The sequence below is a fragment of the Pristis pectinata genome, chromosome 6 (assembly GCF_009764475.1).
Source record: "Pristis pectinata isolate sPriPec2 chromosome 6, sPriPec2.1.pri, whole genome shotgun sequence".
NCBI classification, from domain to species: Eukaryota; Metazoa; Chordata; class Chondrichthyes; order Rhinopristiformes; family Pristidae; genus Pristis; species Pristis pectinata.
This window is the reverse complement of record NC_067410.1, coordinates 93,455,239-93,709,448: the sequence shown is the minus strand read 5'-3', so window position 1 is coordinate 93,709,448 and position 254,210 is coordinate 93,455,239. Positions and strand designations below refer to the sequence as shown.

Here is a 254,210-nt window from a genome sequence, read left to right as displayed (position 1 = left end):
CTAATTAGATATCTATCTATCTCCTCCTTAAACGCCACCAGTGATCTAGCCTCCACTGCTGTACGTGGCAAGGAATTCCATAAATGGATTGAATTAATTAAGTAAATTTGTTTTGCTGTGATTTTGGTTCCATACTATGAGTTAATGTACAATGTCTGACCTGACCTAGCTAACCATCTTGTCGTAAGCCAGTGCAACTAAATTGGAGTGGTATGCACTTGCATAGAAATAATCCCAGAAGTCCTCAATATTGATTCCAGACCTCATGAAAACCTGTGATAAAGTCAACAAGGTGAAGAAAGTGTCCTGTGGATGATCACCACTTAAATCAGTAAACATCAATGTTTGATAACGCTTGGAGAATGCACAGATGGAAGTAAAGTATTCTATATTGGTGACTTCAATGTCCATTGCCAAAAGTTGCTTGGCAGAACCATCATTGGCCAATTGTTGAAGGACATAATTGCCAAAATAGGGTCAACCTCAAGAGGTGAGAGAGCTAATACAAGCAAGTAATTTACTTGAACTAATCCTCACCAACTACCAGTAGAGATGCATCTGTTCAAGAATAGTCATAAACAGGTTTTAAGATGTAGAGAAAGGGAGGAGGAGTGGAGAGGTGAGAACAATAAGAAAGGGCTATAAAAAGGGAAGGCAGGAGGGATTAAATGACAAAGGGTGTTGGTGTAAGGTAACAAAAAGTCTAGTGTAGCTGTAAATGCAGAATAATTATCTGAAGTAAAATCAACAATTTGACAGGATTTTATGTGGGATCACATATATATAATGTATATTGTGTCATTATCAGGCTATAATATAGCTGTAAACAGATTAGATATGACAAAAAATGAATTACATGTTTGAAGTAGTAAGAGCTCCAAGAACAATTCCCTTCAAGCATTGAAAATATCACACTAATGATAACTAAACAACTATTTTAACTGGCCAATATGTATATTTCTACGTCAGAGGATATCATAAATAAATAGCCAAAGAAAATTATCACACTAATGTATTACTGTATAGTTTGAACAGTTAAAATTCTGATCTCAAAGATAGAGTCATAGAGTAATGCAGCATGGAAACAGGCCCTTCAGCCCAACTCATCCATGCCCACCAAGCTAATCCCATTTCCCACATTTGGCCCATATCCCTCTAAACTCCTCCTATCCATGTACTTATCCAAATGTCTTTTAAATGTTCTTATTGTACCTGCCTCAACCACTTTCTCTGGCAGCTCATTCCATATGTGCACCACCCTCTGTGTGAAGAAGTTGCCTCTCAGGTCCCTTTTAAACCTTTCGTCTCTCACCTTAAACCTATGCCCTCTAGTTTATAATTTCTCTTCTCTGGGAAAAGGACTATGTGCATTCACCCTATCTATAGCCCTCATAATTTTATACACCTTTATAAGGCCAACCCTCATCTCCTACATTCTAAGGAATAAAGTCCTAGCCTGTCCAACCTCTCCCTATAACTCAGGCCCTTGAGTCCTGGCAACATGCTTATAAATCTCTGCACTCTTTCCAGTTTAATGATGTCTTTCTTATAACAGGGCAACCAAAATTGTACACAATATTCCAAGACTGGTCTCACTAACATCTTGTACAACTGCAACATAATGTCCCAGCTCCTATGCTCAATGTCCTTACTGATGAAGGCCAGTGTACTAAATGCCTTCTTCACCACTCTGTCTACCTGTGACGCTGCTTTCAGCGAACTAGGTACTTGTACTCCTCGGTCTCTTTGTTCCACAACACTCCCCAGCGCCTGACCATTCACTGTATAGGTCCTACCCTGGTTTGACTTCCCAAAGTGCAACAGTTCACACATCAGAATTGAAAGCCATTTGCCAATCTTTGGCCCACTTGCCTAGCTGATCATGATCGCCCTGTAATTTTTGATAACCTTCTTCACTATCGACGATCCCACCTATTTTAGTATCATCCGCAAACTTACTAACCATGCCTTGTACATTCACATCCAAATCGTTTACATAAATAACGAACAATAAAGGTCCCAGCACTGACCCCTCTGGTACACCACTAGTCACAGGCCTCCAGTCCAAGAAACAACCTTTGACCATCACTCTCTGCTTCTTACCATCAAGCCAATTACAAATCCAATTAGCTATCTCTCCTTGCATCCCATGCCATCTAACCTTCCAGACTAGCCTGTCATGTGGGACCTTGTCAAAGGCCTTGCCAAAGTCCATATAGACAATGTCCGCTGCCCTACCCCCATCTAACCTCTTGGTTACCTCTTCGAAAAATTTGTCAGAAACAATTTCCCATACACAAAGTCATACTGACTATCCCTAATTAGACACTGCCCATCCCAATGTTGATAAATCCTGTCCCTCATAATCCCCTCGAGTAACTTACCCACCACTGATATTGGACTCACTGCCTGTAGTTCCCTGGCTTGTCTTTGCTGCCCACCTAGTGGCAGAGTTGTGAACAAGGGGACACAGCTACAAGATAAGGGATTGATAATTTAAAATTGTGATGCATAGAAATTTCTTCTCTCAGAGAGCAGTGAATCTCTGGAATTGTCTGCCCCACAGGGTGGTGAAGGCCAGAGCATTTCATGATCTTCCTTCTTAAGATCACTGATGATTGCACAATGTTCAAGTCCACTTGAAATTCAGAAAATTAGAGAGTAGGAATAAATGGGTCTTTTTTGGCAGGCAAGTAGTATCTAGTGGGGTATCACAGGGATCAGTTATTGGGCCTCAGCTACTCATAATGTCGTCACTCAAATTTCACCTCTGGAATTCGGCTCATTGGTTCATGTTTGGAGCTCAAAATGGGCATTGGAAAGCAAGTTATTGGAGAGGAAATGCTGCTTGATAGCACTGTTGATGACACTTTCCATCATTAGAGTCATACAACATGGAAACAGGCTATTTAGCCCACCATGTCTATGCTGACCATCTGTACCTGTCGGTACTAATCCTATTTCTAGCACTTGGCCCATAACCTTAGATGCCTCAGCAATTCAAGTGCCCGCCCAGATACTTAAATGTTGTGAGAGTACCTTCCTCACTACCTTCTCAGGCAGTGAATTACAGATTCTAACCACCCTCTGGGTGAAAATAATTCTTCCCCAGATCTCCTCTAAACATCCTACCACATTAACCTAACCCTAAGCCCTCTAGTTTTAGATAATTCTGCAATAAGGAACAAGTTTCCTATTATCTACTCTGTCTATCTCTCTCATAATTTTATTTCTACATCAGGTCTTCCCATCCCCACTCCTCAGCTTCTTAGAGTCATACAGCACAGAAACAGGTTCATGCTGATTGTATTTGCCTATCTACGCTAATCCCATTTGCCCACATTAGGACCATATCCTTTTATGCCTTGCTATTCAAGTATCTGTCTAAATGCCTCTTAGACATAGTGAATGTATCTGCTTCCACCATCTGCTCTGGCAGTGCGTTCCAGATATCAACCACTCTGCGTGACATCCCCCCTCAGATCGCCTTTAAAACTCCTCCCTCTCACTTTAAACCTATGCCCTCTTGTTTTTCAGTTACGTTGTTGCTAGTCTGGAGTCATGTACAAAGCAAAGTGATTAAAGGTGACAGGTTTCCTGCCCTGATGATTATGAGTGACTCAGATGGGTTTACACAATAAAGCAGTATTTTTGTGATCATCATTACTAAGACTAGTCATTTTAAAAGCAAAGTTCCAGATTAGGAACAAAACTTAAATTCTATGGCTTGCGTCTCTGGATTTCTAGCCCAGGCCTCTGAATTACCAGTCAGATAATTTAAACATTGTATTACCACCTTACCCAATGTGCATCATATCACATTTCTCTGCATTAAATTCCATTTGTCACTATTCTGCCTAACTGACCAGACTACGTCTAGCTTCCCACTGTCTAAGGGTTTCCTTTTGCCTGTCAATCACCTGGCCAATTTTTGCACTATCTACAGACATCTTTATCATGCTCCCTGCATTTCTATCAAAATCATTTATATCACAAAAAAGCAAGGGTCCGAGTACTGAGCCCTCTGGAACCCAAATGGTAATAGACTTCCGGCTACAAAATGTCCATTAAACCTTTGCTTCCTGCACTGCCAACTAGGCAATTGATCTGTCTCTCTTATTCCATGAAGTTACACTTTTTTTGACCAGTTTGTCATGTGAGACCTTGTAAAAGCCTTGCCAAAATCATTGTTACCACCTCAAAAATAAATGACTAGTTAGTTGTACACAATCTTCTGTTTATAAAACAATGTTGACTTCTTCAAATTAATCTGCACCTTCCTAAATGAAGGTTAATAGATTCCAATAACTTGCCCACCACTCAAATTAAACTAGCCACCTTTTTCATGCAATGTTAGCTGTCTTCCAATCTTCTGGCACCGTTGCTATCAGAGAAAACTGAAAGAAAAGACATGTAGTGTTGCAAATACTCGGCAGTTCAGGCAGTACCTGTGGAGAGAAATACTGAATATTTCCAGAATTTTCTGTTTTTATTTCAGATTTTCAGCATGTCCAGTATTTTGCTCATCCAGTATTTTAAAAATGATGGTCAGCATCTTTGCAATTGCTTTGTTTTTTAACAGGCTGGGGTATACGTCATACAGGCCTGACGTTCTATCCACTTAACTACTTAGTAATGCTTCTTGTACTTTTTAAAAATCTCAGTCAATATCTGTCCATAACCACCCTCGGATTCACAGATGAAGTGCTGCCTTACTTGGAAGGACGGTCTAGGGCCCTGAATGGTGGTGAGGGAGGAGGTGTAGGGGCAGGTGTGGCACTTAGTGTGGTTGAAGGGATAAGTACCGGGAGGGTCATCTGAGGGGGGGGGGGAACGAGTGGACAAGGGAGTTGCAGATAGAGCAATCCCAATTGGGGGTGGGGGGGAGGAGAAGATGTGCCTAGTGGTGGGATCCCGTTGGAGGTGGTGAAAGTTATGGAGAATGATGTGTTGGATGCGGAGGCTCGTGGGGTGGTAGGTGAGGACAAGAGGAACCCTGTCCCTGTTATGTTGGGGGGGGGATGGGGTGAGGGCAGACATGCGAGAAATGGAGGAGATGCGGGTGAGAGCAGCATTGATGGTGGTGGAAGGGAAACCCTGTTTACTGAAGAAGGAGGATATCTCAGATGTCCTGGAATGGAAAGCCCCATCATGGGAAAAGATGCAGCAGAAGTGAAGGAACTGGGAGAAGGGGATGGTATCCTTGCAAGTGACTGGGCGGGAAGAGTTGGAGTCAAGGTAACCGTGGGAGTCAGTATGTTTGTAAAAGATGTCTGTGGTTAATCTGTGTCTGGAGATGGAGACAGAGAGATGCAGGAAGGGGAGAGAAGTGTCGGAGATGGACCAAGTGAATCTGAGGGCAGGGTGGAAGTTGGAGGCAAAGTCGATGAAATTGACGAGCTCAGCATGGGTGCAGGAAGCAGCCCCAATGCAGTCACTAATGCAGCGGAGAAAGAGTTGGGAGCGTTACTGGTGTAGGCTTGGAACATGGACTGTTCCACATAGCCGACAAAAAGGTAGGCATAGCTGGGACCATTGCGAGTGCCCAGTTTAGTTTGGAGAAAGTGGGAGGAATCAAAAGAGAAGTTGTTGAGAGTGAGTGCCAGTTCTGCCAGATGGAGGAGGGTGGTGGTGGAAGGGAACTGGTTGAGTCTGTTGTCAAGAAAGAAGTGGAGAGCCTTAAGGCTTTCCTGGTGGGGGATGGAGGTGTACCAGGACTTGACGTCCATGGTGTAAATGAGGCGATCCGTGTTGGGGAACTGAAAGTTGTTGAAGTGATAGAGAGCATGTGAAGTGTCATGGACATAGGTAGGGAGGGACTGGACCAAGGGTGACAAAATAGTGTCAAGATATGAGGACACGAGTTCAGTGGGGCAGGTGCAGGCAGAAACAAACGGGGCAGTTGGGTTTGTGGATCTTTGGTAGGAGGTAGAAACGGGGAGTGCAGGGTAGTGGAATTATGAGGTTGGATGCATTAGAGGGGAGATCTCCGGAGGTGATGAGGTCAGTGATAGTGCGGGAGACAATGGCCTGATGCTTGATGGGGTCAAGGTTGAGGGATAAGTAAGAGGTGTCCGAGAGGTGACGTCTGGCCTCGGCAACGTAAAGGTCAGTCTGCCAGACTACAACAGCACCACCCTTGTCCACGGGTTTGAGAATAAGATTTGGATTAGCATGGAGAGAGTGGAGGGCAGTGCTTTCATGGGGGTGAGGTTGGAATAGGCAGCGGGAGGGCTGAAGTTGAGACGGATAATGTCCCGTTGGCAGTTAGAGATGACGAGATCCGGAGCGATGCTGCACTTTTTCTCTGGATGGGATCATACTTATTCTGTGATCTAAAAAAGATATCTTCCTGACAATACACGGGGGTACCATTAACATTTGGAAAGGGAGAATGAATGTTTGTGGAGGTACCTCTCACAGCTCTGGTGCCAGGTGAAGTCTAGCGTGCCTTCCTCCAGGTGTTGCTGCTCTTGGCGGCGGCCCAGCTGCTCCCTGAAGCAGTGCAGGCGGCAGTGCGCAGGCGCGCTGTCAGTGCGGGACACCGGCTGCGAGCGAAGCGGCCGCGCTTTGGGGCCTGAGGAGAGGATGATCCTGAGGGGCAGGTGAGCTCCGACGCGCCGGCAGTCTGCAGACGTTAGAGGCTGTCCGGATTGGGGACCAGGTGGAGGGGCAGGTGGCCGGCCGGAGACCAGGAGTCCCGGGGCCCCCGGTGGGGGGAGGGTGGCCGGTCCGGGACTCGGAGTCCCGGTGAGGGAGAGATCGGGGCGGGATACTCGGTCCGGATCCTGCAACCTCGCCCCGTCAGTTGTGTGACGGGTTCTGGGATTGGCCTCTCTGCCTGGGAGTGATTCTCGCCCTACGTTGAAAGCCATGCAAAGTTGCAACAGAAGCTGCAGGCCCTTCCCTTTGGTGCTGGGGGCATGAGGTGGATGGGCAAGAGGGAGGGGTGTTGGGAACATGGATGTCATTGTTAGTGAAGTGGTTGAGTGGTCAGCGAGTGAAGGTGATGGTCACCCTTCGGGTGAGGGTTTGGGCACCTGTGGGGTCACCAGCATTGAGGGGTGGGGTTAGTGAGGATGAATCGTTGGCAGCGGTGATGGGTGCCGGTCGACTTTTGGGTCGGTTGGGTTACCGACAATAATGCTGGTGTTAATGGAGCATCCACTGTCTGTGAGGGAAGGGCTGGGTTGCAGCTGAGTCTCTTTTCTTGGCAGAAGATTTCTTTGGAGAATTTGTGGAAGGAGTGGGTTTTTGTATATACAGTATTTCCATGGATGAATTCTTGATGCTCAATGGTTTGTCAGTACAGCAAAAGATGCATACTTTTGGATGGAAGAGATTGAATTTGTGTTTTATTAATTAATGTGCAATTTGTAAATTCAGGCAGACAAGTAAAAGTTTAAATGATTTTTGCCATCATATTGCAAATTGGTACTACTTGTTTTAGTTACTTTCCTTTCCACAGAAATCATGTGATGATTTCTGTGCTAATATCAGCCAATCTTATTCTCTGGTCTACTAAGTGTTGTTTTCATAGGCCAGTTGTCTTTATCAATCTGTTATCTTGGTTAAATGTTGATCACTCTTACTCAAATGACTCCTTGCATATCTCCTGATACAGTATCAGGTTATAATCAAAATGTAAAGAATTATATGATGAATAATGTTGTCGTCTACAGCACAGAATCAGGTCCTTGCTGACCATCAAGTACCTATCTGGACTAATACCTGTTAATATTCTAACACTTGACCTGTAATTTTCTGTGCCATGGTGCTTCAAGTGCTCATTCTAAATGTTTCCTTCAGTTTTGAGTCCACCACCATCTCAGGCAGCAAGTTCCAGAGAAAAAAAATTGACCTCAAATCTCCTATTCCTTACTTAAACTTGAAATTTCAAGCTATAGACACTTATGCTAAAAGGAAACATTTTTTACTATCTACCCTGTCTATACATTTCTTCATTTTGAATACCCGATGCAGCTCACCCCTTAGTTTTCCCTGCTCCAAGGAAAATAACCCGAGCCTATCCAATCATAGCTGAAATGCATCGTCGCAGACAATGTCCTGGTGAATCTCCTCTGCATCCTCTCCAATGCAATCACCTCTTTCCTAGAATGTGGAGCTGAGAACCGCATACAGTAATCCAGCTGTGTTTTTTTTGGTAAAAAGCTGATTTTTTAAAAAAAATTGAAATAAAAAAAATCATTTCCTTATTTAGCACCTCTGTATTTTTCTCCATTTTCAAGGACGTATCCAATGCCCCTGAGTAAGTTACAGAATCTGCGTCAACCAACACTAGACAGGGTATTGAAGATGATGATAACTCACTGCATTAAAAGAATTCTGTTCATTCTCTTGAACACAACAATCTGACGTACAAGATAATTTATAGAGTTGAAGCTTGGCTAAACAAGCACAGGAACACTGAAAAACAAAGGGATCTTGTTGAACATGTCCAATGATCCCTGAAAGCAGAAGCGCAGGTGGTTAAGAAGGTAAAGGAGATACTTGCCTTCATTAGTTGCAGCATTGAGCATAGAAAAGGGAGGTTATGGAAAGGCTTGTTTCCAGTTAAATTAAGGAAGGTTAAGTGACAATAAGACTTCAGTAAATCAGCAATAACTAATTGCTTGTATGATGGAGTGGTCCATTTGTGCACGTCATGATGGCACAACATGCAACTTTTTTTTAAACAGCGATGTGTTGAATACACTACTGGGAAACATGATTGAAGTGAAGAATAGATCAACATTTAAGGAATGGTGGAAAGGCAACTGAGGAAAGGGGCTAAATGAATAATGGGAACTGAACACCAAAGGTCACATACCTGATAAATATCAACACAAACTAGTTTGACCAAACAGCACATTGTCCTTTTGTAATTTCCGTCTAATTCATGTGTCACCATCTCTCAATATTGTTCTCACTAATGCTACACTTTGCAGTTGAAATCCTATTTCAAGTTGGCTAATTGAAATAAAACCTTTGGGCCAAGGTAGTTTTTGAAATCGTTCTGTTCATTTGTGCTTGTTGTACGATTATGTTGTAAAAGATCAGACAATGATTAGGAAGGGCATAATTGACTAGTTGTGAAATAGAGTTTTGTTTTTGCGAGGTATTGTTTCTAATAGTGGACTGAGTGTTTAAATATATTGGTAATGCGAACCAATTAGTTTAGTCCACTTCAGATCTCCTTAATGCATATGTTTCCTTACTTTCTTCATCATTCTACAGCAAACACAATTGCTAGTATAAAAATTGCAGCTGTGGAAATCTGATACTAAAATATAAAATGCTGGAAATGTACAGCAAGCTGAAAAATGTTCATGGAAGGAACTAGCCACTTAAAAAAGTTTTGGGTGTCACCCTTCTTTAAAATTGATTTTGAATCAACTTTAATTGCGTTGCAACAGATGTTGTTTGACCTGTTAAGTGTTTCCAGAGTTTGGTTTTCGTTTCTTGTATGCGAATGTTTACCATCCATACTATGCTTTATGTGGCGATGAGCTGAATACTTGTGAAGCACATTATCAAAGTGTAAAAGCCTGCATCTAATACCACAGACTTCGTGGATGTGCAACCCTAAGTGTTCGAATCATAGACCTGTACAGCACAGAAATGGTCCCTTTGGCTGAAGTCGTTCATGCTGATTGTGACACCTATCTATGCCAATGAAATTTGCCTGCATTAGGCTCATATCCCTCTATTCCTTTCCTAGCTAAGTACCTGTCCAAATGCCCTTTTAAACGTTGTAATTTTATCTGCCTCTTCTGGCAGCTCATTCCATATATTCACTGTCTTTGTGATAAGCTTGCCCCTTAGATCTCCTTTAAATTTCTTCACACCCCCACCCCCACCTTAAGCCTCCTATGATCAGTGAGGGAAAAAAAACAGCCTATTCAATCTCTCCTTGTAACTGAGGCCCTCCATTCCAGGCAACTTCTTGGTGAGTCTCTTCTGTACTCTTTATAATGCTCCCACATCCTTCCTGTAGTGTGGCAACCAGAACTGTACACAATATACCAAATGCGGCCTAACCAATGTTTTGTACAGCTGCAATGTGACATCCCAATTCTGTACTCTGTGTCTTGGCCTATGAAGACAACCATGCCAAATGCCTTCCTCGCTACCCTATCCACTCATGTCACCACTTTCAGGGAACTATGAACTTAAGATAAGATAAGATCTTTATTAGTCACACATACATGGAAACACAGTGAAATACATCTTTTGCGTAGTGATTTTGGGGGGCAGCCCACAAATGTCACCACGCTTCCGGCGCCAACATAGCATGCCCATAATTTCCTAATCTGTACGTCTTTGGAATGTGGGAGGAAACTGGAGCACCCGGAGGAAGCCCACACAGACACAGGGAGTACATACAAACTCCTTACAGACAATGGCCGGATTTGAACCTAGGTCTCTGGCGCTGTAAAGCATTATGCTAACCACTATGCTACCGTGCCTGCCAAGGTCCATCCCAACTTGCACCCCAAGGTCTCTGTACATTAGCACTTCTAAGGTCCCTGCCATTTACTGTATATGCCTGTCACTATTTGATGTCTCAGAATGCATTACCTCACACTCTTCTGGATTAAACTCCACCTGCTAATTCTCTGCCCAACTTTCCAGCTGATCTGTGTCCCTCTGTATCCTTAGACAACCTTCTTTGCTATCTATGACTCCACCAATTTCATGTTGTCATTAAACTTACTAATCAGACCACCTACATTCTCATCCAAGTCCCAGAACCAATCCCTGCAGTACACCACTGGGTTACAGACTTACAGTCAGAGAAACAACTCTCCACCACTACTCCCTGCCTTCTATCCCCAAGCTAATTTTGGATCCAGTTTACTGACACGCCTCGGATGCCATGTGCTTTAACCTTCTAGACCAGCTAACCATGCAGGACCTTATCAAAAGCCTTGCTAAAGTCCATGTATACCATCTCTACTGCCCTGCCTTCATCAGTTTTCTTAGTTATCTTCTCAAAGAACTCGATCAGATTTGAGAGACATGATTTCCCGTATATGAAACCATGCTGAGTTCCCCTAAACAGTCCACCTTTCAGTTGAACTTTGCTTTTGCTTTTCACTTTCAGTGAGTTATGTACAAGGACTCCAAATTCTCTTTGAACACCAACATCTCCCAATCTCTCACCATGTTAAAAAAAAAGTTTTTCTGTTATTTTTCATGGATAACCTTGCCATCAGTCATGTTGTTGCGCACTCATTTAGCTTGTTTGTATCACCTTTGTATCCTCATCACTACTAACATTCCTAATTGCTTTCATGTCATCAGCAAAATTGGAAGTGGTCCATTTGGATCCTTTGGCCAAATCATTGATATGGATTATGAATAGTCTACCCCATTTCTGTGCTACCCCAATTGTCATGGTCTGCCAACCTAACAAAGTTTATTCCCACTTTTTGTTTTCTGTTTGTTAACCAACTCTCAATCTACGCTAGTAGGTTAACCCCAAATTCCATGTGCTCTAAGCTTGTTTAGCAACCTCCTGTATTGGGCCTTATCAAAAGTTTGCTGAAAATCCAAATATAATACGTTCCTCCTCATCCGCTCCACTGTAGATGTCCCCAAACTTCCTTTCATTAATCTAAGTTGACTGCGCCCAATCGTGTTATTTTCTAATGTCTTGTAGTCACTTCCTTTGTTATAGATTCCAGCATTTTTCAAACTACCTATGTCAGGCTCCCTCTCCCTCCTATTTTAAACAGTCCTGGTCACATTTGCTACCCTCTAATCTGTAGGAAACATTTCACAATCTATCAGATAACCAGAGCATCCCCTCTTTCCATGGCTTAATTGTCATATCATCATTTACTTCATTGCTGTTTGAAGGAGCATGTTTTGTCTAAATTGGTTGCCATGCTTCCTACAATAAAGCAGTTGCTTCAATGGTTGTATTGTGCTTTAGGGCACCTTGAGGGCTTGAGAGGCTCCATATAAACGCAAAAAAAACTGTGCTTTCTTTGTGTTTGCTTTTAACAATTAAAATTGCTTTATAAACTTTTCTCAGCCTCTTATGACTTACTTTATGACAACGAAACATCTGTCTTTATAGATTGTGAACTTAGCTCACTAAATTTGCTGGCATCACAAAATAGATAAATATCTGTACAAAGGTTAATTACAGTTTTATCTTGATTTATTGTGAGAAAATCGAAATGTAGTACTGATACCATTTGACTATATTTACCTGTAAACAAAATATTGATGCCTATTGAGCCATGCACACCAGAAAGGTTTTGTTTTCAATTCCTGGTTTTAATTGAGGTTGAGTTTATAATTGGCTTTGGTTCACCTCAGCTAGGGAGGGGCAAAATTAACCATGAATCCCACTCTTGGCTACCCTTCAGTGCTCCTGTTGGTTGACTGGCTTAGCTGTTGGGATGTACTTGTCAACTGCAGTCACTGTCCTTGTTTACGATTACCCTTGGCCTTTTGCATGTGGAATGTGAGTGTTTCTTTTGGAACAGTTCCCTTCTCTCTCATTAGGCTTGATTTTATATTTCAGAATATACTTTATTTTATAAAAAATCTAAAATGCATAAGTACAGAAAGTTCATGTCAACAGTTTCATAAAGAGTAATTGATTCCATAACTGATGATGTGTTCATGTTATGTAATCCATTGGCAAACCTAAAGTAAAATCATTCATAGGGTTATAAAACAAATTTTAACTAATTTGTTTGCAATGGCAGGAGGGACCTGAACTGACCATTCTCCATAGAACTCCTATAATTTATTTTGAAAAATCAATAACTTTAGTTGTTTACAATGCTCACAATTTTGGATTAAAATGCAGTCTTTGGTGTCCAGGATGTGCCTCATCTAATTTCAGAAGAAAGAATACATCTCATTTTATATATACAGTAGTGTAGTTTATTTTCAGAAGGGATAGTGTGAAACTTGGATTCTGATAGTTGGAAGCTGAGCTTGAGTCATGTACTGTATATTGCTCTTGGACTTTGAAAGTGTCACAATCTACAAATTTTTTTTTAAAAAACATTTTGTAAGGTTGCTACACTGCAACTGCAGTTAGGTCTACCAGAATTTTCTCTGCAGGTGCATTGTGTTTATTAAGATGGTGTCAATTTTAGCAACAGCCATTGCTCAACCAGAACAGGAAGAAAGGATTTAACAAAGGCAGACCATGAAATTTGCTGCTTGACAGCATTGTAACAGCTATTAAAAGGTTACAAGGCATATTCATGTACTATTTGTTATTATTTTCTGACTCATTTTCAGTAGTTATTCCTGAAACAACATCTGAGCTGGCCGTGTCACTACATAGAAACAATGCAGAGCTTTCAATACATGTCGTAATTATCCAGCCATTAGTTTTCTGATTCAGCTTTTACTTTTGTGTGTGGGAGATAATATCTCTTATCTGGTATATGCATACACATGCAAGAGGAAACAAAATGAAAAACCTGACTCTGGAAAAATAAGTTAATGCTGGACTCTTTGAATTATTCTCAGTCATTGATTTGGCCAAATAGTTTTTCTGATGTAAATTAAAATAAAAAAAATCTACAGATGTTGGAAATCTGAAAGAAAGACACAAGATGTTATATTTGTGCTGGAAACAAATGAAGTCACAGGTGCTGCCTGAACTGCAGAGTGTTTCCTGCATTTTCTGGGGGTTTTTTTGTGGTTCTGCTTTGAGAATAAGTAGTTTGATTAAAAATGCGAATAAATTTATGAATTTTTACTTATAGAGTGGTTTGAATTTGCATTATGTTTGCAAAATCAGTTGAGTACAGAAATGATGACACATTTTGTAATCGATGAGTAAATTATTGTGATTTTATGGTTTTTACAAACTTGCAAAGTAATATATTGAAACTTCAGCAAAGGTGATAGTTGACAACAGCTCACATTTGTACAATACTTTTACTGTATTTCAAAAATAATTGCTTTGCCAGCAGATGCCATTCAGGTGACATCTGTCTCATTACGTGAAGGAACCCTTTAATTACTTTAGTGGGTCGGCTCACTATATCATATTTGACCACCAGTATGCATTTGATGGAAAGAAGATCTTGTGCTTCTAAGCACAAGTTTGTTACATGTGATCACAATCATTGGTTTCTCTCTAGATATGCCAACCAGCATAGCTGTGCATCACCGCTTGCACCTAGACTTGCCTACTCTTGCCTCCAAAGAGACTTTTAGAATTTGATTTACATAGAACAGTACAGCAGAGGAACAGGCCCTTCGGTCTACAATGTCTGTGCTGAACACTATGCCGAATTAAACTAAATCTCTTCTGGCTGTACATGATCCATACCCTCTATTCCCTGCATATTCATATGTCTAACAGTTTCTTAAACACCATTGTCATATCTGCTTCCACCATTACCCCTTTGCCTCACACATCCCCTTTTAACTTTCTTCCCTTATCTTTATGAGTGCCCTCTAGTACTTCACATTTCTACCCTGGGTAAAGGATTCTGACTGTCTACCCTATCTATTCCTCCCATGATCTTACAACCCCTCAGCCTCCAGCGCTCCAGAGAAAACAACCCAAGTTTGTCCAATTTCTCCTTATAGCTCATAATCCAGGCAGCATCTTGGTAAACCTCTTCTGCGCTCTTTCCAAAGCCTCCACATCCTTCCTGTAATGGGGAGACCAGAATTGCACACAATATTCTAAGTGCGGCCTAACCAAAGTTTTATATAGCTGCAACATTACTTCCTTACTCTTATACTCAGTCCCCTGGCCAATGAAGGTAAGTACGCCATGTGCCACATTTACTACTTAGTGTGGCCACTTTCAAGGCTATGGACTTGGACCCCAAGATCCCTCTGAATGTCAATGCTGTTAAGGGCCCTGCCATTAACTGTGTACTTACCCCTTTCTTTAGACCTCCCAAAGTGCAATACTTCATACTTGCTCGAATTAAACTCCCTCTGCCATTTCTCTGCCCATATCTGTAACTGATCTATATTCTGTAGTGTCCTTTAACAGCCCTCTACACTATCCACAACTCCACCAATCTTTGTGTCATCTGCAAACTTATTAACCCACCCATCTATATTGTCATACAAGTCATTTATATCTATCGCAAACAACAGAGGCCACAGCACTGATCCCTGTGGAACAACACTGGTCAAGGACCTCCAGCCAGAATAACACCTTCCACCACTACCCTTTGTCTTCTATAGGCAAGCCAGTTCTGAATCCAAACTACCAAATCATCATGGATCCCATGCTTCTTAATCGTCTGGATCAGCCTACCACGAGCGACTTGTCAAATGCCTTACTAAAGTTCATGTAGACAACGTCCACTGCCCTACCCTCATTAAGCACCTATGTCACCTCCTCAAAAAACTCAATCAAGTTTGTAAGGTGTGTCCTGCGCAAAGCATGATGATGACTGTCTGTAATCAGGCCATGTTTTCCCAAATGCGTGTATATCCTATCCCAAAGAATCCTCTCCAGTAGCTTCCCTACCACTGATGTGAGGCTAATTGGCCTATCATCTCCTGGATTATCCCGATTTCCCTTCTTGAACAAAGGAACAACATTGGCTACTCTAGTTATCCAGGACCCCACGTGTTTTCTTGCCAATTTTCTTCCCCCACCCCAGTCAATTAAACATTGTAGAAATGGTGTGAATAGGAACATCAGAATTGGTTGAAGTTTTGCCAGCAGCACTTATCCTAAGCTCAAGAAAGATCATAAAGTAATATAAATATGGGTCAAATTCTGCCAGCTGATGTCAGAATTGCATTTCCCACTCTGAGCAGTGTACCTTGTTTCCCATTCCTGTTAATTCAAGCCAAGGAACATCAGGTTACAGTGGGAGGGATGTTGGCCAGGATTGGGAGGAATTGCTGATTTATTGTTTGCAATTACTTTAAAGTCCTTTTAGTATAGTAGGTGCTCCTTTTTTCAGTTGTCAGCAGGTTTCCTAAGAAGTATAGCAAGCTGAAGAAGATTCCAAGCAATTCATATTCTAGTCTCTTTTGTTCTGCCTCAGCATCTAGCTTCCTTTTTTCTATATCAGCCTCTATCTTCTTTTCTTCAAACTTCATCTTTGCCAGCGTCACCTCAATCCCAGAGATCTGTTTACTCTTAGGAAACTCTTCTAACACGTCCTCCTCACACACCCCCTTATCCACATAACTTGCAACTATCAGTTTCCGCATATCTGCCTTTTTCATATATTGCTTTACTGTTTCAAGGTTTAGCTTTTTTGCAATGCTCAACAAATCGTCCTTCCTCATCCCCTGCAATCCCCCAGGGGTTGGTGATTCAATAAATGCATCAACATCTATTGCTGCTGGTTTCCACACCCACAAGCCAATTGAAAGGAAATTTTATCAATCCGATTGACACGTGATCATTCAATAAGCTCCAATTTGTTTCAAACCCAGACCTCTCATTTCAGTCTTGAGTTCGATCTTGGATCACTCTCGTCAATTTTGGGATCGATCCCGGATGAGCCCCCAATTTTGTTATGTACCAGCAACAATAGAAACACAACGAGCCATGTACAAATGTTAGAATCTATTAATAACTACTAGTAATAATAAGAGAAATAAAAAAGTTAGATATTAAACATTGACCCCAAAAAAAAACTCAGTGTGTGTGTGGCAAATTCCCAAACCCCAAGTCAAGGAATAGTTCTCAAAGTTCAGTTCAGCAAGTCATAAAGTAGAACAATGAGCAAAAGCTTTTGCAAAACCACAGTAGATTGTAGAGAAAATGTAGAGAGAATTTACCAAATCCACACATTCCACAGTGGAACCCATACGACACCTCAATCACCGATGATCTCCATTGCTTTGTTCTGAAGTATCTGCCACACCAAGGGCACTTGATTCGTGGTCACCCACAGATATATCTGCTTTCCAGTACAGGTTAACGACAAAGTGGACACCACAGATTGCTCCAAAAATCCATACATGGATTGTATAATGACAGTCACAGCTATTGTTCTTCATCCATAGATACAGAGACCGGCAGTCAGTGTCTCTCTCTCTCTCTCTCTCTCTGTCTCACCGTCTCTCCGTGCAACAGCCAGTATGCTCCAGATATAGTCTTGCAGTCATCAGATAACACCACACACACTACTACACAACTGTCCAGGTTTTTTGAAGGGACATTCACCAAGTAGCAACCTGACTCGTAACACTCCTAATTTCCTTCTTAAGCTCCTTCCCATTAGCCTTATAATCTTCCAGATCTCTAACATTACCTAGTTCTCTGAACCTTTTGTAAGTTTTTCTTTTCTTCTCTTCTTGACTAGATTTATTACAGTTTTGTACACCGTGGTTCCTGTACCCTACCACAACTTCCCTATCTCATTGGAGCATACCTACGCAGAACTCCACACAAATATCCCCTGAACATTTGCCACATTTCTTCCGTACTTTTCCCTGAGAACATCTGTTCCCAATTTAACCTTCCAATTTTCTGCTTGAGAGCCTCATAATTCCCCTTACTCCAATTAAATGCTTTTCTAACTTGTCTGTTCCTATCTCTCTCCAATGCTATTGTAAAGGAGATAGAATTATGATGACTATCTCCAAAATGCTCTCCCACTGAGAGATCTAACACCTGACCAGGTTCATTTCCTGATACCAGATCAAGTACCGTCTCTCCCCTTGTAGGCTTATCTACATATTGTGTCAAGAAACCTTTCTGAACACACCGAACAAACTCCACCCCATCTAAACCCCTTGCTCTAGGGAGTGCATTCAGATTGGAGGGCTGTGACTAGTGGTGTCCCTCAGGGATTGGTTCTGGGACCTCTACTTTGTGATATTTATTAACGACTTAGATGAGGGGGTGGAAGGCTGGGTTAGCAAGTTTGCAGATGACACAAAGATTGGTGGTGTTGTGGATAGTGTGGAGGGCTGTAGAAGCTTACAGAGGTATATTGATAGGATGCAGAGCTGGGCTGACAAGTGGCAGATGGAGTTCAATCCAGAGAAGTGTGAGGTGGTACACTTTGGAAGGACAAACTCCAAGGCGGGGTACAAGGTAAATGGCAGGATTCTGGGCAGTGTAGAGGAGCAGAGGGATCAGGGGGTTCATATCCACAGATCACTGAAGGTTGCCTCACAGGTGGATAGGGTAGTTAAGAAAGCTTATGGGGTGTTAGCTTTCATAAGTCGTGGGATCGAGTTTAAGAGCCGCGAAGTAATGATGCAGCTTTACAAAACTCTGGTTAGGCCACACTTAGAGTATTGTGTCCAGTTCTGGTCGCCTCATTACAGGAAGGATGTGGAGGCATTGGAAAGGGTACAGAGGAGATTTACTGGGATGCTGCCTGGATTGGAGAGTATGGATTATGAGGAGAGACTAAAGGAGCTAGGGCTGTTCTCATTGGAGAGAAGGAGGATGAGGGGAGACATGATAGAGGTATACAAGATATTGAGAAGAATAGATAGAGTGGACAGCGAGTGCCTCTTTCCCAGGGCACCAATGCTCAACACAAGAGGACATGGCTTTAAGGTATTGGGTGGGAAGTTCAAGGGAGATGTCAGAGGGAGGTTTTTCACCCAGAGAGTGGTTGGTGCATGGAATGCGCTGCCTGGGGTGGTGGTGGAGGCTGATGCATTGGACAAGTTCAAGAGATTGTTAGATAAGCATATGGAGGAATTTAAGTTAGAGGGATATGTGGGAGGAAGGGGTTAGATAGTCTTAGGTGTAGTTTGAAGGGCGGCACAAAATGGTGGGCTGAAGGGCCTGTGTTGTGCTGTATTGTTCTTCCAATTCAACTTCCCAATTTTACAGAAAGATGTATCCTATAATAAGCATTCTTATCAGATAATATCTTGGAGTTATTACAAGGAAGTGATCTAATTGAACTATTCAGATTATGTTATAAAATTACTTATCCCAGAAATTAAGTTCTTTATTGAACCCTAAAGAGATTGACCTAATATCAACTTGAAAGTTAGATGACTGTGAACCTCCACTTAATAGCTCTTATTCTTCCTGATGCCAATACTCTTACTTCTGTATGGAGGAGTTTATTCTGTCCCAGCTTGTTGTGCTCTGCATGTCTGTCGTGTCAGGTGTTTACAGAAGGGAAATTACTAATGGTACTATTGAAGTAAGGAATATTTTACGGTTGATAGTTCTATGTTCATTTATTTATAAAATAGTAGAAAATTTGATATTTCTGTGGCTTTCATCTTTGTATTGAATGGAATGGAAGAGTCTTCTAGTTGGCCACTATTCATCATCTTCCTTGGCAAGAAAAAATGTTAGTATCTGGGTATTCCAGGAGGAAATAGAACAGTACAGCATGAGATCAGGCCCTACTGCCCACCATGTCTGTACTGACCATGATGCCATCTGCCTGCACATTGTCTATATACCAGCATTTCCTGCCCATTTTACATTTCAATCTTGGGAGAAAGACTCTGACTATCTACTCTATCTATGCCTCTCATAATTTTATATATTTCTATCAGGTCACCTGTCAGCCTCTGATGCTCCAGAGAAAACAAAAAAAGTCTGTCCAGATTCTCCATGTAGCTCATACTCTCTAATCCAGGGAACATCCTGGTGAACCTCTTCTGCACCCTCTCTGAAGCCTCCCTTATCCTTCCTGTAATGCAGCACCAGAACTGCACATATTACTGGGAAGACAATTACTTTGAACGCATTCTACAAACATAAACTAACTTTCTCCTGTTAGCTCATACTCCAACTATGGGCAAACCTAAGTTTTATACAGCTGTAACATGAGTTCCTGACATTTATACTCCACGTTCCGACTGAAGGCAAATATGTTGTATGCCTTCTTTACCACCCTACCTATTTGTGTTGCCACTTTCTGTGAGCTATGGACTTGCGCCCCAAGATCAGAGCTTAAAGTGCAACACTTTACATTTGTGCAGATTAAACTCCATCTGCCATTCCTCTGTCCACATTTCCAACTGCTGAATCATGCTGAATCCTTTGGCACCTTCCTGACTATCTGCAACTCCATCAATTTTTGTGTTGTCTGCAAATTACTAATCAGACCACCTACATTTTCATCCAAATCATGAATAACAGGGGTGCCAGCACTGATCCTTGTGGAACACCACTGGTTACAGATCTCCAGACAGAATAACACCTCTCCACCTCTGCCTCTTTCTTCCATGGCCAAACCAATTTTGAATCCATTCCACCAAGTCTCCATGGATCCCTTATGCCTTAGTTTTGTGGATCAGCTTACCATGAGGGACCTTGTTGAAAGCTTTACTAAGATCCATGTATACAACATCCACTGTCCTACCCCCATCAATCATCTTTGTTACCTCCTCAAAAAAAAACTCAATCAAGTTTGTAAGACATGACCTCCTCCAAATAAATCATAAAAAATTAGTAGGCAGGTCCAACAAGTAATTAAGAAGGCAAACAAGATGTTGGCCTTTATTGCAAAACGGTTGAACTTTAAGAATATGGTGGTTTTGTTACAGTTGTATAAGGTGTTGATGTGGCCACACCTGGAAGACTCCACACAGTTTTGGTGGCCTTACCTAAGAAAAGGACATTGTAGCAGGTCCTGATGCAGGGTTTCAACCTGAAACATTGACATAGATGCTCTTTGACCGCTGAGTTCCTCCAGCATATTATTTGTTGAGCGAGATGTGGGAATTGGTTCAGTAAGTCTGTTGGGTTTGGGAGAATTTGTTAGTTGGAGAAAATGGACTCAGCAAAATCTGACTCTAACTACAGGAAAGAACCATGAATCAATAACAACAATTCCTGTGTTTTTTTTAAAAGGTAGGCTTAATAGTAACAGTAACTAATAGTAACTAACTAATAATAAGTTTTTCATTGCACCTGTGCATACATGTAGTCAAAGTCAAGTTTATTGTTATATGCATAAGTACATGTATGCACAGGTGCAGTGAAAAGCCTACTTGCAGCAGCATCACAAGCACATAGCATTATATACGCAACATTCACAAGAAAAACATAAATTGAACATAAATTATACTGAATTTTTACAAGAAAGAACACAATTAGAACAAAAAAAACAGTTTATTTTAGTGCATAGTGATCCAAGTGATCACAATGTTGCTAAACTGTAATGATTAGGGTTTTGCCGGTTGGTTCGAGAACAGAATGGTTGAAGGGCAGTAGCTCTTCTTGAATCTGGTGGTGTGGGACTTAAGGCTTCTGTACCTCCTGCCTGATGGCAGCTGCAAAAAGATGACATGGCTTGGATTGTGGGGATCTTTGATGATGGATGTTGCCTTCTTGAGGCAGCGCCTCCTGTAGATACTACCAATGGTGGGGAGGGATGTGCCCGTGATGTATTGGGCAGAGTCCACTACTCTCTGCAGCCTCTTGCATTCCTGTGCATTCAAATTGCTGTACCAGACCATGATGCAACCAGTTAGGATGCCTTCAACTGTACATTTATAGAAGTTTGTTAGAGTGTTCGGTGATAAGCCGAACCTCCTCAACCTCCTAAGAAAGTAAAGACGTTGGCACGCTTTCCTTATGATTGCATCTATGCTCTGGGCCCAGGGCAGGTCATTCAATATGTTAACACCCAGGAATTTAGAGCTACTGACTCTCTCCACTGCCGATTCCCCAATTAGACTGGTGCATATTCACCCTTCTTTCCCTTACTAAAGTTAGCAATCGACTCTTTAGTTTTGCTGATGCTGAACGAGAGGTTGTTGTTGTGTCATCACTAAACTAGGTGTCCTGTTTTGTTCCGGTAAGCTGCCTCATCACCACCTGTGATTTGTCCAACAACAGTAGTGTCGCTGGTGAATTTGTATGTGGCATTGGAGCTGTCCTTAGCCACACAATCGTGTGTATAGAGAGTAGAACATGAGGCTAAGCACGTAGCCTTGAGGTGCACCTGTGTTGATGGTCAGCCAGGAGGAGATGTTGTTACCAATCCTCACTGATATGTACTTGTGCGTATGACAATAAACTCAACTTTGACTTTGGGTAAGGGGTAAGAAAATTCAAGAGGACCTTTTTTACCCAGGGAATGGTGAGTATCTGGATTGCACTGCCGGCAAGACTGTTAGAAGCAGAGTAATTAACAGCATTTAAAAGGTGTCTAGATGAGCACTTGAATCGCCCAGGCATTGAAGGCTATAGGCCAAATGCTGGAAGATGGGATTAATATGGATGGGTGTATGTGGTGGGCCAAATGGCCTGTTTCCTTGGTGTGTGACTCGATGGTCTATTGTTTCAATCTGCTCTTGCTCTGCCAAACTTGGTTTTGGAATTGGTATTGGTTTATTATTGTCACTTGTACAGTGAAAAGCTTTGTCTTACAAAAGCTTGTCTTACAAACCAATCGTACAGGTCAATTCATTACACAGTGCAGTTACATTGAGTTAGTACAGAGTGCATTGATGTAGTACAAGTAAAAACAATAACAGTACAGTGTAAAGTGTCACAGCTACAGAGAAAATGCAGTGCAATAAGGTGCAAGGTCACAACAAAGTAGATCGTGAGGTCATAGTCCATCTCATTGTATAAGGGAACCGTTCAATAGTCTTATCACAGTGGGGTAGAAGCTGTCCTTAAGTCTGGTGGTACGTGCCTTCCTGTATCTTCTACCCGATGGAAGAGGAGAGAAGAGAGAATGTCCCGGGTAGGTGAGGTCTTTGATTATGATGGCTGCTTCACCAAGACAGCGAGAGGTAAAGACAGAGACCAAGGAGGGGAGGCTGGTGTCCGTAATGTGCTGGGCTGCGTCCACAACTCTCTGCAGTTTCTTGCGGTCCTGGGCAGAGCAGTTGCTGTACCAAGCCGTGATACATCCAGATAGGATGCTTTCTATGGTGCATCGGTAAAAGTTGGTGAGAGTCAAAGGGGACAAACCAAATTTCTTTAGCCTCCTGAGGAAGTAGAGGCACTGGTGAGCTTTCTTGGCCATGGCATCTATGTGATTTGACGAGGACAGGCTGTTGGTGATGTTCACTCCCAGGAACTTGAAGCTCTCAACCCTCTTGACCTCAGCACCATTGATGTAGACAGGTGCATGTACACTGCCCCCTTTCCTGAAGTCAATGACCAGCTCTTTAGTTTTATTGACATTGAGGGAAAAGTTGTTTTCATGACACCATTCCACTAACCTCTCTATTTTCTTCCTGTACTCCGACTCATTGCTGTTTGAGATATGGCCTACAACGGTGGTATCATCTGCAAACTTGTAGATGGAGTTAGAGCAGAATCTGGGCGCACAGTCGTGAGTATATAGGGAGTAGAGTAGAGTAGAGGGCTGAGGACGCAGCCTTGTGGGGCACCAGTGTTGAGAATAATTGTGCCGGAGGTATTGCTGCCTATCCTCACTGATTGCGGTCTGTTTGTTCACAGTTGAAGAAACTCGTTTCTTCTAACTGTGCCTCAATCCTATCTCCCAATCCAATCCCTTCCCACTCATATCAGTGACATTTCTGATGCCCTCCACCATATTGACAACTCGAATTCCCTGGTCCCAATTGACCCCATCTTCATGATAGTTGTTCATCCCCTTTGTGAAAGTAGTTCTGAGCAAGGGTCATTGACCCAAAACATTAATTGGCTTCTCTTCGCACAGATGCTACTTGACTGGCTGAGTTCTAACATTTCTGGGTTTTTTTTGTTTTAGATTCCAGCATCTAGAGTTTAATTTGTTTTCAATTTAATCCAACTTGCCACTTTCTTTTGGGTGCTGTGAGCTTTCACTTTCCTGATCAATCTGCCATTGTCAAACACCGTGTAATCTATGTAGATTGCATCAAATGCACTCTCCCTATCCTTCCTGTGACAAATCCTTGCTACTCTCTTTTATTAATCTGTGCTTGCCTAAGTGTTCATTTTCCTGGTCGCTCAGACTTTTTTTCCAATAATTTACTCCTCATCAATATCAGTCTGTCTGGTCTGTAATTATTCCATTCCTTGCTTTTTTTTAAACAATCATATGACATCAGCAACCTTTCAGTCCTCTAGCACACCCTGCCTGAGACAAAGAGCTCTGGAAAGTAATATTTGAGTCTGCACTATTTTGAGGACTATGCCTTGTCTGATCTGCACTACAATAACTGGAAGGAAACTTAATTACTAGCATCCTGCCTATCTGTTGTTTTTCTCTTGATTGTAACACAAACATAGGAAAAACAAATCTTAGCCAATAAACTAGCTTTTTGTATTTTTGAGATTTGGAGCATTACCAAGACTACTTGGAGCAGGATGTCAGTACAGTTTATTTGAATGCTTTGTTCACACAAGTGCTGTATACTTGAGTTCACTTGTTAGTGAGCATTCGTCTTTTTTTTTCTAAAAGGCCTGATGCCATTGTAGGAAAGAATCTTGAGGAATTTTCACTTTTTTTGTCCCACTGGAGTACATGCTGAGACAAAATCCAGACTTTTCACGAGAGGTACTAATTTATTATTTCTATCTTGTATCAACTGGTTACATCTGGGATAAAATGGTAAGTGATCAGTTGCAACTGTGAAGCAGGCTGTGCCAGAGACTGAATCTGTCAGGAAACATCATACGGCACCACAGACCCTATAATTGATATTTACCCTGTATTATTTCTCATGTTGGCACCTGCATTCAAATCAATTAGAATGGACAAGCCACTTCTTGCAAACTGCATTATGAAGGCATCAGGCCACATGTTGTCAACAACAATGACGAGTAGTATTTACAAATTGCTTTTAACAAATAAAAATATCCCCCAGCGTCTCAAAAGCAAGAAGGGGAAAATGGATGTTGAGCTAAAGCACCCATTGTTAGAAGAATAAAGGTTTGGTTGAAAACATGACTTCTAAGAAGGTTCTTTGGGGGATTGGAAAACTCAGGAGTAGAAAATTTGGTGATTACTTCCAGACCCACAGTGCCAGTTAGGGAGTCTACACTCTTGTTGTCAACCTCTTGTTTACTACTTGACTTGCCAAGATTTTGTTCTACTTTGTTAACAGTTCCTCATTTTTCAAGACCTATTTGGCATCCTCATTATTCATGGCTATTCACACTTTTTCTTTCTTAAATAACTTTAATTGCTTTTATGCTTTGTTTTCTATTGCTGCTTGTTGAACTGTTCAAATGTTTTGTGTCAAAATAGGCATTTAATGGGTCATCCAACATCCTCTCGCTCACATTGTCTATATTTTCTTTATCTGTCCCCTTACTTCCTTTCCATTTTTAAAAAGAAATCCCGTTCTATGCATTTTTTTTTCTAATTCTGTTGTAAACTGCGACTAGCACTCTTGACCTGAGTCTGCAGATTGTGGGTCTACACCAGACACTTGAGAAAAAAATCCTAAATTGACACTCCAATGCAGTCTGAGGAATTTTCAGCTGAGACTTTAAACCAAGATTCCTTCTGGCTTCTTGGGAACCCTTGGGACCATTTTATAGTAGATTAGCAGAATTTTCCCTCGCCATTTTTTATTCTTCAACTGAGAGCACATACATAAAAGCACAGATTATTTGCTGTTGTGACATTACTGTTTGTGGGACCTTGTATGTATTGGCTGCTATATTTCTTATATTGCAGCAGTATCTACACTTAAAATACTTAATGGACTATAAAACATTTGGGATGTCCTGAGGTCAGGAAATGTAAATCTGTCTATTTTAAAATGATGATGGGCCTGTTGACCATTTCCTAGCTTTTTTTTACCTCGGGTTCCCAGAATTTAGATACGATAACATGTTTATTTATTAGTCACATGTACATCGAAACACACAGTGAAATGCACCTTTTTGCGTTACTGAGAATGTGCTGGGGGCAGTCCGCAAGTGTCGCCACTTCTGGCGCCAATGTAGCATGCCCACATCTTCCTAATCTGTAGATCTTTGGAATGTGGGAGGAAACTGGAGCACCCAGAGGAAACCCACGCAGACACAGGGAGAACGTAAATAGACAGTGGTGGGAATTGAACCCGGGTTGCTGACGCTGTAATAGCGTTATGCTTGATTTTTATCTGTTTTCCTATATTTTGAACTCGTAATCAAAGTAAACAATTTGGTGGAATGGTTTAATTATTTCCCTTAAACTCTTGTCTTTTCTTTGTTGATCAGCCTCCTTGCAACATGCAAAAACAGTTCATTTCAAATTCTAAAGCAAAATTCTGTGGATGCCAGAAAAATGAACAAAAAAAACAGAAAACAAACTGCTGGAGGAACTCAGTGGGTCGAACAGCATCTGTGGGAGGGTAGGGGAGAGGAATTATCGGGTCGAGACCTTGCATCAGGACCGAGAGTGGAGAGAGAAGATAGCTGGTACAAAGAAGAGGGGGAGGGGTGAGGCAGGGGCTGGTAGGTGAGAAGTGGACCAAGAGTGGGTGAAGGATGATGGACAGGAGGGGGAGGGGTGGAATTGGGAGATGGGCAGGATAGGGGGGGAAGAAAGGCAGATGGAGCCGGGATGGGGGGGGGTATCAAGGGAGAGTGAAGGTTTGACAACTTCTGATTCCCTGGCTTCCACTGCCTCATTTTCACAATGGATATTCAGTCTTTGTATATCTCCATCCTCCATCAGGATGGTCTTGAATCAATCTCCTTTCTATAACAAAGATCCATCCAGTTCCCCTCCACCAACATTCTTGTCCACCAGGCAGAACTTGTTCATACCCTGAACAACTTCTCTTTTGATTCCTCTCACTTCCTACAAATCAAAGGTGAAGCCATAGGGCACTTGCATGCCGTCCAGCTGCACCTGTTTTGTCATTGTTCCAAACCTTCCCTGGTACCACTCCCCAACTCTTCGTACCACCTTGGTACCACCTTCACTACTAACTTCCACCCCACTTTCAAATTCACTTGGACGATTTCCAATACTTCTCTCCCTTCTCCATCTCAGAAGACAAACCATCCATTGACATTTACAATAAACCCACTGTCTCCCACAGCCGCCTACACTACACTTCTTCACACCCCATCTCTTGTAAGGATGCCGCCCCTATTCTGTCAGTTTCTCCGTCACCGCTGCATCTGCTCTCAAGATGAGGCCTTCCTTTTCAGGACATCTGAAAGGTCCTGCTTTTTTCAGGAAACATGGCTTCCCTTCTACTGTGGTTGATGGACCCCTCTCTTGCACTTCCTCCGCTTTCTGGACTTATGCTCTCACATCCCTCCCTCCTCCAAACAGAACAGAACAGAAATAGAGTTCTCCATATCATCATGTTTCACCCTACTAGCATCCGCATATAGCACATCATCCATTGTCATTTCTGCCAGCTGCAACAGCATTCCATCCTGCCAGATCTTGCCCTCCCTACTGCTTTCCACCTTATAGTGGAGCTACTTTCTCCATGACTCCCTGGTCTGCTCATCCCTCGCTGACCCCTACACTTTACTCTGCAACTGCAGGAGGTGCAACACCACCCCCTCCCCCTCACCACCATCCACCACCTACACAGCCCTTTCATGTGAGGCTAAGGTTCATGTGTACCTCCTCCAACTTCAACTCCTGCATTTGGTACTCCTGATGTGGCCTCCTCTCTTTTCAGAAGAATCAAAGGGGATCTTATAGAAACATAAAATTATGAAAGGGATAGATAAGACAGAGGCAGGAAGGTTGTTTCCACTGGTAGGTGAGACTAGAACTAGAGGGACACAGCCTCATGATTCAGGGGGAATAGACTTAGGACAGAGATGAGGAGAAACTGCTTTTCCCAGAGAGTAGTGAATCTGTGGAATTCTCTGCCCAGGGAGGCAGTGGAGGCTACCTCATTAAATATATTTAAGACACGGTGAGATAGATTTTTGCATAGTAGGGGCAGGCATAATAGTGTGGCAGTCAGTGTAATGCTTTACAGTGCCAGCGACCTGGGTTCAATTCCAGCCGCCGTCTGTAAGGAGTTTGTACATTCTCCCCGTGACTGCTTGGGTTTCCTCTGGGTGCTCTGGTTTCCTCCCACATTCCAAAGATGTACGGGTTAGGAAGTTGTAGGCATGCTATGTTGGCGCCAGAAGCGTGGCGACACTTGCAGGCTGCCACCAGAACACTATGCAAAAGATGCATTTCACTGTGTGTTTCGATGTACATGTGACTAATAAAGAAATCTTATCTTAAAGGTAATGGAAGAATAGGCAGGTAAGTGGATCTGAGTCCATGGCCAGATCACCCCTGGTCTTATTGAATGACGGAGCAAGCTCGATAGGCCAGATGACCTACTCCTGCTCCTGTTTCTTATGTTCTTATCAGCAAGACCAAGCGCAGGTTATGCGACCAATTTGCAGAGCACCTGTGCTCTGTCCTCAATGGCCATTCTAAACTCCTGATTGCATGCCATTTCAGCTTTCCTCCCATTCCCATACTGACCTGTCTGTCTTCTCCACTGCCAGAGTGAGGCCTAACACAAACTAGAATAATACCTTGTGCTTTGCCTGGTAGCCTACAACCCAATATATGAACATTGAATATTCCAAATTCAGGTAACCCTTACCTACCACTCACATAGTTCACCCACCAGATCTCCCGCCCCCACCCCTAATCTGGCTCCATCTGCCCTTTCGTCTCCCATAATGGTTCCCATTATCACCATCCTTAGTTATCACATTACAGCACTTGTAGCCTTTCTATCCCTGTTTATCTGTCTCCACCTTTACTCTCTCCTCTCCCCAGCTGACTCCATCTGCTTTTTTTTCCTTGTTTGCTTCCAATTATCAGTCACCCCTTTTGGTCCACCTATCACCTACTGGCCCCTGTAAAAACCCCTCCCCCTCTTCCCTCTTTTTATACAGGCTATCTTCCCTCTCCACTGTCAGTCCTGGTGGAGGGTCTTGACCCAAAATGTTGACGATTCCTTTGATGATGCCTGACCTAGCAGTTTTTTTGCTCCAGATTCCAGTATCTGCAGTCTATTATGTTTCCTAAAAACAGAAATTGTTGTAAATAGTAGATTTGCTGATTATTTTCAATAATTTCTGTTTTTAGTTCATTTTGAATTATTCTCTGTGTATGATTGCTTCCTGCTCTGACCATGCCGTCTTTCAGAAGTGACATGAATGTTTGTGTAAATGGGAAATATTAGACTATATAACATAGCAGTTTCTTTTTCCTGAAGAAGCTAGTTGGATTTTTGCCAAAACCTTCATGGGCTTAATGTTAGCCTCAAATTATGAGATTTATTGACTTCAGTTTCACAACAAGCCTTGGTAGGATTTGAACTCCTGAGTAGTTCTGATTAACTAGTCAAGTACTGCAAGCACTATACTACCTTAGTATAAAACAAAAATAAAGTGCTGCAGATGCTGGATGTTTGGAATAAAATCAGTAAATGCTATTCTGATAAAATTAAAAGTATAATGTTAATTTTCTCTTTTCATAGCTGCCATCTAATTTACTGAATGTTTTGCAGTATTTTTGTTTCTCACAACTGCTCCCTTGTTTGAATAAACACAGTAAACAGTTAACTACCAATTGAAATCAAATGGTGCTCAATAGTGTCCTGAAACCATCCCACTCAGCGGTTTGATTTGATTTAGCTCCACTGAGCAGTATAACATGTAGAAGACACCCACAGTTGCATAGCTTTCATGGCATGTGTGTGGGTTTTTTATCGGGGGGGGGGGGGGGGTGGCAGGGTGGAGTTTGGCGTAATACTGAATTGCATGCGAGGACAGGTAGTGTAGGGAAGGGATTGGAGCCCCTTTCCAGTTGCAGTGGGAACATCCTGGATTATAATCATTATAAACAACTTTGACACTCATTCAGTTATGTAATCTACGTGGGTGTAGTCTGGAAACTATTTAATTTCAGTTCTTTGATGATTCACATTATTAACAACGAGGCATCTGTTCCAGTTAGGGAGGTGGAGCTTGGAATCCTGATAAACTGCTCCTTTTTAATCACGCACCTCCAGTCCTCCAGAGTGAGGGTAATTAAAAGGTAAATTACTCTACTGCCAAAGTTGTTTCATGAATTAATACAAACCAGCTTTTTTATTTGCTACATGAGTGCTTTAGAAATAATTGTAAAATAAAATTTTATTCATATTTATTTTTATTGAAATATTAATACAACTTAATTTATGCAAATAATTGTCACCAGGGATTTAGCTGTAACCAAGAGCCAAGTTAGGATAGTATCCTTCTGCCCCCCTTTCTTTTTTCCCTGTCCAACCTGACCTTGCCACCTTCTGTCTGCATCCATGCCCCATTCTCCTCCATGCAGCCCCTCCTGTCCTATTTCACCCCCTGACTTTGCCAACTGATAAGTTGTTTGCCTGTAATTAATCCTAAAGCTTAATGGTTTTACAGTCCTGATTAATTGATTAATGCACTGAGAGTATAATGATTGACTTGTTTAAATACTTTTTAAATTGATTTCTGTCAGTCTACAAGAATATATTTTGATAAAGTTATAAAGGGAGCTAGGAAAAGGGGCTTCATTCAACGTGCTACAAATGCTGTAAATGCTTGGGTACTTTGAGTAAGTTTACCAGAAGTGTTCAATTAAAATGATTCATCAAAGAGGAATTAAAGCAGTGGGTGTTGATTGAATTGTTCAAAAGTCAGATGATTCCTTGTCAGTGAAATCCATTGTTTCAAGCGAGGCAGCTGCTAAGGCCTCATGGAGGGTTAACTGTGCTTTTGTTATCTTCCCTCAACCCACTCAGCTCTTTTAAAGCTTTTTTTTGAAGATTTCAAATGTATACCAGTATGTCATGACTTCTACTGGTCAGTGTCTGAATACACACAGTAAATTTCCAATTTAAGATATACTTGAAGGCATGGGATTAGGTGAGAACTAAAATGCTAAAATTAGGGTGAAAGTTAATACAGGTGGAAATTCCAGTGTTTGGTGTTTAGATATTTGTTGCAGAATTGTGTGTTACAGGAATTTTTTGAGCCTTGAAAACATTGTCCTATCATGACTTAGTGACATTATCATGATAAAACTCTTAGGCTCTTCTAAAACATTTAAAGTGCCTGCCAAAATCATGTGTCAGCCTGTTTTTGTTTTCCTCTGCTCAAACCTCCTTCCTTGCAAAATCTTTTGCCAGTTCTGATGCAAGTCATTAACCTAAAAGGTTAACCGTCTCTCTCTACCTGCCTGACCTGAGTATTTCAAACCCTTTCTATTTTTTAGTTCATATTTCCAACATCCCCAATATTTTTTTGTATTTCTGTTAAATTGTGTTGCTATTGTGAAAACTTCAAAGGTCACAGGCTCAAGGGTAATAATTCTGTGCAAACAGTTTTTCTATTTCCAGTTATTTGTAGTGATTCGGCCATTTGTTTTCATGACAATAGATGCAGGTACAAGGGAGATGTAATTTGAGTACGGATTAATAATAGTTTTCATTACAATTTATATTGGGGTAATTTAAATACATGAGAAAGAAGTACTGGAAATATGCAATGGATCCATCTTCCACAAAGGATAATATAGAGTAATATTTTTGGTGGAGACTACGTTAAATGCTATGTTTCCTTGTGAATAGCATCTTTTATTGTGGAACAAACAAACTGAGTTTTTGTTTATCAGTAATGTGGAATTTGACACTTTGGCCTGTTATACCAGGAATCACAGAGAGCCTCTGCAAAACCTGCATTTCTTTTAGGTGTAGTAGTCAAATTTGAGATATCTGCATTTGAAAATTTCAGAATGATTTCTGGGATTTTCCCCCAGATACTTAAACTTGACCCACAGTTCTGATTTTATTTTGCAACAGTTGTCAACAATCAACAAGTTACTACTAACAACACTTTTTGGATACACGCATGAAAAGGTTTGAAGTGACAAATTGAGGCCATACTCAAGCTATCCTTGTGAGTTTTATACTCCAAGATCAACACTCTGCCAAAGTTCTGTTTAGTTTTACAGACAACAGGCATTTGTATAACATATTCAATGTGGCTGAACTTTCCAAAATACTTCACAGCAAACAAAATCTGACACAGTGATCAGTAGCTTGGTTAAATAGGTTATGGGGAACATAATAGAGGAGGCATGGTTACAGAGGTTTAGGGACTAAATTCCAGATCATAGGGCCTGAAGTACTGGAGACACTACCATTAATGTTGGAGTAATTAAAACTGGGAGTGCAAAAAAAAAACAAAATCGGAGGAAAAACCAAAGTTCCAGAGGATTAAAAATGGGGAGAGCTGACATTAGGGAAGGTTTTAAAGGTGAAGACAGGAATTTAAAAATAGTTTGCATGGAGGTGAGAACCACACTTTCCTTGGATGCTTGCAGCATTAAGCTGTGAAGTTGTCAATCAGAACATAAAAACTGGTGCGTTTTTGTAGATCATAATTATAGAACTGACATTTAAACAAGAATACCTTTGTGCTCTTTAGCAAAATTGTAATTAAGCTTTAGGGTTTGTTCGTTGGTCTAGAAATTATGGTGTAACAAGGTAGTGCAAGCTAGACAAGTGGTAAAATGGGGAAAAAAACACATTGAAAGAATGGCACAGTGAATGAAAGATGTTTTATTCTCCTCCCAAAGGCATTGTGCTAAAGGTCACTGATTCATCAGATTATTGTTGAACCAACAAGTATGTTCACTGCATAGGACAACACACATGTTGATGCAGGTGCTTGGATCCTTTAAGTTCATCATTATATTAATAACAAAAAACATTTTGCAATGGAGCTCAGTACTGAAGCCAAGCACTGTAGTTCACTCAATACGCAATAACATTGTACAAAACTTAAAATACTTTACCAATGACCTCTTTTTAAAATGTTATTAGTTTTTGTTGGTTCCATGTTGATTTTCTTGTGCTTCCCCTAGACACAGTAGATAAAGTCAGTCCTGTAATGCACTTGGTCATGGAAAGGGCCTGAGACCACTTGGTAATCATTTAAAGTGTACATATTTGGGAGAAGAGAGTGTATATATTACATTGTAGAATAAATTATTGAAGTAAACAGTATATGTGGGTGAAATAAATTGTCTGTGATACTGTAAAGGGAAAGGATTGTAGAATGTAGACAGAAGATGGGAAGGAGTGATCAAAGATAAGGGAAGTGGATTTATTAAGTTAAATAGCTTTTTCTTGTAGAACCACCTGCAATTATTCGTAATCTCCTGTCTAACAGAATTGTCAATTTGTGCCTTAGCAGATGCCATTGTATCCTTTTTGACAACTACCAACCGTTGTGCTAAAGTAGTCCGGGGCATCTTGGCCCCCTGAATTGTGTGTATGAGATCTCTAACATATTTATTCTGGGAATGATTAGAGTGAACCGTTGCAGATCATTGAAATGGAGACAACCCTTTAGTTGTAAAGTTTATACCACTGTTTTGTTCATTAAAGTTATCCACTGAAGTACCAATTAATTCAAGCTATGAGAATACCAAGCTGTTCCTGAAATTTGAGCAAATGTTGTTTTGCAGAACATGCCTGTTTTGTGCAAATGGGTTGGTTCTGAGTTTGAAAGAAATAGGACAGTGCTAAAATAAATTTAAGGTGTTTCCCCCCTCTCCCCCCTCCTCCCCCCCACCCCCACAATAATTGTGTGCTAATTAAGTTAACTGTAGAAAGTAAATGAAAATATTTTTCAATATGATATTTTGTGCGTGTTGTCTGCACAATTACTAACTACACAATGTGTTGCGCCTTGCTATGAATTAGAAATATCATTTGCAGTCCTCCTGACTAACAGTTCTTAGGAGTTTGTGTAGTGCTACTCTGGCTGGATGTGTTTATTTTAAAGAGAGCTTTTATCTGTTGGCTTTATACCAGCAAAGCATTGTAGTGGGTCCATTACATATTATTCTCTTTCACTCCTACTGTGGTTGTGGTATGACATTTCTGCTGGTGACTTGATTGAGAACTAATTAAACATGCTTTGAAACTCTGGGAAAAGCATTCAAGCAAAGCTGTTTAGGATTTGAATGTACAGTGACCATCTGGTCTGGCAGTCAGCCTTTTTGTCTGGTTTCTACTCCCCCTTATTGCTTTTAGAGTCCAGAACAATGGCATTGTGGCAGAAAGGAAATTCTCTGGATAAATATTTTGCAGCCTATCCTAGTGGACAGCCTGTAACATCATTGCGGCAACTGCACTTAATCTAATCTGTAGATCCAATTGTGAGCTAGGATTCTCATCCAGACCTGCTAATAGTGACAAGGTGCACAATCTGACAAATGCCAATGGATTAAATACTCTTCAGATGGTTCTTCTTAATTCTGATGACACATGTTAAGGTTGTTCGTAAACGTTAAGGAAGGCAGTACTATGTGTGATTGCAGGAAGTAGTTAGAGGGAAGGTTAGTGAAAGAACATGAGCTAAGGAATTTTTTTTATCGGAATGATTTAAATACTGATTAATTCTGAAGCTTGATCTGCTTAGTTATACAGATTGTTCTGTCAAAACACATTGTCTTGCAAAATGATTGGTTTCTGTAATAAAATAAATATTCAAATCAGGAGCCTGTCATCCATTTTATCCCTATACTATTTATGCATTTGCTTTCAGAGAATTCTCAGATAGAAAGGCATCCATTTAGGTAGCAACTTTCATGATCTTGGGACATTTCAAAGTGCTTTGCAGCCAATAAAGTACTTTTTAAAATGTCATTGCTTGTGTTATTTAGAAACACAGTAGTCTCTTTTCACACAAGAAGGCCCAAAGAATACCATTGAGATAAATGTCAAGGTAATTGTGTTTCAAATCAAAAAATATTTATATCAAGTATTTTACTAGTTCCAATGAGTTGAGCTCTGTGAATGCACATTTAAAAGATTGTGTAAAAAGCAGGTGCCATATAAAGGCAACAAACGTTTCAGTAACTTATGACAAAGCTGAAGTTTGTATTACACACTTCAAGCCCTCCCTCCCCCTCCCCCTCCCCCTCCCCCCAACCTTCTCTACCACTTACAGCATGCTTGTTTTCTAAATTTTCCCAGTTGTGGTAAAAGGTCATCGGTCTGAATCATTAACTCTGCTTCTTTCTCCACAGATGCTGCCCTACCTGCCACTTGCAGCATTTTCTGTTTCTGTATGGGATTTACAGCATCTGTAGTTTGTGCTTTTAGCATCATTTGTTGGATTAAGAACTGCAATAGGAGTCACAAAGATGCAAACCACTAAATATTAACATTCCTTAAAATGTGAAAAATGTGGAAAAGCCATGACGAGGCAATATAATACCATATTTGGAGACACTGTGAGCCCATTGATTATGGCATGTCCTATTTTATCAAAAGATCAGGTATCATCAGAACAGGCTAAAGCACAACACTCAGCTCACCAGCTGCTGATAACTGAGTCAGATTAGCTATACCTGTTATCTCTCCAAAAAATTTGGCTGCCCATCCCAGTTGCAGCAGAGTTAACAAGCCACGTGCCAAACAATATGATACTCTTGGCAACGGATTCATGCTGCATTGCCAACAAGAAGGAGCTTGGAATTTGGTGTTAACTCTTTCCAGCCTGTATTTGGATAGTATTGTAGAATTATTTCACCAGCTATGATAGAAAAGCCCCAGTACGTAGGAAGGTATGCTGATGACACAGTGGTTAAGTTACCAGACTAGTACATTGCACCAATCTGCAGGCAGCAGCCTGTAATCTGTAAGGTATAATTTTGTGCCACAGTGTCCTAGGTGCCTCCATCACAATCAGCCTGTCTCACCAGCAGGACAGACCCATCATAGAGGCCAGGAAAGATTAGTTCATCAAATCTTCAATATTTGGCTCCAGATCCCTTGAAGTGTCATGATGTCAATTTATAAATTGGCAGAGAAACCACTTCTAAATGATCATCCTCCCTAAGCTGATGAATTGCTGCTCTTTCATGTTGAACAGCACTGGGGAAAAAGCACAAAGTGGAGTGGACACTGGGTGGGGGACTTTGTCCATCACCAAGAAAGACTTGGTAGCTGTGCATGGAGGAAAAATGTCATAGAGTATATGAGGTTTTCTAGATTACCATGCTTGGGGATCAGCAGAGGAATAGGCTTGGTTAGATCCAGTATTATTGCAAAGAAAAAGTGGTTAAGGGGTCTTTGGGGAAAGTGACTATAATATGATAGAATTTTATATAAAGTTTAAAAGTCATTCAGTTCATCAGAGTCTATGGTCTTAAATCTAAGCAAACAATGAAGGTATGAAGTGTGAGTTGGTCCTGATACATTGGGAACCTACATTGAAGGCAATGGCTTACATTTAAAAGAATACATATTTACAAAAAAATATAGCCTTTCAAGGCATCAAAACCCAACAGGAAGAAGTGGTTTAGCTGAGGCTGTCAAGAGAAAGTATTAGATCAAAGGAAAAGGCTTACACTGTTGCCAAAAAAGCAGCAAGCTTGAGTATTAGGATAATTTCAGAAGTTAGCAAAGGGGAAGCAAAACTTTGTTAAGGAAAGTAGAACACAAGTAAATTATCAAGAAAGATAAACATCTTGTAAAAGCTTTAATAATTAGGTAAAACAGATGATTAGCAAAAGTTAATGTGGATTCTGCATAGACTGAGAAAAATGATTATATTGGAGATTTTCTAAGTGCACTGTTGCCGCTTCCTTAATAATAGATTCTTGCATTTTTCATGCTTTTGAAGAACCAGAATGTTTTGCCCACTCTATATGTAGATTTAAGCCCCCACACCCCACATGATTATTTATTACCGTTGTTACACATACTTCTAATTTTTAGTTTTATACTGTTGCTTTGCATCACCAGTACTGTTTGGTGACCTCTAGACAGCTCCTGCCAATGTTTTCTAACTCTTGATTTTTCTTATCAATGATCCTTTCTCCGTACTGCATTTATCCCAGAAGGAATGCCCTTCCTCCTTTTCCACTTTGCACATCACTAAAGTATACTAATTCCCAACTTGTCACTTTGCGTTCGCTTTACTCGATCATACCCATTTATTTCCCTTCTCTTCCTATCTTGTTATGAATGCTGGGTGCATTCCCGTAAGGGCCTCAAGTTATGGATGCAACCCTTTGGCCCATTGATTCTGCACTGATAATCAAGCATCTATTTACACTAATCCTGCAGTGATCCCATTTTATTCAGCCTACATTCTCATCAATTCCCCCTAGATTCTGCCATTTCCCTGGACACTAGGTATAATTAACCTACACTTTTGATCTTTATATAAAATTCTGTCATATTATGATCCTTTCCCCAAAGGGATGTGGGAGGGAACTGAAGCATCCAGAAAAAATCACATGGTCACAGGGAGAATGTGCCAAACTCCACACAGCACTGGAGGTCAGGATTGAACCCAGGTTGCTAAAGTTGCATGCTAGCTGCATCACTGAGCCCCATTAAAGATTTTGTCTTTTTATTATTTTTCCCTGCTTTGACATGAATTGGAGATGTACAGATTGTCCCCAGGTTACGAATGCCCAACTTGCGTACAACTCGTACATATGAACGAGTGTTTGGAAGACTGGCAGGGTGGATTTGCTGGTTGCTGCCGGGCTGCAGGCATTTTTTACTGTGTGGGAACTCGGTTTGTGGCAATATCATTGCATCTTGTAGAGAAATCTGGTTGAGTTAAATGTCCTGGTTTAACTATGTGTTGCCCTAGGTTGGCTTGTGCTTTTATTTAAATATATTGCTGGGCAGTGACTGTCTGGTTTTAAACATTTCTCGGGTATAGAACCCTATCATAACCTGCAGAGGACCTGTACACAAATATTTGAATGTTCTGTCCCTTGCTGACAATCTCTGGTTATCATTACTCATTTCTCTACCTTGTACTATTGTCTTGTCCTTTATCTTTAATTTTGAAAATATACCTCACCAGAATGCTCCCTCCCCTGCCCTATTTTAATGTAGTCCACTTGACCAGATGAGTACAGCTCCAACAACATTGAAGAATCTTGACAGAATCCTGGACAAAGCATCTTATGTAATTGATAACACATCTGCCACCCTAAATATTCTTTCCTTCCACCACTGGTGCACTATGGCAATGGTTTGTACCATTTATAAAATGCACTATCTATAGTTATCCTCCTAGGTTTCTCCGACAGTGCATCCCAAACCAGCAACCACCAAAATAAACATGGGGTAACAGTTGTATGGGAACACCACTTGTGTGTTCCTCTCCAAGCCACACCCTAGTCTTGACCTGGAAACATGTTGCTGTTCTTCATCATTGCAAATCCGCTATTATTTTTTTGCATGAAAAATCTGTCAAAGTTAAAAGTTCAAAAAAATATGCGGCAGAGTAGTGCAGCTAGTAAAGCCACTGTCTCACAGTGCCGTAGACCCAGGTTAAATCCGATCCCCGGTGCTGTCTGTGTGGAGTTTGCACGTTCTCCCTGTTACTGCTTGGGTTTCCTCCGGCATCCCAAAGACGTGCAGGCTGGTAGGTTATTTGGCCACTGTAAATTGCCCCTAGTGTGGAGGTGAGTAGTAGAATTTGGGTGGGGGTTGATGAGAATGTGGGGAGAATGAAAAATTGGATTAATATAGCTTTTAATGCTTGATTTCTGGCCATTGGGTGGTTGATGGTCAGTGCTGATTCCGTGGGCCAAAGGGCCTATTTCTGTGCTATATGTTTATGACAATCAATTGCCCTTGCTTGTGGTGTTTAGATGCAAATTCTGAAAATGTTTAGGTCATTTTGATTTCCACAGCCTTGCTGCTAAAGTATTGTATTTTTTTTCTACTTGAATTCTGTTTCTTCTCGTGCTTCAGCCATGTCGGCATTCCCTGCTGCAGGTGGCAGTGTGGTTGTTAATTTTTAAACACCAATTTGCTGCTTCTCTGAAGCTGTGTTCATCTGAATTGCCAAATAGTTCCCTGTCGTGACTTAGTTTGGGCGCACTGATCTCTCTGCATCTTTCATTCTGCACTGCCATAGCTTGACCTCAAGCTTTGAATTCCTGGCCCTTATTACAGCAGTTACAGTCACCCTGGCTGTTGCCTGAGCGCGGCCCTCTCCTTCGAACTCTTGCATCCAAAGAACGCAAACGTGAACGGATATAGTGCACAACTGGTTTAGTAGTTTGCTGCCAGATTTGACTGGGTCATGTAAAGTACGTAAACCACTGTTCCTGCCTGTCAAACCAGATCAATTTTATAGGATCTTCCTAGAGTACAGTGATAATCTCTGGCTTCTTTCTTCTAACGCAAGGCAACTTATTGCTTCTAATGCAAGCCAGAGTCTTAGTCTCCTTTCCCCTGTCTCCTTCGCCCTCACCTCAGGAAAAGCAATTGTGAGAAGCTCCAAGGCTGAGACCAACTAATTATTAGCCTACTTCTTCACCCCCTTCCCTGAGCTCACTGGATAACCTTTCTTTTAAGGTTCTCTCTGCCCCAACCCCACACTCCAGTCTTTCACTAGGTTCTTTATTATCTCCCCTCATATCTGTTAATGTTCCCTCAACAGTTCCCACACAGCTTCTCTTTTTGTTTCCCATTTTAGCTGCAATTGTAAACCTATCCCTCCTTTTTTTTTGTAGCCCTTGTTACCATTGCCTACACCATAATGCCCCTCTTGGTGTCTGCTGAGTAGTTAGCTCCATTTTTACATATTGATTCATGACCAGAGAATCAATATCCAGGGATGTATTGCCGGCACCTTTCAAAATGCCGCCCCTCAGTTTCATCATCTAAAAACACCATCAGTTTTTGCATGAAATCAGACCACACAAAACTTAATCTCTCTAACCCCACCCTATCTTTAGGTTGTCAGAATGAGAGCATGACATCCAGTGGTTGAGAAGAAATTTCTCCAATTGAATATTGGGAAGACTGAACACAAAGCTATCCTCCTTGATTCCTGTATCCCTTCTGTACCTGTTGATTCCTATCCTGTGGTCACTGAAGCTGAAGCAGACTTTTTATTGTGATATGTCATATTTGAATCTGAAATGAGCCTGGGAACACTTAATCACACCACTCCTAAAGAACATATTTCCATCTCTGTAGCATTCCACCCCTACCTCAGTTCATCTGCACCTGAAGCCCTCATCCAAGGCTTGGCTATTCCTCCTCTTTCTTCTTAGGCAGTCCTTTGGGATCAAGGATGGCTTTTGGCTATTCCAATACATTTCTGGCATCCTCCTTCATACTACTCGCCATTAACTGCCTTTCTATCTTCCTTTACAATGCCCTTTAAAATTTACTTCTAACCAAGCTTTTGCCCATTTACCCTAATATCTTCTTCTGGCATAATGTCAGTTTTTGTTTAATAAAGCTGTTTTAGATATTAAGATAAAGGTATTTTATAAATACAAGTTGCTGTTGCTTTAAAAGCTAATTTATCAATTTATGACAGGACATAGAACATAAAACATGCATAGAACAGTACAGCACAGGAACAGACCCTTCAGCCCACGACATTGTGCCAAGCTAATTAAGCTAATGATGCTTAATTAAACTAATCCCTTCAGCCTGCACATGGTCCACATCCCTCCATTCTCTGCATAGTTATGTGTCTATCTAAGAGCCTCTTAAATACTTCTATCGTATCTACCTCCATCACTGCCCCTGGCTGTGCATTCCAGGCACCCATTTGCCCTGCACATCTTCTTTGAACTTTCCCTCCTCACCTTAAATGCTTGCCCTTTAGGGTAAGACATTTGGTTCCTGGGAAAAAGATTACCTATGCATCTTCTAGTTTTATCAACTTCTATCAAATCTCCCCTTAGCCTCCATCACTCCAGAGAAAACAACCCTAGTTTGTCCAACCTCTTCTTATAACACATGCCCCCTAATCCAGACAGCATCCTGGTAAACCTCTTCTGCACCCTCTCCAAAGCCTCTACATATTTCCTATAATGGTGCAACCAGAATTGAATGTAATGGTTATGTTTATATCTTCTTCTGCTTTATTCTTTTCAATGGAAAGCAAATTCTGTTAAGTTCTCAGCAATTGTACTTGAATTTTGAAGTAATGATAAGTGTGTATAACTCTGTCACTGATATAAGTTAATTATGAATGCTTCTGTCTTGTTTAAGGCTCAGCTGTCCTCCAACAACAATAAGAATCTGGGATAGAATGTGTAAAGTGATTGGGATCTACTAGGAAGAAGGCGAGAAGCAATAGGGAGATGTTGGTGTTTAGCAGCAGGGAAAATATTCAAGCAGTCTTAGAAACAACTTAACTGATCAAAACGAGATGTTCAGATGAAGGTGGGGAAAGAGTTTAACAAAGTGGTTACTTCTAGAGAGAAGGAGCCTTTGTGGTATTTTCTTCTAAGAATCAAAATGTAAGATTTAAAGCAGTTCCATGGTGGCAGTGATATCTTGACAGGTGAAGGAACAAAGAGGAAGGAATTTAATTGATAGAGTTTGAGATTGAATTAGTAATTGAATATGAGATCGATTTAGTTTCAGGAATTTGTGAAGTGACAAATGTATGTATACTGTATTAGAACCATACAGCACAATACAGGCCCTTTGGCCCACCATGTTGTGCCAACCTTTAAACAACGCCTAAGACTATCTAACCACTTCTTCCCACATATCCCCCTATTTTAAATTCCTCCATATGCTTATCCAACAATCTCTTGAACTTGACCAACGTACCTGCCTCCACCACTACCCCAGGCAGTGCATTCTATGTACCAACCACTCTCTGGGTAAAAAAAAACTCCCTCTGATATCTCCCTTGAACTTCCCACCCATTACTTTAAAGCCATGCCCTCTTGTATTGAGCATTGGTGGCCTGGGAAAGAGGCACTGGCTGTCTACTCTATCTATTCCTCTTAATATTTTGTATACCTCTATCATGTCTTCCCTCATCCTCCTCCTCTCCAAAGGGTAAAGCCCTAGCTCCCTTAGTCTTTCCTCATTATCCATGCTCTCCAAACCAGGCAGCATCCTGGTAAATCTGCTCTGCACCCCTTCAACATATATACGGTAGGTATGGGTGAGGGATTTTATGTAAAGGAATGGATTAAAGAAGGTTTGGAGTCACAGATTCAAAGGAAATTGGCTTTTGTTTAGTATTTGATAGGTCTCGCTGATGATGTGCATTGTTGAATTAATATATTGAGTGGTCAGTGATTGTCCTATAATTCACTTTTGCCAGTTATTTCTTCTGGAAAGAAAACACATGATTTTGCTTTATATTCTCACAATAAACAATGCCTCATGAACAAAAAAAGAGTTGCAGGCTCTGAAATGAGAACATGTAGAAGTATGATTTCTTTGATTTTGAAAGGCCCTTACTATAGGGTGGATCCTAATTTAGTTTTTGGGGAGTTGTATAGTTTGAATTATGTCACTAGAGAATTTCTAGAGTAATATTGTACCATCTTGTAAGAATTTGCTTCTCCATCTCATTTTTTTCACTTTTTCCTACTAAATACCAGCTACCCTCATGTTACGGGATTGCGTTCTGAGAAAATGGGCCATATCACGATTTTCTGTAACATGAAGCTGTGCCATTTGCATGTGTGCCAAGAAACGCAAGCTTAAAAAAACTAATTGTTTACCATAGACTTTATGGTAAGAATATTACATTACATTACATTTTAAAATGTTTAATATTTTCTTTAGTTAGTATTAGAATGTGGATCTCTTGAAATCTTTGAGATAGAACATAATTCTTTGTTAATGTATTTTGTGCAGGTGAGTTTAGCGAGTGTTTGAATGAAAGAACTGGCACTGAGGAGAAACACAGATTGTTTTCAGGTATTAATTTGTGAATTATTAACAGGACTTTTCAGATTAGCGAGGGAAATTCTGTTTATAGCTTCCAGCTGTTGAAGTGAGCACCGGGGTGTTCAACACCATTGGCAATTTTGTTAACCAACTTCCCTTGCTCAGGACTAAATTTTGAAAGTATCACCATTAGATGACTGTGATAAATCAGTGTGCAACATGGATCCAGATTTTTGTTTTATCTCTATCCAATCTAAAGGTTAAGATAACATATGGGCTACCTCTTCCAGCTGCTGAGATTTAATCATACCCAGACATGGCTGGATATGTCCTGCTGGCTAGCAACATAGAAAATATTTTTGATAAATGCATTAAAGCACTTTTGTTAGTTATGTTACCACTGCACTGTTATTTACTTATCTTACTAGTAGACTTTGGAGCATTGGAGATGTCTATCAGTGTATGAGTTTAAGATGGTCATCTGATCAGATTTTCTGATGATCATTGTAATTTGCCATATTTTGCGCTTTTATAGAATGATATCTATCAATTATTATGTTAGTAACTAGTGAGTACTTGTATTTCCTTTGGAGCTCATTTATCCAGATGTGACTGACTAAATTCCATGGATTGGAATCAGCAGTTGCTGTTGCTATTCAGCAATGGTTTTTTTTATATGCACATGCTTTATCCAAAGGTTGGTGATCTCAGTTGCTTTGGACAGTAAGGAAATACGTGCTCTGCAACCTAATACCAAGCATTCAGGAAATTTAAAGCAAATAGTATTCTGCAAAACTCCAGGATTCTGATCTTGGTGAAATTCATTTAGCTGGACTATTGACATTTAAATTCTTACCTCCATGTAGCTTCCTAAACACTAGCAATGAAAATTAACAATTACTTTGTATTTCTCAGACACTGGGATCACTGGCAATTTTTAAAATGTTTTTCAAAAATCAAGAAGCAAAAATACACTTTTGGAGATATGATTTGTATGCAGATCACAGAAAAAAATATAAAAATGCAGTGGTATTTGGCATTAAAATATCTAGACATGGATTGTATTGTACTGCTGTTGAAACTGCTGACATTGTCTCCCGATTTAAATTGTACTGCCATTAACCATACTTGGTGAGCACCGAGCTTAAAACAATAATGTATATCTATTTTAAATTTGCTTCTAGAGTATTCACCTAAACCAGTTTTCCATAAGTATACAGCCCTAGCGAAATGCTGTTTGTAAGCATAGTCGTGCAGTATATTACAAAGTTATGGCAGGTACCTGATCTAGAAGTGTTCAGCATTTATTGCCCAAGATTTTGAAACTAGATTTTAGACTTTGGTTCAGTGATTTTCCTTGTATCCTAATGTGAAAGGCATTTAAATATAAACTGAGGGCAAAGTTCTTCTGTCAGTGCAAAATTGAAATGTAGTTTTGAGGATAGTGACAGGGAGGTATTGGGGAGCTAGAGCAATGGATGTGGTGTACGTGGATTTTAATAAGGCGTTTGATAAGGTTCCTCATGGAAGGCTTATTCAGAAAGTCAGGAGGCATGGGATCCAGGGAAACTTGGCTGTGTGGATTCAGAATTGGCTTGCCCATAGAAGACAGAGGGTGGTGGTAGATGGAGTGTATTCTACCTGGAGGTCGGTGACCAGTGATGTTCCACAGGGATCTGTTCTGGGACCCCTGCTCTTTGTGATTTTTATAAATGACTTGGATGAGGATGTGGAAGGGTGGGTTAGTAAGTTTGCTGATGATACAAAGTTTGATGGTGTCGTGGATAGTGTAGAAGGTTGCTGTAGATTACAACAGGATATTGATAGAATGCAGACCTGGGCAGAGAAGTGGCAGATGGATTTCAACCCGGATAAGTGTGAAGTGATACACTTCGGGAGAGTGAATTTGAAGGCAGAATACAAGGTTCATGGCAGGACTCTGAGCAGTGTGGAGGAACGGAAGGATCTTGGGGTCCACATCCATAGATCCCTCAAGGTTGCTGTGCAGGTCGATTATGGTTGTTAAGAAGGTGTATGGAGTGTTGACCTTCATTAGTCGGAGTATTGAATTCAAGAGCCGCGAGGTGATGTTGCAGCTCTATAGAACTCTGGTCAGACCACAGTTGGAGTATTTTGTTCAGTTCTGGTCGCCTCATTATCGGAAGAATGTGGAAGCTTTAGCGAGGGTGCGGAGGAGATTTACCAGGATGTTGCCTGGATTGGAGAGCATGTCTTATGAGGATAGGTTGAGCGAGCTAGGGCTTTTCTCTTTGGAGAGAAGGAGGATGAGAGGTGACTTGATAGGGGGTGTACAAGATGATAAGAGGCATAGATCGAGTGGATAGTCAGAGACTTTTTCCCAGGGCGACAATGGCTAATATGAGGGGACATAATTTTAAGGTGATTGGAGGAAGGTATAAGGGGGATGTCAGGGGTAAGTTTTTTTTACACAGAGTGGTGGGTGTGTGGAATGCACTACCTGCAGAGGTTGTGGGGGCAGATACATTAAGGACGTTTAAAGGACTCTTAGATAGCTCCCCATTTATCTATCATTCATGTGTCTATGTGGGAGGGAAGGGATAGATAGATCTTACAGCAGGATAAAATGTCGGCACAACATTATGAGCCGAAGGGCCTGTACTGTGCTGTAGTGTTCTATGTACTTGGAGATCGTTTGGAGATGGTCTGGACAGAGTGTTTATTTGTAGATGGCAAAGACAGGTAGTGATTAAAATAATTTGGCATTGATTTTTATGGCTATAAGTGATGGAAACTGATTTGCAGTCAGTATTGTTTACCATTATAATTTTTTTATTACGATCTTAAAATGTCAACTTTTATTGCTCATCCTTAAAATACCCTTCAACTGAATGGCTTGCCGGACCATTTGTGAGGGCATTTAAGAGTCAACTACATTGGTTGATTTGGAGTCCCACTTTTGGCCAGTTCTTCATGCCTGCTCCACCATTCAATAAGATTGTGGCTGATCTCATACCTCTGTGCAATTTTAAACTCATCCTTCAACTCCCTTGATATTTCAACAGAGTCTCCACGGCCCTCTTGGGAGACTGACAACCCTCTGGGTGAAGATTGGCCAACCCCTTATTCTGATTGAAAACATCATCTGTGTCAAGCCCTATAAGAACTTTGCACATTTCAATGAGATCATCTCTCATTCTTCTCAAACCAAGGGAGCATAGGCCCAATCTGCTTTCTTTCTTTCTTTATTTACAGCGTGGTAACAGGCCCTTCCGGCCCAACGAGTCCGTGCCGCCCATTTTAAACCCCCAAATTAACCTCCCCGTACGTATTTAGAATGTGGGAGGAAACCAGAGCACCCGGAGGAAACCCACGCAGACACGGGAGAACGCACAAACTCCTTATAGACAGCGACGAGAATCGAACCCCGATCGCTGGCGCTGTAATAGCATTGAGCTAACCGCTACACTCCTTGTACATATTCATTCCAGCTTTATATTAAGGAAGGTTTGGTGTTACTTGTACATTTAAAAAGATGTCTGTCAGTTTATCCTTTGCACTTGAGCATTTGATTCTGTGTGTGTTGCACAAAAATGAAAAGTATTCTATGAAATTCATTAGCAATGAACTTTTACATCCTCTCGTGTAGTATCTGTACTAGGAAATTGTGGGTTTGTTATGCTGACTAAGTCAATCAGATATGCAGAAGTGATAGAAAATGTTGGAGATACAAAATGCCGGCAGTACACTAACAACTGTAACCAAAGACGAATTGCGTTTCTGGGTCAAGGCACTTTTTCAGAATGACATATACTGCTATTTTTACGATGGGAATTGGACTAGTGATGTTCCATTTTTGGACTCTGTGTAATCTGCTAGTTCATACCATTGTTCTTGAGTGGCTATTCATGATCTAGAATGTTTATGATCCCATTTTTGTATGTGCTCATTCCAAAATATTAACTGTTAGTTGGGTTGGGGGAAGGGGGTGTATGGTGATTGTGGAGGAGGGAGGATTGATATGTTTGCAGCAGAAATAAGCAATCAGTGCATTTCAGGTGGAATCCACTCCAAATGATTGGGAAATTTATATTTGCAAATGAGTTGCATCCTGAAACAATTTTAATAGTCTTTTCTCAGATTTTAATGCAGGACAAGATTTGGTTTGTCCTGATAAGGCCCTGACAGTGCACTCTCCCTCACCATGAAATTGAGAGAGAACTTATTTACAGTGGTTTAGAAAGGCTCCTTAAAATTTGCTTTTTCTCGGGCACAACAACAGCTTGCATTTATAGGCCAATGAGTTACAGACACCTGTACATGCGAATGGGCTCCCATAATATTATTAAATTAAAAAGTCCAATGTACATACGTACATTCCTTCCTATGAACTGCAGAACTAGTTTCCTTTCTCTCCACTTTTAGTAATTTTTCTTTCCAATCAGTCATGAGCTGTTGATACCATTCATTACAATACCATGGAGGTATAGGTACCATATTGAGTGATTTTTGTGTATTTTGATCAAAGTCAACTTATTGACGTCTGTAAAAATAGAACCCATTCATTACCCAGGGACAGCATGTATATAAGTGTCCTTGTGTGATGTTATGTCCCAGTGCGAACATCAAAGAAAATTTGCCACATCCATTCTATAACAAAGCAGGTGAGAAGAGGCTTAGTCAAATAGACATCTTTTTAGCATTGTCCTGAAACTAAGAGACAAATGTAAGGTTGCAGAAGGTCTTGGGAAAGGAATTCCAGAGGTAAGGCCTGTAGCGGTACTTGCAGCAGGCATGGCTGACTGTATTTGCATTAACAGAGCTGGAAGGCTGAGCGACTCTAAACAGTTTGTGATGTATTCCAGGGATTGGCTAGAACAAAATTGTAGTTCCCTCTTCTGCCATGCTTTGAGAGAACAAAGTTTTAGAAGATTCTGAATGCAGCATGTGAGCTGTGAGAAGCAGACAGTTGGATGACAGGAAGGAGATTGCAAAAATCTGGCCACCTGATGTGTTTGTTTATTCAAAGAGCTACTCTTCACAATACTGTGGTAAAAAGAGAGGCTCTTTATGTCTCAGTTTTGTCATAACCCATAAGCAGTTTTCAAAAATACTGAAATACTGGAGTTCTTTTTATATATTGCATGGGTTTAGATTGGTTCAGCAGTAGAATGCAGGTGGTGGGGTTTAATTTATATTTCAACTAAAATGTACCTCATTCTATCAAAATTGTATTTGTTCATCTGGAATATAATAAAATTATGACATTATAACATTAAGCTTGTAATAACAATTGAGATGGGAAAGGTGGAGAGGGACCTGAAGCTGGGTTGGCAGGAAGGATATGAAAGCTTAATATCCAATGTCTGATCCCAGAAAGCATTGAGGGACTATGTAGATTAGAGAACCTTGAAGCTCCCCTTTGATTTCCTGATGCACTGGTGGGAAGCAAACAAGACAAACATCAAGAGGATCTTCATTATCAAGGACTTTCAGAAAAAAAGATTGAGTCAGAGAGAGATTCGCCAGTTCCAGGAGGTATTGAACTCTTAGAGTATAGTTGACTTCTTAATTAAAAAAAAAAGTTGCCTGAAACTTAAATGCAAGTGAGCAGTTCTCTCAATGGGACTGCAATGTAAGAGCAGTTTTTGTTGCAACTTTATTTTTTTACCTCTGTTCAACCAGTGCATTTTAAGTAATTTTTGTTCAAATGAAGAATGGCAAAAGATCTGAGTTATGATCTTAATATTGTGTGCTTGTACAGCTGAGAAAATTTCAATTCAATTGTCTTGATTGACCTTGAGATAATGGCTGTAGATGCTGTTTCAGACTCCCAGCTTTTGATTTCTCTGAAATAGTTCCCTGATATTTACTAGCCACTGTTCAATCTCCATTCAGCTTTTTCCTTCTTCCCCCTTTTATGTCCATTTGATTGGTGAGGGCATGCTGACTTTCTTACTGTTCCTAACAGTCCTACATTTTCCAGGATTTTCTATATTGTTTCAACTTTTGTTTTGTTTTCACTTGGGTCACTGGTTAAACTGTTAAAAACAATATGCTCAAAAGTTGGGAGAGCAGTTAAACTCATTACAGACAGTCTCTAGGTTAAGTAAGGGTTCCGTTCACAAGAACGTCTGTAAGCCGATTTCTCCATAAGTCAGAAACATCCGTGTCATATTGCTGTACGTACATTTGCTGTAATTCTTTCATTTCATTGAATAATCACCCTAACACTACCTGTAATTAAACTAATGGAATATAGTATCCAATCATTAATAAACACCACAAAACATTATTATTACTAGCTTGAAGAATGCTTTAAAATGTATGGGGGAATTTGAATAAAGTAGGATATTTGGAAGTCGGGTCATTTGTTATTGGGAGCCCCTGTACTTCACTGTTTTCATCTTGCAAGTTAGCTGCAAGAATTTTTTTTAACGCTTTGATGTTATCTCGCATTTGTTGGGAAGTATTTTTCTGCTTTTGAGGATTCCTTTAAATATTGGGTACTTTGTTTGAAAATGGCACCCTAAATGTGTGCCAATTGACATCTAACTGTACCAATTCCTGGAAGGATTGCTAATCAAGCCACGAGAACAATTTATTTCCAAAGACTTGATTTGTCAAAATAAAGCAGAAAATCCTGGAAATACTCGCAGGTCAGGAAGCATCTGTGGAAAAAGGAAGAGTTAACATTTCAAGTGATGACCAATACTTGCCGCACTTTCTGTTCTTGTTTCAGATTTCTCGCATTTTCAGTACTTTTGCATGTGAATCGACAAATCTGACAGGGAGTAATTGCTAGCTTTGTGGGTGACTTAACAATTTGGAATCAAAAGGGTCAAAGTAGCACTTTAAATTGCTTTCTATGCAAGTAGATGTAAACTGGTAAGTACTTTTTAAAATATTAGTTCTGTACTTTGAAAACAAAATAAGCAAAGTAGATTGCAAAACTAATCTAATTATGAACATTAATAGGTCCTTATCAGTACTAAAGTACAGTAGTTGCCGCTTTAAATCAATTAATAGCATCTTTCTTATAATACACTGCTGTTGTCAGCCTCCCAATGTTGATTGCATCACAACTAAATAAACAATATGCAGAATCCAAGTTTCTTGTTGCAACATCTTTGGCTTCTGAAGCCAGCTGATGGAATGTTATGAGGATTTGACTGTTTCCTTTAATATTATTTGCCTCAGCCTTCAGACACTGGAATTAACGGTAAATTCTGGCTCCAGCATGGAATTGCATGGTAGCTAAGTCGTTAATTTATGGATGGAGCAATCTGTTGGGCACCATCTTTCACCTAGGCTACAATGGTGTCTCCACCAAGTAGCTAGTTTACTTGGCAACTTTAGATTTCCTCTGGTATGTGGAACAAAAGCAGGTAATTCTCTGAGTGTAAGGAAAGAAAAACAATATGCAGCTGTTGGTTAAAACCTTGGATTCTAATGCAGGATAATTCCAAAAAAATTAAAACCTGTCCTGACTTGCTGAATGTTTCTAGGATCTTCTGTGTTTCATTTTAGTTCTCTGGTTCTGGGCAATAATGCTGCTTAAGCCGTCAGCAAAAACAGATTATTTGTTAATTATGTATTTTATGGCTTTTGAGAAACTTATGACTTTCTTAATGTATTGAGGAATATGTATTGGAAAGAAGACAGCACCACAGTGAAATTTTCTTCTGAACTGTACAATTTTATCACAATTACATTTTATAACGCTGTCACAAACAAAGCTGTTAGGATATGTCCTCCCTTTCCTGTTCTAATTCACAAATAATGTTTTGTTGCTCAGTGTTACATAGACATAGCTGTAGACCCAAATTTAACATTTGTCTTTTTGCATGGTTTGTGGAGTGTGAGGAAGCCTTCTCACTTCACTTTTGAAATGGCAAGTGTTCAAAATAGATTTGTGACCTTTCCCATCTGAGAATCCCTACGTCTTGAATTCTTGACACATCTTAGACTTTTTGCTCTCTGTTGAACTAAAGGGCTAATTTTGCCAATGGCCCTCGTGAGTCTGGCAATATGTTTGCAACTCTGGCATGTTTTAGTGCCATTTGTGTAATTTTCTTGAAAGTTAAGGAAAGATAATTCTTAATGTTTCTGATATTGAATTTCTTCAAGGTATTATTTGGCTATGCCTTGGTTTACAAGCATTCTCTTTACGTATTGTTACTGCAATGTCATTGACATTGGCATATATGTCTTCAATTTATGAGCCTATATTGCAAGATTATGAATATTGCACTAGTTTCTGCTCTTGGGAATACAAAATACCTGATAACATATTTTTGATTTATGAAATCTTGCTTAATGAAAAATTGAGGAATGACTATAACAATGAAGCTTGAAATTGAAAACTTTATTTTGCCATGTACTTGACAGGAAAATGAGCATCAGTATTTACACAAAATGAATACTCAAGAGCTGCTTAATTCATTAACTATAAATCTTATCCAGCAGCTCCTAACAAATGTAACATTTCCAGGAGTCTTTCCCTACTGGGAGCTATCTTTTTTAGAGAGTTATAAAAGCTTAAGTCCCAGCACATTACACATGCTTCACAGTTATCTGGAAGAGGTTGTGCTTTGGGACCCAGTGGAAATAATTTGATGTCAAAGCACACAACACAAATATACTGGAGCTGCTCAATTAGTCTGCTTTCCAAAACCCAAGGAATAAGGAAGTGCTGAGTATTTCCATTTCTGTCTCTTGGGTCCCAATTAACACTTAATGAGCTAATCTGAGCATTTATTACTAACAGTGTTTATTCTCCATATACAGTTGTAAGTGTTTTATTGTGGTGTTTATCATCTTGATTGCAAACTGTCTCAGTTTTTCAGCAGACCAATAGAAAACAATAGCCAGACTAACTTTTTGCAAACCTAATTCTTAAAGAAAAACTATTTGAATGGAAAAGCTAACTGGATTTTTAAAACCACGTTCTAATTAACTGGTCCCTTGGTGTCAAAGAAGACTTGCTTCCACCCTGGTTCTGTGGGTCCTGAGATGTCTGATCTTGTGGGGGGGGGGTGGGGTGGGGGGTTGTGGTGAGGAGGCAGGAGGTTAGACTGGGTAACGTGTTTCTTCAGCCGTTTCATCTGGGCTTCCCCATGCTCCCAATGCATGGACTCTGGGTTCTCGGTGCCATCCTGAACACTGCTTCTCCACTTTGAAAAGTAATTTACCAAGAGTTTCCATGGGGTTGTTGAAGCTGTTGCATTATTTTCCAAGGTTTGAGAACATCCACGAATATTTTCCTTTTTCCAACTGTGATGGGGAATCTTGTGTTGGACATGTCAACAATGTGTCCTCCTCGATGGAGCTGACCAAATTTATTAAGTCTCTCAGAACAGGGCCTGAGAACATCCTGATATTGGCTGCTTCTGCCGGTCGATTGGGAGGATTTGCAGAGACAACGTTAGTGGCAACTCTCTAATGCTTTGAGTGTACTGTTTGTTGTTCACATCTCAGAAGCGTATAGGACGGCAGGACTCACTGCTGCCCAGTAGACTGAATTTTGTACCATGTTTCAGCTTTCAATCTGAAAAATTATTTTTACTCAGGCACTTAAGGGCCTTGCTGGTGCTTTGAAGACATTGTTGACACCAAAGTCAACCTTTGCTGAGAGGTGGATGGCCCATGTTTTTCCATAATCTCATCAGTTGTTCTTTCTTAGAGAACAATGTTGTACAGCAGAAGTAAGTTTGTAAGCGACCTTCATTTCACAGATAAAATAATGTGCTGGAAATACTGAACAGGTCAGGTAGCATCTGTGGAGAGAAACAGTTAATATTTCAGCTCAGTGATCCTGTGTTGTTTTTTGCAGATGTGGAGTGTAAAACTTCAGTGAATGGGCAGACAATGACTTGGAGCTTGGTCTCTGAACACGTGCATATGCAAGCATGATCTGCATGCTGCAGCTTGACTATTGAAGTTGTGGTGACTTTGGTTCTGGACTAGAGATGATATAGGTTGAAAAGTTTCTGGTTAGTTTTGTAGATTAGTCCCACAACAGTGGGAAACTCATTGGAGGCAAGGTGCAGCATTGCAATGGGACAGGTTGGCGGGGTGAAAAAAGTGTTTGGGCAGTGAAACAGGCTCACTTGACACCAGCCTGCATGGAGATTGGATCAGTTGTGGACTCAGTGATTAAGATCATGGCTTGCATGTATCACGAAGCAAACATAAGATGGAGATAAAATTTGTGGAGAATGATCCATGGACCCTCCGAGTTCTTGGAGTTGAACGCAGTGAAGATTATGCCCACTGTGCCTCTAAGTGGACAAAATACACATTGCAATGTTGCAGCTGGCAGAATTTGGTTGAGGAGGATCCTGTTGTTGATTTTCCCTGTGGCAACCAACAGTGGTTACTGCAGTTTGGTTTGTCTCCTTTCTTGAAAGTGATCATGTTTACAGCATCTGAGTTCCCCCACCAATTCCTTCTTCCTGGAAGTGGGCAGTTGAGGTTGTAATTTTATTGAAATTCCCCACTGCCAAGAGTTAGAACAGCAGCAGAGATATCGGCTATTTCGGAGGCTTTGTTATTTACTTGGTTTATGGCCTGTCAGTCAGGATGGTAGTAAGACTGGAATTGATAATGTGATAGAACATAGAACAGTACAGCACAGAAGAGGCCCTTCGGCCCACAATGTTGTGCCGACATATCTATTTCCTCCTACCTACAGAATGCCCATATCTCTCTATTTTCCTCTCATTCATGTGCCATCCAAGCCCCTCTTAAAAGCCCCCAATGAATTTGCCTCCACCACCCTATCAGGCAACGCATTCCAGGCATCTACCACTCTCTCAGTAAAAAACATATCCCTCACGTCTGTTCTGAACCTACCCCCTCTCACCTTAAATGCATGCCCTCTGGTATTGGATCGCTCAGTAATGGGAAAAAGATATTGCTTGTCCACCCTATCTATGCCCCTCATAATTTTATACACTTGCAACAGATCACCTCTCAGCCTCCGCCGCTCCAGAGAAAAGAGCCCAAGTTTGTCCAGCCTCTTCTGATAGCATATACCCTCTAATCCAGGCAGCACCCTAGCAAACCACCTCTGCACCCTCTCTAAAGCCTCGACATCCTTCCTACAGTGAGGTGACCAGAATTGCATGCAATACTCTAAATGCAGCCTAACCAGAGGTCTATAAAAGTGGAATAAGGTTATGTCAAAGGTGCTCACATTAAAGACAGGAGAAATTTGAAATGTTTCATCCAGTGTATGATGAATGCCTCCATCTTTGGCTTTCAGTGGGGTTGGGCCTTTGGTATTTGGACCAAAGATGGACTTGATAGTGCTAAAGAATCTGCATGCTGTCATGGTTATTCTGCACTTTATGCACCTATCCTATATTCTTCAGATCATAGCTTTTCTTCAGACAATTTTAAAGGTATAACTTCAGTAGCTATACTTTCTCTTTCAAATTCCAAGGGAGAAAGGTTCCTGGCAGTTCACAAAGCAAAGGACCAATGGCATTAAATATGCATCTTCAGCTCTTTGTCATATTGAACAGTGAAGATGTGATTGCTTATTTGCACAGGAATATCAAATCCATCATCAACTTGTTCTGCACAGCACTATGCTAAATCCTTCTGGCTCACAGCATTGACAAAGAGATGAATTCCATACCAAGCTTGATGTCAGATCACTTCCATGAAGCAAACAAACTGCGCAACATACTTAAATAAAGTTTGATGCTGTTGCACACCTGAGAAAGGTAATTGCTTTCTTTAAGAGGTAAGGAGAATGTGTTGTAGGACTAGTGAATGACTACAACATTCTCTTAGTGTGATTGTTTTGAAAGTTTCCATTGAACTTCGTAATTTTGCTCTTGCAATGACACCTGGTTGCGAATTACAGTTTCTTCAATTAGTCAAAGCAATGAGTGGTCTTTTCCAAATTTCCATTTCTCAATCCCACACACAATATTTGCTCAAAATAAGTTTTACCTCCTTGGTGCAATTATTTTGTTCTTTAAAATTCATATCTGGTTCAAAATTTATAACTTGCAATATTTTATTTATGGAGATATCTTGCTGTTAATGTTCCTTCCCAAAATAATCAGGTTTTCTTAGAATGATGAAAGATTTTAAAATGCCTGCCATTTTTGTGAACAGTTTGAACACATTTTTGTTTTTATTATCATGAGCAGCAATAGGACAGAGCCTGAAAGCTAGGGGCACATCAGAAGAGAAAGCTTCTGCATATCTTCAATTCCTCTGCATTTTTGGGACTAATGATTCCCTGCAACCTAATGTCTCATCTTTATTTGGAAACCTGCTGTATCTACCAGGATGTCATTACAGTGGATTGTTTGAAGTAGGCAGTTCTTTGCAAAACATTAATGCATAGTGCAGAACATCCAGTTAAAACATATGATTCATTAGAACCAATATTTTTTAGGAGGAAAAAGTGAGAAACATGTTCTCCAAAAGTGTTTTACTTTGATATATTCCACTTGCATTTTCTGAATTGTAATAGGAACTATAACAGTAAAAATGTCAAAGCCACCAGTAAAACAAATGTTAACAGACATTCCACCTTTTGAACTATAACTGATGGGAAATTAATTTATTCAGAATGGCCCAAGATTTTAGACAGAATTTTCCTTTCCTAGAAAATGTATCATTGGGATTTAAAGAGTGATTTTCAGTTAGAATGAATTAATCCTTAGTGAATATTAAGACCACAATAAATACTGTATACATTAGCTGCAGTAGTGCAGCATTTAAATGGAGGCAGTCTCACGTTTTTTGTTGTGATCAGCATACGTTCTCTTGTCATAGTAGATGTCTGATTTCGTTGTTTTGATTTTTGCACATTAGGTGTCTCTGCACATGCTCCACTCCTCTCACCACATTCCAGTAAAATGTAAACTTGTTTTCAAAGGCATAAAAAGATTAGCCTACAGAATGTTTGAACACTACTTAATGAAGAAAGAAAGTCCTGGTCATAGCACAGTAGCGAAAGTAAAAGTAATCCAGCTAATTTTGTGTTATGGTTACTTTAAAAAGAAGACGCATGTCTTGGGCTTAGACTTCTGAATACTGACCAATCAGAAAAGTACTTCTGCTTTACAGATTAGTGTATGTAACATGATGGCAATAAATGCAAAATTGATTCATTTCTGTCATTTTCTTTCTCTTTGTCATTTTGCTAAGTTTGAAATTACATGAATATTATAAACACCAAGGTAGTAAAATGTACACAACTGCCTGTTTTCTGGTATATTTCCCATCTGTGTGACATAGAACAATAGAGCACAGGAATAGGCCCTTTGGCCCACGATATCTGTGCCAACTATGATGTCAAATCAAACCCACCTGCCTGCCTGTGATCCATTTCCCTTCATTCCCTGCATGTTCGCGTGCCTGTCTAAATGTCTCTTAAACGGCACTATCATGTCCTCTTTCACCAAGATTCCTGGCAGTTCATTCCGGGCACTTATTCTGTGCTTGGAAAACAAAAGCCTGCACATCTCCTTTAGTCATTCCACCTCTCACCTTAAAGCTGTGTCCTCTAGTATTTGACATTTCTACCCTGGGGAAAAAAGCCTCTGACCATCTATCTTATCAATGCCTCATTTTATAAACTTCTGTCAGGTCTCCCTTCAGCCTCTGGCACTCCAGAGAAAACAATTCAAGTCTGTCCAATCTCTTCTTATAGTTATGCTCTCTAATTTGGGCAGCATCCTGGTGAATCGCCTCTGCACCCTCTCCTCCGCCTCCATATCCTTCCTGTAATGGGGTGACCAGAACCGAACAGACTACTCCAAATGTGACCTAATTAAAGCTTTATACAGCTGAAGCATGACTTCCTGACTGTTATACTCAGTGCCCCAACTGAAGAAGACAAGCATGCCACATGCCTTCTTTACCACCCTATCTACTTGTGTTGCCACTTTCAGGAAGCTATGGACTTGCACCCCAAGATCCCTCTGTGCATCAATGTTCCTAAGGTTCCTGCCATTTATTGTATACTTTCCTCTTGCATTTGACCTCCCAAAGTGCATCACCTCATACAGATTAAACTTCATCTGCTACTTCTCTACCCATATCTGCAACTGATTTATATCCTGCAGTATCCTTTGATAACCTTCTTCACTATCCACAACTCTATCAAATTTTGTGATTTGGTAATACCAAACTTATTAATCAGCCCATCTACATTTTCGCCCAAGTCAATTTTGTATATCACAAACAACAGAGGTCCCAGCACTGATCCCTATGGAACACCACTGGTCACAGACCTCCAGTAAGATAAAACCCCTCCACCACTACCCTCTGTCTTATATGGTTGTCAACAAAGGCTTTTGGTGAAAGTTTCAGCAAAGATCAGTAAGAAATGAATGAAACTGAGTGTACCATCATTTCTCCAGATCTCTTGTGATGCACTACATGTGTGGCTTTAATGTTATCTACCATTTGCAGCACTTTTTGTCTGACCGTAGATGAAGAGCCTGCTCCTCCTGCTGGTGACTATGCTTGTTTGGAGCAGCAAGTTTAATTGGTTTCATCTTCCAAAGATGGTCACTTCCTCCCTGCTCAATAGATGCATCAATTCCACTGGGAAAAATAAGTGCCCAATACAAAGGTCATACCAGTCACTTGATACCAAGTATTCATTGGAATGTACAGCATAAATGTGATAATCTAAAGGCATGAACTGTTTCATTCTGATGTCAATTTCGCTAGTACAAGAAAAGTTGTCTGTATTTTTGATCCCCTTGTAACTCATCCTACAAGATTTTGCAGATCTTTGGTAACTTCTCTTATGAAGTAGAAATGGCAAAGGCAGGTCCTTACAGGCACACCTAGGAACATGTGGAGTGGCTAACAAATGCAAGTACCAGGGTGGCGAAAAGTACACACAAAATGCCTCATGTTTCAATGCACCTGCACTTATTGGCCCTTCATTAATCCTCTTGATCTGGATCATATGGCATTATGAGAGCCGTAAAGGAGTTCCTGTCCTTATCACTACATCTAATCCTATATAAGTAACAGCAAGATAGAAAGAAATTTGCAGTAGCAAAATTGCCAGAAAAAATAGCTATTGCATGAGGGAACAATACAGCAAAATTTAAGTTCAAGCACAAAGAGAATATTTTTAATGATAATTATGGGACATTAATCTTCATTTAAGAAGCTTACTCGAGCAAACCAGGTCTCGGGATTCTCAGTGCACTCATTTTATGCAGGAATTCAGAGGTGTCTAAGAAACACTTATTATCTAGCTACATTCTTATCCAAATAATTTCAGAAGCTACAATAAGGTGGGTAAATGATTCTTTGCTCTATCTTCATTGCACATATTTTATTTAGAACTGCAACCATCTTGGTTGTCTCTTCTCCCACTTAAAGTGATTGACTCATTGCACTGTGGATGTTTTCTAGTAAACGGAATGAAATGGACAGTTAGAAAAGTAATAAAGTTAGGCATAAAAAACATTAGTTTGTTAACAAAATGAGCAACAAATCCTGAATTAATGTATGTTAGATGGTGATAGGCAACATTTTCAAGATATTGTTTAGACTTGCAGGGGTATAGTTCCCATCAAAGCTTTTGTATCTTCTGCCTTGCGGAAGGGGGAAGAAGAGAGAATGACTGGGGTGGGAGGGATCTTTGATTACATTGGCACTTTCCCGATGCAGAGGGAAATGTAGACAGAGTCAATAGAGGGGAGGCCCGTTTTCATAATAGACTGGGCTGTGTTCACAACTCACTACTATTTCTTGCAGTCTTGGGCAGAGCAGTTGCCATACTAAGCTGGGATGCATCTGATAGAATGCTCTCTATGGTGCATCTATAAAAATTGGTGAGGGTCATTGGGGAGATGCTGAATTTCCTTAGTCTTCTGAGCAAGTAGAGGCGGAAGGAGTTAGGAAACTAAATCAAAAAATACGACAATGATGAGCTATAAATATCATGTTGGATTACTTGAGGTTAAATGTTACATTAAACAAAATAATTGTGACAGTATTAACAAACTACTTATAAGTAGGATGGGGGTGGGGGAGTTGGGGAAGATAGAAGAACAGCACCTCGTATTCTGCCTGGGTAGTCTGCAGCCTAGTGGCATGAACATTGAATTCTCCAACTTCCGGTAACTGCTCCCCCTTTGACCTTTTTCTCTTTTCTCTCTCCTCTGGATCTACCTTGCCCCCATCACCCACCCAGTCCTACCAGTTCTTCCTTCCCCCACCCAATTCGATACTCCACCTTTGTCTCCTATCAGATTTCATCTTCAGCCCTTTGTCACTTCCACCTATCACCTCCCAGCTTCTGACGCCCTTCCACTCCGCCACCCCCCTCCCCCCCCCAGCCTATCATTCCCCTCACCTGGATCCACCTATCACCTGCCAGCTTTTGCTCCACCCCTTCCCTCCAACTTTTATATACTGGCTACCTCCCCTCTTTCAGTCCAGCTGAAGGGTCTTGACTCAAAATGTCGACTGCCCAGCTCCCTCCGTAAATGCTGCCTGACCTGCTGTGTTCCCCCAGCGTTTTGTGTTGCTATTCTTCAACTTTTTCCTAAATGTTCTGTTGTATAAAGCACCTGGCAATAATTAGTCATACCTGCCAGACAGCAAGGTAAATTGTTGAAAGCCAAATACCTATAGATGCTGGAAATCTGAAAAACAAAAAAAAATACCAGAATTATTCAGGAGATCAGATAGCATTAGTAGAAAGAGAAACTGAGCTTACATTTCAGGCCGAAGCATTTTCTGTTATTTAATTTTTAATTTTGGTTATTGGAGATGATTCACTGAAATTCTTCTTAATTGCCCACAATAATTCTTTTTGACAGTGTTTCTTGGTTCAGCAGTCCTCGTGCTTCATGAATGAACTTCTCTGTCAGTTAGTTGCTGATCATTACTTCAACACTATCCTCAATTCTCAAAATAATGAAGCAGGCCAAGCCAGCCTATCGGAGACACTTGACAACAATGATTAGACTGCCAATTGGTAGCTGGCACTTTCACCATTTAAGTGCTGGATAATGGCCATTTCAATAAGAAAAAGCTCAATTATCTTCTCCTTACTAAATTCACCACTATTAACTTCTTATCTATTTCCATTAAACAGAAGCTTAATTGTCCTAGTCAGATTAACACTTTTATTACTAGAGCAAGTAAATACTCTATAATGAGTGCCTCTTGTCCTATCCTGAAAACTATTTATGTCCTGTACAAGGCAAAAGTCAAGAGAGTGGTAGGATGTTGATCAGTCATCTAGCTGGGGGCAAATGCGACAATGTTAAATGTGTTGTACACTATCAAGGATAAGGACCATTTGTTAAATGGGGAAAAAACGTACCCAATGGTGCCCTTGTCCTGATAGCCACCTTTAAGCATGAGTGCATCAAGCTGAGCATAGAACCAAAGTACACAAACATTAAGTTTCACTACACGCTGAGGTTTTATATGTTCCTGATGTTACGAAGGATGAGCCAGGCTTCATCGCATTATGTTCCACTCACTTGGAGAAACTTGTCAAGATGAACCGCAGAATAGGCAACTGGTTAACAGAGCACTTGTGTGCTGTCTACAATGGCCATCCCAAGCTCCTAGTTGCAAGCTATTTCAACTCCCCTTCCCATTCCAGAGTTGTGGACACAGCCCAGCGCTTCATGGAAACCAGCCTTCCCTCCTTGGACTTTGTCTTTACTCCTCACTGCCTTGGTGAAACAGCCAGCATAATCAAAGACCCCACCCACCCGGGTCATTCTCTCTTCTCTCCTCTTCCATCAGGTAGAAGATACAGGAGCCTGAGGGCAAATACCACCAGGCTCAAGGACAGCTTCTATCTCACTGTGATAAGACTATTGAATGGTTCCCTTATACGATGAGATGGACTCTGACCTCACAGTACGGTACGGTAGCGTAGCGGTTAGCGTGACGCTATTACAGCGCCAGCGATTGGGGTTCGATTCCCGTCGCTGTCTGTAAGGAGTTTGTACGTTCTCCTGTGTCTGCGTGGGTTTCCTCTGGGTGCTCTGGTTTCCTCCCACATTGCAAAGACGTATGAGTAGGTTAATTTGGGTTTAAAATGGGCGGCGTGAATTCGTTGGGCCGGAAGGGCCTGTTACCACGCCGTAAATAATAAAAAGAAAATCTACCTTGTTGTGACCTTACACCTTATTGTCTACTTGCACTGCATTTTCTCTATAGCTGTGACAGTTTATTCTGTACTGTTATTGTTTTTACCTGTACTTCCTAACTCAGTGTAACTGCACTGTGTAATGAATTGACCTGTGCGATCGGTATGCAAGTTTTTCGCTATACCTCGGTACAAGTGACAATAATAAACCGATACCAGTACCTACACTGACTTGTTTGTCTTCATCCTTGCCCTTCTCCAAAGCCAGAATGAGGCCCAAGCATATAGAAGACCACCTGATGTTCAGGCTCCTGTCTCACCACTCCCCATCTCTGCTTCATACTGGCCAACTTTCCTCTCCACTCTCAGTCCTGTTGCAGGGTTTCAACTCAAAACATCAACAATTCCTCCCCCTATCCCCCCCCCCCCCCCACCCATCCCAGATGCTGCTCAACCCACTGATTCCCTCCAGCAGATTGTTTATTGCTACACATTCCAGCATTTGTGGTCTCTTGTATCTCCAGCACCTCAAATTCTGCCTGGGTAGTCTAGAACCCAATGGTATGAACATTGAAGTTATGAATTTCACAAATCTTGCCTCCTGTGCTTCCCAACCCCCCCCCCCCCCCCCCCCCCCATCCACATCTGGTCCACCCATTTTTTTTGTTCCCTTTCCCATACCGCCCCCCACAGTTCTGCCCGCCCCCAGTCACCCATTTTCATCCCCCTCCCCCTCCTGGTTCCATTCACCTACGACCCATACACTTCACCCACCATTACCCCTTCTCCATCTGGTTCCATCCGCCCTTCATCTCTCCCTTAAATGGTTACCATTATCACCTTCCTTACGTATCAGAGTCCAGCATTTGTGGCCTTTATGTTCCTGCTTGTCACCCTGAAGCCTCTGTCTCCATCTCCACCTGCCTATATATGCCCTTTTGTTTTTTTTCTCTCTGCTTCCATCTATCACCCATTTTCCTGTGTCTCCCAGATCCACCTGTTTTTGGGTCATCATTTGGTTCCTTCTGCCCATCATCCCTCATCCCTCCTCGGTCTACCTATCGGTCCCTGTCTCGCCCTACCCCCTCTCCTCTCTATTCTGGCTATTTTCCCTCTTCACTCTCATTCCTGATGCAGGGTCTTGACCTGAAACATCGACAGTTCCTCTCTTCCTGTGCTCACCCCCCCACACCCACCCAGATGCTGCTCAACCCACCTAGTTCCTCCGGTATTTTGTTTTTTGCTCCAAATTCCAGATTCCACCATCTGCAGTCTCTTGGTTCTCCATGTTATATTATTCATTTTTCTTGGTGTTTTAAAAGTTGTGACATTTATTTATCTATAATATTCCCAATTACACATTTTCTTCATGTATAGGAATAAATGTTTTGACTGTAATCTTGCCTCCTGAAACCATTTCCTGTGATAGAGGTGATTTGTAAATCTCAGTTTGATTTGAACTTGGAGCTGTGAAGCGATAACAAGATGCATTCTTTAAATATATAAAAAAGAAATTTAGTGCTGAAATTACACTGCTGCCTATCAATAAGGGTAGGTATAATATTTGAGATTAATTGTCATAATTGACGTGATATGAGGAGGTAACTAGGATGTGTAAAGTGATATACCAAAGAATTTCTATTAATTTAGTATTAAATAGCAAGTGAAATTAAGAGCAAATTAACTTGATCAAGAGGTTAGTTCTTCAGCCACAGACTAAATGTTGTTCCAGACAGTTTCCACCTCCACATTGCAAATCAGTTTGACTTTGACATCATCCTGACGCATTTGGTTTTAAAGAGGAAAAATAAGGAAAATGACCTAAGAGTTAAGTCAGTGTTGTTCTTGAGGAGGAGAACTGGTGAAATCACTTCTGTGCATTTTTATTGGACATTTTGCTGATGTGGTTCAGGGTGTTGGCCTATATTGACATTAGACATCTGTGAGTTAATTGTGGACTTACGAGCACGACAAGAACCTTCATCTCTGTCTGTTTTAAAGTCAAATATGTTTTAATGGGAGAATGCTTTAGAGGCTTGATTTTTACCTTGAACTGGAAAGGAAGAGCAATGAGGAACATGAGCGGGCAGGTATGTAAATATTCTTAGAAAGCAGGAAAATGCAGACATATCCAGTCATATAGTGCTGTACAGTTTCATAATAGTGCTTATTAAATATTGGAAGTGGTACAGGATCTTATGAAATGCAGCACTCAAAACTATTTCTGAACCTGGCAATAGAGTTTCATGGTAAACCTGGAGATTGGATAAGAAGTGGATTAAGAGTAGAAAAGGAGTGCTCATTGGAGCAGTTATCACTGGAAGAGGTCAGAATATTATTGAATAAGACTTCCCACTCTCTTATTTTGGAATCATGATTGTAAGTGTATTTTGTATAAGCATATGATGATTACTTTTGCAAATGGTACCATGCTGTAGCAGTAGATTTAAATAAGTCAATTCATGAATTAAAATGGGCTAGTAAGTAGAACTTACTAAAAAAAAGTGCAGTTGTAATTAAGTACAGGCAAATATGCTGGAAATAGAAACAATAAAGGATATTAAAGTGGCTGAGGGTATAGATTTATAGAGTGACACAATATAGAAACAGGCCCTTCAGGCCACTGAGTCGTCACCAAGCCAATAGAAACATAATGATAACACACTTAGTGAATTTAACACATCTGGCCAATTCATACATACTAACACCAAATCTACTGTATTGAAATAGATTGTTCATCCCAGCTTGTCTTTGCCGATATTTGCAAACTTTTTCTGAATATAAAAGCACTGAATTGTTCAATCTTCCCTTAAACTGTAGTTTCTCAGTTCTAGTATCATTCTTATAAATCTTTTCTGTACCTTTTATATACATTTATGACCTTTTCATGATATGAAGATGAGAACTGTGCACATTATAGAGTTCTGCCTGACCAGGGACCTAAACAAGTTTAACATAATTTCCCTAATTTTAAATTATGTATCCCTTGAAATCCAGTATTTGGTTTTAATTTTTTTAACTGCTTTGATGAACTTGGTTAATTTTACTGATTCTTTATCTCCTCCAATCTCAGGTCCCTTTGCTCTCTGACCCCATTCAATTTCCTTCATTTTAAGATATAGGTGATATCCAGCTTTCTGACCAAAGTGCATCATCTTTCATTTATTTAAAGGGCATGAACTGTTGAGAGCTGAATTTGCAGTATATGGTGAGCCTGGAATGAATTTGTACTTGCCTTTGGGGATCCTCCCAGTGGGAACTAGTAGAAACCATTGGGAGATGTGTGCAGAGCCTTGTCACTAAGGACATGAAAAATATCCCATCCACAAAAAGCAGAAAGAAATGTTGACAGCTGGTTATCCCATGGGCCTCTGACTTAGCTGGAAGTGTCAGACTGTCAAATACTTTGTAACTTTATACTTTATAATATTATTACGTTAATATTTTCATTGTTGATTTTTTTAGTAAAGCTTAAAAAGAGTATGACAAACCCACCTAAAAATCTTTTTCCTTTATGTAAAGCTATTGCATTTACCTTTATGCAAAACCCTTTCCTTTCAAGCCAAGGAGAAAAGACTACACCTTTGATATGGGATTCTTTTCTGAGTCCAGAATAAAACTGTAGGGCACTTCTCTGAAGATCTGCCTCTGGCACTGATTTGAACTTGGTCAAGTGTCTAGAATGGCAGATATATTAGGGACATTTAAGAGGCTCTTAGATAGACACGTGAATGATAGAAAAATAGGGCACTATGTGGGAGGGAAGGGTTAGGTAGATCTTAGAGCAGGATAAAATGTCGGTACAACATTGTGGGCTGAAGGGCCTTTACTGTGCTGTAGTGTTCTATGTTTGGAGAGTAGCCAGATGCCCAATGGCAAACCACTAACAGCATCTTTGGGATTTCCCCCATTCACATGCTAATAAGTTGCTGTTATTTCAGGATGATGTTGGTGAACAGTAACACATTCAGTGACATTATCCTATAAAAACCAGCTCAAAAGTTTCTGTCATTTCACAGAATTCTCCTTATCAGCGTAAAATAGCAGCTTGTAAAATACTACTTGAGTAATTGAGGTTTCTATTTTAAACTTTTGTGAAAACCCTGAAGTTAGTGTTGCACGCGTGATGTAATGAAGATACTTGATTTCATACTCTAAACTGTGTAAGTGTTCCTTCTATATCTAGGAACTTTTCCAGTTACTGATTCCAAAATGTTTCCTGTCACAAGTCGTAAGAACATTTATACTTGAATTGTTCCCCTGCTAAATGAGAACACAAAATAAGCTGCCGATCTCGGTGCCATTTTTCTGGGTGTTAAACTCCAAATACATAGTGTTGTTGTAAGCTCAGTCATCTCAGTGAGCTTGTAATCTACCTTGATATTTCTGTTACAAATTCTCAGTTTCCCATGGCCACACCTGTTAATACCAGGAGGTCCATAAGTATTGTTCTTTATTTAGTGCTTTTCAAGGAAGTTCTTGCTGGTTCACTTTTTCAGTTGTGTTTTTGTTTTGATGTGAAGTGATCAATTCAAAACTGGCATTTTCCAGATGGTTAGAATGTCCGTCTGGGGACCTGTCTCACTATGTCCATTCCTTGTCAAGGTAACACTTGGGTCAATCTTACAGCTGTTATCTCTGTTTCAGATAGACTTGGGGAACCCAGGATTGATGAGATATTTTCTGAGATATGTCTGATTCATGTGGTTCAGTTCCAGATTGCTGTGGTTTGAAGTCAGCATGTGGTCCTGAGAGGGTAATAAAAGGCAGAGGCCATCATCACCTTTAAAAAGCTTTTAGATGTGTATCCGAGGAGGTGTGACCTGTGGGACAATGAATCTAGTGCTGGAAGGTGGGATTAGACCAAGTAACCTTTTGGCAAGTGCAGACACAATGGGCCTTCTATGTTGTAAATTTTCTATGATTCTCTGAAAACCAAACTACTGCAGTTGGAGAAAATATGAAATAAAAATTGAAAGTACTGAGATAGGTACAACAGGTTAGAAAGGCAAAATGAATTCTGTTTCAGCTCAGTGACCTTCATCAGAACTGGAAAAAAAAACTCAGTATAAAGTTCTATTATGTAGAGAAAGTGACGAGCAGTGGAAAGATCAATAGAATTGAATATTGGAGAGATGTAAATGACAAAAGATACGATAGTACAAGATAAATGGCACTGGCAATGGGACATTAAATAAAGGGTGGGCCTAAAGGAAGTGTTAGTGGGGGGTAGGACAATCATTGCATTTAAGCTGTTGAATTCTTTGTTGAAGCCATTGGTTGTAATGTGCCTTGTCCAAAGGTTAGGTCCTGTTTCCTGCCTTGAAGGCTGAGTGTGGAAATGGAACAGAGAATTATTGACAGACACCTGGCAACTTGGTCTTTGCAGATTTGTCATCTAATCTTAATTTGGTCTCCCCAGGGTAAAAGAGATTGCATTGTTTGTTGCACATAGAGCATACTGAGTTGTAAGATTAGGATTCTGGTTAACGGGAAGGTGCAATGGGAAGTGAAAAGATCACTGAAGAGCATGTGAGTATGTCATTGGGTAGTGTGTCCTGACAGAATGCCTAACAGAAAGGGGAAGATGCGTTTGTTGCTTGAACTGAAGGTACCAAAATTGGTGAAGGAAGATCTACTGACTGGAAGCAGTATATTTTTGTCTATATTATTAAAGAGTAAAAATACTTTGTCAATTAAAATTTTAGTGGCTGAAAATGACATCTTTAAAAAAGGATAACAAGGGATTTCATTGAATACAGGCAAGTACATTTACAGATCAACCATTATCTAATTGAATGATGGAACAGAATATTCATGTGTTTCTCAACAGCTACTCTTCCCTTCTCTCCTCACTCCTCAACCTTCTCTTCCTCTAGCCCAGTGATCTTTTTACAACTACAGGATGATATACTCTCAGTAAATATACGTTCGGTATTATCTGTTAAACTGTGGCTCCTTTAATATTGAAAAATTAGTCATAGGGTTGTCTAGGTTCTTTGTTAAATTTGTGCTACAGATGCCAAATAAATAAAGCTCAATAATTCTCAATAGTAGTTTTATAAACCATTTTATCGTGTTTTCCTTTGGAGAACTTTATGAAATACTGTATACTAAAATAGGCTCTTTGGAATGGCAGTTACTGATGCTAACTTTAATGGAATAATTAATAATCTGCCCCCTTTGCACTGTGATTTATTGCTTTCTGGACATGTATAAAAACTTAAGAATAAAGCATTGAAATACCCTCAGCATTCAAGGCTGTAGAGGGCAAGTTTTTTGAAGCACTCCTTATTGATTCTTATTCATTTTGATCATCAGAAAAGTAAATATTGTGAAAATAACCATGTCATTTCAGCATTCGAGCTCTGCATGCATAAGGCCACGCTCATTGTCAGACACTGTCCGTATCCTTGCAATCAACTTTGACGTATTTTGCAGATAAAATGGATTTGTGACTTGCTGCACTAAAAAGAAAAAAAAATGGAGCCTTTATCTATTCATTTAAGATGGAGCAGATTATTTTTCTGGGACCCTGGTAATTTTCTTAAAATTTAATGCATGCTGTCTCCATAACTGCAGTGATGCAATTGTACTATTATTGTACTATTTTATTGTATTAATCATTATAGATGACTGAGTTTTTTTTAAAAAGCCTCTTGACACTGACCTATATTTAATTTTGTAAACAATGCCCTGCAGCTGGGACACACCTAAATATAGATTTGCAATGCACTCACATAAGCCATCAGTGTGTCTTAACCACCAGCACGGCAACATTTGCAGTACATTGGTAAATTGGTAAAAATTAGTAAGTTGGTTTATTATTGTCACATGAACAGTGAAAAACAGTGAAAAACTTGTCTTGCGTACCGTTCATACAGATCAATTCATTACAACAGTGCATTGAGATAGCACATGGTAAAACGATAACAGAGTGCAGGATAAAGTGTTACAGTTACAGAGAAAGTGCAATGCAGGTAGACAATAAGGTGCAAGGTCATAACGAGGTAGATTGTGAGGACAAGAGCCTTATAACAGCAGGATAGAAGCTGTCCTTGAGTTGGTAGTATGTGCTTTCAGGCTTTTGTATCTTCTGCCCAATGGGAGAGGGGAGAAGAGAGAATGTCTGGGGTGTGTGGGGTCTTTGATTATGCTGGCTGCTTTACCAAGGCAGCGAGAAGTATAGACTGAGTCCATGGAGGGGAGACTGGTTTCTGTGATGCTGTGTCCACAACTCTCTGCAGTTTCTTGCAGTCCCGGGCAGAGCAGTTGCTATATCAAGCCATGATGCATCCAGATAGGATGCTTTCTATGGTGCATCGGTAATAATTGGTGAGTGTCAAAGGGGACATGCCAAGTTTCTTTAGCCACCTGAGGAAGTGAGGGTGCTGGTGAGCTTTCTTGGCCGTGGGTCAACATGGTTGGACCAGGACAGACTGTTGGTGATGTTCATTCCTTGGAACTTGAAGTTCTCAACCCTCTCGACCTCAGCACCATTGATGTAAACAGGAGCAGGTACAGCGCCCCCCTTCTTGATGTCAAAGACCAGCTCTTTTGTTTTGCTGACATTAAGGGAAAGGTTGTTGTCGTGATACCATGTCACTAAGCTCTCTCTCTCCTTCCTGTACTCCAACTCATTGTTATTTGAGATACGACCCACTATGGTGATATCATCTGCAAACTTGTAGATAGAGTTAGAGCAGAATCTGGCCACGCAGTATAAGGAGTGTATAGGGAGTAGAGTAGGGGGCTGAGGACACAGCCTTGTGGGACACCAGTGTTGAGGATAATTGTGGCTGAGGTGTTGCTGCCTATCATCACTGATTGTCTGGGTGGTCTGTTGGTCAGGAAGTCAAGGATTCAGTTGCAAAAGGAGGTGTTGAATCCCAGTTCCAGGAATTTGGAGATGAGTTTGCTTGGAATTATACTGTAGTATTGAAGGTGGAGCTGTATTCAATAAACAAAAGTCTAATATGGGTGTGGGACCAGAGATGAATGTAGGGTCAGGGAAATGGTCTCTGCTGTAGACCTGTTTCAGCAGTAAGCGAATTGCAGTGGGTTGAGGTTGTTTGGGTGGCTGGAGTTAATGCGTGCCATGAGCAGCCTCTCGAAGCACTTCATGATGGTGGATGTCAGAGCCATGTTACCTCATTTTACGTAGGTACCAGGATGATAGTAACGTTCTAAAGCAGGTGGAACATCATATTGAAGTAGGGAGAAGTTAAAAATGTCTGCAAATACCCCCGCCAGCTGATCTGCACAGGATCTAAGGAAACAGCCAGGGACACCATCCGGGCCAGATGCTTTCCGCGGATTAGGTCTTCTGGAGATGCTTCTCCGGAGGATTGATCTTACATCCTCAACGGTGACTGTGGGTTCAGGTGTATTGGAAGCTGTTGGGGTGGGTGGTGACATACCAATCCCCTTCTGTTCAATATCACATTCTGTGCATAGAATGTTAAGTTCATCAGGAAGGGATACGCTGTTATTGGCGATGCTGCCTAACTTCGTTTTGTAGCCCGTTATAGCACATAAGCCCTGCCACAACTGACAGCGTGTCTGGGACTTGATTTTGGACTGATATTTTCTCTTGTATCTCCATTTCTTGTAAAGGTCAGGGTCACCTGATTTGAACGCCGCAGTCCTAGACTTCAGTAGGGAATGGATCTCCTGGTTCATCCATGGTTTCCAGTTTGGGAACACCCAGATCATCAGATAGATATACTGTTTAAAAATACTTGCCTGCTGGATTCACAACACTGTCTCTGCACAATCAATCAGAATGTTTGGCTTAATCTATTGTAATAGTTCTATCAGTACTATGTATATTGATTTTTATTTTCATTGAGTCTCTGACATCTTCACTGCTGCTTACACTTGAACTCCAAGGGGTTCAATATCCTGGCGGGAATATTTAATTTAGCTGTTGGGGAGGGTTTAAACTAATCTGGCAGGGGGATGGAAACCATGATGTTAGGATACAGGATGTTAGGATAGAGGAAGAGGTATGTAGGAACAAGTCCAAGACAGTGTGCAGTGAAGATGGTAAGAAGGACAGGCAGGTGAAAAGTCATTTAATTTGCTGAACAATAGAAGTACAACAAAATCGGTAGCAGATACTGGCCTAAATGTACTATATTTAAATGCACGTAGCATTAGGAATAAAGTGGATGACCTAGTGGCATAACTACAGATTAAAAAATATGACATTGTGGCAATCACCGAGTCATGGCTTTATGATGGATGTGATTGGGAACTGAATTTCCAGGGGTACACAGTGTATAGGAAGGATAGGCGGGTAGGCAGGGGGGGTGGTGTGGCCCTGATGGTTAGTAATGATATGAAATCAATAGAAAGGAAGGACATTGGGTCAGAAGAAGTGGAATCCTTATGGGTGGAGCTAAGAAATAGCAAGGGTAAAAGGACAATAATAACAGTTATATATAGGCCCCCTAATAGCAGTCAGGATGTGGACTATAAGTTACAGTTAGAAATAGAAAAAGCATGTCAGAGAGACAACGTTAAGATAATTATGGAGGATTTTAACATGAAGGTGGATTTGGAAAGCCAGCAAGGCAGTGGATCTCAGGAGAGCGAGTTTGTGGAATGTCTACGGGATGGCTTTTGGAGCAGCTTGTTGATGAGCCCACCAGGGGATCGGCTGTTTTGGATTGGGTGCTGTGTAATGAACCGGAGGTGATTAGGGAACTAAAGGTAAAGGAACCGTTAGGAACTAGCGATCACAATATGATTGAGTTCATTTTCAAATTTGAGAAGGAGAAGCTGATAGCAAGTGTATCGATATTACAGTGGCATGAGAGAGGAATTGGCCCAAATTGATTGGAAGAGTAAGCTAGTTGGAGGGATGGCAGAGCAGAAATAGATAGAATTTCTACAAGAAATAAGGAAAATGCAGGATAGATATATTCCAAGAAAAAAGGTTTTGAATGGAAAAAAGGCACAAGTGTGGATAACGAGAGAGGTTAAGGCTAAAATAAGAGCAAAAGGGAGGCCATACAAGGAAACAAAAATTAGTGGGAAAACAGAAGACTGGGAAACTTTTAAAAACCTGCAGAATGAAATTAAAAAGGTCATTAGGAAAGAAAAGATGAATTATGAAAGGAAGATGGCAGATAACATTCGAAAGGGTACTAAGTTTTTTTAAATATATGAAGAGTAAAAGATAGACACAGGTTGATATAGGGCCAATCGAAAATGGTGTGGGAGAGATTATAATGGATGATAAAGAGATGGCAAAGGAACTAAATGAGTATTTTGCATTGGTCTTCACTGTGGAGGACATCAGCAACATACCGGATAGTCAGGGGTCTCAAGGGATGGAACTGAGTTCAGTTAAAAGTACTAGAGAGAAGGTGCTAGGGAAGCTAAATGGACTAAAGATAGATAAGTCTCCCAGACCAGATGAGGTGCATCCCTGGGTTCTGAAGGAGGTGGCTTTAGAGATTGTGGAGGCATTGGTGATAATTTTCCAGGAATCGATAGACTCCGGCATGGTTCCGGAGGACTGGAGGGTCGCAAATGTAGTTCCTCTGTATAAGAAAGGTGGGAGGCAGCATAAAGGAAATTACAGACCTGTTAGTCTGACATTGGTGGTGGGAAAGATATTGGAATCGATCCTCAAGGATGAGGTTATGGAATACCTAGAGGTGCAAGGCAAGATAGGTCCAAGCCATCATGGTTTTGTGAAGGGAAGATCCTGCCTGACCAACCTATTGGAGTTTTTTGAGGAAATCTCAGGTAGGGTGGATAAGATAGAGGCTGTGGATGTTGCGTATTTAGACTTTCAAAAGGCCTTCAACAAGGTGCCGCACAAGAGGCTGATTAATAAGATGAGAGCTCATGGAATTACAGGTAGGATAATAGAATGGGTGGAGCATTGGCTGGTTGGCAGAAAGCAAAGGGTGAGAATAAAAGAATCCTGTTCTGGTTTGCTACCGGTTACTAGTGGTGTTCCACAGGGGTCGGTGTTGGCGCCGCTTCTTTTTATTTTGTACATTAATGATTTGGATGATGGAGTAAATGGTTTTGTGGCTAAGTTTGCAGACGACACCAAGATAGGTGGAGGAGTAAGGAATATTGAAGAAACAGGAAGGTTGCAGAGAGACTTAGATAGTTTAGGAGAATGGGCAAAGAAATGGCAGATGAGATTCAATGTTGAGAAATGTGCCATTGTACACTTTGGAAAAAGAAATAAATGGGCAGATTATTATCTAGATGGGGAGAAAATTCAAAGTACAGAAGTACAAAGGGACTTGGGGGTACTCGTGCAGGATACCCTAAAGGTTGATCACCAGGTTGGATCGGCATTAAAGAAAGCGAATGCTATGTTGGCATTCATTTCAAGAGGTATGGTGTATAAAAGTAGGGAAGTGTTGATGAGGCTCGATGGGGCACTGGTGAGGCCTCATTGTGTGCAGTTTTGGGCCCCATATCTTAAGAAGGATGTACTGATGTTGGAGAGGGTTCAGAGGAGGTTTACGAGGATGATTCCCGGAATGAAAGGGCTTACATATGATGAGTGCTTGTCGGCTCTTGGACTGTACTCACTGGAGTACAGAAGAATGAGAGGGGACCTCGTAGAAACATTTAGAATGTTGAAAGGACTGGACAGAGTAGATGTGGCTAAGCTGTTTTCCTTGGTGGGTGAGTCCAGGACCAGAGGGCACAATCTTAGAATTAGAGGGTACCGGTTTAAAACAGAGATGAGGAGAAATTTCTTTAGCCAGAGGGTAGTGAAATTATGGAATTCTTTGCCACGTACAGCTATGGAGGCCCGATCATTGGAGGCGCTTAAGGAGGAGATAGATAGGTATCTAATTAGTCAAGGTATCAATAGATATGGGGATAAGGCCGGAAATTGGGGCTGGATAGGAATAGTTTTAGTTTAGCTCATGGAGCAGACTCGATAGGCCGAATGGCCTACTGCTCCTTTGTCTTCTGATCTTAATCTTCAGAAATCCCAGCAGATGCATTTCACTGCTGGTTGCCTACGGGGACTCTGTACTTCTGTTGGCATGTAATGCAGAATTAAATTTTAGTCATAGCCACTTGAAGCCCCTTTTACAGTGCAGCTGCTTGAGTTAAAGTATGTCGAGGAAGGCAGACTCAATTGCAGAATTAATTAAAATTTTGTGATTATGGCACCTATCTATTGGTATGGGCTTGGAATTAGGTTGCATCAGGATTCTTCCTGAACTGGACTATTTATTTCTGACTGTTTTGTTTATGATGTTTTGCACTGGATTTGACTGGCTGAATGAAATTTGTATAAAAACAGATGTTGCTAATTACATAATGTTATACTCACCCAAAACCTGTGCTGCCACAGAGTTGGATTGTTAAATGAATAAGAAATTTGGAACTGCCATTATTTACCAGATCATTACTTTCATTGTATATATCATAGCCAAATAAAATGCACAAATAAGTTGCTTACAATGCTAAGGAAATTACAGATTCTGTTTTATGTCAAGGTAACAGTAGCAGTTTTCTTGTGTGTCCACATTTTTTCAGGTTGATGGAGCTGGATTAGAACTGTAAACCATCAGATTTTAGCTACTGACTTCCTAGAATTGAAACTAAACAGGGCATCACTATGGTGTTCAAAAGTATTCACTGTTGTAAGTGGCTATTTTAGCCTTACCTACTGCAAGCAATGAAATTTTCCCCCTCTCAATTCAATGGGAGCTTATAAAACAAGTGTTGTTACTGTGTGTAATGAATTGCCCTCTTCCCCCTTCTCTCTCCCTCACCACAATACCCTGCCCCCAGCTTCACACCACTCTCCCTTTCCCATGCCAATTTCCCTGTGAGCTAGGCAGTACTCAGCACGAAGCGGTACTGCTGTTTGTGTGTTCATCTGTGTCCTAGTCTATGGATATACAGTCATACAGCTGTTTGGCAAAGGACAGAGTCAGTCATAGAAATTCACACTAGCTGGGGAAAAGAAGAGGTAGAGAATTGAATAGTGAGAAACAACTAATTTATATGAATTACAGGACGAGGGAACCTGACCAATTTGGGCTTTGGCAAAGGGATGAAGAAATAGTGAGCGTCTACCTTGTGTTAGACAGCAACAAAAAGATGGATAGATGGAGGAAGTGATCATGTGTTTTTAATGCAGCATCTCTAAACCAGTAAAGCAGAAGCTGAATGGTTTAAAAGCAGCTGATGCAGCTTGAGAGGTTGTACGTGTGGGACAGAGGGTTCCACACATACAATGTGTATTTGCATTTTTTATGCCGTGTCGCTGTGCTTGTAATCTGTGCAAAACACTGGGGACTTGCAAATTGCAGCACTGAGGAAGAGACACAGAGGGGAAGGAGGAAGTGGAGGAGAGTGAGAATGTGAGCAACGTATTTTTCACCCAAGGCCCTTGAAAACAGCTAAATTCCTTCTCTGAGAGTGTATCTTGCATATTCAATTGTGGAGATCTGAAATTAATCACCCAGACATGAGCGACCAGTCAGAATACCAGCGGCTGTCGAGCGAGGAAGAGGAGGTATAGCTGTGTACTCTAAATATATTTCATGTCCTTGCAAACAATACATATCATGCAGAATCTAGTTTTAATGTGGCAATCATGCTTCACACTGATTGCCTTTTATTGCTTCAGGATGTGTCCCAGCTCATTGGGATAAGATGTTCCAGCTCGAGAAATGGTTCAAAATCTGTTTAACATTTACTTTTCCTGGACTGAAGCATGTTTGCACTGGAAAACAACTGGATTGCAGTTTATCTTTCAAAGACAATAATACTCAGATTCTTTTCGTGTTTCTTGGTCTTATAATTTGTATTTAGCAAAATTGAAAGCAGTTTTTTTTTGGTGACTGCTTTGTGATGATATTGCTGTCCTTCCATTCTAGATAGATTGGGCACTTGAGTGTGTGATTTTTTTTTGTATTTTTGGTGGCAGTATTGCATTTGAAAAGGTTATTGGATTCTGCAGCTGTCTGCAGAAGGGAAACTGACAGGTTACAAATCAGTTTGTATGGATGAACATGTTTTATGATTGAGAAATAAGTCATGCTTTTTATTTGCTGTTTTTTATTCTTATTTCTGAAGTACTATTCAGAATTGATGAACGTTTGCTAATTAGTTTTGATTAATTTCTAGTTTTCTGCAAAGGATATGCCTGTTCAATGGCTGTAATATTTCTGTTAGGATATTTATTTCCATCATAAATAAGTGGAATGTTAAAGGTGGCTGTATGCTCGAAACAATTGGAAGGTCCGTTGTTTATTTGTGTTGCTGCTAAGGGATCCATCACTAAACCGGTTACATTTATTCTCAACAGTTTCTAGCCCCCCTTTCCAACGCACTCCTCCTCCCTAAGCTCTTCGATCTCTCTCTGTTCCCAACCCCCCCCCCCCCCCCCCACATCTCTGTTTTCAATTTTAATGATTCCTACAGGGCAGCATTAAGCCTGTTGCCATAGAAATTGTCACTGTAAATCTAGTTTGAATTCAGACACTATTCCATACAATATTTGTGTTGAAAGTATTTAATCAAAATAACATCCATCTGCTTTCCAGGGTGGATTTTTTAAAAATGAAAAATAATTTTTCTTCAATATTGTATCAAAACAAGATTATCATATTGACAAGGGGGTCGCTCAGTTGGAAGAAATGTATTTGTTGTGAAACTGCCTGGCATCTGATGAAATATCCTTGACATCTGGGGTGTGTTAGATTAAATTGGAGCTAGAAATTATTCAAGGGTAGCAGAATGCCTTGACCTCAATATTGGGACAAAACAAAGACATAGTAGCTCATTGCTGATGACAAATCACCCAAAGATGGATCATTTTCCATAGCTCCCTGAAAGTGGCAATACAAGTGAGTGTTGAGTACAATCGTAGACTGTCATGTTACAGCTGTAGTGAGACCACATTTGGAGTACTGTGTGTGCTGTTTTGCTCGTTGCATTACAGGAAGGATGTGGGGGCTTTGGAGAAGGTGCAGAAGAGGTTCACGAGGATGTTGCCTAGACTGGAGAGTATTGGACAAAGATAGGTTGTATCCTCTGGAGCGTTAGAGATTGAGGGAGTGACCTGATAGAAGACTCTCAAATCTGTTAAGAGTTTTTTGATTGAGGATTGATGAGAGTAGGGTGATGAATGTTGTCTATATGGACTTTCGCCACACAGGACCTTGTCAAAGATTTTGTTAGTCTAGAAGGTTAGATCACATGGGATCTAGGGAGAACTAGCTAAGAACTAACATAATTGGCTTGATGGTTGGAAGCAGAGGGTGATGGTGGAAGATTGTTTTTTGGACTGGAAGCCTGTGACTTGCTGTGTTCTCCAGGGGTTGGTGCAGGGCCCATTGTTGTTCAGCATTTACATAAATGACTTGGATGAGAATGTACAAGGCATGGGTAGTAAGTTTGCAGATGGCACTAAAATAGGTGGTGTCAAAGACAGTGAAGAACGTTATCAAAAATTACAGGGGGATCTTGAACAGCAACGTAAGTGGACAGAGGAATGGCAAATAGCGTTCAATCCAGATCAGTGGGATATTTTGCATTTTTGGAAGTCAAACCAGGGTAGGGCTTTCATAGTGAACTTGGGGAATGTAGGAGAACAGAGGGATCCAGGAGTACAAGTCCGGAAAGTGGTGTCATAGGTAGACAGGGTAATGAAGAAGTTGTTTGGCACACTGGCCTTCATCTCTCAGGGCATTGAGTATAGGAGTTGGGACATTATATTGCAGTTGTACAAGACATTGGTGAGGCTGCACATAGATTATTGTGTAAAGTTTTGGTTACCCTATTAAGCTGGAAAGAGTGCAAAGAAGATCTACGAGAATGTTGCCAGGGCTAGAGGGCCTGAGTTATAGGGAGAGGTTGGGCAGACAAGGACTTTATTCCATGGAGTGTAGGAGACTCAGTGGTGACGTTGTGGAGGTATATAAAATCATGAGGAGCATAAATTGGGTGAACACACAGAGTCTTTTTCCCAGGGAGAGGGATTCAAAAACTAGAGGGCATAGGTTTAAGGTGAGAGGGGAAAGATTTAAAAGGGACCTGAGGGGCAGCAGCTTCACACATAGGGCAGTGTGTATATGGAATGAGTTGCCAAGGGAAGTGGTTGAGCCAGGTGTAATAACAACATTTAAAAGACAATTGGACAGGCACATGGATAGGAAGGGTTTAGAAGAATATTGGCCAAATGCGGTCAAATGGAACTAACTCAGATGGGCATCCTGGTTGGCATGGACAAGTTGGGCCGAAGGGCGTGTTTCTGTGCTGTATGACGCTGTGATTCTATAAGCTGCTTCTGTTGCTGCGCAATCCATTGCTCCACCTGTATATATTTTCTTTAACATCTGTGGTTGCCAGTAGTGTTATTTAACCTCCTGAAGAAGGAATGCAATTAACATAGAAATAACAGGAGAAGCTTTTTTATAATCTGACATGTTTAATACAGAGCTCTTTCCAAAGAGACATTTGATTTAAATGTATTCAAAAACTTTATTACCAGTAGATGAAAATCAAAAAAACTGCAGTTGCTGGAAATCTGTAATAAAGTTTTTTTTCTCCTTTTGCTCCAAAGTGCAGTTCCCTATTTTAATAGGAGAATTAAGAAAAACTGTTATTCAAATAGTACGTGAGTATTAAATGATGTTCAGCAAAATTTGGGTCTTCTACAAGAAGCACAAAATTAGCATGAATGTACAAGTACTTAAGAAGGCAAATGGAGCGTTGATCTTTTTTGAGAAAGTGACAGGGTATAAGAGTAATTGGTAGAAAAAAACTTGGAGCGCTACATAGTTATTAAGGAAACCATTTTTTTGTCTCAAATTAGTTTAGCAAAGGTTCAATGGATTGTCTGACAAGAAAGGTTTAAGATGAATGAAATCTATACTCAAGCTCTGAAGAATGAGGGATCATCTCACTGAAACAAGGTTCTGAGGGCTGAAACAAGGTTCTGAGGGCCAAAACACTGTGGATGTAGTGAGGATATTTCCCCATTTGGAGAGCCTACAACTTGGGATTTAGTTTCAGGATAACTTGAGTTGGTTGAGGAGGAATTTGTTCCCTGTAGGCTGTGAATCTTTGGAATCCTAGTAAACAGTGGATGCTGAGTCATTATATTTAAGTCTGAGATTTTTATACTGTAAGGAAATTGAGCAATATGGGTTGGCAGGGAAATGGAGTTAATGGCAAAGATCAGATCACCACGATCATAGTGAATGGCAGAATAGGCATGGAGGGGAGGCATTTGCACCTGTTTCTTATAGGCAAAGAAATATATCAATTAGGCCCTTGAAACTGTTCCACCATTTGATGAAATCATATTTATTTCCATATCTCTTAATGACCTTTGGCTAACAAAATCCTATAGAAAGTCTACCTTGTCACTGCCTTGCCCCAGTTTAAATCTGCTGTCCTATTCACAAGTGTCATTGGCTTTTGATTAGCATTCACCCCCTGAATTGTAAGCTGCTTGCTCTATGTATGACACTACTGTAGAGTGCACTAGTGATTCAGTGATCTTGTCTGACCTGAGTTAATTGAGTTGATGCTGTTGATTAGACCCTGGCTTTTCTCATTGTCAAAATCCAGTCCATGCTGGCAGGATTGAAATTTTCCCAATTTGTTGACTGTTAAGGATGTGGAACTAGGTAAATTTGGACAACCTCATCCAGTTCGTAGTAGCCAGAGATTACTAATTGGCACCAAATAGCAGAGGCCAAAGAATGGTTGGTATGAGAAAGAGAAATGTCATACCAATGCATTACAATGTGCTTTTGAGAGCATTTTTTTTGTTAGTACACACTTCTTGGTATTGCTCACTAATTATGCTGCCATATTTTTTAATAGGTTTGCTAAATGGAGTTATGGAAAAGCACAGTGCAGATTAGTGGGAAAAATGAACAATTGGAGTTGCTTTACAATGATTTTTTTTGCCTGGAGGCTCTTTCATACTGTCAAAATTGCTTTATGATTTTTCTGTTGCATGGATTTTGAGCCCAGGCGTATTTTTGATCAGTTCCTCAGCAGCCAATGAACACGTACAGTTAACAATTTGATAAATCCATGTGCTATACCTTCTGGAAAGCACTGCACTCATTTCAATGTGATAGAATGTTATGGGTTCAGTCTTGAAAGCAATCAATAAAGTCAGTGGCAGTTAATTCCATTTATTAACGTGTTAAACTGTGACCCTGTCTGCTCATCCAGATGGATGTAAACGATCCTCTGGAACTATTTGAAGGTAAGGATTGTTATCTCTAATAACCCGGGAAATGTTTATTCTTCCGTCAGTATAACTAATAACAGATTATGTCATTATGACATTGCTGTTTTTTTGGGACTTTTGAAGTAGCGAAATAGCTTGTTGCATTATTAAGTATCTTTAATTTCCTTTTAATTTGAAGAAGAGTAAAGGGAACAAGTGTAGGAGATAGTAAGACATCAATAAATAGAACTGGGACAGCCAAATATAAATGGCAGGATTGGAAGTATAGTGTAATCCAGAGGGAGTTCTCTGCCATCTGTTGTTTGTTTCCTTTTCTTCTATGAAGATATTATGACAAGGTATGAGGAGAACAAACAGAAGAGAGAAAAAGTGAGAGGGGGTACATATTTTAGCAGTTGGGGCACAGGCTTGAGAGAATCCTTCAGAGTTTTTGAGATGAAGTGCAAGTGTATTCTGTCATTGTAAACTGTACACAATTACTGTATTTTACTTAAATTTAAAATTAGGTTTAATCTCGTGCTAGCCCCTTTGCTTTGATTTTGCTTGCAAGTAGTTTGTGGATTTATACTGTGGTGAGGAATAGTGAACTGGTTGAAGTTCATTCCTAGGATACTTTGGTTAAGTGTGTCAAGGCACAACTTAATAGGCTTATATTAAAGTGCAAAATGTGACCCACTGGCTTTTTGTGGCCTCATTTTGAAAATTGCCAGGATGTTCTTGAGCCAGGAAATGGGATATTAGAACAGATTGGCGTTTGGAAAGAACTGTCACATTAGGATCTCTAGTCTCACAATACTGCTGGTCTTGCTGTGATAAATTATCCAGAATGGTATGCTTGATTGAAGACCTATCTAAATTTGTAGAGACAGTCGAGATCAAAAAAGGTAATTTTGCCTTCCAGGGATAATTGGGGCAGTTGTATTTATTTTTCTGTCTCTTCAATGAACTCATTATGTGTCAAAGCCTTGCTTTTTATTAAAAGATTACTTAGTGACTAGTATTTTGGTTTGTCTGATTCAAATTTTCATGTACACCTCAATGTATTCTGGAAGAGTCATCTATTGTTCTAAAATGCTGAGCAAATCAGCATCTATGGAGAAAGAAATACAGTTTCAATATTTCCAGCATTTTCTGTTTCGATTTCAGATTTCCAGCATTCATATTTTGGCATAATAAAATCACCTTGATTATTCTTTGACTGTTCCACTCCCCAGAAAGTGTTTGCTCATAATGGGATAATGATCCAAGATAATGGATTATAAACTGAATCTCCTCCAGGTATCTATTTATTATGAGGGAGTGGGCATTGTTAGTGTGGGCATCACCATCCATTTTGGTCATAGCTCACCCAGCACTAATATTTACACCAAGCTTCAACAGATAGGGATCAAGAATATTGATCTTTTTTTAATACTTTGCCTCCTGATCGTTTAGGTAAATATTCTGTTTTAAAGCTTGTCCCACTGTTTCATTTGCATCTTTGGTCATCTCTGCAATTTTTCTGATGTTCAGTCTACAGAGATAAATTTTTGGGTAGTGGTCGAGGGATATGGAGATAGTACAGAAAAGAGGCACTGAGGTAAAAGATCAACCATGGTTTTATTGAATGTCAGAGCAGTGTGAGGAGCCAATGGCCTACTTCTGCTTCTGTCTTTTATGTTTATAAAAGTGTAAGTTTATAATAACTGAGTGCAGTTAAAGTCCAGAATCCTGCAATGTTCCTTGATTTCTTGCAATTATTTAACAATTAAAATTGCAATCTTCTCCAAAACAAAAATTTGTAATACTTATGGTGCAGATGGGTTTGCAGCTGTTTTGTAAATGGAATATGATTCTTGTTGTATGTCAAACCAGCCGTCCCCTTGCAATTGATACATTTATGTTTTCACTGCTAGGACAAACAATTGAGCAAACTGCTATGGCGCTATTAATTGTGGGGCAATAATTCATATGGAATATTTGAAATAGGAGGAGGCCATTGGGTATCTTGTGCCTGCTCTACTGTTCGTTAAGATCATGACTAATCTTCTACCTCGGCACCACCTTCATCATGAGACCAATACCAATCATTTCAAGGTGAATCATAGCAATTGTGAAACTGAGCCAGGCACTTCTGTGTATGACCCATGCTAGCAGACTCTGAACCCAGTGAGTCTCCTGGTGCACATGACCTCCCTCCTGCTATGCATTTCATTGACGAGGACTTGCTTCTTCCTTTGAATGTGGAGCTTTCTCCTCCTCTGCAGCTTCAGACTTCTCTATTGCAGCCATAAGGTGTATCGTGGGATGTATGCCTTTAAAGGCTTGAAGTGATTGCTGCATTGTGAAGTGACACAAGCTGTGCTAAAAAATTGAGGATCCGTTGGGAGATGTGCAAGTCGTATGTTGTCACTCATTTACGGGTGTAGACTACACAAACTTGGTTTCTCACTGGGCTTTAACAATTTAGTGATGTTTGTTTTTGGAGGGCTGGCATTTCGCTGAATTTTTTAGTGCACCAAAAATAGATGAAATCCAACTTCTAGGCAAATGCAAAAAAAACATACTTTTAAATCAACAAGCATGGAAAGACTTGAAAATCTCGTGAAAGAAAAACTGAAATCTTACGACTTTTACAATCCCTTTATGAATTTCCAAAACTATTTTTAAAAACTGGTAGGGTATTTATCTCATGTAACATGCAAAATTCTTGAGGAGATTAACAGATAGTTGTAAGTTGATGCATCTGTTGGCTCCATTGTCTCGAACCAGGGGTCACAACCTCCAATTAGGGATCAGTTATTCAGGACGGAGATGACAAGGAATTCCTTCACCCCAAGTGTGGTGAAACTTTGAAATTCTCAACCTGAGAAGACAGTGGAAGTTCAGTCACTGTGTACAGTCAAGACCAAAACTGCTAGATTCTTAGCTGTTAAGGGTATTGAAGGATATGGAATTAGTGCAGGAAAGTGGCACTGAAAGATAGTATCTGACAGAATGGCAGAGCAGATGCAAGGGGCCTAGTGGCCTACCCCTGTTGTTTCTTATGTTCTCAAGTTGTTACATCTGAAATGTGGTATGTGACTGCAGCATGAAAATCATAGCTTGTGAGAAATATTCGAGTTTAGCTTTAATACTGTGTTTAGATAGAAAGTTAATATTTACCGGTGAGGTTACCTGACTGTAAATTTGAATGAGTATTCAAAACATATATTTCTCTCAGTCCCTACTGAGGAAAAAGCTACATTTCTAGCCATTCTTTTCCTCTCTCGTCTGTGCCTATAACGGTGTCTGTTTTCTAAAATTTGGTTCAGTTTATTCCATCCTCAATCATCAATACATTCTATTCCTGTTTGTGATGGTATTAGTCTATCTTGTTTGTGTGTGTGTGTGTGTGTGTGTGTGTGTGGGGGAGGAACGCTTGTGTCCCTCCTGGTGAAGCTGACCCGATATTTCCTTCTATTGCTTGCCCATTAAGCACTGATAGAGTGCTTGCAAGAAGAAACACAGAATTATCTCTGCATGTGCATATGAAATGAATTTTGTATCACTTGGATGCTGAACAGTTTTTTCCCGCAGTCAGGATCATAAATGGACTGTATCCCCTTCCACTTTCACCGACAAGCTCTCCCTCCACACACATGTACATACTCACATCAATACAGAAACAGCTTGCTAGTTAGTTACCTGATACATTGAACTTCATCTTGAACTGAATAAGCACTTATTAATACATAAACACACTTTAACAGATATGAATATGTGGTGTTGATATGTTTTTAGTTTTGTTTTAGAGATGTTTTTATAGACTATTTTAGATATTTATCACCTGTTCTTTTTGTTGCACTGATATGAGCTGGTGAGAAACAGTATTTCATTTTTTTTGTGTAGGTAAATACTCAGAGAAATGACAATAAAGTAAATCTTGAATCTTAATGCAAGATGCAAGATTTCTCATCATATATTTCTTACCAAATCCAATGAATATTTTCAAGCCTAATCTTAACATCTGAGAGCTGCTTGCTACAAGATAATGACTTGGAGCAGGCTACACAAATAAGGAAGCCTTGCTGCAGAAATAAAGCCTGTGACATTTAAGAAGCTGGAAATAGTAGCAAAGATGTTGGAAAAGGCCTTTATGTGTTGTGCTGATGGGTGAAACTTGCCCCAAAATAGCCACTGGAAAACCCAGACAGTCCTGCCTTCTGCATGTAGCATTCTCAATTTGCAGCTGCATTCAATACATGTCATGAAATAATCTGCTCATCATCCCTTCTGTGTTCCTGTCCTCATTACATCAGCAGGAATTCATTAATGGCAGCCTGCCGTGGAGAATCCTGCCATCTGCTGGATGATCATGACATGAACTGTAAGTTGTTGTGGAACTTGGGCACAAATCCTGTTCAACGAGTCGTGCAGCACAGAAATAGGAGCTTCAGCACACCATATCCGTGCTGATCATCTATCTCTACTCATCCCATTTACCAGCACTTGGTCCATAGCCTGCTATGCTTTGGCCAGTGGTTTGTACAGAGAGAAAATAAATAAGCAATTTCTTCACTTACAAGAGGAAGAAATATAAAGGAAGATAATATAAGCAATTTTTTCAGGATTATTGCTGATTTCTTTTGCTTATCTGTGCTCTTTAGACCCATTGCTTTGTTATTGTTGAATAGTTTGAGTGAGAGAATGGATTGTTGAATGAATACCCTGGTTGGAAGCTTAGTGCTTATCTAAAGACAGTTAGGTTGACTCCTGGAAATTTGCAACAAAACTCTTTACACCAGGCTCTCTGTGCAGTGTTCGATGGGTATAATTGAAATTTTAACAGGAAAGAATGTCTCTGTTAAATGTCATAAAACAGGAATTTTTTTAGGCCATTCAGAGTCAAAATCAAGTTTGTCATATGCACAAGTACACGTATGCACAGGTGCAATGAAAAACATACTTGCAGCAACATCACAGGTACATAGCATCATTTAACCTGCTTAATATATGTTGTAGTAAAGTGTTCCATTTTATTTAGAACAATGACTTCCATTATGACATTAAGAATTCATTGAGGAATTCATGACTGAACACTGCAATCAGTTCTCAATCTTAAAGAGCTGAAAAATACTGGATTTTCTTTGAATATGTTGAGAAAACATCTTGCACTATGCAGTTATACAAAGTTTATTTCACAGTTGTGTTCATTCACATACATAAGGACACGTACTTGCTCTACCCATTAGAGAGCACTGTTATTTAATTTGATGTTTTGAGCTGTTGGTCAGGCACAAAAGTTGTTTCCTTACAGATATTTGCCACTTCTTTTCCACCTTTGTCTTTCTGTTCTTTAATTATTGTCTGCCTGGATGACTGTCATATTCTATTTTCATTAGAATAGTTTTTCTTCTGCCTTTCTCTCTGAATCTTTTCTCTTAGCATCTTTTGCACTTTGTCACCCCCTCCCAATCCCTATCCCCCTCAATTTCTTTGTTTATCACCTATTCCTTTGTTATCGTAATCATCTGAGATGTGTTGGTCAAGGTGGTAGTCAGTAAGTGTTATGGTGTGTTGCATGATAGCCAGGCCTGTAGCTCTTGCAACATCAATGGTTGAGAAAGGAGGAGGTGGAGAGAGAAAGACTGATAGCTGAGGTGGTGTGTGGTGCAGTTTGTGGATTGGAAGCTGATGTCAGAATTAAATACAAGGGTGGAATGGATTTGGCACTATAAATGGAGGAGATCGGCATCTTGTGGGGTTGAGGTGAAAGACTAAGATTAAAAAAACATGATTGTATATAGATTGGGATGAGGAACTGGAAGAATGGAGAGGGGACAACTGAAAACCAGAAGTGAGAAGTGGAAAGGAGAAGAGCAAACAACTCCTTATTCTAAAAGTAAATGAAAATCAACTACAGAGACTGAAAATCTAAAATAAAATAGAAAACACTGGAAATACTTAGAAGTCAACCTGCGTGCTATGTATTTCCAGCCTGACATGCTGAGTATCTCCACTATTTTCTGTTTTTATTTTAGATTTATCCTTATTCTAAAACTATGCTCCCTAGTTCTAGATATACCACAAAGGAAAATATCTTCTCAGCATCCACTCTGCCAGTCCTCCTTGGAATCTTGTATGTTTCATTAAGATAACCTCTCATTTTTTTACACTCCAATGAATATATGCTCAATCTGCTCAGCCTTTCTTCATGTTAACTCCTTCATCTGAGGAATCAAATTCGCTGCACTGTCACCAATGCAAGCACGTGCTTATGGAGACCAAAGCTGTAGGCAGTATTCAGAATTAGATGTATTATCACTGACTTACATGACATGAAGTTTGTTGTTTTGCAGCAGCAGTACAATGCAAAGACATACAATTACAAAATTAAATAAATAGTGCAAAAGAAAAGGAATAGTGTTCATGAGTTCATGGACCATTCAGAAATCTGATGGCGAAGGGGAAGAAGTTGTCCCTGAATCATTGAGTGAGAGTCTTTGGGCTCCTGTACCACCTCCCCAATGGTAGAAGTGAGAAGAGGGCAAGACCCTGGTTGGTGAGGGTACAGTGATGGATGCCTCCTTCTTGAAGCACTGCCTTCTTGAGGCACTGCCTCTTAAAGATGCCTTCAATGGTGGGGAGGGTTGTGCCCGTGACGGAGCTGGCTGAGTCTACAACCCTCTGCAGCCTCTTGTGATCCTGTGTATTGGAGCCTACACACCAGGCTGTGATGCAACCAGTCAGAATGCTCTCCATCTATAGAAATCTGTAAGAGTCGTCAGTGACATATCAAATCTCTTCAAACTCCTAATGAAGTAGAGCCGCTGGCATGCCACCTTCGTGATTGCATCAATATATTTGGCCCAGGATAGATCCTCCAAGATGTTGACACCTAGATACTTGAAGCTGCTCAGCCTTTCCACTGCTGACCCCTCAATGAGGACTGGTGTGTGTTCTCCTGACTTCCCCCTCCTGAAGTCCACGATCAATTCCTTGGTCTTGCTGACATAGAGTGCGAGATTATTGTTGTGACACCACTCAGTCAGCCAATCTATCTCAGTCCTGTACACCTTCTTCATCGCTGTCTGAGCTTCTGCCAACACCAGTGGTGTCATGGACAAATTTATAGATGGCATTTGAGCTGTGCGTAGCCACATAGTCATGAGTGTAGAGAGAGTAGAGCAGTGGGCTAAGGTGCAGTCTCACCAGCACACTGTTAAAGTTGGATCAAAACTTCTCTACTTTTATACTCCATACCACCTTCAATAAAGGCCAACATTCCATGGCACTTTCTAATTTCTTGGTGTACCTACGTGCTGATTTTTTTTGTTGTTGTTGTTGTGTTGCACGGACTAGATCGCTTTTTATCGCAACAGTTTGTAGCCTTACTCCATTTAAGTAATAATCTGCTCTTCTATTCTTCCTTCCAAAACAAATAATCTCACATGTCCCCTATATTGTACTCATCAGTAATTTTTCTCACTCACTTAACCTTTCTATAGTCCTTTGCAGGCTTTTTGTGTCCTCCGTACAATGTAATAACTCATCCATTTTTGTATCATCAGCAGATTTAGCTACAGTACACTCAGTACCTTCATCCAAGACATCCATAAACATTATAGATGATCGAGGCCCCAGCACTGATCCCTGTAGCATCCCACTAGTTTCTGATGGCAATCCAAAAATGACCCATTTATCTAAAGCCCTGTTTTCTGTTAATTAGTCGCTTCCCTTTCCATGCCAATACACTTATCCAGCCTGTTTATTTCATTGATAAAGATCAATAGCAAATTTTTCAAATACTATTCAAATTTCATAAAACCATATTGATTCTGCTTGATTATTTTATGATTTTCTTAATGTCCTATTATTTCTCCCATAATTTGTAGATTCCAGCATTTATCCTAAGGACAGATGTTAGGGTAATTGGCTATAATTTCCGGCTTTCCTTCTCCCTCCTTTTTAAAATAATGGTGTTATTTTTGTGGTTTTGTGATGCTTGGGGACCGCTCCAGAATTTGGGGAATTTTGGTAGATTACAATTACACATCCACTAACTCTGCAGGCCACTTCCTTTGAGACCTGGGGTGCAGGCCATCCAATCCGGACTTATCAGCCTTCATTAGTTTGCCCTTTTATGCCTGTGATTTGTCTGTAAGAGAATTAAATGTGCCTATGATTGTTGCATACCCTTCTTACAGGCCTATATTCTATAGGCAACCCTTGTGTTACTGGTGGGGGTGGTGGTGTCCTTAATCTGTTTTATAGTATTGCTACTGTTAGGCTACAAAATGGGAGAAAGCTAAAGAAGATCTGAGGGGTAAGTTTTTCCACACGGGGTTATCCAGCAGAAGCAGGAGGAGGTGGTAAAGGCAGATACAATTACACAATTACATTTAAAAGATATTTGGACAAGCCCTGGAAAGAAGAGGCTTAGAGAGATATGGGCCTAATGCAAATAAGTGGGATTAGGGTAGATCAGCACTGGTTGGCATGGTTGAGGTGGGCCAAAAGGGTCCATTTCAGTGCTGTATGATTTTGTGACATTTTACTATGAACACCAGTGATGTCTTGCCCTCACTAATTATGGTTGCCATGGTTGAGGTGGACTAGAAGGATCCATGTCTGTGCTGTATGATTCTATGACAATTTACTACCAACACCAGTGATGTCTTACCCTCAGTATATCTCATCTTCACCTAAATTGTTAGCAGCCTTGGTCACCTTACAGCCACCTCTCTGTCATTATAATCTGATGATACCCATTCATTTCTACTTGCACTGTCAGTTCACCTATCTTGTTCCAAATTCTCTGTGCATTTGGATAGAGTGTCCTAGAGACTGAGAAGAGGGGGAAGGGACATTTGAGTATACGGAGAATCTGAGGTAGCAGAAAGGAGAAGACAATGCAAATTAATAAGAGAGAAAATGAAAATGGAATAGCAGTGAACTGTGAACGAGGGGAGGGGGGTGGAGAACTAGTTGACAAGCCAGGTTTTACTTCTACTTCCCATTTGTTAAGTGCTTTTTTTATAAAACCTTCATTCCATATTGAACACATTCTCTGATAAATGTCACTTCTGTGGTACTTGTCCCAAGTCTGATTTGAACTCTTTGCTTGTTTTTTAAAAATCATTTTTACACTTTGGCTTTGTCATAGATAGTTGCTTATGTTATGTGGCATTGTTTACTCTCTGAAAGTGTATGAATGTCTCATTTTTATTTTGGAAGTAATTTATATTGCCAAACTTGTACAATAGCTTCTTTATAGGGATGTAACAATAGGAGCATCTTGAAATCTAGATGAGATACAATTGTGTTCAGAATAGGTAATACTTGACCCCTCCAGCAGCAGTTGCCTGACATTTTATGTACTTGAAGAATATGTTGAAAATGTCATTCATTTGTGCAGTCTACCTCCAATCAAGGTTGCTGGTGTTCAGATATCTAGGTAATTACTTTGGAATTTCTCCCTAGATTGTTTTTCTGCTGCATTTTTCAGAAAATGGCTGTAGAATTAGATTTGGGATCAGTAGTGTTGGCAAGGTTTAGGGTTCTTTTAATTTGTTATAGAAATTGTGATTTCTGTAAAACTTGTACACTGCCAGCAAGCTGGTCATGAAGTCTATTTTACATGCTCCTGATCCTATCATTTTCATTTCCACTACTCCCATTCTCGTACTGTTCCAGAGCTTTCCTCCTCAAATGCCCACTGGTGGAGTAGCAGAGCAGTTTTCTTGTTTGTTTGTTCTTAGTGGTGGGTGGGTGGGCGGGCAGGCCAGCAGCTTCAGGTTTTTGATGCCTGTTCTGTTGCTCCAGTTCTTTTTTACGGCAGTTTTTCTCTATTCTCACGGTGTTGTCTAAAGTGCTCACAGGAAGTCATAAATCATTTAAAGATCTCCCATCTTGTTAAAATGAGCAAATCTTTGTTTACAGATGCACCGCATAATGTTTATTACATTGGGATAACGTAATGTGAATGTGATAACATTTTGATAAAAATTGCATGTTTGAGAGTTGGCCCTTTAAAGAATAAAGAGCAATTATCATCTTTAAGAGTATCCTTTTTTCAAATTGAATGGGTACTAGACAGTTCCCAGCTGAGAATTTTTCCATTTCGTACTGATTCCAGTGGGCTATAAGATAAAAACACAGGTTACTCTTCACCAGCTTTAAACAGAGAACTAAAGCACAGCACTGCTTTATCTTGTGAGCTCCTACGCTGGTTGGAGGGTGATGGGGTGGAGGGAGGGGGGGTTTGGTTGGCGGTATGTGAGGAGGCGTGGAGAATTGCCTTGTTAAACCATCAGCTGAGGGGCCCACAGGAAATGAACTCTCCATCCTCCAGTTAATATTGACCTCCTGGCTTCAGTCCAAATTGTGTTGCAGTTGAATAGCAGAACAGCACAGTTTTACCATTCAGCACACAGTCAACTCCTATAGCGTATGACAGCTTTGAGACGAATGTTATTGAAGAAAGCTGCTGTTTATTCCATCGGCAGGAAAAGAAATCACTTGAGTCGCGAACAGTGAGCATGCAAAACGAGTTCTGCGTTTATATTTTAAAGGAAAAGGAAAATGTTGGGATGTACAGTTGTGTCCCTGAGAAAATACAGCAGTGTTCCATGTCATAGGAAGCTGAGGAATTTTTACTCCAGGGAGAGTGGAATGGATAAGTTGGAATACTGGATTTGCTTTAAACTTGATAATTAAGAAAGTAAGGGAAACAACACAGCACAGTCATGCGTCGCTTTGACAAGCTGAAGAGATCCATTCCTTTTCTGGCACGTTTTCACGTTTATAAAGTAAGTTACATGTTGGCTTTGGTTTTTTCTTTAAAGGTGACTTCTTTTAAAAGAACAGTTGTGTTGACGTGTCTAGATTTAAAAAATACTGCTCTGCCTAAGACTTCCAACTATGAAAAGAGAATTCACTGTTGTTACACATGCACCTTGCATAAGGGAATGCTAGTGTGCACACAGCATGTGGAATTTCTTAGTATCCCAGATATGTTAAATTGCTCTATGTTATGGGTAGCCTGTAACATAATGCTCTGCATTTCATTGGACCCAGCCAGGGTGGTCGAGAGAGAGACCCTGATGATTAGGCAGCCCAGTGTCTTTGTAAATTCTACTAGGCTTTTGCCTGGGGAGGACATTCTGGTCATGTCATTGTGTGTTGCACCAGAGGCTGCCGTGTTAGAATGGAGTTCCTGAGCCATACAAGACTATGTTCATCACAAAGTTGAATGTCAGAGTGCAAACCATCATTTAGAATCTATGCATTTTTATATATATATGTGTATATATCAATGGATTGCTGCTATTGATATATATATTGATATATATAAATGGATTTTAAAATCTGAATGAATCAAAAGGCACCTTTCTCCAAGTGTGGTACTTAACTTATTTAGGGATACAGTTTTCTCCATTTGCTAATGCAAATATCACTTTCTGTTTTGCACCGGTACTGACTTCATTTTTTTACAATATAAAGACCCAAATAAAATTTCGACCCCTTGGTTTCACAAACATCATGTCACTGTGTGTGTGTGTGTGTGTGAGAGAGAGGCATACTATGGGATAAGTTTAGATACAAAGGATGTTTTAACAATAGTAATAACAATTGTTTTATGTCAGATGTTCCCCAGTTGATTGACAACTAAAACCAAAAAGCTGCAGGTTCTGGAAATCTGTAACTATAACAGGAAGAGCTGTAAAGGTCAAGGCAGCATCTGTGAAAAAGCTAATCTTTCAGGTTAATAACCTTTCTTTAGAATTCTGACAAATGATCATTGATCAGAACATTAAATTGTTCTCATTGTCCATGAATGTTGCTTGACTTGATTATTTTCAGCATTTTTGTTTTGATACATAATTGATTTTCTTGTAAAGAAACGTAACTATAGGACAGCAGGTCTAATGGAAGTGGACTACTGACTTCATGCTATATAATCGGCAACCAGTCATTTGGCATTGATGATATTTTGAAATTGTACCTAGAGATGGTTCCAATTAAGAGAGAGTAGGGAAAATCTGAAATAAAGATGCAAAATTCTGTGTATGTGCAAAGGAATAACAGCTGACTATATCATTAGTAAATATTCATTCATTAAGATTTGCACCTCGCACTAAGTGTGATTCTGTCCTCACCCAACCTTCAAATGTACTCTTTCCAATAGGAACTTGTAAATGATAATCAAGAAATGGAATCCTGCATAATTATTGTTTTATCATTCTTCCCTTGCTGGCTCTCCAAGTGTCTAATGGTCTAAATTATCTATGTCTATGATAGTAAGGAAACTGGCTTGCCTCAGCAAATATGTAAAAATGAAGTCAAGTTACCCATGATTTTTAATCTTGGACAGAAGTTGCAGGCAACATGCCTAAACATTTCAAATGTAGATAGGTGGCAGGCAAGGCTGTTCACTACAAATTTAGAATAATTAACCCTCTGTTATCTTCCAGTGTCAAAACAGTGCAAGGAATATAGTGGGCAGGAGGAAGTATATTTAATGTTAACTTTTCTCCTGTTGTTCATTAGGAAAATACTAACTAAAATAATTAACCTAAGTGAAATGACTTGCCCGGTGGAAACCTGCCTGATGAGGTTTTCCCTCCCCTGCACACCACCATATTCTCTGATTGGGCAGAGAATTGGCAGATGGAGTGTGTTGCACTTTGGGAGGTCAAACGTAAGGGGAAAGTATACATTAAATGGCAAGACCCTTAGGAGCATTGATGGACACAGGGATTTTAGGGTCCAAGTCCATAGCTCCCTGAAAGTGACAACAAAGGTAGATAGGGTGGTATAGAAGGTGTATGGCAAGCTTGCCTTCATTGGACAGGACATTGAGTATAAGAGTCAGGAAGTCATATTGCAGCTGTATAAATCTTTGGTTAGGCCACATTTGGAGTATTGTGTGCAATACTGTTTGCCATATTACAGGAAGGATGTGGAGGTTTTGGAGAGGGTGCAGAACAGGTGCACTGGCATGCTGCCTGGATTACAGAATATTAGCTATAAGGAGAGATTGGACAAACCTGGATTGTTTTCTCTGGAGCAGCGGAGGCTGAGCGGAGACCTGATAGAGGTTTATAAAATTGAGAGGCATAGATAGTTGGTCTTTTTCCCAGACACATGAACATGCAGAGAATGGAGGGGTACTGTATGTAACATTTGGAGGCAGATAGGTTTAGTTTAATTTGGCATCATGGTAGACACAGACATATTGAGGCGAACAGCCTGTTCCTGTGCTGTACAGTTCTATGGTCTGATAGTTACTGATGTGAAGTACTCCAGGGCACACTTTTATTAAGATTGCACCTACTGCTTAGTACAATCTTGTCAATTGGTCTGAGGCTATCTGACTCCAGTACCAGCTAAATTCGTAGCTTATTCTTGGAATGGTGCAGAGATTAATTTCAAACTATTGGCAGATGAATGTAGTAGTATGGTCATGTAATGCAACAACAGTGGCATCTAAGTGCAGATGGTGTAGGTTGTAAGTGACTGAAAGAAATGGAAAGCAAAGCAAGTTGATCAGATCAAAGCAGAGATATGGAGGAAATTGAACAGTAAGTTGGGAGTGCAGCAGATGGGAGGAAATGTGCACATAGGTAAATAGTTTTTGAGGTAGTCAGTGAACAGGGAAAGAATGAGAATAGAAAAGACTGGCTAATTGTAGACATTAATGTCCATTTGAGTTTGAGAGTCATCTGCCGTGTTTTTATGCTGTTGCTTTCTTCAGTTGTGAAGGATGGAATAATTCTGTATGCCATCTCTTGATTTTTTGTTGTTGTTGCATCTGGAGTGCTGGCAGGTAGTAGGAGTCACAGAGGGAGGAAGAGAGGGAAAATAAATGTTAAGTTTGGCAGACAAAACTCGAGAGGCAAAAGGCTAGTTGAATTAAGACCGGGAAATACGGGGCTAGAGATGAAATGGGAGACCAGGAAGAGGGGAACTGTGATTTGGAGGATGTTAGGATACTAAGAAAATAGGGGAAAGAGGATCAGGTGGGATAATAATTTGGAAGTTCAGTCATGATCTCATGGAATTGTTGGTGGCTAGAGGGTGAATGTCCTGCTACTTCTTTTGTTGCATGATACGAGTGGATTAGATAAGATAAGATTTCTTTATTAGTCACATGTACATCGAAACACACAGTGAAATGCATCTTTTGCGTAGTGTTCTGGGGGCAGCCCGCAAGTGTCGTCACACTTCCGGCGCCAACGTAGCATGCCCACAACTTCCTAACCTGTAGGTCTTTGGAATGTGGAAGGAAACCAGAGCACCTGGAGGAAACCCACGCAATCATGGAGAGAATGTATAAACTCCTTACAGACAGTGGTGGGAATTGAACCCGGGTTGCTGGCGCTGTAAAGCGTTACGCTAACTGCTACACTACCGTGCCTGCTTTGGTAAAAGGCTTCTGTATCTCTCAGTAGAATCCTAGTGAGTACTATTTTACCTTGATGGTTGCATTTAGAACCTAGAAATTGCACTAAGGAATGAAAAGTCAGCGTAGCTTTGTTTAGCTTCTGATACCACGTGATGCTGATGGTTTATGTGATCTAGACTAGCCATATTTTTATCAGTGCTTATTTTTACATGTAGGATGGGGTAAATGTAGCAATTGGCATAAATTTAGTTTATCTTTTGGAAACAATTTTTGTACAAAAAAAACCTTAAAATTGATGATATTTATGGGAGAAGATGAAACATTAGAGTAATTCATTAACACTTTTAATTTGTCTGTTTTGTTGGAGAGGTCCTTCTGCTAGTTTTCCTCCAATATGCTGTCTCTAGTTGAGGCTGCAGCTGTTGCAAGTATTGTGTGAATTCTCAGTGGATATATTTCCTGTATCTTGTCAATCTGGCACAATAGATCTACGTGTGCCTGTGCAGAGAGTCAGCTCTGATGTGTAGTTTATATCCCAACAGCTGGTACCTCATTATTAGTATATATATTAAGAAGTTGAAGTTTTATTTTGTAAATTCTTGAGCAGTCAAAACTGTGGTGAAATTGTCAGGTTTTTCTCAGCATATTTGAGGGTAGTATTTCGTTTTTGAGTGCAGATTTTTGAACATGGGGCCTGTTTAGTCTGAAGTCATTCTTGTGTGCACATACTTTCCCTCAGTCCCCTCTTCTCCTCTTAAATGCATGTCCACTCATGTAAGATTTCATTTCCTATATACTGTATGTTCCTTCTCTGACCAAGTGAAGATTTCAAACCATTGCTATTTGCACTGCACTTGAGAGTTTAGTGCTGCAGAATGCTCATTGGACCAGTAGCAGGTAATTGAAATATGGCCAGATCTTAAACTTTGGCTTGCCTCATTAGCAGATTGGTTCCAAAATCTACTGCTCTTCTGCCTTTTCCAGCCATCACTGCAGTCAGCATATAGATGTGCCAGTGATTCCATATGTTTGCCTTTGGTCTCATTTTCCCTTGCCAAGGATTTATTTTACACATCTTTCCTTCTGTCAGCAGTGCTTTAGTTTAACATGAATTGGTTCAGGTGTTTTCAAACAGCCTTTGATGGTGACGTTGGAATGGGACAGTGGGTGTATGTATATGAATTAATAGGAGCCAGCTGCGCCCACCTAACATCATGATGGTTGTAGTGATGTGACTGTACTTGCCCCATTCCTCTCCTCATGATTGCCCTTCACCATATTCTCACTAGAGTGCAGCTAATCAACAGGATGAATAGGAAACTGTTCAACCTCCATTCCAGAATAAAATTCACTCCAGCCTTGGTCACTGAGTTGCAATAATGGATGTTGCTTGCACTCTTTTATATCAGACTCCAAATAATCATTGACTTACTGAAGTGCATGAGAATAAGGTCATGCGCTCAATTTCTGTGAAGCAAAGGTCCTCAGTGAACTTCCACCATGACTCTTAGCCCCCCGCTCCCTGCCCACCACTGCATAACATCGCCCCATTGCTCTCATCCTCCTCCTCTTGACCCCACTTCCTCCTCCCCCCACCACCCCATAACAGTAAAGGTTCATGACTACACCTTGGAGACCATAAATCAGTGTCCAAATCTCAGGAGCCACTTCTCTGAATTGGTAATGTCATTCACCAGTGTTCCAGCACAGCTTTTGGCTGTTTGAGGAAAAGTGTGCCCAAAGATGAAAACCTCATATGCAACATTAAACCCTTGATCTTCTTGGCAGCAGTAATTCCCATCTTCCTAAGCACTTCAGAGAGATGGGCTGCTTAAGGCTGACACCTCAAAGGCTTGGAGAGTTCCACCAGCATTGTCTCGGGAAATGCTGCCTTCTAAATCCCTTGGGGGGTGGTGTAAGTGAATCAATGTTACTGACCTCCTTTTAGGCTAGAGTCATTGGTCTTGAGCCTCTAATTGTATCTGGTTAGCTCCGGTGGGTGGGCCATCTGACTCACGTGCCCAGCACTTGGACCCCGAAACTTCTAGCTTCAACTTCTGTCACTGCATAATTACCAGGCATAGGCTATTCAGGCCCTCGTGGCTGTTCCATCATTCAATAATATCATGGCATTCGGCTGCACTTGCTTCATACTTCTTAATAACCTTAGTCTCTTCCTTGAATATACTTGGCGTCTAAGCCTCTACAGCCTTCTTGGGTAAAAGATTCTAATGATTCACTACCCTCTGGGATAAGAAATTTCTTCTTGTCTCTGTCCGAAATGATGACTCCTAATTTTGAGACTGTGATCTTAGTTCTAGATACCCCAGCCATCTCCATGTCTATTCATAAAGATTTTGTACATTCATTGAAGTCACCTCTCATTCTTCTAAACTTGAGAATATAGGCCAAGTCTCCTTAATCTCTCCTCGTAGGAAAATCCTGCCATTCAGGCTTCAATCATGAGAGTTCATTGCACTTCCTCTTTTCTTCAAGTATATTCTTTCTTGGATTAGGAGACCAAACCTGTACACAGTATTCCAGATATGGTTTCAACAGGGATCTCTGTAATTGGAACAGGAATTCATCAGCCTCTTAAGATAGTTATGGAGAGGGGTAAGATTGGTCTTGAAATCAAGGTCTTGAATTGGGAGGATGCTGATTTCAATAGCATAAGACAAGACCTGGCAAAAATAGACTGGGAATAGCTACTTGCAGATAGGTCTACATTTAATATGTGGGAATCATTCAAAAGTGAAATAATGAGGGTTCAGGGCGAAAATATTCCCATTAGGGTAAAAAGGAATCCTGGATATCAAGGGACATTGAGGGCTAGATAAAGGGGAGAAAAAAGGAAGCATATGGCAGGTATTGAGAACTAAAAACAGGGGAGTCCCTTCAGGAATATAGAGAGTGTAGGGGTATTTAAGCATAAGACCATAAGAAGTAGCAGCAGAAGGAGGCCCTCTGGCCCATCGAGCCTGCTCCGCCATTCAATAAGATTATGGCTGATCTGGCCATGGACTCAGATCCACCTTCCTGCCTTTTCTCCATAACCCTTAATTCCCCTACTATGCAAAAATCTATCTGTGTCTTAAATATATTTAATGAGGTTAAAAAATTTAATTTAAAATAAAATTAAGAGGGCAAAGAGAGAGCATGAAATATCAGTGGTGGACAAGATTATGGAAAATCCCAAAGCCTTTTATAAGTATATTAAGGGTAAGAGTAGAACCAGGGAAAGAGCAAGGCCCAATAAGGACCAAAGTGGCAATCAGTACCTGGAGCCAGAAGGTGTTGGTGGGATTTTAAGTGAATGCTTCTCATCTATATTCACAAAGGAGAAAGACATTGTATTCAGGGTGGAGGACTGAGAATTCTAGAATGTGTTATCATTAAAAAGGAGGCATTAGATGTTGTAGCAGACTTGGGTAAATCCCCAGGTCCAAATAACATGTATCCCAGGATGCTATGGGAGGGGAGGGAGGGTTCAGATTAATTTCTGACAGAGATAATTAAATCTCTGCTGGCCACAGGTGAGATGCCAGATGACTATAGAGAACAGCAAATATGGTATCCTTATTCGAGAAGGAATATGACAGGTAATTGCAAGCCAGTAAGTCTTAACATCAGCGATAAGGAAGTTATTGGAAAAAAATTCTGAGGGGGACAGGATTAATCTACATTTGGAAAGGCAGGGATTAGTCAAAGGTGGTCAACTTTGCCTGTTAGGGGGAAGATCCTCTCTGACCAACATGATTATTTTTTTTTGAAGAGGTAACAAAATGTGTAAGTGAGGACAGTGTGGTCAATGTAGCCTACATGGACTTCAATAAGGCCATTGACTAGGTCCCACATGAGAAACTGGGAGATAGAGGGTGACGGTGAAGGGTTATTTTTGTGATTGGAAATCTGTGACCAGTGGTGTATCATAGGGTTCAATGATACTGGGATCCTTGCTGTTTGGTATAAGCACGAACATTTGGATGTGAATGTAGAAGGTACAATTAATAAGTTTACAGATGACGCAAAAATTTGTGGTGGTGTTGATAGTAGGGTCAGTTGTAGGTTACAGAATGATATTGATTTTTGGTAAGATGGTCAGAGCCATGGCAGATAAAGTTTAATTCTGTGAGGTTATGCACTTTGGCAGGCCTAACGAGGATTGGACATACACATTGAATGGTACAGAACAACCAAGGGACTTTGGTGTACGTCCAAAGATCATCTTAGCTACCTGTGATGCCTCCTTCAGAGGTGAAAATGGCATATAGGGTACTTGCCTTCATTAGCCAGAGCATAGCATTTAAAAGCAGGAAGGTTATGGTACAAATTTACAAGGCTACAGCTGGAGTACTTTGTGCAGTTCTGGTCTCTATGCACTTTGGAAGGATGCAATTGCACTGGAGAGAATGCAGAGGAACTTCACTAGGAACTTGCTTGGGATAGAACATATCATTTATGAAGAGAGACTGAATAGGCTGAGTTTGTTTTCCTTGGAGCAGAGGAGGCTGCGGGGGGAGGGGGTGGGGAATGGTGGTGGTGTGGACCTCATAGAAGTATACAGTGTGGATAGTAGGAACCTTTTCTCCATAGCAGAAGTGTCAAAAACTAGAGGGAATACGCTTAGGTTGAGGGGCAAGAGAAATTTAGAGGGGATCAAATGAAGAGTTTTTTTCACCCAGAGGGTGGTTGGAATCTGAAATGCACAGCCTGACTGGGTGGTAGAGGCAGATTCTCTGTATGTTTATATAGATGGTACTTGAATCACCAAGGTATAAAAGGTTGCTGACCAAGTGCTAGAATATGGAATTAGTATAGATAGCTACTTGATGGTTGGCATGGGCATGTTCAACTAAAGGGCCTGTTTCTGTGCTTGATGACTCTATCTCTAATGCACTCAAATCCTCTTGCTGTAAAGCGCAACAACATACTGCCCATCTTTCTAATTGCTTGGTGCACCTGTATATTAATTTTAGTGAGTTTAGCAAAAAAATAATCTGCCTTTCTACTTTTACCATTAAAGTGGATGACCTCCCATTTTTCCACATTTTCATTCACCTACATGTTATTGTGCATTCACTCAGCCCGCCTGTACCACCCCCCCCCCCACCAAAAGCTTCTCTACATCCCCCATGCAGTCTATGATGCTACCTAGCTTGCTGCCATCATAAACTAAAAGAACACAGAAAACACCACAAGAATATTCTCAAGGTCTCCTTGAAAAACAATATGCTTTCCTGCTCAAAAGAACTACAAGCCCATGACCAATCAATGTGGGAAGAGCATCCAGGAAGGAACAGAGAACCTCTCATTCCTTTGGTAGCATGTAAAGGTTGATTGAAAATGGTGGAAGGATGGCACCACCTCTCAGACAACCCATCCACTTGACCTGCAAGTATTTCCTGCATCTCCTACTAATCCTTTGTAGGCGTCATGATCTTCAAGGCATCTTAGGACTCAGAACTGAAATGGAAATGAATGATCCTTGAGAGACCACCTAAAAAAGAAAAGAAGGCTACTCTTCTCCCCTGCACACTGACTTATGGTGTGAAAGGCAATAATCCAGAGAAAACCCAAGATGACAAAGGGGAAAAATACTGGAAATATCACCATAAATAATTGCAACTACTCCAGGAATGTTCACAGGTGGAATACTGTCTTTATTTGATGTGATCTCTAAATTTGCCTTCCATTTCAGACAGGACAATGACAAACCCAGATGTCCCTAACAATTACTGACATTGAACCTGAGTGCTTCAGAAGGATTAGAAGTGTAGATGAGTGTGGCAGTAGCCCACGTTGGTCTGTTTTGTTAACTGGTTGCATAATCAACAATATTTAGCCAGAGGAGGCGTTGAATAGTCTACTTCAACAGATGATTGCTTGTGACTACTCTGTTTCCTGCTGGGCGGACTGTAGTTGGCGCAGTATTTTTGACTGTATACCGCTGTTTGTGTAGAATGAGTCTGGCAGATAACAAACTTGGTTGATACTTGCAAAATTAAATTCCTTTGCACAGTGCGAAATGTGCCACATAGAGCACAGCTTTTTAAAGTGATTTTTTTTTTAACAAAACAGTAACAGCACTGTGCTTTTGGAGGGAAAACATTTTACTCCCAGCTGCATCATTCATACTTCAAGATGGCCTGCACAAAAGTGGATTATGTTCTAGCAAATTCATTGCCTCCTATTAAAAGCTTTAGTACCGAGAAAGCTGAAATCTCACATTCACACACTGATTTCTTTCATTGCTTTGGGTCAGTCTATTCTCTGCCACTAAAGCTAGTGTCATGTTGCCACTCCAATAGCAGTTTTAACAATCGAGTGTATCTGGATTTAAAGTGCCTCCTTCACTCATCCACAGTTAGTGCTATATTATGAGTAATGGTTCTATTTATGTACATTTGTTGTAAAAGTGCCCAGTTATGTAAGTTATTGAACCAGAGTTTACTGAACTGTCTGCAAGTGGGTTGTAGGCTGAGGATATTCCATATTTGATTTCATGAGTTTTTTGAGGGGCAGGGGATTAGGTGGGCGGTTGGGGGAGGTGGGTTGCGGTTTGATAGGCTGTTTAATATTTGGAACTCACAAAACTGCTGTCAATATTTGTTTTGGCATGGCTACTAAACATCAGTTTAAAGGACAGGAAGCTTTTGTGCCTGCTGATTTCTACAGCTTCTGTTCTGCTTGTGCTGATTTCATTCAATCCTCCAGATTTGCTAATGTAAATTGGTTGAATGGTAGCAGATATTGCATAAAAAGAAAATGAGTTGCAAGTATTACCACTGCCTCTCTGCAATTAGCTTAACTTGCCCCGACATCATCCTTTACCCATCAGCCCCCTTCACTCTCCCTCTAACCCCCTCAAATTTGTTTGGTCTTTGTTTTCCAACTGCTACATGTAAATAGTAATGGGAAGGAGCATGGCTTTTGCTTTCTGGTGGGTTTTACTTCCATTTGTTTTGCCTACAGCTGGAATTTTTAATGCTAATTAATGCCTCACACTCTGCATTACAATTCTGCACAAATCATTACATTATTCTGCAAACGATTTACTTATATATGTCTGTCAACCAGTGAGCAGGCCTTTAAACATTGGGTTTTGATCAATATGTGATTCTTAACGGAAATCATTCTAAACTAGAGGGCAAAGGTTTAAGGTAAGGGGTTACTACTTTCTGTCCTTGCCAAATGAATCATTTTCTGTTAAACTCACATCTTCAGACACATTTTATGAGATTTTAGTCTTTTTTTTCCAGTCTCAGAATGAGTAAACATTTGGGGGGAACAAATTGTTTTACGTACAACAGAAATGAAATTCACTGTTGATGGTCATGAAGCATCAGTAGTGGTCATTGCTGAAATCCCTAAACCTCAATGAATAAGTGATGTGTGATTTGTAGTTGTTTTCTTTTGTGATTTGTAGTTTTCAGCATAATGGTCTGTAAGATATTGTTCTGTGCTCTCACACGGGCTGAATTGTAATCATTTTGTGAATTGGGTACTCCCACTTCCTGTTTGTATGACTTTTGACTTCATTTTCCCAGAAACATCATTATTTGCTACGAATAATGCAGTTGTATCAAGTCATTGTAGGGAATTTTCATGAGAGAAAGAAAGATTGACTTTGTAGCTAAACTGTACCTTTCACGAAGATCTTTTTCATGCACGTTGAAGGTCTACAATTTAAAATTGTTAGGAAATGCTGTGCTTTTGTTGGCAGGATTGCATTGTGGTTCCAATAATCTTCAAATGGTTGAAAGGATTCCACCCACCACACTTGTTGCATTAGTCAAAAGGACAATACAATACCCTACTAGAAGTAGTTTCAGATATGGGCTGCCTGACATTTATTCCTAATGTGACAGCTCTCATCTCTGAGTGCTATCCAGATAGAGCCATACAACGTAAAGGATCCTTGGCCCATCGTGTCCATGTTGGTCATCAAGTGCCTATCTTATTAATCCCATTTACTAGCACTTGGTGCATATCCTTCTATGTGTTAGTAATACAAATGCTCATCTAGATACTACTTGCATGTTGTGAGAATACCTGCTTTCACCGCCCATTAAGGCAGTGCATATTAGATTCCAGCCACCCTCTGGATGATCTTTAAACCTCTTACCCCTTACCCTAACATTTGTCCTCTAATTTTAGACACCTCACACACACAATCTTGGCTGTACATTACTGAGGGAGTGCTTGTGTCAGAAGTGACATCTTTCAGGTGAAATGTTAAACTAAGACCCCATCTCCCCTCAAATGAGCGTGAACTGTTTAATGACATTACGTAAGCAAGGTTATTCAGGTGTCTTAGCCAACATTACCTCAACCAACAGTTAAAATGCTATGCCATTGCTGTCTGTAGGACATTTCCACAAGAATATCGGCTACTTCAGATAAATGTGTGGCTGAGCTGATGGTATAGGAGGGAAGGCTTCAGATTTCTGGAACCTTGGGGCCATTTCTGGGGGAGGTGGGACCTGTACAGGACAAATGGATTGCATTCTCAACAGAACTGGGACCAGTGTCCTTGTACAAAGGTTCACTAATATTCCTAGGGCAGGGTGGTGGGCATTGTGGAAGGTGGTACTGAAAAGACAAATAAGGTGTAGAAAAGCTTAGGAGAGGTAAAATTACACAGAACAAGAAATTAAGTTTATTGGCCAAACTAGATCAAGAGGGAATTCAAGGTATGTTTAAAGTAGGTTTATATTGCTTGTATGAAAACACAGGAAGTGTATTAAACAAAACTGGGCTGCAGGCACAATTAACCACTCGGAATAATGATGTTGCAAAAACAGAAACCTGGCCAAAAAATAAGAACATAAGAAATAGGAGCAGGAGTTGGCCATCTGGCCCGCTAAGCCTTCTCCGCCATTCAATAAGATCATGGCTGATCTGGCCGTGGATTCAGATCCACTTACCTGCCTTTTCCCCATAACCCTTAATTCCCTTACTATGCAAAAATCTATCTAACTGTGTCTTAACTATGTTTAATGATGTAGCCTCTACTGCTTCCCTGGGCAGAGAATTCCATAGATTCACCACTCCGGGAAAAGCAGTTCCTCCTCATCTCCATCCTAAATCTATTTACCTGAATCTTGAGGCACCTCCCCCAGTTCACCTACCAGTGGAAACAATCTTTCTGCCTCTTTCTTAACTATCCCTTTCGTAATGTTATATGTTTCAATAAGATCTATAATTTCTAATTTTAAAATCTATAATTTCTAACTTATAATTCATTATAAGATCTATAATGATTCTATAAGATCCCCTCTCGTTCTTCTGAATTCCACCGAGTATAGTCCCTGGTGACTCAATCTTTCCTCATAGGCTTAACCCCCTCATCTCCAGAATCAACTCAGTGAACCTCCTTTGCACCGCCTCCAAAGCCAGTATATCCGTCCTCAAGTAAGGAGACCAGAACTTGCATGCAGTATTCCAGGTGTGGCTTCACCAGTATTCTGTACAGTTGCAGCTTTACCTCCTTGCTCTTAAATTCAATCTCTCTAGCAAGATTACCCAGTGTTAATTCCCCCTTCTCATCTTCCAAGGGACATACGTTCACGTTAGCCACCCTTTTCTACTTTATATAATTATAAAAAGTTTTACTATCTGTATTCCATTTGCCTTCTTGATAACCAGTTGTACCTGCAAACCACCCTTTTGCCATTCATGCACAAGCACTCCCAAGTCCCTCTGCACAACAGCATGCTGTAATCTTTCACCATTTAAATAATAATCTGATATTCTATTTTTCCTTCCAACATAGTACTCCATCTGCCAGACCCTTGCCCACTCACTTAACCTATCTATATCCCTCTGTAGACCCTTTGCATCCTCTGTACAGTTTGCTTTTGCACTCATTTTAGATATTCTACACTCTTCCAAATTGTTAATGTATATCATGAACAGTTGCGGGCCCAGCACAGACCCCTGCAGCACCCCTCTCACCACTGATTGCCACCTAGAGAAACACCCATTTATCCCAACTCTCTGCCTTCTATTGGTTAACCAATCCTCTATCCATGCTAATACATTACCTCCTACTCCATGCATCCTTATCTTATGGATAAGTCTTTTATGTGGCACCTTACTGAACACCTTCTGGAAATCCAAGTATACAACATCCACCTGTTCCCCTCTATCCACTGTGCTCATTATATCCTCAAAGAACTCCAGTTAGTTTGTCAAACAGGACTGGCCCTTCCTGAATCCATGCTGTGTCTGCCTGATGGAACCACTTCTATCCAGATGTCTCACTATTTGTTCTTTAACGATAGCTTCAAGCATTTTCCCGACTACAGATGTTAAACTAACTGCCTTTTGCTTACATCCCTTTTTAAACAGTGGCATGATATTTGCTGTCTTCCAATCTGCCTGGACCTGCCTAGAGGCCAGAGGATTTTGGTAAATTATCACAAATGCCTCTAATATAACTTCTGCCATTTCTTTCAGTACCCTGGGACCCTTAGGCCTACTATTTTGCTCATCACTACCTCTTTAGTAACACCGATTGTATCGAGGTCACCTCCCATCGCATCTGTAACATCTCTCTTTGGCATGTTAGATGTGTCCTATACCATGAAGACCGACACAAAATAGTTGTTCAAGGCCTTGGCTGTTTCCAGATTACCCAGTGTTAATTCCCCCTTCTCATCTTCCAAGGGACATACGTTCACGTTAGCCACCCTTTTCTACTTTATATAATTATAAAAAGTTTTACTATCTGTTTTTGTATTTAGTGCTAGTTTACTTTCAATCTATCTTCCCTTATTGCTTGCTTAGTGGTTCTTTGTTGCTTTTTAAAGTTTCCCAATCTTCCAGTTTCCCACCACTCTTGGCGACTTTGTATGCATGAGCTTTCAGCTTGATGCCTTCTTTTATTTCCTTAATTATCCAAGGCTGGCTCTCCTCACCCTTACTGTCCCTGCTTTTAACTGGAATATACTTTTGTTGAGCACCATGAAAAATCTCTTTGTAAGTCTTCCACTGTTCCTCAACTGTCCCACCATATAGTCTATGTTTCCAGTCTACGCTAGCCAACTCCTCCCTCATCCCGTTGTAGTACCCCTTGTTTAGGCAGAATACACTGGTTTTAGATTGAACTATTGCACCCTCCATTTGTATGAGAAATTCAATCCTACTATGATCACTCTTTCCAAAAGGATCCCTAACTACAAGATTGTTAATTTTACCTGTCTCATTGCACAGGACCAGATCTAAAATAGCATTTTCCCTTGTAGGTTCAGTAACATGCTGTTCAAGAAAGCTATCGCGGATGCATTCTATGAAGTCCTCCTCAAGACTGCCTGGACCAACTTGATTCGCCCTATCTATGTGCAAATTAATGTCCCCCATGACAACTGCCGTTCCAGTATTACATGCATCAAATATTTCTTGGTTTATTGCCTGCACCACTGTAATGTTATTATTCAGTGGCCTATAGACAACTACCACCAGTGATTTTTTTTTTCCCTTTACTGTTCCTAATCTCTACCCAGATGGACTCAGCATTCTGCTCCCTAGATCTTATATTGTCTCTCATTATCACCCTGATCTCATCCTTAATTAAAAGCACTACTCTACCTCCCTTACCTTACGCCACCTTACCCCACCTCCCTTAAATTGGCAGGATTAGGTTCTAAATGTAGACACGAGAGACTGCAGATGCTGGAAATCTGGAGCAACACAGAAAAAATGCTGAAGGAACTCACCTGGTCAGGCAGCATCCATGGAGGGAAATGAACAGTCGATATTTCGGGCTAAGACCCCTCATCAGGACTGGACAGAAAGAGAGCAGAAGCCAGAATAAAAGGGGAGGGGGAGGAGCATGTGCTGGCAGGTGATAGTGAATCCAGGTGAGGGAGGCAAGATGGGTAGGTGGGGAGGAGTGGGAATGATGTGAGAAGCTGGGAGGTGATAGATGGACAAGGCAAAGGGCTGAAGAAGATGGACCATGGAATGAAGGGAAGGAGGTGGGGAGCCAGCGGGAGGAAGGTGTGGGTAATGGGCAGGTCGTGAGGGAGGGGAAGGAGAAGAAGTAATGGAGCCAGAAGGATGAGAAAAAACAGAGGGGAGACCGAGGAGAGTGGTTACTGTAAGTTAGAGAAATCAATGTTAATGCCATCAGGTTGGAGACTACCAAGGTGGAACATGAGGTGTTGTTCCTCTAATCTGCGCCTAACCTCAGTTTGGCAGTAGAGGAGGCCATGGACAGACATGTCAGTGTGGGAGTGGGAAATGGAATTAAAATGACTGGCCACCAGGAGACCCAGGCTGTTACGGCGGATGGAGCGAAGGTGCTCAGCGAAGTGATCCCCCAATCTGCGTTGGGTGTCACCGATGTAGAGGAGGGAGCACTGGATGCAATAACTCACACCAATGGATTCACATGTTAAAGACTGCCTCACCTGGAAGGACTGTTTGGGGCCTTGAATGGTGGTGAGGGAGGAGGTGTAGGGGCAGGTGTAACACTTGGGACAATTGCAGGGATCATTGCCTGAAGGGGGATCGGTGAGGACGGATGAGCGGACAGGGGAGTCGTCGAGAGAGCAGTCCCTGCGGGAAGGGGAGGGGAAGATGTGCTTGGTGGTGGGATCCTGCTGGAGATGGCGGAAGTTGCAAAGAATGATACTGTATGTTGGATGAGGAGGCTCGTGAGGTGGTAGGTGATGTCAAGGGAAACCTTGTCCCTGTTATGTCAGGGGGGTATGGGTGAGGGCAGATGTGCAGGAAGTGGAGGAACTACAGGTGAGGGCTGCATTGATAGCAGTGGAGGGGAAACTCCATTTTCTGACAAAAGAGGACATCTCGGATGTCCTCTTTTGTCAGAAAATGGAGTTTCCCCAGGACATCTCGGATGTCCTGGAATGAAAAGCTTCATCATGAGAACAGATGCGACGGAGACGGAGGAACTGAGAGAAGGGAAGAGCATCCTTGTAAGTGACAAGGTGGGAAAAGGTGTAGTCAAGGTAACTGTGGGAATCAATGGGTTTGTAAAAGATGTCGATAGATAATTGTCTCTGGAGATGAAGACAGAGAGATCAAGAAAGGGGAGAGAGGTGTCGGAGATGGGCCAAGTGAATTTGAGGGTGGGATGGAAGATGATGGTGAAGTTGATGAAATTAACGAGCTCCATGGGTGCAGGAAGCACAGCAATGCAGACATCAATGTAGCAGAGAAAGAGCTGGGGAGCGTTACCGGTGTAGGTTTGGAACATGGATTGTTCCACGTAGCCAGTGAAAAAGGCAGGCATAGCTGGGGCCCATGCGAGTGTCCACGGTTATACCTTTGGTCTGGAGAAAGTGGGAAGAGCCGAAAGAGAAGGTGTTAAGGGTAAGTACCGGTTCTGCCACATGGAGAAGGATGGTGGTGGTTGGGTCTGTTATTTCAAGAAAGAAGCAGAGAGCCTTGAGGCCTTACTGATGGGGGATAGAAGTGTACAGTGACTGGATGTCCATGGTGAAAATGAGGCAGTCAGGGCCAGGGAATATTCCAGTTTGAAAGATGCTGAAGAAAGGTAGGAAAAAGAAGAAAGGAGGATGTATGTCAGTATTGATTTGGGAGAGCATTGCAGTGCTGGGGAGTGCTTATGTCCTGGGAGGATGGCATCTGTCTATTTAGATTCAATAAACGAGCAATTCTACTGTTGGGAATATTCAAGAGGTTGATGACTAACGTAAAGGATATTGAGGAGAAAATTTGCAGGGAGTGTACAGGGATGTGAAAAATCCATCATTATGACAATGTAGCATTTCAACACTACAGGTATGGACTGGGATAGCAATTACATAAGAGGTGTTGAGTGGGAGGAGTACCTGAAGTGTAAAGAGAACTTCCTTAATTATTTTGTTTCTTCTCCAGTGAGGAAGTCTATATTGCTGGACTTGGTTCTAGAAAATGTTGTACAAGATGTTGGTGAGGCCGCACTTGGAGTTTTGATCACATTGTTAGGTTGGAAAGACTGCAGAGAAGATTTACAAGCATGTTGCCAGGACTCGATGGCATAGAGTGTAGTGGTTAGTGTAATGCTATTACAGCGCCAGCAACCTGGGTTCAATTCCGGCCGCTGTCTGTAAGGAATTTGTACGTTCTCCCCGTGTCTGTGTGGGTTTCCTCCGGGTGCTCTGGCTCCTTGCACATTCCAAAGATGTACAGGTTAGGAAGTTGTGGCATGCTGTGTTGGCGCCGGAAGCATGGCAACACTTGTGGGCTGCCCCCAGAACACTCTACACAAAAGATGCATTTCACTGTGTGTTTCGATGTACATGTTACTAATAAAGAAATCTTATAGTGAGAGGTTGGGCAGACTCGGATTTATTCCTTGGAACGTAGGAGACTGAAAGGTGACCTTATAGAGATGTGTAAGATCATGGGGGGAATAGATAGGGTGAATGCACACAGTCCTTTACCCAGGGAAAGGGAACCAAAAACTAGAGGGCATAGGTTTAAGGTAAGAAGGGTAAGATTTAAAAGGGACCTGAGGGGCAGCCTCTTGATGCAGAGGGTGGTGCAGGTAGGGAATAAGCTGCCAGAGAAAGTAGTTGAGGCGGGTACAATAATGACATTTAAAAGATATCTGGATAAGTAAATGGATAGGAAAGGTTTGGAGGGATGTGGGCCAAACGCCAGCAAATGGGATTAGCTTAGGTCTGCACCTTGGTTGGCATGGATGAGTTGGGCCGAAGGGCCCATTTCCATGCTGTATTATCCTATGACTCTATAAAATGAACCAGGACAGGTGGAGCAAATATCAGTGGAAGAACATCTAAGTCACTATAATTCCATGAGGTTTAGAATTGCATGGCAAATAACATAGAGCATTGCAAGGTGAAAGTTGTCAGTTGGAAAAGGGATGAGAACAACTTTGGCCTTGGTAAATTGGAATCAAAGCTTGGCAGGGAGAGTTGTAGTTAAAAGTCGAAATGTTTCAGCTACAATGTAGGCATACACCTGTGAGAGATAAGGATAGGGAAATAAAAGCCAGAACTCCATGCATAATTAAAGAAAGAGCATATGGCAAACATAAATGTTAGCACTAGCTGATTATAAAAGTTCAGAGGGGAGGAAATAAGGAAGACAAAGAAAGAACATGAAAAAAAATTAGCAGCAAACATAAAAGGGAATTTAAAGTTATTCCACAAGCATGTGATTAGGAAAGAGTTGTAGAGAAGGAGGCCAAATGGAAATCTGCTTAATGCAGGCAGAAAGCTTGGCTGAAATGCTTCCTTGCCAAAGACATCAGGTGCTGCTACTGAAGTATCAGCACAGAAAGGTGTAGTTGAAAGTCGATTAAAAATTGATAAAGAGTGGTACAAGAAAGGCTAGCTAAATCATCTCGCCTGGTCTGGATGGGATGCATCTAAGGTTATTGAGGTAAGAGAGGCAATTGCAGAGGCCCTGGCCAGAATCTTCCAAACATCTATAGAATCCAGGATGAGGCCCAAGGACTGGCAAATTGTAAAACTTTGACAAGTGTTCAAAAACAAAAGGGTGTAGGTATAAACCCAGTAATTATGGACCTGTAAGTAACTGTTGGTGGTGGGGCAAATTCATTAAACAATAATCAGGGACAGAAATAGTAGTCATTTGGACTAGTATTGATTGATTGGAAATAGACAGGATAGATTTGTTAAGGACAAACTTGAGTCTAACTAAATGGAGTTTTTTGAGGTAGATGTGGACTTCCCAAAGTTGTTTGATAAGATGACACATGATAGGCTTGTCATCAATATTGTAGGCCATGAAATAAGAGGCTGTAGCTGCATGAATGGAAACTTGGCCAAATAAAAGGAAACAGTAGCAATAAAAAGCTATTTTTCATTCTGGATGGAAATCTACCCTAGAGTTCCCCAGGGGTTGATAACAGTGCCCCTGCTTTTCTTCAGCTTGGGCTTACAGTACACCATATCCAAATTGGAAGATGACGCTTGGAGGTGCAATGAACTGTGAGGATAGTAATAGATTTTGAGGGCAGATAGGTGGCAAGTAACATTTAATGCTAAGAAGTGGGAAGTATTATTTTTGGTAGGATGAATGAGAAGAGGCAGTGTAAATTAGGGGGCATAATTTAAGCGGTGCAAGATTAGAGATCCACAGGTATAATATGTATGCATATGTCAACATACCAAAGCAGGTTGAGAAAATAGCTACAAAAACATATGAAATTCTACACTTTTATAAGTGAAGACTGAGTACAAGAGCAAGAAAATTCTGATGAAATTTTATAAAGCAATGGTTTTGCCATATCTTGTCAAGCCACCACACTGTAAGAAAGATGTAAAGGCTTTTAGAAAGGCTATAGGAGAGATTTACTAAAATGATTCCAGTGATGAAGATCTTTAGTTATGTGGGTAGATTGGAGAAGCTGGGATTATTCTCTTAGAACAGAGGAGACTCTGAGGAGATCCGATAGAGGTATTTAAGATCATGAACAGTAGAAAAAGAGTAGATAGAGAGTAAATGGCAGAGGTCAAGAACTATGGAACATCATTTGAAGGTAATTGATGAGTACCAAAAGTTTTGTTTTTACAGTGAATGTTTAGATTCTGGAATACACTGCTAGGGATAGTCATGGAGGCAGATTCTATAGCAGCATTTAAAAGGGAACTGGACAAGTACCTGAAAGGAAAGAATCTGCAGGACTAAGAGGAGAGGGTGAAGGAGTGGGACAAACTGAATTGCCCTTTCATAGTGCCAGTAGAGACTTGATAGGCCAAATGGTCTGCTTCCATGCCATAACCATTCAGTGATTCAGTATCTAAAGTTAATGGTCATCTTTTGATCTTTGATCCTGTAAGTAAAAACTTTCTACAAGGAGTGATTTGGAATAGGATTAGAATTACTTCTGTAGATAATCAACATTGATATCATTTCCCATTCACGGCATCACTACAAGATAAGCAGTATAAAGAATCTATAAAAGGAGTCATAAGCTTTAGATTTTTATGAAATATAAAATGGAGAATACTAAGCGCACTTGCAGATATGTATATAAAGCTGGTTTGGAATAACTCAGACATGGTAATTTCAACTTTAAACTTTTTATTTTATTTCTAATTTAAATACATTTGCTGTCTAATTTTAATTTTTTAAACTATGCGTTTCTGCACTCATTGGTATATGATGCTAAATCCTGCAGTTTAAGATGTGACTTTTTTAAAAAGTAAATATTGTGTGTTTATATGAACGACATTATATGAAATTTCATGTAAGACATGAAAGATATTAGTATAGGTGACATCTCATGTAAGGGGTTAACTTTATTGGAACCAGATGTAGATTCAGGAAATTGCTTAAATGTTATCACAAGATTCATGCTGTGACCAAAGGCAGGTCTGGAGGCATTGTGCTATGTTACAGCTCTACAAAGGCACTCAGTTTTCCAGGCAAGGCAACTTTTTGAGCAGGAGGTGTACTTTGGGGTAGAATTTAGTCCTCTTGAATATGACCGATATTCTGTAATTGTCCAGCTGAATTATTATACATCTGCAGCTTGTTTCCTGAAATATGTGCTGCACAGATTGTGGGTTTGATGATGTAGACTCTTAAAATGTAATCGAACCAGTTCAGGCATTTATTGTTATTCAAAATGAATTAGACTAAACTCATTTGTTCGAACACCTTTCTGTTTTCTGATGTGATATTTGCAGAGGAAAGTAAGTGTGTGAAGTTTTGAGGTCAGGACTGTAACTGTCACTTCAAAAATGATTGGTTGCTGAAAGATAAAAACATGGCAATGTGCATTGTTCTTATTTTGTAAGGAATTTGGAGATACATTTTCTGTGAAGTTGCACAAAGACCACAGTTGAATACAGAGTTTTTTTTAACTTTGTATTTCAGAAAGAGGCTTATTTTGGAACTTGGTGGCTGGACTGAGCTGCCTTCCTGACCCTGATTGCCAATAACAATTAACACGTAAAAGAGGAGGAAAGGAAGAAAAGATTGCCGTCATCTCTTAAATCAAACTGCAGGAACTAAGAGTGAATGAGTTTCACCAGGGTTACTAAAATCTGAATGGGGTCTTGCTGCTTTTCTTGTTCCAGAGGGGAGACAGCTCCTTCCTGGGACCTTTGTGCAAATTTGTGGGAAGAGGGAAGTGTTTTGTTTGGAGTTGAGGGCAAATTTTCTTTGTTAATGCTTGATTGTATTTGGTATTGCTTGCAATGATCTAACATTTTGTGATTTTTGGCTATACCAAACCACCATTAAAGGAATGTGCTTCTCATTTTCTTCATCTGTTTGGAATCATGAAGTTATAGAAACAAAAGAAGGCTAAATGTTTCTGAAGTGATATCAATCTCCCTTGAGAATAATAGTAGGCACTTGAACCAACTGTATCATACAGATTGATCGTGGCCCTAAACTCCACTTACCTGACGTAGCTCCATATCCTTTGATGCCTTTGTCTTGCAAAAATCTATTGATTTTATTTTTTGTAGGTAATGTTGATTTTCAATCTGAAAGAGCTCTACTGACGGAATTGATCCCAAGCCAGATACTTGCTGGGTTTGAGTGAATATTCAAAAAGAATTAAATTCTTTTGCATACAATTTACATATGTGTAACTTTTACATATGTGTTCCTGCAGTTTGATTTAAGAGATGATGGCAATCTTTTCTTCCTTTCTTCCTCTTTTACATGTTAATTGTTATTGGCAATCAGGGTCAGGAAGGCAGCTCAGTCCAGCCACCAAGCAGTTAACTTTTGGGGAAGCAGTTGAGTTCTTTTCAGTAAAAATTGCACAAAAGAAAGCGCAGACATGGTTTAACCATAGAACCATATAGCACAAAACAGGCCCTTCGGCCCACCATTTTTAGTTTTGTAGGTAAAATTATTTTTTTGACATTTGTACATCATGACTTTATGTATAACTGACGTGTTCCACATGTTCTGCCTTCTGAAAAATTATCAGCTCTTTTTTTTAGAAAAAAGCATGCTATCTTGCAACTAAGTTTTTAATCTGAGGTTTCTGCAGGGATTCTTGGAGACTTTTTTAACTTCAGTAGCAGCTGTTTTGGGGTGGGGGGGGGTGAAGACAATGCAAAAATTACCAGTGTTCTAACAGAGTAAACAAAATAAAATATTAAAATATTGCAGCAGTTTTCTGGTGTTCTTCTGGATTTGCTAAGATCCTTTTAATTCTCTCTTCTAAGTCCAGAAACCCCAGTTTATGTAAAGCCTATTGTGTAAAACTTCATATTTGGTGGTGGACTCAGCCAATTCCATCACTGGTACAGCTCTCCCCACCATTGAGGACATCTGCAGGAGATGTCGTCTCAGGAAAGAGACATCCATTATTAAGAACCCCCACCATCTGGGCCATGCCCTCTTCTTGATGCTGCTATAGGCAGGAGGTACAGGAGCCTAAAGACCCACACCTCATGGTTCAACAACAGCTTCTTCCCACTGCCAGCAGGTTCTCGAACTGACCTGAGAAACCCTAACACCACCTGGCACTATATTTTTTTTCTCTCAACCTGCACTAATTTCATTGTTTATTTTAGTTTATTTTGCCGTGTAAGTTATGGATAATTTATGTTAATTTAAGTCTATGTTGACTTATGTTTATCATGTTTGTAATGTTGCTGCAAAAAGCTAACCTTCATGGCATTTATACCCTGGGTATATATGCCTATGATAATACACTTAAAGTTGAAGTATTGCATGCAAAATGAAAGTATTATAAGGGAAAATATTAAGGTAATTGGCTTTTGTTTTGCTTGGTTCTGAATGCCAGATCCCACTCTTCAGTATATTAGACATATAGACATCCCAGTTTAAAAATAAACTGTAAAATTGGGAAAAAAAATCAGTTAGTTGAATTTATCATTTTGTGAATGCTCCTTAATTAGTACTCTCAATACCATAAATATTCATCAATACATATTTATTGTCTAGTTATAATTTATTTGTATCCTTTTTTAATTCATTGATCCATAACTTCCATTCTTTGGATTTGTAAGCCTACATCATATTGTTGGATGCTAACTTTAACAAGAATTTTGGGCTTAGCAGTGCTTAAGCATTTGTCCTGGATACAGTATTTGAAATTCAATGAGACTTTCTGACATTGGCTAAGTTGTAGACAAATTTGCTGTACATGCGGAAGGAAAACTCTGCTCTAGATGACATTTCGTTGTGTGCTTGAAACCAAATCCAAAACTATCATGAGCAGTCCTATTGGCTGTTTTAGGATTTTTGAACAATCACTATTTTGCTCTTATTATTCTTGGTGACTAAATCTGCCAGCACTTCAAATATTACAGAAAATAGACCAGGGCATTTTACTAAACACTGATTTGGACTAAGATGGCGGTTACATTAGAGGTGTTTTTATATTAATCCTATTGGATTCCTGAAGCCTGATTGCTACATAGTTTCTGGAAAGCTAAGCTAAAACTAGTAAGACTAGTAAAGAATGATAGCATGGACCTTTGTTACTATTGACTTTGATGGACAATATTAAGTTTTGAGTTGTAGCTGGCTGTGCAGCATCATCACTCTGGGAATAGAGTAGAAGCAATGAGAGCTGTGGATTGTAAAAGTGCTTTTAAAAATAAAACTATTTGGGAAAACAATGGCTTTTACTGACTTTCTCCAGCCCGGTTACAGTGGCTGTAATTTTAAAATTAATAGTCTGAAGCTGAAAATATTTTTTAAGCTCCAGCCACATAACTTTAAGTTTGAACATTTAGGGAATGGACAACTACTTCCAAGAGTCTTTTTTCTGTCATCTTTAATCCACCTATGTTAAATTTCATACTCAAATTCTGTTCATAACTATGCAATAATCTACCTGAAGGGTGTTTGTCAGCACTGCATTCAGTTCTGTAATCTATTATCTTTTTGTTAGATATTTGCATTCTTCAGATTTCAATATTGCATCAGTTTTAAAAGTGAATATGATTTGCTTTTTACTTTGGGTTGTGGTTAGAACAGGAAATAGTTACTGTCCAGTTATTCAAACAATCAGGATTGTTTGTTATTTTAGTTTGCTACATGAGTTCTTTTATACCTAGGCCAGAAAAGATTGATTAATTGAAACTTAGTGTTCCAGCCCTTATGTTAAAAGATAGTGCCTGTTTGAAACAAGAAACTGTTAAAAACAAGTGACTGTTTAAGGCAGAAATCTTCAGACTGGTCTTCGGGATAATATTTAACTGGGTCTTGTGTGTTCAGTATTTGGATTGCTGATGAGGCATGATCTTGCGTACCTTTTCATGAGATATCTGTAACCTACACTCTACATCCTGCTGTGTGTCAGCCTATCCTGATTTCAAGGTCCCTAAATTTATAGAAGCAGGTGATTTATTTCAGGGTCTGGTTACAGAGAGATGACATTTACACCAGCTGTAATATCATGTCAGACTGTCTGCTCTATCCTCTCTCTCAATTCCATTTCCTCTTCTTTCCCCACCCTCCTTCCTATTTTGTCAGTGGAGAACACACTGATGAACACACACTTGCGTGTAGGGGCAGAACAGCTGTCAACACCCTCTGGGTTAATTTGGTACAGGTTTTGACTACAGAAGCAGTGCACATTATTTTGTGGGGGAAGAGTCACTCAAGTGAACATGAATGTCCTAAACAATGGCATCAAAGGATTTTGATCCAAAATTGGACTACTGATTGATCCCTGGAGCAAAGAGCTAGCTAACTGCAGTTTCTCAGTAATTATGCTAGAATATCTGCCATCATGTTAATCAATTCCATTCATGTGAATGGGGAGCAATGGCTTTAAGAGAGAGAGATATATTTGGGTACATTTATGTATTTAAGTTTTGTTATTAAGTTAAATGCATTTAATTGTTTAAAGTATTTTTTTATTATTTTTAAATGTTTGTGAACATTGGAGACATCCATATTCATTTAGTTTTTTGGCAGCTGGGAAGACTGGGTTTAAGAAGCTGTCAAAGCATTTTTGTGGGCGTTTCTATTTAAAATGGGAAGACACTTGCCAGTTTAGGTAAGTGCAGGTAAAGGAGCAGCAAGCTTGGGTAGCTAGCCACTCTTAAGCGTCCTGTGGAACAGAAGTTGTGCACCACTGGCCTAATCCATAAAAGAATAATATGATTATTATTCACAGACTCATTACTTCTCAATGGTAGGAACTGAGGTAATAAATGTTTTGTCCTTGCTCCCTAACATTTTTTAAACCTTACACCATTGTGTGAAATTCTGATTGGACCTTTGTGTAATTTATGTTCCATCACAAAACCTAATTTACATATCCAGCAAAACAATTTTGTCCAAATGCATCTTCCAATGTATAAATCAAGTTCAAAGCTAATTTAGCATTGTTGCAGAAAGTTTTACAGAAATAAGCATTGATAGTTTTAATTTAATCACAATTTCACTTTGAAAAATCAGCAAATTTGCATACATGCAACAGATAGAGAAAAAACAAACACTTGATATGCAGAAGAATCAGTACACCAGGTCAGAAACTTGCAAGAAGTTTGTTTATTTGAGTCTTTAAGGAAATGTCTGTTGAGGACTATTAACATTTATAATGTTCACAACTATTTTGTTCCGCAAGAATCCAAAGGAGGAGATAATTGCAGCGATGCTGTTTTCAGCATTTTCTGTTTTAATTCTGTTGTCTATTGTGATGTCACATTATTGTATGTGACAAGTTATAATGGTATGTTAGTATTGTGTTGCAGTAACTTTAGGAATGTAGGAGCTTACTATGCAGTGTTACAATTTTTGTGATGCAAAGTATTATAATTTATAAACTATAATTAGCTGTGCCCTTTGGCTCCTTCTATGAGTTGTGCCAATTGACTTGACTAATTGTAGCCATTTTGTAGAAATCGAGTGGGGAGGATTTTTTTTCAAAAACAATTTTTTTCAAATCATTTAAGAAGTACTTGGATGGGTACATGGAGGGGCAGGGCTTAGAGGGATATGGGTTCAATGTGGGAAATTGGGACCAGCTGGTTGGGCACCGTGGTCAGCATGAACTGGTTGGGCTGAAGGACCTTCATATGTGCTGTATTGCTCTATGACTCTATGAATGACACCACATTTAGAATTGCTATGATGCTTCATTGCTGCTTATACAGTTTTGAATTTATTGCTCGACTTGAATTTGAAACTTACAGAAGTCATTGGTTTTCAATTAAAAACAAACACTGGTCCATAACCATAATAGAAATTGGAAGTATGCTTATTCTACCTTGTTTTTACAAATGTTTGCTGGAAGCACTTTAGAAGAAGTATCCTGTATATGGGAGCAAGCCCCAGGACTGTGTATTAGTGCTGGAGCATGCTACTAATCAGTTTGTGCCCCTTCCCTTGTTTTGCCAAATGTGCTGTCCTTCATCAAATTGTATTGATGATCATCAACTTTCTTTTATAAATGTTAGTCATTGCCAGTGTTTTACCAAATTCCAGTGTGATGCAGATTATTACATATGACATTCACATTTTTGTTTCAAAATTTTGCGTTGAGGTCAGGTTAAGCTGTGCGTTGGACCATGTTTGCAATGTTCAATCGAAGTTCTTGTCACAAGAGGACATGCTAACCAGGATGGTAGCCTGATAAAATTACAAACAGACTTGGTACCAGAACAATTTTAGAACGTATGTTGTTGCCACGGTGAAAACTTGAGAATGCAGGTTATGTATACATTATTCACAGCTAGCTTGTGTGCTTCATGTATGTGACTGGAATTAAAGTTGTTGTGGAACCAAACAAATCAGTCAAAGCTGCATCAACAGATGTTAGTACATTTTGTAGCAGCACTAACTTTCACACTTTGTGGCCATAAGTCACATGACTTACAGCAAACTGGAGGCAGTTCAGTCTCTTGTGCTTACGCTGATGCTAGCTTTTCAAATGAAACCATCTATTCTCAACTGCAGTATCTATCATAATGTCATATCAATACCCTTTCCCTGTGTCCTTACATTGTTAGATGCTGCCTCAATTCTAGGTAAAAATGTTCTTATTGAAATTGCAATGTTTAGTGGGAGGTATAATCATATAGCTTTCTTTCCTGTGTCAGATTCATTAACACTTGTAGTAATCAGTTTGCATTTGCAGGAGGTGATCACTAGTTGTTACAAAATCCACTTTAAGCCATTTCATGTTGTGGATTCCAATATTATCGTTTCTTATTGCTTGAGAATTAAACAAAGATAGTGGTATGATAAGATGCATTAGAGTGTTAATAAACTTGGGTCATTTGGCCAATCCATTTCTGATTTCTATGTAGCCCCATTTTACCTAAATTTGCATAATTTCTATGTATTGGTTTTCAAAGCACTGAGTAATTGATGAGCAAAAGATAGCACAGCAAAAAAAAAGGGGGTTAAAAAGAGAATTCAAATAAACTCAGTAAACCCTTTTTGCCAAAAATTGAGTCAACCAACTGCACGTTAGCATGACGCCAGGAAATGCCAGTCTTGGATTTGAGTGTTTAGGCTGCCATATAAACCTGGTCATTGCAATTGTCAGTAAGCTTCTTCATTCTTTGGGGCAGCAGCTGGAGCAGTGAGAATGGGGCATTCTATCTTAAGTGAAAGAGATGAGAACTGTGAGGCACCTCTCTGCTACTGCTAGCCAGTCATAAAATGGAAGAGTGGCATGCAGAGATCAAAGAAGCTGTTTTCGTCGATTGAACTGAACATATCAAAACAAAAACCAAAGCTAATTATCAGGGAAAGAAAAACTGACAAGAATTTCCAAATCCCAAACTTGGGTTGATCACTTTTTGCTGAAGTATTCTCTTGGCTATTTTACTTTTATGTTCACTTTCATTTATAGTTATTTTGTCTGTGTTTTGGAGTGAGTAAAGGCATTCACCAGCTTGCCAACAGCAGCATTAATATTGCAAACTAGTGAGGCATCATAGTGGAGGGATGTGGTAACTTTGGAGCACATGGAACTGCACATAACTATGCAACTCAACAGAGTGATGTTTGGTATCTTTTGGTCAAATATGATAGTCTTCAATATTAGCTGTTGAACTTTACAGGTTTCTCTGCCTTCCCAACTATTCAAATCACTCAATGATTGTGAAGGATTAGTTATCAAATCTTTTAATTTGGTAGCTGGCCGGCAAAGAATATAATCTGTTCCCCATGATTGTGATATGAAGAAGTAATTCCTCTGGTTATCAGGCACTATAATTTGATCATATAATCAGAGCTAACAGCTTCAGGAAAGGAAGAAAATCAAAATTCTGAGTAACTTCTCTTGTGGCTCTCTCTCTGGCCCAGACAGTGACTCCCTTCTGGCAACAGGAGAATGTGTGGCCTTTACAGGGAGGGGAAAAAACAACTTTCAGAAAATATTTAAAGCAAAAAAAAACACTCTGCAGAAAAAAAATTTAGCTTGTATAATTTGTGCCAATACCAATAAATGAAAAAAATGTGTTAGTCATAACTTTGGCTTGTTATCCACAGTGGAACATTTCTAACTGCAACAGCCAAAAGAAGCATGGACCTAATGTCCTGGGTTCGTAATTCTTTGCACATGGGAAGCTTGGAAGCAAGTTGTGACTTATTCAGTGAAAGCTCTTAGCTTCCTTTTGTGCTTAACCTGTGCATTAAAGAAATTAAACTTAGAATGTGTACAGCAGGTTCCAAGACTCCATTATTGTGTTTATACATTAGCTGCTGTCAAATTAAAATGATGTGCATGTCCTGGAATGTCCCAGCGGGCAAGCGGTTATATCCAGTTGGATAAGAAATGGTTTTGGACTTGGTAAAATTAGTTTGAATAAAATCTTGCACAGAAGTTGCTTTGAAACTGCAGCTTCATATAACAAATTTATTTTGGATTGTGATCATAGTAGTGCAAGTGAATATATGCAAAATTCAGAAGTTTGCCTTTGCTGGGTGCCATTAATTGAACAAAAAAAAACAGTTTTGATAGATTCAAGTAAGGAAAAATTGGCATTGAGGAAAGACATTTTGCTGTGTTTTAAATTGCTGTTGAGTTGGGAGGGATTGTTGATTATAACCGTTCAAAATTATATCCTGTTATTTCATGAATGTCAGGAGCGGGGATAGCTTACTATCCATTGACTCCTATTACTGATAGAGATGTAGGGTTTGACAAGGTTGGGTGAATTAAACAATTCAGTAGTTACTTGTTAGGTTCACACAATAAAGTAGACATGGTGCTGGAAGACTATGGTAAAGTAGACCCATGTCACCAAAATAGTTGCTGCCTTCAAAAATAGAGGAACAATGATAAGAAAATTGGCAAAAAAAATTTGTAAAACAAGATCTGGTGTCACAGTGTAATTGATTACTTTGGTGCAATGGCTAGTTCAGTCCCAAGCTACATTTCCATTCTCAGAATAAAGATGACATACAATTATTGCCTCCACAGATGCTGCTTGACACAGAGTTCTTACAGCATTTTCCTTTTTGTTTCAGCACCTGTTTAGTCTTCATATTACTGCTCCATTGCAAATTCTCTTCAAGGCATGCCCACTCTGAAGAGGTATTCCTCTATCTGTGATGGGACTTCCATTCGCCCCTCTCTCTCTCTGCCTCTCACTGTTCTTCCTCTGTAGTTTCTGCTGCTCTTCTGCTCCTGGATAACGTCGTTACCTAGACTCATTACCACAGCCCCATGTCCTTCCTCAGCACATGTGCTTGATATACTGGCAATCTTTCCACTTTCCTCTCAATCCTCATGCAGGGTCTCAACCCGAAACATCGACTTGCACCTTTTGCTTCCACAGATGCTGCTTGACCTGCTGAGTTATTCCAGCGTTGTTTACTGTACCAGATTCCAGCATCTGCAGTCTCCTTTCTCTTATAAAGAAGACATCTGTCTGTTGTAAACATTGCTCCTGTACAAACATCAAAGGAGTGAAACAATTAGTGATACTACAAGGCACAAATGCTGGTTTATTAATGTTCAAGGTAAGTTCCACATCCTCTGTGAAATGATTCAGAGTTATCTACATTCTGTGCCTACAAGAAAAGTGGACAGTGCTTGGGGGGAAGAAAAGTTATTTGGAGCAGCTAGTGATATCCCTTAAGCACTTAACTGGAGTTGGAATTGCACTGCTGAGATAAATTGTTTCAAGGCATTCTAATAAGCCTAATCAGTGCCAGTACCACCATGTAGACCAGTCCCAACAGTCCTTCAGAGCTGTCCTGAAGCACAAGCACCAATGGTGGGGATGGCACAGTTGTATGACAAATGTGCCTTGCAGCACTGATACTTTGTTCCTACTTACAATGCTGTTTGCAAACTAAGTATCCAGATTCCATATATTGTATATTTATTGCATTGCATTTTTCATTGAGAAATGCATTCTTTTTTCTTGGGCATGTTTTCTTCATTTTCCTCTGTTCCAAGTTATATTTCCAGTCAGCATTCTGATGTGTTTGTGCCTCTCTTCCAGAAGCTCAGTGGGAGCATGCAGTCAGATGAGGGAACAGAGTGGCTTCTTGAACTCCTCACAGAGGTGCAGTTGCAACAATATTTCCTTCGCATCCGTGATGATCTCAATGTTACCCGGCTCTCCCACTTCGACTATGTGAAAAATGAGGATCTTGAAAAAATTGGAATGGGCCGTCCTGGTAAGGACTAAACTTTGCATTAATCTTAGATTTTTAGCAATGCAAAAATAACTCAGGAATGTATACAAATGTTGAAAGTTTAAATAAAAACAGTATCCACTGAGGTCACTATCAGTAGAACATTTTGCACAAATATTTGAAAAATGCAGGATGAGTTAGTATGAAACACTTTCTTGATGTTGTCAAGTACTTCAGGCCACAAATCCACTCCACCATTAATACTATCTACTTCCATTTCAGCATCTTTAATATGTCCACACTTGACAGTTCCAGTGCTCTCCTAGATGGCATGTGTCATCCAAAACACTATTGTTCATATCCTACCTCATCATCAGCTTATTATGCTCATTTATTACTAATTTTTCCTGTAAATTAGTTTATTCTTGTCACTTGTACTGAGGTACAGTGAAAAACTTGTCTTGCATACCATCCATACAGATCAATTCATTACAATAGTGCATTGAGATAGTACAAGGTAACACAATAACAGAATGCAGAATAAAGTGTTACAGAGAAAGTACAGTGCAGGTAGGCAATAAGGTGCAAGGTCACAACAAAGTCAATTGTGAGGTCAAGATTCCATCTCATCATATAAGGGAACCGTTCAGTAGTCTTATAACAGTGGGATAGAAGCTGTCCTTGAGCCTGGTGGTATGTGCCCTCAGGCTCCTGTATCTTCTGCCTGATGCAAGAGGAGAGAAGAGAGAATGTCCTGGGTGGGTGGGGTCTTGGATTATGCTGGCTGCTTCACCAAGGCAGCGAGAGGTATAGACAGAGTCCATGGAGGGGAAGTTGGTTTCCATGATGTGCTGAGTTGTGTCCACAACTCTCCGCAGTTTCTTGCGGTCACTGGCAGAGCAGTTGCCATACCAAGCCATGATGCATCCAGGTAGGATGCTTGCAATGGTGCATTGAGGGTCAAAGGGTACATGCCCAGTTTCTTTAGCCTCCTGAGAAAGTAAAGGCACTGGTGAGCTTTCTTGGCTGTGGTGTCAACGTGGTTGGACCAGGAGAGGCTATTGGTGATGCTCACTCCTAGGAACTTGAAGCTCTCAACCCTCTCAACCTCAGCACCATTGATGTAGACAGGAGCATGTGCACCACGCCCCCCTTCCTGAAGTCAATGACCAGCTCTTTTGTTTTGCTGACATTGAGGGAAAGGTTGTTGTCATGGCACCATGTCACTAAGCTCTCTATCTCCTTCCTATACTCCAACTTATCATTAATTGAGATTCGGCCCACTACAGTAGTATCATCTGCAAACTTGTAGATCGAGTTAGAGCAGAATCTATAACTTACTCTCCTGACATACCCATCAAATCTACCCAAATTCTACCACTCATCTACAAACTAGAAGCAATTTACAATGGCTAATAAACCTACCAACTGAAGTGTCTTTGGGTTGTTGCAGAAAAGCAGAGCTGCAAGGCTGCAGCTTCAAGTACTGTGTGACTGTGCCACCCACTGTTACCTCTTTTACTTTCCCCTCCCAAACTTGGGAACCTCTTGTAGTCGTACAATCCTTGAGAGATCTCTGCATTAGGCCTCCTTACTTATCCCTGATTTTGTAATTTCCTGTGCCTTATAGTCTAGAAATACCCTCCCTTTACCAAGCAGTGCCTTAAAAAGTCCATGGCGCTAGATGTATGTGTGCATGACAGAGACAGAAGTAGGGATGTTGATACGGAGAGGAAGTAGGACAGGGAACCAGCATTGGGAGTGAGGATATGGGGAAGTGTTGGGAGAAGGGAGTGTTGGGAGAAGGGATTGCTGGAGAGGCTTTGGGAGCTGAGGGGGTCCTCGCAGAAGCAAGATGTATTTAACTGTCTGAGGAATACTAGTTGCTTCTTTCCATCCCAACACAAAAGAAATCTAATAGCATCAAGTTGTGAATTAACTTGAAATCTTTAGGTGTCATGGCACAATCAATTAACTGAACCAACAGGGGAAGTTGGATCTGCCCAAATGGGCAGCTCAGACATTAAAACATAATCTTGTTTTTATTATTTTAAAAATCGTAAAGTTAAACCCCTTTAATAAAAATGGGATTATGTCATTTAGCTGCTGCTACACGAATATGATTCAGCAAAAACTTGCATTTCCCGTACAGAAGTTTTTCCAGGTTGATGCATGGATTTTGGTATTTTTGTCAGAACAGGCCATTAGTCTTAGGTTTTCTGCAATAGATGACCTTTGGTGATAACATAAAGCACTGTCTGACGGAATTAAGTTGATTTTATTTATCTGAAAGTAAATCTGAGCATGTGGGTTGTGCCAGGTGCTATTTACATTATATATGGCCAATGCATTTATAGTTCTTTAGAAACCAGATGATAAGGATGCACCTATTTGACAGCACATTTTCGAATATTTTGAACCTTTTGTTTATTATGAATTGTCCAAAAGGTTCCAGCCTTGGGGACTTTTTTGGCTATTTTGTTATAGTGATTATTCTGTAGGCTACAGTTGTTACAGATCTATGCACCATGAATGTGCTCATTGTCCAGGTAAAACATTGGTTGAGAGTGTACGAAAGTTTATCTATCCAAAAACTATGTTGCTTACTCAATAGTGAGAGAAATGTTCCAAAAGTAATTTTGGAATCCCCTCTGAACAGATTTTAGATTTTTTTTAATACCTGGATCTGTGAAAATTAGATACACTTATATCCTGAGGAGAAAGAAGGACCAAAAAGATGAATCTTTTACAGGAGCAGTGGAACGGAAAATGGGCCTGAATTTGCTCTAATGATTTTGGAATGTAGCTCATGGATGTAGTCGTGGTCCATATTTAGATGATGTGCTTTTTTATTTTTTTTTCTGTCAAAGTGGACAATTCCACATTTTCCCACAATTTGCCAAGTCTTTGCTTGCTCCCTTAACCTATCAATATTGTATTGTAAGCTCTTTGTCTTCTTCACAACTTTCCTACTTATCGTTTGTGTCATCAGCAAACTTAGCAACCATACCTTTAAGTGCCTATGTCCAATGATGATCATTAAACAACAAAGCTTAGGGATGCTTATTGCAAAAGCCCATATGGTTCATTAGAGAGGAAGAATTCTGCCACACTTACCTGCTCTGGCATGTATATGATTTCAGACTCACAGCAACATGGTTGACCCCTAAGCAAGCTACTTGGTTATATCATAACAGTTATGTTAAAGCAGGGAATGTATGAAACAAGACAGATCTCTCAACATCAACCTTGGCACAGAATCTGGACAGGTCAAAATGACTTCCAGCCTAGTCCTCCTTGCAAACTTTTGAAGACTCGCTCCAGTACTGACACACAATAGCAGCATGTTGTACCATCTACAGGATGCACTGCAGCATCTCACCAAGACTCCGTAGAGAGCACCTTCCAAACCCATGACCTCTACCAGTGAGAAGGACAAAGGTGGCAAAAGCATGGGGAACATCACCACCTGGAAGTTGGCCTCCAAGCCCCACGCCATCCTGACTTGGAGAGATATCGCTGTTCCTTCACCATCACTGGGTCAAGATCCTGGAACTCTCCCTAACAGCATTGTGGATATACCTACACTTCAAGGACTGCAGCAGTTCAAGAAGGCAACTTACCACCAACTTCTCAAGGGCAACTAGCGATGAGTAATTAAATGCTGGCCTGTGAAGACTATAACCCTTGAATGAATAGTGCCTAAATTGTGATAGCTGTCCTACAGACTAAGTGATAGTCTAACATAATTGTACTCGCGGAATTGTACCTTGTAGACAAAATGCCAATCTCCTTCATTGCAATTGCTGGCTATATCTTGTGCCACCAGCAGGTTAAACCCACCAGAGGGAGGTATTACAGTAATATACTGGCAGGGTGTGTGTAGTCATAGAGTCACACAAGCCTCATTGGGTCCATGGTAACTATCAACACCCATTTACACTAATCCCATTCTACTCCCCACACATTCCCATTCAGTTTCCACAGATTCTACCACAGTCTACAGACTACTACAGTGGCCAACTAATCTGCCAGTCTACCCAGCCCTGGGAGTCCTCAGCATTGGCTCCATATCCCATGAAGCCACTTGCCATAGTCAGACATGGGGAAGAAAACCTCTTACTGAATTCTATCTACCACCATACTCCAAGTTGAGTAGAATTATAATCTATACACCAAGAGTGCCCTAGCTAGCAGAATTTTGACAGACATAACTCAATGTGGGTAATAAACCCACTTGATCTCATCCTCACCAATGACAGATGCATTGGAGAAATGACCATTGAACTGTTCTTATGGAGACAGAAGTCCTGTCCTCTCACTGAGGACTTTCTCCATTTGTGTTGTGTGGCACTGCAATCAGGCTAAATAAGTGGAATCAAATCTGAGCATCATGAGGCATCATGGACCATCAGCAGCAGTAGAATGTACATGACACTATCTGTAAACTTTTGGTCAAGTATATGCCTCCCTCAATTTTAATAATTAGACCAGACTCCAGCTCCTATTTCTTCTTATGAAGTCTGGTTCCATGAGGAGTTCAATCCATAGCAAGAACAACATTAGACATACCTGGAAATGAGATGTTAACCTGGTGAATTTGCAACATCATGTTACGTGCAGGATAAACAGCAAGCAATAGGTGGAGCTCAGTGATCCCACAACTTATGGATTAGATCAAAGCACCAAGAACAAACTTGTCCTCACTTCAATAAGGCTTGCTAAAGAAAAGGCTGAAGCGTTCACAAGCATGTACATCCAGAAGTGGTGAGTGGATGATCTATTTCTACTTCCTCCTGAAATCCACAACATCACAGAAGCCACTCTTCAACCAATTTGATTTATTGCATGTGGGATGAAGAAATGGATGAAAGCACTGGTTGCGGCAAAGCATTGTTAGACCAGACAGCATCCTGACTGTGGTACCAAAGATTTTGCTCCTGGGAGCTAGTCATGTCTCTAGCCAAGTTGTTCCAGCATAGTAGTGCAGTGCAGTTAAAACTAATCCCAGCACCCCTGTTACTAAGAAGGAGTACTTGCGGTTTTCCTTCCAAGTGGCACACCATTCTGACATGGAACAGTGAAGGATTGGCAATGCAGTTCCCAGGTATAAATCCTGGAATAGCAACTTAGGAGTGTCTTCATTAAATAAACCTCCGTGGTTTAAGAAGCTGGTTCACCACCTCCTTCTCAAGGTCAATTATGGATGGGCAGTAAATGTTGGCATTGCTAATAGTACCCAGATCTTGAAATATGAATATATTTTGTTAACAAAAGGTCTGCTGGCTTCATAGTTAGTGATACTTTCCAGCATTTTCTGTTTTTGCAATAACATACTCAGCATATCTGTGGGAAGAGAAACAAAGTTAATAAATCAGGTCGAAGTCCCCTTGTCAGAACTGGGAAGGAAACGAGAAGCTTGTTAAGTTGCAGGGAGGTTGGGTGGGGTGTAGGGGTTGTCTCTAATAGGGTAAACAAGTTGACCATGAGGATAAGCTGTAAACAGTAGTTAGAGAGTGAGAACATAAACAAAAGAACATAGACAAGAATGTAGCAGAGCAGGAAGACGTGCCCAGCAGGTCAGGCTGGGCATGTCCTCCCCTCCTAGAAGAAAAGAAGAAACAAAAGGAGGGAGAAAACAAATAAGCTGAGCCAATCACAGATGACTAACTGATACCAAGAGAGAAATCAAGTCACCTGAAGTTGTAGATTTCAATATTAGGTTAAGAAGGTTGCAATATGCTGAGATAGAAGATGGGGTGCTGTTCCTCAAGCTTGTGTTGGGCCCCGTTGTAACAGTACAGGAGGCCACAAACTGATAGGTCAGAGTGGAATGGAGAATCAAAGTGACAAGCAATGGGAAGCTCAACCCGAAGGACTGTTTGGGCCCCTAGATGGTAAGAAGAGGTGAAAGTACAAGTGTTGCTTTGCCTGCAGTTGCAATGGAAAGTGCTGTAAGAAGGGGAGTGGTTGGTGAGAATGGAAGAGTAGACAGGGAGTCATGAAGGAAACAGCCACTGTGAAATACTGAAAGGGGAGGAGAGGGGAAAAGTGGTGAGAGGGCTGGTAGAATCTCTCTGAAGGTGGTGGAAAGTTGGGAGAATGATCTGTTGGGAGAATCCAGGGAACTCTATCCTTGCTGTATCCCAGAGGAGAGGGGTTGAGAGCAGAGGTGTGGGAAACGTATCTGATGAGGTCAAGAGCTTTGTTAACAATGGTAGAGAGGAAGAAGTAAGACACTTCAAAGGCATCTGTACAGAAAGTCTCATCATTGGTGCAAATGCGACAGAGTTACTTTCAAAATACTTCAATTGTCTCAGGCTTGCAGCAACAATACAGCTTCCTCCATTACAAGCTTTGTTCAAACGGCTTTGTTGTGTAGGCGAAGCCAATAAAATGTGGGCAAGTTCTGATCCTATTGGAAGGTAAGGGGGTCAGGTGCACTTTGATTATTGCTCACTAGGGGTGGTGGTTGCTGTGAATTGGTGTTTTCCACCTTGTGCACAATCAGAATTCACTTTGACTCCATTTCTTACTCTCTGGTATCACCTTTTAAGAATTATTAACTTAAGGTTTGGGGTACATGAGTATTTGGTGGGCTGTGTACTTTATCTTATAACCTAGCTAGAAAACTTATTATTTTGTGCACTTAACATCCTCAGGATCTCAGTTAATTGTGTTGTAAAAGTGAATCCTTAATGTAAACAAAATCCTTATAGAAGTAGCTTAGTGTGCCATGAATGAGGTAAAAATCGTAGGATGGAATGGTTTGGAAGGAGCATTTCATTTGCGGTAGCCAGTTGGTTACTTGTGTGAAATATGTAGTTAAATACAAGTTCATTATTATTACATCCAGCCAGGTGGATTGGCAATTTTAACAACTTACGTCTGTGTTTATGTCACCAGTTATCATTTTGTGGCTTTTGTTGAACTGTTCATGAGTTATTAACATGTTTGTGTGTACACAGGCCAGAGGAGGCTATGGGAAGCTGTAAAACGAAGAAGGGCCATTTGCAAGCGCAAATCTTGGATGAGCAAGGTATGTCTGTGATGTTGATATATGTATAATTGTTGTATCTACTGTAAAATGAGTTCCAAATTCTAGCTCTTTTCTAAAAATATAGTACGTAATTACTTCGGATATTGTCTTCTCTGTTTAGTATGAGAAAATGTCAGATATAAATGCAAATTTTGCAGTATCTGGCATTGTTTTGGATTATTAAAGGGCTCTTCTAAATGTACCTAGATTCAAAGCTACTTCACACTTTTGGCCTAGACATCAAACGCCACAAAATTCAGGACCTTGCTGACCTTGAAAAGATGAGTGACCTTCATTCCCAGCTCCTGTGTATCTTTAATTGGCTGCCCATGCAACTAAAGCTTGCTCCATGTCCTTACCCTGACTTTTGCCCAATAACTGATTTGAATTATGGATGGTTCTCCATACACTAACATGTTAGTCCCTATGTAATGGGGAAATCAGCCCATAAAAGGAGAGAATGCCGTTTTTGAGGGCAAAGGCAAAAGGTTGCTACCCTTCTGACATTAGTTTCATTTTTTAATTACATGCTGATACTTGGAGTCATAGCTGACACATGAAGAAATATCTGTAGTACAAGATAGCAAGATGTAGGTGGCCAAAAACCATTATCCCATTGCGGAGAAATCTGATAAAATAGCTGTTTTTTTTATGGTAAGGTAAGGTAATAGGCTGGACATTTGACAGGGTGGATGTATACATGCATGTTTTGGCATGTATTTTGGGGAATGCAGTTAACAATGATTCAGGATAATGGGGTTTTGAGTTTGTGCCCGAGGTTTGGAATTATGTCCTTCTAAATATAAACAGGGAATCAATTTCATTACCTCAATTGACTTGCCTCATACAATCAGAATTGAGCTTTTACTGTGCCAAAGATCAGTGATTTTCATTGATCTCCCTGAAAGTTCCTGTTGAAGCATGGTTATTTGATTGATATGGCAACGGTTGCTTTCAGGAGGTCGTTATATCAGCTGATAATCTGAATCTGATTGGATACACTCAGATATGTGTAGCTGCATTCCCATGTCTAAATGTTGAATTCCCACTCTGTACCTAAAATTGCTGCACCACAAACACTGTTTATTTCTCACTTTGAGTTTAAAGTATTATTCTCTTGGCAGCTGATCAATATTGGCATTGATTTACAAAGCTCCTTATTGTCAAAAGGAATTGTGACTTATTTGATTTGAAACCTTAACAACAATATATAGTTGACCTGGATGCTGTAAATTGTGTCAAATTGCAAGATTTAAATTCCTTTATGGAATCAAACATTGACATAGAATATTCAATTGTCATCTGATTAGCATTGCTATATTGTCAATCAAAAGAAGTCACCTTTTATTCTAGTAGCTTCCCCACTGAATGATCTTGTTAACGAGACTGTTTAAAAAGAAGAGCAGTTCAAATTGATAAAGATTGCTGTCTCTAAATGAGAGGCAACCTCTGCATTAGGTCAAACTGCTAAATTGCAAAAAAAAAACAAACTGCCAGAGGAACTCAGTGGGTCAGGAAGCATCTGTGGGGGCAAAAGGATGATTGACGACTCGGGTTGAGATCCTGCATCAGGACCAAGAGTGTGGAGGGGAGATAGCCAGCACAAAGAGGTGAGAGGGAGGGGTGAAGCTGAGGCAGGTAGGCAATAGGTGGAATCAGGTGGGCAGATGGAGCCAGGTGGGGGAGAGAAGGCTGGAGGTGGAGCCTCTAAGTTGATAAGTGGTGACACAAGAAACTACAACTCTTGTCCCTACACTATTTTCAATTTTTCAATGGTGTACATACACCTATTTTCAATAGTTTTAGCTCAATAGCAATAAGATTTGGCAGAAAATAAGTTTTCCTCTGGAGCCTTTTATTTTACTCCTTTTTTTGGTGGGGGGGGGGGTGCGGATTATAAAAGGACGTTGGAGAAATCTCTAATCTTTGCTTCCAGTCAATGGACTATATGAATGCAATTACCTTACAGTTACAGTAATTGCTCACTTGTGAGCTTTAGTCTGAGGTGTTGCACCCTGTTTGAAGGTTAACTATCCAATAGATTTGTTTCAGTAAAAAATGTAGAATATTTTGGAGCTAATGAAAGTGAACTCCAGTTTTGTGTAAGTTGTTTGTGCTTTGTACCAAGCTGTTATCAGCTGTTACTTCCTGGACTGCACTAAAAATCTGTGATTGCTTTCCTATTATGTTGTGCTTGGCCCAGTATTTCCAACAACCTTTGGTTAAAATCTGTCCCTCTCTGTCTCTGTGCCAAGATTACAAACAAACAGGAAATCCAGGATTAAGTATCTTCTAAAATTACAACTGTATATTGCCATTTTTGGCAGCAGTGACTGATAGTATAATCAGCAGCTCAAGGTCCTGGTACCAATCAATCAACAAATCTCAGTTTCTCTGTGATGAAATCAACACTTGCTTTTATCAGGGTGAATGCAAGTCTCAGGAATTCTTGGTATAGAACAAATATAAATAAAGTGCCTCCTATTTACAGCATCATTATTTTTAACAAGTAGTCTTTTCCTGTAACAGGACTAAATCTTTTGATCCTCCTTTTTGTAATTATGGTCAGCTAATGGACACCTAAGCCTCAGTAGAATGGAAATGTAACCTTTTCAGTGTTTGGAATAGATAGGTTTAATACTGTTTGAGCCTCTTTTCCATAACACTTGGTTGCAGTGAGTTGCTGGTGCAGTTGTTTTCATTTAAAGCTAAATAACCATCCAGTTTGACATTGCAGGTGAAAAATAGTCAAATAACTTTTCACATTCTGAAAGTAATAATATCGTGGTTAAAGGAAAGCTGGAATCCTCTATATGCTATAAAATACTTTCTTAAGAAAGTTCATTCTGATTTTGTTCTCCTTCCATAGAAATTGCAATTCAGCAACAGGAGTTTTAAAATATAAAGAGAGATAATTAATTCTCGAGAGAGTTGAAGAGTAGCTTTATTTGTTTATTATCGGGATAAATACTTTGCCATGTGGAGGTTGTTGGTATGCTTTTAAAACTGTGAAGAGCAGATAGTCTGAATGGGGATAAAATTAAACTTGGCAGGGTTTGCATAGCAGGTGGCAGCCACCCTGTTATGCATCCTGCCTGACTTTATGTTTCATTAATGTCCACAGCTTGAAAAATAAGGTGGTGTATAAACTGACAACCAAGCCGCTGCCACCTATTTTATGCCCTTGACAAAGCTGAATTTTACCCATTTTCTTCCACCTGGGTTTATCTGCAATATTTTCCCATATGATTTGATGAGTCAACAGCCTAAATAACCCCAAGCAGATATAATAAATTTGTTGTATTTTTGTAATTGTAGTGTGCATATTCACATTAGAATATAAGCAGTAGAAACAAGAGTAGGCCATGTGGCCCCTCCTGCCTGCTCTGCCATTCAAAAAGATCATTTACCTCAGCAGCATTTTCCATGATCACATCTTCTTTGATTCTCTTAGTATCTAAAATTTATCAATCTATCTTAATTTAGCTGAAGAGGCTCTACTGCCCTCTTCAGTGGAGAATTCCAAAGGTTTATACCCTTCTGGATGAAGATATTCCTGCTCATTCAAATGGCTAGCCTCTACTTTGAGACGGTAGCCCCCTGGTCCTAGACACAGCGTCCAAGGGAAACATCAATCCTTCATCTACTGTGTAAGGAAATAGGAGCGAGTGTTAGGCCATTCACCCGCTCAAGACTGCTCTTCCATTCAATAAGATCATGGCTGATCTACCTCAACATCATTCACTTGACCTATCCTCTCATCTCTTGATTCCCCTAATATCCAGAAATCTCTTCATCCACACACATAACCACCTCTGTTTTGAATGTAATTTATAACTAACTGCAGCATTCTGGGGTGTAGAGTTCCAAAATTGCACCTCACTATGAGAGAAGAAATTTCTCTTAATTTCTGTCCTAAATGCCCACTACCTTATTTTGAAACTGCTCATCCAGTGGAAATATCTTCCCTGTATCTGTGGAACCCTTTAAGAATTTTCTATGTTTTGAAGTTCGCTCTAGAGGCCTAGCCTACACGGTCTTTCATATGGAAGATCAACCATCCAGGAACAAGTGCAGTGAACCTTCATAGACTTCCTCTGCAGCAGATGTACCTCTTTTTAACTAAGGAGACCAAAATTGAATGCAATATTCCTGGTGTATTCCCACCTGGATGTTAGGCCCAATTCCATGAGAGCTTGTTCACCAACCTGTGTATGATCGTTGGGGAAAAAAAACCTTCCGAAAGTCGAATGGACAGCATTCATTCATTCCCTCTCATCAACTAATTTAGATACATCTTCAAAGAACTGCACTGGATTAGTGAAACATGATTTCCCTTTCATAAGTTAATTTTGACTTAATCATGTTATTATTTCCTAAGTGTCATGATTCCAAATATTTAATCATAAATTCCAGCATTTTTCCTCTGGAAATGTCAGGTCAGCAGATCAGTAGTTCCTTGTTTTCTCTCATCCTCCTCTCTTAAATAGCAGGATCATGTTGGCCACCCCACCAATCTGCAGCAACCATTCCAAAATATATAAAATTTTAGATGACAACCAGAGCTTCCATCCACCACTTCTATCAGAATTCTTAGATGTAGGTCATTATATCCATGGGAATTATCAATTTTCAGACCAGACCTGTACACATCATTCCAAGGGCCCTATATAATGTTAGTAAGTTTTACTTTAGTTCTCAAAACCTTTTGCAGTGGTTGCCAATATACCATCTTCCTTCATCATTGCCAGCTGTATCTGCTCGTTAACTTTCAGTGATTTGTATCCAAGGACAGCTAAGTCCTCTGAACACCTACACTTGTCAGTCTTTACTCATTCAAAAAAAACTTTTTTTTAACCAAAGTGGATGACTTCCCATTAGTAGGACACTGAGCTTTCCATAATTCTGTTTTGTACATTTCTAGGTGTGTTTAGTGGAAAGCGACCCGAGTCCGAGTTCCAGCCTCAGCCAGGAACAACGTTTCGCAAACTACCAACTCCTCCACCCGCCACACCACACCAGAAGGCAATCAGTCACTGACCTGCTTGATCAGTGAGAAAGATTTAACACTTCATGAGAAACTGGGCGATGGATCCTTTGGAGTTGTCAGACGGGGTGACTGGCAGTCACCTTCTGGTAAAGTTGTAAGTATGGATTTGTGGGGTGTTGATTCTTAAAAACTGGACTGAAATTTAAAAAAAGTTCAGTGGCTGAAAACTAATCAGAACACAATTGTTTTTCCACTTTATTATGATGAACCCTGTTTTATTGTATGACTAGGTCACGTGTATCCTAATCTTCAACATGCTTCTGCATTAATTTTCTTCCAATGTATGTTTTCCTACATGTTTTGCCAGACGCGTGCACATTTCTCCTTTCGCTCCCCCTTCCCCTCACTTGCTCTCAGTCTCTTATCCCATCCTAGCTTAATTGCTGAGGACTAATCTCATTAACCTTTCAGTCCCACTTGCACTTCCCATTGTAATTTCCAGGGAATCAACATGGAGATTTTTGCATCTCCGAGACTATCCATTCACTTGCAGTTAAAATTTTTTTTTCCAACTGCTACTATGGAAAAATCAGACTGAAATTGTGACCTTGACACAAGTGTAGCTTATGGGTGCTAGCACCTTGTCCCTTAAAGTCTCCCTTCTTGGTTATACACCTCCCATTGGTATTGGTTTATTATTGTCACTTGTACTGAGGTACAGTGAAAAACTTGTCTTGCATACTGTTCGTACAGATCAATTCATTACACAGTTCATTGAGGTAGTACAGGGTAAAAACAATACGGGGTCAAACAAGGTAGATTGTGAGGTCAAGATTCCATCGCATCACCTAAGGGAATCGTTCAATAGTCTTATAACAGTGGAATAGTAGCTGTTCTTGAGCCTGGTGGTATGTGCCCTCAGGCTCCTGTATCTTCTGCCTGATGGGAGAGGAGAGAAGAGAGAATGACCCGGGTGGGTAGGGCCTTTGATTATGCTGGCTGCTTCACCAAGGCAGCAAGAGGTATAGACAGACTCCATGGAGGGGAAGCTGGTTTCCATGATGCACTAGGCTGTGTCCACAACTCCGCAGTTTCTTGCGGTCCCGGGCTGAGCAGTTGCCATACCAAGCCGCAATGTATCCCGATAGGATGCTTTCTATGGTACATCGATTAAAGATTGGTGAGTGTCAAAGGGGAAATGCCAAATTTCTTTAGCTTCCTGAGGAAGTAGAGGCGCTGGTGAGCTCTCTTGGCCATGGCGTCTATGTGGTTGGACCAGGACAGGCTATTGCTGATATTCACTCCTAGGAACTTGAAGCTGAAGGAACTTGAAGCATCTTGCACAAACTCTTGATTTGAGGCCATGATTAACATGCCCTAAGTTTACTAGAATGATACAGATGTGAAAGGTTACCCATATCAGGAAAGACTGAACAAACTGGCGATCTCCTCCTGAACTGAGTGATTTTTGAGACTCAATAGAGTTGGAAAAATTTTCTACACATGGGTAAAATCAGAATCGGGGCATAAATGGTCATTGATAAGTCGATTTAAAGAATTTGAAACTTCACCCAATGAAGATTTGAAACTCACCATCAAAATGAGGTGAGTAGCATGGCTACATTTAAGAAGAGCTAAGCTTGCCTGCAGCACAGATGCTGGCATGGACCTTTTGGTGCAAGTGGCCTGCTACTGTCCTATATTTTTTATATGTATACTACCTAAGGTGGATAGAAATCCCAAGTATGGTGGGAATGAATTTCTTTTTGTCAATTTGCCTTGGAAATTAATTTTGTTATATTGTGATCTGCAACGTGAAACAGAACCCCTGTGGCTTTTAGTTGTTGTTGCTCTATTATTCTATGCTAACAGAGAGACTCGGCACTTCTGGATCGCAGCTTAAAATAGCAAATGGTAATTGAAGCTAACTTGTTCTTTTTACCAGATGAACGTGGCTGTGAAGTGCTTGAAAACAGATGTATTAAATCAACCCGATGCACTGGATGATTTTATACGAGAAGTCAATGCCATGCATTTTCTGGACCATCTCAACCTTATCCGTCTATACGGTGTAGTTCTGACCCATCCAATGAAAATGGTGAGGAGCAATTTAGAAAGTTAGGCAAAAGTTATCTGTTATTTTTTTTATTTGTCCCCATTTCCGTTCTGCATCCTTTACTCTTCAGTTACTTTTTGTAAACATTACCATTGAACAAGGTGGTATGTGTAGCTCCTGTCACAAAATGCCTGTAGTTTTCCACTGCAAGCATTGACAGGATTAGGCCTATACCGGTAACAGCAAGAGCAGCTGCAATCTCTGTTCCCACTCACTCATCCTGATAATGTGTCTGAATTGCAAGTTCAGCAGTGTAAGGTTTCCATTTTCATCATTTATGGTCTCGCTGAGTAAGTTGCCAAATTAATACCAGTTGCATTTAATTTGAAGCAGTTTAGTCCTGTGGATTTATGTCCATTGAGAATGAATAGAAACTGGACAAACTCATCATTGGAGGATGGGAACATTGATTTTTTCCACTGAGACTAAAATAAAAGTAGTGTCACAGAGGTTACACAGCTGTACCAGGCAAACCTCATTTTCACTCTTTGGAATGAGGAAACTGCATGATTTTAGATTCCCAAATGAATTGACAGTGCATTGCTTTTCTCCATTTATTATAAGTAAAATATGATGGAATAAGCAGGCCTGAAGAACTGCATTTTCATAACCATTGCACTTGCTGTCAGGCCAAGCGCATTTAACATTATTTAAACAGATATTTTTTTCACAGTTTTAACCTTGCTTTTTAGGTTACTGAACTGGCTCCACTTGGTTCTTTACTGGATCGTTTGAGAAAAAACCAAGGCTACTTTCTCATTTCAACACTGTGCCAGTATGCAGTACAGATAGCAAATGGCATGGCTTACCTCGAGTCTAAGCGCTTCATTCATCGAGACCTGGCAGCTAGGAATATCTTACTGGCCTCAAATGAGTTGGTGAAAATTGGAGATTTCGGACTCATGAGGGCTCTTCCACAGAATGATGATCATTACGTCATGCAGGAACATCGCAAGGTTCCTTTTGCCTGGTATGTGTTGGAAACTACACCAAAATATTCTGAACAACCCATCACCCTACAAGGCAGGAGAAATATCCATCCTGCATTGAGCTTATTGAGCCATGTCAGAATTGTGTATAATTCAATGAGATCTCCTCTAATTCTCCTAATCTCCAGTGATTGTAATAGCATTGCTATTATCTGGATATCCATGCTGTCATGTTACATTTTATTATTCTAACTGGGCACTGTGATGACATTTTTGTGTTATGAATGCTAACTGTGTTGTGTGTTTGTCTGTTCTACCTGCTCAGTAACATTACATGTATCTGTTCTTTGAGGTGCAATGTATTTGTTCTATGTGGTTGGAATGTGGATTTTCTATGCTAACTGTAGTGATGTTGTGCACTTCTTTCTAACTGTGCAGTAAAATGAAGTTGCATGCCTGTGCTGTTTAGGAAAGGGCAGAAATACTGTATCATGTTAATTTTATGATCAAAACTGTTCTATAAGAACGTTGCAATGGGTATTTTCCATCATTATACTTTGCAATGCCAGTAAGAGGGATAGGCATTTGTGCAACTGATATTGCATGGTTCAATTAGATCAATCAACAGAATTTACAAGTATATTACTGCTTACTTCACTAATATATTATGCACCCCTTTATTGAATCTGTAACTTACAAGAGAATTTATGTACCCTACAGTTTTGATGCTTGCGCTGAAGAGCTCATGAATGTTGTTATTTTATAGAAGACTTTCATAAATTTCTAACTACCAATATACCAAACATCTACTCTTCAAATCTTTTGTTGCAGTAAAGTAATTGAGACCTTCCATGTTGCATTTAGTTCTGTCTATTGCTGAATAATATACTCATTCTTCTTTAAGTGAGCAATATGCACATTTGTTTTCCAAATTGAAAATCTGTAGACTACAATCCTGGCAGATACCCTGGGGACATATTGGAAATAAAAGAGAGGGCACTCCATTCTCATGAGCTGTTTTACTTTTACAAGTTCTGATGCCTCTTGAATGCTTGCCTTGTGTTCTTGGAGGAAGCTTGTGCCCAGCAACAATCGAAGGACACCAGGTTTTCCATAGATGTGGAAGCTCTGTTTCTGATATTATGCTCATTTCACAGTATACAGCAACTCTCCCTGCAGGTGGTGCCATTGCACCTTATAAAGTGATTTGCAAGTTGCTTGGGTAGAATATGTGAAGACTTTATTGATGTTCAGTTTCTTGTTGGAAGCAGTGGCATTTATTGTTCTGCAACTTTTAATTATCTGCGCATTATTTCATCTGATTATTGTTTTCAACTAAGGAGAGTGAACTATTCCAAAGAATTTTCATTATGTTTCTTTGTTATTACTGCTTGCAAGTATGAATCTTTCTGTTGCTATGTAACTTGCCTCTAAATAAACGTATAACCTCTTTTAATTCTACTGATTTTAAAGCCAGAACATCTCCCTAATCATGTATTTAGAAGCAAAAAAAAAACAAGAGTTTTAGAAAATCTGAAAGGTGGAAAATGCTGGAAGTATACAGCAGGTCAGGCAACTTCTGGGGAGAGGGAAACATTTAATGTTTCAGGTTGAAGACCTTTCATCAGAGCTAGGAAAAGTTAGAAATGAAACACTTTAAAAGGCAGAGAAAGGGAAGGGATGGAGAGAGAACAAGGGGAATATCTGGAAGAACTTGAGAGATAAAATGATTCAAGTGACGACGATGCTAAGAGAGACAGGTGAAGGTACATTAGTCAAAGCTGATTTAATGGGGGACGTAAATAGGAGACAAATGAGAACAGGAGAGGATAGAAAAACACTGCTGGAGCTGAGAGATACCAAACACTGTAAAAGCTTCAAATCTGCAATACTGGAAATACAGCAGGTCAAGCAGCAAATGTGGAGAGAAAAATGTTACAGGTTGCTGACCTTAAGCAGAACCAAACTAGAAAGGCTGGTGAGCTGAAATGGTTGAATTCAGTGTTATGTTCCAATGCCTATAACGTGCCTATTCAGAAAATGAGATGCTGTCGTTTGGGCTTACGTTGGGTTTTGTTGGAACAGTGTAAGAAGCCAGAAACGTAAGAGTGGGAGTGATTTCCCTTGGTCTCTACCACATCAGAGTCACTCTTTGTTTTCTCCACCTCTCCCCCTTTTCTGCAACTTAAAATGTGTTTGATGCCTAACTTTTCCTAGTCTTGATAAATTGTCATTGACCTGAAAAGTTAACTGTGTTTTTCTCTCTCCATATTTGCTGCCCTGAGCATTTCCTGTTCTTCCTTTATGCATTTACAAGCCTTTTTTTTAATGGTCATCAAATGTCTTTGATCTGTTTGTTTTGTAGGTGTGCCCCTGAAAGTCTGAAAACGCGAACATTCTCACATGCCAGCGACACCTGGATGTTTGGTGTCACTCTGTGGGAGATGTATACATACGGTCAGGAGCCTTGGGTAGGCCTCAACGGGAGTCAGGTACTGGATACAGTTTTATTTTTTACTATGTGTTTATACAGAATACTCTGAGCTATTTTGTGGATCAAAGGTGTTTGCATGTGTTGCATAGTACAGCTGTATATAAATTGTCCTCTGCATGTGCCTTAGAATGAGTGTATATAACTATTTTGGGTCTGTATCCCCAAATGTATTAAAGGATAGTCACTGCATGTGTGTCTCCAGAAATGTAAATTCTCCAGTATGTTCTGATCTCTGTTTGCCTCAACTGTGTTTGTAGGGATTTGTTTTTTTAATTCTTGTGCATTTCAAAGTATTCATGCTGGACTTGCACTATATATGCATGACATTGATATTACAAAGTTCACTCTTACTTTGTGAACAACATTCTTATTATGGTTTGTCAATATATGTGTATATGCATGTACACTTCGCTCTGTTCATAGATTGTATGTGAGATTATGGTTCTTTATTATTTCTTCTGGCCCACTGTGTTTGTAGGTTATAACACTACAAATTTTTTCCCCTTCCAGATTTTGCATAAAATTGATAAGGAGGGTGAGAGGTTGCAAAGGCCCGAAGACTGTCCACAAGATATTTACAATGTGATGCTGCAGTGCTGGGCACACAAACCAGAGGACAGACCAACATTTGTGGCACTCCGAGATTTTCTGATTGAGGTGTGTTAACGTACTAATGCATGGGGATCTATTATAATTGAGCTCATATTTGTTTCAACAAGTTGAAAGCTGAAGCAGGGCCAAGCACAGTCAGCAAAGAGAGGGAAGGTGAGAGTCAATAAGAATAGCCTGTGTCCATAGAAGACTGCATTATAAATTCAATTAAAATTAGTTTTTCTCTCTCTATGCAGAACATTCTGTTGATGAAAGAAAGTAGCTTGACTCTGTCAGAATGTGAAACTGCTGAGAGACTGCAGGCTGTCAGGTTTTATGCCGAATGGAGCAGAGTGCTGCCATTTCAGAATCTACTGCAAAGATTTCAAATTAAAGACAATTTTCTACATGTTGCTTTAAACTTAAAATGAATTATTGCTCTTTGATTTTTCAGTTTACTAATCCTTAACCTGGAAAGGCATAGGCCTCATCCAGTTGCCTCATGCACATTGTTGCAGATGGAAGTGTGAGGAACCTGGGTTAACTCTTCAATCCACCCTTCCTATGGACAAATTAGCACATTTTCCATGTTTCCATGATGGATTTTGGACCCTCCTCTTTGTATAGATTGAAATGGGTCCCATTTTTTTCTATTAGCCTGTCTTGCTTCTTAAGTTTCATTGTCTGAAATGTCATTCAAGTTAATAACTTGTTTCAAAGATTGACTTTGGTGTCTTCAATCCTAATAAGATGCATTAATTAAATAGGCACAGCCTACAGACATGCGAGCGCTGCAGGACTTCAGTGAACTGGATAAACTACAAATTCAGATGAATGATGTTATCACAGTCATCGAGGGCAGGTTTGTGTTTGTCTGCAACTTGCATCTGCTACATGATTTTATTGTCAATAAAAGAATGGGAGACTTTTAATCTCAACTATTGCAGAATTAGGGGCTCAGCAGTGAGCTCATGAATCCTGGGCTGAGAAAGGAAAGCAAAATCATGCTGCGACACACAAAATGCTGGACGGACTCAGCGGGTCAGGCAGCATCTACGGAGGGAAATGGACAGTTGATGTTTCGGGTTGAGACCCTTCTCTGCAGTCTTTCTTGGGTCGCCAAAAAATTCACGCTGCTTTGTTCAATATCCAGGGTCCCTTGAAAGATATGCACTTGCAGGCATTGGGTTTATCTACAATGATGCTAACGTCAAATAGCAATACCAAGTCACAGGGAGAATTGGGCTCAGATTTAGTAGGCATTACCCTGGCATGGGATCGAGATCTTTACCAGGAAAGGGAATAGAATTGCGGCAGCAAGTGAAAATAGAATATGTTTATTCACCACACAGATGTTGCTCGACCCACTGAGTTCATCCAACAGTTTGTTTACAGATATTATATTGTGCCTAAACAGATTGTCAGGTCGTCCTGTTGTGTTACATAGTTTTATCCTTGGTGAAAAGATGCGCCAAATCAAGCTGCGTTTGGCCTGCAGCCTTTGAAATCCATTCGCCCACACTTACATGGGCCTAAAATAGAGGATTGAATGTGGAGTTGGATAGCAAGGCCTTCATGGCAACAACACTGCAGCTGGTGTGTTACTGAGGATCCAGCTTCAAATTTTCCTGACGGTCTTTAACAGGAGTTGTGACTGAGCACAGTGTCTTAACTCATGTCAAAGCTGCAAGGACTTTTAATAGTTACTAAACATCTTTGGTATTCAGAAATTGTTAAGATCTTTTAAAATTGCTGTTAATAATTTTAAAAATAAAAATTACTACTTTAAAATATGTATTTTCCTAAAACACATTAAAGTACCAAGGAAGATTAAAATGTGAAAATAAAAATGGAAAAAAAATGAAAATTTATCTTCTCATCTGTAGGTTGGAAGTCTGCATTCAAAAAAAATGGGACCTCCAATTCCTTGCCAAGTCTGCCTGGCATTAGATCACAGAAGTATTTTCCGGGGAAAGGTTCCAGGGAAATTCAGCACGTCCCGCAGCTTGGTAGAGTGGACCTGAGTTATCCCTGACTAACTATAGGTCCACGTAAGTGCAGGAATTGCTTACTTGGTTCAAAGGGAACTACCAATTGCTGTCAGCTTGATTTTGCTCAATGACAAAACTTCCCCACATATCTAATTCTGTAAATGTTCGAAATTAATTAGGAACTGAATAAGATTGCCAGTCAAAGGCTAGGTTTTTGGTCTTTATTGAGACAACTAAATTAGGTTTGAGACAAATTGGGCTCTTTGCAAATTGATGCTAAATTATCCAGTTCTACTATGCCTTACTGGACTTTATTAACTCCTGCAAGATGTGCTGAGAAATCAGATATGGAAAGGGTTTGATTCTGCTCTGATGCCAAACTTTATTATCCAGGCACACTTAAGAAATGGGTACATGTGTGCAGTGTTGCAAAAGAATTCCTAATACTTCTGAATGTGTACTGCAGTAAAAATCAAGAAAATTATGCTGATGAGGGGAAGGACCTTTGCCCATCATGGATCTGAGAGGAAAGCACTGACTGAAAATTTATGAATTATTGGATATGGGTGGTATCTGGGTGCGAATCTGATATAAAGCGGGGACTTTTTTCTGTTTTAATTAAATTTGATAGCTCCAATAAACAAAATAGAACTCTCAGTGCAGCTCCGGATGCAACCAGAATTGGATTTTTTGACTGAGGTTGTTCATTTAAACTTGGCACTGATCTCTATCCACCCACCCATGAGTAATTTTCCACTTGTGCAACTCTGGCATGTTGCAAAGTGATTCTGGAAACAGGTTGAAGTGTAGAGTTTCTGAATAGTGTGCTGTTCCTTATGTTAGCTGATCCCTGCGAGAGTTTCTACTAACCATTCAACGCACTGCCTATCATGAATGTAATTCTGTGTATGCAGCATGTTTTGGCCAGTGGATCAGGCCACAAGCATGAATGGTGCACAAACTCGCATGTAGAATATTATTTAGATAATGAGGATAAAAACCAATCACTGATAACTGCAGACAGCAATGACCAATGTCATTAAACTGCTGTCTGAAAGGAAAATTGTGTTGTGGAGAGTGACCTGTTACCTTTGTGGTTGATTAATGGAATAAATGATACCAATCACCAGCCTCCCTTCAAGAAAGCTTGCAATGCAGACAGGTCCAAAAAAATGAGCAAAGTTATATTTATTTAGTGTGGTTGCATCTCACAAAACTAATAAATATTCATTGTGCATCAGATTTCATGAAACAATTTACTGGAAGCAAGTCTATAAACTCCTGGTACAGATATAAAAACAAAATGCATATCAGACAGCACATATGGAGAACTAAATAGCATTTCTTGTCATTTAGACATGGGAGTAGTTAGAAGTAAACGGAGCAATAATATGTTTTCCCTGCCTCCACTCATACCCAGTATCCTCAGTGCAGCATAACTCATTAATCTGCAATCCAATTGTTTGGAAATCCCAATGATTTGGCATCCAGCTCATCCAGTGCTGACTTGCTCTAACACACCAGGCCCCTGGTTCCTGCACACCCTCTAACCCACCAAGCCTTTGGATTCTGTGCTCCCTTGAAACTTATTGGGTTCACTGGAAATTTTATTATGCTACTGTATTAAGTAACATTTTTTAAAAATGTAATTTAAAAGTGAGCCTTAGCATTAACTGGAACTAACATCCAATCATCCAGAAAATCTGTCAGTTTGGGACCATCAAAGTCCCGTGCATGCCAGACTAACAAGGTTTAATGGTATTTTGTTTTTGACCTGATGGAAGTTCTTGGTTTAAGATTTTTCTCCAGTGGAGTAATAAACTGGGACATGTTGACCTGTATTCAGATCTGTTAATTTAAAAACTCTTCCTTGCCAAACCATTGTAAGATGGGTGGACACAGTTAATCAGCAGGTTATTTCAGAACAATTAGCAAGCAGAAATCCTCCTCCTATGAAGAGGAGTGTTAATTTCATCTCTGCCTCTTTTTCCATCAAGTTGCAAGTCTAGCGGTCATTATTCAAAAGAAAATTAATTTTTTTTATATTCCAAAATAAACTTTATTCATAATAAAAGACAAACTATATGCAATTATAAAACAGTGCAAAGCTTTTACATTCTTGTACAGAACATTCATTAGTGTTCCCTTTTTGTATTTAAAAAACAGCACCGATGTCACACGTGTGGCTCCCTGTGGGCTACCCAGTCCCGTATTTACAACATTTAGGGGCTTTCTCACCTGACCCCGCCCCTCCCTCTGCGGTGGCAGAAGAACCCTAAACTGTAGTCCTTCCCCACCGAGCCCTTGCGTTGGCTGCACCCAGCTTCAGTGCATCCCTCAACACGTACTCCTGCAGCCTGCAATGTGCCAGTCGGCCCACTCCCCTACGGACATCTCACAGTGCTGGAAGACCAATAAGTTTAATTTGTTTAATTTAGCTGTAGGGGAGGGTTTAAACTGATCTGGCAGGGGGATGGAAACCAGGATGTTAGGTTACAAGATGCTAAGGTATGGGAGGAAGTTTATAGAAACAAGTCCAATGAGGATGGCAAAGAAGGACAGGCAGGTGAGAAGTCAGGATAATTTGCTGAATAATAGAAGTACAACAAATCAGGATGTTAGGATGCAGAATGTTAGGATAGAGGATGAGGTATATAGGAACATGTCTAAGATAGTATGTAGTGAAGGTGGTAAGAAGGATAGACAGGTGAAAAGTCAGGATAATCTGCTGAACAATAGAAGTACAACAAAATCAATAGCAGATACTGGACTAAACGTACTATATTTAAATGCACGTAGCATTAGGAATAAAGTAGATGACCTAGTGGCACAACTACAGGTTAATAAATACGACATTGTGGCAATCACCAAGTCGTGGCTTCATGATGGATGTGATTGAGAACTGAATGTCCAGGGGTACACAGTGTATAGGAAGGATAGGCGGGTAGGCAGAGGGGGAGGTGTGGCCATGATGGTTAGTAGCGATATAAAATCAATAGAAAGGAAGGACATTGGGTCAGAGGAGGTGGAATCCTTATGGGTGGAGCTAAGAAATAGCAAGGGTAAAAGGACAATAGTAGCAGTCATATATAGGCCCCCTAATAGCGGTCAGGAAGTGGACGATAAGTTGCAGTTTGAGATAGAAAAAGCATGCCAGAGTGACAATGTGAAGATAATTATGGAGGATTTTAACATGAAGGTGGACTGGGAAATCCAGCAAGGCGATAGAACTCAGGAGAGTGAGTTTGTGGAATGTCTAAGGGACATTTTTCTGGAGCAACTTGTTGATGAGCCCTCCAGGGGATCGGCTGTTTTGGATTGGGTGCTGTGTAATGAACCGGAGGTGATTAGGGAACTAAAGGTAAAGGAACCACTGGGAACCAGTGATCACAATATGATTGAGTTCAGTTTCAAGTTTGAGAAGGAGAAGCTGATAACTGGTGTATCGATATTTCAGTAGAACAAAGGAAATTACAATGGTATGAGAGAAGAGTTGGCCCAAATTGATTGGAAGATTAAGCTAGCTGGAGGGACGGCGGAGGAGAAATGGAAGGAATTTCTACAGGAAATAAGGAAAATGCAGGATAGATATATTCTAAGAAAAAGAAGGTTTTGAATGGAAAAAAGGCACAAATGTGTGGATAACGAGAGAGGTGAAGGCTAAAATAAAAGCAAAAGGGGCGGTGTACAAAGAAGCAAAAATTAGTGGGAAAACAGAAGACTGGGAAACTTTTACAAACCTGCAGAGAGAAACTAAGAAGGTCATTAGGAAAGAAAAGATGAATTATGAAAGGAAGTTGGCGGATAACATTCGAAAGGATACTAAGAGTTTTTTTAAATATGTAAGGAGTAAAAGAGAGACACGGGTTGATATAGGACCAATTGATAACGGTGCAGGAGATATTATAATGGACGATCGAGAGATGGCAGAGGAATTGAATGAATATTTTGCATCAGTCTTCACCATGGAGGACATCAGCAATGTGCCGGTTAGTCAGGAGTCTCACGAAATGGAACTGAGTTCAGTTAAGATTACTAGGGAGAAGGTGCTAGGAAAACTAAATGGGCTAAAGACTGATAAGTCTCCCGGACTGGATGAGGTGCATCCCTGGGTTCTGAAGGAGGCGGCTTTAGAGATAGGGGAGGCATTGGTGATAATTTTCCAGGAATCGATAGATTCCGGCATGGTTCTGGAGGACTGGAGGGTCGCAAATGTAGTTCCGCTGTATTACAGACCTATTAGTCTGACGTCAGTGGTGGGAAAGTTATTGGAATCTATCCTCAAGGATGGGGTTACGGAATACCTAGAGGCGCAAGGCAAGATAGGTCCTAGCCAACATGGTTTTGTGAAGGAAAGATCCTGCCTGACCAACCTATTGGAGTTTTTTGAAGAAATCACAGGTAGGGTGGATAAGGGAGAGGCAGTAGATGTTGTGTATTTAGACTTTCAAAAGGCCTTCGATAAGGTGCCTCACAAGAGACTGATTAATAAGATGAGAGGTCATGGAATTACAGGTAGGATAACAGAATGGGTGGAGCATTGGCTGGTTGGCAGGAAGCAAAGAGTGGAAATAAAAGGATCTAGTTCTGGTTGGCTACCGGTTACTAGTGGTGTGCCGCAGGTGTCGGTGTTGGGGCCGCTCCTTTTTACCTTGTACATTAACGATTTGGATGATGAAATAAATGGTTTCGTGGCTAAGTTTGCGGATGACACCAAGATAGGTGGAGGAGTAGGGAGTATTGAGGAGATAGGAAGGTTGCAGAGAGACCTAGACAGTTTAGGAGAATGGGCAAGGAAGTAGCAGATGAGATTCAATGTTGAGAAATGTGCAGTTGTACACTTTGGAAGCAGAAATAAGCGGGCAGATTATTATCTAGGAGAGAAAATTCAAAGTACAGAAGTACAAAGGGACTTGGGGGTACTCGTGCAGGATACCTTAAAGGTTAATCACCAGGTCGGATCAGTGGTAAAGAAAGCAAATGCTATGTTGGCATTCATTTCGAGAGGTATGGTGTATAAAAGTAAGGAAGTGTTGATGAGGCTCTACGGGGCACTAGTGAGGCCTCATTTGGAATATTGTGCGCAGTTTTGGGCCCCACATCTTAGGAAGAGTGTGCTGACGTTGGAGAGGGTTCAGAGGAGATTTACGAGGATGATTCCAGGAATGATGAGCATTTGTCGGCTCTTGGACTGTACTCACTGGAGTACAGAAGAATGAGAGGGGACCTCATAGCGACATTTAAAATGTTGATAGGAAAGGACAGAGTAGATGTGGCTAGGCTGTTTCCCTTGGTGGGTGAGTCCAGGACCAGAGGGCACAATCTTAGAATTAGAGGGTACAGTTTCAAAACAGAGATGAGGAGAAATTTCTTTAGCCAGAGGGTGGTGAATTTGTGGAACTCCTTGCCACGTACAGCAGTGGAGGCCAGATCAGTGGGGGTGTTCAAGGAGGAGATAGATATCTAAATAGTCAGGGTATCAAGGGATATGGGGATAAGGCCGGAAATTGGGATTAGAATAGTTTTTTTTCTCCCCCCATTCCCCATTTCTCATTTCTTCTTTTCCTTTTCCCTTGGAGCAGACTCGATGGGCCGAATGGCCTGCTTCTGCTCCCTTGTCTTGTGATCTTGTGAAGTTTCGGGCAGACCAAAGGGCATCTTTCACAGAGTTGATGACTGGAGGATTGAATATGAATTCTGGGCTTGCAAATAGCAGTCCTGTATTATATTGATGTGTAGTTATTTACGAGGTACCACCTCAATCTAAGGATGACCTCAAGTAGAAATAGACCCTTAGTGTTCACTCTAAGGGAGTAGTGTTAATCTTCTAAATTGTTGTGAGAATAGGAACATTTTTATTTATGTTATGTCGGGAAATATTGTATTGTGCATTACTATTTGCATCTCTTCCTTGCTCTGTCTTTTCCTCAAACCTGAAGGGTTTCCTTCAAGTGCTATTCCATATTTGCTTGTAAAGTGGAGATTGTCTAAATTATAATATTACCTGTAATTTTGTGAAATTATTAATAACAATAATACTGCTTGAATCAATTTTACACAGTCATTGTGGGTGTCAGCCATAATCTGGCCTTCATCTTTAGAATCTAAAATAGTTTTACTTGTGAAAAATAATGTTTTCTCTTGATTCATGACATGTAAAACTACCCCAAAGTGTGATGGTTAGAGTTGCATCTGGTGCTCAAAGCAAACTGGCTGCTTCAACAAACCTTGCCCGCACTCGCAATGAACCAAGGTAGTCATTTTTTTTTGTGCGAGAGCCCTCACCAGAATATTTAAAGGGAGTGAATGAACTGGGAAAATGCACCAGTATTTATCTCATTGTTCATAAGTCTCAGTATTTGAAGCTGTTTGTTAGAAGCAATGGTACGTAACACAGACTAAGAATGAAATCAGATTAACAGCCCTGTATTGATCTTGGCACCAAATTTAGACAGAACAAATTCACTATCAGACCAGTTCACATTGCAAAGTCCTCCTCACAGACATCTGAGAGCTGGTGTCTAAATTATGATATTGTGTGGCACTATCATTTTACTAAATGGGTAGATTCAGAACATACTTAATACTTACTGGAGGACAAGGCTCCATACTCATTGATGATGGAGCCCAAAGTGTCAAAGCCAATGAAGTAACTGAAGCATTTGCAACCTACTTCAGCCAGAAATGCCAGGAAGTGATTCAACTCAACATTTTCTAAAATCTCTGGATTCGTAGAAGTAATTCTTCAGCTAATTTGATTCCTTCCACGTGATATCAAGAAAGACCTAAGGACACCACATACAAAAATACTGTGGGATTAGGGAACATCTTGGGAATAGCATTGAAGATTTGTGCTCCAGAATCAGCAATGCCTGTAGGCAAGCTGCTCCAGTACAGTTAATAACATACAAAACAGGGGCAGGAGTAGGCCATTTAGCCTCTTGTGCCTGCTGCATCATTTAATGAAATCATGGCTGATCTTTTAACTTAGTGCCACTTTCCTGCACTAGCCCTTTATTGCCTTGATTCCTTAATGTCCAAAAATCTATTGAATATACATGGCAACTAAGTCTCCACAGGCTGCCTGGGTATAGAATTTCAAAGATACACAACTCTATGGGTGAAGAAATTTCATTGAATCTGTCCTGAATGGCTGAACCCATTTTGAGACTGTGAGCCAGGTTTAAATCCTGAAACTCAGTCCCTAACAAGAGCACTGTGGGAGTACCTTCATCAGAAAGACTGCAGCAGTTACAGAAGGCACTGCACCAACATCACCTCAAGGGCAATTGGAGATGGGCACTAAATGCTGACCTTGCCCGTGGTGCTGACATCTCAAAAATGAATCTTTAAAAAAAATCTATCGCCATTTAAAAAAATACTTTGCCTTTCTATATTTTTGCTACTAAAGTGGATGGCCTCTCACTTTTCCATGTTATATTCTATCTGGCATGCCCTTTCTTATTCACTTGGCCTATCTGTATTCCTCTGAAGCCTCTCTGTATCCTGCTCACATGCCATAATGAGCTACATGTACACTTGATCCCTTTGTCCATCACCCCACTGCTCACAGCTTCCCAACCTGTAAATAACCTATTATTTCCAACTCTGTTTTCTATCTATTAAGCAGTTCTCAATCTATACCAGTATATTACTCCAGTACTGTGCACATTAATTTTGTTTGATAATCTCTTGCGTGGTTCCTTGTTGAAGGTCTTCTGAAAGTCCAGATATGCCACATCTACTGGTTCACCTTTACTAATTCTGCTAATTGTAACCTCAAAAAAAATTTCAAGAGATTTATCAAACACGATTTCATAAATTCACGTTGACTCTGCCAAATCCAATTACAGTAGAACACTGATAATCAACTATCTGACTGTTAGGAAAACCCAGTGGTATGGCATCTGGCTCACCAGATGATGCTTACCATGCTCCATAGTAACTCAGCATGGTTCCATTTCCTATGCTTCCTTGAAATGTTATGGGATTAACAAAGAACAACTGAACTGGCCTCTTAAGTACTGTGACTATGAAAGCAGGTCAGAGGCTGGGTATCCTGTGGAAAGAAACTCACTCCCCGACTCCAGAGCCTTTCCATTTTCTGCAAGGTACAAGTCAAGAATGTGATTGAATACTTTCCAGGTGCCGGGCTATAAGGACCTCTGACAGCACTCCAGAGGTTGACACCATCCAGGACAAAGTATTGATGATAGATTGATACCAGCTTAAATGTTTACCTCCTCCACCACAAGCACATTGTAGCTGCATTGTCAATCATTTACAAAATGCACTGAAGTTACTTGACAAGACTACTTTGAAAGCACCTCTTAAATCTGCAACTTCCGTTACTATCAAGACAATGATAACCATCTGTAGGTTCCCTGTCAAGTCCGAAACCATCCTTGGAAATATATTGCATTTCCTTTATTGTTACTGGGTTTAAATCCTGGAATTCTGGACCCAGCAGCATTGTAGGAGTACCTTCAACAGAAATACTGTGGAGGTTCAAGAATGCAACTCATTGTCACCACCTTGAACATAGTAAATGCAGGCCCTCATCCTCTTAATAAATTAAAAATTAAACTAATTTACAACTGCAAGCAGTTAGCTTTGCCTTCCAAGCCAAGATTCAAATTTGTGTAATTTCTGGAAAGAGGTAGTGTGTAAAGCCTACCTGGTCTTCTCCATGACTGATTAGCTGCCTAATCAGGCAGGCCATTTTAACCAATCCATTTTAATGCAGAACGAGGTGACAAACCTTTCACAAGCCACATCATGTTTATGTCCATCCATAATTCCTTAAGGTGTAATTGATATGATGGAGGGGAAAGCTACATCATTTACAGAACTTCATGGATTAAAAAAAATAGAATAGGATAGAAGATCTTTTCTACTCCAGGTAATGTATTTATTCTATCTGGGATTACTATTCTGTTTCACCATATAACCATCTTAAAAGAGTTAACACACATGTTGGATACATACTCCTATGGAGAAGTTACTATAAACATTGTAAGTTTCATCTTTCAAAACAAGACAAATTTTTGCATGAAAACGTAGGATTTCCTGAACCAAGGTTCCCTTTTATCAACTATTTTATGTATGGCTGTCAACCAATATTACTGATTATGCATTGTAAAGAGACAGCTAAGTAGGCTAGAGTGATTTGAATAGAGAGAAACTGCACTGTTTGGTGTATGGGAGAGGATTTTAAACCTTTGTCTTCCATTCACCTCCTTACCCCTCCCAAAGTGGAATGTATCCCAACTCCAATCCTGCTGCAAATATGCCTACTTTCATTTTAACCACAACAGGATTGGAACTTCAGAATGAGTTGTTTTGGAGAACGTGGTCCACGATTGTATGTTAAGGAGGCATTCTTCCTTGTATTTAGTAGTCATTAGAATCCAACAACTTTGAGTCAGGTTTCTCAGGGCTCAGCTACTGAATGAAGGTGGGTACATCCCAATCCAATAGGTAAGTGCATTTAAGAGCATTGCTTGTAAATTAGGAGGAGCAGCTCAATTAAATTAGGTGCTGCCCCTCACTTAAACCCAACCTCACCTTCACTCCCACCTGTGGTCTCTTCTGTTGTTCATCTACAAAATGCAATTTCAGCTGCTCTCCTCATCTTGCAATGTTTCTTGGTTGTTGGGGGCTATTCTCCAGGACTTTCTGTTATTGCCTTTTTCAATCAGCTGTGCACTCTCAAGCACCTCAACATTACTGACTGCCGGAAGGGAAACCAGGTTTCTTTTCTAAGAAAGGTTCATGAGGTGCTGTTGTTCAGTTTGGTAGAGTCTTTGTGTTTCTGACATTGCCAGCTTCTCTGTGCTATGATAAATTGCCTTTTCTAGCATGTTCCATGACTTACAGAAATGAGGGTTACTTTTTGTAATAACTTTTATTTCTGTTTCCTAATACCAATTTTTTTTTCATACATTCACTTCGTGTTCTGCATGCTCCCCACCACCCCCCCCAGTTGTACTTTTTGGTAACTGAGCTCTTATCACTAATTTCCAGCTACTTCTCCCTATTAGCTCCATTTTTGCTTTAAGAATTGTAAACACTGTTCCTCCTGGAATCTATTGCAAGCAAACTCTCTGGCATGGCATATTTGATTTGATGGATCTAAACCTATTAGAAATTCCTTGGGCAGCCACCATGAGCAGATGGTCCTGTCATTTCAACATCCAGTTCCTACCTATCAATTGACTACAAGAATTGAAAAGCAAACATGAGACCTCTTATTTGGGAGAGTAGAATTTTAATGGATTTGTTGTTTGTTTTTATTACCAGAATTTGTAATGTACATATAATTTTCACATACTTTCTGATGGTGTGTGAAAAACAGACCTGTAATGCAAACATTTTTCAATACCTCAAAACCTACCACTTGGCAATGTACCGAGTCTGGAGGATTTATTTTCTTACAGTAACATATTAACCAAAAGTTAATGTCAATTAATTTGGCACACATGAACACAATTATGCACATCCATTAGCAGAGCGTAATTACTAATTCTACCAACAAGGGCATCTCAATTTATTTGCTAATTAAATTGAATTTTCATAAACAAGCCAATTTATGATATAAGCTTTCTGCCAAAACCGTCATCCTTTTGGGGTCCTAGAATTTTAATGAACATTTTTACCTCCCTTTTTGCAGGGCTGAAAATTATTGGTGGAGAGGTCAGAACAAGCGCACACTGAAGGTGGGACAGTTCCCACGAAATACAGTGACTTCCGTCGCAGGCCTTTCAGCCCATGACATCAGCCATCCGCTCAAGAACAGCTTTATTCACACGGGGCATGGAGATACCAAACTTGAGCGTTGCTGGGGCTTTCCTGACAAAATAGATGAGTACGTAGGAGTTTTGCATACAAGCCAGACTATGGCTTACTCCACTGAATAGTTTTGAGTGTGTGTATACTTGAAAGCCAGTTTCCTTTCCTTTAACATACACCCTGTTTGGGTATTTATTTGTATTGTTTTTGAGTGCATACATGCAATCAAGAACTAAACATTAAGTTGCTGCCTTCTCTTCTTGCCTTTATAACTACAACTTGCACTTATGTCATTGCATGACTTTCATGTTCCATTATTCTGTCTCTTTTCATATTATTTTCTCTCTATGACAGTGACTAATCCCAAGTTGTGGCATCAGTAGAATCCACTATTTCACCCATGATTTTTCATATCTGTACGCTCACAGTGGATTTTCACAATCCTATCATCACCAAGTACACATGCAAGCTTCCAAATTAATTAATGATCAGAAGGAGAGATTCTTGTTGCATTCCCGGCCTTTCCATAGTCAATGATTTCCCTACACCGAAAACACCCTAAATGCAGACAGATGCTAAATTTGTGAAAATATTTTACCTCATTCAAGTCATTAACTAACTTTATACCAAACATTATTATACTTCAAAATAAATTGTAAAATGTTAATATCAGTTTTGTATTTTTGTCTGTTAGACTTAGGAGAAATACAATAATGTCACATTGATCTGAGGTTAACTGGTGCAAAGCAAACATTTCTGCTATGGAATGAGATTGGATTGCACATTAGATTATCAAATGATTACATTTGCATCCAGAAGTTGGACCTCTGTACTCTAGATTGTGAACTGTTGGTCAACTTAAGTATATTTATGCATTTTTGATCTGCTTTTGGAGTTTTCTTGTGAAGCACTTTTTTGGAAGTTATTACAGCGATTCCTGTGTTACTGCCATTCAGGTAAAAAAAAAATTCATCCTTGCAGGATTCACAAGTCACTACCTAAAATTTGACTTACAGAATAAAATTGCTCTTGACAGAATTTTTCTGGGGGAAAAGTCAATAAATAAACACTTTTTTTTACTTGTATTTCTTGACACATGCGCACATGGCAGGGTTTTGCAATTACGAAAGTTATGGCACAAACAGTTTTCCAGGAATGCAAACTCCCCTGTAACACAGAGGTCACCTGTACTGTGCATTCGTATCCTGTGGTGAAACTTGCAAAAACAGATGAAATGAAGCTGATTGTTTTATGTCTCAACAGAACAGCTCCATGATGTGTTTACTTCTTCTGTTTAATGGCATACACAGAACCATCAGTCACCTTTCCTCAAGTAGGCAGATTTTGGAATTATCAATTGGCTTATCTGCCCAACAATCCAGTGTTTAAATCTCATTTAACACACATTTGAAGTACATTTTAAGTTGATCATTTTAAAATCCCTTTGGTTCCAAAGGCTTTGTTGGATGTCTTATTTACTCAACACAGGGATCATTATTATGGCCACCTTCAGTCTTGCGCATTACTTGTCTTCCTATGTAGCGTCACTCCTAAATGTACTAAGTTGAAGAGGCAATTTTTCATAGTGGCTATTTTTTTGCAGTACTTGTAATCTTTGACTAGCTGCATTTTAGATATTTGTGAAACAACTAAATAAATACAGTAAAAACCTCATGGTAATTATTTTTAATACTGCAATTACGAGTTGTTGACTTCCTGCTGTATGGATACTTGCAGTTTATGACCAATTTGTGCAACTATAATTGGAGCAAGTTTTCACCTGACATCTGGACCAATACAGATACTCACTTCTTACTTGATTGGGAGCTTATTGCAATGTAACTTATTACTAGATTATTTTGATTCCTCGGGTGTTATTTGCTCAACGTTGTATGGCATCTGTTTTAACTTCTCATAGATTGTACCTGGGCAATCCTATGGATCCTCCAGATGTACTTGGACTAGATATGAAGCTGACGAGGCCAACACAGCTACCAGGAAGATCAAAGAGTAAGAACTCTAAATAAAGGAAAAAAAAAACTTTACAATGAAACTTATTTACATTAAACTTTACTGTGAACAATATGTGTAGGATACTTTATCCAAAAATTAGTATCCAGTAGGAACAAGCAAATTTAATGAAGATGAAAGCAGACTCAGTATAAATCTGGGCATTCGGCCTCTGAGCTAGGAAGATAGAGTTATGTTGTTGAGATGTGCTGTAGTGATATTGTTAATTCCTTCTCTATAAATGCTTCCCAGATGCTCCTTAAAGGTTAAATGATGTGTGCTTTGCAAGTTGTCTACTTCTGCACTGTAGTGTGATTGTGCTAATGACCATGGCATTTTCTTTCTATGCTGTCTCTTAACACTTGCAGAGGAGCCTCCTCCACGTCCTCCTCAGCCAACAATATTCGGCAAGAGTAAGTTGCGGCATTTTCTCCAGTTTAAAAGATGTTCCTGCCCTCTCTGTTCCATTTTAGCCCCTCTCTTCAAAGGTATTTTCTGATGTACCACCAGTCTAGAGGCATGGGGGTTTGTTGTGTGATTGGATACGGCACAGAATTGAGATTGCAACACTGTTGTACAAATACTGTTATGCCCATTTATTCTTAAATCACACTTGAACATAGTCTGGCCATTGCTTTGAATTCCAAATTTTAATTGGACAGGTAATTGAAGCAGAATGTCCCTTTTATGTCCATTCTGCTATATTTCAATAACATTCACTTTAAACTACCGAAGGGCTTTAAAACAGTCTTTGGCAGTCATTTGGAAGCATGTTATAGCCGTGTTGAGATTAAACAATGCTGCAAAGTCCTAGCATACTCTATTAGTACTCTCTGTTTCTCATTTCTCTTTTGTGCTTATATGGTTGCTTACTGTCACTAGGTTGACTTTTTTTTAGGTTGATTGAATTTTTTGTAACATAACTGAGAAACCAGAAAAGTTGCAGATTTTGATTTCCTATACTTGGGTTGTTTCTGGAGGGCGCAGTTTTGAACTGTTCAACAGTTGAGTGTAGTACTTTTAGTTACAGCTGGAAGAGTTGCAAACAATCTGAAATTAAGAATTATAAATACTATATCGTCACATTAAGTAATATTGAAATTACTGACCAACCTTTTTTGTTATGGTATATTACTTGAACCAGCTTTGCCCAATAATACTCTTTTCTTGGGGACATCAGTGACTTGCTTGAATAATTTAGACTGGCACACTTTAAGGAATTTTAAGTTGTCAAAGGAAAGCTGAACCAAAGTTCTGTCTACCTTGGCAGAAATCCTATGAAACAGAACTGGAGTTGCACACTGTTTAGAAAAGAGTAGTGCAGTTCAGTGATGTCTAGATCAATGTCAAATGTATTTGTAAAAGGCATTTATGGCTGAGATCAATAGATTGTATGGATGCCAAGGGAATGATATGAAATATAGATAGAGTGAAGTGGATTTGAGGCATGGAATCAACATGATCTTTAATTTGCTGAGTGGAATTGAAAAGATGTATTTGCTCCCTCCTGTTTCTATTTCTTACATTCTTATCTATGAATACCAAAATATTACCTGGCTATCTATCATTTGTTATTTATGTGACCTCATCCACAAATTCTCTGCCCCGTTGACACTTCAAAAATAATTGACAGTCAAATGTCTTGGGACTTCCTGAGGATCTGAAAAGTGACCTCTTTGTTATAATTATTCCAGTAGACATTGATGAAGAAAGCATCCAATGCATCGTGCCCATTCCATTGAGGCAAAGCACAGCCATGTTGATCAGGCAGCTAAGATGTGAAGTTTTCCTATAGGTCAGTGGGTTAGATATATCTGCAATCAACACTGATACTCCGCCTGAATCTGCTGAGGTTGAAGTATCTTCTGTCTTGATTGATGAGATCATCTGTCTGTTACCTGCAAGAGTTCAGGGAGGATAACAATATAAAATTACCTCTGATTTGGCAGTCCTGCTCAGAAGTTACAAATTCATCTGCATTTAATGAAGTGAGGGGTGCATTTCTTTATCCACATCTTTAACTATTGAAGATGTTATTGTCATGAGTATCCAGCTGTAAAAATCTAATCTTTCACAACAGTATAGCAGAACACTGTGGTGGATCTATGACAGAGTACATGATTGATGAAATTAAGTTTCTAACAATCGGTTACAACAGTTTTCACAAAGGTGAACAGTGTCTTTGTTTGTTCTTGAATATTAGGTAGGCTGCAGTGTAGAATTGTACCTGTTTGAACTGGGAAACCAGGGAGCAAACAAAAATACCAGCTGTTGAAACTGCTGGAAATATACAGTAGGTCAAGCAGCATCTGTGAAAGATAAACAAAGTTATTGCTTTAGATTGAAAAAAGGTTCTGACAAAGAGTCTTTGTCCTAAAATGTTAACTCTATTTCTCTTTCCAAAGAATGCTATCTGTCCTGCAGTGTGTTTCCAGCATTTTCACTTTATTTTTGATTTCCAAAACCAACAATATTTCTAGATAAATAATGTTCTTTAGAATTATAATATTTTACCAAAGGTTAAGCTCAGTGCTGTCACCTCCAGCATTGAAAATTTAGGTTTTGATCCATTTCTGTGTTTCTGTTGTGAACTTGTAATCTGAAATAGTATAAGAAGCTTTGTGTCTCAATTTCTCTGCTCTTTTTCTGGTTTTATCAGTTTTACACATGATCACTCTGCTATTTACTGCATGCTCTGAGTGTGTGTGTGTGTTTTTATTAGTTAAAGAAAAGCAAAAAAGATACTGGCAATTTATCAGGTGGTCACTCGCAATTGATAACATGCTGTTCTCCTGTCGCTTCTGACTGTAATGATAATCATAATAGTCGCTTTGTGCATTTCACTGTAACCACTTCTCAGGTAGTATTTGGTGATTTGTTTTAAGAGATAGACCAGGGAAAACAAAAGAAAGATACTTGTTCATCAGTGGATTGACTTTCTGAAAGGGCAAATGCATGTTTTTCATATACTTCCACAGTTTTATTAATTTGCTTTAATCCTGTTCATAGAGCTTAATATTTAAAGGATGCATTTATGATTGTTTTCATTATAACTTTTTTCAATCATTTAGCCCAAATAAATATAAAAAGTTCACTCCCAAGAGGTATATTTCTTGTCTGTCTTGTTACTTTTTAGTTCTATATGCCGTTATGTTCTATTTCAGTTCTTTAACTGGCTGGAACAAGACATTATAGTAGTACATCATTTCTTTAATTCCATACAGATGTGTTAAATTTCTCAATTTGTTGTTTATTAGGTCCTGCAGAAAATAATTTTCACTGCTGCAGTAACTAAAGTAATATTGATCTTTAGTTTTCTAGCTGGCAGTTTGTCCTCTGGCTGGAGAGCAGAATTATAACTATGCTAAGATTTCACATGATAGCACAGTTGTTAAGCTCTGCTGAGGTCAGACTTAAACTTGGTTGTACTCCGATCAAATCAAAATCCAACTTGGCAAGATGAATAACAGAATCTGGTCTAGAATAAAATGAAACCCAAAGATATCTAGAACTGTCACAAAGGTACCTGTTTTGTATTTTATTATTCAGTTATGTTACCCAAAGTTTAAAGAAGTTACCAGTTGTCTCCAAAGAATCCCAAATCCAGGAGTGCAGAAAAGAATATATAAAGTGAAAACATTTTTATTTGCCACAAATGGTATTCATCACCTCTGCCAGAGAATTCTTGTCATCTGCAAACTAAAGTAGCACATGAAATCAAGGTGTTAGTAGAGAATGTATAATGGAGTTTCATGACTTAACTTTAGGAGGTTGTATACAGGTTCATGAGATGGCCAGAGAAATGATAAAAGTACGTACATAATGAAGAAGGATGTGGTTGGAGGGAGAGAGCAAGTGGTTCATCTTTAGGGACTGTAGAGAAGCCTCAAAGGACAGGAAACTACAGTAATAAAGAGATAGTTGAGATTTCTCAACTATTTCAATTGAAACATGAATTTATTTCATAGTTTATAAAGTTAGGAAGTGTTGTACAGGATAGGGTGATGCATTTCTTTTGGTGTCTTGATGAAAATGATTTTAAAATAATTGGCAAAGTTCATCATGCAACAATTGTTAGAACTTGAATGTTTTCCTAAGGGCTGAAACCAAAACAATTTTTAACAGGAAAATTAATTAATATTTGAAATAAAGGAAGTTACAAGGCTGTGGAAAGAGAGCAGGGGAGTGAAATAATTTTGTCAGCACTAGCAAACTCGTGGCACAGATTGCTTGAGCTGCATGCCCTCTTTAAGTGCGATGTTTTCTTGTGAAAGTGAAGCATCCATATCTATATAACACATTATGATTAACTCCACTTGTATTAATTTTTAGCAAATATAATTAATTAAAAAAAGCTGGATTAATGCTGAAAAGAAATGGAGTAAACATTTTAACACTTTGAAATCCTCTTTTGACGAATCTTCTTCTTCTTTTTCTTGCATATTTTTCAGAGCCTGTCTATGACCCTGTGATTGGGGAGGAAACTGCAGGCTCTTTGCCTCTAAAAAAGCTCAGCCTGAAGAAACAGGGCCCAGCAAAGTCTCTAAAACTCAACAAACCTGCTGCTCGTGTTTCTGCCACAAAGTTAGGTGAGAAGCCATCAGAATGGAGTAAATCGTCAGGTCATACAAATAATGAGGTGGCTCTGATTGACTTTGGAGATGATCAGACAGGTCACACTCCATCTCCAGTACTGGAAAGTACTATTCCTACACTGGCTAAGCTAGTATTGGACTCGTACTCACTACTGGACAAGACACCGCCTCAGAGTCCTACCAGAACCTTGCCTAGACCTCTGCACCCTGTTCCTATAGTTGACTGGGATTCCAAACCCTTGCCTCCACCTCCAGCCTATGATGATGTTGCTCAGGATGAAGATGATTTTGAAGTCTCGTCCATTAATAGTCTGGATACTGAATTAATTGGTGAACGGTCAAAATATGGAACTCCTCAGTTGCCAAGAAATCAAGAATCAGGAGAAACTAATTATGCATTTGTACATGATACAGATGGCAAAGGAAAACCCAAAGTGGAGGATAATTTGTTCCTTCCACCAAAGCAGATGAAGCAGACTACCTTTTCCCAGTCAGCTGAAATATTTGAGGAACTACAACAAGAATGCATGAAAAGACTTAATGTCCCTGTTATTTCAACTCCAGCCTCCTCACCAACTCCCATCTCCTTGTCAGCAAGTGTATCTCCAACTACTTCTGATGATAAACCTCAGATCCCACCACGGATTCCCATTCCTCCACGGCCTCTAAGGAGAAATGAACTGGGCCGTTGGTCTGGTGAGTTGTCACCTGCATCTGGAGGTGAAGAGGATAAGCCTCCACAAATTCCTCCCAGGGATCCATTGTCCCAGCCATCCTCAAGAACTCCAAGTCCCATGGCAATTCCAGTTAGTTCTCCACAGCAAAGGACAACTGCAGCTTCAATGGCAACATTAACTGTAGGTGCATACCTCTCAACATCTCCTAGCAAGTTAATGCCCACCACTCAGAGTTTTGCCTCCGATCCAAAATATGCTTCACCCAAAGTTATTCAGGCACAAGGAAAAGATACCTCTAAGGGACCTTGTATCTTGCCAATAGTAAAGGATGGCAAGAAGGTTAGCAGCACCCATTATTATTTGCTTCCAGAGAGACCTTCTTACTTAGATAAATATGAAAAATTTTTCAAAGAGGCTGAGTGTGTGGATGAACTCTGTTCCAAAAAATTTGTGACCACAGCAACAGTGAGGCCAATGGTACAACACCCTGAATACAAGGCCAACTTTTCATCCAACAATAGCAACACAGGTCCTGGGCTTACAGTAATGAAAAATTCTCATAGTCTGCAAAAAATCTCTCTTGAGAGCTCCAGTGGAAAGACAGACTGTTTTACTCCAACGGAGAAAATTAAAATAGTAAGTAGTATAATATGGACTTGCTAATAAAATTCTGCATGTACAGCATATTAGTATTAATTTTGGTTCATGATGATTCAGAGTGGCTGCAATGCATAAACCTAAGCAGGACCATGCTCTTTAGTCCATGCTGAATTTCTCTACTTGAATGGCAGGGCTGTTGATTGAAACTAAAATGAATTTTCGTATCGTACAATGTGTAGATGAAGTAAATATTTGATAATTTCAAATGTATGGAGCTTGGTTCTGAAGACCAAAGTTTTCTGAGCAATGGGTAGATATTCATGACTGAGAACTTCAATAACCATAACAAAAATCATCTGCGTAAAACTGATCTATAAATTTTGACAGTGTGGGGAACTCCACCATGTTTGATTAACAGTGCTTGCTGTAATGCTATTTTATAGTTTCATTGACAGTGAAGCAGCATAGCCTTAATACTTGCATCTAGAGTTGACAAATAAGTAACACACCTAAATGTCCTGCTGCCTGGGTAAGATCCCATCAATTTGGAGCAGGAAATATTGCAAACTTTCAAGAGATCAGATAGCGTTCATTGAATGATTAATAACAGGTCAGTGTTTCAGGTTGCTAAACCATTTGTCAGATCTAGCAAAAGGTCATTGATCTGAAATATAACCCAGTGCTTCTGCATTTGCTGCTTGATGTGTACCAATGCCTGATGTTCTGAATCTGTAAACAATAGTGCTCCTACTACCATTGATCTGCAGTTTGTTAAGCACCATGTGACTTGTTGAACTACACACTACAACACCTTTTGACTAATTAATTGAGAGCTAAGGGGTTTATATAGTATGCATTTTGCAGCTCACACATACCAAAAATGTGCAGTGGTTGCATGAGAATTAACAGCAATTTCTCCCATTTTTTTAGTGTCTTTAATATGCGAAGATGGCATATAGACGTGTCATGAAACCTAAAATCAATACTAAGCCAATAAGCAGATTGCCATAAAGTTGGCTAAAGAAGTAGACTTTAAGGAAAGAGAGGCAGAGAGGTTTTGAGAGGGCATTCCTGAGCTTAGAACCTTGTCAGGTGAAGGCATGTTTGGCTTTTGTTGGGTTTAGTAAATTCAGGGAGACTTGAGAGGGCACAATTGATGAGGCATGTATTTTGAGGATGGAGGAAATTAAGAGGTGCAAGACCATGGTGGGATTGGAAAACAAGAATGAAAATTTTAAGATCAGGCATTGCTTAATCAGAAGCTAGTTTAAGTCAGAAAGCACAGAAGTAATGATTGAACAAGACATTGTTTCCTGGGTCAGAACCAAAATAGATCCCAGTAATCCAGCAGCAGTAGTCTAGAGAAGGGGAAGAGAAACCAGTGCCTGTGATTCTCAAACTAAGACTGAACACACAGGAATTCCACCAGGTGCAAACAGAACCATCCACCTGTATGACAGCGGAGAGTCATTTGAGGAGGATGTTGTGGTCAACCATGGTATAGATGATATAAAGCTTCAGGACAAGAAGAAATAGAATTCACTTTTCACAATCACATAAGATATTGTTTGTATCTTTGATTACATCCATTTCTTTACTGTGGCTAGAGTGACTATCTTTACAAAATGATAAAGTGGAACATGTGTAATTTAAAATTGTGGGATTTTGGTTAACCATTTTAATGAGCAGGGATTATATTGGTCCTGCCCGTGTGACAATTTTATGGAGTCAAGAATGTTAACACTAAAGAAATAGACTTTGAGCCAATCACTAGAGGGGAATTATTTGTGGAGGATTGAAAGAGAAAAATGCAGTAGAGGTCATTTCACTGCTGAAGAGGACAGAACACTTGTGATGTAGAGAGATTTGAGGCTAAGAAAAATCATTGCAAACCTGAAGCATTGGCAATAAGTTGCATAATGACATGCAAGGTACAAATTATCATCTATATTTTCTCAGATTATGGTCCAAAAGATTTCTGCTTAGGCAACAATCTAAGGAGAGCACTGCTAGGGTGTGATAATGAGTTGTGTTTCACACAATTTACCATGGTATAAGGGTAGGAAAATCTGTGGGGTTTACTGCAGTATCATGGAGTTTTAATGAACTAATTTGAGAGCAAATGATCGCTAGGCTTCCTCTGGATTCTGTGCAAGGTCTGTTACCAATCTGAGGTGGATTTGAACTAAGTTGAAAATCATTCTTTTCAATTTATTCTTCAAGTAGTAGGCATCTATGACAATGCCAGGATTCATTGCTTCTTCCTAATCGGGGAGGTTGTGGTGAGACACCTTATTGAACAGCTGCAGTCCTCAGAGTTATGCAGAACAGAAACATAGCCTTTGGTCTTGTGTCCACGTGGCTGTCAAGTCCCTATCTATGCTAATCCTATTTCCCAGCACTAGGCCAGCAGCTTTCAATGCCATAGCATTTCAAGTGCTCATCTAAATCAGTCTTCACTGCTGGAACTCCAGAAGTATGTTTTAGGTTTCAAACACCCTCTTGAGTAAAAACAAAATCTTCCACAGATCTCAATTAAATCTCTTACCCCTTATCCACCTTAAGTCCACTAAGGCATCAAATACCTCTCCTTTTTTTTATGGTAATTTATTATGGAATGCTCCCATTTTCCTCCCTGAATTCTCCAAATTCTCCTTGGTGAATACAGAAGTATGCATTTGAGATCTCGCTTACATCTTCTGGTTCCACATACAGGCAGCCACTTTGGTCCTTCATGGGCCCTGCTCTTTCCCAAGATAGTCTCTTGCCCTTAACAAAAAATGCATTGGGATTTTCCTTAATCTTGCCTGCCAATGCCATTTTGTGCCCCATCTCTGCCCTCCCAATTACCTTTTAAGTACTCCCCTATGTTTTTTTTATATATTCCTGCAGGCCTCATCTGTTTTTAGTTCTTAAACTTAGTAGAAGCTGCTTTTTACTCCTTTCTCCAGCCCACAATGTTCTTTGACATTCAGGATTCCTTATACTTCTTGGTCTTATTCTTTGCCATTACAAGAACACATTGTCCATGACCACATACTTTTTCACTTCTGAATGTCGCACACTCTCCTGCAAGTGGCTGCTCCCAGTCTGCTTTTGCCACATCCTGCCTTATCCTGTGCACCTGTTGCCCTTGTTCTTCTTGGTGGTGGAGATCACAAGTTTGGAAGGTGCTGTTGGGAAAACTCGAATGAGTAGTTGCTATACACTGCAGCTACTGTGTTTCATCTACCAAAATGAATATTTAAGGTGGTGGTGCAGGCTGTTTGGTCCTTAGTGTTTTTAGAACTGCACGTAATCAAGCAAGTGAAGAGTATTCCATCACAATCCTGATTTGTGCCTTGGAATTTTGGAAAGTCTTTGGGTGTCATATGTCATTGAATACAGGATTCTGATCTGCTGTTGCAGCCACAGTATATGGCTTGTCCAGTTTGAGTTTCCTAGTCACCGGTGATCCCCTTAGGATGTTAATGTAGAACTTGGCAATGCTAATGCTACTGAATTTAAGGGTAAGTAGTTAGATTCTTGTTGGAGGTGGCCATTGTCTGGCTTTTTTTTTGCTCTGAATATTACTTACATATCATTAATTCATGTATGTATGTTGTCTTGGTCATCCTGCATGCAGGCATAGATAGTTTCATTTGCAAATGGAATTCTGCAATCTTCAGGGAACATCAACATTTCTGACCTTGAAATAGAAGGAAATTCTTTGAAGTAGTTGGCCAACATTGGCCCTGAGGAACTCCTGTATCAGTGTCCTTGGTGACAGAAGATTACTCTCCAACAGCCATAAGTTTTCCTTTGGTTTAAGACATGACTCCAATCATTGGAATGTTTTCTCCTTGATGCCCATTGACTTCTGTTTTACTATGGCTCTTTAATCCCACGCAATCAAGTGCCCCCTTTATATCAAGGACTGTCTCGCTCACCTCACCCCAGAATTCTACTGTTTGGTTCAGCTCTGGAGCAGAGTGATCCTGAGGAAAACCAAATTGGGTATCGGTGCCCAGATTATTGTTGAGTATGTGTTGCTTAATCACACCATCAGCAACATGTTCCATCACTTTACTGATGGTTGAGATCAAACTGACGGAGCAATTTTCTACACTTTTGGGTAAATTCCAGGTTGTGCTTGTTGTAGAACAGCTTAGCTTGAGGCATTGCTAGTGCTAGATTTCCAGTACTATAGCTGGGATCTTGTCTGGTCCTATAATTTTGGAGTATCCAGTGTAGTCATTTCTTGATGTTGAGTGTAGTGAATCAAGATGGTTCTATTATTTTGGCGATTGCAGAAAGAAGTTGAAATGAATCATTCACTTAGCATTTCTGGCTGAACATGGTAGTAAATTCTTCGGCCTTTAGCAATGACATACTGGCTCATGCCATCATTGATAATTGGGCTGTTCTTAAAGCCACCACCTCCCATTAACTGTTGCGATTGTGGAGCTTTGGTCTGATTCATTAGCTGTGGGATTGCTTAACAATGACAATTGTGTGTTCTTTTCCCTCTTAGCATTTACATAGTTCCATATTGTAGCTTCACTAGTTGGCACTATCACTTTTAGGTGTGTAAATTGGTTTATTGTTGTCACATGTACCGAGGTACAGTGAAAAATTGTTTTGCATGCTGTCCATACAGATCATTTCATTACAACAGTGCATTGAGGTAGTACAAGGGAAGATCTACTCCCAACTGAAGTCGAGGACTGTTGCATTCCAATCAGGTGACCCTGACCTTTACAAGAAATCGAGATATGACCTCCATAAAGCTATCAGAGATGCCAAGAGACAATACCAATTCAAAGTAGAGTCCCAGACCAGCCGTCAGTTGTGGAAGGGCTTACATGCTATAACAGGCAACAGAACGAAGTCGGGCAGCGTGGTCAACAACAGCGCATCCCTTCCTGATGAGCTTAACGCATTCTGTGCATGTTTTGAACAGAAGGGGAGTGGTTTGTCACTGCCCATTCTCACAGCCTCCAATGCAACTGATCCCATGGTCACCGTCGAAGACATGAGATCAATCTTCCGGAGAGTGAACCTGAGGAAAGCATCTGGCCCAGATGGTGTCCCTGCCATGTCCTCTGATATTGTGCTGATCAGCTGGCGGGGGTATTTGCAGACATATTTAACCCCTCCCTGCTTCAATCTGAGACTCCCACCTGTTTTAAGAAGACCACTATCGTCCCAGTACCCAAGAAAAACAAGGTAACGTGCCTTAATGACTACCGATCGGTGGCTCTGACATCCACCATCATGAAGTGCTTTGAGAGGCTGGTCATGGCACGCATTAACTCCAGCCTCCCGGACAACCTCGACCCACTGCAATTCGCCTACCACCGAAATAGGTCTACAGTGGGACGCCATCTCCCTGCCCTACACTCAGCTCTGGAGCATCTGGACAGTAAAGACACCTACGTTAGACTATTGTTTATTGACCACAGCTCTGCCTTCAATTCCAAGCAAACTCATCACCAAACTCCGAGACCTGGGACTCGACACCTCCCTCTGCAACTGGATCCTTGACTTTCTGACCAACAGACCGCAATCAGTGAGGATAGGCAGCAACACCTCCAGCACGATTATTATGAACACTGGTGCCCCACAAAGCTGTGTCCTCAGCCCTCTACTCTACTCCCTATACACTCATGACTGCATGGCTAGATTCTGCTCTAACTCCATCTACGAGTTTGCAGATGGTACCACAGTATTGGGCCGTATCTCAAATAATGATGAGTTGGAATACACGAAGGAGATAGAGAGCTTAGTGGCATGGTTTCAAGACAACAACCTTTCCCTCAATGTCAGCAAAAACAAAAGAGCTGGTCATTGACTTCAGGAAAAGCACATGTTCCTGTCTACATCAATGGTGCTAAGGTCGAGAGGGTTGAGAGCTTCACGTTCCTGGGAGTGAACATCACCAATAGTCTGTCCTGGTCCAATCATGTAGACACCATGGCCAAGAAAGCTCACCAGTGCCTCTACTTCCTCAGGAGGCTAAAGAAATTTGACATGTCCCCTTTGATACTCACCAACTTTTATTGATGCACCATAGGAAGCATTCTATCTGGATGCATCACGGCTTGGTATGGCAACTGCTCTGCCCGGGACCGCAAGAAACTGCAGAGAGTTGTGGACACAGCCCAGCACGTCACGGAAACCAGCCTCCCATGGGCTCTGTCTATACCTCTCGCTATAATGGTGAAGCAGCCAGCATTGGTGAAGCAGCCAGCATAATTCAAGACCCCACCCACCCAGGACATTCTCTCTTCTCTCATCTTCCATCAGGCAGAAGATACAGGAGCCTGAGGGCACATACCATCAGGCTAAAGGACAGCTTCTATCCCACTGTTATAAGACTATTGAATGGTTCCCTTATACGATGAGATGGAATCTTGACCTCACAATCTACCTTGTTGTGACCTTGCACCTTATTGTCTACGTGTACTGCACTTCCCTGTAGCTGTGGCACTTTACTCTGTATTCTGTTATTGTTTTTACCCTGTACTTACCTCAATGCACTGTGTAATGAATTGATCTGTATGAACGGTATGCAAGACAAGTTTTTCACTGTACCTCGGTATAAGTGACAATAATAAACTAATACCAATACCAAAACAATCACAGAATGCTATTATTATTATAACATATTATTATAACAAGACCAGCCTCTCGAAGCACTTCATGATGCTTCATGGTTAGAGTCACCAGGCGATAGTCATTAAGGCATGTTCTGTGGTCTTCTTAAAGTATGCCGAGTAGTGCTCTCTCCATGTCCTTCTGCACTTCTCATTGAACCAACGTTGATCACCTGGCTTGACTGTAATGACTTACTGAGGGATATGTCAAGCCTGGAAGTTACAGATTATAGTGCTGTACATATCTGCTGCTGATGATCTTCTGCAATGCCTCATGGATTCTCAGTTTTGAGCTGCCAGATCTGGTCTCTGTCTATCCCACTTGTATTGCAGCAAAACGTGATGGAGGGTGTCCTCAATGTATAGAAAGGAAATCTGAATTACTACTTAGTGCACTAGATAAGAAGCCACATCCACAATGGCTCCATCTGGTTGCCAGAAACCCTTATACGATGACTTGGATTAAGTAAGTGACAAGTGATCTTGCTAAGTACCACTGGACAGAGAAACTGAAATACGAAGATAGTTGACGTCACAAAGATCCTTGTTTATGGAGGTGATGCATGTGGGGAATAATGGGGTGGGTTGTCCTGGCAACATTAGGTAAAAGACCATGGTATAACTGACAAGGAAACTCTGGCATTTCATCATGATGCTTTTAGGAATGTATTATGCAGAAGCCAAATGAAAATGTATGCTTGTGTACCTGCTGCCTAACATAATTTGACTCTGTCAAATTGCTACTACTGAAATTACACATTTCCAGTTGATTTGAAACAGTATACCTGCATGCACTATATTCAATATGACAATTGGATGTCAACTGTTTTTGGTGAATTACACTACTCAGCATTTAATTCATGACAGACAACAGTTTAAAAGGGTTTAAATTGTTTTCCTGGAGCAGGCAGGCAGATGGCAGTAGAGCTTTGTCGGATTTTAGGTGGGTCTAAATTGTCACCCTAGCTCTAATGGAGGACAAAAAACTGAAAATAGCATATTTCCTCTATTCCTGATAGCCATGTAAGCCTAATTGGATGGATTGGGTAAGTGCTGTTTTTCTCTGGTCATTGCTTGATACCTTTGAGAGAATATGAATATTTTGTATTAAGCAAGCAGAAATACTGTGTGTGTATGTGTGTGTTTGTGTGAGGGGAGGATTTGGATATACTTAAACATAGAGATAAATCTTCTCATGTCAGATGCTGATCAAGCATAAAATCCTCATTCACTTCACTCATTTTCTTTCAAAGGTACATAGTTACTGTCATTCCAGCCTTTCCATAGAATTTAATCCCTTGAAACTAGGGATTGATACAGTTCCAGTGGATATCTTCTTCAGTAGCCAAAACAAGTACTGGAGTAGTTGTTACTGATAACTGCCCTCAAACTAGTTTGACTATTTAACAGAAATGCTAATTTGACGCGCCTGCAACCTTCCTCTCCAGCAATCTAGTCAGTTTGTTGACTGTTTCTTCAAAATGATTGGGCATAGCAGTGATGGATCTAGCAAATCTCTCAATTTCACTCCTGCTTCGGTACACCATGGAATAATTATGTATTTTGGTACAATGTTTTCCTATATACAAAGTGGCATGCTTTTAGTGTACGAAAAATAGTTTCATGAATCAAAGATGTGTATTGGTTTATTATTATTATTGTCACTTGTACCGAGGTACAGTGAAAAACTTGTCTTGCATACTGATCGTACAGATCAATTCATTACACAGTGCAGTTACATTGAGTTAGTATAGAGTGCATTGATGTAGTACAGGTAAAAACATTAACAGTACAGAGTAAAGTGTCACAGCTACAGAGAAAGTGCAGTGCAATAAGGTGCAAGGTCACAACAAGGTAGATCGTGAGGTCATAGTCCATCTCATTGTATAAGGGAACTATTCAATAGTCTTATCACAGTGGGGTAGAAGCTGTTCTTAAGTCTGGTGGTACTTGCCCTCAGGCACCTGTATCTTCTATCCGATGGAAGAGGAGAGAAGAGAGAATGACCCGGGTGGGTGGGGTCTTTGATTATGCTGGCTGCTTCACCAAGACAGCGAGAGGTAAAGACAGAGACCAAGGAGGGGAGGCTGGTGTCTGTGATGCCCATAGAGTCAATGGCATTATAATGAAAATTCACAAATCAAAGTTTCATAAGTCATGGAATACCCTGTATTAAATTTCATTCACCACTGTTGTATCCACTAATACATTTTATTCAACACACAGTGCAGAGGCTTGAACACCTTGGTTCCACCCACCCCGTGTCTCCACAACATCCTTCCCCCATTGACATTCCAACTCTTTGCACTGGTGTTTCATTGACTGAAATTCCGTAACAAACTTTCAAACTGCATGACTAAATTTATTAGATACTTGACTATACCTCTGTGAATACCTATCAAACACCTAGAATTTTCAAATTCCAAATTGTTTTTACATATAGCACTCATTAACCATAGCCCTATGGTACCCCTCTCAATTCTGAGTCAGAAGTTTAGGGGTTCCAGAGACGTGAATGTACAATCCCAGCTGATGTGGCAACATGTTACTAAAGGAACGTTGTGCTCTCAAAATGTCTTTCTTTCAAACCCAGACTCCTCCTGACCTGCCAGGGAGATGAAGTGGAGCAAAGGAGTTATTTCCAGTATTTGGTCAATACTTATTTCTCCATCAATGTCACTAAATAGATTGTTGGGTTATTATTGAATTGTTGTTGGGGACCTTGCTGTTTCTCCTTTATAACATATGGCAACATCTTCACAATTACCTCATTGTTGTTAATGGGCTGGACATCTCAAAGTTATGTTGGGAACTCTGTAAACATGTTACTTCTGAGATTGTGAAAGGTGTTTAAATCCAACTTTTTGGGGGGCAGTTACCTTGTTCCATTTGTAGGTCCAATTGCAACAGTGTGTTATCTGCAATTGCACAGCATGCATTTCGGTAGATTTTTGAAACACTATCCAAATGGTGAGACATTGCGGAACTTGGAGGTAGAGATCTGGGTCTGGTGTGATTTGCAAAAAGTTAGTATGCAGGTACAACAGGTAATTAGGAAAGATAACAGAATGTGATTATTTTTTGCTAGGGGAATTGACCACAAAAGTAGGGAGGTCATGCTTCAGTTATATAGGGTATTGGTGAGGCCATATCAAGTACTGTACAGATTGGATCATTATTTAAAGAAGGGTGTTAATACATTGGAAGCAGTTCAGATAAGGTTTACTGGACTGATGTTTGGAATGGGCTGTTGTCTCAGAAGAGATGGCACTAAGTATACATGAATTCACTGGAGTTTAGAAGAATGAAAAGGACTTGATTGAAGAACAAGATCCTGAGGTGTCTTGACAGGGTGAATGATTGATTTTCTTGCAGAATAATTTCTCTGGGCATCTTTGTTCGGGAACAGGCTGATGGAAATAACAACACATTAGGCAGTGGTCAGTCCAACAGTTATCACTACTCATCACAGCACAGGTGTTGACATCCTTGCAGTATCGCACTCCTCTCTCGCGCCCTCTCTCTCTCTCGCGCGCCCTCTCTCTCTCTCTCGCGCGCTACCCTCTCTCTCTCTCTCGCGCGCGCTCTCTCTCTCTCTCGCGCGCTCTCTCTCTCTCTCGCGCGCCCTCTCTCTCTCTCCGCGCGCCCTCTCTCTCTCTCGCGCGCCCTCTCTCTCTCTCTCGCGCGCCCTCTCTCTCTCTCTCTCGCGCCCTCTCTCTCTCTCGCGCCCTCTCTCTCTCTCTCGCGCCCTCTCTCTCTCTCTCGCGCCACCTCTCTCTCTCTCGCGACCTCTCTCTCTCTCGCGACTTCTCTCTCTAGTGCCCTCTCTCTCTCGCGCCCCCCTCTCCCTCTCGCGTGCCCTCCCTCTCGCGCGCCCTCCCTCTCGCGCGCCCCCTCCCTCGCGCGCCACCCCTCTCGTGCGCGCGCCCCCTCTCTCTCTCTCGCGCGCCCTCTCTCTCCTCGCGCGCCCTCTCCCTCTCTCTCTCGCGCGCCCTCTCCCTCTCTCTCTCGCGCGCGCGCGCCCCCCTCTCTCGCGCGCCCCCCCTCTCTCGCGCGCCCCCCCCTCTCTCGCGCGCCCCCCCCCCTCTCTCTCTCTCTCGCGCCCTCTCTCTCTCTCGCGAGCGCCCTCCCCTCCATCTCTCGCGAGCGCCCTCCCTCTCTCTCTCTCGCGAGCGCCCTCCCTCTCTCTCGTCGCGCGCGCCCCCCCTCTCTCTCTCTCGCGCGCCCCCCCTCTCTCTCGCGCGCCCCCCTCGCTCTCTCGCGCGCTCCCCCCTCTCTCTCTCGCGCGCGCCCCCCTCTCTCTCTCGCGCGCGCCATCCCCTCTCTCTCTCGCGCGCCCCTCTCTCTCTCTCTCGCGCGCCCGCCCTCTCTCTCTCTCTCGCGGCCCTCTCTCTCTCTCTCTCTCCCGCCCTCCCTCTCTCTCGTGCGCCCCCCTCTCTCTCGCGCCCCCTCTCTCTCTCTCGCGCCCCCTCTCTCTCTTCGCGCGCCCCCTCTCTCTCTCGCGCGCCCCCTCTCTCTCTCGCGCGCCCCCTCTCTCTCTCGCGCGCCCCCCCTCTCTCTCGCGCGCCCCCCCTCTCTCTCAGCGCGCACCCCCCTCTCTCTCGCGCGCACCCCCCCTCTCTCTCGCGCGCCCCCCTCTCTCGCCGCGCCCCCCTCTCTCGCGCGCCCCCCCTCTCTCAGCGCGCCCCCCTCTCTCCTCCGCGCCCCCTCTCGCTCGCGCCCCCCTCTCTCGCTCGCGCGCCCCCCTCTCTCGCTCGCGCCCCCCTCACTCGCTCGCGCCCCCTCTCTCGCGCGCCCCCTCTCTCGCGCGCCCCCCCTCTCTCGCGCCCCCCCTCTCTCGCGCGCCCCCTCTCTCGCGCGCCCCCCCTCTCTCTAGCGCGCCCCCCCTCTCTCTAGCGCGCCCCCCTCTCTCTCGCGCCCCCCCCCCCTCTCTCTCGCGCGCCCCCCCTCTCTCTCGCGCGCCCCCCCCTCTCTCTCGCGCGCCCCCCTCTCTCTCGCGCGCCCCCCCCTCTCTCTCGCGCGCCCCCCCTCTCTCTCGCGCGCCCCCCCTCTCTCTCGCGCGCCCCCCCTCTCTCTCGCGCGCCCCCCCTCTCTCTCGCGCGCCCCCCCTCTCTCTCGCGCGCCCTCTCTCTCTGTCTTACTCTGTCTCGCGCGTCCTCTGTCTCTCGCGTCCTCTGTCTCTCTCGTGCCTCCTCTCTCTCTCTCTCGTGCCCTCTCTCTCTCTCGCGCCCTCTCTCTCTCTCTCGCGCCCTCTCTCTCTCTCTCGCGCCCTCTCTCTCTCTCGCGCTCTCTCTCTCTCTCGCGCTCTCTCTCTCTCTCGTGCTCTCTCTCTCTCTCTCGCGCGCTCTCTCTCTCTCTCTCGCGCGCCCTCTCTCTCTCTCTCTCGCGCGCCCTCTCTCTCTCTCGCGCGCCCTCTCTCTCTCGCGCGCCCTCTCTCTCTCGCGCGCCCCCTCTCTCTCGCGCGCCCCCTCTCTCGCGCGCCCCCTCTCTCGCGCGCCCCCTCTCTCGCGCGCCCCCTCTCTCGCGCGCCCCCTCTCTCTCGCGCCCCCCTCTCTCGCGCCCCCCTCTCTCGCCCCCCCCTCTCTCCCTCTCGCGCGCCCCCCCTCCCTCCCTCTCGCGCGCCCTCCCTCTCGCGCGCCCCTCTCTCTCTCGCGCCCCCCGCGCGCGCCCCCCCTCGTGCGTGCGCCCCCTTTCTCTCTTTCGCGCGTGCTCTCTCTCTGACTCTCACTCTTGTCCTCCCTCTCTCTCTCGCGAGCGCCCTCCCTCTCTCTCTCGCACGCGCCCACTCTCTCTCTCTCTCTCGCACGTCCCCCCTCTCTCTCGCGCGCGCCCCCCTCTCTCTCGCGCGCGCCCCCCTCTCTCTCGCGCGCGCCCCCCTCTCTCTAGCGCGCCCCCCCTCTCTCTAGCGAGCCCCCCCTCTCTCTAGGGCGCCCCCTCTCTCTCGCGCGCCCCCCCTCTCTCTCGCGCGCCCCCCCTGCTCTCTCTCGCGCGGCCCCCCTCTCGCGCGCTCCCCCTCCTCTCTCGTGCAGCACTGCCCCCTTTCTGTCTCTCTCTCTCGCCCTCTCGCTCGCGCGCCCCCCTCTCTCGCTCGCGCGCCCCCCTCTCTCGCTCGCGCGCCCCCTCTCTCGCTCGCGCGCCCCCTCTCTCGCTCGCGCGCCCCCTCTCTCGCTCGCGCGCCCCCTCTCTCGCTCGCGCGCCCTCCCTCTCGCGCGCCCTCTCTCTCTCTCGCGCGCCCTCTCTCTCTCTCGCGCGCCCCTCTCTCTCTCTCTCGCGCGGCCCTCTCTCTCTCTCTCTCGCGCCCTCTCTCTCTCTCGCGCCCTCTCTCTCTCTCTCGCGCCCTCTCTCTCTCTCTCGCGCCCTCTCTCTCTCTCTCGCGCCCTCTCTCTCTCTCGCGCCCTCTCTCTCTCTCGCGCCCTCTCTCTCTCTCTCGCGCCCTCTCTCTCTCTCGCGCCCTCTCTCTCTCTCGCGCCCTCTCTCTCTCTCGCGACCTCTCTCTCTCTCGCGCGCCCTCCCTCTCCCTCTCGCGCGCCCTCCCTCTCGCGCGCCCTCCCTCTCGCGCGCCCTCCCTCTCGCGCGCCCTCCCTCTCGCGCGCCCTCCCTCTCGCGCGCCCTCCCTCTCGCGTGCCCCCTCCCTCGCGCGCCCCCCCTCTCGTGCGCGCGCCCCCTTTCCGTCTCTCGCTCTCACCCTCTCTCTCTCGCGCGCCCTCTCCCTCTCTCTCGCGCGCGCGCCCCCCCCTCTCTCGCGCGCCCCCCCCTCTCTCCGCGCGCGCCCCCCTCGCGCGCGCGCCCCCTTTCTCTTTTTCGCGCGCGCCCCCCTTTCTGTCTCTCACTCTCGCCCTTCCTCTCTCTCGCGAGCGCCCTCCCTCTCTCGCGAGCGCCCTCCCTCTCTCTCTCGCGAGCGCCCTCCCTCTCTCTCTCGCGCGCGCCCCCCCTCTCTCTCACTCGCCCCCCCTCTCTCGCGCGCCCCCCCCTCTCTCTCGCGCGCCCCCTCTCTCTCTCGCGCGCCCCCTCTCTCTCCTCGCGCGCCCCCCTCTCTCTCTCGCGCGCCCCCCCTCTCTCTAGCGACCCCCCCCTCTCTCTAGGGCGCCCCCTCTCTCTCTCGCGCGCCCCCCCTCTCTCTCGCGCGGCCCCCCTCTCGCGCGCTCCCCTCCTCTCTCGTGCGCGTGCCCCCTTTCTGTCTCTCTCTCTCGCGCGGCCCCCCTCTCGCGCGCTCCCCTCCTCTCTCGTGCGCGTGCCCCCTTTCTGTCTCTCTCTCTCGCCCTCTCTCTCGCGCTCCCCCCTCTCTCGCTCGCGCGCCCCCTCTCTCGCTCGCGCGCCCCCTCTCTCGCTCGCGCGCCCCCTCTCTCGCTCGCGCGCGCCCTCTCTCTCTCTCTCTCGCGCCCTCTCTCTCTCGCGCCCTCTCTCTCTCGCGCCCTCTCTCTCTCTCGCGCCCTCTCTCTCTCTCGCGCGCCCTCCCTCTCCCTCTCGCGCGCCCTCCCTCTCGCGCGCCCTCCCTCTCGCGCGCCCTCCCTCTCGCATCCCTCCCTCTCGCGCGCCCTCCCTCTCGCGCGCCCCCCCTCTCGTGCGCCCCCCCTCTCGTGCGCGCGCCCCCTTTCCGTCTCTCGCTCTCGCCCTCTCTCTCTCGCGCGCCCTCTCCCTCTCTCTCTCTCTCGCGCGCCCCCCCTCTCTCGCGCGCCCCCCCCTCTCTCGCGCGCCCCCCCCTCTCTCGCGCGCCCCCCTTTCTCTTTTTCACGCGCGCCCCCTTTCTGTCTCTCACTCTCGCCCTTCCTCTCTCTCGCGAGCGCCCTCCCTCTCTCGCGAGCGCCCTCCCTCTCTCTCTCGCGAGCGCCCTCCCTCTCTCTCTCGCGCGCGCCCCCCCTCTCTCTCACTCGCCCCCCCTCTCTCGCGCGCCCCCCCTCTCTCTCGCGCGCCCCCCCTCTCTCTCTCTCTCGCGCGCCCCCCCCTCTCTCTCTCGCGCGCTCCCCCTCTCTCTCTCGCGCGCCCCCCTCTCTCTCTCACTCGCGCGCCCAGCCCTCTCTCTCTCTCTCTCGCGCGGCACCGCCCCTCTCTCTCTCTCTTCGCGCGCCCGCCCTCTCTCTCTCTCTCGCGCGCCCCGCCCTCTCTCTCTCTCGCGCCGCGCCCGCCCTCTCTCTCTCTCGCGCGCGCCCGCCCTCTCTCTCTCTCTCGCGCGCCCCCCCTCTCTCTCTCGCGCGCCCCCCCTCTCTCTCTCGCGCGCCCCCCTCTCTCTCTCGCGCGCCCCCCTCTCTCTCTCGCGCGCCCCCCCCTCTCTCTCGCGCGCCCGCCCTCTCTCTCTCTCTCGCGGCGCCCCGCCCTCTCTCTCTCTCTCGCGCGCCCCGCCCTCTCTCTCTCTCGCGCGCAGCCCGCCCTCTCTCTCTCTCTCGCGCGCCCTCTCTCTCTCTCTCTCTCGCGCCCTCTCACTCTCTCTCTCCCGCCCTCCCTCTCTCTCGCGCGCCCTCCCTCTCGCGCGCCCCTCTCTCTCGCGCCCCTCTCTCTCTCGCGCCCCCCGCGCGCGCCCCCCCTCGTGCGTGCGCCCCCTTTCTCTCTTTCGCGCGTGCTCTCTCTCTGTCTCTCACTCTTGTTCTCCCTCTCTCTCTCGCGAGCGCCCTCCCTCTCTCTCTCGCACGCGCCCACTCTCTCTCTCTCGCACGTCCCCCCTCTCTCTCGCGCGCGCCCCCCTCTCTCTAGCGCCCCCCCTCTCTCTAGCGAGCCCCCCCTCTCTCTAGCGAGCCCCCCCTCTCTCTAGGGCGCCCCCTCTCTCTCGCGCGCCCCCCCTCTCTCTCGCGCGGCCCCCCTCTCGCGCGCTCCCCTCCTCTCTCGTGCGCGTGCCCCATTCTGTCTCTCTCTCTCGCGCGGCCCCCCCTCTCGCGCGCTCCCCTCCTCTCTCGTGCGCGTGCCCCCTTTCTGTCTCTCTCTCTCGCCCTCTCTCTCGCGCGCCCCCCTCTCTCGCTCGCGCGCCCCCCTCTCTCGCTCGCGCGCCCCCTCTCTCGCTCGCGCGCCCCCTCTCTCGCTCGCGCGCCCCCTCTCTCTCGCTCGCGCGCCCCCTCTCTCGCTCGCGCGCGAGCCCTCTCTCTCTCTCGCGGCGCCCTCTCTCTCTCTCTCTCGCGCCCTCTCTCTCTCGCGCCCTCTCTCTCTCGCGCCCTCTCTCTCTCTCGCGCCCTCTCTCTCTCTCGCGCCCTCTCTCTCTCTCGCGCCCTCTCTCTCTCTCGCGCGCCCTCCCTCTCCCTCTCGCGCGCCCTCCCTCTCGCGCGCCCTCCCTCTCGCGCGCCCTCCCTCTCGCGCGCCCCCTCCCTCGCGCGCCCCCCCTCTCGTGCGCGCGCCCCCTTTCCGTCTCTCGCTCTCGCCCTCTCTCTCTCGCGCGCCCTCTCCCTCTCTCTCTCTCTCGCGCGCCCCCCCTCTCTCGCGCGCCCCCCCTCTCTCGCGCGCCCCCCCTCTCTCGCGCGCCCCCTTTCTCTTTTTCGCGCGCGCCCCCTTTCTGTCTCTCACTCTCGCCCTTCCTCTCTCTCGCGAGCGCCCTCCCTCTCTCTCTCGCACGTCCCCCCTCTCTCTCGCGCGCGCCCCCCTCTCTCTCGCGCGCGCCCCCCTCTCTCTAGCGCGCCCCCCTCTCTCTAGCGCGCCCCCCTCTCTCTAGCGCGCCCCCCTCTCTCTAGCGCGCCCCCCTCTCTCTAGCGCGCCCCCCCTCTCTCTAGCGAGCCCCCCCTCTCTCTAGGGCGCCCCCCCCTCTCTCGCGCGCCCCCCCCCCTCTCTCGCGCGCCCCCCCCCCTCTCTCGCGCGCCCCCCCTCTCTCTCGCGCGCCCCCCCCTCTCTCTCGCGCGGCCCCCCCCTCTCGCGCGCTCCCCTCCTCTCTCGTGCGCGCGCCCCCTTTCTGTCTCTCTCTCTCGCGCGCCCTCTCTCTCGCGCCTTCTCTCTCTGTCTTTCTCTGTCTCGCGCGTCCTCTGTCTCTCGCGTCCTCTCTCTCTCGTGCCTCCTCTCTCTCTCTCGTGCCCTCTCTCTCTCTCGCGCCCTCTGTCTCTCTCTCTCGCGCCCTCTCTCTCTCTCGCGCTCTCTCTCTCTCTCGCGCTCTCTCTCTCTCTTTTGTGCTCTCTCTCTCTCTCTTGTGCTCTCTCTCTCTCGCGCGCCCTCTCTCTCTCTCGCGCGCCCTCTCTCTCTCTCGCGCGCCCTCTCTCTCTCGCGCGCGCCCTCTCTCTCTCGCGCGCCCTCTCTCTCTCGCGCGCCCCCTCTCTCGCGCGCCCCCTCTCTCGCGCGCCCCCTCTCTCTCGCGCCCCCTCTCTCTCGCGCCCCCCTCTCTCGCGCCCCCCCTCTCTCGCGTGCCCCCCCCTCTCTCCCTCTCGCGCGCCCCCCCTCCCTCCCTCTCGCGCGCCCTCCCTCTCGCGCGCCCCCCCTCTCTCTCGCGCGGCCCCCCTCTCGCGCGCTCCCCTCCTCTCTCGTGCGCGTGCCCCCTTTCTGTCTCTCTCTCTCGCCCTCTCTCTCGCGCGCCCCCCTCTCTCGCTCGCGCGCCCCCTCTCTCGCTCGCGCGCCCCCTCTCTCGCTCGCGCGCCCCCTCTCTCGCTCGCGCGCCTCCTCTCTCGCTCGCGCGCGCCCTCTCTCTCTCTCGCGCGCCCTCTCTCTCTCTCGCGCGCCCTCTCTCTCGCGCCTTCTCTCTCTCGCGCCTTCTCTCTCTGTCTTTCTCTGTCTCGCGCGTCCTCTGTCTCTCGCGTCCTCTCTCTCTCTCGCGCGCGCCCGCCCTCTCTCTCTCTCGCGCGCCCTCTCTCTCTCTCTCTCGCGCCCTCTCTCTCTCTCTCTCCCGCCCTCCCTCTCTCTCGCGCGCCCCCCTCTCTCGCGCGCCCCCCTCTCTCGCGCGCCCCCCTCTCTCGCGCGCCCCCCTCTCTCTCGCGCCCCCTCTCTCTCTCTCGCGCCCCCCTCTCTCTCTCGCGCGCCCCCTCTCTCTCTCGCGCGCCCCTCTCTCTCTCGCGCGCCCCCTCTCTCTCTCGCGCGCCCCCCTCTCTCTCTCGCGCGCCCCCCCTCTCACTCGCGCGCCCCCCCTCTCTCTCGCGCGCCCCCCCTCTCTCTCGCGCGCCCCCCTCTCTCTCGCGCGCCCCCCCTCTCTCTCGCGCCCCCCTCTCTCGCGCGCCCCCCTCTCTCGCGCGCCCCCCCTCTCTCTCGCGCCCCCCTCTCTCTCGCGCCCCCCTCTCTCTCGCGCCCCCCCTCTCTCTCGCGCCCCCCCTCTCTCGCGCGCCCCCCCCTCTCTCGCGCGCCCCCCCTCTCTCCCTCTCGCGCGCCCCCCCTCCCTCCCTCTCGCGAGCCCTCCCTCTCGCGCGCCCCTCTCTCTCGCGCCCCTCTCTCTCTCGCGCCCCCCCTCGTGCGTGCGCCCCCTTTCTCTCTTTCGCGCGTGCTCTCTCTCTGTCTCTCACTTTTGTCCTCCCTCTCTCTCTCGCGAGCGCCCTCCCTCTCTCTCTCGCGAGCGCCCTCCCTCTCTCTCTCGCACGCGCCCACTCTCTCTCTCTCTCGCACGTCCCCCCTCTCTCTCGCGCGCGCCCTCCCTCTCTCTCGCGCGCGCTCTCTCTCTCTCGCGTGCGCCCTCTCTCTGTCGCGCTCTCTCTCTCGCGCGCCATCTCTCTATCTCTCTATCTCTCTCGCTCTCGCGCGCCCTCTCGCTCTCGCGCGCCCTCTCTCTTTCGCTCGCTCTCTCCCTCGCGCGCGCCCCCCTCTCTCGCAAGCGCCCCCCTCGCATGCGCGCCCCTTTCTCTCTCGCGCGCCCCTCTCTCGCTCGCGCGCCCCCTTTCTCTCTTCTGCGCGCGCCCCTTTCTGTCTCTTTCTCTCGCCCTCCCTCTCTCTCTCGCGAGCGCCCTCCCTCTCTCTCTCGCGAGCGCCCTCCCTCTCTCTCTCGCGATCGTCCTCCCTCTCTCTCTCGCGAGCGCCCCCCTCTCTCTCGCGCGCGCCCCCCTCTCTCTCTCGCGCGCCCCCCTCTCTCTCTCGCGCGCGCCCACCTTCTCTCTCTCTCTCGCACGCACGCGCCCTCCTTCTCTCTCGCGTGCCCTCTCTGTCTCTCTCTCTCTCGCGTCCTCTCTCTGTCTCTCTCTCTCGCCCTCTCTCTCTCTCGCGAGCGCCCTCCCTCTCTCTCTCGCGAGCGCCCTCCCTCTCTCTCTCGCGCGCGCCCCCCCCCCTCTCTCGCGCGCGCCCCCCCCTCGCGCGCCCCCCTCTCTCGCGCGCCCCCTCTCTCTCTCGCGCGCCCCCTCTCTCTCGCGCGCCCCCTCTCTCTCACGCGCCCCCTCTCTCTCTCGCGCGCCCCCCTCTCTCTCGCGCGCCCCTTCTCTCTCTCGCGCGCCCCCTCTCTCTCTCTCGCGCGCCCCTTCTCTCTCTCGCGCGCCCCCTCTCTCTCTCTCTCGCGCGCGCCCCCCTGTCTCTCTCTCGCTCGCGCGCCCCCTCTCTCGCGCCCCCCTCTCTCTCTCGCGCCCCCTCTCTCTCGCGCCCCCTCTCTCTCGCGCGTGCGCTCGCTCTCTCTCTTTCTCTCGCGCGCGCGCTCTCTCTTTCTCTCTCGCGCGCACCCTCTCGCTCGCGCGCCCTCTCGCTCGCGCGCCCCTCTCTCGCTCGCGCTCCCCTCTCTCTCTAGCGCTCCCCTCTCTCTCTAGCGCGCCCCTCTCTCTCTAGCGCGCCCCTCTCTCTAGAGCGCGCCTCTCTCTCTAGCGCGCGCCCCCTCATTATCGCGCGCCCCCCTCATTATCGCGCGCCCCCCTCTCTCTCGCGCGCCCCCCTCTCTCTCGCGCGCCCACCCTCTCTCTCGCGCGCGCCCGCCCCCCCTCTCGCGCGCGCCCTCCCTCTCTCGCGCGTGCCTCCTTTCTCTTTTTCGCGCGCGCCCCCTTTCTGTCTCTCTCGCGAGCGCCCTCCCTCTCTCTCTCTCTCTCTCGCGCGCCCTCTCTCTCTCTCTCGCGCGCCCTCTCTCTCGCGCCTTCTCTCTCTGTCTTTCTCTGTCTCGCGCGTCCTCTCTCTCTCGTGCCTCCTCTCTCTCTCTCTCGTGCCCTCTCTCTCTCTCTCTCGTGCCCTCTCTCTCTCTCTCTCGTGCCCTCTCTCTCTCTCTCGCGCCCTCTCTCTCTCTCGCGCCTTCTCTCTCTCTCGCGCGCCCTCTCTCTCGCGCGCTCTCTCTCTCTCTCTCGCGCGCCCTCTCTCTCTCTCGCGCCCTCTCTCTCTCTCTCTCGCGCCCTCTTTCTCTCTCGCGCCCTCTCTCTCTCTCTCTCGCGCCTTCTCTCTCTGTCTTTCTCTGTCTCGCGCGTCCTCTTGCTCTCGTGCCTCCTCTCTCTCTCGTGCCTCCTCTCTCTCTCTCTCTCGTGCCCTCTCTCTCTCTCTCTCACTCTCGCACGCCCTCTCTCTATCTCTCTCGCTCTCGCGCGCCCTCTCTCTTTCTCTCTCGCTCTCGCGCTCCCTCTCTCTTTCGCTCTCGCGTGCCCTCTCTCTCTCCCTCGCGCGCGCCCCCCCTCTCGCGCCCTCCTCTCTCTCTCTCGTGCGCTCTCTCTCTTGCGCGCTCTCGCTCTCGCTCTCTCTCTCTCTCTTGCACGCCCTCTCTCACTCTCTCTCTCGTGCTGGCATGGAGAAGGTTTCTCACCTATTCTCGAGAGTGAGTGCTGTGGTTCTAATCGCATGGTGGTTATGCTTGTATCCATTTATACATACACGTTAATGTCCATGCAGTGAAGTCGCATCTCTACTCATTTTGAACCTTCTTGCTACTGGACAAGTCTGTGTATTAACTGGTGTGGAACACCCATCTCACGTTAAAAGAAGTCGTGCACAAGCAGCAACTCAAATTGTATCACTTTTCTGGAGTGAGGGCAAATCTGACCTGATCCCTTCGCTCTGCCCACAATGATCATCTCGAGCTTCTGGTTGAAAGTTATTTTAACACTCCATCCTACTCTCTCACTGACCTGTCTGTCATCAGCCTTCTCTATTGCTATTGTGAGGACAAACACAAATTGGAAGAACAACATCTCATATTCAGCATCGTAGTTTGTAATCCAGTGATATGAACATTGAATTTTCCAATTTCAGGTAACGCACCCACCCGGTGCTCTCCTTCCACACACACTCACCTATTCACCTAGTTTTCTTCTCCCTTTGTTCATCCTTCCCAACCACTCCCTGCACCTGGTTCCATCTGCCCATCATTTCCTCCCCATCTGGCTCTACGTATAACCTACCAGCCTCTGTCTTGCCCCTTCCCCATCTGATTCCATCTGCCCATCATCTTTTCCCCATTTCTAAATGTCTAGTCTCTATCCCACCCCCTTGCATAGTGGCGATCTTTCCTGTTCCTTCCCAGTCCTGATGCAGGGTCTCAACCAGAAACACAGGTTTACACCTTTTGCCTCTACAGATACTGATTGATCTGCTGAGTTCCAGCATTCTGTTTCTGTTCTGACCTCATCTACTGTTAAAGAATGTTCCAGGATCCTACTAACCAACAGCATATTACCTGCCTCAGGCAGTATTGAGCTGACTGCTGCAAACTTACCATGGTTTTCAGAAGGGGTCAAAGTGAGATCCAGCAAATGATATCAAATTTCACCAACTCGCATTCCTGTAAATCCTATCCTGACCAAGTCATTTACTGTCACTTCTGTAGATGAAGCAATTTGAATTTTCAGAGGATTAATTTTAAGATTTTACTGCAGGTGTAACTTGAATTTGTCTTCCAGTACATTTTCCTTCCATTTCACCTAATACACTTGTATATCTGCTGGGCTGGATTGATACTTCTATACTTAACATTGGAGCATAGAAGGAATGAATCTGCAGCTCAGTTTGTCTGACCACATGCCCATTTCTTTGCAGGAGAAGAAAAAAACCTTAACTGGTTTGGTCAGTGTTTCATTGAAATTAATCTTCCCACGTGAGAAATTCACCTTAGCCCTGATTTTTGTTTATGTTGATCTAAATTTATGAGACAGATTTGACTTTGTGCGGTATGTAATCTGCCTTTTGCCACTTGATGGAGTGATTACTTGGTGCTCTCTAGTGGCTGAAACTTAGAATGCAGTATTTTACCATGTAAAGTATATTTTGCTTAAGTAAAAGGTACTGACAACCATACCACTTACTCAGTACCCATGTTCACCTATTAATTTTGCAAATTTGAGCACAGTAACTAATTCCCCAGCTATATCCATTGCTTGTATGACTTGGATGCCTGAAATAGCAATGTACAGTTTATAAGCATGGGGTTTGCTGTGCATTTCTGTTGAGAATCGTGGAAGTTATTTGGGAGGTCAGTAATTACTTACATAATGGTGGGTGTTGTATAAATTATTAAATAGTACACAACTGGTTAATTTTGATTCATCCTCCTTTGCACACTCATTAATTTGTACTGTAGTTACATTTGTATATCTAAAATTACAGCAAGCCTATCTGGAATTTTTAAATCAGTAAATTGGTTTATTGTTGTCACGTGTACCGAGGCACAGTGGAAAAACTTGTCGTGCACTCCATTCATACATATCAATTCATTACAACAGTGCATTGAGATAGTACAAGGTAAAACCATAACAGAATGCAGAATTAAGTGTTACAGTTATAGAGAAAGTGCAGTGCAGATAGACAATAAGGTGCAAGGTCATAATAAGGTAGATTGTGAGGTCAAGAGACAAGGGAACCGTTCAATAGTCTTATAACAGCAGGATAGAAGCTGTCCTTGAGCCTGGTGGTACGTGCTTTCAGGCTTTTGTATCTTCTGCCCGATGGGAGGGAGGAGAAGACAGAATGTCCAGGGTAGGTGGGGTATTTGGTTATGTTGGCTGCTTTACCGAGGCAGCGAAAAGTGTAGACAGAGTCCATAGAGGGAAGGCTGATTTCCGTGATATGCTGAGCTGTGTCCACAACACTCCAGTTTCTTGTAGTCACAGGCAGAGCTGTTGCCGTATCAAGCCATTAATATGTAATTTGCAAGTTTTAGCACACATAACGTAAATGTGCCCAGTTTATTGTGCACACAATTTTGTTGAAGTTGCATAATTTCCATTAATTTTTAACACTTTTACTGTCATTCACACAATACTAATACATAATACGTAGAGATGTTTAATAAACTATTGGGAGTTGTATATATTGTTTATCCCACATAGAATTTTTTTGACTATTAAAAAGTTATGGAAGAGGGTATAAAATGCAACAAGTTAATTTCAGGAAAGGTGGGATGGTTTCCAATATTATGAACAATTTAAAAAATGTCATTGCACTATCATCTCGTACAGTCCGTTTATGCTGTAACATTATCACTTTCTATTGGACCATTCCACAAGAAGCAGTGGTTTTCAGGGAAATCATCATACTTTACATCAGAGAGGTGGAGTGGTAATAAATCAGACGTTCAGAAATGTTTCTATGTTCAGGTTCAGGAAAATGTTCATGGCGTTACGATGGAGGAATGTCAGACCGCGCTTCAGAACCACACCTGGAATGTTCAAAAAGCCATACAGTACCTCAAGGTAACCGTGAGCTCGGATCCATCCTTTACCTCAGTCTCGCCAATCTTAATTGACAGGCACTAAAAAATAAGATAGATCTAGCTTTAGCCATTAGAAGGTGCTGTACTGAAAGCCCGTCATTTGATGGGTTTTGACAGAAAGAGCAGACTTGGGTGATGTAAATATCATTCCATCTTTGCACAGATCTCTTTGGGTTGAGAGGTGAGAGGTGATCAAGGACCTTCCTGTGTGTCAATCCCAGTGCTGGTGATGATAACAAATCAATTACTTACTGGGGTACCAACTAGATGTGAATTTTTTAAATACATTGAGGAATGTTGTTACCGCCCCCCCCCCCTTTAATCCAGGTAGTCTTGTTTTACATATTGGTAGATGTAAAAATGCAGGTTTCCAACAGGGTTACTTTCTTACTGAGGGGGTTCGAATTCATACTTGTATGTGGTAAAATTCTGAATACAATTTAACAGAGTAGTTATTGAGGAATATTGTAAGTCAACCACCACTAGATTCAGCACTACACCAGGAATAATATTTCTTGAAGAACAAGTTAGTGTAATAATCTATACCAGTGCGCACATTTATTTTCTGGATGTTGCTGCCAGAGTTTATCTCAGAAAAGGATTTTGTTCAAACTCTAGTAGTGCTGTTATCCTTTGCGTTCTAACTAATGGACCTTCCACATTAGAGATGATTATGGAGAAGAAGAGCTCGATTTGTTACTGCAGACTGTTCACTATTTTTAAATCCAGCTCAATCTGTGCTGTACCGGCATTCAGTCATGTTTGCATTCACACAAGCACAGATTTGTACAAAACTGAGTGTCAAGTGTGCTTTATTTAATCTGCTGATCGTGGTTTGAGAGAAGTTAAAGTGGCTGCACTAATTTGAAAGCTGAAATGTATGAATGGCGACTTGTACATGGAAATGTGGTGGCTTAGGTGAGAAGTGGAGGTAAGGATGCCTGACCCAAGTATGTGCAATCCAACTACATATTTTGCAAGCACTTCTTTAAAATAAAATTCATCCTCATGCTTGGAAAGTTGAAAACCATTATCCAGTAAAGGAGTTTTATAAAGCTTCACATGTACACAGATTTTATTTTTTTATTTAATTTGTTCTGCCAAAAGATGTGTTGAGCTGCAGCTAACTATGGTTTAAAAATGTGTTTGATCTTTCTGCATTGCACTTAAAAACTATTACAAATGTTTCAATGGTATTTGGCAGTTCTGCAATTATAAATCAGTTTCGATATGTGGTTTTTGTAAAGTATAAGAGAATGGTGATCTTGAGAGCAGTCTGATGGAGTACTACTGAGCACAGTGTACAAGTTAGACTGGAAATTGACTAGGTAAATCAGTGTGAATGTCAAGATTCTCATCCTCTTTTCTATTGTCTCTCCTTCATGCTGTATTTCTCATTTATTTATGCTGGTAAACCTGTTTTATCCAAAGAGCAGATAAGGTCTAGCAATCTCTGGCAGATATAGACATAGATCTTTTGTGGTAACAGATAAATGCAAAGATGGAGTAGAATCAGGAGAGCTGTCATTCAAGTAATGGAGCATTCAGCCCATATTGACAATCTTGAGAGCAAACTTGAGTCGTTCATTCCTACTGTCCATCTCTGGATTTGTGTTCACATCATGAGCTACTTCTATATGATTCAGTTTTAGTATTGTTGGTTCTACTCGTGGCATTCACAGCTGCTTCAGAATTTTACACAGTTACAGAACCTGTGAGTGCAAGTTCTCATCTGGGTAGATTTTGCCTTGTGTGTGCATTCAAAGAACATTATAGCATGTCATGCAAGGCCATGTTCACCTCTAGCTCTGTGCCCACAGGACACAAAGAAATCTGTGACCATGCAAGGTCTAATTGCTCCATCTCGCATTGTTTCCTTGTTAGGTTGAGCAGCTATTCTGTCTCGGGTTGAAGACAAGAAGTGAATGTCAGAAGATTCTAGAAATGTTTGACTGGAATCTGGAATTAGCCAGTTGCCACCTGCTAGACACTTACAGTGCAGCTCGACATAGGTATGTGATACTTGACACATGGCATCCCTGGCTATCTCCTGGTGTGGTTATTGACGTGAAGAAAGAAGAAGACATTTACTGAGTTCTAGCCCTTTAGGTGGGAAAGGGAAGCTGCATATTCTCATTATCCCCACTGTGCTGTTCCAGATTCTTTGCCATCGCGTTCTGAGCCATCAAAGATATTTCAACTATGTATATTGCAATATGCTCTTCATTTTCAAACATGAACACAAATTTACATAGTCTTGATTCAGCAGTCAAAGATTCTTTGCCAGCAGTGTCATTTCTGGAGAAAGATATGAGATAGTGGTGAGCAAATGTTCCCGCTGAACTTTCTGTGTCACCCCACCCCAAGGCTCTTCTCCACGCTTTGTTGCAATCCTAAAACTGCTATTACATAGATTATTAATACATGTGTACCTGCATTTTCTGCTTGTTATAGTAAAAAGGTGTCAGCATCTTTAAATGGAGCAGCAGATTAATGCGCATTATATCTACATCACTGGGAAGCATTAAACTATACCAAGAGCTCAGGCTACACAGGGAGACGACCTAACCATTTTTTCCTGTTGACCAACAGGCGATGACAAGCTTCACAGTGGAGAAAACAAACTTGACACGTATTGGATAATTGCTCCAATGTCGTCGGGATTGTGGAATACAGGTGTTCTCTGGACAGAATTTTCAAAGCATATTTTGTGAAGAAAAGGATATCAAATGACTGTCACTAACTAACTCGTGCACTATTTGTGCATTGTGGTCCTGCTGGTAGGTGGGAATCCACTTCTCAATAGCAGTATTCTTCAAAAGCAACAGGTTGTTTGTTTTGTTCATGGTGAAAAGATATGTAATTTTGTGGCATACGGTAATCCCAACAGCCTTCTGTATATAAATATAAAATATATATAATATAAATTTTATTTGACAAGTTGATGGTAGATTGCAGTTGTGTTTATATTTTGCATTAAATTTGTCACATTGATGTTCTAATAATTATTTAATTTGTTTTCCTAAAAGACAGTTGAATGAGTTTAACATTCTGAATTTCCTATCCAGGTAAAGTTTACCCATTTTAGATTTCTTCAAGGATGCATATTTTTGAAAGCTATTAGCATGACCTTTACTGATTGAGACCTGGTATTAAGTTAGTCATGCTAAATCTGTCAAACTATTTTTCCTCTTCTGTAATATGGTACATTTAAGTGCCCATTCCCTGTGCTGCAGTTCTCATCAAATCTATAAATAGGAATAATAGGTTTAAGACCACATATTACAGTTGAGTTTTGGGATTGGCCATAGTATGAGCACAAGGCCTAAGATTGCTGAAATTGTAATTTAAAACCACAGGGTACTTCAACACACATACATTTTCGAAAAAAGTTCTGATTAGCTCTGTTAGTTCACTATGTGAAGAACTAGTCCTAGTCAATAGCAAAACAAGTAATGAGTCTAAGAAAAGATGGATGCAAGTTGCATGACCTCAGTGGAAATGACCCCTCTTTCTAAACCATGGTCTTGCAAATTTAAAAACTGCCGGGGATTGTACATCGGTACTGCAACTTACTGGATTGTCTACTAGGATAAAATGATATAGCAAAAAAAATGGGGAACACTGGGGAGTGTGAATTAGGAGGTATAAGATTTTATCCATATTACAAATAAATTATTGGTGATATTTAAACTGACAATAACCGAGTCTGGGGAAAAGCATAGCTCAAGATCATAAAGTAACCTGTATTCTTTTCATAGACACGATATCATTGTGGTGCTACTTAGACACTCTAACATAATACAAATGAAATCATCACTGACCCATTTCTCAATGCTCCTCTGGGTTTCGATGTTATCAAATCAGTTAGCTGTCCTTCCACATAGATTAAGTGGTTTGTTACCAATAGTTTGAAATTGACATGAATTATTCAAAGTAATCTTTTCATTTTGAGCTGAGCATCCTATCCATTATCTTATTTAAAGCTTTTTTGCTTTTATCTTTGGAACTGCCTGGCCTACCCATTTGCTGCTGAATCTTTTCTATGCAGTTGCCATTTCCAGACATGACTACTTCAACACTCATTGACCTTCCATCTTCTTATTTTCCATAAACTGTAACGAAATTCAAACACTGCTATTAGTTTTCTATCCTTTACAGGTATCATCCTTGTCCTTTGTGACCAGCTTTGGCCTCTATTCCAGTATAGCTGCCTTTCAAAGGTTCCTTTCTTCTATTAGGCTTTTGATATTGTTCTACTTTGTCTTTGATTATGCAGCAACTTAAATTATTTTTCGTCAGGATCCAGATTACCATCAGTGTTACAATAAAAGTTGTTTTGACACCCTCTGTAAATGTTTTAACAAAGAATTTTATGAAATTTCCCCTAAGTTTAAATTTGATAGCAGTACCAAATTAAAACGATGGATGTTGTGGGTGGATCTTAATTCTGGACCATATAACTTAGGATCATCATCCGCTGTTATGAAACCTTAAGAACCAGTCAGTTTACTGGATTCCTGTTTTGGAACTTAGTGATTCGAAAAAGAAATTGGATGGACCATTCTCAAGACTTTTCAGGTTCCACTGTTGGTCTGTCTGGCTCTACTCATAACTGAGAGATCAGAAGAAAGTCAGATTTCTACTGAATTTTATTTTGAGTTTGTTTCGGTCCATTTAAGAGGGTGGATGGACCAAAATGTCAATTCCATTGTAATTCAATCTTTAGCCTGGAGATTGGATAAACTATCTGCAGATTTCTGCCCAGGTTCTCCGATCAGTCCAAAGCCACACTCTGGCAATAGGGGGTGCATTTTCTGCAAGTCGGAACAAACTTTTGGAATATTTTAGAAATGGGAACTGTGTGGTAATCTATTCTTATTGAGGACTGCAGTAACACTCATTCATCAGAAACAAAATTAGAACAGCATTGCACCCTTATTTATTCAAAAATGTTGTTGTTACAATATGTTCTACAGTACTACACATTTCGATAATGTAATTGTATGGAAGCTGTTATTAATAACTTATGACAAGTTATTCCATAATTAATCTGTGAAAGAATCATTGCATCAGGACAAAGCCTGGCTGAGAAATCCATATTTAATTCATTTATTCGTTAATCTTAAATTCTCTCAGTGATTCTTTGGTCTAAGTATGGTACCATGACCAAAGGCAATCTGGATCAAAGAATAGGAGGTAAAAGATCACATGGTCAGTCTTTACAATGTTCCTTCTGAGTCCCTGTCTCTCCCTTTCAGCTTTGGTGAACCCTACCTTTGTACCACATGCTTCAGGTCGGATAGTTGATCACTAGCATTTTCCTCGCATTCACTGTTATTGTGTAATCTGTTATCCTCCCCTGAAGTGAAACAACCTTATGCACAGAGCAGTTCCTGCCTGAGAACTTTTAAAAAAAAATAAAATCTAGACGGGCTTGTTTGTGTTCCGATATTCAAGATTTTAGCTTTATTTTAGCACCCTTATACTGGAGCTGCTAAAAAAAACTTCTTCACCTATGTTTAGAAGCATTCTAACTACCAGCAGTGTAGTTAGTATGATTGAGTGCATATTATCTTGCCCCATCAAGCCAGATGCAACACATAATTTATGCTAGAGAATGATAGTTCATCAATCATCTTTGGGCCTTAAGTATGCCATCTAATGGCCTAATCAGAAAAATCACTTAGAAAATGGCCTTTACAGTTGAATCAATGAGACAGTTGCTCAAATGACCAATTCTGGGTATGCTTTAAAACGAAGATGTGATTTGTACCATCTAAGTATGGAGATCATGTGGGTGGGGAGGGGGGAAGGGGTTCTGAGAAAATGAACACTGCACATTTGTATAAAGTTTATTTTTCAATCTGTTTTGTAGAAGTTCAGTTGTTGCATGTCTTGTACTCAGCATTTCTTGGATTGCAACATTGTCATAATGCTACATTTGGAAAAAAAAGTAGTGTTAACTCAGGTCTTGTTGGATCCTTGTAAAACAAAAAAAATAAAAGTTGTTGTACTGAAATGTGAGGTAATTCCCTCTGTTATAGAAAAAAAAACTGTCCATATGTTTTTCTGAGTTCTGTGAATATTTGTAAGGTATTCATGCATTTCTATTTGTGGTTAACTACAATTTCAGTGTAGTATTCATCCACATGAAGCCAGTGCTTAGAATTAAATGGGGCCACTAGTACATTGCTGCAACGTTTCTCCCATTTCACCTCTATTTTTGGATGGTGTTTTTCACACGTCTTTGTGGATACGAAAAGTCTAATTAGCTCTAATGGACTTTGTTGCTGTATTCAGACACAAGTAATAAACAATAATTGTGTACCAACACCCATAACATTTACATTAATGTAAAAAAACTTCCATTATCCATGTGCTGATTACTTCAATATTAACACAGTATCAGAATATCTTTCCTCTAGCCCAAAAGCAGTGATAAGATGTACTAACATTACATTCAGACAATGTATTGCTGTTAGGATGTTCTGAGAAACTGTACTGAAAATTTGTGTCAAGTTTATTTCTGAGATTTTTTTTTAGAAGCTAACTTGTATGCAGTCATATCTGGAACCCTTGATAATGTGAACTGGGAAAGGGAGAAAATAGTTTATTGCTGCACGCAAAACCAGTCTGAGGAGAACCTATGACATGGTGAGAAACACAGCAAGTTTATAACATTGTGAAATTGTTTTACTCATAAAATAAAATCATTGTAATTTCTGAAATAAAATGCTTATATGAGTTTATTTATATTGAAATATATGTCTTATGTATATTTTGGCCCACTGCTGAGTAGGGAGCTATCATTTGGCACCACATTTGTACAATTACATGTGTTAAGGAACGGTAGTTCAAATGTGTTTTGGATGACTTTATATGAAATATATCTACAGCAACCACAGAATTCTTAAGTCATTGTCAGTGGCACTTATTTATATGAAATGCTAAACCAAGTCCTGATGCAGGGTTTCTACCTGAATCGTCCATGATTCCTATCCCGCCCACAGATGCTGCTTGACCGGCCGGCTGAGTTCCTCCAGCAGTTTGATTGTTGCTCCAGATTCCAGCATCTGCAGTGTCTCCTGAACCAAGATTTTGCCAGCTTTATCAGTGGCTCAGGTGAATCCCCTTGTTGCCAATTATCAGTGGCATCTGTTGGATTGGTGTTCGGATTGAATTACTAGTTAACTATTTCCCTTCAATTATTCAGGTTTCGGTATTGGAGATGTATATAAGTTTTTAGGTGATGTTCAAAGTGTAGACAATTATGACGACTATGGGGAGAACAACTTAGCAGATGAGATACAAGTTCATATTAAAAGAGATGGGGGTAACAAGTGATGTCATGTTCGATGCAGAGGATAAATTGGAGAGCACCAGCATGGATTTGTAAAGGACAAATTATCTCATTTAGTTAATTTTTTGAGGCTCCAAATATTGGAGGTGATGGTGTCAGTGGATGCTGATTAAACATAAAACAGAACAACACAGAAAAAGCCTCTTCAGCCTACCATATCTGCACTGATCAGGATGTCAAATTAAACTAATCCCATCTGCCTGCACCTGCTTTGTATGGCCCTGTTCCTTCCCTGTTTATGTGTCTGTCTAAATGCCTCTTAAACATTGCTATCGTGTCTGCTTCTACCACCTGCCCTGGCAGTATGTTCCAGGCACCTACCAGTCTATTTTTTAAAAAAATCTTGCCTCACAAATCTCTCTTAAGCTTTTCCCCCTTTCACCGTAAACCTATGCCTCTTCCATCCTGGGAAATCTGTGACTCTCATAATCAGGGTTAACCTGATAGAAGTATATAATAGAAAATAATCCAAGTTTGTCTAACCTCTCCTTATACTTAATACACTCCAATCCAGATATAGATTTCCAGAAGAAACTGAAGGTTCCAAATAAATGTTCTTGGAGACAATGTTGACATGGTTTCTGAATTGCCTGGGAGATGCAGGATAATGGCTATAAGCTCTGTTTGGAAGAATGAGAGTAATAAATACTCTCTATGGTTACAAGAGCCTCAGCTTTTTACTGTATTTATAAATGGCAGAATGAGGAAATTTCCTGAAGGCAGCACCATAGCAAGTAATATAAATGCAAGCAGAAAATTGCAAAGTGGCATTGACACATTGCGAGTGATCAGATGGAGTTCAAATTGGCAAAGTAGGCCTAAGAAAGATGAATCAAGGTGTTTTCTAAATGGCAAGAAGCTAGGAATTGTGGAGGTTGAGAGAGATTTAGTAAATCGTAGGAGCATTAACACAGACCAAATTTTATCTGTCGTAAGTCAGATGAACGCTGCAGCACATTATCTAATTCTACCTTGTCTTCCTTTTAGTAACCATGTAACCAGTGGAGCACCCATCCATCACTTCTCTCCTGGAGGTTAGTCAGCAGGACTGCTAAAGCAGCATCCATCCCAATCAAGACCAGACTGTCATCCAAGTACCCTGGCTTTATAGAGTTGAAAAGAATGGGGTTGTGCCAGAAATAATTAACTGTGTGTATTAGCCTGAAGTATCTGAAGGAAGATAGCAATCTCCATACTAATTTAAAATATATGCACTGTAACTTCAATAATTTTGGGAATATGGAATGTTAAATTTTGAAGCTATTTGTCTTTGTTCCAGAATGTCTCATCAGTTTAAACAGATCTTGCATTTGAAGAAAGCAACGATGTGTAAGAAAGTAAAATTGACTTCGCAATTTTTACAGATAGTGTGCAAAAAGATAAAAATTTGCTAAGGCATCTTTTGAGTATTTTGCATTCAATTGTGGGACATCAGCATCACAGGTAAAAATACCATTTATTCCCCATTCCTTTGGCTCTGAGAATGTGCAGGGGAGCTGTTGTTTTGAACTTTGGGCATGTGGTATTGATACTTCTACAGTTTTGTTGGGTAAAAATTTTCAAGATTTAGACCTAGTGATGATAAAGTGACACCAATTATATTGTCAAGTGAGGATGGCATGAGACTTGAGGGGAACCTGCAGGTGGTGGAGTTCCCCTGTGCCTTAGTGATAAAAGTCATGGGTTTGGAAGATACTGCCTAGAAGAGTTGTTGCATTGCACCTTACAAATTATAAGCACAAGTAGACTATATGACAGGTGGAGCATGCTTAGTTATTCAGTATGTTGCCTGATCCTGTGGCTTAAGTTTACATTGTCATTTTAAAGTTAAATTTTATTTACAGTGTGATAACAGGCCCTTCCGGCCCAACAAGTCCGCGCCACCCATTTTAAACCGCAAATTAACCTACACGTACGTCTTTAGAATGTGGGAGGAAACCGGAACACCCGGCGGAAACCCACGCAGACACAGGAGAATGTACAAACTCCTTACAGACAGTGACGGGAATTGAACCCTGATCGCTGGCGCTGTAACAGCATCGTGCTAACCGCTACACTACCGGTTCTCAGTGTCCAAAAATTATTGATTTCGGCATTGAATGTGCTTAACAGCTAAGAATTGGCAGCCATCTGGGGTGGAATTCCAAAGATTTGCAACATTTCTCATCTCAATTCTAAATGACTGAACTCTTTACCAACTTATACATTCTTCAGCTAGAAGAAGCAGCCTCTAGGAATTTACCCTCTAAATTTTTCCCTGAATCTTGTTTGTGCTGATGAGACTTCTAGTTCTTCTAAATTGCTTTGAGTATGAACCATTCTCTCACAAATATCACATAGCCAGCTGCCACAGTGTACCAGTGGTGGACTGGGTGGAAAAAATAAGTGTGCTGTTTTGTACAGGATACTGTCAAATTTCATGTGTATTGTTGGCACTGTACTTGTCCAAGCAAGAGGGTATTGTGTCTTATATCTGGTAGAAGGTCTTTGAGATACTATCAGGGGAATCACTGGTCATTGGCACCTAAGCTGCTCTTGGCTCCAGTATTTTTATGAGGCTGATCCAGTTATGTAACTGGTTGATATTGACTCTCACAATATTAAAGGTGGAGGTTTGATAGTAATGTATGTCTTATTAGAGATAGTTGCTGCTTAGCATTGACGTGGCTTGCTCACTTTTCTGAAGGCAGGCATCAATGATGGAAGTCACAGCTTCCTTCAATGTGCCAGCATGGCAGTTGGCCAATGGAGGAAAAGGGTATCTGAAGATCAAGACCTCAAACCTAGTACAAAACTCATGGGCTACTGGGCAGCATTGATTCTTGCCCTCCTGTATGTTTCTGAGACCTAGATTTCAGGCATCTCAAGGCACTGAAAAGATTACCACTAATACTCTCTCTTCAAAATCCTCTACGTTCACTGGAAGCATAAGCAAACCAATGTTAGTGGCCTCTCCCACAATACAGTTCTACATTGACCTGATCAGTCCCCTCAAAGTCCACACAACTGGATAAGCTCAATTATCCTCAATCCTGAGGGACTGCCTGAGAAGAATGTGCCTTGCATATTATGTGTCACTTACCAGCTCACGTTTTGTTGTGTAGATCTTGCTGCGTACCAGCATAGACTGTTTCACATATCTGGGGAGATAGGATTGAAATAAAACATTCGGCCTAATGGCTAATTGTTGTGCTAGATTTCTGCATCTGCGCTCTCCTGTGCAGAAGTACTACATGTGCTGGAAATCAAATGCAGCTGATCCAATCTCCGCCTGTGCTACTGAATTCAGCATTGCATCCAGAAGTGGTTGCTGATCACGTTGAGCTGAGGGGCTGCATGTGCTTTGTTTCTGATCCCCTGGTTTTATGTCAACTGCAGATCATTTAAATGAGGTCATCAATCTTTATTAAGAAGTTTAGTGGTTTGTTCTTTTATTTGTGTAATTTTAATTTAATTCAGCTGTTTCTAAATATTTTTGATTGTTTGAAATACTTGGAGATGTTGGAGCGAAGCTGTCAGTAAGACATCAGGGGAGCCCAGGGGTCTCCAGGGACCTTTACTAGGCCTTGGGTTTGGCCACTGGAGGCCTCGTTGCTGCTTGTGGATCAATCTACTTCATAGGACAGCCACAGCAGTGCCAACTTTGTGGCTGTAAAAGGTAAGTGTGACCGTGGTGTAGCGCAGGAGTGTACTCAAATATGATTCGGGCTAATGTATAGCGACCAGTAAACACCTTCACTTCTAACATTATTGATGCAAGGATCACTAAAGTAGGTGAAGATAAATGGAAGTAGGATCTCCTTGAGGATCCTTTGCAGCGATATCCTGAGATTCAGGTGATGGATTTCCACATCTACAATCACCATTTGTACCAGGCATGATGCTAGATTTATCCCAGTTCCAGAAAAATTCCGGTATGGAATTTTTTCAATAAATGCTGTTCTGCAAAACTGCAAGCATTTCTTGCCTAAGTTTTAATAATTCAGCACTGACAAATTCAGAAGTACTAACGTCCCAATCCAGTTGACAGCTACTTGCCAGTGATTTCTTGACTGCAGGTCAATACTTGATTCCTGATGGAGTCCTGGTTGGAATTGAAGCAGGTGGTTCACCCCATTGGAAAGAAATTGCAGGGATTTAGGGTGGTTGAAAGCTTCAGTTTGTATTTAAATTATTTTTAATGAATGTCTTTAAATTTTTACCTGCTTTTCTTAATTTTCTATTTTTTTAAATATGTAACTTAACTTTTAAAATTTTGAATGGTTCTTGATGTCAGAAATGGTATTTTGATATCTCGTAACAATTTCTTAATATGGGAGCATATTCTAGTTTTTCAGCAATTTATAGAGCAGAGTTTATTCTGCACTCCCTAGCCCCACCACCCCCCTACCTAATCCCGTACAATTGTGATGGAATTTACCAGTAGAAGGCACTGCCATGCACAGGGCCTTACCACCATGCTTTTAGCAGCAAGTCCTCAACAGGGAATGTGATTAAGGTGCTTTTTTCTTTATTGCTTAGTAGTGAGTGTGGCTAGTTCAGTATTGCACCCATATTTTGACCAATATTAGAGCAGTCAAATTTTAAATGCTGATCAGTGCCTCAAATATTTTCTTTCTGATTTTGAGACTGTAGTCTCAATGTTACTGACTCACTAATAAACATATTATTAGCAGAGTATAAACCAGATTATTCTTTATTCCCACCATTGTGTTGGGCATCTGTGAAGAAAGATCAGAGGATGTCCAAAAAGGGGGACTATTTACAGGAAAATATTGGATTTCCAGTACTTTCCAAATCTGTATTTCAGGGGAAGTTGCTGGACTGACAGTGGGGCAGTGCCAAGGGAATGCCTGAACTGACTTTGGAGCATTGTCAAACCGATTAACTAACATATTTGATAAGCAGCACCTGTCAAGACCAGCACATGACAGATAACCAAGCTTGTGCTATAAAAACCATTGGTGGTAAACCTACTGTGTTGCATATGACACAACATAAAACACCTTAATCCAGTGGACATGCATCTTTACTCCTGAAAGGAATAAGAAATACATAATTATTGATTCATAACATCGAGACTGGTTTATTAAATGCCCTGGTGATTGCTTTTTGTACGAAGTTTTGCAAAGGAAAGTGTTTAGTGAAGGTTATTGACGGTACAATCCTGAGTCTGAGTGCAACTCCATTCAGCCCTATCAATTGATCTACAACAATCCATCATCCTATGGCAGTAATGCTGTAAAATGCCATATAAATTAGATTACATGACACTACACATGGACCCTAATGTACTAAATGAATGCTCTGTACATGTAACCATCCCTTAGGCCATATTTTATTTAAACATTTGGCAATACATAATTTTTATATAGAAATACCTTTTAAATCATTTCCTTAAGAATATTAAACAACTCCTTCAATTTACTTCATAAAAATAAATTCCGCTTTGCTTTATTAAATAAAATCTTATTCATTACAATTGTATTATTTTCACAAAAATTAAAGTGCTAATATTAAACATACATTGATTTGATGAGATGTTAATTTGAAATTGTGATTTTTTGTAAACATTGTCAAATATTATAATAAAGTATTCTTGATTTAGAGGTTAAAAATTGATGCATGTAAAAATTGTATATTATTCTTCTAACGTGTCTTTTATTTCCTGTTGACCATAGCTTCACTTTGAGCAAAATACAAAAGGACACAGTTGGATTCTTCAATGTTATCTTGATCTACCTGTAGTTCCCATTTCAGAGGGTCTTTTAATTTTTCTAAAAGAAACAGAAGTACAATTGAGGCAACCCTTGCAGATTCAGTGATTCCTGTGCACCCAGGGAACATAGGTCAGAGAAAGCAGAGGATTTGTTTCATCAGTAACCTCAGAACCCACAGAACCAACCATCCTTGATTGCAAAGAACTTTGAAGAAGATTGCACTGCTGCAGCCTGACCTGCAATCGTGTCTTACTGTGAGCACAGGGATGTGGAATTAACCAATATAGCACTCAACCTGAAGTTTTATTATTCAACAACTAAATGAGTATGTACTATTAAGTAAGAAGTTTAATAACTATTAATTATTTCTTACCCAGTTTTCATAAGAATTAAAACTAAATAACAACTAAAGAAAATGTCATTTGACAGCAAAAGCGAAGGAATTGAAATAACGTAAGAAACAGACAGATTTGCTGTCTGATTGAATTTTCTTTTCTGTATATAAGTTGTCTTGATTTATTCCTATCTAAGTTAATTAGCTTACTTGTCAGGTACAACAAATATTTATTGCAAGTTTTCTTAATTAGATATTAAAAGATCTCCTATGGTTTTACTTGCAGTGCGCCAGCACAGTTTTAGATAAACTTAATACCATGAAAGTTCTCCCTGGAACACTTTTCTTGTACAACTATTTAATTTCTTTGGATCTTGCCATGCAGCATTCATTGCCCAACCTGAGTTTCCTCGATTTGGTGACATATATTTCTCTTTAAGCTGCTGAGTTTTTGTGATGAATACAAACTCTACAAATCTCTTAAGCCTTAAATTTAGTCTCTACCTTAACATAAACATCTGCACCTCTCTTTGCAACTGGATCTTTGACTTCCCAACCAACAGGACATAATCAGTGAGGATAGGCAGCAACACTTCCACCATTATTATCAACAGTCATGCCCCACAAGGCTGCATCCTCAGCCCTCCTTATTTAATCACGTAGTGTGCCCAGATTCTGCTCTAACTCCATCTACAAGTTTATAGATGATACCACCATGGTGGGACAAATCTCAAGTAACGATCACTCAGAGTACAGGAAGGAAATAGCCTAGTGACATGGTTTCATGACAACAACATTTTTCCTCAATGTCAGCAAAACAAAAGAGCTGGTCATTGACTTCAGGAAGGGTGGTGGTGCATGTGCTCCTGTCTACATCAATGGTGCTGAGGTCGAGAGGGTTGAGAGCTTCAAGTTCCTAGGAGTGGACATCATCAATAGCCTGTCCTGGTCCAACCACGTAGATGCCACAGCCAAGAAAAAAGCTCACCAGCGCCTCTACTTCCTCTGGAGGCTAAAGAAATTTGGCATGACCCCTTTGACCCTCGTCAATTTTTATATGGATGAACTATAGAAAGCATCCTATCTGGATGCATCCAGGCTTGGTATGGCAACTGCTCTGCCCGGGACCGCAAGAAACTGCAGAGAGTTGTGGACACAGCCCAGCGCATCACGGAAACCATGGTCTAGACTTCTTGCTGCCTCGGTAAAGCAGCCAGCATAATTAAAGACCCCACCCACCCTGGATATTCTCTCTTCTCCCCTCTCCAATTGGGCAGAAGATACAAAAAGAAGAAACAGAAGGAAGGTTGGGCGAGGTGCAAAGATAACATGATTTGGGTCAGAGACACCAAGGTAAATTGGGATATCAATGCATCAAGGATGAATGTCAAGCTTTTAAAGCAATATTACACAGTACAACCCCTGGGCAACTAGAAACCGGAACCAGGCTGTGATGGAGATTTGCAATGAGAGCTCAGAAAGATGAATAGTGATGTTATATTTGTTTATTACAGAACTGCTGAAATTGTGAAGTAAAAATACACTTCTAAAATCCAAACCTGGAAGTACCACAAAAATGGACATGGAAATGTCTGTTAAAAGACACAGATTGGTTCGCACGAGTGTATGGTGAGCAGAGCATGGAAATGTTTTCAGGTGTGGTGCTTGGAACAATTTAAGTTGTACAGATAGAAACAGAATGGTCTATAAATCCGATACTGGGTAGGACAACAAACGTGATTGTGGAGTAATTGCAAGTTGTTGGAGATCTTACCAGGAAGTGCAAGGTTCTGGAGATGCACAGAGTTTATTAATCTGTGAATGTTTTTATTTAGAGATATGTGAGTGAATAATAATGGTAAGGACAAGGAGGATCCCTTAGAATCAGGATTAGAATATGTCAGAATCCCAGAGGACCATAAGAAGCATTCAGCCTACAAATTTAGTGTAAGTGCAACACAATTCTGAAGTCAGAAGTGGAACCTTACACTGTGTGAAGGCAACTTGCACTTGTGGTGTAGGTCAGCCACAGTTGTAAGGCTCTCGCTGAGATACTTACATTACCTTGTATTCTTTACTGCTGAGAATCTTTCTTTATTTTCTAAACTTTCTTTGCTGCAAGAAAAATACACTTAATGTGAAAATGTTGTTGAATGGTATTTGGGTTCAGTGATTTATTCTTCTGTCAAAGTTAGCTGAGCAATTTGTACTTCGAACCAGATAAAGAGTATGTCTTGAGACATTGGAATGATATAACTACACTTCCAAGGTTATTTGCATACAGTTTGAGAATGTATTTCTAAAATTAATCTTTATTCAGTTTCATCCATTTATCTAAAATAGCTCCATACTTCCAAGCCTCCTGCATGCCCACTTTTTGTCTCATTGAAAGTACTCCATAGATGCAAATTGTTGTAAAGTACTACTGACTTAGTTGATGCAGTCAGTAGCAATACCATTTAATTGTCTTCATTTGAACGATGGAGAATGTGTTTAGGTACACAGCACTCAAAAGAGCAAAGATTACAAGCTACGTTCAGAAAACATTTTTGCAACAATTTCAGGAATGTGAACCAATAGCATACCTGCTAACATCATTTATGCGTCTTCCCTTTTGGGGTGGTTTGCATTTCCATATAATAAAAGAAAATACTATCAGCAAGAAGCCCAAAGCTCCAAATAGGATGCCAAAAAAGGGGCCCAACTTTATGGATAGCTGTTCACAGCGATTGCCATAACTGGAATATATGGTCTTGTCAACGCATCTGGAAATAAATACACACAGTGGTAAGAGCTGAACACAGGTTAGCTATCTCTACAGAGTTAAATTAACTTGAGGTTTTTCAATTTTAGCAATATTGTATTATAAAGGCAAAGTGGTTTATGATGTAGAAGCAGAAACTATGAAGTTATTAAGAGTTATCAATAACAAAGGATTATGAAACTAGAACTACTGAAACTGAGAAGAAATTATGAAAACAAAAAGGGAGTTAGACCTCACGAGCAAAGGAGGGAAAAGTAAAGAGAACAGGACAAAAATAGAACATGATATTGTATTGCCTCTTGTAAATGGTTCTCTGGCTTGTACATCAGTTATTTTGATCTTGTTGAATATCGTATTCCCAATTCTGTTTCTTAAACAGCTGTAAAAAATGCTGCTTACATTCAAAAGGATGTTTGGAAAATTGCCGTTAGGAGTATAGACACACATGAGCACTGAAGGTAGCAAACTGGCGTAAATTGATAAAAGAAATAATATTTGTATTTGCATAGTTTATTTTATACATCAGGTATCAAAGAACTTCACAAAATCAAAGGAATGTACATGTACTCTTACTGTACGTAATACCATTTTTATCAATGTGATGTCTACTCTATTGGGCACTGTATAAAGAACTGGATAACTAGAGGCTATCTTAACCATTTCTTAAGATGTGAAGGTTTTGCCTGAAAATAGTCATTATTTCAAGCATCCATTTATAATGAACTGTCAACTCTGAGCCAGACTAAACTCACTGGAGGAACAAACTATATCTGGCTTTGCCCGTTGTTGTGGAACAAAGATCATCCGGACTTGTCCATTCTCTAGTCAAGCAGATGTGTGTTATTTCGATCAGCCTTGCAACTGCAGGAGGGAGGAGGGGTTATTCACCAAACTAGATGCGGTCCACATACACTTAGATTGTACCAAGCATGGTATTCTTGCACTTATTTGAAGATAAGGTGCAGCATCTTCACCTAATATGCATACATTCATTAACAGGCACTGAGCCAGTCAGGTACAAAGGAGCACGTGATTACTCACTTCTGACATCATTGCTCCTGCATGATCAATTCATGTGAAATCCCTCTTTCTCTGGTGGTCTCAAGACCAGGCCTCATCACCTAGGGTTTGCTACTGGTCTAATCAGGTGGAGATTACAATGGAGGGATTCTTGGAGAACACTCTGGAGCTATCTTATTTACAATGGGAATTGCCCTGCAGCTAGCCTAGATACCTAGGTACATTCTTGTAGAGTGCTACGATGTCTTGGGTCTGCAGGCCTGATTATAGTTATCCATAGTTTACAGTGGAATACATTGTTTCTTATCTTGAGTACCCCACCATTATATATTTAACTAAAAATAGGTGTATACTGCTGCTGTTCTCTGATTGTAGGTTAACCCTTTGTGCTCCTGCTTCCCCCATCACTATTAATAGACCTACTGGATGAGGAAAGATTAAGAGACACTGACTGAATTGACTGCTGGCTAGAATGAATTCTATGGAGGTAGGAATTTGTTTTACTATTTTTCAGCATTGTCTGAAAGCATTTATGAGATAACGTGCTGAGAGAGTAATTATTATTCTAAAACGGAAATGAGAAATTAGTCACTCAAATTTGTGGAGGTATTTTAAGGAGACCAGCAATGATATATATTTTTACTTAATGCCCACTCCTAGTTGCCCCTGAACTGAGGACTCAGTTAAAAGTTAACTATGTTGGTGGTCTGGAATCACATAGTCAAAGAAAACGATGACAGCTTGTCACAATGAGAGTCATGTAGAATGGTAGGGATGGCGGATTCTTTCCTTGAAGCATGAGTGAACTTGACGAGTTTTCATAACAATCCTGCAGTTTCATGGTCACTAGGTTTTTATTCTTGAATTTAAGTTCCCACATTCCCATGGCAGGATTTGAACTCTTGCTTCCAGATCAACACTCCAGTCCTCCAGATTCTAGTCCAGCAAATTAATCATTAGGTATGATATGAAGGCATTTTGAAATGTCTGTTTATAATACTGTTGTATTATGTTGAACTGACGAAACAGTATGCAAAAAAAGATCTAAAGTGTAATTTATATATAATTTTGTAAAGAACTACAGATGTTTAAAAATATTAATTATTTAAAAAGAAATTTATTCCATACTTGCACAAAGCTCCAGTTGTCAGATGCTGACACTCTGCTTCATTCATACAGTAATTCAACTCACAGGGGGATTGGCACATTGCCCCTTGTTCATCATTCCATTCAAGTATGTACCCAACAAAAGTACTTCCATTGCAGCTGAAGTACTTCAGCATATCCTCAGTTGATACTGTAAGAAGAAAACAAGTGTATTTGGGGCCATATTTTCCTTTACTAATTTAAACAAAAGTGTGCCCATACTCATGCTCAAACCAATTATCTTTAAAGAAAATCCTCAGAGAAACCTGATTTATGCTTTTTCAGAACTTATCAAAGATAATTAATAAGCAATATTATAATGTTCTACAGCAATCTACACAAATCAAATTTTAGATATTGGCGTTAGTGGCCTGAAAATTGTGTTTGTCATTTGGTGACCCCAATTACAAATCCGCTTTAGATATTGCCATCTTTTCTACAGTCCTGAGATTGGCACTCACTCACTTCATGGGAGAGATCATATAATATGCAAAATGAGGTCCTCTGATGTACTCTACCCAATTACAAATCCAATAACTGAAGCGAAGTGCACTTTTGGCAATGACACCAATATCTAGTGTGCAATCGAGTCTGTTGTTACAATAAACTAATCTACCAACCAGAAGGTCAAAGCAGCAACTGATGGGCCAACAGTTTTTTTTTAAATAATCTGCTTTCAGCCTTTGTTTTGTAAATTTGTTAATTATACAATCTCATTAATTTAACTTCGAAAGCTGGGCTGATTGAAATATTTCCCTTCAACAACGTCTAACTCAGAGTTCAAGGCTAAGATATTGTTTATACCCACTGTGTAATTCTGCTTGCGTTTTTCTTGAGCTGATTTTAATGACTCTGTTTTACTCCTAAATTCTTTTTAAAAAATCTTTTGTTAGAACCAATGATAGGTATCAATGACTAGTAGGTCAGCTCTTTCTCTACTATCATGTTATATGTAATGCTGGTCTGCATTCTTATTACAATTTAGTGATAGATGCAGTTAGTTTGCCTCTTGGGCAGTTTATTCCAGATCCACGATTTATTTATTTGGTCACCGTCCTTTTTCTTGTCAATGTAGGTCTTATTTTCTTCCCCAAAAGTTGACAGATTTTAATGACACTTTTTATAAAAGTTGATCCAATGTTTACAGTTACTTGGAGTTTGCATTTTTGTCGAAATTCATATTATTCTACGTAGGTTAATAGTAAATTGGGGGAGATAGATTTTTTTTTCCATCTTTGTTCTCTTAAATAACTACAGCAACACCATTCACCATTCAATAGTTTTCAATTCCCAAATATTGATTGCCACCTGCTTAGTACCAAAGGTTTAGACAGGGCAGAGTTTGTAAAGTGTGTCCAGGATGGATTCCTGTCACGGTATGTTGATAGGCCGACTAGAAGGAATGCTATATTAGATCTAGTATTAGGTAATGAACTGGATCAGGTGACAGTTCTCTCAGTGGGTGAGCATTTGGGGGACAGTGATCACCGCTCCCTAACATTTAGCGTTGTCATAGACAAGGATAGGAGCAAAGAAGACAGGAAGATATTTAATTGGGGAAGGGCAAATTATGAGGCTATAAGGCTAGAACTTGCGAGTGTAAACTGGGATCACATTTTTGAAGGGAAATGTACTATGGAGATATGGTCGTTGTTCAGGGATCTCTTGCAGGATGTTAGGGATAAATTTGTCCCGGTGAGGCAGAGGAAGAACGGCAGGGTGAAGGAACCATGGTTGACAAGAGAGGTGGAACATCTAGTTAGGAGGAAGAAGGCAACATATATAAAGTGTAGGCAGCAAGGATCAGATAGGTCTCTTGAATATAGGGTAGCAAGGAAGGAACTTAAGAAGGGGCTGAGGAGACCAAGAAGGGGACGTGAAAAGGCCGTGGCGAGTAGGGTTAAGGAAAACCCCAAGGCATTGTTCACTTATGTGAAGAGCAGAAGAATGACGGGAATAAAGGTAAGACCAATTAGGGATAAAGGTGGGAAGATGTGCCTGGAAGCTGTGGAAGTGGTTGAGGTCCTCAATGAATACTTCCCTTCAGTATTCACCAAGGAGAGGGGCCTCTGACGCTGAGGACAGTGTTGGTAAGGTTAATGTTCTAGAGCATATGGCTATCAAGAGAGAGGATGTGTTGGAGCTGTTAGAAAATATTAGGAAGGATAAGTCCCCGGGGCCTGACGGAATGTTCCCCAGGCTGCTCCGAGAGGCGAGGGAAGAGATTGCTGAACCGTTGGCTGGGATCTTTGAGTCCTCGTTGAACATGGGAATGGTACCGGAGGAATGGAGGGTGGCAAATGTTATCCCCTTATTCAAAAAAGGTAGTAGGGATAGTCCAGGGAATTATAGACCAGTAAGCCTTACGTCTGTGGAGGGCAAGCTGTTGGAAAGGATTCTTAGAGATAGGATCTACGAGCATTTAGAGAATCATGGTCTGGTCGGGGACAGCCAGCACAGCTTTGTGAAGGGTAGATCATGTCTCACAAGCCTGATAGTGTTCTTTGAGGAGGTGACCAGGCAGATTGATGAGGGTGCTGCAGAATATGTGGTCTACATGGATTTTAGTAAGGCATTTGACAAGGTTCCACATGGTAGGCTTCTTCAGAAGGTCAGAGGGCATGGGATCCAGGGAGGCTTGGCCGTGTGGATTCAGAATTGGCTTGCATGTAGAAAGTAGAGGGTTGTGGTGGAGGGAGTGCATTCGGATTAAAGGGCTGTGACCAGTGGTGTCCCACAAGGATCGGTTCTGGGACCTCTGCTTTTCATGATTTTTATTAATGACTTGGATGAGGGGGTAGAAGGGTGGGTTGGCAAGTTTGCAGACGACACAAAGTTTGGTGGTGTTGTGGATAGTGTAGAGGATTGTCGAAGATTGCAGAGGGACATTGATAGGATGCAGAGCTCAGCTGAGAAGTGGCAGATGGAGTTCAATCTGGGGAAGTATGAGGTGGTACACTTTGGAAGGACAAACTCCAAGCCAGAGTACAAAGTTAATGGCAGGATTCTGGGTATTGTGGAGGAGCAGAGGGATCTGGGGGTTCATATCCACAGATCCCTGAAAGTTGCCTCACAGGTGGATAAGGTAGTTAAGAAAGCTTATGGGATGTTAGCATTCTTAAGTCGTGGGATCGAGTTTAAGAGCCGCGAAGTAATGATGCAGCTCTACAAAACTCTGGTTAGGCCACACTTCGAGTACTGTGTCCAGTTCTGGTCGCTTTATTATAGGAGGGATGTGGAAGCATTGGAAAGGGTGCAGAGGAGATTTACCAGGATGCTGCCTGGTTTAGAGAGTATGCATTATGAGGAGAGACTAAGGGAGCTAGGGCTTTACTCTTTGGAGAGAAGGAGGATGAGGGGAAACATGATAGAGGTGTACAAAATATTAAGAGGAATAGATAGAGTGGACAGCCAGCACCTCTTTCCCAGGGCACCAATGCTCAATACAAGAGGGCATGGCTTTAAAGTAATGGGTGGGAAGTTCAAGGGAAATATCAGAGGAAGGTTTTTTACTCAGAGAGTGGTTGGGGCGTGGAATGCGCTGCCTGGTGCAGTGGTGGAGGCAGGTACATTGGTCAAATTCAAGAGATTGCTAGATAAGCAGATGGAGGAATTTAAAATAGAGGGATATGTGGTAGGAAGGGGTTAAATAGTCTTAGGCGAGGTTTAAAGTTTGGCACAACATTGTGGGCCGAAGGGCCTGTATTGTGCTGTACTGTTCTGTGATTCTATAATTAGTTCATTCATTAGAGGTTTGCATATTCTTGGGGATTCATTTAAATTTTTGCAGACCTTATTTAAGATTGTGTTATTATTGGGTTTAATATGCATTTTCTGTGCCTGGTGATTGATTGGAGAGCAAAGAACCTACTTTAAAATCGTGTGAAGTTTTAAAACACATTATGAACTATGTGTCATGCAGTATCATCTAGCACTTGCTCAGCACTCTGACCATTCTGATGGGATTTTCTGTATTTTGCAAAAATCATTCACTTACATTTAGTCACATCTTTAATGTCCTCTGTACGTAAATGTTCAAAAGAAATATTATCAGGGTTCAGGTCTCGACTAAACCGACGTGGGTTATTAAAGGCATTCTGAATTGCAGTGGATAATCCATTGTTCAGATAATCAATGATGGCCTTGTTTCCATTGTAGGTGAATGATGATACAACAGCAGCAGTTACTGTTTCTCCTTGTGACCTATTGGTGTGTAACATACAAAGAAAAGTAATGTTATCTTCTGTTTCCCATTACATTAGGGTTATTTTTCTGTATTGTATTTAAATTTAATACTGCAAGTAAGTGGCATTTATCAGAAACATTACAGAATAAGAGATTTATCACAAAATTGACTGTGGCAATTGTTGAAGAAAGCTACAGGACTAACCATAAGAATTGTACATGTCAGTACAAGTGCTATAGAAACATTATAGCACATATGTTTTGAGCTCCTTCAGAAAGCTCTACATAGATATTTGTTAAATCAAAACAAGCTATAGATAATTACACAATGTAAAACTCAATGTTTGCCTGCCAGTACTTGGATATGAGCAAGATTTTAAGATCTCTTTATATCAGTAGCATTCCATGTTTTTTCATCTGTCCTTTAAGGCCAAGATTTGCCATGAGCTCTGTTCCCATCCACCACCAAAGGCTTGGCACATCAGCCAGATGCTTCCATATTTGGATGGAACACAATCCCAGTGAATTCTATCTATCTAGAGCAATGGAAAGAATGCTCTTCTGAGAGCAAGAAGCTAATATTATTAACAGCAACAGATCTTTTTTTAGCATTACGCCATCATTTCTTTAATCATTTAATCCCTGACTTCTACCTTTTCAAATGTTCCTCTGTTTTTGCAACTCTCCTTCCTGCCTTTTCTTTGAATTTACTTCAACACTGTTAAATCCTTAACCTCCCAGCTTTGCAGTCATTGACCTGAAACATTGTTTCCACAGCTGCTGCCTGACCTAATGCTATAATCATCAATTTCTATTCTTATTTCAGATTTCTGCCATTCAAAATATTTTTCATTTGTTTTACTGATTAAATACTTATTATTTATTCTTACTGGTTGAATTTAAAATAGTGTTTAAATCATAGGTAACTTTGAAACATTTTATTCTTTAACGCACTGTTTGGTTTTAAGATAAACAAGTAAATTTCAGATCAAGATTTCAACTATACCAACCAAAAAACAGGCTTTGAATTCTTGGCAAATCTTTCTAATTTGGACAGAATTCCGTAGACCTAAGAAATTAATAAGGAAAATTAAATAAATCTTCCGTAGGAATCTTTAAGACATTGTGAACTGAAATAATGCTACATGATATTAATAACAAACATGTGGTTGTCTTTGTAGAGATACACGTAAGGGGATGTGTAGAACCATTGAAATGTGTGCAAAGAGGAGGCCAATTGGCTCGTTAGTGATAATGCCAATCAAAAATGGTATTTAGGTAAATCCAACTTCCCAGATCTTGGTCCATAGCCCTGCAGGTTATGACTCTTCAAGAGCTCATCCAAGTTTGTTTTAAATGCAACGACTCTTTCTCTCTCTGCACCACCCTTTTGGTCATTGATTTCTAAACTTTTTTTCTTGACTTCCCTCCAATCCTTCTATCAATCTGTGCCCCATAGTTACCAACCAGCTAAAGGATAAAGACCTTTTCCCTGGTAGATATATCATAATTTTATAGATCTCAGTCGGGGATAGTCTATTTAAATATTATCATTTCTCTGCACTTTGTTAGTAATTTTAACTCCCACAATTGTTTAGAATATTAAGTAAACATATAATTAAGCATATTATATTTTTCCAAATGACACAATTAAGATTTTTCAGAAAGATTTTGAAATTAAAATATTCTCTATATTCTATTTTAGCTGGGAAGCAGGAATTGTTTTGAAAATACTGCCCATTTAAGGAAAATGCATTCATTATTTTAAGTATTATTCTTCCGATAAAACACTTCGATGTGTTTGTATCAAAGAGTATGATAGGACTTCTCTATGTCAATCTGTCCAACCCAGCTTCTGCTCACTTTTCTGAGTCAGGTCTATACTTAGGAAGCACCTAGCTGGATTGGCACCAGCAAGAGGAAACCAGCCAATGCCAGTGAAGAAGTCATGTTGGTGCTGAAAAAAAAACAAGGTATTTTAAAAGTACAGTATTTTGTAAAAGATAGGCTCCTGTTTAAATACCTTGACAAATCATGAGTACTTTAGCAGTAAATATCTAGGGTGGGGGGAGGGGGGAAGTGTTGCTACCTGGGCAAAGTGTTCTACCAGCCTTTTGGAGAAATTTGCAGGTTGTGTTTATACTTGTATTCTTTTTCAGCTCACGAGTAAATTTTTGAGGTGTGTTTGGAGATTGAGGGGGAGAAAAAAACTTTGGGTTATGTTGTATTAGGATACCAGCACCTGTTAGTATTGGCATCTTAAGATAACAGGAACAATGGCTTGCTTTTCATGATTGTCATCACAACGGAATTAATTTCATCATGAAATAGATGGTGTGCATACATGCACACTTTTGTCAGTGATTTCTTACTCCTTCATGAGGCTCTGCTTTTTCACAGCTTCCTCCAGCATAAATTTCCAGTATTTGGTGAATTCATGAGAACTTCTAGTCTTAACAAACTTCATTGTTTAAATGCATTAAAAATGTTGCATTAGATGTAATGATATAATAGCCATCATTACTGCTTATCAAATGGTAATTCTTCAAGTTAATATTTTAAAATGCACTGGATATTAAAATAATTCTTTTTTGTTTTTGATTTACAGGTTATAATCTGTTTTATGTTTGAATCTTGAGATTTAAAAATAACTTTTTAAAAACTATGATAATTCATGAAATGATGAAAACTTTGAGTCCTGCTTCCTGGTTTGTATTTTTCTATATGTTGGCCACTTAGACAGTTTGATAATTTGATGATGCTTGAGATTACAAGAACTTGATAGAGCAGTTTTCTTGATAGAGAGTTCACTAACAATGTTTTACCATTTGCTAGGAAATCCAGGCCATTGATTTAAACTTGTATTTAACAATTGTGTATCTTATGCATCAAAATTACTTTGCATTGGTGCAATATACATTTTATGAGGTAAATTTTCAACCTTTCCACTTGGATGGCAATCTGACAGAATTTAAAGGAATGAAAATTTGCTAGGTTCTTTATTTTTTTAATTATTTTTTTGGTATAATACTCTTAATGAGCAAATGTTACGTATAACTCTTAGAACAGCTTACACATATGCTCTCTGATCCAAACCTATTGAATACAAGTATTAAGCCACAATATAAAATTGGATCACACCTTTGCTGTGGTGATGTTAGTCAGGGATATGTAATTTGGGCTGTTTCTTGTGCTCAGGACAGACACATTCACACCTTGTAGCCTCAATGTAATATTGACTGATCTCTTAGGCATAGCTGAAAACAGAAATATCAAAACATTCCATAATTAATATTTTGAAGTTTCGCTGCAAATGTACTTCAAAGTGTAAATGAAGTTTGGCATAAAATCTGCAATGTAATGTTTGTAAAACTCGGTGCTTGTATGATTATTATTGTGAAACTGACAGCAATTCTTACTGTCTGTATTGACTAGTTATTATTTTTGAACAAATATTCTGATCCTGACAAACTACTTTGTCCTTAAAGACCATACATATTCCAAGAAATGAATAGAGGGGAAAAAGAATTGCCTCTTAAATCCTGCACCAGGTTCAATCAATAGCCTTGTTGATTTCAATGGATGTTATAGGACAGCAGATAAGAAAGAAGATGGCAAGTACCATTGTTCAAGAAAAAAAGTCTTTGCTTTGGTTGAGTGCTTTTAATTACTTATCAGTTCTTTTAAAGGTTAAAAGGTCAACTTATTATTTGCAAGATGGGCGATTCAAACATTTGATAGGATTCATAACAGTATATCAGACGTATTAACATACTTGGCAATGGTTCTGCGGCAAACCGATGTACTGCATGGTTGCATCGTTCCCCACTGTACTGACTGAGGCACTGGCAGACTGGTTTGCAGCCATCAGAACTGATTACGCATGTCCCTCCATTACTACAAAATGAGGGAGGGCATTGCGAAGAGTCACACGGGCTTTTCAGTGCAGTGCAGGTCATTCCATCTCCTGAAGTTGGGCAAATCAAAGATGCATATAGTTATGGGCAGATGCTAATTGGTCATTGTACATTAATATTTTTGGTATTAAATACATTAATATGTCATTAACAGTGGAATTCCTTCATAAAAGATGCTTTTATTTCCAGGTTAAAAGGCATTGTGTGCTATTATGGACAAATGTACTCTATAGCCATGCAGTATTGTATCTAAAAAGCCATCAAAGAATTATTTTTGCCTCTGACATTGCTCTGAAATAATGAAAAATGATTTTGGAAACATCTAGCAAGCAATCCTGCAATATTTATGAGTTATTATTAAGATTTTAAGATAGAATTTCAAAAGAACCTGATTCTGAAGAGATCCACCAGTCAAAGAGGCAACAAGGAGCAAGTGACGATAATATGCAGTTTAGAAGTGATGAATGCATAGCTCGCTATTGTTGCTTTTGTTTATCTTGGCAATAGAAGTAAATAAGGGGTGATCTATTGTTAAACAGATCCATTTAATTGATTTTGTTGTCATATAAGGTCAAGGGAAACTGCCTGGACTTTATAAAAGTGGCTGTTATATAGTTCAATCATTATCTTCCATGTGTCAACTTAAGCTTGCCTTTTATCTGTGTTCTGTTGTAGACCACATCTGCTGTTTATGAGCAGTTGTGAATACAGTTTTTTAACTTTCTTAAGTTAATAGCAAATAGTTTCCTCTGGCCTTGTGATGGATCAAAGGTTATTAATAAATTAGCTGAATGTAATTGGGCAAGGATACATTCTTGCAGTAACATCCTGGAGATAAAACCACAAGCATCTTTCTTTGATTCAACTTTGACTCTGCCTGTTGGAAAATTTTTGTTTTGACTATCATTAACATCATTCTTAATAAGGCTTCTCTGTCAAATGCTGTCCATAGTAGCTTTTGTATCTCTGACTTTAGGCTATAGAGACTATGGCTGTGTTGAGGTTTGAAGTTGGGTGGTTTGTTGGAACCCTCACATCACATCATTGAACAATAAATTGGTGATTTGTTTTTTCTTGTCATTGATGATACTGTCGCAGTACTCATTTTGAAAGGAGACATTGGAACACTAACTTATCAGGTTAAGGTTCTTCCTGTTTTTAGTTGTTTGGGCATACCTCTTGCAATATATCAGCAAAACGTGGTAATTATATTTTATTGTCCAAATAGACATACCAGGTAGCTGTGTTTTTAGCGATAATATGCATTGTTATATAATGTACTTGCACTTAAAGGCTATGCACTGAAAGATTTGCCAGCATATAGTTTATATAGTGCATTTAAAACACCAAATCCAGTGCTACATGAATATGAAAAGTAATCTTTAACAGCTATGCAAAAGTACCTGAAAATCCTTGGTTGCATATACAGCTATAATTTTTCCCATCAAAGTTACATTGTGCATCCAGGGAGCATGAGTTACATCCTTTGATAGCTGTTGGGAGAAAGAGAGCATTGTATGAATTAAAACCACCAGGCTTTGTATTTTCAACAAAAAAACAGGCTTTCTACTTTGCAGATTGACCTGCAGTTTAGTTGGAGAGTGGAGAGGGAGAAGCAGTGAAGTTTTTGTCATTAAGTAAAGCCAGCACCCATGTGGCATAAACCACATTCCCATGTTTATTTACATGTTCTTTTAAACCAGCAACCAGCACTAAACGTCCTGTTGATTGGCTTTATGTATCAGCAGGCAGTCCAAAATTTGCTTATCACTATATATGTATGTTTATCATATTCTTAAAATTAGCCTGGACCTCTTACAGGAATAAAGCTGCTGCTGGCATTCTGAATCTGACAACGGAAAGACTGAACAATAATTAAGTGTAGGAAAGAGCAGGCACCCACATTTTGCATGACTGTACTGAAGACTTCTTGAATTAATTAATTCTTTTTTTGGTTCTGGCTGTCACGAGCAATACCAGCACTTATTGCCCTTTCTTGATCGTCCTTGAAAAGATGGTGGTGAGTTAGCTTCTTGAATTGCCACAGTTCTCTCGGTGAAGGTGCTTCCACAGTGCTCTTGGGTAGGAGTTCCAGGATTTAGACCCAATGATGATGATGAACCAGCAAGATATTTCCAAATCAGGATGATTGGAGGCTTGGAGTTGGACTTCCACATTGTGGTGTTACCATGCACCAGCTGCTCTTGTCCTTCTTGTTGGTAGAGGTCATGGGTTTGAGAGTTTCTGTCAAAGTAGCCTAAGCATGTAACTGAAGTGCATTTTGTAAATGGTACACACTGTAGCCACTGTATACCAGTGGTGGAGGGCATGAGTATTTAGGAAGGTTGATGGGTGCCAATCAAGCAGGCTTCTTTGTCCTTGTTGCAGTTGAGCTGCTTGAAAATTATTGACACCGCACTCGTCCAGGGAAGTAGAGCGTGTTTCATCATGCTCCTTAATTGTGCCTTGTAGATGATAGTATAAAGGCTAAAGGGTGTCGGAATATGTGTTACTTGCAGCAAGATACCCTCCCTCTGACCTGCTCTTGTAGCCACAGTATTTATGTGGAAAGATTGAATTCCAGCAACCACGACAATTGTGTGAGATTTGATCTGATGGTCAATACTTTGGCTGCTATTGTAACACAAGCAGTTTGCAGGCTCAAACTTTTGTGGATAAAGTGGTCAAAGGTGCCAGCATGTGCCTCCGGAGCACAGCAATCTGTCGTCCAACTGACAGCTGCTTTAGGGGTGTGATAATGGTTGTGGGTCTATAAACCAAGAGTCTGTTGTCATTGCACAAGCAGTTTGTGTCCTCCCATTGTCATTGCACTGATTATCAGCCAACCAGGCCAGAAAGCTGCCACCTGTGTTTAGCTGATGCAGTTTAATGCTGAACTTTCTAAACCCATAATTTCTTGAGGTAATCCTGAAAGGCCTTTTACAAGTTTCTACCACAGGAAATTAGAGGCTGTGTTATAGGTAAAGTACATGGAAGATAGGCATTAAATGAAGTAAAGGGGTGGTTATTTTTTGTTTGTATGCTGTGTAGCACAGTTTCATTTATAAATTTGGTTTGGACTGTCTTGTGTTGGTTTTATTTTTTGTCTCCTGGAGGGCATTTTGGTGGTCAGTTACACTTGAAAGTAAGGGTTATGGAGCTGTTGGTGAATAGGGAATTGAAGTTGTAGAAACTACAGTGAAATTGCTGCTGCAGCTGATTAATGGCCTGCTTTCTCATGCTTTTTCTGGCAGTGTGGTTCTTAATGTCATGGGTTATGAATTAGTTCCATTAGTTCCATTCATGGTTAGCTCTTGTCATGCAGTTGCATTCCTTTGGTTTGGCATGGTGGCTGAACACAGTGAACTGCTACAGAAAGAAGACCAGTATATTGGCCATTGACCTGAGCATTCAGCACTGCCTATGGTTGCTGAAGCCTCCTCCTGATCTGGTACATGGTAGAGTTTGCATTCAGCACCCATAGAGCATAGAGCAGGCGGCACAGTAGCGTAGCGGCTAGCGCGATGCTATTACAGCGCCAGCGATTGGGGTCCGATTCCCGTCGCTATCTGTAAGGAGTGTGTACATTCTCCCGTGTCTACGTGGGTTTCCTCCGGGTGCTCCGGTTTCCTCCCACATTCCAAACACGTATGGGTAGGTTAATTTGGGTATAAAATGGGCGGCACGGACTCATTGGGCTGGAAGGGCCTGTTACCACACTGTAAATAAAATTTTTTAAAAATTTAAAATTTAAAAAGAAATTTAAATACAGTCAACAGTATCCTACACTGCAGGGAAACCTGCAATCTGAGCAAACCCTCATGCCTGTCTGCCTAAATGTCTCTAGAAATAAAGAGAAAAAATTATATTAGTGTTGTAAAAGGGGGAGAATTATAATAGTGGGAAACCAAGACATCTTGCTAGGGAGTGTTAGGTATCCAAGAAACCTACCAGAATGGGATCAAGATCAAGTGGGTCCCTCCTAACATTAAGAGAAAATCAGCCAAGGAAGAATTAATGAAAACAGTGTTAGAAGTTCTGAAGGAGCTTTCGGACTGAAGCGGGACAGTATGTTCAGTTTAGGGAGGAGATGACCAGACCAAAGAGCCAAGTGATCCTGCCCAGCACAGGGGCCGTACGCTGCCAGAATATTTAAATATGGTAAATAGGAAAGACCTAATGTGAAGTTGTGCTGAAGGGAGAGAGGAAGTGCATCCTGTAGATGGTGCAAACTGCTGCTACTGTGCGTTAATGGTGGAGTGAGTGAATGAATTGTGAATGGGGTGCCTATGAAGCAGCTGCTACATCCTGTATGTTGAGCTTGAGTGTTCTTGACGTTGCATTCATCCAGACAAGCGCAAAGTATTCCATTACACTCCTGACTTGAGCTTTGTAGATAGTGGACAGCTTTGGGGAGCTAGGAGGTGAGTTACCTGGCACAGGATTTCTAGCCTCTGACCTGCTCTTGTTGTCACATTGCATATAAGCCCACTCCATTTCAATTTCTGGTCAATTGTAACTCTCAGGATATTGATAGTGGGGGATTAAGTGATGCCATTGAATGTCAGGGGGTGATAGCTGGATTTCCTCTTGTTAGATATAGTCATTGCTTGGCTGCAAATATTACTTGCCATCTCTCAGCCTAGGCCTGGATTTTGTTGCGTTTGGTTGTGGACTGCTTCATAATCTGAGGAGTTGCAAATTGTTCTGAACATTGTGCAATCATTAGCGAACATCCCTACTTCTGACCATATGATTGAAGGAAGGTCGTTAATGAAGCAGCCAAAGATGGTTGGGCCTACGACGCTACCCTGAGGAGCTCCTGCAGAGATGTCCTGTGACTGACCTCCAACCACCACAACCATCTTCCTTTGTGCAAGGTACGATTCCAACCAGCGGACAGTTTTCCCCCGATTCCTATTAACTCCAGTTCATCCAGGACTCCTTGATGCCATACTGGATCAAATGCTGCCTTGATGTCAAGGGCAGTTACTCTCACTTCACCTTTGTATTTCAGCTTTGTTGTCCATGTTTGGACCAAGGCTGTAATGGGGTCAGGAGTTCAGTGACTTCGGCGGAACCTAAACTGAGCTGCTGTGAGCTTGTTGCTAAGCAAGTGCCGCCTGATAGCACTATCGGTTATCATTCCATCACTTTGCTGATCGGGAATAGACTAATGGGGCGGTAATTGGCTGAGTTGGATTTCTCCTGTTTGTTGTGAGCAGGACATACCTGGGCAATTTTCTGCTGTGTTATGTAACAGCTTGGCCAAGGGCACAGCAAGTTCTGGAGAACAAGTCTTCAGTACTATTGCCGGAATGTTTACAGGGCCCATAGCCTTTGCTGTATCCAATCCCATTAGCTGTTTCTTGATATCATGTGAAGTGAACCAAATTGGCTGAAGTCTGGCATTTATCATATTGGCAACCAATGGAAGAGGCCAATATGGATCATTCACTTGGCACTTCTGGCTGAACATTCTTACAAGTGCTTCAGTTTTCTCTTTTGCACCGATGTGATGGGCTCCCTTGTCATTGAGAATGGGGATCATTGTGGAGCCTGCTCCTTCAGTGAGTTGTTTAATCGTCCATTACCATTCATGGCTGGATGTGGCAGATTGCCTAATTGACAAACACAGCTGAAAGTCCCTTCCATGTTGCTACAGATGGAATTACTATTTGAACATGCTCAGTCATCAAGGAATTCATGGAGTCACAGTCATAGAGTTGTATGGTATGGAAAATGGCCCTTCAGACCAATTCATCCATGCTGACCAAGGTGCTTATCTAAGCTACTCCCATTTGCCTATGTTTGATCCATATCCTTCTAATCCTTTCCTATCCATGTACTTGTCTAGATATCTTAAACATTCTAATTTTACCTGTCTCAACCATTTCCTCTGTCAGCTCATTCCATATACCCACCACCCTCTGTGTGGAAAAAGTTGCCCCATAGATACCCTTTAAATCTTTCCCCCTCACCTTAAACCTATGTCCTCTAGTTTTAGACTCCCCTACCCTAGGAAAAAGACTGTGACCATTCACCTTATCTCTGGCCCTCCTGATTTTATATATGTCTATAAGATCACCCTTTGGCCTCCTACACTCCAAGGAAAACAACCCCAGCCTATCCAGGCTCTCCTCATAACACCAAAGCACCTAATTTGGTGTTTCCAATGTTGAGTTGCAATGTTTGAATTTCCATCAACTAAATTAAATGATTTAATAAGTGGCTGTAAGCTACCTATGTGAAGAACTGTTCTGAATCATTTGAAAACATTTGTTTAATTGTAAGATTTAACCCTGTTTATATGGAGGCCACCGTATCACAAAGTAGCCTACCTGCTTCAAATCATCTATTCTGGTGTTTTGAATGTTAAGCTCCAGTGTTTGATTTAATTGCCATTAAATAAGTTCAACTGTTAAATAAATGGTTGTACTTCATATAAAGAACTGTTCTGTGTAAGTTGGAAATAGTTATTTCATTGTAGCACTTCGTTAGAGGCCACAATATCACAAAGTAGCCTCCCTGCTCCAAACTGCCTAATTTGGTGTTTCCAATGTTTGCAATGTTTGATTTAACAATCAATAGCTAAATTCAGGTTTAAAATAAACAGTTGAAAACTACATTACGTAAGGAACTATTCTGAATCACATGGAAACATTTAGTTCATTGTAGGACTATATCTATAGTCAGGGGAACAGAGGGAGGTAAAAATGAGTGATCATGAGTTAACCTGCTCCATTCTCATACAAGTCATAGCAGTGTGCAAAGCTGAAGCTTAGGGATAGGTTCTGTTTCTGGAGGAATAATGAGCATTACAGTGAAGGTGGTACTGCAATTTCCAAATTAAAGCATGTGATTCTTGTGTTATGCAAGAAGATGGAAATGGTCAATATAACACACACACACACACACACACACACACACACACACACACACACACTTTAGTCCTTTTATTTATAAGCAATTTTGAAAGTAATGAAAATATCCTACCGACACAGAATTTATAGGGCTCTCCGCCATATCCAGTCTTGCACACACATGAGTAACTTCCAACCGTGTTATGACAGTCTGCGTTTTCTGGACATATGGAAGTATTCCTGCATTCATCAATATCTGAAGGATGAGTAATACAACTCCAATTGTACTAAAGCTGAATTACTTCCATCTCTTAATAACTATCAATTATCTATAGGAAAAGCATACTATATGGGATGTATGATATGATTTATAGACAGTACATATAACATACTTAAGATATGAAAATAAATCTTTCAGGATATCTTTTCTAAGAATATTTCTCTTTCATAATTTTTCTGAGTTTTTTCCTGTTTCACAGCCATTCTTTTATTACCTATCATTTTTACACCTGATGTAATCCACCTTTGCCCTTAGTCAATATATGTATCCTAGGCCAACCAAAAAATCTACTGTCATTTCTATGTTATACAAATATTATAAGAGAAAAGCTATTGTCTTTTGTTAATTGCATTTTCATATTGGATTTTTAAAACCTTTAAGGTTTATTTTTGATATTAAACAAAATATAACTTTTACTTCAAACATGTATTTTGTGGCAAGTTGGTGACACACTACAAAGGTAAAATTTTGATTGTGAGGTTATTATATGGTGAGAAATTCAGACTGATACTATGTAATTATCTCAAGTCCCAACAATGGAGCAAAGAAGGTCAGGAGGAGATTTGACAAAGGCACAGAAAATCATGACATCTTTGGGGTAGGCGGAGGGACCCTGTTTCCATCAGCAGGTTGTTCAAGGACCAAGGAACAGATTTATTCTAATAATCAAACTGTATCAGGGAACATAAGAAAAACTGTCTTCAAGCAGATAATAATTATAATCTGGAATTCAGCACCTGTTTGAGTGTTGAAAACAATCAGTTCCTTCAAAAGGGAATTCAACAATCACTTAAGAGAGAATAACTGGCAAGCAATGGGATGAGAGCCGGGGGAAGTGATTGCCAAGAATGCTGTGCTATGAGCAGACAAAAACCTGATGTGTCACAGCAAGATGAATCACTAACTGTAAATTTGGAACCAATATTGTAGTTCTATTACAGTGTCATTGTGACTCGTGCACTCTGTGTAGCTTGCTTTCACCCTCGTGTGTGGACAGACTTAACCAACTTGGTGATGATCTCATAAGCTACAGGGCATGGTAAGAGCATGTTCTGGTTAAAGTGTGGGATTTCTTTTGGCAGTAATTTATAACTGGCACTTACAGTGTAGAATGGTCTTTTTAGGGAAAGGAGAGAAGGGTTGTGTCCAAATAAAAATTGTCCAGGTAGCTTGTTCTACGTTCATGGGATTTTTTTGTAAGAAAAAGAAAAGCACTAGCTTTCCCTACCATTTGGATACAAAATAGTTAGGCTCCTGAGCCAAAGCACAATTTGTGCACTCAATGATGCAGGTTGCTTGATGTCCTCTTTACCAAAAACGTGATGGTGGTATGCAGTGTGCTTTGGTGAAATGGGTGCTCTCCCACTAAATGGAGAGAAAATGCTTCTGCATGGGAATGAGGATAGATCTGACACTATTCATACTTGGGTTAAGTCAATGCAGCATTTAGTGCCAAAAAATAACAGTGGTCCTGAGCACAATTCCTCCTTCATTTAATTTACTACATTTGAATCAATGACCTGTGTGATCTGTTTCTCTCAGTTCCTATGCTGCATAAGCTGCTTAAACCAGTGTTGAGCTCCTCCAACATTTTGCTTGTTGCTTCAGATTCCAGCATCTGCAGTCTCTTGCATCTCCATTGCAGCTTTGCGACACCACTTTTAGGAATATACATTGAACACATTGTGGGAATAAAGAAAAAGGTACCACTAAAGGTGGTACCGTGTCAAGCAGTGAAATGGTAATTCTTTCAGTTATTGCCAACAGTAATTCCTTCAGTTATTGGCAGAATTGTGTTCTGTGGTGTAATGTTCCAAATTATTTTCTTTCGATGATAACAAAATAGTTTGGGGACTGACAGTAAATGACAATAAAATGAGTTGAAGTTACTGTTGATTTCAGATATATATTTAAAAGTGGCAAGACTTTTCAAACACTGCCCCTTTGGAGTTGCTGCTTTTAGCAATATTATTTTTGCTTGGATAATAATCGTTGGTCCCTTACCAGTACATGAGGAGTGGTTCATTGTGTTTACTGTGTAACCCTCGTAACAGCTGCAGTTGTATGTTCCAATCACGTTTGTGCAAATCTGTTCGCAAGAGGATATATTTTCTAGGCACTCATCTAAATCTACAATTCCAAACCAATACAAATAAAATCAGTTCAAGACATTTTCTTTGCTCCTAACCAGGTGTGTTGCATTTTATATTGTGAGCTTCTGCTTCAATGGTGGAACACTTCAAAATTGCTCCCTTCAAAGGTCCTGCAATTTCATCGGATGAATTACATAAAGAAAAAAATAGCTTTTAACTGGGTGATATTTCCTAAAACTAAAATAATTTAGTTAATTCTTTAATAGGTGCAGGAAAAATGTCTATCAGGTCCTTGTAATTTAAGAATAAGTTCTTTGATTTATGCATCAAATTTCATTTTCAAAACTCTGGTCCAATATTAAAGTAACCAAAAATTATGATGAAAGAATAAGCTATTCCATTGGCCAGCATTTTAATGTTAAGATTCCTTATTAGTATTGTACTCATTTAAAGGCTATTATTTTTTATTTTAATTTTCATTATGGTGAACATATTTTAATAATGTACCACTAAAAGAAATTAAAAGTGCTCATTACCAAAACATTTTATCCCATCGCCTTTTAAATTATCTGGGCAAGGAGCACAGGTATAGCCTTCCAGAGGTGCAGGTTGGTCCTTGCAGGTGTCATTCAGGAAGCATTGATTATCTTGGCAAGCATCAAAATCCTCAGTGCAGTAATCACCTGTGTAAGCTGGAGTGCAGGAACAGGTGGGGATCTAAATTATGAACAGGGAGAAATTAGATAGTGACAGTTGCATTTCAAGAGTTTTGTTTCAGCTTTTACATTTGCCTCTGTGCCATTACCAGCATTAGGTGTTGTAACGACAGAACAGAACTCACCACCATAAAATCTCATCAATGAATATGACATAGCATTTTGTCCTTGTGTAGATCATCCAAATGATCTGTGTTGTTAAGGCTGTATCTGAAACTAGGTTGATACTCAATTCTATCATGTAAGCCCTGAGCAGAAAATGAAGCTCCAATATATAAACAAATTGGTATCTTGTTTTCTAAATGGAAATGCTTCAAGATATATCAGACAAACTATACGTACTTTGGGCTGCTGAATGAGTCTGTTTCCCTCTTAAAAGACTAAATATGCAAAGCTTTGTTTAAGAAGTAAACAGTCTCTTACATCTAACATACCTTAAAGATAGAATTGTTTTTTGACACGCTGAAGATTGATCTGGAATAATCACAGCTTGAGTTGATGCTGCAGTTGCACAATGTAAGAGTTAGTCCTAATTCGGATACAGCCTTGGAGTCATTGGCTAGTATTATGGCGAAGACTGGAGTGGAGATGGTTGGATGCCAAGAAAAGTTCCCATTTTCTATAGGCATAAAGAGGATTCATACACATTTTATAAGTTGTGCATTCATATTCTAATGTGTTTAAATTGTATAGAAAAATACTTTCAACTATTAATAACTGTAGTATTTTTGAAAGATATCCTATTTTTAAGCTGCTTTCTTTTGTGCTCTTACCAATAATGGACAATACTGATATTATTAATTTTTATAATCATAAGGAAAGACCTAATCAGGTTAAGATCCCAACTAACTGCACACAGAAGGAATTCAGGGAAGATGATAACAAAATGCAGTGTTTCTCTAACTGAAGTAGAATTTTCATTAAAATAGCAAATAATAGTTGGTTGCTATTTGAATGCTTGCTTTATCCATTGAAAAGCTGAGACATCCCCTTTCTGCAGTCATCTTCTCCACCATTTAAAATAACAGACTAATCCTTTTTAGTATGCACTCAGATTTAATGGACATGACAGAGGATTTACAATGTTATCCATGTAAAGAATATTTTTTCTGACCTCCCTTTAATTGTTGATTATCTTAAATTGTTATTCTTCCAAATATACTGGTCAGCTACTCCTCGGATCACTTGAACAGGTTTATATTGGACCTATTCTAATGTGCCAGCTCTGCATTTAAATCAAAGTACAAATTTATGATACAAATTAAGAGATTTCAAAAATAGTGACTGACGAGAACTGTAAATGTACCATTTAAAACCCTGGTGGTTAAAGTTTACCTGTTATTTTGATATCTGGAGAATCCGTCAGCACTGAAAATGTCACTGCATCATTGTTGGCATCAGTCGCAGTAAAAAGAGTGAATACAGGTTCATTAAGACGAGTTTGAATACTTGAAGTTCCATTGAGGTTTGGTGGGAAATTTTCTGTGAATATTATATTATATTTATAATATCAGACACCTTCAGTTTGAAGTCACGTTTGGTTTGTAAGCAAATGTTAAGTAGTATATACAAAATAAACATAATGTATTCTTGTTTGAAATTAGAAATTCAAAGACATTAAAAGACAGGAATTAAAGTACTCTCTAAGTTGGGAGTGTTGTGGGCAAAAGATAAAGATGGCAAAATATAGGTAGTACTTCAATGCCATGTTTAATACCACACATCAGTAAGTAAAAATAAAGCAGGTACTGAATGTAGAATTGACCCCACCCTATTTCAAGAACAAAAAGAGACATTGTAGGAAACACTTGGCTGGTCAGGCAACATCTACGTAGAAAGAAATAGTCTGTGTTTCAGGTCAATGACTCTTAATTAGAACTGGAAAAGTAAGAAGTCAGGTTTGTAGCACCTTCAGTTTTTTTGCTTCAATTTCACTCTATTCAAGTTTTAGTTACTGTTGCATTTAATAATTCCACATCAATAATCCTCTATACAATATTGTGAATGACCACAATAACATTATCATTCAACAGGTGTGCATACATACTCATTGTGCTGTTCTGTGCTGCAAACGAATTCATGTTTTGCAACGTTGCTGTGCCAAAAGATAAATCATCTGTACTTATAACATCAAAAATGCAGTTATCATTTCCTTGGCATGTTTCATTAGCTTTGTCAATTTTGTCTTTATCTGTGATTTGTAGAAGCTCATCATAAAACTTGGGTACAAAACTGTTGTTGTTATAAGTGTACCAAGACTCTCCTATGGCTGTATTGTATGTGAATACACTGTCATTCACAGTTGTTTTCCCTAAAAGAAAAAATACACAAAATAAAAATGACCAGTTGTTCTATCAATTCATTGCAAGCATGCTGAAATGGTGACCCAGTTATACAGATAGTCTATTACCCAGCAATAATATTTTGTAACATGTGAAAGTTGTGGCTTACATGTCAGGCCAAAATTTAAGAATATAACAGTTTCATTGGGCAGATTTGTTCCATCAAACTTGAGGTATGTTCCACTAGCAGCTTTGAAATCATCTGTTTTATCATCATTCCAGACACCTAGAGACAGAAATGTAAAATAGTGTGCTGCAAGGAAAACTAGAATAAAGTCCTACTTTTTATTGTTTTCTTTCATTATTTATATTGAAATCATTTAAAATTAATTTAACGATACAGCAAACTAATCTAATACTTTTGATTTAAAACTGGAATTCTTAAAGTGTACAATTAGCTCCAATTTATGTTGGCCCTGGGACTGAAACAAGGCCCTGCCCAGGCTTTGCCTTCACTAAGCACTGGAATGTCACTCTGTTTCAAACATATCCAATATTAATCTGAGGCTTTAATTATTAATAAGAGTTTGGAAAAGTATTCTATAGCAACAGCAATTTCCAACTGCACTTTGGGGTATGTGCCTTCAATTTATGAATATATTTTTCTTATAATGAATAGTGTGCTATTCTCCACCCACTGGAAGACATTGCAAAATACCCGCAATGTATTTTGACCAGTCTTTTCAATTTACAAAATTTTGCTTAACGATGTGTTTTCCAGGAGTGCAATGCTTTTGTGAATTGAAGAATGAATGTCTGTGCCTAAACGTTAGTGTTTTATTTCCATTGGGTTAATGGATTTTCTCACCTGTTTCTGCTTTGTCTTAGACTAAACTCTTAAATACATGAAATATATGAGCAGTACAAATGCTGGTGAGATTTGATTTTATCTAGTTAGTGGAGGCTTGGATACACGCTGTGTATATGATGGCAGGGCTGAACAGCCACTGTATTCATCCTTGCTCATTCATTGAAGAAGTATTATATGTTCTTATTTTTAAGACAAAGTAAAAATGAGTCATTACTCACCCAAGAGACCTTCTGTTTTATCTTTCAAAGAACTATCCAATGAAGTAGTGAAAGACAAAGCTCCCTTTTTTGCTGAAACTGTAACGGATATTCCATCTTGAAAAGTAGCCACAGTCTCATTCTTACTTGTCTTATAAAAGGACACTTTATTTATAAAGTCAGTATTTTCTGTAAAGATGAATGACCACAAAAATCTAGTTTTAATATTTTATCTAATGTTGTATTGGCTTGTTCAGGAAATGAAATAGTCACTGTTTTATGAGCAGATAAAGTAGCAAGGCCCTGTAAAGGAATATTTTCCTGATATATTTCACTTAAAATTTGAATGTATAGTCACAAAAGAAATGCAATGTCAAAGCAATTAATACTGTAACCATTATTTCAATTGTGGTTATATTTATTTAGGCCAAATATTGTTTTAGATTAGTTATACAAGACAAGGATAAAATTATTTGCTCTGTAAATCATTGCCTTGTGGGGAAAAACTTTCCATGTGCACAACATTTAAATCAACTCAATCAAATACAGTAAATATTAGGTGTTTATGATAAGGACCATGCAAAAGATTGTTTTATGTGTACATTCAATTAAAATAGTACTGATAGGTTATTCCATTATGGCAATACAGCAAAACATAAACCCATTGAAACAGACTATGAAACAATGGAATATAATGCAGGGTTGAAGCACTATTTTTAGTGGGTTTCTTTTCTAGGTCGCAACTACAGAATGAAATGAAATGAAGATCTAGCTAGAAAATATCTGTGCTCATCATTATTATTCAATGCCTTCTTAAGTAAGGTGCATATCATAATATTCCTAATGTACTTTTCGAGCCGATGCCTCAAGTGGACATGGCTGGGGTTAAAATTAAACCAATTGTAACCTGTAACATTGACAGTCCTGCCATCAATCATGAAACTTAGTTCATCATCTTCAATGAGATTCCACTGAACCTGCAAGAGAAAATAATTCCTAATTTGTAATTATCATTAAAAGGACAATGTTCATGATACTCTATATCAATACAGTAATGTCACTTTGCTATTATAAAGACATAGCCTTTGCAGTTTTCTGAAGTTTAGATGTTTTCCAGATGAATTAACAAACATGATGATTTTCGAATATATGGAAAACAACCATTAGCACAGGAGGCAGGGAGATGCAAGAGGAACTGGTACTTCAGAAGTGTGGAGGGCATATGTGCATTGTGCACTGCAGAAACTACTAACCCAAAATAGTCCACTGCAGTAGCTAGCTTCTACAGCATGTCAGCTAGCTGTGCTTGAGATGGTTCAGATGAATTATGATTGTATTTGGGAAATGTCATTGGCCCACAAAGACCACAAGCAAATTTACTATCAGTAACAGAGGCAAATGGGACTAGCTTGCTGGGCAACACAATCAGCACGGACGAGTTGGGCCGAAGGGTTTGTTTCCCTGCTGTATGACTCTATGACTCTAACAGTGAAGATCATTGTTTTTATGCCAAAGGGACCTTCCAAGAAAACACGAAGAATAACTCAGCATTGTTCTCTTCCCACACACAAATCCACTAAGACCCTGTATTGAAACAGGCAAGTTTGTTGTATCTCAGCAAGAACCAGCAAATGATCAGATATTGCAGGCAGGAAGCTGTATGCACAAATGTCTCATTACACTGCTATTCTAGAATTGGTCATGAATTTGAAGGACACCCATTTTTGGTTAGTGCAGGAGCAACACAAGGTATGTTACATCATTACTCAATCTTGAGGCTTGAAATGCATCAATACTAGGAAATGTTTACATGTTTGTAAAGATCAGAAAATAGAAAGGACTAATCATTATGATAGGGTTAAAATATAGGCCTCCCAGTAGCCAGTGGGAGATAGAGGAACAGATATGTAGGCAGATTATGGAAAGATGTGTAAAAGCAACAGGGTAGTTGTAGTAGGTGACTTTAATTTCCCCAATGTTGGTTGGGGCTCCCTTAGTGCCAGAGGCTTAGATGGGGCTGAATTTTTTTAGGTGCATCCATGAAGGTTTCTGGATAGAGTACGTAGATAATCCAACCAGGGAAAGTGCTATACTAGACCTTGTATTGGGAAGTGAACTTAGGTGATCAGAATTTCAGTGGGAGAGCATTTTAGGAACAGTGATCATAACTCCATAAGTTTTCAGCTATGAATAAGAACAAGACTGAACTTTGGGGGCAAATGTTAAATTGAGGTCAGGCTAATTACAACAGTGTTAGGGCAGGAACTGAGGAGAGTAGATTGGGAGCAGCTGTTATTGAGCAAGTCCACATCTGACATTTGGAAGTCATTCAAAGGCCGGCATGTTCCTGTGAGGAAGAAAGACAATAGCAAGGTTCAGAAACATTGGATAATTAAAGATGTTGTAAATTTAGTCAGAAAGAAAAAGGAGGCATATACAAGGTTTAGGAGGCTGAAAACAATCAGGGTCTTTGAGGAATGTTAAAGGAAGCAGAAGAGAACTTAAACAAGAAGGTTAAAAGGGGCTGAAACATATAGGTAAGAGGACTGGACAAAAAACACTGTTATTCCTATGTTTAAGAAGGCTAATGGAGATAAACCAGGAAATTAAAGGCCAGTAAATCTTATTGGAGAAGTTTTTGGAGAAGATTTTAGCGATAGGGTCTACTTTCATCTGGAAAAGCATAGTCAGCATGGCTTTGTGTAGGGGAGCTCATACTTTCCAAACTTAATTGAGTTTTTTGAGAAGGTGATGAAGATGATTTATGGGTTGCAGGGACTTTAGTAAAGTTTTTAATAAGACTTCCTCACGATAGGCTAGTCCAGACAGAGGATAGTGGTGGAGGGGTGTTATTCTGACTGGTGGTCTGTGACCGGTGGTGTTCCGCAAGAGTTCTGGGACCTCTGTCGTTTGTGATATGTATGTTAATGTCTGATTTGGATGCAAATGTAAGTGGGCTGATTAGTAAGTTTGCAGCTGACACAAAAATTGACGGAGTTGCAGATAGTGAGAAAGGTTGTCAAAGGATTCAGCAGACCAGCTGGAAATGTGGGCAGAGAAACGGCAGATGGAGTTTAATCCAGACAAGTGTGAGGTGTTGCACTTTGAAAGGTAAAATGTAAGAGGAAACTATATAGTAAATGGCAGGACCCTTAGGAACATTAATGTACGGAGGGATCTTGGGGTGCAATTCCATAGCTCCCTGAAAGTGGCAACACAGGTGGATAGGGTGGTAAAGAAAGCTTATGGCATACTTGCCTTCATCATTTGGCATGTTGAGTATAAAAGTTGTGAAGTCATATTGCAGCTGTATAAAACTTTGGTTAGGCCACACTTGGAGTATTGTGTGTGGCTCTGGTTGCCACATTACAGGAAGGATGTGGAGGCTTTGAAGAGGGTGCAGAAGAAGTTCATCAGGATATCGCCTGGATTAGAGAGTATTAGCTACAGAGTATTAAAGATTGAGTATTAAAGGTTGAACAAATTTGTATTGTTTTCTCTTAAGTGTCGGAGGCTGAGGGGTAATGTGATAGAAGTATATGAAATTGTGTGAGGCATAGATAGGGCAGATAGTCAGAGGTGGAAATGTCAAATACCAGAGGGCATAGCTTTAAGGTGAGGGGGGGGAGGTGTTTAAAGGAGATGTGTGGGGCAAGTTTCTTACACAGAGAGTGGTAGGTGCCTGGACTGTGCTGCCAGGGAAAGTGATAGAATCAGATACAAAAGTAACATTCAAGAGGCATTTAGACAGGTACACGAACAGGCAGGGAATGGAAGGAAATAGACCACATGCTGGCAGATGGGATTGATTTGGATTGGTTGGCGTGGAAGCCGTGGACCGAAGTGCCTGTTCCTGTGCTGTACTGTTCTATGGTCTCTGTGTCTCTGTGAAACAAATGCCATGTGACTGAATTTTCAAGGCTTTTCATTTGTCTGCATAACGTGACCAAATATGGAGTTACCATTATTTTACCATACATCAAGCAATGAATTGGGTAAGTATAATTTAACACTATTATTGCATTCAACATCAACCCTACCTATATGTTTAGGCATCACTCAAACATTAATCGAACAGGTTTTCCAGGCATCTGATGCCACTGAAACTCATCACGTACAAAATAAATTACTGAGAAATCTATACAAATTGAATAGGATGTGGAGGCTTTGAAGAGGGTGCACACTAATTCAGGAAAAGACAGCTCACCTTACCTCAGATAGCAGGATGAGAAAAGTCAAGACTTAATAACCAAGTCTTAGGAATACAGTTGCCATTTAGCCTGCTAAAATTACAACAGCTAGTCATTGTGCACCTTTCTGTGAATTACTAATAATCAACAATAATCACCTTTGTTCCAGAAGATCCTTGTGCTGCTAATGCTACAAAGATTGTTGCCTGTGATGTTCTATTTTCTCCAGCTCTGATGGTTCGTCCCTGTAAACTGAACATCAGTGCATCATTTTCATCTCTCACATTTAATAGGATGAATTCACCCAGACCATTAAATGTGTATTGCACTCCATCCAGGGTCACCACATGAGGATCTCCAAAGAAGAAACCTGGTAAGTAAAGAAATTCTCATAAGTACATTACCAGTTGGATGAAATACTTATGTGTAAACTGTTTATGATTCTAAAATGATGCTGAATTGTAAAACTGTGCATCACTTCACTACTTAAAGAAATTTGAGAGAAAAACTGGTGAATTAAGGACCCACTAACCCAACATATAGTGTTGGAAATTTATTCTCTTTTAAACAACTCAACACTTTGCAAATGTTGAGTTGTTTAAAAGAGCATCAACACTCATCTGCAAAGATTATGCTTGAGGAATCTGAATTGAACTTTTTCTGAAGTGACTAGAGTGGTGGATTGGGGAATACCTATGGATGGTATTCATATGGACCAAGAGATATTTGATAAACTGAAAGTCAAAGCTTAAGGAATTGAAGGCAGATGACTAACACATAGAGAAACTTAGCTGATCAGCAGGAAACAGAGAATAGGTTTCATGAACCATAGAACAATACAGGCCCTTCGGTCCACCATGTTGTGCTGCCCTTCAAACCACACCTAAGACTATCTAACCCCTTCCTCCCACATGTCCCTCTATCTTAAATTCCTCCATATACTTATCTAACAATCTCTTGAACTTGACCAACGTATCAGCTTCCACCACCACCCCAGGCAGCACATTCCATGCACCAACCACACTCTGGGTGGAAAAACCTCCTTCTGACATCTCCCTTGAACTTCCCACCCAATACTTTAAAGCCATGTCCTCTTGTTTTGAGCATTGGTGCCCTGAGAAAGAGGCACTGGCTGTCCACTCTACCTATTCCTCTCAATATCTTGTATACCTCTATCATGTCTCCTCTCATCCTCCTCTCCAATGAGAACAGCCCTAGCTCCTTTATTCTCTCCTCATAATCCATACTCTCTAATCCAGGCAGCATCCTGGTAAATCTCCTCTGCACCCTTTTGAATGCCTCCACATCCTTCCTATAATGAGGCAACCAGAACTAGACACAGTACTCTAAGTGTAGCCTAACCAGAGTTTTGTAAAGCTGCATCATTACTTTGCGGCTCTTAAACTCGATCCCACGACTTATGAAAGCTAACATTCTATAAGCTTTCTTAACTACCCTATCCACCTGTGAGGCGACTTTCAGTGATCTGTGGATATGAACCCCCAGATCTCTCTGCTCCTCTACATTGCCCAGAATCCTGCCATTTACCTTGTACTCTGCCTTGGAGTTTGTCCTTCCAAAGTGTACCACCTCACACTTCGGATTGAACTCCATCTGCCACTTGTCAGCCCAGCTCTGCATCCTATAAGTATCCCTCTGCAAGCTTCGACAGCCCTCCACACTATCCACAACACCACTGATCTTTGTGTCATCTGCAAACTTGCTAACCCACCCTTCCACTCCCTCATCTAAGTCATTAATAAATATCACAAAAAGTAGAGGTCCCAGAACCGATCCCTGTGGGACACCACTAGTCACAGCCCTCCAATCCGAATGCACTCCCTCCACCACAACCCTCTGCTTTCTACAGGTAAGCCAATTCTGAATCCACACTGCCAAGCCTCCCTGGATCCCTTGGCCTCTGATCTTCTGAAGAAGCCTACCATGCGGAACCTTATCAAACTCCTTACTAAAATCCATGTAGACCACATCCACTACACTACCCTCATCAATCTTCCTGGTCACCTCCTCAAAGAACCCTATCAGGCTTGTGAGGCAAGATCTTCCCTTCACAAAGCCATGCTGGCTGTCCCTAATCAGTCCATGATTCTCTAAATGCTGATAGATCCTATCTCTTAGAATCCTTTCTAACAGCTTACCCACCACAGACGTAAGGCTCACTGGTCTGTAATTCCCTGGACTATCCCTACTACCTTTTTTGAATAAGGGGACAACATTCGCCACCCTCTAATCCTCTGATACCATCCCCATGGCCAACGAGCACTCAAAGATCCTAACCAACGGTTCAGCAATCTCCTCCCTTGCCTCACGAAGCAGCCTGGGGAATATTCCGTCAGGCCCCGGGGACTTCTCTGTCCTAATATTTTCTAACAACTCCAACACATCCTCTCTCTTGATATCTATTATACTCTAGAACATTACCCTTACCAACATTGTCCTCAGTGTCATCAAGACCACTCTCCTTGGTGAATACTGAAGAGAAGTATTCATTGAGAACCTCACCCACTTCCACAGCTGCCAGGCACATCCTCCCACCTTTGTCTTTAATCAGACCTACCTTTACTCTAGCCATCCTTCTGCTCTTCATGTATGAGAAAAAAGCCTTGGGATTCTCCTTAACCCTTAATGAGTTGATACTTAATAAACAGGACACAGTTGGAAGTGTTCCATTATGATTTACTTTTGCTGCAACGATTCACTACTTAGAAACAACTTGGATGATGGGATAGAAAGCTACTTATACAGTCTTGCCAATGACATAGAGCTAGTGGTATTGGAAGTTGTGAGGTTGGAAACATTAATTTATAGAAATGTTATTAGATGAAGTGAATGGACAATGTTGCTTTAAGAACCAATAGGGCAGCTCAAGAAAGACTATTTCCAGTGGCCAAGCATTCCAGGATTAGTGGGCTTGAAGGGAAAATGGCCTTTTCAAGAGTGAAGTTAGGAAATCTTTTACCTGCAAAGAATGATGGGAGTTTTGAACAAAGAGCAAATAATGGTCAATAAATTATTAACTTGCGAATCCGAAATAGATATGATGTTGTTAACCAAAACTACAAAGGTATTATGGGGAAAAGGCAGGCATATGAATTTAGGTCAAAGAGCAACTCATCAAATGGTGAAATAGGCTTGTGGGTAGGGGAGTCATATTCTACTCCAATCCCTAACTCCCTAACAATTTTATTTCATTGACTTGAAAGATGACAAGCCACTTAAAAAGTTCAAGCTGATATGAGTAAAATCCATATATTTATAATTGTCTCTGAATAAGACCTAATAAAACCAACGCACCGATCTGTGGTGGAATGTATCCTGAACAGAAGTCCAAGGGTCTCTTCTCTCGGTAGAGATCACAGAAATAATCATCACCAGAGTCCCTGCAGCAGTCGTGGTATGGGTCAACTTCCATTTCTAAACAGGGACCAAAAATGAAAATGCTGATGAAAGGTTCTTGACAACTTCCTACCACTCATGCTGTGATTAGGACACACTCCAACCATGGTGTGCTGGCAGGGAAGGAAGTGGATGTTAAGCCAGCAAATGGTATGCATTCATGTAGGCTGTTCTGAAAGGTTTGAGCTTGGACAATATTCCATCACATCCCTGACTTGTACCTTATATGTATGTGTTGCAAAGGCTTCGTGCAATTATAAACCATGCCTCAGAATATGTAGCCCCTGACTTCCTCGAGTTGCCACTCTGCTCATGTTAGTGATCTAGCAGGGTTTGAGGTTAATGATGATCCTAGGCTGTAGAGACAGTTATGCTAACCCTTCTTTCAGATGTTCATTACATGGCACAAATGGATGTGAGTTAAATTATTGAGTAATGCTGCTTGTTGGCTCTGTTAACTTGTTCAATCACTTTGATGATTGGAAGTAATTCTGATAAATCATGGGCATGATTTGTTCTGCTTTTTTTTGCCAAGGTGGACCCAAGTGATTCTTCACACTTTAAAATAGATGCAATTTTTTGGCCTGACAAAGTAGGCAACTATGCACTTGTTTGCATTCAGAGTGCTCAGCCATTTCTTGATGTCTTTCAGAGCAAGTTGACTTGATTGAAGATTGCATGTAGTATGGTGGAAAGTTCAGGAGAATAGTGTGAAGGATTATCTGCTTGGTTCTTTTAGCTTAAAATATTTACAAATGCTTTCAGCCTTGTCCTTTGCATTCACAAACTGGGCTCAGTCATTGTTAATGATGGGGACTGAATGTAGGGAACCTTTTTCTCTTGTCATCTGCTTAATCCTCCACCATTTGAATGTGCCTACCACTGTATTGTAGTGCTTTCACTTGATTAATATGTTCTGGGATTGCTTGATTCTGCTTATAACATGACACTTTTGCAGGTTAGAATGCACATAGAATAAATCAATATTAAATTATGTACATGGATATTGTAAAATACTTGGATTGGTTTAGCAAGATTTGAAAATATTACTTAAAGTAGTCAATCTTTTTCATACCTTTGTATTGATTTCGCAGAGGTGGTAAAACATTGTACCAAAAATTGTTCCACTGCATTTCATAGTATGCGGGACTTCTCCACCACCAAGACCACCAATCGAAGTAAATCCAAGGTGTTGGAACAAATTTTTCTTTTTCACCATAGATTAAAGCATTATTCCATGAATAATAGCATCTCATTCCAGAACCATCCTGGTTAGGGAACCTACTTTGCATCGTGATGTATAATGCTGGAACATTAAATTAAAATAAAAACATTTTATTTAAGTAATTTAAGCATACTGCTTATTATCTCAGCTAAGGATTTTAATGTAAATCAGCTGGAAAATAGCAGGTGAGATTGGTGAGATCACCCATATTTAAATTTCATTCAGAAAACACTTTAGGAACATTAAAAGTAGGAGCAGGAGTACACCCTTTGAGTATGCTTTGTCATTCATCAAGATCATCACTGATCTATGCTAGTGCCATTTCGTAGCATCCCTTAATACTCTTAATGTCCAGAAATTGATCAGTCTTGTTTTGAATGAACACAATAACTGAGCTTCTGCAACCCTCTGGACTTCCCCACCCTCTGAGTGAAGAAATTTCTCCTCATCTCAAACCTAAGTGGAATACCCCTTATTTTCAAACTGTGCCTCTGGTCCCAGACTCCTCCCTATATACAGCTGGTCAATCCCTTTAAAAAAATTTGTAAGTTTCAATGAGGTGTCTTCTAAACTCTAAAGACTGTGACCCTCAATTTATTCCATCTCTCTAACCCTGGAATCGGTCTAGTGAATCTTCATTGCACTCTCCCCAAGGCAATTGCATCTGTTCTTGGATAAGAAAAACAAAACTACAGTCTCACCAAGGTGCTATACAATTGCAATAAGACTTTCTTATTCCTACAATGATATCCTTTAGCAATAAAGGCCAACATACCATTTGTCCTACTAATTGCTTGCTCACCTGCATGTTGGTCTTCAGTAACTTGTGTACAAGCACACCTAGGTCCCTTTGAACATCAACACTACCTAGTCTCTCATTATTTAACACATACTTTACTCTTAGGTGCTCCAAGGTGGATGATCTCATATTTTCTAACATTATATTCCTTCTTCCATGTTGTCTTCCACTCAGTCAGCTTACCCCCTCCTCTGTACTCTCAATCCTGCCTGGTGTAATGTAATCAGAAAACTTGGAAATATGACATTTTATCTCCTCAGCCAAGTCGTTGACATAGACTGTGAAACGCTGAGACCCAAGTACCGATCCTTGTGGTAGCCCACTAGTCTGTCAGTCTGAGAGTGATCCATTTATTCCCACTCTGCTTTCTGTCCAATAACCAACTCTCAATCCACGTCAGTACGTTACTTCCATTTCCAAGTGCTCTAACCTTGTTAACCAACCTCCTGTGCAGTCTTCCAGGAATCCAAATATACCACATCCATTGGTTGCTCCTTATCTATTCTTTTAGTACCATCCTTGAGGATTAGTCAAAGACAATTTCCCTTCAAAATTCCATGTTGACTTTGCACAATCTTATTCTTTTCAAGGTGTTCCATTATCAATTCCAGCATTTTTCCCATTGATGTTAGGCTAACAGATCAGTAATTCCCTGTTCTCTCTCCATGCTTTGTAAAATAGTGGAGTCAGTGGGACTGTAAACCACCACAGAAACAATTCCTGAAGCTACACAACATTGGAAGATGATAACTGGAGCATCCACTATCTCTGAAGACACCTCATTCAAAACTCTGGAATGGAGATCGTCACAGCCTTGTGATTTCTCAGCTCTGCTTAGACTCCTATTTTAACTTTCTCTTTCACTTGGATCTCCATGGGCTCAATTGCTAACAAGGTGGGGATTCATTGGGCATGGGAATCGGGACACCTCAACTTCCTCCTGCCTCGATTGTCCAATTAGAAGACACAGGTAACTAATTTCTATATTTAATGTCTAAGAAGTTGCTGTTTTGTTTTAATTCAATTGTTCTTGGGATGTGGATGTTGCTGAAATTTATTGCTCTGAAAGACTTTGGTGAAACACTTGAACTCTTATGATAATCTGGAGGCTTCATGGATATGGCAAACATGAGTAACTATTTTTAAGAATCCAAATTATTTAGTTACTTGAATTTTCATTTCTCAGCTGCTATGGTGGGATTTGAACTTGTATCTCTGGATCAACAGTCCAGAACATTGATTGTTAGTTCTATAACTTAACCACTATTAACCCTTACACTGCCAGTTGTTAACCCTTGCTTTCCCAGCAATCTTTCACACTTCTAGAACAACTGTGCTTTCTTTGTCCCCCTCTCAAGTGTATTTCTTAAAGTTTAAGAGTCCTTTTGCAGAGTCTTGACCTGAAACTTTGATCATTTTTTTCCCCTCCACAGATGCTGCCTGACCCGCTGGGTTCCTCCAGCAGTTTGTTTTTTGCTCCAGATTCCAGCATCTGCAGTCTCTTGTGCCTCTATCTGTCCTTTTGCTCAAGTTCATCTTTATTCAATGTTACTCTTTATTCAAAAGTTTGTAATTATAGAGGGACAACATTTAGATTTAATAGTAATGCATATTGCCCAAAATGGCTGGTGATAAAGACCAATACTATGCAAGTGCTGTATAGGGGTTAGGGTTTGTATCTGCCTACATAAGTCATCATTAGTTTTAAACTGTTTCCTGTCCAAGTTTCCTGATATACCTTTAAGTAGTATTCTAAATAATCTGATGATTTTTTTTTGCAGAAGCTTTTATGGTAGTCTTTCCAGGTAATATTTTCAATTTTTTCATAAATGAATCCTTTAATACTCTTCTCAGGCTTGCCCTGCTGACTTCAATGTACCTGTACTTTATAATTCATGGATAAAGAATTGATAACAAATTATAAATTCTGGCTACAGTAAAAAGAAAGCAGAAATAAACCAGGAAATACTCAGCAAGTCTGAAAGCATCTTGGGAGTGAGAAAAAGAATTACGAATCAAAAATGTTGACCTAAACTGAACAATAACAAGGGACCTGCTGAGTCTTTCCAGTACCTGTAATATTTTCCCCTTTTTAATTAATTAAGAATGAGAGGCAGACTCATCACAGAATATATACTTGATTGATGCTGGCAGTATTAGATAAGCTAGGGTGGGAGACTAATTTCAAGACTAAACACCAGTGCTGAATAGCCTGGTACTTTGCTGCTTGTTTTATGTAATACATGTGTGACCTTGAGCTTCATAATTATTTTATTTGAGAAAGAGTTTCAAACATGTACCTTCAGTTGAGATTCTACTTTTAAATCAAATGTCTATTTTTTAATTCCATAAACAATTATGTGGAAACTCTCGAAGACTTCAGTAGATTAGAAAGAGAAATGTTGAATATCACATTATTATCCCTTATGATAATGTCACAAGATAAGAAAATCAAACATTACCTTGAGGTTCTTTAACACCAAATCCATAATAATAAATGCTGCCTCCCCATGTAAAGGCATTGTCAAATACAGCTTGCCAAAATGAGCAGGGGCAAGGGGTTGATACATTGGTTCTTGCTGGCTTGTGTTCCTTTAAGTACCAGTCCATGCATTTTTGTCTTGGGTTTATTGTGGAATTGTCATTATTTTCTAGTCGGTAAGCCCATCGTCCATTTTTGCCTGTAAATATTGTGAGATTTTGAAGATTAAATCATAGATCAAACAGTCCTCAACAGGCAAGTTTGAACAGAACAAGGCTTGGGATGAAAGACAAAGACTGGAGATTGTTACCTATGTTTTAGAAGACCCTTATATTTTCTAATGTGTCATGCTGTAAGAAAAGATTTTCATTTTTTTAAAAATTCCATACAGTAATAAGGCTGGAGAGATATAGGATAATGTCCTCTCTTAAAGCAAACCTGCCAATCATAAGCTGAAAGGGTAATACTTGGCAACTGTGGGTAGATCGTCAAATTCAATTCTGTAATTCATATTAACTCTCCTGGATCAAAATGTTACATTCCCCCAGTGAATGAATGCACCACGTGCTGTGATTGTAAATGAAGAACATCCTGGTTTGATTCCTAATTAGTTCTAAATTATACACAAGTCATGTGATTACTAAGGTTAATGTTTTTGTTCACTACAAGTGCCGCCTCCAGATTGTTCATACATCAGGTATTTGCTAATGACCATTGTATGGCATGACACATGAAGAATGGCTAGTGGGAAAAGTTATGTGAAATTGCTGGCATGGTTTATTCCCTTGGAATAAAGAAGAGTTGAAATTAGACTTCTAAATATTGTAACGTTGTAGTTTTTCTTGAAGTATATTGAATCATGTTGATTTGGCAATTTTTTCAGGACTGAACATATCAAAGATGTTTTTAAATTTTAAGTTACATTATCACATTGAGAAAATATTTGTTCAAGCTGATCCTAAATTAAGACTGTATTTAAAGAAATGTTAGAGGTTAACAAACCTGTTTGAAACCCAGGGTACATATCTGGGTGGTAAATTTTTTCAGGAGGTACATTAAATCTGGTGTGAGGGTCATTAAAGGGTTGAAACTTGCTTGAGTCCAGATATGATTGCGAGGAAGCGCTGTAAGTGAAAACAAATTGCATTTATTAGCAAGGCAACTATTGAAGTAGAATCTAGAAATAAAGTCAGAAGAAACAGTTACCAGCTGCAACAATCACAGATAATGAATACGATCAGCATTTGTTTGGGGGTGATTATACCCCGCAATATTTGCATATTTACAAGTAGATCACTTTTGGAAACCCATTTTAAATTGTAGACAGTAAATTGTAGGTACCTGTAATATCCCATGAGGGCATAATTTCTATAGTATGGCTTTGTATCATATTTCCAGTTCATTCCACCTTCTTTAAATTGAATTAAACAGAATGAAAGTATCCCATCAGTTAATAGAACGGCTTGGTATGTGTTGGTCTACAAGGGAAAAGAAAAAAAATGCCACATTTATTTTACTATATAAAAAAGAAAATGAGAAAAGATACACTGATGAAACAGGATTTTGAAGAAAATAAACCAGTATTTACATGAAAAGTGCTGCAGATGTATTTGGTGTCTGTACACTATATATAATAGATTTAAGATACACTAGTAGTATATGGCAGTCAGGGGAGTGCGATTGTTGGAAAACGGTAGGGCACAGTCTTAATGTGGAGTCAGAAATATGCTACACTTGCTCAGAAATTATTTTTGCTTGTGGGCCTGAAACTAATGTTAAGTCCTCATTTTGCTTAAGCAGTTGGCCCAATATTAGTTTCAGGCAATCACCCTGGTCTGAGGGCACCCCAATACAAGTCCAGTCCAGACCAAGCAGAAACCCTCCGTGTTGAATTCTGCAGCACCTGTTTTCTGTCAGAAAAACAAATTGTGTTTTAAAACCTCAATGCACGTATGTTATCTGTTTAATTTAGATGATCTCATGCAGCTAAACTAATTGGAATGTTTGATTGAATGCAGTGAACACATCACATTGATATGTTCCAATCTCTGCCAAGTAACTTTTAGAAATTGATTTTGTGTACAAAAATAAATACAATGGAATACTACTTTTGAGCAAGTTGTTTATACCTCTCTCGATTTATTGTATCTGATCATTGATGCTCATAAACTTAAAAGATTAATGTCAATATGGCCCATGTTTTATTGCACTCTGCCTGCCAACATTTAGCCAATTAAAAAAATTAGCAAAATTGGGACTTCAGCGCACATGTATCTGTATGCTGAAGTCTGTCAAATCTGTCATTGTGCTCCTCCTCTGTTCTCTGCATGAAGTCTAGGGTGGAGCACAAACTTGCTGGAACTGTCCAGCATTTGAGCAGGGAAATCTTCCTGTGGATCCTCCGCCACATCAGTCCATTACAGGATCTGCAGCCATGTTCATTCAGAGAGAGTTTTTATGGTCAAGGGGAAAAAAGTTAGAAATAAAGTAAATTACATGTTTTAAAAATTATGTATTTGCAATAAGATATTTAATAATTTAAGGGTGATTTTGCATGTTTTAAGTAACTTATTTCATTCTTAATTTCTTATTTATTTTAGATATACTTTTATTGTTAATTCCATTTTTAACAGTTTTTAAGTTTCTCTGAATTCAGAAGCATTGAAGAAAAGAGCAGATTTTTGTTGGATGTCAAAATGGGAACATTTGCTTTGCTGACTGTTGAAGTTTTCTCAGCTGCTTTCGTGCTTAGGTTTTGACCTGGCATGGTTATGTGACCTGATTACATTGCACATGGCCCCAATGCTGTACTGGTCCTCACCAATTGGTTCTGGAAGGCTTTTGTTCAGCAAGTTTTTCTATCTGGAAATACTCAAGGTAAATGTAGGACAGATGGGTATCCAATTATGATCGGGGGACCCCACTCTACAAAATCAGAGTCCATTACTCTATTCATAAACAGGACCTTTGTAATTTAGTTTCCCAGTAACATTTTACGAAAGAATAACCAATCAACTTTGGTTGCAAAATATCATGGCCAACAGTAAGATATAAAAAGGTGAGAACTGTAGAATGACAGACATGGTAAAATAATTGGTGACTAATAAGTACTTACACCTTGTAGATCTGTATTTTGATATCCATTGTAGGGGAGGACATTTTCCCAGGTGATCTTAAGTGCCCATTTGGGTGTGAAACTTGAAATGTTATATGCTGGTCCATAATATTCATTGACTTGCTTTTTAAGATCACTCTGTAATGTGTGGCTATGAATATCATTTCTGACTTGGAAGTCATACACCTGAAATGGTTAAAAAAAATTACTTTAAAATTTTCCCCTCTTTGTTTAGTCACATCCTCAAAGAGGAGGTGACTAAACACATCGATGAAGGGAGAGCAGTAGATGTAGTGTATATGGATTTCAGCAAGGCATTTGATAAGGTACCCCATGCAAGGCTTATTGAGAAAGTAAGGAGGCATGGGATTCAAGGGGACATTACTTTGTGGATCCAGAACTGGCTGGCCCGCAGAAGGCAAAGAGTGGTTGTTGATGGGTCCTATTCTGCATGGAGGTCAGTGACCAGTGGTGTACCTCAGGGATCTGTTCTGGGACCCTTATTCTTTGTGATTTTTATAAACGACCTGGATGAGGAAGTGGAGGGATGGGTTAGTAAGTTTGCGGATGACACAAAGGTTGGAGGTGTTGTGGATAGTGTGGAGGGCTGTCAGAGGTTACAGCGGGACGTAGATAGGATGCAAAACTGGGCTGAGAAGTGGCAGATGGAGTTCAACCCAGATAAGTGTGAAGTGGTTCATTTTGGTAGGTCAAATATGATGGCAGAATATAGTCTTAATGGTAAGACTCTTGGCAGTGTGGAGGATCAGTGGGATCTTGGGGTCCGAGTCCATAGGACACTCAAAGCAGCTGCACAGGTTGACTCTGTGGTTAAGAAGGCATATGGTGTATTGTCCTTCATCAATTGTGGAATTGAATTTAGGAGCCAAGAAGTAATGTTGCAGCTATATAGGACCCTGGTCAGACCCCACTTGGAGTACTGTGCTCAGTTCTGATCGCCTCACTACAAGAAGGATGTGGAAGCCATAGAAAGAGTGCAGAGGAGATTTACAAGATGCTGCCTGGATTGGGGAGCATGCCTTATGAAAAAGGTTGAGGGAACTTGGCCTTTTCTCCTTGGAGCGACGGAGGATGAGGGGGGACCTAATAGAGGTGTATAAGATGATGAGAGGCATTGATTGTGTGGATAGTCAGAGGCTTTTTCCCAAGGATGAAATGATGGCCACAAGAGGACACAGGTTTAAGGTGCTGGGGAGTGGGTATAGAGGAGATGTCAGGGGTAAGTTTTTTACTCGGAGAGCGGTGAATGCGTGGAATGGGCTGCTGGCAACAGTGGTGGAGGCGGATACGATAGGGTCTTTTAAGAGACTTTTGGATAGGTACACGGAGCTGAGAAAAATAGAGGGCTATGGGTAAGCCTAGTAATTTCTAAGGTAGGGACATGTTCGGCACAGCTTTGTGGGCTGAAGGGCCTGAATTGTGCTGTAGGTTTTCTGTGTTCATTTTTCCACAACACTAGTGCAGGGAAAGCTTTGTAAAGTTTGCAGTGCATTCTCTAATACACACAAATTAATAATTATTGTGCTCACATGACCTATGATACACACAATTTAGCAATTATTGTTCTCAAAATATTATGATTCTTTTGGTTGATTAGACAACTACCATCTACCTTGAGGTCTATAAATAACTATTTATTATTCATCCATTTCCTAAAAGAATAACAGTTTTAACATGTAAGCGACATAAAAATTTTTTCACAGTATACATCCATTTTGAACCTTTTTCAAAGAATACCCTACAGTATCTGCAGGTGTGGATATTTTTAAACTTACGTGTAATGTTGAGACAAATTAATCTGAGTTAATGACGCTTACTGCAAAGTGGGTGAGTTAGAAATGGACATGGTTAGAATGTTTTGTGTTTGTGTTGCTAAGTATTCTGGCTGTTAAAATTAGTGGATTGGGTTGACTCACTGCTGAAATTTATTGATCGGTGACTGGTGACCATGTTCTGGCCTGTATGGAAGGAAATGTTGCCCTCAACATAATGCACTTTTCTGTCATCTTATAAATTCATTTTTTGATCATTGTTTCTGAGATTTTAATTACATCAGAATACAGCTGTCATGCTGCTGCTTATCTGCAGCATTGTGCAAACCATTAATTGTAGTTCCTTTTAAAAGTTATATTTCTCAAATATGTACAAAAAATGATGCTTTATACCTGGTAGTATATAGATCCTATTCCTCTTGTCAAGTCTGCATCATCCCAGAAAACAGCAATCATTGGTGGAGTTCGCCAATAAAAGTAATCACCAAATCCCCAGAAAGGATTTGAGTATGTATACTGCAGAGAATCGTTGTTTCTTTGAAATGTAATCAGTCCATTATCTGAAAACTGTATCAAGATACTTCATTGTACTGACTTGTATTTTCTGTTATAGTCGCCAGTTATTATAGAACAAGTAACATCATTCTAACATGAACTTTGGACATCATTACTTATTTTTTTCATTAGTTTATCTCCATTTTCCATTATCATACTCAACCAACATTCCATTGATGCTTCTTGAAAATGAATTTAATTTCAGGCAATGTTGGGCTACTGTATGTGTCCCAAAGGATAGGGGAGGAGAGAATCAGAGTCCTGTTTTCATTCCATGTGTACATAAACCATTGGAAGCAGCCAGGAACAGAAGGATTTGATAACTTCCACCGTTTATCATGCAAATTGCAACTAACCAGGCAAACTGTATTGCCATCTAAAACGGAGTCACTATTTTGGGTACATATTAGGCAAAGCACTTAAAAAGTGAGTATCATGGGAATATGATCCTTATATACTTAAAGAAAAATCATGAACAATATATTCCATTGGAAAATAGAAAATTTATGGTCATGATCTTTTTGATATTTATAAACTAATTAACTTTTAATACCATGGTGCAAGCCAACACCGAGAAGGTTGAAATAAAATTTCTGGAAATGCTTACACTGGCATTGGTTAAAGAAGATCTTAACATAAAATTAAATCTGTAAAAAGAGAATCTTAGACGTACATATAATCTGTAGTAAAATGCATCACCAAAGGGAAAGCCCTGTGGAATGTTAATGATGGGAGAGTTGAAGTCGCGGGCTTCTCCATAGAGTTTCAGATCTCCAAAGTAAGGTCCATAGTCAAATAACCGTTTCTCTGCAAAAAAGATATTCAATTAGCAGGTCTTTATCATCGTAAAGACAAAACTGTGTTTGATTTTAAAAGATTATACTGAAGTGTGTTCAGCTCCTCTGGGAGGATAGAACAGGGAATGAATATTTGGCCGTGTGGATTCAAATTGGCTTGCCTGTAGAAAGCAGAGAGTTGTGGTGGAGGGAGTGCATTCAGATTGGAGGGCTGTGACTAGTGGTGTCCCGCAGGGATCGGTTCTGGGACCTCTACTTTTTTGTGATATTTATTAATGACTTAGATGAGGGGGTGGAAGGCTGGGTTAGCAAGTTTGCAGATGACACAAAGATTGGCGGTGTTGTGGATGGTGTGGAGGGCTGTCGAAGCTTGCAGAGGGATATTGATAGGATGCAGAGCTGGTCTGACAAGTGGCAGATGGAGTTCAATCCAGAGAAGTGTGAGGTAGTACACTTTGGAAGGACAAACTCCAAGGCGGAGTACAAGGTAAATGGCAGGATTCTGGGCAGTGTGGAGGAGCAGAGGGATCTGGGGGTTCATATCCACAGATCACTGAAAGTTGCTTCGCAGGTGGATAGGGTAGTTAAGAAAGCTTATGGAATGTTAGCTTTCATAAGTCGTGGGATTGAGTTTAAGAGCCGCAAAGTGATGATGCAGCTTTACAAAACTCTGGTTAGGCCACACTTAGAGTACTGTGTCCAGTTCTGTTCATCTCATTATAGGAAGGATGTGGAAACGTTGGAAAGGGTGCAGAGGAGATTTACCAGGATGCTGCCTGGATTAGAGAGTATGGATTATGAGGAGAGACTAGAGGAGCTAGGGCCGTTCTCTTTGGAGAGAAGGAGGATGAGGGGAGACATGATAGAGGTATGCAAGATATTAAGAGGAATAGATAGAGTGGACAGCCAGCGCCTCTTTCCCAGGGCACCAATGCTCAACACAAGAGGACATGGCTTTAAGGTATTGGGTGGGAAGTTCAAGGGTGATGTCAGAGGGAGGTTTTTCACCCAGAGTGTGGTTGGTGCATGGAATGCGCTGCCTGGGGTGGTGGTGGAGGCTGTTACATTGGACAAGTTCAAGAGATTGTTAGATAAGCATATGGAGGAATTTAAGTTAGAGGGATATGTGGGAGGAAGGGGTTAGATAGTCTTAGGTGTGGTTTGAAGGGTGACACAACATGGTGGGCCGAAGGGCCTGTATTGTGCTGTATTGTTCTATGGTTCTATAGAATATCTCATTAAATATATGTACAAAGTTCATGGGTGATCACAAATATAAACTAATATTTTTGTTGATATTAATGCCGCTTAGAGACCTAAGCCTGGTAATTACTGGAAACTTTACCAGTAATAAAGTATAATCAAGTATAAAAAATTATATCTCTTTATTTTCTATTTTAAGTTTCTAGTTGGATTGGAAAAGCAAAAATGCCAGGTCAAAGGGAAAAGGACACAGGTTACAATGTTGTAGTGCTTCAGGTAGTGCAGTTACTGCACAGCTCCAGCAAATGGGGTTTTATCCTGCCCTCTGGTATGGTCTGTGTGGAGGTCACGTCTTTTGCCTGTGATAGTGGGGGTAACTCTGCTGCTCTGGTTTCCTCCCACATCTCAAAGATGTGTTGGGCATTGGGTTAATTGGCTACTGTAAATTGTTAATACCATGCGTGGGGGAATATGTAATAGGGAAATAAGTGGAGGAATGGGATTGCTCTGAGATCTAGCATCGGTTTGATAAGCTGAATGGCCTCCTATGTCATTATGGAATATGAACTTAATAAAGACAGCAGACTTATGGCATCTGGTTAAAGGAGTGACACCATCTGTTGCTTGCAAGGGAATGAAAATCAGGCAACTATAATAACAACTAGTCAGAACAATCGCTGTATTTCCATGAGCAGGTTCCATAACAGACAATCAGCACAATACACTGGACACAAAATTCTCTGGGCATCAGTCATCCAAATGTTCAGGGAATAGTAATTGACAATTAACAGAACAAAAAAATCTAACATTTTAATACAAGCAGAATGATTTGGATGCATTTAGGATTAAAATGTTGGAAATAACCTTTTTCTCAAAGTATAGAGTCATAGATTTATACAGCACGGAAACAAGCCCTTCAGCCCAACTCGTCCATATTAACCATGGTACCTTCCTGAGCTAGTCCGATTTGCCTGCATATGACCCTTATCCCTCTAAACCTTTCCTATCCATGTACCTGTCCAAGTGTCTTCTACATGCCTCTACCACTTTATCTGGAGCATAATCATCCTTTGAGAAAACACCAACTCCACCTGTTTAAAGTCTCACCTTAAGATCTTCTTATTTTTGATACTATTATTTAACTGATTCCTTTGAAGTGAGGCAATAGAAGAACAGGAAGGAAATTAGAGGAGGTTTAGGTCCTGGAACGGTTGGACTGACCAGGTTAAAGTTGCCAAACATTTATGCTGCCAGTTGATTATCAGTTTTGATGGCCTGTTCATTGTTTATAGAAAAATGCAAATATCAAAAACACATTTCACTTGAGGTAATGTGTTTATTCTTTCTTCCTTCTCTTTGGATAAGCTTCTATATGCAGACCCAAGTCCTATCAAGTCTCCATCCTCATGATTCTGCCACTGTCACTGCCTTTGTCTAGTTAAACTACTTGTCCGGCATCCAACACTGGTGAAACTGCATTTCCATCCATATAAACATTGTGAAACTCAATACCATCATTTTTAGCTACAAATATGCTGCCCGAGCCACCAGTCCAAACCCTTCCCTGGCCATTGTCTCAGACTGAACTCGTATGTTTTCAACTTGGTGTCCCATGACTCTGGACTGAGCTTCTGACCCCATGTTACCTCTGTTACCAGGACTTTCAATTTTTGTGCCTAACTGTACACTAGCTTGCAATCGGTGAAGACATCCTCCGTTGTTTGAATCCTCCAGTCTGGAAAAAGTCCATTGGGTTATATCCGTAAATTTGAGTTCATCCAAAACTCTGCTGTCCATATCATGGCCCATAATAAGTCATGTTCATTCACAGTAGGTCTTTTCTGACCAACCATCGCTCCCATCCAGTGTTATGATTTAAATTTATTTACTTTCCTCAATTCCTATTCCTGCAACTGAGCTCTCTTATATTCCCTGATTCTTTAGCATCTCTTTCTTGTTTCACTCCACCTTAGTCCCATTCCCTCCTTCAGTGATTTCCCCCTCTGTCTTTCCCAGTCCTCTGATTTTTGGACATTAAGCAAATAAATGGATATGGGCAGGAGGGGTTGGTGGTCAGGTGGACAAGATGTGGATCCAGCTATGACCCGAGTGAATGGCAGAACGAGGTCAAGGACCTACCTCTGCTTCGACTTATGTCTTAACATTCTTTTAACTTTCAGCCAATTACCAACTCAGCCAAGAACATGGGCCATAATAGCACCACCTTCCAAACTTTCCACATCATCAGTGCTCCAGGAATGGAAGCATAGAATTTCGTCATTCAGCTAACACACCTGTGCTGGCTCTTTGAAAGAGCTCTCCAGTCAGACTCACTTCCCTGATTTTGCACTCATTGTATCTGTTTATTAACCCAGCACCACCCCATATCCAAAGACTGCTGAAAGAAATCTACATTTTTCACTACTATTTCCTTTTGAAACTGAGGATGCATCCCATCCAGATTGGGTGACTTTTTCCACTTTGAATCTTTTATTCAATTTGTCTATATCCCATCCAATTTTCCTGCTACCACCTCCTGACCATAAGCTTAAATGAACCGTCCATATCAAAACTATTATGATATGGCATTAGTTACCATGGTATTAGACCCCTTAAAACACCTTGGACAAGACTTATCAGGAATACTAGCTGCCATCAGAAAAACAGTAGTTCTCCAGCAAAGACCTCACCACTGATGAACAGTTCTTCCATTTCTGCTTGCATGAATGCTACATGCTGATAGGTTTTGTGGCCATATATTTGCAGCCATATTTAGTTTGCTGAATTACATTGTCATATACAAATAAAAATATTCAAAGCAGAAAAGTCACCCAATCTGGGTGACATTGCTAGTCCGTAATCTATGGTGCACAAAAATATTTACATGGAATTGCATACATAGAGTTATTGTTTCTTCATCTAAAATGCTGGCTACTTGAGCATGATGGTTATAAAGTGCTTAATAACCAAGCTTTTACTATGTACAGTTAAAATAAAAATATGCAGTTGTACATATGTCTGATCATGAGTGATAAGATTACCTGTGCAACTTTCTTGATCTGGATTCAATATAAATCCTGTTGTACAATTGCATTCATAACCTCGACTGTCTTCAAACTTATTACGCTCAATGCAGATCTGTTCACATCTATTATCTCCAGTGCTACATTCATCTGAATCTGAAAATTTAATACCACAATTTTTAAAAACATGATACTCCAGCTTTTTTTCCTCAAAGAGTTGGTGATTCAGCAGTCAGTTAGTCATGATAATTGAGACAGAAACCTTCCACAGTTCAAGAAGTTTAGCTGCCATCATAGTGATGTCAGGCTAGGAGTGTATGACTCAGTTATTCATTACCTAATGTATCAGGTGAATCCTTTTAACTGTCTTTCTGCAAAGCTTTCTTGTCTCTCAATTCTCATCACCTTATGCTTAAATATTAGCAAATGTGCAATGGAGAGGTGAAGGAGATGTTTTGGATTCATTTCCATGGGAATGCAATACTTGTCACAAATTCTGACAATAGATTAGGTAGGGAACTTCACACATTAAAGTCTAACAGCATGGCAATGCAATAAAATACGAATATGAATTTTTTGTAGAAAAGAAACAAAATCATCACTGCTCTACTCTCTCTACACTCATGACTGTGCGGCTAGGCACAGCTCAAATGCCATCCGTAAATTTGCCGACGACACCACTGTTGTTGGCAGAATCTCAGATGGTGATGAGGAGACGTACAGGAGTGAGATGGATTGGCTGGTTGAGTGGTGTTGCAACAACAGCCTCGCACTCAACTTCAGCAAGACCAAGGAATTGCTTGTGGACTTCAGGAAGGGGAGGTCAGGAGAACACACACCAGTCCTCATTGAGGGGTCAGTGGTGGAAAGGGTGAGCAGCTTCATGTTCCTGGGCATCAACGTCTCTGAGGATCTATCTTGGGACCAACATGTTGATGCAATCGTGAAGACGGCACGCCAGTGGCTCTACTTCATTGGAGTTTGAGGAGATTTGGTATGTTACCAAAGACTCTTGCAAATTTCTACAGATGTACGGTGGAGAGCAATATGACTGTTTGCATCATTGCCTGGTATTGGAGGCTCCAATGAGCAGGATCGAAAGAGGCTGCAGAGGGTTGTAGACTCAGCCAGCTTCATTACAGGCACATTCAAGGACCCCACCATCAAGGACATCTTCAAGAGGCGGTGCCTTAAGAAGGCAGTATCCATCAAGAACCCTCACCATCCGCAACATGTCTTCTTCACATTACTATTATCAGGGAGGAGGTACAGGAGCCTGAAGACCCACACTCAACGTTTTAGGAACAGCTTTTTCTCCTCCACCATCAGATTTCTGAATGGTCCATAAACCCATGAACTCTACCTCATTATTCCTCTTTTGCACTCTTTATTTATTTTTGTAACTTATAGTAATTTTTATGTCTTGCACTGTACTGCTGCTGCAAAACAACAAATTTCACGACATATATCAGTGATAATAAACCTGATTCTGATTCATAGCAAGTGTTGGCAACACTGCATTTAGCATCCATCAATAGGATTCCAATTTATCAGATGTTTTAATATGAAGTGCTTCTTAAATAGTGTGTCAACGTAAAACTTTTTGTTCCCAACATTTATGGTTGCTTTTCATTGGTATTGTCATGATAATGAAAGCTCCAAATGTATGTATATGAAAGCTGTGGAAAGCTGCTTAAGACAAAACAATCTGTAAAAATATTCACTGCAATTTACACCTGGATTGCCCTCTTCAGTTTTGTTTCAGGTAATTAGCATCTGCAGGTCTCATCCACGTAATTCAGACAAGGGTAGGCATCTCTCCTCTGAGTGAGTCTTTGTACTTTTCTGCACCAGAGAGCAGTGGAGGCTAAATGAATGAATATATTCAAAGCTGAGATTCCCAGATCTTTCATCTAAAGAGGAAATTGAGGGTTATGGTGACGGGCAGGTAAGGTTTGTTGAGGAAGCTAACTTCAAATCAGCCACAATCTAACTGAATACCAGAATAGACTTGAGGGGCACCCAATTCTTATGACCTTATTGTGATACATTCTGAAAGCAAAATATGATGGTCTAATTTGATTTGATTATTTTACCTGTTGTAACAAGCAAAGACCTTGTTAGAATGTTCCAGTCTTTAGTGAAGAAGAAAACATTGACTTGATAGACCTGATTTGGCATTAGCTGAAAAAACCCACAGGTGTTGTTGGTAAAGTTGAAAGTGCAAAGTGAAAATCCAATATCTGGTAATTTCTCAATCTTGTAGACTCCACATGATTCTAATGTCTGATCAGACCACTTTAAGGTAAAACTAGTGTTTTTGATGTTTTCTGCTGAGATGATTCCAAGATCTAAAGTTAAATGCAACAAGTAAAGAAATAATAAATTTTATAATGCAGGTCATAGCATGTTATAGAGCTTTAATGTTAAGTATTTATTTTTCATATTTTATATCTTTGGTTCCTAGTTTTGATGAAATATAAAGTATATCAGTGATATAGAACATTACAGCACAGTACAGGCCCTTCAGCCCACAATGTTGTGCCAACATTTTATCCTGCTTATAAGATCTATCTAACCCTTCCCTCCCACATAGCCCTCCATTTCTCTATCATTCATGTGGCTATCTAAGAGTCTCTTAAACATTCCTAATGTATCTGCCCCCACAGCCTCTACTGACAGTGTGTTCCACGCACCCACCACTCTTTGTGTAAAAAAAAACTTACCTCTGACATCCCCCTTATACCTTCCTCCAATCACCTTAAAATTATGCCCCCTCGTGTTAGCCATTTTCACCCTGGGAAAAAGTCTCTGACTGTCCACTTGATCTATGCCTCTTATCATCTTGTGCACCTCTATCAAGTCACCTCTCATCCTCCTTCTCTCCAAAGAGAAAAGCCGTAGCTCTCCAATCCAGGCAGCATCCTGGTAAATTTCCTCTGCACCCTTTCTAAAGCTTCCAGATCCCTCTGATAATGAGGAAACCAGAACTGAGCACAATACTCCAAGCGTGGTGTAACCAAAGTTTTATAGAGCTGCAACATTACTTCGAGGGTCTTGAACACAATAGCCTGACTAATGAAGGCGAACACACCATAGGCCTTCGTAACAACCCTATCAACCTGCGTGACAACCTTGAGGGATCTATGGACATGGACCCCAAGACTCCTCTGTTCCTCCACACTGCTAAGAGTCCTGCCATTAACCATGTATTCTGCCTTCAAATTCGATCTTCCAAGGTGTATCACTTCACACTTTTCCGGGTTGAAATCCATCTGCCACTTCTCAGCCCAGGTCTGCATCCTATCAATGTCCTGTTGTAACCTACAGCAACCTTCTACACTATCCACAATACCTCCAACCTTTGTGTCATCAGCAAACTTACTAACCCACCCTTCCACGTCCTCATCCAAGTCATTTATAAAAATCGCAAAGAAAAATCACAAAGGTGCTCAAACAAATATTCTATACTGCTAAGCACTTTTTAAATTGAAAGGAATAACTGTTCCTGACTTTTGGCTGCCTATCTCTGATCATCCAAATGATATTCTGAAATATTTGAACCAATAATCTTCATGAGATATCAGGATTTAATATTTATGTTTGCCCTCCCTTGTCTGACATGAGCTTCCCTAATGTGCTGCCACTGTTGTATTCTTTTCCCATTGCTGGATGTGCTGGATTTTGTTGGGCCGTTGTTCAGAAAAAAAATTTCCTTCACTCCTCTTAAGATTCATTTTTCTCAATTTCAAAAGCTGATTTAATTTTAGGTGGTGCAACCCAATCATAATTTCACAATATTGTCAACATTGCATGTAGTATTCACCACTTGGGATTTTAATGTCTCTGATTTTGAAATTTGTAATGTGCGGGATGATTTTTAAGTGGTGCATGTCAATTTTGACCTTCCCCAATGGTTTTTGTTGTTTTTCATTGGTGTTGTTAAGATAATCTCATGTTGCCACATTACTAATACATTTATATGAATACAGTGGAAATCTGTATTAAAACAAAAAAGTTAGAGCTAAAAATACTCATTAATCATGCAAAGGTTTCCTTATCTTTGATTGTTTTAGGTTGCCCATAGGATTAATCTTCTTCACAAGGATGATAAAATACATTCCTAAAACCAAAACATCCCCCTGCACCCATGGGCCCCTGCATCAAGGCCTCTCAAAGTCAAGTCTGTATCTGGCCAGTTTCTTCTTTCTATGACTGAAGGTTTGCTTCATATAAAAATCAAATATATATACTCCAATTTTTCCTCTCAAATTTAAAGATTTTCTATTTATTGTGCCATTTTCTACCATATTATTAAAGATTCTCTCTGAGAGCTTCTTTCATTATTTGGAGTCAAACAAGAGATATAACAACAAACTTCTCCAACTGTCAATCGACCCACTGACATCTGAAGAATAACCATTCACTAGAAGTTTTGCTGGATCTGTCATTTTAACATTGAGTCTTCCAGATCAATTCAGCAGCTGAATACTTCAAAATGAGTACACATATCTTGTCCCATCAAAGCCATCCAAGGCTGATTAGGATTGCTTACCATTTCACTGGAGCTGCAATAACAATCATAACAATGATGATACTTTTGACTTCCACCAACAATTCTAATCAAATTTCTAATGCAATACCTTGTTGATTAAAATTAGGGCATGAAGCTAAGGCAGTTGTTTCTGTACTGGTGGCTTGCGTATCTCCAGCCTTGATGAAGAGTGGAGTACTGAATTTCTGAGAAGTTTGTTTGAAAGTTGCTGTTGTTGTGAAGTTCGTTATATTCTGCACAGCTGCTGAGGGGAAAAAATTGTGACTTCAATAGTACAGCAATGGTACAGTGCAATGAATGAGCATACTTTATTTTGTTATATTTCTGATTTAAATTTGAATTTAAAAGCAAAGACTGAAATTGCATGCATGAAATAACTTTGCATAAGTACAATCCACTTCCAAATGGATGAACATAAAGCAATTGGAAGTAAAATGTACTTGAACTGAGCTGGAGGGAAATAAGATTAGAACTATTGTAAACAGTGGCTGTTGCTATGCTATTTGTTTTGAGATTAGACTTTATATCTTAAATAAATCAAAGTCAAGTTTATTGTCAAATGTACAAGTACATGTATGCACAGGTGCAATGAAAAACTTACTTGCAGCAGCATCACAGGCACATAGCAGCATTCACAAGAAAAATATAAATTATACACAATTTTTACAAGAAAGAACACAATTAGAACAAAAAAATCAAAGGCCATTTTAGTGCAAAGTGATCAAAGTGTTCATAGTGTTGCTAAACTGTAATGATTAGTGTTGTGTCAGTTCACAAACTATTAGGCTGCAAACCAAATGTGCCTCATAACACTTCATAATTAAATGGTTAGAAATGCCCAGAGGGTCACTCCACAATGCAGCAACTGTTCATTCAGTTACTAGGGAGTGTTGACAAGGAATGATTGCATGCTGCACTGATGGGAGTGGAGTGGCAGTCTTCCCTTGTGGAGAGAGGAACTTGTACAGGCTTCTGAAGAACGGTGTTTCCAGGAGGCAACTTTCTTGTTCTAAGGGAAATTAAAGCAGGAAGTTGCCAGGGAGGTATGTGTAAGATCACGAGTGCTTTCTATGAGCACTTGCACTTTCAGGATCCATGCAATCACAAACACCAGCCTCCCCTCCTTGGACTCTGTCTTTACCTCTCGCTGTCTTGGTGAAGCAGCCAGCATAATCAAAGACCTCACCCACCCGGGACATTCTCTCTTCTCTCCTCTTCCATTGGGTAGAAGATACAGGAGCCTGAAGGCACGTACCACCAGACTTAAGGACAGCTTCTACCCCACTGTGATAAGACTATTGAACGGTTCCTTTATACAATGAGATGGACTATGACCTCACGATCTACCTTGTTGTGACCTTGCACCTTATTGCACTGCACTTTCTCTGTAGCTGTGACTTTACTCTGTACTGTTACTATTTTTACCTGCACTACATCAATGCACTTTGTACTAACTCAATGTAACTGCACTGTGTAATGAATTGACCTGTACGATCGGTTTGTAAGACAAGCTTTTCACTGTACCTCGGTACAAGTGACAATAATAAACCAATACCAATATCAATGCAGCCAAATGGCTCTTCCAGGTGTGAATGCGGAGGTTGAGATTCACCAAAAATTGAATGTTTCCCACTTAGTTACTAGAGCTTTTCTTAGCTTCTGCAAAATAGTAGTGAGAAGTAATGTTCCATATGTGACATATCGCCACAGAGTCAGCCTGCAAGGGCCTGAAGAAATGTTTCTGAGGGTGAGGTGGCCCTGATCCTGACTTTGAGAGCAGGGCAACCGCTAGAGTTGGTTAATTCTTGTGGTTCTGCTGCTCCTGTTTGTGAGCCAACATCTTCATCAGAGTGTGGAGATTTGAACTAAGAACAGAAAATGGTGGGAATACTTGTCAGATCTGGTTGCAACTGTAGAGCAGTCACTTGCTTGACTGTTAAGTATTTCACTGCTGCCTGACCTGGATTTAGCATTATCAGTTATTGCTGATGCAATTAAAATGAAAAAATAACTTCTGAAAGTTAAGAAAAATCCAATACTTGTTCCAATTCAATTGAATATTGAGAGCAATTCTCAGTACAAGGATATTTTTGTGATGAAGTAGATGGATTTATACTTTGACCAAAGGATGTGCAAATACTGATCTTAACAATGGCATTCTAGAGGATGAGCAAGGATTTTGTGTCATTGGCTTGAAATTAGAATCTGTTGTATTCGCCAAATTGCTTCAATACCTGATGTACCATTTTGAAGTGACACTGTTGAACGTTCTCCTGATTGGCTTGATTCTGCTGGTAAAACTGGTTTGGAGTCGGTGTGAGCAAAATCTGTTGCAAATCTGATGGAAGTAGTGGGACCTTCATACAGATCTCTCGGTGTGTTTTCTGTTGATTTAGGTAATAAAGCAGGTTGTTAATATTTACAGGAATCTTTGTCTAAAAAAAGTAAAATGCTTTTAAAACATTAGAACATAGAGAACTTAGAACAGTAAAGCACAGGAACAGGCCCTTTGGCCCACCATGTTCTGCCATCCATGATGCCTATCCAACTCATCCCAACTGCCTGCACATGGTTCACATCCTTCTATCCCCTGCCTGTCAATGTGTCTGTCTAAATGCCACATAAATGTTGTTATTGTATCTGCTTCCACCTCCTCCCAAAGCAACAACCTTTCTCTGTTTAAAAAAACTTGCCTCACAAATCTCATTTAAACTTTTACCCTCCCACCTTAAATTTATGCCCTTTAGTATTTGACAATTAAAGAGTCATTGACTCATAGAGAACAGAAACAGCCCTTCGGCCCAATTAGTCCATGCTGACGAAGATGCCCTTCTAAGCTTTTCACATTTTCCCACGTTTGGCCCATATCCCCATAAACCTTTCATATCCATGTGCCTGTCCAAATGTTGTTACTGTACTCAGATCAACCACTTCTTTTGGCAGTTCAGTCCATATACGGACCACCCTTTGGGTGAAAGATTTTCTCCTCATGTTTCTGTTAAATCTCTCCCCCCTCACCTTAAATCTATGCACTCTAGTTCTCACAGTTTTTCCCCAATCCTGGAAAAAAACCAGTGTGCCTTCATCCTATCTATCCCCCTCATAACTTAAGAAAATTTTTCCTGGAGGAAAACAGATTCTATGTACCCCATCTATGCCTCTCATAATTCTATATAATTCTATCAGGTTGCCCCACAGCCTCCAACGTTCCCGAGAAAACAATTCAAGTTTATCCAACTTCTCCTCACAGCTAATACTCTCTAATCCAGGAAATGTCCTAATTTACGTCAGTTGCAGCCTGTAATTCAGCAACCAGAAGTGCACACAATACTCCACAGGTGGCCCAACCAGTGTTTTATACAGTTTTGAGACATGACTTCCCAACTTTTATACCCAATTGCTTCAATACTTGATGCACCATTTTGAAATGGCAGCATTGAATTTTCCTCTGATCGGCTTGATTCTGTTGGTAAAACTGGTTTGGAGTCGGTGTGAGCAAAATCTGTTGCAAATCTGATGGAAGTGGAGGGACCTTCATACAGATCTCTCGACATGTTTACTGTTGATTCAGGCAACAATGCAGTTTGTTAGTATTCACAGAATCTTTGTTTAGAAAAGCAAAATGCTTTAGAATATAGAGAACATAGAACAGTTGAGCATGGGAACAGGCCCTTTGGCCCACCATGTTCTGCTGACCATGATGCCTATCTAACTCATCCAACTGCCTGCATATGGTCTATAGCAGTGTTTTCCCAGCACCTACCACTCATTGCGTCACCCCACAGCCTCCGATGTTCCAGAGAAAACAATCCAAGTGTGTCCAGCCTCTCCTTACAGCTAATACTCTCTAATCCACGCAATGTCCTGCCAAATCTCCTTTGCACCATTAATACAATGGCCAGAACTGCACACAGTACTCCAAATGTGGCCTAACTAAAGTTTTATACAGGTGCAACATAACCTCCCAAATTTTATACTCAATGTCCCAATCAATAAAGGCAAGTATGGTGTATGCCAACGTTACCAACCTATTGACTTGTGTTGACGTGTACAGGGAGCTGTGGACTTACAATTGACACTGATGTCAGTGTTGACCATGATGCCAATCTAACTAATCCCATCTGTCTGCACATGATGTGTATCCCTCTATTCCCTGCCTATTCATTGTGTATGTTAATATGAATCTTAAATGTTGCTGGTGTATCTGCTTTCACCTCCTCCTCCCAAGTAACCTGGCTTTCTCTGATTTAAAAGAAAACTTGCCTCTTCAATCTCCTTTAAACCGTCCCCTCCCACCTTAAATTTATGCCCTGTAGTATTTGACAATTATGGAGTCATAGACTCATAGAGAATAGAAACAGTCCTTTGACCCAATTGGTCCATGTTGACAAAGATGTCCTTCTAAGCTTTTCCGATTTTCTCACGTTTGGTCCATATTCCGCTAAACCTTTCATATCCATGTACCTGTCCAAGTGACTTCTAAATGTTGTTAATGTACCCACTTCAACCGCATCTTTTGGCAGCTCAATCTATATACGGACCATCCCTTGGCTGAAAGATTTGCTCCTCAGATTTCTGTTAAATCTCTCCCCTCTCACCTTAAACCTATGCCTTCTAGTTCTTGATTGCCCAACCCTG

The 254,210-nt window shown here is 41.0% G+C and overlaps 1 protein-coding gene across 1 annotated transcript; it reads left to right on the top strand.

Annotated features, from left to right (window-relative positions):
- Positions 1-73,949: 73,949 nt before the first annotated feature.
- Positions 73,950-189,403, top strand: LOC127571670 (activated CDC42 kinase 1-like). The gene is given in 17 exon segments (XM_052018257.1): positions 73,950-74,132; positions 120,597-120,774; positions 127,701-127,773; positions 132,700-132,785; positions 132,788-132,915; positions 134,707-134,859; positions 135,570-135,847; positions 138,172-138,298; positions 138,811-138,957; positions 139,659-139,753; positions 151,555-151,749; positions 153,592-153,683; positions 154,052-154,096; positions 158,135-159,591; positions 182,552-182,647; positions 184,552-184,679; positions 185,260-189,403. Coding segments are annotated over 17 exon segments (3,333 nt in total). The 5' UTR covers positions 73,950-74,084; the 3' UTR covers positions 185,267-189,403.
- Positions 189,404-254,210: the final 64,807 nt, after the last annotated feature.